The sequence below is a fragment of the Maylandia zebra genome, linkage group LG20 (genome assembly GCF_041146795.1).
Source record: "Maylandia zebra isolate NMK-2024a linkage group LG20, Mzebra_GT3a, whole genome shotgun sequence".
Lineage (NCBI taxonomy): Eukaryota > Metazoa > Chordata > Actinopteri > Cichliformes > Cichlidae > Maylandia > Maylandia zebra.
This window is the reverse complement of record NC_135186.1, coordinates 3,160,828-3,445,278: the sequence shown is the minus strand read 5'-3', so window position 1 is coordinate 3,445,278 and position 284,451 is coordinate 3,160,828. Positions and strand designations below refer to the sequence as shown.

Below are 284,451 nucleotides of genomic sequence, written 5' to 3'. Positions count from 1 at the left end.
AATAACGGACTGAAACAGAAGATGGCAGCATTGCATGTACAAGGATGTCAGCTACCGTTAAACCCCGAAGAAGAAGAAGAAGTAGCTCTGTCCCAGAATTCATAGCGCAGCCCAGCTCAGTTTCCAACAATGGCGGCAGCTATTTTTTTTAAAATTTATTTATTTATTTTATTAGTAATATTAACATACAAACAAAATGCACCATATATTACACATTCAGAGAATAACCATTCCTTACATAGTAGCAACTTTCCTACATAGGAAAAAGAAAATATAAAGATGGGGTCACATAATTTAACAGATTATTAACTCACTAAATCAAAATCTTCCACAAAGGAAACAAAAAAAGCAGCCTTTTTCTTTTTAACTAAGGTCAAAGATTTAACTAACAGGTTTAAGTCTTTTTCCCAGTAAGCTAGTGTTGGTTTGGTCTTAAAAAAATGACATTTATGTATAAATTGCTTGCACAAGATTAATAACACATTAACACCATAATTAGTTTTCTTTTCTTTCAAAAACGCTCCAAACATATGGCGGCAGCTAGTTAGTTTTAATATTACTCTTATTATTCTTTCTGGGTCACAAAAGAAACGTTTAACATATTTTCAGGCGAGAATGTAGCTGTGTAAACTTCAAATATCTGCTCAGTTTATCAGGACACCACATATTTTCAAAAGCGCTCCACGTTTTCGGAGACGTCTGTTACCCACTAGGTCGATAGCGAGCCGGGGGCAAGGCTCACTAGAGCCGGTGAGAACACCGGACTCCCAGCAAATCGTTTTCAAACCCACTGCGGTCTTTCGTTACTCAGGTTAAATATATATGAGTTACTTAGATAACTCAAAAATGTTATCGTTTGGCTTTTTTTTTGTATTTTATTTGTTCCTGAGTAAATCGGTTTGGCTGAGATTAAAGTTATAGTTTTTACACAGCTGAATAAACGTCAAGGAGACAACTGATTATCAGAAGTATGAGATGCTGGAGAATATACTCCGGTGTCCTGTTATATTTTAGATAGCAAGGAGTTTATTAAACTTCACTGAAACAATCTGCAAATTTCATTAAAATTTAATAAACTCTCATCTTGTCTTTATTTTTAGTTAGCACAGACCTTAAACACTTAAAGCTGTAAGCTAATGATAGTTATATAAGAGCAGATGCTGCTGGTGCAATAAGCTGTAGTTTTACGTCCAATGGATGATGATCTGATTAGTCGACTAATCGCAAAAATAATCGGTGACTAGTCGACTATCAAAATAATCATTTGTGGCAGCCCTAATGTATAAGATTGAATTACACTGAAGAAAATCTCCCACACAGTGCTCCTATATAGATTTCATCTCACTTGAAGTCTGTGTGTATGTCACAGTGGACATTTCATATTAGACTATTTATCTAAAACAACAAACGCCTTCCCTGGCGAGGCATGACAAGTCTTTGAAACACTGCAGGAGACCAAACAGTAAGGCTTACACCTATAAACATCACACATGAGAGCAGTGATTCTGCCTGAGATTTTTTTTTTTGTCTTCAATTTATTTGGCCTGTTAATGACAGGCTATCGGATTCCTATCTCCCTTTCCTGCTCTCCCTCCCCTCTCCTGCTCCCCGCTGTAGCCTGGAGGACTGTTTTGGCGAGCATCTGGAGGCAGGCTGTTTGAATAGGCTTCATTCTTGCAGGGCCTTGTGCTCCAGTGAGCGCACTCGGGGCATGGATGCTTGGCCGTAGTCCGTAGATGGGGGAGAGGGAGAAACAAAAGGAAGCCTGCAAAACGCAGCCATTTACACTGGTTGTTAATTTCCCCACGCTGGAGTATTTGCTTCCATGCGCAAAATCAATATAAAGTGCTGTCTCTGTTTCCTGTCTTCCTCCCTTTCCCCTTTTTTGTTTTACTCCTAATAGAAATGGGGAAAATATTTTCTTCATATGTGGGGGGAAGAAATCTTAAAAAGCCAACAGTGCTCTGCAGCCTTTTCCTGCACAGTGGTAATAGGAGATGGGGTGGTGTAGCGTCAGATTTGGTGAATGTGCTTGCGGAGCAGCTGAGGAAGTCTATTTTCTATTTTGCAGGATGCTTGTGGACAACTGTGGTCTTAAACCTCAGCCACCAAGTGATTGCCTTGTTGCCTTTCATAGCCTTGTGCAATTTCCCTGGGGTGAAGGGAGAGGATTGCTTCGGAGCACTTTGGATGTTTACATTTATAAGGTTTTCAATGAATTTAAAAGGAGTGTAATTTGTTGGTTTAGTCGTTTTTAGTTTTTATTTCTTTCCTTTTTTTTAAATTGGAAATCTCAAAACTGTTGACCTGCCACGAGAGCAGCCAGAGATTTAGTTAAGAAATTGTTCACACGTCCTATTGCACCAAAATATAGCGGTAATCTTTTCAAAATGTTGAAAGCCCTTACTCTCGAGTAAAATCCTCTCGTAATCTGGTGACAAAAATTGGAGTGCATCGAAGACTTTGGCACTTCTTTCCTTGCTGACCGTGTGGCTGTGAATATGGGACCTACATGTGCCCTTGCTCTGTGCTGCCTCTGATTTTTGGATGAGGGTGTTTGTCTGCGTAGAGAAGCTGTGGCTCGGCCAGCGCTGACGTGTAGAGGGTAATGGGATTGTAAGTGTCCGGCAGTAGGGAGAGGTAATGAAATGAAGGACCAGCACTCTCAGAACGAGAAGTGTTCACTGACAGCCGCATGAGTTGATGTGCATTAGGTAGTGTGTGTTTTTTCACACACGTGGGAATGTTTGCGTATAATAACATGCGCTTGCGCCCGTGCAGAAATGGTGCTTTCAGAGCCTCGCTGCTCCTGCTGACAGTCTGACGGCCTGACAGGATCCTCTGAGTTAGTGTTTGCTAACTGTTATTAGCTCTGTGGGTTTGTGGTGACAGACAGAAACCTCAGGATGACAACATAACTGTAGCATGTCATAGCAGTGAAGGCGTGACCAGCTCTTCTATTTCCTCCTCTGCTGATAGTTGTTATCTCTGAAGGCAGGGTAATGCTTGCCACTGCGGCTGTCCAAACGCCCATTCTCTGTCCGCTTGCGTGATGCATGTTCCTGGGTGATAGTGCTGTAACTAAGCTTTAAGAAAAAGGATATTGGCTGCCAGAGCACAATTTTGAACTATAATCATGTCATAGGTAATGAACTTTTTGAGCTATCTAAACAAAAAAAAAGAAGAAGAAGAAAGAAATCCATTTTGTTGTTATATCATATTCCTGCCAAATGTCCTCTGGTCATTCTGTGAATCTCTGTCATTCTCATTTGAAATCATTATATCAGTGCATAAGCCCATATATATGCCATTGTGATTTGGTTTGGAGAGCAGAAATGGCAGATTGGTCTCAAATCCACCCGAGTAGATTATCTACTCATCTCTAAAGCTCGTGCTTCGAGGGCTCCTCATAATTGCCGCTTGTGGTTTATAAGGCAGGAGTGCCCACCTTGCCCATGGTGAAGAGAACAGGACCGATCTGCTTGCACAATGCCAACCGTGTATGCTTATTAAAAGTGTGTTTGACCCTGTTTTTTGTTTTGGTTTGGTGTTTTTCTCCCCCTGTGTTCCTCTTCTTATTTTATTCTATCTGATTGATGTTCACTGGGGTCGCCTAAGTCTATGCGGGGATCACTGTGTAGTGTGGAGGCGGCTAAATGTTTACATGCATTCATTTGATTTTACACAAGGGTCCACTGGCCCCAGTCCAGGGTGCTCCGGCAGTCTCAGCCATATGTTGTCCTTTTTAAAAAAAATTTTTTTAACACCACCGGACTGAAGGTCAGACCACCAGGTTTAGGAGGCTGGTTAGGAAACACAAATGCTCTTTGTGGGTGGATCCTTAGTTCGTGGTGGGTTGCGGAGCATGTATGTTAGTCATGTTTCTTGTCTGATGATAGTAACCTGACAGACGTGACAGTACAATATGTTCAGTCACACTGGAGCCAAAATAACAGCGAGCTTGAAAAAGAGAACAGAAGTGACAGGAAACAGCATTTTTTTTCCTTTGGAGGGGGGGGGATAGAAAGGGAGGCTGTGAAGAACCATTAGATGATTTTACTGATATTTAGCTTGCATATAAAACATTAAACACAAATTCACAATCCATTCTCATTCTGACATGCTTCCTGTGACAACTCCTCCCCCTTTTGAAGTCAAAAGGTCCGATTGGATCCTTTTGATGTGCCGGTTCTGGCCGATTGGAGGTATGTTTGTTACAGAAAAGTGTGGAATCTGAGAGCGGTGTTTTCATTAATAAGAATACTTTAATCAAACATTTTCTTGTTAATATAAAGTTGCAAGCAAAATGAATCAGAATACCTTCTTGAGGATAACACAACAGTAATAAATGCCTCTGTGCTATTTAGTTCACATATAGATACAATTTTAGTGTTCCCAAATAGATTTAACATAAAAACAGGTAGAGTGTGTGTGTGTGTGTGTGTGACTTGTAGTATAGTTCTTGGCGACAGTGGGAAGGAAAAACTCCCTTTTCACAGGAAGAAACCTCCAGCAGGTTCAGGTAGGCTCAGGGAGGGAGAGCTATGTGCTGTGACTGGTTGCAGGTGGAGGACAGGACAAAAAACACTGTGGAAATGTAGAGTGGTGTATAAACACATGGAGAGAGAAAAGAGCTGAGTAAAGAAAAAACACTCAGGGCATCATGAAAGGCCCCCAGCAGCCTATGAGTATTGCACCGTAACTAAGGCAGGATTCAGAGTTTGATCCATTCTCTTAAACTCTTAAAGGTAGAGAGGGTGTCTGGTAGCCTGGTAGGAAAGTTGTCTGTGTTGTGCTGATGCAGTGATTTCTTTGAGGTCAGCGCGGCAGAGTTTAAGACGGTGTGCCAAAGAGTTCCCGGGTGTTACAGCAGCAGCTACGTCTCAGCACTGTTATAATTCACTAAATGATTTAACAGCTTTCCATTGATCCACCTGGTAAACATTCGTTGCTTTCAAAAAGATTTTCCACTTTGTTCAGAGATCTCTCTCTCTGTCGCTCATGCTTATGCATTGGTGTGTGTGTGTGTGTGTGTGTGAATTGAAAGTTAACAGGCGGGTGGGGGTGGGGAAACTGGAGTCTGAGTGAACGAGTGTTGGCAGAATGTGGTTGAGACTAAGTGAAGAATGGGTCAGAGAACAGACAGTGTGGTAGTAAGACATAGAAATGAAGGATTGTCTGCTATTTCTCTCACCCATTAACCAGACGCGACCATTGTTGCGCTCACTTCCCGCTGGCGCACTGCTGCCCTGACTGACAGCCCAACAAGCCGCCTCTGTAGGTCTGCCACATGGTGGGCCGATGAATGGGGAATGCAAAACGTCACTGTTTTCTAAAAACGGCTTACCTCGACTCTTTCTCTTCACCTGCGCTTCACTTAACACTTAGTTTGGTAATTGCATTTGCTTCAAAGCGCCGAGCCTGAAATGAAATGTGTGCCTGTGTATTCATTGATTTCTAAGGTGGTAATGTAACATTTTAGGTCATGTTCTTGATATGTTATACTGGTATTCTTCCCTTTTTGGCATGCGTAAAGCTTGTTTGTCTCTAGTAATAAGTATATGTTTATATTTATACAACATAAAGACCATCTGTGTGCAGTACCACATTTTAAAGGCCCACAGGACCCCGTTACAAAACCCTCTTGAGCACAGCCCTATCCCCACCTCGAGAGTCGCCACATGCACCCACTACCTCGGCACAGCAGTGGGGAACGTGCAACGAGATGTGTTGAACAACTCTCCCAGGCGGAGGCCATCTCATGGAATTCCAGAGCCGGAGCAGGAGGCCGAGAGGAGGCTGCTGGGGTAACAATGGCCAGGGACATCTGTCATGCGTGGCTGCACTCCCCTTTGCTTACAATAGGTCCGGGGGACCAGCCAGTGCTGTCTTTCATTTCTCTCCCCTCCTTTCCGGGGACACTTCTGTCCCTTACAATGGGCCTTTTGTCCCCTCCCCGCTTTTTGCCAACATTTAACCCCTCGAAGCTGCTCCTTTTTCGGCCCCTTCTTTCTGTCTCCGCTAGAAAACAAAACTTATTTGAAACCGCGACTATTCATTTACCTCCCTCTGCTTCTGTATGTCATTATGACTTTTTAGCTCTGTCTCTGGCAGTGCGCTATGCGCTTTGCATGAGTGTGTCAAAACCCTCTTTGAAAGCAAGTGGGAAATTGGCAGAGGATGGAAATGATGGTCTACAAATAGGAATGAAATGAAAGCCTCAAAGTCCAGCACTCACTTAGCACCAAATGTGAGCCTATTGTCTTCTGCAGTCCTCTGGCACTGCAGGCACTGTACCGGCTCTATGTGCTGTAACCTCACTGCTGTCCCCTTCTAACTAACTTCATTGTGTTACATCCAGGTAGCCAGGATGCCAAGAGGCTGTCATCACACACTTACTGCCCGTTGATGTGACGTAAATCACTTTCCTGTGTGATTTCTGATTGATTATTAAACCCATGATGATGTTAGGGCCACAGCTCTGCACTGGCTTCAATGTAATTATGCTCAAAGCTGTCTGTTTCTCAGTGTTTTCAACACTCATCAGCCTGATGTAAATTGCAAATTGATTTTTTTCCCCAAGCCTCTCATTCTTAAGGACTTAAAGGGTTCTTGCTGGTCTATAATTGATTGGTCAGATTGCAATTTATTATTGCTGTCAGCAACAAGACTTTTCAAGGGGAAACTTGGCAGTCTGAGTAATCTGGGCTCATCACTTCTGTTGTGCCAACTTGACAAATATAAAGTCATGTCTACATTCCCAGATGCACTGAGTAGCTCCTTGGTTGTTGGTGCCAGACAGGCTGGTCTGAGTGTTTCAGAAACTGCTGATCTACTGGGATTTTTCTCACACAACCTTCTCTAGGGTTCATAGAGAGCGGCCCCAAAAAGAGAAAATGTCTAGTGAGCACCAGCTCTCTGGGGAAAAATGCTTTGAGCTGATGGGAAGGCTAAAGTAAGAAAATTAGGGATTTGTTACATCTAAGAAAGCAGAAGAGCATCTCTGAATGCACACCATGCTGAACCTTGAAGCAGATGGGCTACAGCAGCAATCTGATGGACCTCAATTTCTGCGCTAACATGACCAGTGTACCCATCGCCTGGAGGCAGCAGCCAGCGGTACTTGATGTACTTAAACGGCCTCCACAATCACCAGATCTCAATCTAGCAGAGCGTCTTTGGGATGTGGTGGAATGAAGTTGTTGGAACAAAACTTAGTTCCCCTTTCACTGGGATTTAATTCTTTAACTTTTTTTAGACTCCTTCTTTCCCACCTTTTTGATTCCAGACTGGATGCGCCCCAGTCGCTTGGCTTTTCTTTTACGCTAAAGGTTTTGTTTTGGATTCCAGCCAAGTAACATTCTTGGACAGGATGTAGCTGATTTTTGCTCATGTTTCCTGTTTATTGTTAAGTTGCTGAAGTAATGCTCTCAAATAAAGCTGCAAGACCCTGGAAGCCAAGTTTTTAGTCAATATTTTGGCTTCTTCACAGGAATCTATTATCCCATCTTTAAATCTTTCTCTTAAACACCTTTTGTGTGATCTTATCTTTGTGAAGTTTTTTCTTTTCCCCCTGGATGGTGACTGTGGAGTTCGGTGTTAGGCAATATCCTAACTGTCATTGAAGATCAGCAAAGGGGTTATCAGCGGACATTCAAGTCTGAAGAACTTGTCTCTGTTTTTCAAGACTAGATTGTTCACTGTGCATTGTTTCAGGAAGAAAGGCTACTGCAGCACTGATTGGTGGTCTGACAGCATTCTGTCAACTATTGTACTGTGCATCCTTGTTACTGCTGGTCATTGATCTTCAGATATCCTTTTTCTTTTGTTGACTGTCACAATCAGGTTTTTTGACTCCTTTAGCAGTCATTTCCCACGTACAGTCAGTTGCAGATGATCAAAAACTGAGAAAATCACGATGATCACATTATTTTATGAGCACGTTCACGCAGTTTGGTTGGTTAGAAGTAACAAATGTCCTTAAATTTTTCAAATATTACATTTTTTTTCTTACTTAATTGTGGTTTTAATGCAATTATTGGGAGAGATTAGGCAAGCATGTGATATTGCACAGGGGTGTACTCACGTCTGTTGTTTATAACTTCCCGGGCTTGCAGTCACTTGTTTCACTCGGCCCTGCACCATAATGGAGTCACTGGCTAGCTGGACTGCTGTGTCCTGTCCTGGCAGATAATTGCTGCCAGCTGCCCGTGGGTTGAGGGAACAAAGGCCTGTTTGAAAAGGTGATCTTGTTGATTGGAGAAGCTGTCCACCCTCCTTTAATAGGATATGCATCACATGAGATCTGGCATCTGTGTACAGTGCTGCCTCTTTCTCGCACACGTCCCCTGGGTCCAGCACGTTTTTGTAACGCTAGACCTTGAGTTGTTTCAACCGGACAGCGAAATTAACTCTGAGAGTGAATATCAGGGCAGTCTGAGCGGGGAGTAGGGTGAAGGTGGTGCAGGTCATTTCACGTAGTTGGAGCGAAAGCCTAGGGGGTGAAATTTTATTATTGTCACAATTCCTGACTTGACACATTTGCAGTCATTTTAGATTGCATTAATATTTGCCAAACCTTTTGACAGCGACTTCATATATTTGGGACCATCTGATGTGGGTTTTCAGTCTCTGTGCATACCTTTTTTAACTATCTCTTAAAGGAGGAGGAAGGGTTTTAGAAAGCAAATATTTCATGTGAATGGCTGAGTCAGTTGTTGGAGATAACATTCTTGTCTTTTCCCTGTCAGCATAAATATTTAAGTGAAGCTGTCAGCAGCGCTCCCTCACTTCCATCCTCAGAGGAAAGAGAAAAACAAGAGAAGAGGGGATAAGTCAGAGAGCGAGATAAAGGCCTCTGAATGATTGTTTTCTGTCTGCATGGCTGTGCTCTCTGGCTATAACCAGGACCACTCACATGCTGGTAGGACCTGTGTGTGTCTAACACCTCTCAGTGCTGTTTAGCTGATCGAACAGCCCTCCGGGCGTCCTGCTATGACAGCTCACTCTCCACCTAGTGAGACTTCATCTGGGGCGTGTTCTGACAGGGTGGCCTCTTGAAATATCTCTGATGTGAGTCGAGCACAGATTTCTCTCATTCTCCTGCTGCTCACTGTCACTCTCGCTTTATTTCTTTGTTACAGTGCATGCTGTTGGTTTGTCTTTTTGCACATTGTGATTTCATCAGGAAAAAAATGCCCTATTGTGGCAATAACGGAACAATAAGTTATACGTAAGGTTTTTCTTTTTAATACATTCAGTTTTATTAGAGAGATTTGATATGAGCTGCAAATATCCTTTAACTGCTAAACAAAAGAAGAAAAAAAAAAACGCAGAACACAATGAACGACACAAAGTCATCCCTCTGCAGCACTAGTACTGACTGACATTGTGAAGGTGAGATAAGAAAATCAGAGCAGTAAAAATGTCCTTGACTGAGCTCTGGCCCGGCCATAGTTAACCAATCAACCAGCACCATCTGTGACAACCCCAGAAGCAATTATCTCATATCACATCCTCACTGACCATCTGTATTAAAACCTTCTCAAAACACCTGAGATTAATCCACCCTCTTCTGCCATAATCCCGCCTGTCTACCAGTTCTCGGTTTTTTGCGGGGTTGAGTGTGTGGGCTGGTTCATGGTCAGCCTTCACCTTGTTGTATAAATTCAGCCTGCTGCTGCCAGTGGCCTGGTCTCCAATAATAACTACGGCTGTCATAAAATGTCCAATAGCTTAAATTGACTATAAGCCCTGTTAATACAGACAGAGGCAGAGTGATGGGGTCTGTTGTAAAAGAAGCATCACGGACCTGAAGGTCAGCAGTCGGACACGACTCTCCATCTGTGATTTAACCAATCAGAGACATGTTTAATGAACCCCCCCCCAGGTGAACTTCAGTTTTTGTTAACTGATGCCAGTTACGATAATATGTAGAATTTTAAGGTGGAGCTATCGACAGGAGTTCAAGGACTTCAGACAGACGATAATCAGCAGTGCTCCTGCTCTTTGACTAACTGGTTTTATCTTTGGAGTTCACAAGCTTTCAACTAGGAATGTGATCCAGTCTTCCTACTCGCTGAATACCTTGTTGCACCGGTTCTTTTGAATTCTATTTGCATTTCAAGCCTTTGTGTATTTGGTCAAGGTAGTGGCAGATCCACCCTGAATATGCCAATTCAGAATTATTCAGTGGATGTGCATCCAGCAAGACGCCCTCAACACGGAGGTGGTACAACTCCTACTAGTTAGTCCAGAAGCAAACAATCTATTTTAAAGGATGGCAGGATATTGCCAAGGAAAATGATAGCTCTGCTCCTCTGCCGTGCTGCCTCCTGGGTAATGATGTAGATCATTAGTTATTGTAATTTCAGAACAGTGTGTCTGAGCACTCTGTCTCAAAAATGGTTAAATTGCTTAAGGTAAAGAGTGATATGTCTGAGATGTCTTACTTTAAAATTCTTGAGTTGTTCCATGAGCACTAGAAGAAGGAAAAAAAATCAATGTTTTGATCTTTTCAAACACAGCTTTAGATCTAGACGCTTTGAAATGTCTTGGTAAAAAGAGTTTAATTCTTCTAAAGAGATCAGTTCGTGTATTGCCGCTCTCTGTATGCTGCGCCTTCATCTTAGAAAATAAACAGACCTTCAGAGTGCAGAGGGCTACATAGACAGCTTGCACACTTGTGATGATGTCAAAATGAAATGCTGCTGACAAAGAGCAGAGCTGCCATGGCTCATTGAAAATCGGCTGTGAATAGGGAGATGGAATTCAGTCCGTCTCATACACATGGCTTGATTGTGTAAAATGTTTTCACTCACTGCTGGACAATGCTCAAGGCTATCCTCTTTATGTACACTGCCCTTGTGTTCTGAGCTGCAGCCTGTGAAAGCTGCATCGATTTAAGCGTGCTGTATAATACAAGCTCATATGGAAATGGTGCCAACGTACTCCTTTCATCCCTCCGCGAGCAGAATTTGCTATCCCATATTGTTTCATTGTGGCTAGAAAGCCAACAAAACGGTGTTGAATCTGGGCTAGACTCCCTGTACCTCCCCTGTGCATGTTCTTTTCTCTTTGGTGGGGCCATTAAGCTATCAAAGATGTGGCCTGTAAAGAAATGAAACATTGTCCAGAGAGTGGGAGAATTCTTCTGAGCTGGGGGAGGATGGGCAGAGAGTTGTGTGTGTGTTGGGAGGATTAGAGAGGTTTTTAGGTGGAGGAGAGGGGAGCCGATGATGATGGACAGACATGGGGGAGACCACCCCCCCCACACCTCAGTATCAAAGCAGCAGGAATGTCGAACGGGCTGGTAAGACCTGGAACGCTCTCCTAAACCTCAGATCTGATGTGATGTGTGAAGTGGAGGGGTGAGTTAGAGCTTAGCGCTGCATACAGCAGCTGAGATACAAAGCAGGGACCTAGACATACAGCCGCTTACCAGACCTGCTTGTTAAACCAGTGTTTAAATGTTACTTTAGGAGTACAGTAATCAGTGTTTTGCTACGTTGATGTTTTTGTTGCTTGAGCATATGATGCACTTTGAGCGTCGTCTTTCGTGTGCTTTCACAAAGCACCGAATACCTTGGAATGTCAGTAAATCTTTTAACCCCTTGGTGCCTCTTACAAAATTCAGATCCCATATCTATTTAGCCAGAAAAGGCAACCTACAGTCAATAAAATAACAAACTGCCATTTGCCCAAATGAACATTTCCAGAGGCACCTCACAATTTCCAATTTCGTGATAAACACGTTACTAAGCCTCCAACTCTAAGAGGAACCATGAGGTCACTGAGCACCTGATTATGTAAACATTTATACGGTAACTTTAGCTTAGTGAATATGATAAAATCACATGTTTAGTTTAAGCACATTGCAATGATGTAGCTCTACATAATTTGTTTGGGGATTATCAAAGTATTCTGATTATGGTTTTCTTTTTAACCTCCGAGGACCCGAACTCTTTCATAGCCTGCATTTTTAATTTCTCTTTGCTCTTTGGGCTGATTGGGACCTGATTTTTTTTTTTTTTGACAAAAATGAGATCCACATATGAGGACATTTGTTTTAAATTTCGATAGAACAGTGACAGTATAATGTCCTCGTAAGTGGATATCAGGCCCTTGTAGAGCAAAATGTAGTATTTTGGTCTAAACAACCCAAAAAACGTGATGTCCAAATATGTGGACACCAGGTCGTATGAGGATAATCCAAAAGAAAGAAGGAAAGAAAGAGCCTGAGAGTCGTGGATGCTGTACAATTTAAATGACAGAAAATCATAATGTGCATGAAATGGTGAACAGTCTTATAAGCTGTAACAGCTTATTTTCAACTTTTAAAATGTTTCTCAGACTTTAGATTGGGATCTAATATAAGGTCAAGATAATTGACCCCCTCCCCCCATCTGATGCATACATCACTGTGTAATCAGCATACATATGAAACTCTGCTCAAGAGCATCACTGTGGCATTTATTCATTTCTATATAAACTGGAGTGGGCTACGGCAGATCCCTGTGGATCACCAGCTTTAGAAGCTAGAAAAGCTGGTTTTTCATTATTAATGAAGGCACAGCGTTTCTAATTTGAAAAGATTTGAACCATTATAAGATTTTATCAGAAAATTAAAGCTTCAAAAGTTGAAGGGATAAGAATGTTGGGATTTAATTTATGAACTTAAATCACTAAGTCCGGAAGGCTAAGCCAACTACTACACGTTTCTCTGCCGATTTTAAATTTTTTTTATTCTTTTAATTTTAATTTATTTCTGACTTCAATTTAAAAATAAGGTGGCAGTCACCGGATTAATGAAGCTGGAACTCAAATTTTAGTTGATGCATAATAGTATTTGATTCATTGTAATTCATAAACTGATGAACTACGATTCTTTTTTTATATAGGTACATTGACCTAAATTGCCTGCCTGGTCAGCTGTGCCTCACTTTAAAACTGGAATCTTAAAACTGCTTAATTCTGTTTATTGGGAATGTAGTGAGGAGTCGGAGCTGTGCCGTTTAATTGACTGGGACAACTCTCCATCCTTGCGTGGGGTCACGAGCTGGCTGGAGACTTTGTGCCTCCACACCGTTTTGCTTTTCACTAATAGACAAAGCCCAGCTCTTCCTGTGCTCAATCACAACCAGAGAGATGCACATGGAGTGTATCTCCGTGGATACGCTCATATCCCTGTGCGCTCATGGACGGAGACAGACAGGGAAGGTAGTACAGCGCTGTCTGTGTTTAGCTATTACAGAGATGCCCAAAGCTTTTACAGCATCGGTCCAATTATGGCTATACATCCGCTTCTGCTTAAGTCCATTTGCTTTTACTTAATGCCCAAACAATTCCCTGATGCTTTGTTCTTTACTCCAAATACAAATCACTCTGTCCCTCTCTTTCTCTCTCCAGGCTGAATGGCTCCTTGCACTTTTTCTCCACTTCCCACTGAACATGTAAGCTGCTTCCCACCACTGGCTGTGGGGTCATTAGACCACAGGAAATTTAGTTTTTTTTTCATTTTTCCAATCCTTTTCCTTTATTTTATCTTTGCCTGGAACAAAGGGAAAACATTCAATAGTTATTGATTTGGAGACATCTAACTTTTACTGGAGATCCCATTTAATCACAAAAGCTGATTTATAGTAGGCTCTCTGACAATCCCATTAAATTGCTGTCTAGCTAATCAAGTCAATTCTTTCTCCTCGAGGACTAATCTTTTATAGGGACAGCAGAACAAATCCTGTCGGTAACAGGATTGGGAGGAAACTGGAAGGTTTCAGCGCTGCCTCACCTTACCGTAAATATGAGGCGGGGGGAGTCACAAGAGTTCGTGTTTGTTACTATACAGTTAGTCAGCTAAAAAATTTGGCTTCACTAGTAAAAGGAAATACATCGGTGACTTTTTTAAATAAGTATTTTTTTGGGGTGGGGGGGTGGGGGGGGGGGGGGGGGGGGGAGAAGTGTTACCACTATCCATCAGTACCTTTAGAAAATATTTTACTTTTCTAAAAATTGAAATTTGCAATGAATTATAGATGAAACGGCAAAATGGAACAAAGCAGTTCAAAGACAGAGTGAGGTGTATAATGCAGTTTGTATAATAAGTTTAAGATTCTTTCCAAAACCTAAGAATCCGTCTCACACAAATCACTAAACCTACCATCAAAACTCCCATTACATACTTATTCAGCTGTGATAGGACACCCCTGTCCCCAAACAAGACAGTCTTGGTGACCTTGGCAAATTGCATTTCAACAGTTGGTCCATATAATCCAACAAATCTCTCCAAAACGGAGAAACTTTGGAACACTTTTTTGGAAAAAAAATAATTTGCAGATTTAGCATTACGACCAGGTGAAGTGCAATCCAATGTGGTACCAATATTGAAAGCAGTTTGCAAACACTATTGTCATCTTCATTTTATACTTTAGCCAAATTTCAGCTGTCGGGTCGAGTGTGCTTCTGTGGTGGATTAACTGTTTGGGGGGGCTTATAAACCTGCACGTGTCCTTTTTTGGTGTGCAGCTTCAGATTTGAGTGAGGTGATGGCAGACCCAGAAGCCCTTAGTCTCATAATGAAATTGTTCTAGTGAATCTGTTTTCTGCCTGCTTGTCGTGGTGCTAGCACTTCTTTATGAGTCACTGACCCACTGGGATTCACCTCATCTACTAAATGAGGTGAAAACCCAAAAGAAATCATGGAAACCTGGAGACGCATGGCTGAATTTTATGATGTGCTGATAAAATTTCACTAGCTCTTGTCTCATAACATCAGGAAAGTTACAACTGAAGATGTTATTGCTTCGTGTGCTCCCACTTCGTTTCGAGACGTCAAACCCGTCTTCATTCTTTTTACGTAATTAAATATTTACTTGTCTAAACTCAGTGTACTTCACCATTTTTGCGCAAATCCAACATCACACACATAACATTGCTTTCCTTATGTGGACCCCCTCCCACCACCACCCCAACCCCAGCATCATTTCCTTGTCATTCTTTTTGTGAAAGAAAATGCCACTTCTAACATTTCCATTAGAGCAAAAATGATGTTATTCCAAATTGTATGTGGTGGAGAGCTGTAATTGCTTGCTGTCGCAGTACCTTCAATACTGTCAACAGATTGCTGCATTCTTTGTCATTTACTATTAGTTGAGCGTGCTGCCTTTTGAATGTCATTTGCAGTAAAACCACTAAGTGGGCTGCAGGGTATCTACCTATAGTGTGTTTTCCTTCAGTATGATACATTTCTGTGTATTCCCCACTTCTTATTTATTTACCCACAAAAAACAAGTCTAATCATTAATTTGATTTAGGACAGTTTTGCTCTGCTACACAAATTAATATAGGATATAGTTCTGTAAGCTTAAAGTATATTGTAATGGAAGCCCGTATAATATTATCGTTGTTGTTGTTGTTATTATTGTAACCCGAGTAGATCCAGGCCTGACAGGACTCACACAGGACAGAATGTCTCCTTTGCAGCCAGAAGTCCAGCTCAGCACCTCTGGACCTCAGTGGAGCGACCATTGATTTGATCTCCTCGCTCATTCCTCGATTGACACAGATGCACTGTGTCACGGCTCCTTGGCGAGATAAATCTAAGTCTGTCTAAACAGGCCCACTGTCAGCAGACATTTTAAGTTTGTTTTTTTCTTTCTTTTTTTTTCTTCCACCCCTCTTTGGTGTTTATGTAGATTTTCAGCTCATAGTTCAATAGCAGCCTTGCTTTGCTTTGGATGGTGATTGCTTTTCTCCCTGCTCATTTGCATACTAAGAGTGGGTTCCCACTGAAAAGATCAAGGTAATCTATGTGTGGCCGGCGCTGGGCTGCTGCCAGGAAGACTCTGTCGATTCCATTAAAGGTGGGGCCAGATGTTTGTCATTACCTTTATTGATAACCACGGGGTCAATACTGTGATTTATTCTGCTGGGATAGGGCTAAGCTTTAGTCACAAGTTTCACCAGAGCCTGATCAATAGTACACAATGGACAAGTACAACATGCCCACACGTGAACTGAGAGCCTCAGCAAAGCTATAAATCTGTCACAAAGTTTTGTGCTTAGGTGCACATAGCAACCACATAGCAACCATAAAAACAGCTGGGTGGGGTGTTTTTTTCTTCTTCTTCTTTTTTTTTTAAAGTGTATTTATTCCTACCTGAAAGCCCACATCCTGTGGATGTGTCACTTATTTTTCTTTCTATTGGTCCCCTTCACTGGGTGCTCTTTCAGTGTTGTCGCTCTTCAAAAAAAACAAAAACTCAACAAATTGCACCGTGGTTATTGTTTCTTTAGTTTTCTACTTATTAATCATAAAGCAGCATTTATTTGTTTTTAATGCAAGACTTAACCCATTTAAAGAAATCTGAGTATTTTCAGATTAAACATTAAATTTCACTGTTGCTCATGAAGTGTAGTGGTGAAGTCAGCGCAGCTGTTTGTTTAAGGCATTGTGACCAGCACTGGACATTCCTCTGGTGGTTGTGGTCTGTAGGAGGAGGGCACTGTCTGTACCCTCTGAATAGACGCTGAGTCGCCGAACTGGACCAAAATGTAATTACCTCTAGCTCACAATGTCACACTGCAGACCAGAGCCTGACAGCAGCCTCAAAATGAAACACGCTGGGATTGAATTAACCTCCAGCTGGGAGAGAGTGTGTGTGTGTGTGTTTTGAACTGCTCGTATACCTTTTTCATGAGTGCGATTCTGAGATTTTTCCGAGAACTTACACTGTCACACTATTATATAGCACAGTCTGTTTTCTAAAATGCTTGGGCAAGCAGTGCTGTTTTGTGGCGTTCTGTGACTTTTGGCCCAGCCAGCCAACTATAGAAATCAGCCACTGAATAGTGAAATGCAGTGCTCTGGGGGAAAAGAGAAAAAACTGAGCACACATACAAATAGTCTCTCTGCCTGAGCTTTTTAGACGCATTGATATGATAAGCTGATAGATTTGGAGCTATTAGAGTCAGTCTCTCTCTGTCAGTGACAGTAATTTGCTTTAATTTCCTTTTTGTCACAGTGTTTAACATCAAACTGATTTTATCCAGAGATTTATTGAGATTGATCATATTTTCATCATGTAATATGTTCTCTGAATGTGTGTTGTATGGCCTGGCTGGAATAGAATAACGTAATGTGATGGGGACTTAAATGAGCCATTAATCTTGCAGACCCAAGGGTGAAATGTAAATTGCATGAAGTATACAGCACATCACACATTTAATGAAATATTCAAGTTGCAAATCCTCCCTGAGATTGATGTGATACATGAGCAAATTCATCTACTGTTTGAGGACTTAAATCATTTACTCATCCTTCTTGTGTCATATTTGTGACTCAGTATTGTGTATGGTGCTGCCTGGTGTCATTGGGGATCTCCTCCCATATTTGAGCATCAGTCTGTGGTGGTGTTTGGTTGCATCACATCAGCTGATACATGATTTTTCAGAGGTTCTCCATTGAGTTCAGCTTTTGAGAATGTGAGGATGAGTCAGAGGTGTCAATGCCTTCATCAACCAGAAACTGCCTACACACTCTGGCTACATGATGCCGTGCATTGTCCTGCACCAGGAGCAGCATACGACAGACTAACACACGAGTCTGTGTGTGACACTTTAAGCATATGCCTTCCTAGGCCATCGCTGGCCCACTGCAAAATTGGACATGCTGGATGATGACAACCTTCGCAGTGGCATGTCCTGACTCCTTGATGTCTGTCGTATGTGCTCAGTGTGAAGCTGTTGTCGATGAAGAGATCTGCAAGTTCTGGTGTTCTCAGGTGAATGCTAGTCAGTCTGCATGGTGCTGGGCTGTGAGCACAAATTTGCACCAAAGTAGGTGAAGTGGACTCACAATCACTTGTTTCTTGACTGGACAGATTCTCCCTGGAGTTGATGTTACGCTGCAATGATCAAGTATTGCCTTAATTTTCTCAGAATTGTATTTATTTCATTCTTTAAATAGTACAGTGTAAACTTAAACAGCACTACAAAAGTTTAATAACATGTACAGTAAATACAGGGAACAACTTTTTTTTTTTTCCCCCAGCATGTTCAATCAAAAGCACTTTATTCATCACACATAATGCCAGAGGAAAAGCTTTAAAAGGAGACACCAGGTGCTCTAAGATTAGAAATCAGGAATGGAGATAACGTTGTGCAGGAAGGGAGAAACAAAGTGATGATTTACAGTTTATCTGTGGAAGACACTGGGTATTATAAATGATCCAGTGAGACCAGAGAGAGGTCTGAGCCAGTGTGCTGTCGGGGCTTCCTGGCTGTATAATTGAAAATCATTCAGACAGCTGTACGTTTTAACCTTGGACCATGTCTTGGTCACTAACTGATGGGTTGGGATGCACAGCAGTTGAAGTGAGAGGAGTAGATGGGTAGACGTTGAACAGGTGTGAGTCTTCATGGATGTGCTGTTTGAATAAAGCTTTATCGAACACCATTTAAAAAAAAAAAAAAAAAAGTAGCCCTTTGTAGAAGTGCTTCAGTATCTCTTGACATTGATTTTTTTTTTCCCATTATAACTCTGCACGACACATTATCGAACAGGCTGAATCATTTCTATATGTGGGCCGATTACTTTTCAATCTTAACCAGCCTCCACCAACGTACTGTCAGATGTAACACACTGGTTTCTGAGGGAGCTTATAATCTTTGGGAGTGATACAAAGCCAGGAGTGAACTCCAGGAAGTAATGGATACCCCTGGCCTGTCTTAGCAGAAGCCTGTCTCCTTCCTCCATGCAGAGGGCTGGAGCAGTGTGGTCGTCTCTTCCCTCATGGAACCAGATGCATTATTGATGGATGGCCAATTGGGAACTCAATTACACAGAGATTACTGGGCTGGCAGACACTGGGACACCACTACCCTGTCAGAACTATTGAATTAGAGCACAGGAGAGGAGGGAAAGTGTCCTTCAGAGATGCTTCTTTTTTCCTCTCTCTTTCTTGGGATGGCAGATGGCCACATCCTAGTTCATACTCTGACAGTTGACCTTCACAACAACTGTAGCTTTGGTTGCGCAGCTAGCTGGCTGGATAGCGCTGTGGTGAGCAGTAGTGCGAAGCTTATTTCACACTAACCTGGATCTGGACGCCGCGGTGTGGTAGTACCTGTCGCGGCTGTGATTTGTAGCGCACACGTGCGTTTGTGCATTCCTCAGTGTAATTTCATGTATCAAGTGACAGCTGCTCTTCCTTTAACACTGAAGCAGACGCAATGATGAGAGAGGCTCAGAATGCGAATGTATGTGCATAAATATTGGCATTTCACCAAATCTCATTCATATAACATGGCCTACCTGAATGAGAATCGTGCCTTGCAGGGTCGTATGCTATTACAAGTTTAATGTGAAATCTGGATGGCAGAAGATGAGAGTGGTGGAGGAGGGGGGGGAGGCTCAGCATCTGAAATGGAAGCATTCATCTTCCTTTTCTGTTGGTCAGCAAATGTGTTCAATGGAAAGGAAAAGCAAGGTGAGGCAAGCTGATCTCAAAGAAGAGAAATCATTTCATAGCAGACCACACAGTGAAGCATATTTCACCCCTTGGCTTGGTGCAAGCTGCCTATCCTAAGCTTCTGGTTATTTTATTCATCAGTGAAGGTATGAACGTCTGTGGATTTACACTTCTGCTCTTGGTAGTTTTTGTTAAAGGAATCTTGATACATTTTAAAAGCCATTTCCACTTGCTTCATCCTGTATCTTTGGAAAACACATGGACGAGTTTTACGAGTTTTTTTTTTCTTCCCATTTCTCAAGTGTCTTCTTCTCTTGTTGGTATGTCAGTGTGTCAGTGAAGAGAGCTACTTTTGAAAGAGAGCATTGTTCAGGTTTGCGTTGTCAATGGAGACGAGGCCATAGCCAGGATTAGGTGGACAACAGCAGCTTTCACCGGGCTCCTGCTTTATCCAGGTCTTTTTCCAACAGGCTGGACAGTTTAGAAAAGACACCCCGGTGAGCCATGCCCCGCTCTGTTGGCCCTGTTTCCCTGAACACTGGGCACGGGTTAGCCCCTGGAGAAAAGGTTTAATAAGGAGTGGAGAATAGCCATTAGCTCCCTACCAGCCTCTGTTGATGGAGGAGAAAATGGAGGGACCAATAGACCAACATGAACTATTGGAGCCTGTGACAATCACATCACAGAGGAAACTAATTCCCTTTTCCTGAGGGTGAAGCCTGTCCACCAGTTCAGAGCAGAAAACGCTGCCACAGTCATTACAAAATGTAATTACCTAGAGTTTGGAAAATTAGTGGTTAGATCTGATATATTAGTGCAAAAATTATCCCAGCAACTAACTTCAGCTGTGCACAGTTATCATATTGTCTGAAAGTAGTCAACAGCAAAGAAACTACTAGTGGGTGCAGAACACTAATCGGTCACTTGTTTGCAACAGTGTTTTTAACCTGTTATTTAATTAGTGGCCTAATTCACAGGTCAGATCGGTCCTCATTGGGGGGCTGCTGTGCTCATAGCCAGAGCTCTATGCATACCTCACATCACCATATTAAGGATATTCCCTCTCGTTGACATAGAGATCCAAGAGAGGGAGAAACTTCTGGAAATGGATCATTTAGAACAATCTGAAGCCTGAGTAATTGGCTCACACAGCTTAAATGTACATAAACAGACCTCATTATTTGAAAATTTGGACAGGTTTAAGCTGGGTCTCAGTATATATTGACAATAAATCTGTAAAAGCGTAATAGGTCGACTTGATGTAATTTACATTCTCTCGGTCATCTTCATCGGCCAATATCTAAAGAAGTTCTGGCTTGGTGTGTGCGCGCGTGTGTCTCCTTAGTTGCCTTGTCTCGTGTCTTTGTGTATTCGCCGTACCCCATTCTTTATTTCACTCCATATACATATGCAAGCAAAGATCCTCTTTCTTACCATCTTATTTGTTAAACGCATTTCCTGTGTTTTCTCGCTGTGATGTCATGCTGGATACAATCACACTGTTAAGGTTGCAAGCAGATGGCAAACATTGATTTTTCTCATACCTGCACTGCATTTATGAAATGGCCTCTCAAAGTAAAATCAATTTCAGTCGATGTTCTCAGTCTTTTCTATCACAAACAAATTTATAAAAACCTGCTGGTACAGCTGAGTCATTAAGTGAGATTTTATCCAAACATAGCTGTACCACGCTAGTTGCCAGGTAGAGATGATCTGATCAGCGTCCTTTGAATTATTTTTGTAGAAAGAAGCTCCGAGTTTGTCTCGGTTAACTCTTTAACGTTCGATCATGCGATCGTGACTCAGCTACTTGCATAAAGTTTGTTTCTACCAGCTGAGTAGGCTGAAAATGCACGTTGTGAGTCATTGTCCAGCCATTTGCCAAAATACTGAAATTATTGGAAGAAATTTGAAATAATGAATGCATTCATGCAATTTAAAGCTGACCTATTCACAGTGAATAAATGCATGCCATTATTTAAGGAAATCATCTTCATTAAGTAAGCATTTTTGCAAATTAATGTCAGTGACTTGTAGCATCAAGTTACAATCTGCCTCAGTAAGCACAGTTATCATTACTGATGAAGCTGCCCTCATTTGTAGGACAAAGACATGCCGTGCCTCTTTTTCTTTATTTAAAGTACGCCTCAGATTCAAATGATGGAAGTTACTACATATCACAGGAGTGCATGCATACACATAATGGGTGGAGTTGGAGCTGCACTGTGTAGTTGCTGAGATTCAATCACATGCAGATTTTTCTTCCATATAACCATATTTGCTGCCTCTTCCCATCTTCCAAATTTGTATTTTTCTTGTCAGTTGCTATCACGCAGAATCTGTGTTTGATCTATCGATTAACAGTCAGAAATAACTGGAAAATTGGAAAAAGTACATTTGTTGACATGGACTCATTACATTTACTTTCCACACAACCATGAACCTCATTGTTTAGTGGAAAGTAAATGTAACGAGTCCATGTCAACGACGCCCAAAGGCTCATTCTGAGCCAGGAAAAACACTTTTATTGACAGTAACTGGAGCTGGGTCCTGCAACCAGCGGATTCTCTCATTGTATTTAATTTCAGCTCAGAGCTCTATTTTCTCTCTATTTTGTCTACTTGGAGTCTTCTGTCCTCCTTCATTACAATAACCAACCTAAACAGCCCAAATCTGAACCTGAAACCAATTTAAAATCCAAATTCAACTCCCTGACCTCCATATGTCCAGAGCTCTGTTTCCATGCCATCAGACTGCATGCCTGCATGGTGTGGAAAGTTCAGGTTCCCAGTGTCACATGACCCTATCCAGATTAACATGCATGAACGTGACTACAGACCCTCTGACACTACAGGTTTATGTCGATCGCAGAGAAAGTCACAGGATATATTTAGAGACGGTCAAACTGTGTGATTTTTATTTTTAAAAAATAAATGTTTAAAGACATTGTTCACTGCCTTCTTTGTAGTTACCCTTTGGTCAGAAGAGATAAGGTGTACAGAGTCGTACGTGTGTTCTTTTATAGGCTTCAGATAGAGAATCAAAGGACTTTAGTTTGTGTTTGAGGCTTTGCAGATGCTGTGCTCTCACTTGAAAAGAAACATACGATTTCACCAAAATCTAAAGCTTTAACCATCTACTATATCCTTTTCAAAGGCTCTTCCACGACTGAAGTGCGAAGCTTTTCATCGACCTGTGAAGTCCATGAGTGTCTTATCACTTCGGAGCGGTAAATCTGATGCGTCTGTTAAGTTTTGTGAATGACCCCTGCGGTGTGGGGTGTGTGTGTGTATGTGCTGCGTCAGTATCTGAAAGCGCTGTCGGTGTGTGCAGCAATGCCACAGGGTTTAACCCCGCTGCATTGATCCCTGGGTTGCTCGGGGCTGGTGCCTAATTCTCCAATTTTCAGCTGTTAGAGATAGAATTGGAATAATAAACAGCTGAACCTCCCACTAATAATCCCACTGACTCACCCCGCCACCCCCGTCTTCAGGACAACTGGGGTCGGGGTAGAGTTTCTCTGTCCACCCTAATCTCAGCCAAAGCCTCAGCACTCGCTCCTCTGCCCTAATGAAATGATATTGGCCAGCTTTGTAAGCCTGGAAGTGATTATCGCTACACAAACGCATGCACATTTGGATGATTTGTAGATACTTAAAGCACCTACATTTGTCATACACACTCCTCAGGATATGTATGTACGTTTGCAAAGTATCTGGAAAAACTCTTGTTGGTTTCCTCAAACAAACAAGCCTCTCTCAGCTTTAAAATTCTGCCACAGGAAGAAGAATACAGGAAATGATGATAATATATGCTTTAAAATAGAAACGGGGAAGAGAATACTCTAGTATGTGTTTTCTTTGTTTGTTCAGTTCCCTGAAAAAAGGATGTGATCATTTCTCGGAGTAGTTTTATGAGATTCACAGTTCAAAAGTAATCCTAGTTTATCTTTTACACTGCTTTGTTTTGCAGCTGCTCGGTTCATTCTGTGTCTGGAAAAAAAAGCAGGTTTGGTTCTTTTTAAGGCTTTAAGGCCACCAGCCCTTTAAGTCAGCTTTCTTTTGATTGGCTCCCCCTTGCAAACAGATGGCTCAGAGTGTAGGTGGGTGGGGTCTTTGTGCTATGTTAGAGATATCCTGGCTCTAATGACAATGACATCATCCAGAGAAAAAAAAAGTTAAACTTTTGGCTCACAGGGGATTTTTGAAATGTTTTCACACCCACCTGAGGCACGCTCGTCTTTAGCTTTTACTTTAGTGCTTGTTTGCAGTGTTAGTAATGTCATTTATAGACTATGTATTAACGCTAGTGGGAAAGTAATTGCCAACTGACAATATGTCAGATCTTTTGAATACCTCAGCGCATTGAAAACGTAATATTGGTGTGATCTTCATGGGGGTCAGTGTAGGTAGGTCTTTGAAATGGTGAAGAACTATGAATTCAGCTTTATCTGAAATTTGTTGAATTTTCTCAATAACAGCAGAAAAACATGTTTTAAGAATCAAGTTGAGTGATGCAATTCTTAAAGAGGTTATTCAACGAGTAATTACTGACATGTTGAAGCTGCCTGTCATGTTTGGGTCAGGAATAGCCAGAAAAAGAAAGACGTCACCTGTAACTGTCACTGATATTAACACCAGCATGTTTGTTTGTTTGTTTGTTTTTTTTACATTGTTTAATTATATTTTTGGGTAATGTAAGGTGAGTGGCTGAAAGTACTCATTCCACATAATTTGTTGATCATGTCGGCTTTGAGGCGTTAGGTGTGAAGGAGTGATGGATGTCTCACCTGCTGCATACTCGCAGTGAAACTGCAACTTTGACTGACTTTGTGTCAAATGCTGATTTCTGTCCATGCAGCTGATAAGTGTGACATGTTGCTTAGCTAATCACCCTGCGGGGCTGCTCTGCATGCAGATTTTCATTTAACCAAATTAAATATGAGCCTGATTCAACGGTTTGGCTCAATGTAAAAAGGCTGACCTGCTCCCACAGTTCATCATCGGGGTGAACAACCTGCTGAATGGAGGTGTTGAGCTGGCGTATGAGGTCAAACACTAGCGTGTTGACCTGTACCCTTTGTCCATTCAGGAGTAATTTCATCCGCCACAGCTCTTTTGTCTTCCTCTCATATCTTTCCATTAACCTTCAACCACTGGGCTTCGACGAGTCCTCCGAGCCCCGACAGTAACCCATGTTCTTTACTGTCTCCTGTGCAGAAAGTCTTCAGAGAAATTTGGAGAGCCAACACGGTCACAGGTGTGTTGTCGTGTATCAACGCATGTTTGTGGCAGAGAGGCACCTGCCAAACTCTTCTGTGCCAGGGGAAGTGGTCTGTGCGGATAATGCCTGCTCTGTTTCATTGTTACTCTGTCGGTGTTTGAGTTTTTTGGCTTGCTTCAAGTCCTGGGGCCCTGAAGTCTTTGTGCTGTGGTAGTGCTGGACTCAGCATGCTGCCTGTGTCCACACACTGCTGCCTCAGCACTAATAAGGCAATAGTATGATAGAGGGAGCGCCAGTTGTCTGCTTTCAACGTCCCTACTCAACCGTACCCTTACCTAATGCCCTCCCCCACAAAGACACCATTACCAGATCTTTTAAGGATCCCATATTAGGGAAAAAATCAAGGAGTCTAATTGTGGTTCTGAACTGGGTCTCCCTGGGTGTGGTAAGTTTTGTAACCCCTCTAATGAGTTGCTGTGTTTCCTCCTATGGGTTTATTGCACTGCATTCCAATTTAAGTCATGTCACTGACCACTGGAGCATCTCCTAAAAAAGCTCAAACCACATGGTTCAAATGAGGCCAGTACGGTTTTAACACCGTACACAATAAAACGACTCTGAGGCCCTGACAACGTGATGATTTTAATAGAAGGCGGCCTAACGAGGAACATGGCAGCACAAATGACCAGATGGGCTGAGGGGGAAAAATGTCAACGTTAACCAAAAAGTTTGTAAAAGTTAATAATGGAGGTTTTTTTCTCTCTGTAATGTTTTTATTAACAATGAGGGATTTATTGATATGTGGGTTTTCTCATATTTCTTTTTGTCTAAGCTTTAAATATTAAACTCGGGGAGCAAAATGGGAACATCAGAATATTTTTTATCAACTGCAATTATTCACCAGTAATAAACGGTTATATCACTTGACAACATAATGAGCTATAATAGGATCAGTACAGTATAAATTATTACACCCACCCTCCTCTGGGCAAACACTTTCTCTAATGCCGTCGTATGATAAAGTCCATGCACGCCTAACGTGATCGCAGTGTCCCTCTCTATTTTCAGCCTGCCCACCGACTGTGTCTGCTAATTTCTATATGAATATTTTTGGTGCGCGCTGTGTGTGTGAGAGTGGCATGCTGTAACATGTGTAGTGCTGAAGCTTGAGTGGAGCGGTGGCTGCATGTAACAAGAGGAGATGACTGGGCCATGTGGCCCTCAGTGTGGTGCTAAAAACAGCCCAGCAGCTGTGTGTGTGTGTGTGTGTGTGTGTCTGAGAGGTGAGTAAATGAAACGCCACCTGACCATGAGCAAAAAAAACGAAACATTGGAGTAACAGATAACTAATCAAACACGCATCAGAAATCTTAAAACGGTCATTATTGTCACACCAGTCCTTTTCTCGGCCCTGTTTCATCTTCAGTTCTGCGAACGGTCAGAAATCTGGGCATTGATTTGGATCAGTTCACCTTCGATAAACATGTTCGTTGTCTTATAATGCTTTTATCATCTTGTTCTGAAATGGAAATTATCATTATTTATTTTTGACGTGGCTCGATTGTAACATTTTGTTGTTCCTTGATTGCTTAAAAGCTGTCCAGAGTGCTACTGCGAGGCTTTTCACCCGGCCCGCTAAAAGACTCCATGTGACACCAGTTCTGTCCTGTTTTCATTGGCTCTCTGTGATACTTCGTATTCAGTTTAAGATTTTGGTGATGTCTTTCAGAGCTCTTCATGATGTGACAGGTCTGCTATGCATTTGAAGTGAGCTGATCAGTGTTTGTTGGATGTATCTTGGTCCAGGATAAGGACAGAAGTGGATTGTGCTTTTGAGGTTGTGGACACTGAAGCTTAAGACCAACCTGTGCAACTTTACTTACTTAGTAGCTCCCTTGATGCTACTTATAAGCAGTCCATCTGGTTCTGCTACAAGTGACTGGAATATTCACTTCTCAGCCACAACATGAAAACCATCTGCCTACTTTTACACAGGTTTCACTACATTGGGGTGTACACAAAAGACCTCTGCGGTTTACTCTGGTGTCTGGAACCAGGACAATGGCAACTGATTTTTAGGTCCTGTGCCAAGTAGGACTTCTGTGTATTGGGCCACTTCTTCTGGTGCATCTTGCCCCCAGATGCTGGGCTGATTTGGGAGTTAGGAGGCTGAGCTACTCTTTTCTTGCAGTTTTTGTGTTGACCTTTGCTGTCTTTATTGTAGTGGATTATGCTTTTTACAACTTCCCCTCAGATGTGGTCCAACTGCAATAATGTTTGATTACAAATAAGATGAAGCGACTGGGTATCTAAACTGTTTATCGTGTCTGCTCATTAGCAGAATGTGCTTTTGAAACCATCATTAGTGGAACATATTTTTCATGTCTACCACGACATAAATCCCACCTGCCTTATCGTCATCAAAGCAGACCTGACCTATTGTGGCATGTCCAGTGGGTTGCATGGTTGGCGGACTGGAATCTGGGAGGGGTCTGATGAAGGGTTAAGGCATTGGGTTCTTTATCGGGATCCTTAGATCTGTAAATTGTCTGGTTAGTATATGTGTCAGAAGGCTAGGATGTAACTTTTTCCAGCAGAACACTGAATTGTTATGGCCCAATGTTTTTTTTGGAAGTAATATTGCACTTAATTGTATTTCTCAGTAGTCTTTGTTAATCAGACATTTCAATTGTTATAAAGGGACAATTAATTCTATGACTCTGGTGGCATCTGTCATTTTTTACAGTGCGGTATGTTGGAGCAGCAGTTTATCGGCAGCTGAGAGGAAGAGGTTGGATAAACTCATTAGGAAGGCCAGCTCTGTTCTGGGATGCACCCTGGACCCAGTACAGGTGGTGGGAGACAGAAGGACTCTGGCCAAAATAACATCTCTGATGGACAGAGTCTCCCACCCCATGCATGTAGATGTTGCTGAACTGCAGAGCTCCTTCAGTGACAGACTGCTGCATCCTCGATGCATGAAGGAGGGTTTCCGCAGGTCCTTCCTCCCTGCAGCTGTCAGACTCTGAACTGCTCCCAACAAACATAGATGTTTACAAGTTAGTTAATTAACCAATTCGCACTACAACCTGGTTTGCCTCTTACCTGTAATTATTTTTATTTAATTTAATAACTGTACAGTACTCTCTGTTTATAGTAACCATTGTCCTTAATGTAAATATGTAAGAAAAATTGTGTATGTTTCTGTTCTGTGTCCTGTGTACTGTTTGTTTGTATATTTGTCTTTTTGGCTGCTGTTACAACCAAATTTCCCCTTGAGGGATAATTAAAGGATTATTCTATTCTATTCTATTCTATTCTATTCTAAGACTGTAGTTCACTATTCAAATGTTGAAAAGGTTTAAAAATTAGTGGTGAATATAAGACTGAAGTATGATTATTGATCTATATTTGAAAGATTAGTTTTTGTTAATTGTTTTAGTTTTCATTTATTTGGTCTTTGTTTTGTTTAAATCTATTAATTAAAATGGTTTAAAAAAAAGCATTTAGAAAATTAGCTGTAAAAGTTCTGCTCTAATCTTCAGCCTACACCTTTTCAGTCAGTAATGCCTTCTTTCTATTTGATTCAGTTCTTTAACTTTTTAAACCTTTAAACCAATTTATATAATATAATTTAAGAAGGGAAAAACCCCCAAACAAAAACAAGAAAACCCCACATATATCTTCTGATGTGCATATAAAAAATGTATTGGGCCACCTGTCATAAAAAAACACATTTTAGAAATCTTTAGAAAACTTGTTTAAACCACAAATTATTTTGTTTATTAGGCAAATAACAAACTGAATGTATGTTTTCATACTCAAATTTTAGCTAAACTGCAGTAATGCAATATATGCAATACATTTAAATTGGTATCTTAATCAAAAAATGTGCTTTACTGTATTTTTTATTTATTTATTTATTTTAAACAGTGAATCTGAAAATTCATGCTAACAACAGTAACTATATTTACCTTAGCTTGTATGTACTGGTGGATTAACAATTACTGGAACATTTAAAATGAGTCTGGTAATTTACCAGTACTGTTAATTTAGTGCAGCTGCGGCACAAACCTTAAAATCGGTGGCGATCTAATAAATTAGTTCTTCCTTTTGGCTCTTTCTCACAAACACTAAACCTCCATTTAAGATGCACATCTATCAATCAACCATGTAACCTGCATTTATAAATTAAAGACCTTTAAGCAACGCAAACATAAAAGAAATAAACTACAACAGTGCAGGAGATGTGTAGAGATCTGCTTATTGCTTTTATTGCTTGTATCGGTGGCGACTGTTGCTCGACAGATGTTTCCAGCTGTAGTCTTGCATTAATTTGTCCATAATAAATCCAATCTGTTATACTAAGGTCAAAGTTTATTGAGCTATTTCTGTTTCTGGCTCTACTCAGCTGAACCTTTGTTCACGAGGTCACCTTATCTGTGCTGAATGGTGAAGTATGGTGTGATGGTCGTGCATCAGGGCTTTGTGGAGACAAGTCTTCTGCGATGTGGGTGTATGGCTAATGTGGCAGTTGATCAGTAAATACCTCCAAGCTGGCTGCTTGCTGAACCACATTGTCTTCCTCGTGTTACATACAAGATGTTGTGTGGGTGTGGCAGCTTAGGAATTTTTGGAAGGCATTTTTGCTTTTTTTGTTTTTGTTTTTTCGGAGCTTGGCTGAAAAATAGAAAATAATAATAATACACTCATACCAGGCTAAGATGCATTATTCTGCTTTTGAGAAATACTTTCTTAATTAGTAATAAGCGATGAATATCATTTTTCAAGGATCAGTTGTCAAGTGTCTGTTTCAGTCAGCCAGTGAAGAAATAAGAGCTCGCTCCTCGGTGTGTTTTCACTGCAATTTGACCGCTGTTGAGCTTTCCTAATCCTCCTATGTCAAACCAAACTTACCCTGGGCATTTCCCTCCAAATAAAAACTCTCCGCTGTCCTCCGTGTCCAGGTTTCATTATGAGCGAGCACCTTCACGCTCGCCCTCCTTCAGAGGATGATTGGTCAGTCCCCCACCCTCCCTGCTGCACTCCCCTTATTCTCTATCTCTCTTCCTACTTAAATACTTTTAGCATAAAGAGTGAGAAGGAGGGGAGGGGGATGGGAGATCCATGGGGGAGGGGAGCTGAGCGCTCGCTCTGTCACTGACGAGGGAGAGAAAGAGGGAGGGAGGGGGGGGGGGAGAGAGAGAGAGGGAGGGGGGGAGAGAGAGAGAGAGGGAGGGAGAGAGAGAGACGAATTGTGTCCCATATGTGGGGAAAAAAGCATAGCAGTGCACATGCAGGTCTGGTCTGCTCCAGGGATTATCCTAGCGCTTTCAGATCTGATGGAGGACATGCAGGCATGAATAGGTAAGACTGCTTGTCTTCTCTGCATCTATGTGTTTATCTGCTGTCATAGCCCGCTGCTATCCCTGCTGTTTGACTTGGCCGGGCTGAAGTTGGAGGAAGACGGGAACTGAGCGTGTTGAAACAGCTCTCCTGTTTGGCCAAGGACCATGAGACATTTCCTTGAGAAAACTCAGCTTTCTCTGCCTTCTCCCTTCAGCCTCGCTCTGACCTGTGCTGATGCAGGGCAGTGTTTGCTTTAAGTGGGAACTGTGGTTTGCCGCTGTAGTGTGTATGTTATTCTGGGCTGAGTGGTAAAAGTTGACTGTCAGTCGGAGCAGAGTGGGTTTGTAGTCTGATACTGTGTTGTTGCCTGTTGGTGTCCACAGATAGCCTTGTGGTCATTGCGTAATTTCTCTTCTATGTGAACAGTACATTTATGAATATAAATCTGTATTTAATAGGTTTGTTTTAAAGCGAACAGACTGCTGCCAAAAGTATTAACAGAGCATTAAATAAAACGGTTGTTTAAGACTTGGTTTACATATCTGAGATTATGTAATTTATGACTTTTAATATTTGACTTATAAATGAACTGTAGATTCTACAGATGTGGTTTTCACAGAAAGCATTAATGACCCCAAAGGCTCAATGAAAAAACTTTCATGGAAATATTTTATTTGCACGGCTTTTTCAGAGAGGTGCTCCAGATGAGAAAAGCATAATAAAAACTAGAAGGTTAAGCTGATTTGAGTTGGTGCGTGATCAAAATTTCTTTCACAACTTGACTTTTCAACCTAAATAGAGACTTGGTGTAATTTAATGTGCTTTATCTTTGAAAGTAGACAAAAACAATAGCTGGTTATATTTAGATTTCCACATTAAAAATACATTTTAAATCATTTTACAGCTGAAGCTGATGTGTTTGGACAGCTGGACAGCTGGAACTTTGGCTATATCTTTCCCCTGCATTTTGTTAGTACGGCTCCAAAAGTGCTCTGTGTCCTAAGAATGCAGTCTTTATTGCCCCAGTGCACAGAGCAATGGTATGCATGAGTCTTTTTGTGAGGCAGATTTAGAAAGCCCTCTTTAGAGGCTGGATGCAGCCTCACAATCAGCTTAATGCCTGCCTATAATGAACGCCCTTGTGCGCCTCAGTTTGGTAGACTGAGTGCGTGTGTGTGTTTGTGTTTATATCAGTTTGAATTCTGTTCTTGTTACGCTGATCGGGCTCTTGGGTTGGTCAATAATTCCATCAAATTCCGGTTCAATCTTGTGTTTGGATGCGTGTTGGCTTGTGAGCTCGCCTTGCAAGCATTGGTTGACGTTTGAGTGTCCACACAGTGCAGCAGCCAGTAACTCCCTCACCTCTTTTTCTCTCTCTCTCGCTCTCTCAGGGCTGTTCTGTTGTCAGTGCAACCTCATGCCAGTGATGGACTACAGCCGGACGGGCACTAACCTTAGCTGGCATTCACAAAACAGCCTTCCTCCTTATTGAGACCAGCTCCACAGAATGCTGAGTCCTATTGTCCCTTATAGTGAGTACACTATACCCTTCTCTCTATCTGCTCTGCACACCAAACGGCCTCATTCCCTCACTTGGACTTTGCCTTAATCAATGAGTCTCCGTTCCAAAAATACACAGGAGCGAACATCGTGTTTGTGTAGTTTGCAAACAGAGGAAGAATTGACAGTTGATCGTGCAATCAGAAACGTGTTGGGCTTTTTTTCCTTTTCTTTTTTTCCCTTTCCTGCTTGACGTGCGTTGTGGAAATGCTAAACCCCGGGCACTGGCCCTGTGTGAATGTTTCATCAGCAGACGGAAGACACAGATGGGGAGAGGAAGAGGTTGGAGGGCTGATGGTTTAAGCTACAGAAACCCTTCAGTCCTCAAAGTGTCATTTTACTTACACACACACACACACACACACACACATGCACACACGGCCTCCTGCCTTCTCTGCTTTTTCCTCCTCCCCTCTCTCTATTCTCCCTTCAATGCTGATCTAATAACTAACATGTCCAGTGTTCGTCTCCCCCTTTGCACCCTCCCACCAGGTTTCATTTGAGTCAGAGTCCAGTGCTCCGGCTCTCCGAAACGGCATTGTTTGCCGGCCAGCATGGGGCTGCCTCCGTGGCCTCGGCCTCGAGCGCCTTTTTCCCATCTCTTTAAATGGCCTCAAAGGAACATTATTGGCTTGACAGTTACAAGAAAAGGAGGAGAAATCACATGGAAAGGTCAATTTAAAAAGTATTACTTAAAAATGGTTTGTAGGAACTTTTGATTGTGTTTTTAAATGTGGCTTCGGTCGCAGTGTAGGCGAGCGCGTGGGCGTGTGAATTCAAACTGGAAAACAGAGTTTGATTAAAGCATCACGAGCAGATGTTTGACAGTAACCATGGCTGTTTGTTTGCTTTTGGTGGATTTCACCCTCTAAATGCCCAAATAAGTAGCTGACCTCTCGTTTTTGTTTTGAAACCGGTCCGTTCACAAGTGGCTCGTGGTTGAAATATTGCCAGCTCCCAGAATTTTTTTAATTTTTTTGATTAAACGCTGTTTATAGTTCAGACCCTAATTAGACCGAGTTTGGCCGTGCATTTGAAAGGCCTGTTTCGCAGGTTACTCCTTTAGTTCCCTGCAACCTGCGGGTCCACACTCACTAGTTATACTCGGCGCTGCTGAAATGGACAGCGAGTCTAAGAATGTCACAAAGTGATGGTGGAATAGTAAGCATGCCTTCGGAGATGACACACTGTTGGTCCTTCATAGGACTCTTCCGGTACATTATGTTTTAGGCTTTGTGGGCCTCTGTGTGTGGCTTGCTGTTGTGATCAGGACACACAGTGCTTCTTTTCATCTTCTCAGATCAACAGCTTGATGGGTTTTCATGTGTGGTGCATTTCTGTTCTGCAGTGTTTCTGCAGCGGCGAGCTCATTTCAGAGCGGCCTGCTAGTATTTGTGCATGCAAAGTTCACACAGGGGATTGTATGAGCATGTGCAGCAGTGTTCGGTAGGCTTTGCCGTTTATTCTCAGACCAAGCGTGACACACAAATATGCCCCTGTGCTTGAATGTGATGTCTCGGCGTACTGTCTTTTAGATAAGGACGCTGAGTATGTGCAGTGCATGTGAAGACTCTCACTTCCATGTTGGAATCCCCTTTGTGGGAATGTGGAGCATTCCTGCTTCCCAGTGCTACTTCTGACTCCTGCTGTTGGCATTTCTGTTCTGAGTCAAGTCCCCTTGTATGAACACAAACAAGGTGACATGTGCTTAGGACAGGTACACCGACACAGAGTTTAAAGGGGGGGGGGGAATCAGAACCACTTCGACTTAATGAATAAGATGTCATAATTATTCGGTGTCTGAGTGTCTGATTCTATATTAGCCTGTTCAGCCCTTGTCCCCGTCTCCGGCCAGTCCAGAATACTTCAAGCTGGGGTGAGCAGCTATGGCCGGACCTGCGGAGAAACCTGAGAGAGATTCCAGGGGCCATGGATACTCCTGGAGGGATTTGGTGCAAAGAATCTGTAATCTGCACTTCAAACACACTCTTAAATCAGTCCCAGGCCGCCAACCCAAGAGTGCCCTAACTCTTGTTGCTGGGGGCCCCTGCTGGTGTAGCAGTACCTTTTCTTTTAAAACAGAATGCATGCGCACACACATATATACAAACACACACTCCCAGAGCGACTACACACAAGAGCCCAGATCTGCCAGTTTTTATAGCTCTCTCCTCTGACTGACCCCTCTCCTTTCTCTCTCTTGCTCTGTTTTTGTGTTTTGTGTGAGTGTCTTTGTGAATGACTCCGGCAAGTCATGGAGCGTTTTTGTATGGAGGAAAAAAGACTAGATCTCATCCCGGCTCCTGAAGGAGGAGGTTGGAGGGCCGTGCCAGCGCGTATCTCTATTGTAGGCAGAGTGGTATGAGTGGTGCAGTAGAAGGAGGTCTGTGAGGCCCTTGAGTAAACACACAGCCTAAAGTGTGTGCGAATAAGTGCTAGGATCATTAGTTTGGGTGTGAATGTGTTCCAATTAGCCACCAGAGTGTGTGCGTGCGTGTTTGTGTGCGTTTGCGTCTACGTCCACAAGAAAAGAAGGTTAGGAACCCAGGCCCTGTGAGTTCACGGGCTCTGTGGTTTGTCTCTCTACGGGTTTATCAGCTCATTAAGGAGGCCTCCGCTCCCATTAAGGGTCCAATTAAGAAGCAGGGTGGTGAGGCTCATTCGGGTGGCAGCGCTGAACTGGATTCCTGAGGCAGCAGAATTCAGAGCTCGACAATGTGACACGTCTTCCACACCAGCAGAGCTAATTAGTAAATTACTACACTTGAGAAATAACATACTTTAATTGTCGTGTCTCGAGTGTTTGTAGGTGTTTGTAGTCTAATGTCCAGAAAACGCTCTGCTAGAAAGAAGAGAGGCTGTGGAATGTCACTCGAGCTTTCTCTAATTTGTGTGTGTGTACCAACAGAAAACAACAAATCCCAAAGCTGTCCATGTGCCGCGAGTATAAGCTCAGAGCACAGAGGGACCAAGGGATTTGGATAGAAAAGAGGGGGGGATGCAAGATGCTCAGTGGGAATGTGGGGGAATAAGGGAGGTGGAGAAGCGGAGAAACACAGATAGGAGATTGGAGGGAAAAGACAGAGCTGAAGAGGAGGAGATGGAGCGAGAGAGAGATTGGGTGGGTGAGACAGATGGAAGGGGTGATTGGTCATCACAGAGCCTTAGGACAGCTGTTCTTTGATATATTAGTGGACACAATGACCTAAAGCCAGCCTGTAGTCACAGAAAATAGGGACCCTGTTTTTTTTGTTTTTTGTTTTTGTTTTGTTTTTTGTTTTTTTCCTTCTTGAAGGGAAGGCGGGTGGGGGGTCGACGGACCGCTGCCATTTGTGGACGTGCATTAGCAGGCACGGGGGATGGGGGAGTTGTTTCTAAAATTACGAGCATGAAGTGACGCATCCAGCAATTATTCTGGAGGCTTTCTAGTTTTGGAGAGTGCTGAGAAAAGCAGCGCAAAATGAGCGTGCTCGCTCTCAGGCAGGACTTTGCATTTTGCTGCACTCTCATTAGCAATTCTAAACACGTTTGTCAATTAATCAATGTTTAGCAAAATGCCATCAGGTAGTTTGGCCGCTGCTCCACCTCCATCCACTCTGCTTAAAATAGCAACTTTTAATGCCACAGAACATTAATCTGCCTCTAATTTACCCTTTTGTTTTATTTTGAATCGATATTTATTTTTTTCACTTATCCTAGTTACATGGCATTACAAAGGTATTAAAATTGTATCATTAAGTTTAAAAAGCCGCACACACTTTGGTCATTTTGTCCTTATCCTCTCATGAAGTAATATTAGCTTCACACGCTGACAAAAACTCTTCTGACAGCTGGCCTGGAACAATCCCAGAGGAGGGTGAAACAAAAAAGGAGTAAGTCAAACTGTCATTCTGATGCATGGAGTGCAGATAGCTCTATCCACAGAAAGATGAAAGTATAGAGATAGAGACACACATACACACAAAAAACTCACAGAGGACATCCCTCAATGCCACTGCAGGAGATGGGCTCTGTCCTCCTGGGAGTGTACTGGTGAGGCGTCTTTGAAAAGAGCTGCGTCTGCTCGCGCTCTGGGCAGCAGGTGTGAAAACTCCCCAACAGAGCTCCCGCACTCTTCTGTTATTACATCTTTTTAGGGACATGAAGAGGGAGCAGATGAGCCAGATGCAGCGAGAGGCCTAGCGCGGGATTGTGTTTCATTTGAGTGATAGCAGGCCTGCGACTGAGAATTAGATTTATAATAATTTTCCTCAGCAATCTCCAATTATGCATGCCTGATATATGATGATCCCCGCTGGTCGGGTGCGCATTATCCCCGTTTTAACGTGGGTCGACGAGGGTCCGAAGAGCCGACCTCTAACGGCGTTTTGGCAATACCCCACACAATCACAGAGGCTCCTCTGCGACTGTGGGGTAATAATGCACAGGGTGACTCGACACGGTGTAACGCGAGTGTCGTACGAAATAATCCAAAATTTATGGCAGGAATTTATTATCTTTATCACCGTCTTCAGGTCTGAACTGTGCAAGGGGCTGATAAAATGTGTATTTCATACCAAAGTGTGAAAACGTCCAGAGACAATTTTCTACTCTGTCCACCAGCTAGGCTGTGAAATGTGGCCGGTGTCTCCGATTGGTGTTTTTACGACACACCGGTAGCATGCAGCAGCATACAGCCTAGAAAGAATGCCCTGCTTGATATTAGTATCATAAATCATAGTGAACTTGAGAGCAGAGGACTTCAAGGGCTTGAAACAGCAAATCAAGATAACATACATACACAAGAGATTTTCACTTGCTTCGTGGTTTGCGTGCTAAACTGATGATCATTTGGGAGATTTCCTATTCAAAGCAATGTGTTGGGTTTTGAAAACGAGCAGTTGTGTTTAAAGAGTTCAGACGAAAAAGGGAAAAAGTCTGTCTTACATATGTATAAGTGCCAAGCTTGAGTTTCGTCCAATAACTCATCGATCAGGTTGTGCTCGCTGAACACGTCCCGACTGATGCGGTCATTGGAACATCAACTTTGTGCTTTATCAGCACAAACACAACGCCCGTCACACTTTGCCCTTCTCCACTTTCATTCCCCTTTTGCAATATCGGTGTGCGGTGCTTTGTGTGACTGCGCCCCTTTTAAGCTTTTTTTTCTTCTCCCTTTTTGAAGTGGCTGTTTTCTGAGAAGTTGTCTCAATTGAATTCCTGACACACTGCCACAACAGCCGGAGCAGCATTCTCAGAACAATTTGACACTGTGCTCTCTGCAACTTTTTGTTCATAGGTATTGAAAGAATTTTGTTTTAGGCATCAAGTCTACTTTTTCATGTTTACTTTCAGGTAGAATAGCTGGCCAGACTTGGAGGGTAACTCTTTATATTACCAAGACTGCAAATTTTAAGTTTATTTAAGCAATCATTTCTATCAGCTTAGCTTTTCTTGTTAATAAATAAAATATTAGAAACAATGTAACAAATGCATTAACTTTGGTGTTGTGTAGATGTATTTATTTTCTGGTCTGTGGATGGGGGGGAGCTGAACTCTGAATATATCCCAGATTAAATTGATCCAAAGCTCTCTTGTTTACAAGCGGCCCACAGTCCCAGAAGGCTTGTTGCATCCGTGTCCGTTTTGTTCCTCGAGGCCGGGAAAACAAAAGTGCCGGGAATGGAGAAGAGGGGGGGAGCAGCAACCTCAGGGGAGCTGTGAAATGGCACTGGAGCCCTCCGTCTCGGGGCTTCCAGCCAAGATAAGGTTTCACCTCACTCACTGATACTTATTTTATAGGAAACCACAACGCAGTCGAGAGCGATACCAGCCTTTATGGGCCACGAGCTACTTCAGTTTCAGCCAGTCAACAGGAGACTCTGTGACTTTGCAGGTGGCAGATCTGAGCATTTGAGGGCAGAAATCACAGCACTCCCCACACGCTCCCCCGTTTGGCATAAGTAGTCTAATTTTAATTTTAGGGCCTCCTCAAAGGAAAGCTGGTCTCTGCTGAAGTGAGCTGTGCCACTGTCTTCATCACACACACTCCTACAATGGGATGCAGCTCACACAAGTTCCTCAATAAATCCCAGGCTGACACAAAAGCTGTCAGTAGACTGCTGCTGAATAGATTAATAAGATTTCCATAATTAGACAGGGCCCTGACAATAGGATCCTTTAGGCTTTGTCTCAGGGCCAACTGGATTGTCCGATCCGTGCACGTCTGCTGGATGGTCGTCCGCCACAATGGCCGCACAGACAGTAAGGCGGTCAGAACATCTGTCTCTCCTGGGGCCAAGAACACACACAAACAGTGGGAAGTTTTATATGCATACACAGAAGGTTCTTATCAACCTCCCCACACTCAGTCGCACTCGGTCAACAGAAGAGCCATGTCATTATCTGTGTATATTGAACTTGGTCACTGCAAGTGATTTTTATTCACTTTAAATTTAACAGCGTAAGTGATGAAAGAGAAAACATTACACACTTTATATTTAGATCACAGAGGAGCTTTACTTTGTATTGTTAGCATGAAGAAAAGCTTCGATTGTATTGGATTCATATTTGTAAACAATATTCAAATCATAAAAGTCGTCTTTTATATGAGACGGAGTTCAGGGGATGGTGGCGCATAAATAAAAATATCAGCTCATCAGTGTTACTTGCAAATGGATTACAACATTTAGTGATTGCATTAGCAGCGCTAATGCTTCTATGTCACAACCCAGCATCGCATTAAAGCATGTATTGAAGTTAATCTAATGATTGCACTGCTATCCACAGTATGTCCACATTGTCCTGATTTCCTACTTCTAATCTTAGGTTTCTTCCCGTCCCTCCAGTGAATTAATCTGCGCGATGGCTCTGATTTAAGCAGAAGTGTAGATTAGCGCTCGCTCAGTTCATTGTGGAGTGCTACTACTCCTACTACTAAAACCACAGTCCAGCACTGGGAAAGATCTAATTGCATGGGACGCTAAACTGCTCAGCAACCCCGCTGTTTTCATCAGGGGTGAATGATCACTCGCATCGCTCTGTGGAAGAATTATAATAACGCTCAGATTTAACAGTGAATTGGTTTTTCAGTTACGGGCAGCTGGTCATTACTCCGGTCAGCGGGGTAGTGTACCATCCTGTATTAGAACTACTCTAATGATGGAGAGGACAGCAGTTAGCCCGCCTCACTGAGTCCTCTAATGTCTGCGCAAGTCTGCTTAGAAAGGACGAAGTGCCTGCTGTCCACTCTTTCCCCTCCCTGCCTCCATCCCTGCCTTTACCATCCCTCCCTCCCACTGCAGGTTTTATGAGCTCCCCTGGGCTCTCATCCATCTCTGTCACACACAGGCCCCATTATTGGGGCTGCTCACAAACTGGTTGGGCTGCAGATGGGAAGGGCCTGCAGGACATGTATATGGTTTCTGCAGCCTGGACAAAGACCTGCAAGTCAGACCAAAAAAAAAAAAAAAAAGTGGTCATCTGGGTGTGGACAAGCCAATGTCTTCAGCATGTTTTTAAAAATAGAAGTGAACACAGTGCAAGACTGTTCTTGTACATCTTGTGGCCGTGGGTGTGAGGCTCTGTGGGTTGGGTGAAGCTTAGGGAAGCGCTTGAACTGGTTTGGCCATTGAGAACTTAAGGCAGTGCATTTGAATATGAAGGACATGATAATCCAATGGCCATCTGGTCTGCCGGTCTCATCTGACTGAATAAACAGGCGTAATCTGAAAACACACACGCGGAGGTTTGGAAATTGGGTAAGGAGGGAGGCCAAAGTTTGGGAGTGAGCTAGAGACCAAGAGAGCAGCAGCTTCTAATCTTGGACTGTGGATATTGAGCTTTGATTTAAATGGCAATAAGAGTCCTGGCTCCACACACACAGACAGCCATGAATAATGAATCATCAGGCGTCCGCTGAAGGAAAGGCAGAGACGGCAGCAATGATGACTTTCGCCATATTCCCTTTTACCTCCCGGTTTGTGACTGACGTAGTCCTCACCTTGGGGTAAATCATGACAGTTCAGTAATGCCAAGCTATGTGTGGAATGTCAAGCTAGTGCCTCAGCAAGATGCAGCACTCTTCATGAAATGAACAATCCTATAATTATAAGATTGTGATTTTGTTTTTTTTAAACCAGCTTTTAAACATTGTTAATTACATCCGTTGCATGAGGGGAAACATGAAAAACAGATTTTTCTTGCTCATCTCTGTCCTGTTAACTCAGCGATGATCAATTAGACCACTGCTGAAGTCAGCCAGAGGAACAGGCATTCCACTTTCCCAATGTTCCATAGGAGACTGTGCTGATGAATAGCACACTATGCTGCATTTCCAAACCCACCCACCCCCCTTTCTTTCTTGCTTTCTTTCTCACTCTCTCCACACCACTGTCCACACACACACACACACACCCTTGTTCATTTCTCCCCTCCCCGTGTCCAGCCGGCCACTGGGCCTTTGGAGCTCTGGTGTACGGTGGGTGGGTGGATTGGTGGGTGGTACGTGGGGGGGCAGGGCGAAGAGAGCAGGCATTCAGAGCAACATGCACAGGGAGATAACAATAGCTCCTCTGGGAGATCTGCAGATGCTAGCAGTACAGGCAATAGTAGTGGGATCTTATCGCTACGCCAACATAAGCTGGGAAAGTGCGAAACAACACATCCAACCCACTGATCAGTTCCCCCCCGGTTTGCCCACAAATTAAAAATTAAAATGAAAAACTGAATTTTAGGCATTCTGACACTTTCTTTGTGTGTTTTAAATATAAATAAATAAATAAAACCATGGTTAAGATCATGGAAAGTCTTGCTGTTACTGCACCCAGATGCCCATGTAAACGCCTACTGTGGAGAAAAACATGGCCATAGATGAACTTATATGATGACCAATAAACTTCAGGCTTTCCTGTCTAAATTTAAAGTGTAATGATTTTTCTGATGCAAGTCTACTTAGAAGAAAAATATAACTTTTATTTACTGTTTTTTTTGTTTTGTTTCTATCAGGCCTGTTAAAGATGCACTGGAACCCAGAGCATGCCCAGTCCCTCAGCCAGTGGCCTGAGCAGCACCTGGACGTCTCCTCCACCACCTCCTCTCCGGCCCACAAGTCAGAATTTTACTCTGGCCGTAGCCGCAGCTCCTACAACTACGCCTGGGCCAATGACGACATCTCTGCCCTTACAGCCTCCAACTTGTTGAAGCGCTATGCTGAGAAGTATGCCGGCGTGCTGGACTCGCCATATGACCGGCCTTCTGCTGTGGGCACCTATCCAGAGTCTGGGGCCTTTGGGAGCCTAAATAACCAAAAGACTGAGCTGGAGCCTTGGCCACTGACGCACAGCACTGAAGCCTATCCCCTGGGGCCTCCTGGAGGCCATGACAGCCATTCGGGGCCCAAGACTGCAGCCACGTCCACGGGCCCTCCGGGGATTGGCAGCGTGTCAGTATTGAACAGTAACCTTTCAGACTCAGGTTACAGTGGTAGCAGCTCCTGCAGTGGGTCCACTGAGTACCCCTCTCGCTACAATGGCACCTATCTTTCCTCAGGTTTTTGTCCGCAACCCAACGCAGCACTTCCCCCTGCCTCTCTCCACACTCTCCAATCGACTCCCACTCTTGTGCCCAGCTATAGCCCTGCCACGCCAGTCTACAACTACCCCCCCAGCACATACCCTCCTCAGACCAGCCTTGCTCCTGGCTACAGCCACCCTTCTTCGACTTACCTCCCCTCAGGTCTACCGGCCCCTACCCCTGTTCCTTCAAGGCCCACTGTGGTAGGAGGCAGCTATAGTTATCAGAGCACAAGCCTTGGGACATCTGAATCTGGAGGGACATTGAAAAGAAAAGCCTTTGAGATGGGTGTTGAAGATGATGAGAGTGGGGACCGGTCGCGGTACAGGAAATACAGCTATGACCCTGTGAAGGCTGGGGGAAGCTCACCCTACAGTGTGAATGATAAAACGGATTGCCATGGAAATGGCTTCAGTAGTTCAGGCAGCACAGACCCTCAGACCTTCAAGCCCAGTAAGCCCTCCTCTCAGCCCTTGGTGTCTCCTCAGTTTGGGGCGGCAGGGCAGTACAGCCCTCCAACAGGCATGACGGGGGAGAATGGCATGACAGAACAGGGATTCACCCAGCAGCAGCAGCAGCATTCCCAGGCTGTCAAACACCCTCCATTATGTGCTCCAACTGCTGAGGCTATGAAGAGTCCAGACCCGCGGCTGTTAGACCTCATCAATGGGGAGTTATTGGACTGCATCCCCGCATTGGGCTGGGGTGAGCTGGCTGGACTCACACATGTCAAAGCTGCCCTGGAGGAGGACCTGATGTGGCCCGTGTTGAGGCCAAGTCCAGTGGTGCAGCCACCAAGAGCCGTCCTGCTGTTCGGCCCCAGAGGAGGGGGTAAGACGACATTGACTCGCTCACTGGCTTCGCAGTTAGGGGCCTCCTTCTACCGTTTGAGTGGAACCATGCTGGCCTCTAAAGGGAAGCCTGAGGCAGAACACATTCTGGGGTCTCTGTTGCAGGTGGCGGGGGCACGGCAACCCTCAGTTGTGCTACTTAGTCAGGTGGAAGCCATGGAAGAGGAGGGCCTTAGGCAGGTACTGCTGAGCACCCTGGAGAAAGCTCAGGTGGGGACCACAGGTCTGGTGATTCTCGTATGCGCCACTGGAAGGCCAGATCTGCTGCAAGATGCTGTCCATCGGAGCTTTGCTAAGCGATACCACGTCGGCCTACCAGATGTGGCTCTGCGCAGAGAGGTGCTGCTGCAGGCTCTGTCGCCCCAGGGCTTCAGCCTGAGCGAGAGGGAGCTGAACGGTGTGCTGCAGCGCACGGAGGGCTTCACTGTGCGGGAGCTGCTGCAGCTCAGCCAGCAGGTGCTCTCGTCAGCATCCTCCTCAAATGGAGCCATGCACGGCCTCACCACGTCCAGCAAACCCCCCGACTTTACAGACTTCGAGAATGCCTTCTGCAAGGTGCGGCCACACACCACCGCAAAGGAACTGGACACTTGTGTAGAGTGGAGCAAGATGTATAGCCACTGAGAAAGCAGCCAGTCCCAGTACTCGGACTGCATTATGACCCTGTCTCTGCATCGGCATAGAAAGCCTTTGGAATGTTTTTGTTTTTTGTAATTACAGATTATTCAGCCAAAAGAGCCAGAGAAGCTCACAAACATGGGAGAGATGACAAGGTTGTTTCACTGGCAGAAGCATGCAATGATGTGCTGTTTTTGTTTTGCTGTAAATACCCGCAATATTTTGTTTTTCCCAAAGAAAATAAGGATGGGGCTTGTTTATGTGTATTAGTAGTTTGGCCAATGGGAAAATCAGATAGCTGTTTTATGACTCAGAGATCCTGATTAGCCTGGGTCCAGGACAAAATCAATTATTTGTTGCAAGGTGAAGCGGTCCAAGCTTATGGATAATCAGGGTTTGGAAAATCCCTCCCCCCCTCCCCCTTGGCTGCTACTCTCAGGATCCTATTTATTACCAGTCCACTTCCATGCTTTCCAAATGTTGATTTACTCATTGAATTGCCACTAATCATTCAGTGCAAAGGGCTTGGGATCTGCAACATTTCAGCAAACCAGTTTTGACCAAAAAAACTTGTTAAACCAAATACAAAAGCAGCAGTAGTCTCAAATTTCTCCAAATGGGCTGGTTCTTCACATCGGTGTATTGATGTTGACAGCTTGTTACCAAATCACGAAACAGCAGCTTCTCCTTACTATTCTGCATCTTTTATTTCCTGTCATGTTAAAGATCACATACTTAATTTTGTATTATTCACATTCCGCCTTAAGTCCAGTTTCCCTCGAAATCTTCAATTAGAGCCACATTAATCCACCTGCACATCCAGCTTCTCCTTCAGCATGTCTGTTTTTTTGATTTCACTTACTGCTTTTTTTTTTTTTGTAGTATGTAGTCATGTTTGAAATGCTCAGGAAGAATTTTACCTCAGAAATATGAAATAAAGAATGTATGTAATCGTAGGGTCTTAGTAGAGAGTGGCGGAGCGTGAGATAAAGGTGCGAGGGGAAACCTGACGGTCTTGTAGTACCCACTTCAACGAGGCTTTTACCTCGGGAGAGAAACTTGAATCTGCTACAAAGAGTAACATTGAATGTAATTCAGGTATTTCAAAGGATTTTTGATGCCATAAATCCATGTATTATTATATATGAATATATACATTTTTTCCCTGTTCTTATAACCTTTATTTTTATTGTAGTTTATGGTGAAGTGACGATTGTGTTGAAGAAATGCTATGTAGAATACAGAAAATATTCCTTTTTTGTTGGACAAACTGCTTGCAAAAATCTGTGATATCTAGTGTTTACACATCCTGCATATGCATGTCTGCTTTATGATTTCACTGCTGCGTAACATCACTTGAAACTGTAAATACAATAAACACACACAATCACCTACGACGAAGCACAAGATGCCATCCAAAAAGACGAGTTTTGAGAAGTATGTGTAGCTTTTAACAAATCCCAAAGTATGAAAATTCACAGCTGATGTGTACATATTACATATGTAGACAATCCAAAGCAATCTCCCCTTTCCCAGCAGCTCTGTGGTTGTTTTAATAAGTGGGAAAAACCCGTCTTTTGTCTGCAGCAGCAGAGGTTGTGTGCATTAGACTGTTGCCATGGTCCTGAGGAGGTATAAACAGAATGATGTAATATTTCCTACCGTCCTTCTCCTCTCTCCGCCTCTCCCGCCCTCATCACTCTTTTTCTTTTTTTTCTGGTTTTCTCACTCCCCGATGCAATCTCATTAGATTGGATTGCCCCCTGGCCACAAAACCCAGTGGCCATGTGGCGTTGCATCTTCTCCCCACCCCCTTCCCCTCTCCTTATACCGATTCCTCTGGAGTGGAAGGGGTCTGATTGATGTCCAGCAACCCTATAGCACAGTGCAGACCTCCATTTCCAGTTGGTAGCTTCAGTCATGCCATACAGCCCCCACTGACTAAACTGATTGCCCTCTTGGAAATTCAAAGAAACACTTTTTCCAACTAGCAGAACAACCCCTGGCCCATCAGCGTTGTGCTGGAACTGCAAGCGATAATTCATTTGGTAATTACATAAATTTAAAAAACCTTTTGATTGCCTGTTCCCTGTACTTCTCACAGTTTGTCCAACAAAACAAGCTTTTATTGTGTACATTTGGATCTGTTATCACAGTAACTTTGTTCTTGGTTATTGTACATTTTCTGTAACCATTTCTACCTCATTTTTGCGGCATATTGTACATGAAAGTATTTATTTCATGTCTTTTTTGATGTCTGTTTAAAAAAACAAAAACAAATGATTATGTTCTTGAACTGTAATAGTCTACCTCAGAAAAGACTGTATTTTAAGATAAGAGTATCATACAATATTAAACAGAATTTGTCAATATTACTTTGTACTTATTTCGTTGCAGTTTTTCACTGGTTGACGTAACAGTAATAGCTATGGTTGATCCCAGCATCGAGGTCAGTTGCTTACATAGACGGTGTGTTGTTTTACGCACAAAGTTAAATCATAGGGCTTTGGATCTTTTTAGCTTGGACTGAATTAACACAGTTGGTTGCACAGTCAGCATATTAAGTGCTGTTAAAGACAGAAAAGACTCCTGTAAATGTGAGTAATGAAGATAAGGCAACCGAGGATACTGTGCACATAATTTTGCCAGTCTGCAAGCGTGTGTGTGTGTGTGTGTGTGTGTGTGTGTGTGTGTGTGTGTGTGTGTGTGTCTGCTGTAGCATCCAGAAGCAGTGCGAACACACCCCTGAGGCTTAAGGCCCAACACCAGAGCACAGAGGTCCTTCATCCCTGTCACTGTCTGTAAACAACAGCTCGTCCCAGCGGCCTAGCCTGCGCTATTTCTGGCCTTTTCCTGACATCTTTCAAACACTCAAAACTAAAAAGTAAATTTGAGCAACTCCATGCAAATAAGTAAAAGTTTAGCTTAAGTCTGAAAACAGAATCCGTCACTCCTCGGTTACAGGTTGTTAAAGGGCGTTTTGAAACATCTGAATGAATCCCGGTGGAAGCGTGGTGCTGCTGGCGTTAATGACAAGAGTAATTAATTGCCTAATAATGATACATAGCTCTGTTATAAGCACAACCTTGTGCAGCAGCTGCCCTTCATCCTCTGGTGAAGGATAATTGTCTCCGCAGCTGTTTAAAAATTATTTAATATCTTTTGCTGTCACAATCCCGATAACATTATCTGCAGAACAACATAACCTTGTAAAGGTAGACGGATCACACAGTGGCTGTGGGAGAGTTTTCAGAGTACAATGATGAATAAATATGCTACTAATATTTTACCAACTGTGGTCTGAAGCCAACGCGTTTTTCTGCAAGCAGCAGACGCATATAAAGCTATAAAGTGCTGCCCTCACTACTTGATGACACTGCAGTGAGGGGGTTTGCAATTATTTGACCAAATGAGGGTACTTAAAAAAAAAAACCCATATGGTTACCTTCTGCATTTAATACTTTTATATCCTGACGTCCATCCAGGAAGAGCCTGAAAAGCAATTTGTCCTTTTTGTCCTACAGTGGGTTCTGTCCTCCAGGAAGTCAATCATTTTTGTCCCCCTGCTGATTGGAGGTAATTAGGCGAGCAGAGTTTCTAACTGGATAATAAAAGATGCTAATGAGTCGCTGTCCTATTTACTGATAAAGTGGTAGTGAATAGCAGGACACAGCGCAGCCACATTTCCCTGACGGCGGCACACAGAAGCAAAGATTCAGAATAATATAAAATTTATATTTATTCATTGCCAGACTAATTTCTTTATTTGGGTGGGTTTAATATGAAGTTGTGGTCATGTAAGATTAACAAGATGTTCTCAAATGAATCTAACCAAGACATGGACTGATAATACGTGTTTTTAATATCTGCTTGTATATTTGATGTTGTGCTCTCAGATCAGGCAGCATAAGACTGAATATTTTCCAGCGTGCGCTCAGACTTCATAACTAATGACGATGATGTTCATCGTCATTGAATGCTCCCGATTTGAAGGTCCCAAAACCCGAATGTTATTTATGGTAACAACTATCATTAAAAAAAGGGTCATTCTCTGAATCTCACTTCACCCCGACACAGATCTCCTCCCTACCTATACGTGCTGCCGGCCTTCCATTGTACAGGCCTTGATACTGACAAGGTTGACATCAGAGGGCAGCTCTGACACAGGGTGAGTTAGGACTGCCAGCTGTTAGCAATCAAGTCTATTTTGAAGTCAGGGACACACAGACCCCCAGGGCCAAAGTAGCAACTAGCCCAGCCCCTCACTCCCCAACCCACTCAAATCAGCCTACAACCTCCGAGCCCCCCGGTCCCACAGATAGCTAGCACATCTGTATTGGTTCCAGATGTTGCAAACTTGCACTGAGCGTCCTTTACCTAAGAGCACCCCGAAACAGCGTCAGAGAAGCACAGAGCTTAGTGCAGAAATCTAAAGAATATGCTCCAGTGCCTGCCACACTGGTGACAGAGAAATCACATTGTGGCAGTGTGCAGCCCTCCTAGAGAATAAGCTCTTTGTCATTTAACATTAGATATAGGCTCTCTCTTTAATAACAGGCATAGCTGTTACCACAAATACCTGAATCTAATCTTTTAGGCTTTAAATATTTTGCCATTTCCGAAAAGAGAGACAAGGGCTAAGGAGACAACACCGGGGAAACGAAAGAATAATCATCAACACAATTATTATGTAAAGTTTGCACCTTCAAGCCACATACGTAATGGAAAATCCGCACTGAGCAAGAAAAAACAAAGGACACAAAAGAAACTGCTCAGGTTCTTTTAAAGGAAAAGCTCAAGCCTTTGCCGCAGCATTGTTTCTGTGTTGGTCAATCAAAGCTCTGAGGAAATTAGATCTGACAGGTGGAATGTCCTGCTAAAATACTTTGGCCTCTGCCCCCCGCTCACATGACCAAAGTGTGATCACTGAATAAATAAATAGTAAATAGATATACAGGAGAAAAAACAGACTGTGTGTTTAAGAACAACGAAAAATATATATCAGTGAGAGAAGAGCATTAGACAGGGATACTTATAGAAGGGGATCAAAGGGTTAACATTAGATATTCTACTAGGTTAGATTTGCTTGATGCTGGGTAGCCTGCAGATGCTCCTGTGCGGCGCTACATTTCATATCCCTGAACATGTGGCAGATTGTATGTATGTCACTACTCCCCCCCTGTGGCTAATCCGTGAAACCGCAGAGCCACAAGTGACAAAATTATGTAAGGAATCCACTCTTGATTCCCCTGAACTGAATTTTTGCAGAGTTTTTGTTTTATTCTTGTGCAAATTCCCATCAACATATACATTCATGCAAACTTCTCTCTCTTTCTCGGATTATTAAATTATAATTACACTACATTCAATCTCGAGTTGTTTTGAAATCACCAACCGTGATAATAAAATAGGATGTGAAACACCGACGCTGTCAAAAAACCATAATGACTTTCAATTACTGCAAATTCAAAACCAGAAAAAGCAAAACAGAAGCTGAGCTTTTTCAACACATCGACGACCCCTGCTGGCTTCACTTGGCAAGACTTTCACGCGTGTGCTTAAAAGCCATCAATACAAATTACATTAGAAAGGACTCAACCTTATAATGATGCTGGAATAATTCATACAGCTATTTTAAAAATATGTAAAAATTTAAATCTACAGTATGTAATAAACATGTGATGCAAGAGTGAACTGTTACATTCATGTTAACGATTTCTAGTGTGCAGATGCATCAGATCCTGAAGGCATATGTATATATTTACATATTTTTGTCATACAGATAATAGCTAGAATGGCTTGTGCATGTTTCTGTATACAGGGTCTGTATAAACACTGTATAATCTGTATCGTTATTGCATTTACTTGTAAGTACAGTACATAAGATAAAGGCTATAACTATTAATGCCATCATCATGAGGTAAAAATGTTAGGGATGTTAATAAAATATAAATTGTTAAAGCAGAATTATAGTAAAATGGATTTACATTCTGAACTAAGACAGTAATGAATCAGTGCCCATATTTACAAAATGTGAATGTGCATAGAATAGTAATACTTAGATAGATTTACAAGTGCATATTGCTGCATGCACAAGATTTCTATGAATGCATGCACACATATGGAAGGTTTCTTTTTCATTTGACTATGCAGTGCTGTAAATCCTTGGTACACCACATGCAGCAGCAGCTTGCAGCACCACCTCTAGCAGCAATAACTCAATAACTATTGAGTCTCTCACGTCGTTAGAAGAATTTTGTCCCACTCTTCTTTGTGAATTTGCTTGGGTTCTTTGAGGTTTGTGGCTCTGGACTGCAACCACAGCATTTCAGTGACCTGAGGTCTGGGCTTTGACTCGTCCATTGCAACACTTCTTTTGTTTTCCAGTAGTTCTGTTGTAGATTTGCTGCAAAAGAACAACTGGAGGACTGCAAGGAGACCAGGACTGCAAGGAGACCAGGACTGCAAGGAGACCAGGTGCTGTGTTTGCAAAACAAATTAAAAAGGAATCACTGTCTTGCTACTGTGGGATTATAATATTATCTTATGCCATGTTATACCCCTGATTAAAGATTGTGAAATTATTATGTAGTTTAACTTTGCATTATTCTCCTGAATTAGAAGAAGGTGATAACTATTACATTTGTTAAATTGAAGCGTTAGCATGAAGTGTTTGCGTATTATGTCCAAAAATCTACACACCTTTGGTTTTGTCTTTTGAAAGGACATTGTTCTAGGAGTGTTGTGGTTTCTAGAGAAACTGAAGCAGTTATCTCCTGGCAGCCTGTCTAAACAAGCTGCACTTCTTCAGTCTTCAACTTTAACCTTTAAAATGCTGAGGCCTGCAGAGTCTGGGGTGTAGCTATTGGATTTTGTGTAGTTTCTCTGAGCACCGTAGGGCAGACCTTGGTCTTATTTTGGTGGTATGTCCACTCCAAAGATTGAAGTGTTTGCTACACTGTATTTACAAACACTTGCTGCAGACCAGCAAACTGCCAAAACTTCTGCTGTTTGTGTTGTTGTTAGCCAGAAATGCGGTTTTGTGTTGTTTTTGTTGGGAAAATAAATATGCTTTACATTTCAGACTCCTGTTGTTATGACTACCTTGTTTTGCCTACTTGGTCGCTCGACCAAGCTCACAACAAAAAAATTTGACTCCTTCCTAATGTGTGTATATATATATATATATATATATATATATATATATATATATATATATATATATATATAGACAACCTGGGTAAATACAGAATGCAGTTTTTAAATAAAGATTCAATTTAGCTATCCAAACCAAACTAGTCATGTGTGAAAAAGTAAGAGTATTCACTGTGATTAACCACATTTTTGGAAAGGGGAGTTCAGTTTCACTAGCCGTGCCCAAACTTGTGTGAAATGAAGTAGACTAAAAGATCTAAAAAAGCAACACGTCATGCCACGAGCTAAAGAAACAGCAGAGAAACAAAGTCACTGATATCTATCGGTCTGGAAAGGGTTACAAAACCATTAGTAAGGCTTTGGGACTCCAGTGAACCACAGTGAGAGCCATTATCCACTAATGGAAAAAAACAGGGAACTATACTGAACCTTCCCGGGAGTGGCCAGCTCAACAAAATTACTCAAAGAGCACATCCAGAACTTATGCAGGAGATCACAAAGGAACCCTGGCCTCACTTACCTCAGTTCATGATTCAATAATAAGAAAGAGACTGGGCATCTATGGGAGTTTGAGTCATGTTAGCATTTCATAAAGAGAGCAGTCAAACATGGTGGTGGCAGTGTGACGGTCTGGGGCTGCTTTGCTGCTTCAGGATGACTTGCTGTCATTGATGGAAACATGAATTCTGCTCTCTGCCAGAAAATCATGAAAGAGAATCAACGGCCATTAGTTCATGCACTGAAGCTCAATCTCAGTTAGGATATGCAGCAGGACACACCAGCAAGTCCACGTCTGGATGACTAAAACAGCATAATGAAGGTTTTGAACAGACTTGAATCTAATTGAGATGTTTTGGCCTGAGCTTAACAAGGTCGTTCTTGCTTAAAAACCATCCAAATGTGTCTGCATTAAAATTCTAATTTTGGACAGAAGAATGGGCAGTGGTTTGGGTACCTTTTCCCTTAATAAATTAAATCATCATTTAAAAACATTTTGTATTTATGTGGTTATCTTTGTCTAATATTAAAATGTGTTTGATAATATGATACGTGTAAGTGTGACAAATACAAAAAAAAAGGAAATCAAATATTTCACAGTACTGTATGTATAGATTAGCTGGAGTTTGGCCCTACGGCACTTTCTACATAAGGTGTAGAAGTTTAAACAGCCATTAAAGAAAAGCACATATCAAAGAAAAACATTTGAGAGTGCTATAATGTCCTTATTTTCAAAAGTGAACAACTTTCTTTTTAATCTTATGAAACATGAACTGATGAGTGATGATGCACAATGTCCATTTAATGTTTAATGGGATCATTAATCATACATAATTTATGATTTTTAATGGATAGAAACACAGAGCTTATAACCACCACTTCGGTGTTCCAATAGCATAGTGTGTTACCTAAGAATTTATAATTATGCTCTGTTTTTATGTTATATTAGATTAAAAAAATATGGTTTTCTTTCAAAAAACCAAATGTTTTTTTGTTTGTTTTTTTTAGATGTGGTGAACTTTTATTTCTGTGATCTGTCATTTATCACTCAAAGAAGTTTTTGTAGTTTGTTAATGTTGCTACTTAATCTGCATTGTTGGATTGAGCAAGTGTGCGTTTAATCTTCGTGTTCTGATTTTATTTTTATTTGCTTTTGTAATAACTGGCCAATAACACTTGCTGAAAATGAAGTTAGAAGGTGTCAAATACCTGATTATATTACATTAACTGTTTATTATTGTTATTATGCCTTTGTGTTTATTCTGCATTTGAATGTTTCCCTGCAAAGTTAAACCAGTTTTAACTACTTAACAGCGCCACTGCCGGCTTTGTTCGTCAGTATTAAAACAGTGAACTGAAGCAAGTAGTTAAGCTGTGACGTTTTATGAGCAAAATCCTTACTTAATTTATCTTTAGCTGTCAAACAAAACAGAGAGGCCGATATCTGCTTACTGAAGTTGCGTTACTTAAGTAAGCTATTTGAAGACATGTTTATTAACTGCATGTCAACATCATTGTTGAGTCATACGTTAGTCACAGAAGATATCTGAATGCGACTGCACCAAGCTCAACAGGAAAACGACAATCTTAATGAGCTCTTATTAGCCTGACGGGGTAAACTTCAAGCCACCGAAGGGTGACTTTACCACCAATGGCGTGTCCAGCGGGGTGGCCTGGGGGGGCACAGGCCACCCCCCAAACCAGACTGGCCACCCCAGGTGCCACCCCAAAGGCAAAACAATAAAATTCAATCAAATATCAAATGTCCGATTATGTTTTCACGGTGACGCTCAGATATCCGAGTGTAAGTGAATGCAGCATCGCTTCTGCGCTATGGCATCACGTTAGCAAAGGTAGGAGAGCCAAGCGCGAAAGATGGCACTGCAGGAAACAATTTTTCGGTGAAAGAAAATGAGGACAGAATAAATGTCCCGGTAAGTAATATCAAATTTGTTGAGTTTAGTAAACTTCGGTGAAATTAGAATACCAAGGAAAAAAATAACACTTAAAGAATTATTGCAGCTGTGGAATATTTCAGACAGTATGCTACTGAGGGCAGCTAACATAAGAGTTATGCGTTATAAGATATAATCTAAGTCGTAACATTGCTGTATGGAGCTGCAGATTTGGTTGCAGGTTAACATAGCTGGACTGGCCATCGGGCATACCGGGCATATCCCCAGTGACTTATTTTTTATTTTTTTTGTAATGGCATGAACAATGAGAGGTGGTGGATTGGCCAGATGCAGGTCGATGTGTAGAAATAACTCCGTTGTTTGGTGGTGGCTATGACGGGGCTTCCACAGAGGCAACAGGTGGATGAGGGAAGGGGAGGCAGGAGGAGAGCCCCGAAGCAGCCGCCAGTCCGAGTGTCAGGTGAACTGAACTTCAGGTAAGAAGTTATGACCTGCAGTCTATCTGGGTCAGATATAAACCAAGTTTAGGCAAGGCAAGGCAAGGCAAGGCAAGTTTATTTGTATAGCACAATTCAACAACAAGGTGATTCAAAGTGCTTCAAAGTTTAGGTGGAGTTTATTTTCATGTTGCTGACTTTTTACTGTCAGTTGCAATAACTCATACTGCGTTCTAGCCAGTTTGACGGAGTTTTTATACAGCTGGGTGGGTGCTATGATGTTACTGATAGTGAACTTTATTTTATTCATAAGGTTAGTAGAGTTGCCAACGGCTCCTTAAAAAAATGGAATGGTCCCTCATTCAGAGAAAATATTACGCATTTCGTATTGAGCTGAGAAGAGACGCAGTTTGTCCCGGACTTTAGCTAGAATGGAAAAAAGACACAAAGCTGGATTTATTCTGTCTTTATGCTGCACAGCTGCCTCTTCTTCTCTCATTCTCTGCCCCTCCCTCTCCTGTTGCTACTTCAATCATGAAACTGATCAATGATCAGCTGATCGGCTTTTCTCTCTTGTTTGTTTATCGCCCACTTTGCACCAGAAAGAAACCGCCGGATGTCGCGCTAAACAACAGCAGCACGTTTAAGCTTGATCAGCTGTTGTTAGAATGTATTTAATATTAATTTCTAGTATCAGCTGATGTTTGCTGGAGCCACAGCTGTAAAGCTGCTGGTCATGATGTTTGTTTGGATATGTGGTGAGAGGGAAACATGAAGATGAAACCAGGAGATGTCCTTACTGAATCATCAGAGCTGAACAGGTGATGGAGAAACAGGTTTACCTTTTAGGTGACATGAATGAGTTGAAGTTATCAACTGTTTCTGAGAGATAAATAACACCAGGATCCTTTTTTATGTAGCTGACAGCTGGTAACTGTGCAGGGGCGGGTCTAGCAAAGTTTTGCCAGGGGGCCAGGTAGGGCATTAACAGGGAAAGGTGGGCACAAAGAAATACTTTTCTTTCTTATTCTCATTTAAAATACCTAGTTTTTATTAAATAATTATCTAAATCTTACAACCAAAGTTTTTATCTGACGTAAAATGTATAGAAATCATACATATACCAACAAGACTGTACATCACTGTCACAACAGCATTTGTTTTCATTCAAAGTCTTTATGGCTTTACTACCTGGTGGGCCGGTCTGTAGTCAAAATGCCCAATTTTTTTGTCCCAGTCCAGCCCTGCAGGTTAATACTGGCAGTGTCACCATGCCAGCTGACTGTATTTTATCATCAGCCAGTGTTGTTCTTTATCAATATTACCAAAGTTTACCATAAGGCAGCATAGAAAGTATTTACTTGCTTTCAGGTTTTATTCAAATGTTAGTCTTTTCAGTTGTTTCCCCACTTTTTTCCTGTTTCAAAATCAAACACCAGTTTGTGAGAAGATTATCTTCTTTTTTTAACAGGCAGATAAAGTTTTGCATTGGCATTGGCTAATTTGTCAATTGTTTGTTACAAATGTTCGTATTTTAATTTTCAAAAATGTTTTTGCCCAAAACATATGTGCACTATATGTCAGTAAAAATACTATGCAAATATTGATGTCCTTGAATGCTGAGTAAGCACTGACAAAGCACTGATTGTATCTCTTGTACTTTATCAACGCAGTATCTAAAAACTTTGCACCGTAGTGGTTAAAATCTCATTCTAATAAGAGTTAAAAGTGCATTTGGTTATTAGGATTATTGAATTATGGTTAAGGGTTGGTAGAATTTTTTTTTTTAAACATTATCTGCCAATTAAATCTGCCACCCTTCTCCAAATCGGTGCCCCTACCTGGCCCCCCCAACAAAATTTTCTAGACACGCCACTGTTTACCACGAACACGGAGCTCAAAGAAAGTTCAATCCTTCATGTTGACGAATAGTGCGAGTCTGATAAGTTTCCCTCTGCTTTACCGTTGGGAAGTTATCCCTCTTGAAGGCACTGCCATTTGCAGATATGGTATCATGTGTCTCCTTACTGGAAGTCAGACTGCATTATGTTGCAAAATGACTCAACATTACTCCGCCTACGACTCGTTCTCTGGAAGTTCACCATGCCCACTGCACTCACTTACAGTTTCTGTTTCAGCGCAATGATAAATACCGAGGCAGCAGTATACCCCCCTATCGCGGTCTTCCACAGACACAGTGCAAAATTCACGTAGCCTAAATTCCACGGAAATGACGAGACAGACATGAGTCCCAGACTAAAAAAAACAGAAGAGAAAAAAAGAGCAGTTTTCCTGTTTGGGAACACTTCGCTGTGAATCATACAGCAGCCCTGGTAGCTGTCCAACTGCAAACACACAGTACACACAGGTCATGTGCGAACTTGAAGGCAGGAAATAAAGCGCGCTCCTCTGTTCGTGCGTAACAGGGAAGTGAGTCTAACCTAGTTTCTACGTTGTTAAAAGTTGCTGCGAACGGCTGGCACCGAAAGTTCCGTTTTCTTCTGTTTTATCGACGCGTATTGCTCAGCTTTCCGAATTCAGCTTCAGCATTACATCGAGACACTGAGTGATGGAAGAAGGGCACGTTCTGTAGGACTGTTCGGTGGACTCGTAAGCCCAGCAGAGGGGGAAGAGGCGACGAGCTGCAGCTATTGTTTTTTTTTCAATGTTTTGAGTTCTCTACTTAGCCGAAGGTAAGCGTCAATGTGCCTTGTTTCATTCTGCTGGTGTTATCTCCGCTCACCACGAAACCGTGTCAGTTCCTAGAATCGCGCGTAATGGATGTGAGTGTTTGTCATGTTTTGCTTGTGTAACAACAGGCAGGATGGACGTCCGTTGGCCTTAAACACAGCCTTACGTCGCAGTTTTGTCACGTTTTATTTCTTTGAACACCAAAATAGTGGTTATGATTTTTTAAAATATATTTTTATCTTATAAATAAGTATTTGGTAAATACTTGTCTTTTACGAAACGTGGAAGGGAGTTATGTAATTATCAAGGCAGCATGAATGTTGCCACCTTAGTCCCTCCCTTCATGCCTTGCTGTCCAACTGTTTCATCCTGTACCCTCATTACTCCAAAATGTGTGCCGTTTTTGTGGCACCAACACTTATACTGGATGGAACCAGAAATAATTATAGGCATCAAGTTCATATCATCTAGTGCAGTAATCTTATGACATCTCACAAATATTATAGTTCTAGTAAAACAGCATTTCCATTGCGTGCAAGTGTGCACTTTAAGTCTTTAAAATAACTTTAGAATAACTAAAGATAGTTACTCTGGCAGGGATCCAGTGTTCAGCCTGGCACCGCTGTGAAAACAACACACACCTTGTAGCTGATGGGTGCTGTGTGAAGACAAGGATATGTCCTGCAAATGTTCAGAGATAAGGCAGCGCTCCTGGCAGGCAGATGGGCACAATCATGAAAATGATTCACACTATAAACTCGCCATCAGTTAGCAGTCCTAGAAACATGAGAGTCCTCCCCACTACTTCCCACAGTACACGAAAGAAACAAGCGGAAGTCTCTTGGTTTCTCTTTCAAATCAAATAGTTTGATTTGTGTGACTGTTGTGTGTGACTCTACAACCTTTATTTTATTGCACTCACACAAAAGAGTCCAAGCATAAGCTGCAAAGAGGGAGCTGCTTTTGCACATGGAAAAGTGGTTGTTCCCTACATTCTTCTGCATTTTCTTGGCTTTTATGTTTGCGTCTGTCTGAGCTGTACACAACATAATCTGTGTTGGCCTTGGAGGAGAAATCTCTCCTTATTTGTGTCAAAAGCGAGGGCCTTGCTCACTCTACATGTTATACTTCAGCTTTGTGCACAATTTTTTCAGTTGCTGGGGAAGTAATTTTTGGTGATCTCACTTAAAGCACAGGAAACTTTAGCCTTACTTATCAGAAAAAGGATGATTTGGCGTTTAGCTTCAAAAGATACGGTTTGCTTGGTCAGTAGGGGAAGCAAATGCTTTCGTTGTGATGTCCTGGTTGAGTTCGTTGTGAAGTTAGCTGTCAGGCTGAGAAACAAGAAATGCCACATTCAGAATTTAAAACTAGTTTTGATTCTCCTTAGTAGAGTCTAACTGATGTATTGGCCAGCTGATATTGGTCTGCCAGGCTGGTATGTATACTGGAACTTTTCTTTTTCAGAACGTAATGTAGAAACAAATCTTGAAAGTAATTTGCCATCATCTAGTTTTTTGTTTTTTTTAAATATCTCTTTATTTGATTTTTTTTGATACACAAAAACAACAAAAACAAAAACAAACAAACAAAAAACCCAAAACAAAAAAACAACAACACAAAAAGCAGTCTGAGACATATAAAACTAATACCGTATGGTAGATAGTAAATAATTGGGTCTACCACCCATTTACACATTTGTCCTGACAAACCCAACCTGCCATCGGCAGCTCCACTCCGATGGCAGGTTGGGTTTGCTTTTTGTGTTGTTGTTTTTTTGTTTTGGGTTTTTGTTTATTTGTTTGTTTTTGTTTTGTTTTTGTGTCACAAACCCTGACAAACCCAACCTGCCATCGGAGTGGGGCTGCCGATGGCAGGTTGGGTTTGTATAATTTCACTCAGATCGTCAGGTAAAGCGACCGTGGCTCAGGGGGTTGGGAAGCGCATCTGTAACCAGACGGTCACTGGTTCGATCCCTGTGCTCTCTGTCCTGGTCGTTGTATCCTTGGGCAAGACACTTCACCTACTGGTGTTGGCTAGAGGCCATATGGCAGCCTCGCTTCTGTCAGTCTGCCCCAGGGCAGCTGTGGCTACAACTGTAGCTTCCCTCCACCAGTGTGTGAGAGTGAATGAATAGTGGAATTGTAAAGCGCTTTGGGTGCCTTGAAAAGCGCTATATAAATCCAATCCATCATTAAAGGGCGCCATATATCCGAAAAGATATTGTCATTACCGCTTAGTTTTGCACTTAGTCTTTCCATTTGTAGGACTCTAAAGATTTCTTTATACCACTGAGTTATTGTTGGTGGTTTTTCAATTAGTTGATCAGTTGATCCGATTGAAAACAATACATTTTCTTGCCAAGAACAATAATTTACATAGTAGTTTATATTTGTTTTTATCTGGAAATTTGTTCAGAGTTGGCAGCCCCAATAAATACTGAGCTGGATCTTTTTGTTTTCTGCTTTTAAGTATACCCTTTAATTCTTTTGTTATACAGAGCCAGAATTTTGAAATTTTTGAGCAAGTCCAAAGACAGTGCAAGTAGGTCCCCGCCACAGATTTACATTTAGTACATTGTGCTGACCTACTCGGATCAATTTTATTCAGAAAAGTAGGCGTTCTATACTATCTATGTAAAATTTTATATTGTGTTTCTTTAAATCTATTATTAAGGAATAAAGAATGCACAGACTGTATGCACTCGCTCCAGGCATGATCATCACAATGACACTGGAGGTCTCCCTCCCAACTCCTGATAAGTTTTCCAATATTAGATAAGATAAGATAAGATAGAACTTTATTAATCCCTCGGGTGGGTTCCTCTGGGAAATTCGGTTTCCAAAAGCACAGCACCGACAGAAGTTACAGTTACAGAATATTATATATATACACACACACACACACACACACACACACACACACACACACACACACACACACACACACACACACACACACACACACATATATATAAATACAGAGACAAATATAAATAAAATATATGAAGGGGATAAATAGAATAAATAGGAATAAAAATAAAAATACAAGTGAATTGCACATTTCAAGTATTGAGGTCTATTGCACCATTGACTATTTACAAAAGTATTGCACAAGGTATTGCACAGTGAGGTGAAGAGGCACTACAGCTTAGTTGTTCCCCCCTCCTTTGTCCTCCTGTTTCCCCTCCCTCTCCCCTCCAGAGAGGAGTTAAACAGTTTGATGGCGTGTGGGACAAAGGAGTTTTTAAGTCTGTTAGTTCTTGTCTTGGGGAGGAGCAACCTGTCACTGAACAGACTCTTCTGGTTGTTAATGGCCGTGTGCAGAGGATGCCTGGCATTGTCCATAATGTCCATCAGTTTTTTTAGTGTCCTTTTCTCTGCCACTGTCACACTGTATTATAAAACTGTCTTATAGTACTTTTATCTGCATTTAAATGTAAAAAGAACTTTTCCATGGGTCCTAGTTGCATTGTATTGTGTAAAGTATCAAAACTTGAAGTAATTAAGTGACGGGCCTGTAAAAATGCAAAAAAATCCATTTGATGTATTCCATATTTCTTTTGGACCTGCTCAAAAGAAATACAATCATTCCCATTAAACAAATCACCAACCACACGTATTCCTGCGCCAAACTATCTCTGAAATACTGCACTTGTCATTCCAGGTGTAAAGTGCTGATAATTTATAAAAGGTGTTAGGTAACTCAGTATAGGATTACTTTCAGTGTATTTGTTCATATCCCGCCATGTTTTTAAATAAGTATCAATCATTACTTGTTATGTTTTTTTGTATATTTACTCACTAGTTCACTTAAGAGATTAAATGGCGAACATGTCGAGGCTTCAAGGGGATTCTCTGTCTCTTTTAGATATGCGTGGATCCATTTGTGTATGACTCTACTATGGCATGACCAGTTATAAAGCACAATGTTAGGAAATCATCTAGTTTGACTTGCGGAGCAGCTCGAGTTCTGGCAATGCTCTCAACATTGGCCAAACAAAATTTAGACTCGATCTTGATGTTTTATAGGATTTGTTTCTGAATGGTTATAGTTATAACTGTAGATCCGTAGGAATCTTCTGGAAACTGTAATAAAAAATATCACTCAGCAGCAATTTCACTTTTGCTTTTCAAGAATTGAATGTTGATTTGAACTCATCAAGTAATCAATTGATTTTATTCATCAGTTACTCATACTATTAGTCAGAATTTTTTTGATATGTATGAGTCACCAAAAGTAAAGGTTGAGTGTGTTTTCTGCAGTATTATATTATATTATATTATATTATATTTGCTATTGTTTAAGACAAAAAGTAGCAACACGTTTTTGAAATATGGAGGTACTTTGGATCACTGATGAGTCGCTCTGCTGTTTCAGACTTAAATTGAATTCATCACCAAAACAAATTTTCCAAAGATTTTTAACCTTCTATGGGATGTTTTGTTTTTTTCTACCATTTTACAGAATAATTGAATGGATGATTTAGAATTGAAATGATGAAATAATTAGAAGTAATCTTTATTTACTGTCAGTGGTAGGAGATTGTGTTAGGAAGGGTGTGTATTTAGAAAGTGAAGTTAACGAAAAGGCTTAAAGGAGTCATTCTTCTTCCCATGAGCCAAATTATAGGATTTTCTCTAGTCATATAATTCGATTCGAGTTCAAAACAGTCGCATAAGAAAAGCAAATTTCCCCACATTGGTTTCTGAGAATGCCAGTGGAAAATGACCAGTTATGGTTTGACTACCCCGTAACAGATTTTATCATATATAATGATATGAACAGAAGGTCTTCAGGTAGGTCTGGGTTTTTCCCTATTTCACCCAGTAATGTTTATTCAGAAAAAATAGATATATTGTATCCCTGGTGAAAAGCTGAATATTTGTTTTTATTACACAATTTAAAGCGTTGAGCTGTGAAAATAAAAGGTTTTTTTTATGGCACTGTTTGTTTATGACAGCGTACCTTGACCTGGTGACACATTTGGCCAACAACACAACAGCAACAAGATGCGAATGAGCTTCTGCAGAAATGCTTTTTCTCTCAGTGTCTGTGTAGCAGTGCGTCTGTCATCCTTCGTATTTTGACTGAATTCACCAGGGCAGTCTGCAGACAGCGTAGTCTCTGAAACACTGCAAGCCTTCACTGGCCAAGGTTTTTGAATAATGCATTAACTGATAATAATAATGAATATGGAAAAGTAATACAAAGTGATAAAGTACAAAACATGTCGTTTAAATTGTTACATTTCACAGCAAACGTGCCAGTCAGATAAATACTACTGTTTTCATTTGCTGATCATGCAGTGCTCCCGTTTAAGGGGGATTTCTCTATGCTGCACATTTTGGGTAACTTTATGAAAATGCAACCAGAAAAGACAATAATACTGTAGCCACGTGATAAAGATTTGCTTGAAAAAGCAAACTCCCATAAAATAATCTGTGTAGAATTGAATAATATGAGCAAGTTTACATGTTAGAAGACAATTTTAAGGGATCTCTTTCTTTAACTTTGTTCCACACTGTAGATCCCCCCGCCTCCCAACTGGGGAAACTCCCATGATATGACACGTCCACTCACATCTAGCCTATATTAGACATTATCATAGAAATAGGAAGTAAATATTTGGCCTGGCAAACGATTTCAGCCGGACCTGTTGCAGTTTTGTCATCTACGTCAACTTGTGAGGCCAAATAGTGACAGGAGAAACTTAATCATTCTGAGTTACTCTCAGGGGATAAATGCTGGAAAGCTGTTCAGCACATCAGAGGGATGTACGTGCAGCAGGCTCCTGATGTTGAGATAACGCTAGTATAATAATATTGTGTAATCACACAATACAAACATGCACAGTCTTGAAAAAAACAAACCGATTAGTGTTCTTTAATGGAAAAATGTTAAATAAATGACAGAAAATGTAGGCACAGAAAGCAAGGAATTGGCAGGCAGGCACGAGTTTCCACGTCTATCTACAAACTAATGACATAAGGGGCAGGAACTTGCAGAGACCACTAAAAGCCTGAATTGGTAATCTGACAAATATGCTATGATGCTATTCTTTGATTGACTGCGACAGTTGTTTCTTAAACATCGGTGTTGTATTTTGCAATCCTCTGACTTGGCAGTAATTCAGTTATGTTTGTTAAGCAGCTTAAAGAGGAAAAGGCTAAGATAGTGATGGATTATACACTTAAACTCAAACAAAGTCATTATTAGGGTCTAATCTTTAACCCAACCAGTATAGCAAGTATAGCACGGCAAGGTTCTAGATAACTGAGAGAATAAGAACTTTGTTATAAACTGCTGCTTGACAGTGAAAACTGTCGAACAAATCAGCCTTTTGGCTACAACAAAGAGCCACGTTACAAAAGCCCTAACCCAGTATATAAACACAGGGCCAACGCAAGAGGAAAAGACTCAAATAATTCCATTGTCTTTTTCATACTCCTGCATACACCTACATAATTATAGCTCTAGAACCAGTTCAGTCAAAACACAAGAAACAAGAGCAGAAAGCCCTGTATTACAGCCTGTAGGGTTTTTCCCTCTGAGCTGTTTTGGGTTCTGTGTTGCCCAAATCTAATGTTACAGCACAACCAGAGGGACTAGGAACACGAAATCACATGTACATTGAAGTTATTTCTGTTATGCTGTTTCTATTTTATAGTAAAAATTCAAATTAAACATGTACATTGTGTCGGCTTCTTTGTGCATTTATTCATCAACCGATTTGCTATCATCTGACTAGTAATATTCAATCATATTCATGTAGGACTATGTCAAAGTTATAAAGTCCTTTACTGTTATAAACGTCTCTTCATAGATGGTTTCTTGGTGTCAGCATTAACAGGATCCAACATTACATTTACCATACATTTTCTGACCATGAGTGAAGTGGGGAAATCAAACATCATATCTGTAGTTGCAGTCTTCATAAGCATATAAAGACTGGTCACTAAATGATCGTGTCGGGTTAGAGTGAGCTGCTCTCTACTAAAACTCTTAACATGATAAGTTTCTTCTGAACATTAAAACTGGCTGCATTGTTGTGTAATGATGCATGGCACCTAAGTATGTTGGGATTCTGTGACCTGAGGAGTGGCACTTTTGTGGAATAGACTTTTACTGCTGGATCTTATTTGGTCTGTATCAGATCAACAGCTTTGAATCTCTTGTTGTGTTCCTTTGGCTGTTTATGACTCATCCTTAGTGGTGTGTGTTGTCCTTATAGGGAAGGAGTGGGTTTTATGGGGTTTGTCAGATTTACAGCAATGTTTACGTGGGTGTTTCATATTAACGTAACGTCCACAAGAATGCCGGGACTTGGAAGAATTAGATTCCTGGAACAGGTAACAAGTCAATTCTGTTAGTTTTACGGATAAGCTTTTAGATTACAACCATGTTTAAACTGGGTTTTATTACTGTGTTTTGCTACATTGCTGTGTTTTTGTGTTTACAAAATGTCTGCACACAGACAGACTTCTACATTTGCCTTTGTGATTGTGCCAGTTACTGTTTTTAACATGCTGGCATTTTTAAAGATAACGATCTGAAAAGCTGTTTATATTTGACAAAGCTTTTGATAGCATGGTGAAAAGTGCCACAACACTGAGTGTCATGATTCGGCCATGTGGCAGGCAGGATGAGGACCCAAATTGCAAACTCACAGACACGGGGGATAAACTCAAAATGCAGCTTTATTGCTGACAGGTGATAAACAATAACGATGATACAAAAGCAATGCAAAACTACACTAAACTGGGAAAAGCTAAAGTAACATATACCGGAAGACACGGGGAGAACCACACACGGCATGAGGGAGAACGCGACGCCGAACAGAGGGAGACTCAGACAGAAATACACAGAGGGTAAACGAGGAAAGTGGGCACACACGGGGAACACAGGTGATACTGATAATCATAACGAGACAGGGCGGGGTGAACTGAACATGACATGTACAGGCACAGAGGTTCAGACAGGAGGAGAGAGAGCACGGGGAAAACAGACATAACAGGCTGGGGAAACATGGAATAAAACATATGGAGAGACGAGGGCTCACAGATACACAGAGGGGCACACAGGGGGTAAAAGCCATGAAGGGAAAACACTTAGGGAACAACACAACAGGGCAACTCAGAAAACATGGCCTAAATAAGGAACGAAATACAAAAATACAAGGAACTAAGAATACTGGGCCCACATGGCCCAGGACCATGACACTGAGATGATGCATTTTTTACATTTTCAGTAAAAGATAAATGTGAGACTACAACATAATAAAAATTGATGGTTTTTTTTTATATTAAAGAGGCTCTTGAAGCAGTGCACTTTGTCAAAAGTTTGCTATTCAAAATGCAAAAACATACATGTGAATATGTAACACTGCAAACGCAATTCAATACACACGTGCACACTCACTAATCTCTGCAGCTGTGGAGTGATAGTTGCTGGATTTGAGGAATTCTGGCTCGCTCGGTGGAAACGCTGTTACGCAATGCTTTGTTTTGTCAGTTAAGATACAAAAGTTTAAAAAAAAGTTGCTCAATGTTACAAAACAGAAATCGTGACTCGGGAATGGCAGTTTTCTTGCTTGTGTCACACCGCCTTAAAAAGCGTATCATTTCTGTTGGAGAGGTCCTACAACAGGTGACTCATGTTTCCACCAACTTACATTAATAATGAATCAGGAAATCCTTTTCAACTTACATAATTACAGTATTACTGTCAAAAGATATGCAAGGCTTTGTATTACAGTGAAAATCAAACGGCTCATCAACATGCCAGTCGGAAAGTTTAACTTATGGTCAACTGTCTGACTTTCATGTTAGCTTTAGAAAAACAAGCGTGCGGTTAGACTGTAGTTGGTTGATCCCAGCAGGATCATTTAAAAACATTTGTATCTCCGCAGCTGTGCAAACTGTTTATGAACAGCGTATGTGCATGTTTGCTACTGGCGCAGTTGAGCTCTGATATCTGTTGCAGATATTACAAATTAATTAAAAATAATCAATTTGTTGCTTTGTTATGCTATTCAGTGGATCCTTAGTATGACCAACCAATACTGGCCTATCACAGAGATTCACAGTTACTGTTGTTTTGCTTATGTGCTGTCTGGTATGCAGCGAAGGGCGACTAGTGATAGGTAGGAAATAAAATATGGTGTCAACAGAGCAGCTCAGAGTTTTTTTTCTCATTGTTTAAATGTGCTCAGGCCTGCTCTCAGCACATGTTGCAGAGTTGGCTGAACAGATGGTTGTTAGGGCTAAAGGGGTATCACAGCAATGGCTGGCTTGTTTATAAAAACACGAACAGTGTTACATACTGCATGTGTATGTATGTATAGAGATGAAAATCATATTGGGTGATAAATTAAAAAAACCTAACCTTTTCTCCATAAAGAGTGACGCTGACCTAAAAATTCCAGCTCTTGTCTCTTTGACAAACATTCAGATAATTTTGATCTGTATTCTCTTTCTCCCTCTGGACCCATAAAGCAGTGGTTAACACATTAGCCTAACAAGGAAAAGCTCTCTAGTCTGATCCCAGAGGAGGCACAGCTCCCTTGGTTGTGTCAGGATGGACATCTAGAGTAAAAAATCAAATCAAACACTACAGACTGTAGCGTCTCCTGGTGAATGAAGGAGCACCTCAATGTTGATATGCTGTTAAATCAGAAAGATGCGCTGTTTAGTTCCACTGTGTTTAAAAAAAAAAAAAAAAGTCATGGGAAAGGTTAGAAACATGTAATTTCTTTTTACTCCCTAGCCCTGCGTGATCATGGCCCAGTGGATCCACATGACCCAGATATTGCAGCATCTGCCTTATGAGACAGTCAGCAGCCTCTATCCACCAAACACCTTCCCGATTGAAGTCAGGCATTACATATCTGAATGGATAGAGAACCAACGATGGTATGATGCACACACATACTGTACATGTACATGCTTGTATAGTTTATATATACACATTATGCATGTTTATTCTTAATAAATATTGCATGTGTTTATTCATAAGGGACTGTGTGTGTGTGTGTTCTCACAGGGAGGACTTTTCACAGGAAAAGGTAGAGCAAGAGAGTCAAGCTCAAATTCTGTTGGACCAGGGTATCAGCATGATGCAATCCGTTGCTCAGCAGAATGCCAATGTTGTCGAGAAGATGAAGCTGATGCAGATGAGCAGGCACATGGTAATAAAGCCAAAGAAACTATCAGTTTTTTAAAAAAGAAAGTGACATTTTATTTGAGTTTATGGGCTTTACCATCACCCATAAAATTTCACCTTTGCAGAAATTCCTGTTTAGATTTTTCAACCTTCTGCAGCATTTGTTGCTTGGACTTCAAACTTCTGAAGAATGCAAAAACCTTGGTAGACTTTATGACAACTTTAGAAACTTCCTTAAAGCTGCTACAACATACATGTTAGGAATGCATTGTCTTTGATATCATTTGCATTCATTATTGCATTGCATACTTATAATTAGTGGTATTATTTGCTTATTTTACAGGAACTGTTTCACCAGCAGCCACTGAAGTTTGCACTGATGGTCAGAGACCTCCTCAGGCAGGAGAGGGCTCTGATAAATGGAGTAAGTCCCTTTTATGTTAAGTCTAACTAAAGTTTTTTTCCAAAGGCAAACGTATTTATCCCTCAAGTTTTTCCACGTCCTCACCTCAATTCTGCCTATTTTGGCGATCTCTCGTTTTCGTCCTTATGTTGATACTGTGATTATTATTCCTTATTATTCAGACGTGTTGTTATATTTCCAGGGTGGTTACATTTTAGGGTTTCATAGGGGTTTTTGATTACAACGTACCCACTGCATAGATTTCCTGCTGAAACGTAAATCCCCAGTAGTAGCAACAGTTCAAATCCTTGATATTAAAGCATCTTTGAGTCTGTCAATAGGAACAGTGTTATTGCAGGTGTGGCAAGTTGGTGAGGTGGAAATGGGGGGAGGAAGCAGAGAGCACAGATTTAAGTGGAGGCTGATTGGCTCTGATTGAACTAGAGTAACTATTTCATTATTGAGATTGACAGTGTGGGAAAGTGGTAGTGAGAGCGAGCGGTTTTAAGAACAGAAAAACAGCCTAACACCCACGAAAGCAGATAGGTGTCTGATTACAGATCTTCCTTAATGAACTTCATATCTGTTAGGTAGAGGAATTATCTACCAGAAGAGGCGTTGGTTTTATGCAATGAGTGGCAATAAAATTTGTGTAGTTATTTAAAAAAACAACATTATTTTCTTTATATAAAAGAAAATGAGTCATGAGTCATAATTCATGCTGACCTGATACTTGTGTTTTTGATCAAATCTAACTTGCATTTCCAAATATGTCATATTGCAACATAAAACAGCTTAGCTCTTCTTAGAAATCCCCACAAGACATCATTGTTTCAAGTTTACTTCTACCCTTATAAAAATACACTGGTGATAGCTGGCAGTCACAAGCCACGAGGTTATATCTCAGGGGGAACCAGGTGAAGCTGATGTGTTTACCAGATACAGTTTATGTTTAATTGTGTAAACTATTGTGTAAAAAAACCCACAAAAGCAAAAAAGGTCAAGCTGTGGTGCTTTGCAAGTCCATTTAATGTTTTTTCTGTTTATAGACCTCCCCTGCACAGTACCCAGCGTACCCGACGAACGATATGTCCAAGCAGGACGTGGACCAACTGGTCCTGAAGGTGCTCGAAGTCCAGGAGATCCGAAAAAAGATGCACCAGATACAAGAGGAGCTTAACTGGGAGAGGCAAAACTTTGAGAGTGCACACTCACAGGGTAAACGCATGTTTTCCTTTAGCAGTACATGAATGATTACATGCCTTAGATACCGTAAGCAGTCAGAGCGCAGTAATAACTGCCAAAAGACTTCAACGGCAAAAATACAGCTTACATCAACAGAGTTCCTGTTTTTCAAGGTTAAATCATAATCTCTTTTTATTGTCTGCTTCCTTTTCTTCTGAGTCTGTTCAGCTATTTTAATTCCACTTGTTAATTTTTTTGGAGGATTTGTTTTTAAATGCTTGAAAAAGAAAGAGTTTTCATAAAAACTTTATTTAGAAGATCATTCTCTGGCGGCGACATGAATTAAAAAAATCCAGGTGCTGCGAATGGAGCGCTAGCTGGTCTGCTCAGTAGGAAGTGGCAGATGTTATCATTTTTCAAAGCAGAATAAGTAGAGATGGCACAGTTACGTGGATGTTGGCGTTTTTTTTGTTTTTTTTAGATACCTTAACCCCATTGTCTGGGGATGTTGCTAGTGATATTTATTTTTATCTTTATCTGATTTGATGTGTCAAACCGTTTTTGAGGTCAAGCTTTGTCTAATTATATACAAGACTTAATGTAGTAAGGTCAAATGTGAAGCACTCACTCACTTTTTGAAGACCCAATAAAACTGAATGATCAATAGAGGAGGTGCTGCCCACTACCAAAGGATTTCTAGGTGGTGCTTTTTGTTTAATGTTGGTCATTTGACCCTCATCATAAACAGTACTTGCATGATGTTCTCAAAGAAGTATGATTAGATATCATTTTTTATTATGCATTTAATTGTTCAAGCAGTGAAGCTGTTGGAACCACAAGGTTGTTTTGTTTGTAGGGCTGCAGCTACTGATTAATCAGAATCAGAATACTAATCCCTAAGGAAATGATCTGTTCTATATTTCTGATAAGAAAGCTATTAAAACAGCTGAACAGTCTAGAGTACGAAGTAAAGGACAAAGAAAAAAGTAAGAAAAAGTTGGAGCAAATGAAACAGGCTGCATGCTATTTTAGTAATAGTTACTTTGGTAATAGAGTAATCTATCAATTATTCATTTTATTATTCAAGTAACTGGATAAAAATACTTTTGTCTTAATAATGACTGATAATAAACATTCAAAAGAGAAAAAACAAGAGTTTTTCAGAATGAATGAACACACATATGCAGTTAAACCCTTTGATTGTACTCATGTGCCGTACTGAAATTACACTTTTTAAAGAAAGCATTATGCAAACGTTTTTTTCAAACGCGTACATCCAAACTTGAATAAGTGGGGTGTTGAGTGGGGTTACAATGTGGCTTTTTCACTTAGGCATAATTCAAACATTAGACATTAGGTGCGCCCCACTTTTTGCAATGTGATAGTTACGATAGGCTCCAACCCTCTGTGACCCTTTTTTAGGTCTCCAACATAAAAGTCAGTCTGTCAAAAGAAACTCACCTTTAGGTTGTGCAATCTTTTCTTTGCCAGAAAGCTTGTTTCTGAGGGAAAAAAAAACGTTTTCTACGTACAGCACAGGAATTCCATTTTATTATTTAACTTAAAGCAAAGCAGCATTTCCCAACAATGCAGGAAAGACTCGACATGTCATGTTGCTTCTTGTTTTAACAGGGTCGTTCCAGCAGAATGGACTTGATTCTGCAAATGCAGAAATCAAGAAACTTCAGACTCACATCCAACAGCTGGAGTACAATATACAAGCAATGGCCACGGTGAGCCAAGGGCTTATGTTACCATCATCAACATTACTGGCATCCTCGAGAGAAGTTAAACTAAATGTCTTTAGAAATTTTCAGGTTATTAACACCAAAGAACAAGACGAGATCTTCATCCCGTTTAATTAAACCTGTTTGATTTTTTGATGTTCCTCAGCTCATTTAAATATACTGGTAGTTAATAGATAAACAGTTATTACTTGATTACTTGTTTTCAGTTAATAATCAAATTGCAATGTGTTTGGATTCTGGTTTTTGTAGAAACGTTCACAGCTGCTGAAGGAGTCTATGGAGCTGCTGGGCATCTGCCAGAACCGATTTCTTAACAGGCTGAACGAGTGGAGGTGGGAGCAGCGCAAAGCAGCCATAGGATTTCCTTTTGATGACAACCTCAGCCCCCTGCAGACCTGGTGAGCTGCACACCACTCCACTGTTTGTACTCACAGCCTTTGTGGTATTGGTTTATGCCGTCCTGGTTAAAACCCATGATTCAGTGTCTTTGACACACTTGTTTTTATGTTCCAAGTTTAACACTAAAAAGAGGGCACCTTTATGCACACAATCCAGTAACATACCGCACTCTCGTTTAAGAGATGGATTTTTGAAGTCTGCATATTTTCAGTGATTTTTGGATTTATTTGAAAACTTTATTGATCAGTATCCAGATGTAGCAAAGTCGGCCTGGCAGTTGGTTTGATCTGTTGTTTCAGTCTTCATTTTGCTCAAATATGAATTATTAGAACTTTTGGATGGATTGCAGTTGGATGAATTTGGTGATCTCCAATCTACCATTAGAGTCAAGTCCTTTTTTATATCCCTCCTCAGGATCAACTGTAATCACTTTCTTGAATACTTACCAATTCTTACCACCACTTACTGGACACTCCAATGACTCCATCAGATTTCAGCTTATTTAACACAGACAAAAAATCTCTGATGGAGAATGACTGTATGAATTATAAATGTATAAATTGGTCAATTATTAAACAAATATTTTGCATTTTTTACCAGCTTGGGTGTTTGTGTTTTTGCTTTCTTTCTATACTTTCTCTGTTAGGGCTGAGCAGCTTCTTGGGATGAATGGAAACCTGAGACAAGAGCTGATGCTGACTGGGGAACTGACCTCGGAGCTCCAGGAAGGGCTGTCACAACTTGTGCAGGTTTTGATTGAAAGGTAGCACAGTCCCATTGTTTCCTTTCTTGTCTCACAAACAGCAGTGTAAAGGAATCACTTTATTACCTTTTTTAAAAAGAAGAAGACAGTTGTCTAACTCTGTAACCCTTTCAGCTCTCTTATAGTGGACAAGCAGCCCCCACAGGTGATAAAGACACAGTCAAAGTTCTCCACAACTGTGCGATATCTGCTGGGAGAGAAGGTAGCTCCTGGGAAGCCTGTGTTGGTGAAGGCGCAGATCATTAATGAAATACAGGCCAGGAACCTGGCAAATGTACATGGGTGAGTCGTGTGTTTCTGGGCTGGAATCTGAAATCCCCTCACACTTTGACAGAATATCCTCACTGTGGCAAATTGTGAGGGAAGAAATAAAAACTGTGATCAAGCTCCATCGCTGGGTCTCTCCTCTGCTCTCTGTCTCTGTCATGGATGCATAAGAGGCGTAGGTCTGCGTGTCTGCTTCCCCAAAGGTGCCACACAGAGCAAATAGGCCACAAAGAACCTGCAGAAAATTGTGCAGAGCAAACAGAGCATGGGACAAGATCTAACATGTACTTGATGTTGCAATCTTCCCCACATCGGAAGTGTGGAAACTATGGGCATGTTTTCTTATTCTTTATAGCACAATTGGCAGGAAACATTCACACCTAACTTTCAAAGCTCTTCTAAAGCTCCTGTTATTTGCTGTGTTGTTATTAAAGTTTAAATGTTGTGTTCACAGTTAAATTAAAATCACCAAAATTCTTAAAATAATTATTTCCCACATTATTTTAACACAATAATGTAGATACATAACAGAAATCAGCTGCAACCATTTATTATTTACTTGAAAGGCAAAGGTGTGAGTAAGCCTAACTATACAATTGTAGCGTTTATCTACAGTAACATTAACAACAGAGTCAGCTGTTTGGTTAGATTTATTAGTTAACACTGAACACCTCATATTGTCAACAAGCATTTCTGCTGTGTAAATTTGATCTGAGGCTGTGCAGGATGTATGTCACGATCTTGTTTGTTTTTTTAGCATCTTGTAGATTAGCACATAATTAAATCAAATTAACTACAGAGGTTAAAACTTTAAGTGGTTAATATCAAGGTACTGACTATCCAGTATTTGTATGAGGAAATAACTGACAATAAAATGATGTTACCTGCAGTGATAATGTTGGTGAACTCATCAACAATTCGGCCGTCCTAGAACACAACGCAGCCACCAAGAGCACATGCTCCAACTTCAGAAACATGGTATGTGCGGGTCTACATTTACAGCTCATATTTGATTGACGTTCAGCATCGTTGGGAAATGCAAACTTTGTTTTTGATTTAACAGTCCATCAAGAAAATCAAGAGAGCAGACAGAAAAGGATCAGAGTCTGTGACAGAGGAGAAATTTGCCCTCCTGTTCTCCTCAGAGATCAACATCACAGGCTGTGAGACTCCGTACAGGATACAGGTTTGACCCTATCCGGCATTCTGACTGTTGTTTAACTGTTCACATTACACAGTTGACTTGAGTTATTTTGCTAACTTATGATCTGTTTTGTTGAATGCATGCTGAGCACACATACGGTGTAGTTATGGTGACTTTAAAGGGGTCGGGTAACGTAACATGTCTGATTACAGGTGATCTCTCAGCCAGTGGTTGTTATTGTTCACGGCAGTCAAGACAACAATGCTGTGGCCACCATCATATGGGACTGTGCATTTTCTGAGCGAGTAAGTGTGAAGTTCTTCTTTTGATTTTTCCTTTTTACATTTAGTATTGCAGCTTGTCTTTTCTGCTGTTACAAGTGTTTGAAAGCTACAACATACAATATGTGCTTCATACTCTCGACTTGACCCCTGAACTGGAATTCAGCAGGGACTGGCGAGGCATTATATCAACTTCCCCTTGCGGTGGAAGAAACACAGAGGCAGCTGTTAGGAGGTGACTGTTGCTTATAAAATGCACAAATGCAGAAGCAGCAGCTAACAGCATATCCTTTATGCCTTCGATGCTTGTTGGCTCCTGGGAACACGAGGCGGGTCTGGGCCCGCGCTGGAGAGTCAGCGCAGTGGCAGGATGGCTGCTGTGTTGCCTGGGATTACTCCTCATCCCCTACCCAACCCTGTTGCTGGTCACATGCTCTATAATGTTGTACTGTGGACATTTCTGTGCTTTCTGTGCAGAGGAGTTTTTTTGTTTCCTGTTCTCATGCTGCCTCCTACAGCCCAGCATGAGTAGAGGTCTCTTTTTTTCCTCTTGTACTTTCCCATTGTAGTGTATATTTCAGTGTTTTTTCCTGTAATGCAACCGTTCTCTGACTTGCATCCCCATGTGATGTCTGTGTTGTGTGTGTAAGGTCAGGGGCGGGGTTCATTCCACTGCAGGGCAACCTGCCACTGCATGTGGCAAATAAAAATTGAACTTTCATCCATCCATTCGCTTCCGCTTATCCTTTTCAGGGTCGCGGGGGGCGCTGGAGCCTATCCCAGCTGTCATAGGGCGAGAGGCAGGGTACACCCTGGACAGGTCGCCAGTCTGTCGCAGGGCCAACACACAGGGACAGACAACCATTCGCACTCTCATTCACTCGCACATTCACACCTAGTGGCAATTTGGATTATCCGATTAACCTATCCCCACAAGCTGCATGTCTTTGGACGGTGGGAGGAAGCCGGAGTACCCGGAGGGAACCCACGCAAACACGGGGAGAACATGCAAACTCCACACAGAAAGACCCCGGCCTGATGGTGGAATTGAACTCAGGACCTTCTTGCTGTGCGGCAACAGTGCTAACCACCGTGCCACCGTGCTGCCCAAAAAAAATTGAACTTGAACTTTAAATAAGAGGTGTGGCAGCAGTCATGTGGAAAAAATATGAGTGCAGTGACACACTTGACCCAATGTCCTGAACTTGGCAAGAGTTGAGTGTCCCTAGAGCCCGTGTGTGGGAAAGTGGAAATGTCATAAAAATAGAACATAAATAAATAGCAGACATTTATCATGAGGGAATAAACGCAGTTCACCAAAATTCTAAAGTCTGCATTTAACATCCATAATAGTGCGTTTATATATTTTCCTTTTTCTCTTTCCATTTTAAATTTGGTTTTACTCGTCCCCTCACAAATTTAAAAAAAAAATATGTGTATCAGTGTTTTCGCTTTATCAGCCTTTATGTCACTGCCATCAGGACAGAGTACCCTTTGTGGTGCCGGACCGCGTGCCGTGGAGGATGATGTACAACACTCTCAACAGCAAATTTACATCTGAGGTTGGGACGCAGCACAACCTGGACCAGTACAACCAACACTTCTTGGCACAGAAGGTCTTTGATAAGCCCGACTTTAATGAGGATTTCAGCAACATGATGGTTTCCTGGGCCCAGTTTAATAAGGTTCGCATGTGCTTATATTTGCTGGCACAGGTCACTTTGACCCACAAATCTTACGGTGCCTTTCAACATTACAGGAGGTTCTCCCAGGTCGACCGTTTACCTTCTGGCAGTGGTTTGAGGGAGTAATGGAGCTGACCAAGAAACACCTGAAGACCTACTGGAGCGAAGGGTAGGAAGATTCTGCTGCTGTTTCACCAGTGAATGTCAATAGCCTGTGATAAAAAAGCTTACAGTGTTTTGCTCCAACAGGCTGATATTTGGTTTTATTGGGAAGCAGCATCTCCACCTGATTCTCAAAGACAGGCCCAATGGAACATTCCTGCTTCGATTTAGTGACTCGGAAATTGGAGGCATCACCATCGCTTATGTGTCTGCTACTGAAAGTAAGTGTTGACAGACCACTGGTTAATGTTCAGTTCAATGTTATCTCAGCACCTAAAGCAATGTTAATCTCTTTGACTAATAATTTCCATCATAGTTTTCGTCAACAACTTGTTTTTTTTTTCCTAACAAAAATAAGACGATAACTAAATAAAAACTAATGCACGACGACAAAAACTATGATGACACTTTTGTCGATGAATAAAAACACGATGAAAATGTTCCTGAGTCATGGGATCCAATCAGAACTAATTAAGTTGTGTACATAGGCGGGACAAGTTTGGAAGTGATTGAATCGTTAAATCCTTGTGGAGTCAGGTTAGATGCACACGTCTGATCTGCTGCCAAGAAACAGGTGCTCCCTGTTTCTCACGAAAATGTATCAAAATGTTATAAGAGAATAGCAGACATGTGACCACATTTCACATTTAATGTCAGGGAAAATAAGACACAGAAATCAGATTTAGTCTAGGATAACTCCATGATATTTAGTCTACGAGAACCAGACTGAAAACAATTTAGATGTTTAAATTATGACTAAAACTAAATGACATTTTAGTCAAAAGATTATGAATAAAACGAAAGCAAAATCTGCTGTCAAAATGAACACTGACCTAAAGGATAAAGGCCACTCTTCCGAGGATGCCAGTTTTCAAATTTTGGACAGATAAGACAGATGGTTTGAAAGAGGAGTGAAACAGGGGCATCTGTGTTCTCTGTGAACAACCATCAAACAGAGCAGGTGGCTTAAGACACCAACTCTCTGCCACCTACTATGCAGTCTCAAGCTTCACTGATATGTTGCTTTCAGGTGACCTCAATAGTTCACGTGATAGCATAATGCAAGTTCTCACAGTGGTTTCACCTGCTCTTCTATGTTGAGCCTGTCTGCCTCTCATGTCAAAGCAAGAGGTGGTCCACTAGTTTTCCTGATTCCCTTTCATACTGAAGGGTGTTCCTCCCAAAGTGCAAGTGCAAGAAGAACATCTTGCATTCAGGTGACCTCAAAAGGTCACATGATAGGGTGAGGCATTATCTCACAGGGGTTTCACCCAAAATCTCTGTCAGTAATGACCCACGCTTTTACCTTGTGATGGGATTAAAAGTGGGTCAGTGACCTTCGTAAGAGATAACCCCAACTAGGGTTGAAATACCTGAGATTCTCCACCTTTTGGTTGTAGAACATAAGAGGTGATAAGAGGTGAAACGTATTCAAGAAACTTAAAGAAGTCAGTCACTTTCTTTCCAAGCTCCTTATGTGCACCTGCTAAAAATCTTTGACAAGCTTGAATCTCAGTGACCTTGACCTCAAGAAAATCACCTACAGTTTTCAAATTTGTACCAAAGGTGCATCTACTAGGAGGCTGAGGGGTAGCACTGTTGGCAGCCAGTACTTTTGAGTAAAATATTTGCATTTTACACTGCATTTCGACTCGTTTTGCAATTGGCGGTTATAAACATGACGTGACAGATCAAACTTTTTTTTCCAGATGGGGGACAAAAAATCCAAAACATCCAGCCTTTCACCAAGAGAGATCTTGAGATCCGTGGCCTCGGGGACCGCATCCGCGACATTGACCACATAACGTATCTGTATCCTGAATTTCCTAAACATGACGTTTTCAGAAAATTCTACACAGGTAATGGTTGTCCTGTACAAAGACAGTCATATGTTCTCAGTTTAGGAAAAGAAAGTGAAAGTAAAAAACTAACCTCTTTTTTGTGGTTTGAAGCAGAGCCTACGTCGTCCACCAACGAGGGTTACATCCCTGTGTCTCTCCAACTTAAAGTCGGCATGTAAGGATCTATTCATAACAAAATAATACATATAGGGAACATGTCATGTGTATGTGTGTGTATCTTTTTATGTGTGCAGGGATGCCCAACGCCCAACTTCCAGTACACCATCTTCCTTCAACATGTGAGTGTCACTTGTACAGTCTTTGGTACAGTATTTCCATACCACCAGCTCTGCTATTTAAGGAAGAGTCATTTAGCACAGGCAGCAATTACATGAAAGGTGTAATTGCTGCCAATGCTACCCATTTATAGTCACAATTATACTTACAATGAAATCTATGAGGTCATCTGTCATGAAAATAAGAAAACACAAACATTTTAGTGTTTAAAGCTAAAAGTTATTGAAGTTTTAGATAGATAGATATGTTTTTTTATAAAACAGTGCATTTGAAGGTTCATCGATAACAACAATAATTATATTTTAACATTAATGGTAATGAACAATACTGTTAATTTAAGGTAGGTGTGGCATAAATATCACATTAGGTGGTGTAATTAAACATCCTGATTTATGCTTAATGCCATAATGCACTGAAGCTTCAAATCTAGAAAATATACTTCAGTTATGACAGATCATGTTTCATTTCATGTCTCATTTTGTTTTTGTTGTTAATAGTTAGAAAAGATAATGTTGCAGTAGCTGTGCTGTTGGACTGTTTGCCTTTTTTGTTTCGCTATCTTGGACTTTGGTTACACTTCATATTATGTGCTTTTATTTTGTATGTCCAGGGATACCATGCCCTCGCTTCACTCTAGCTTCAATGTGTAAGTGTTGCTTTTATGTATTTCTCTTTTATACTCAACATCCACACCAATTACTTAATTTAAATCTTTCAGTGTTTTTCTTTTAAATAACTGATTGACCCACTGTTTTTTTTTTTCTACTGATCTGGACTTTCCTTTTGCTTCACATTGTGTTCTTACCTTTCATTTTACATACATTTGCAGGGAGCCTATAGCCCCAGCACCTATAGTACAAGGGCCTGAAACCTCACAGAGTAGCTTCTCTATGTAAGTATCAAGCCTACACATTTTTTTAATCTCATTTAGAGCAATCTGTTCATATTAACCAGTGATAATGTGATAACTCTATATATTTCACTTCCGTACCACGCACTCCCTGTTTCAACATAAATATCTATAAATGATCAGAAATGATCAGATATTCAGATTCTGGGCACAAAAAATATTGAAATGTGAACAACTTTGTTTGAATATTCTTTATTGCGTCTTGAAAACAGCATATCTACAGGAAACACACTGTTGTGTACCACATTTACGATGCTACTTGACAGTCTGTGTAATGTAAATAAAATGTGAAAACATTTTATTTACATTAAACGGTGCCACGGAAATAAACATCTATACATGTGCGTGTATTCCTGCTTCACATCGCGGTTCATCTTTCATGGACTCACTACATCGCACATTTATCTGTGAATCTATATCGTGGATTTCTGCGGTCTATACGTATTTTTATTATTTTTATTATTTTTGTGGTTTTTAACTATTGCTTCTTCTTTCAGGCAACAGTTCCCGTCACCGTTCAACTCATCAGAGTTCTCTGATGAAATAATAGATGGTGCAACAACAGCTCCTGGCCTGGAACCCATGTACGTTTTTTTTTTTTTTTGGGTTAATTTCTGTAAGACATCCATTGCAATGGTGACTGATTATTAGACAGTAACATCTTACGCTTGCGCTCTCTTTTTCTAGGCTACCAGATTTGAACTTTTTCGATTAATCTAGAGTCTTCTTGTGGGCTGTGCAAAGAAGAAGCCGGCTAGAGATTGAAGCCAGACTTGTGTCATGTAACAAACGTGCCACCATTTGAGCAGATTCTCTTCCTTGACTCTCAACATCTAAAGTTTGGACTACGACCAGTGAAGATTTTGAGACAAACTTGATTTGTCTGGGGCTCAACATGTTAAGAAAGAGGAGAAAATCAGTTTAAATCCAAAGTAAAACTGAGAACAAACCAGAACAAAAATGCTTTTTTTGCAGCCATCTGTGCCTTTGTGTGCATGTCAACAAGAACTTGCCTAGTGGCAGGTCTGTTAATGTCTTTTCTTTTTGCTTTTCTTTTCTCTTCTGTTGTGTGTGTGTGTGTGTGTGTTTCTTTGCTTGTATTTAGGAAAAGATTTGGATTACTGTACAGACTATAGCATTTTTCCAACAGTGGCTATAAGTGTGACAGCGGGTATAAAAAGGGCAAGGGCACATGACATTGCTGGCCAGTGGACTTTAAGACACCAGGGGATTTTGTTTTATTAGTGTTTGGAGTATATTGCATGTTGGTCTATTTTAGTCATACATTGTATGTAACCCTTTGTGTTTTCACTTTTCTCACAGTATATTATTCATTTAGTCTCTGCATATAGCGCATGGTAAATACTCATTAAGGAATAAACACCTTTTCTGGCAGTGGTGACTGTGAGACTGTCACAACACTGACAGACTGCGCAAAATGTCAGAAGTTATGAAGGGTGATGGGCAAAGTTTATATTAGATCTACTGTATGTCAATTAAAAATTCAATTTTGTGTTTTCTGTTCTATCAAACAATTTCTTGTTTAATGTCAGCTGATACTTAGTAGTTCTAGTTTTATTGTTTTCAACGAACTTTGTGCCACTGTGCGTGTTTTTTTAAGTTTTTTTTAAGGCCCAAGCATACTAAAAAAATACCAAAGAAGAGTCAAAGTAAAAATATATTTTCAAACCGATTTCCCCTTATTTCCCTTTATTTTCAAGCACAACAATAATGTTATTAAGTAAGCAGTTCAGGAAAACAGACAGTTAAATCCATAGACGTTTGGACAATAATAGAATCTTTGTAGTTTTGCCTCTGTACACCACCATGGGGGATTTTTAAATCACATATTCAAGTTGTGATTGAAGTGCAGACTTGTAGCTTCAAATGGAGGGGTGTAACAAAAATATTGCATTAACAGTTTGGGAAAGTACTGACATTTAGAGGCTTAAAAATAACTAGATAAACTAAAATTTCTGCACTTAACAGGAAGGAAAATCGTGCTGTACTGGGCTGACATCAGGTGGTTGACTTGGCCATTGAAGTATAGCCTATTTTCTTTGCCTTTACAAACTCTTGGGTTGCTTTAGCAGTTTGCTTTGGGTCCCTTTGCAATGTGAAACACTATTTTAAACTGTTTTGCAGCATTTTAGATGAGAGCAGAGGGTTTGCCATGTAATATTCTATAAAAGTCTGTAATTCCTGATCATTTAATGCAATACTTTTGATAAAGTCTTTGAATTAAAGCTGAAAATCTGCACTTCAATCACATGTTGATTGTCAGGTTTAGAAACCCCTGGGGTGGAGTACAGATGCAAAACTACAAACATTGTGCTGTTGTACAAACGCCCATGGACCTAACGGTAATTCTGACACATTATAGTGTTTTCTCACGTGTCCGAGCTTTAATTTTTTTTTTTAAATTTTATTATGGCTGTTTTTATATGCATTGAATGTTAACCCAAACCAGTCATTCCCATAAAAGATGTTTTTACAACAAGTTTAGCACTACCTATCGTCACTGCCAGTGCTGTGCATGTTATCACATAACAGTGTGTGTTGGATGTTGAGAACAGATGTTATATGTATACTTAACCTTTCATATCTTGTGGAGTGACTTTTGTTTATATCACCCTGGGGATACTACTACAATCCTTATAGTCTTTCACTGTGGAGACAAATAAAATTTCACTTTTTCTGTAAATAGTCAAAAACATTTGTTTGAATTTATTTACAAGAAATTGGTCATTTCTCCCTTAAGTCAAGATCCATGAGTTATCACTGCACAGTGGAAAATATTCTTCAGTACAAGCAGCTGCGGACAGATGATTTACAGCTTTCGAGGTACACAATCTCATCTGATTTGTTTATGGAAATGATTCGTTTGGGAGTGAGAAGTGTGTTATTAACTATATGACGATTGCTGTATAAATATAAGAATTGCTTTATTGGTCTATGCTGACTGAAAGCATATATCTAAATCCTGTATTTCTTTTTATTACACTTACTCTAAAAGAAAGGAGACAAAACAGGAGTTGGAAACTTAATAATTTTCAGATTTTCTTTTAAATATAAAAATAAGCAATGGCATTTTGATTGGGAAGGTATGCCTGTTACCACAAAGGCTGTCTATTGAATTAAACCATATTGCTGTATAACATAACCAGCGTCGCTTCCATAATCCATTAGCCAAATGGGAGACATTGCATAGCTAGCGTATTATATTTCCTGTCTGTCCAGTTTCAACAGTCATGAAATTAAAAAAGAAGAACACTATACACTGTACATCACAAAGCTTTTTCCCCCCATTAGAAAACAAGTTCTAGTTTCAACAGGCCATTAAAATGTAATTTCTACTCAACCACTGCCAGGGAAATCACACACACACACACACAAAGATTATGTAGAGGAAGCAGAAAGAGAATCAGCTTACATATCTGGTTCAGTGACTGCTCTGGTGTAATTTGTAAAATGCTAACTTATCTCGGTACCTTGTCCCCTTCCCTCCATCCCAGCAGCTGAAGATGTTCCCTCATGACAGAGGAACAGAGTGGCTGCCTGGTGAACAAAGGGAGGAGGTAGGGTGAGTGAAGGAGGGATGGAAGAGAGAGGGGACATCAGGCCAATTCAACTTCAAAGTTCATTCTCTCATGTGTAGACTGTATGAAAATAAAGGTGTACATCCACCGCCCTGTACAAGCACACTAAAGAGTTCAGTCTCTTCCCCCAAAATATCCGAGGGCCTTGTCCAGTGAAGTGATCTCACTCTTTGAGAGCCACCCAGCACAGTTAAGAAAAGAGAAGTCACCAGGTGTTTGCTAACACCAGCAAGAAGCCGTCACACCTCATGCACTCTTTCATTTCTAACCTCAAGCTGATGTAGAACGACCCTTCAGTCATGTCAAACAGCACAGTCCAAAGAGAAAATGCTTGTTCCTGTCAGGTTTGCTCTCTTTGTTTTACCATGGCAGGCACGTGAAGGTAAAAGCAAACCAGTTTTACACACTTGTACATGAATATCTGGTAAGCGCTGCTTTAAAGCTTGGAGAAAAAAATGAACTCAGGAAGTCACCATCCAAAACAAATTCTCAGGAAGCTGTTTTGGGATATGGTGGAGGTTATGTAAACCAGCGGATTTCCCACTGAAATGAAATCATTAAAACAAACAAACAATGGTTAGCATATATGGGTGCAATAATACAATTTAGGGATCTGCAATTATAACTTCACTGAATTTCTGAAAGTTCAAATAATTTCACTGGGTGTTTTTGTTGTTTATTTTAATACAAATATGAATGTGAGTGCGTGTGCTTCACTAGATGAGACACAAACCTGGAACTGCCTGAATCTGACTGGATTCAAATGCATTGATGATCTTCAACTGCTATTAAAAAACAATAGGACCACTCTAAACATGGAATTGATTGAATTGGTGTATTGGACTTTTGTGGTTTTAGCGAGCGCAATAAAAAGGGAGCGTCTTTCTCTAAAAAAGCTGGCAAAATAGATGAAAAGAAAACTCAAAACACAAACAAAGGAATGATCAGTTAAAACGAACACACAAGCATACACATGCACACAGACACGCAAGCACACTGTCTTTCTCTCACTCCTCATCACGCATGCACTTGCACATAAGCCAAATAAATACTAGTGAAGTACAATAACTACATGTAATTTACCCAAAGTTCATGGAACAAAACAAACAAAGGGCGAGATCACACTGGATCAAAACGGGGGAAAAAAGCATTCAGAAGTCCACTGCTCTATTGTAGCGTCACTCCTAGCAGACTACAAAATAGGAAGGAGGGAAAAAATAGAAAAGAAAGAGAAAGGGAAGCAAAGGAAAGACAGCAATAGCAGCCCCTGTCCTGAGCAGTATATAGCCACCTGGTCAGCCAGGAGTGACTGACTCCCCACACTACAGGGCACAGGGTGCTTCTGTCAGTGGCAAGTCTTCTTCCAACCCTCCATCTTTGTCCTGTGATCCAAGGGGAGAAGAAGAAAATGTAGGATGGGTAGTGGTAAAATCAGAAAGGATGACCAGGGCTGTGGGTGCCCCTTTACTGTAAATCAGGAGGTCCAGTTCTAGATTCAAAAAAAGGAAAACAAAACGTTTGGGATCTATAGTAGCATGTGTTGAGACAGGGAGGAGGTATGTGTGCAAAAATAGTGTGTGGGCTGAGGATGGACCAGGAACTGAGGGTGCAGAGGGAGGCATGACAGGTGAGGGATGAGGTGGGCGGGAGGAGGGGGTTCAGAAAAGCCAATCTTCTAACTCCGGGCTTATAGGGCCTGTGTCTTGAGCTCGATGGGCTCCCCCCTGGTCTCCTGCTGGCCGTCGGCCTCTGGGGATCGGGCGCCCTTCAGTGTGGCGAGCCTCTCGGAGAGGCCACGGAAACGAGGGAACAGCATGAAGTCATACAGCAAGGCACCCATGGCACCACCAATCATAGGACCCACCCAGTACACCTGTTGTTTACAGATATGACAGAGAGCAGACAGTGTTGTTTAGTCTGAGGATGTCATGTTCATGCTATGGTGTGAAGTCATTTTGCAGATACAGTTATCTTACCCAATGGTTGACAAAATTCCTGACCAGAACAGCTGGAGCAAAGGACCTTGCAGGGTTCATTCCGGCGCCAGTGTAGTACATCTAGGTAAGAGAAAGAAGTCGGGATTAGGACTGTAAAGGTGCTTGTTTAGCTTGTTAGGATATCGTTGTATGAACCCGGAGTGTATTTTCAAGTTTATAGACCCCGGGTTGGTTTTTACCCCAAGAAGATGCCCCATGAGCACAGAGAAGCCAATGGCCAAAGCAGCAGAGCCCAGGCGTCCGTTGCGTCTCTCATCTGTCACAGCAAAGATGCAGACGACAAGCTGGAGGGTGAGGAAAATCTCAATTGTGGTGGCCATGCCCAAGCTGATGCCTGGCTGCAGCTGCAGAGGGAAAGACAGAGGGATGGATTGAACTGAGAAGTCAAGACAAACACTGTTTGAAATTGAAACAGACATTTAGCTTTCAATACATCCATCCAGTCTCAAGAAAGAGTGCACCTAGTTGTAAAGTATTTTAATTTATAGTTCCTTTCCGAGTATGGGAAAATGATAGGTAACAGCAGGTGACGGCAATCTTACCGTGTTCAGTGCCAAGTTTCCCCGCATGTTGTTGGGTGTGACCCCATAGAGCACAGCAGCACCAGCCAGCGCTCCGAGACACTGGGCAATGATGTAGAAGAAAGCACGGAACAGGGACATCTGAGAGCCAATCAGGTAGGCAAAGGTAACGGCTGGGTTGATGTGTCCTCCACTGATGTGGCCAATAGACTGGATGAAGGTGGCGGCCGCCAAACCAAAGCAAAAGGCAACATGAAGAACATTATGGGGTCCGGTGGTCCAGCGGAGGGCCGCCCCCAGCCCGAAGAACACGAAGAACATTGTGCCATAGAACTCAGCAAACACCGCCCGCCAGAAAGACATGGACCTGAACTCCCACATGGTGGCGAAAGGTCAAAAAGCAACTTCTGAGTGGAGGGATGAAAAGTCAACAACTAATCAACTAAAAGGAGAAGATGTTTCTCCACAGGATTGACTGAGTTTGACACTAAAAAACAAAGAGCAAAATTTGCTCTTAAACCGAAAAAAGACCTCTCTCAATCTAATAGCGACAAAATTTACACCTTACTAACTTGCAACTCTCGTGCAACTGCAAATAATCTGCTGTTCTGCTTTCTGTCATAGAGAGCTCCTGAGTGGAGCAGTACGCCAGTCTCTGCGCATCTATATGCCAACCCCGCTGGTTGTTAGTAGAAGAACATGGATAGACAAACGGTAAGCATGTCCTGCAGACATTCAGCCTCTTTACCAGAGCAGGGGGAGCTCGGGGGCCTTTTTATAACACCCCAGGTCCAAGGCAGTGCCACACAGTCCAGGGGAGGGGTCACTGCACAATACCGCAAATCAAAACAAAGCAATTTAACCCTTTTCTTGCCTTGATTACCCTCAGCTTATTGTAAAAGAAAAACATAAACATAAAAGGCCATGAACTAATCAAAGTGGGCCAGAGAACAAAAATCATGGTTGGCAAGCATTTACAGTTTGGACTTCTTACATTTCCATGTGGTTTTCCATCTTTTTAGGGCTTCAGCTACAACTCTGGGTTCATTGCAGGAGAATGAGAGCACCTATGTACCTCCAACAGCCTGGCTGAAGCATTCAACCAAAAAAGCTGGCAATAAAACACCAATCAGTAGCCCATCGCTGACTCTGAACCCCCCCTGAGAAACTGCAGTGGTCTTGAACCTCAAAAACAAGAGCAGTGAGCAAGTGGTGGGAAGAACCTGTTAGTGCAGTGAACTAACTGCACTAACTTGTTTGATTTTCCAGCAATCCAGATATTTCTCCAAGCACTGAAGATAATATTAATACTGTGTGAATTTTTTTTAAATGATTTTAAACTATTTTCTTTTTATTTCATCTAGTTAAAGTAGCATCAGCAGTTCACATTGACTAATCAGAGGTGTGATCTATAAAGCACGAGGAATTTCTCAATTTCTCCATTTGTTCTCTGGATTGGTACAAATTGGGCTGATGGCAACAGAACTGATTAGGCAGAGTTTTACATTGTGTGGGCTGGAATAGTTTGGAGGCTCAGGTCAGATAAAGCGGTGGAAAATCCACGGTTGGAGAGGAAGAGGGGAGAGCAGGCCTGGCATTGAGCATCTGCACTGGAGCATCATGCTGACCAGGACAGCCAAAGGGACGGCTGCAGTGCTTTGAAAGGATTATGCTGAGCTCACTGATTTTCTCCTTTCAGCCATTTAAACAAAACGCTGGCAGTAACAGTTTCTGCTAGTTTCTATGATCTGTTTGCATTAACCTCGATGTTGAATCTGAGTTCACGTTTCCACAGCCCAGAGTGACTATATGTTTGTTCCAGGGTTGTTTTTGCTCACTGTAAAGGTTATATACAAATATAATTGGTAGAAATATTAATTTTCTACAGCAGGTCACCTTTGAAGTTGCCTGTTTAATATGATGGAACAAACAACTTTTAAATAAAACAACTTTGTGTTAAATAGTGTTTATCTTCTTTTTTTTTTTAAATTCTGACACTTTGACTTTGGTCCAGTTGGGCATCTCTATTGAGAGTAGTATTATGGCCTTTTCGTGACTCCCTAAGCCACCTATTGTGGGTTTAAGCCCACAGTTCAGTTTTACTGGGGAGGGTGTTGAAAAGGTGCTTGCATTGTGTTTTCCTGTTCTCTGGGTCCAGACTGCTGACGCATACCTAACATGCAGCACCTAAACATCTCACATTAGATTAGAAGCTCTGGAATATACTCACCACACAGTGGTGAAAATGTGAACTGCAGAATACAGGACACGGATCGGGTAACTGCACACACAACATAAACTTTTGAAGCTGCTCATATAAAAAATGGGCCAACTTCCTTGAAGTTATGTTTATATATGTGTGTATATATATATATATATATAAAAAACAGGCTTTTGTTATGAGAAGTTGGGATCATCACTGACATCTTTCATCAACAAACTATAATCTTATAGCAATAGTTTATCTAGCCCACGAACTTCACTGAGGTGAACTACAGTACTTGTGACCTTTGGGTAGTTCCTTCTAGTAAACAAAGAAGATGGAAAGCCCCTGAATTTCCCTTTTAAAGGCTAGAGAAAAGTTGAGTGCAGTTCTGTGAAAAGCCTGACACTATGACGTGATTAATCCATTATTTCACATTTCATAGAACTTGGATCATGGGATATAAAGATTTTTCAGAGTTCTTTTTAATGCAGTACTTACAGATGGACTTTTAATTGCTGCAAATCTCTTAGCACTGACCCTTAAAAGACCCCTTCCTTATGAAGCTCAATTTAAGAACTATGGTACGTTTGCAGTCTTTGTTCTGCGTGAAAATACTTTTGAAGAGCAAATTGGAGTAACTTAATACAATTCTTTGAGCTTTGCCATCGCTCCAGCAAAAACAAAACCTATTGAGAACTTTGTTCTTAAAAGGAAAGCTTTATAACATGCTGACTCACACGGCAAAAGTCTCAATATTAATCAAGCTGAACTTGCATATATTAGTGCAGTCTTCCATCATTTACAATGGAACTGTTAGGAAGGCAAGACTATGGCCACTATGGGCAAGAGAACAATTACAGTGACCAGTAAAGTTTATTAGAAATTAATAGCCAAACTCCCACAATATAAGACAAAGAAAGAATTCAACACATGTTGAATCAAACAAACCTCCAATCATAGTTCTGTTGTATATGATAAACATTTATAATCTATACGGGATTAAACCATTTGTGTGACTTTGTTAACTACACAGGATCTCTGCCGTCACCTCGGAATATCTGTAAGAAAATTAATTTTGATGATTCATATAACAGCATAAAGAAACTCATCTTTGCAAAGGCATGACTACGTGGAACAACAGCAGCACTCCACTACCATAACCTCAACACAAGCTGTTAAGTTGCACAAGCATGTTTATTTTAAGTGCTGAAACATATTTTTAAAAAAAGTTATTGTTAAATATTTGTAGATGTTGGCATACATTTGAAAAACCCATTACAAGCAGAACTCCTGCCTCTTAAATTAACAAAGAAAATATGTGCAATTTACAATACAAACATTAAAGGGGAAAATCTGTTATTAAAAAATCTACTTTTTTGGAAAATAGGCATTTTTGAGGTTTTTTTTCTTTTCATTAGAAATCACAACGTTTAATACATAACCTGACATCGGCAAAAAAAAAAGGAAAAAAAAAGAGACGGAGAGAAGTTGTAAGACATCAGTACATCCCATAACATCATCATTTAAGTCAATGAACAATAACATTTTCATTTGAACAGAATTGTCCATGCAAAACAAAACAGCAAAGCACAGCACTGTATGTTGCTATGGATTTCTGTGCATGTCTCCATCCAACAGTCACTCCCTGCCACTCCCTTCAGGGGTGTCGCTTTGGAAACTGCGTCGAGATTAGGTTCTTCTTCAACGTGGATGCCAACTCATGCCTAGTCTCCCTCTTCAACAAACTTAGAACTCACTTTGTTAACTACTGAGGTGGCATCCATATTCAACTACTCAAGATCAGGCATTTCTGAAAGAGAAAGTTAAAAACATGATCTAAGTATGAAATTTAATTTTTATGGCTATGGTCATTACAAAAAAAGTCTATGGGCTTTTTGGATAAAGTGGATCGTTAAAGAAACTAATAAACAATTTCTGATATACCAAATGTGTGTTAGTGCTATGAATTATGGGATTTCTTTATCATGGTTGCTGTTAATTCTCTTATTATTGCTGTTTTCTAACTGTCTGAGAAAAGCGTAACCAGGGACAAGGTCTGCAAATTAGCTGTGGCTGAAAGTCTTATGTACATTGCATTAGTTGCATTTTGTTTAAACGCAGCAATCTTAACATGTATAAAAACAAAAACATTGAATAAATAAAAATTTATTCTATTAAATAAAATCTCATAACTTGTGACTTTTTCCCCACACGTGTAATTTCTTACTCAAATTATTCCATAATTAATCATCTGTTTTGACACTTTTTCGCACTGCCAGGCATTATCAGAGTTTTGGGACTCGTGTGATCTAGTGACTACAGATTATAAATCACAACAGAGCCCTTTCAGATCGCTACGTACTTTCATCATCGCTGTCTGCAGACTCATGCTGCAAAAAAAAGGAAAAAACAATTAAAATTATGTGTAACACCTGTTATATAAAATTTAAATGCCAAATTACAGTTGTACTATAGCTATATAAAACAAACAAATATTATACCTCCTCATCTGCTCCATCTAAATCTGGTAGATCATCCCCACCCATGCTATTCATCATCTGGAGGAAGGTGCAGGACACAAATCAACATGCCAGTTTAGCTGAACATAGTCAAACAATGAGCAGACTGTGCATGTTTGACACACTTACCTCTGAGAATTTATCAAAACTTGACAAGTCCTCATCTGAGTCATCTTCCCAGTCTTTCCAATTATTGAAATCCACACTTAGCCAGTTGCACTAAAAGCAAGTAGATTAAAATGTTTTGGTTAGGCAAAGTTTAAAATTCAGTCACTTTATAATTTTGATATTTACTTAGGTATTTTTTTTAAAACAGAACAATGCTCGGGGTAATGTGGAAATGGTTTCAAACTGTTTGTGCAACAGAGAGCTTACTGTTTATAATACAGTCCTTCATAGCGGAGCAGATGAAACTGTGGAGTCATTTTATTTTATTTTATTTTTAAACAGTAAGTTGCAAGTTGTAAAATACTTAATAAAAGTGCAACCTGATGGAGACAAACCCCTATCTACTTCCTTTTTCTTAATTCTTTTTATTGAATGAAAGATGAACAACCTGATTCTCCCAAAAATGTCATTCACTCTTAAACCTACTTCCATTAAAAAAAAAAAAAAAAAAAAATTACATATGCATTACATGCTCCACCTTTCAACTTAAACCCTGATCTTACCTCTTTGAGGGTCAATGTAACTGACAATGTTAACAACAAGGTAATGATGTATACTATGAGATTTTGATGTATTCTGAGTTTTTGTAAATGTTATACTGCTGAGAGTTACCTTTGCCTTGTCTTTGGTAAGTCTTGGCCATGACTTCCCAGGCTCTGCTTTTCGTAAACAACACAACACAGACCTGTCAGTGCGTCTGTGTTTGGATTCCTGTATATCAGAAGGAGAAACTGGTGAAGGTTTCCTAACAATGGTACGCAGGGTCCAACCTGAACTGTCTGCACAAGTTAAAAACTTACTTTAGGGTCAATCTCCCCAAAAAGCTCCACTGTATTCTGGTGTTTGATATCATCTGTTCCACTGACACAGCTGTAAGATGAAATGAAAGACTTTTTTTAAAGACACTTTTAGCAAACAGGGTTTTAACAATGTCATCATTTAATATGCTAACAATGCAAATTACCTGAAAGTGAATTTGGACTTGTCAAAGATTACTTGCACATCTTTACTGTCCTCCATGCAAAACTCTATAAAGACAGACTCTCGTCTGTCATACCACTTGGCTGCTGCAGGCTGCCTATACACCAAGAACAAAAATGAAAAATGAACATTAAGACAATCCAAAACAACCAATGCATCTCTCTGATCTCATATTTCCACTGCCTAGTGTGGGCATTATAAGATCATGGCCCACGTGTATAGAGTGCAGTACCCACACACTGTGGAATTGAGAAAGGCGTAACTCATTCATTGAGATTAGCACATAGGCCTCCCAAACGCCCTCTTTATCCGTCCTATACTAATACTTGTTGTCCAATAAAAAGCTTACAATATCTTTTAAGCCAAACTATGCACTTGTTGAGATATATATCTATATCGGAGGTACAATTAGATTATCGCACTTGAAAGGTTTCGGGTAATACTACCATAATCCGCCATTGCTAGATGTGAACCACACTGAGGCCATTGTTTCACAGGGTTAAGAGAAGAATGTCTTGCAATCACATTTAAAGTGAAAGTGCGTGTTAGCTTACGTTAGCTTAAAGTGAATACCCCGGAGCGTGACACCATGCTTTTCCACTCTTAGCATTACCCTTGTCATGTTCATTGACATTAGCATGCTAGCTAACGATGACTGAGCTGTTGTCAGGTCCATAAACAATGCAAGATCACGTTTAGGAGTTTGAGACAGGATTGTGCAAAAATACAGTAGATTGATGGAAAGTTGTAGCCTGTGGCGTTAACGAAGAGTTGTGCCTTTTTGTCTCGGCAACAGTGTTAAGTACGGCTGAACTGCTGAGGCTAACTCGTGTGCTAGCTCACTTAGCTAGTATGAGGTGGGTGATCCGCACTAACAAGTAGCTAGTTGGTTACCAGGTAAACACGGTAAATCAAGACTTACATATTCACTGTTTTAGCAATTTAAGCTCCCTCGAAGAACCACGGTATTCACACTGTTGTCTGGCAGTAGTGCCCGGCAAAAATGACTACTGACAACTAAACAGTTAACTCGGGTTTACAACATATGCACTGGTGTCTCTGGAAATATCGCGTTTTTCACGTTCTCTCGTGACGTCCGGTATTTGGAACGTGAGCACGGTGTTCGGCAGATCGAAGCCGCCGGAGATTATTCTAGAAAGAGTATACTCATGGAACCAGAGCAGTGAAAGAGCTCCACCACCTGAATAATGTCGTCCTACCTGATGGCGAGCGAGGACACTTCATACTTTTATGAGTTTTACAACTCGATGAAAGCAGGCTTCCTTGAGTTCTACAGTAATAGGATAACTGGGTCACTATGAAAACTAATTGATTGTTGTAACTGGGCGAGCTGCTCAAGGTGCAAACCAGTGCTTTCACTGTCACTTTAAACTTTACAGCAATTACTGCTTTGAGTTCACACGTCGTAGTAGTAGCTGACCATTTCTGGCACAACCATAAACTGTATATAAAAGATGGACATGGCCCATTGTTTATTTAAGGGCCATTTTACACCCTCTGTGTGGTGCTGCTGGCACTGGACAACAGAGGTGACATTTAAGTTAAGATAACCTTTATAAGATAAGATAACCTTTATTAGTCCCACACGTGGGAAATTTGTTTTGTCACAGCAGGAAGTGGACAGTGCAAAAGTTATGAGGCAAAAATTAGAATACAATAAGAATAAATACAGTACACAACTGTACAGAATAGAATAAAATAAAATACTATACAGTAGAATAAAATAAAATAAATATACAATAAGATAAAAATAGAATACAAATACAAATACTATATACAACTGAGTAAAAATACAACGATGACAGAAAGGATTATTGCACTTAGTATTATTGCATATGTATGGATGTGTGTGCTTGATCAGTTAAAGTCTTTGTTGTGGAGTCTGACAGCAGTGGGGAGGAAAGACCTGCGAAATCTCTCCGTCCCACACCGTGGGTGCCGCAGTCTCCCACTGAAGGAGCTGCTCAGTGCTGTCACAGTCTGCTGCATGGTGTCACGTCTGCTGTCGGTAGCTGCCATTTCTGTAGGTCATGCGCCGTTTTTTTGTTGTTTTTTTTTTTTTACATGGTAGGCTGTACTGCTGTCACTGCCATACATGCCAACCCTCCTGATTTACTGGAATTTCAGTACCCCTCCCGAAAATCTCCTGTAGCCACCATTCTCCCGATTTTCTCCCGATTTTCCACCTGGACAACAAAATTGAAAAACCATATCCCAGATTGGCCCAGCCAATTCCAGTTTCCAACAATGGCTACTACTACTGCAGCTACTTAGTTTTAATATTACTCTTATTACTCTTTCTGGGTCGCAAATAAACTTTTAACATATTTTCTGGCGAGAATGTGGCTGTGTAAACTTCAAATATCTGAGCCGGCGAGAACAGCGAACTCCCGGCACATCGTTTTCAAACCCCTGCGGTCTTTCGCAGTTATATCATGTTTAACTCAGGTTAAACATGATATATAAGTCACTTAAATAACTTAAACATGTTATTGTTTAGCTTTTGTCAGTGTTTTAATTGTTCGTGAGTAAATCGGTTTGTCTGAGATTAAAGTTATTAGATTAGATTAAATAAAACTTTATTAATCCCTCAGGAGAGTTCCTCCGGGGCTTTTCACACAGCTGAATAAAACAGAAAACGGATTAAACAGAAGTGTGAAATGGTCGAGAATTTACGCCAGCGTCTGGTTATATTTTAGATAGCAAGGAGCAGACGGCAGAGTTTCACTCCACCAAGAGAGCTCATGACGTAACTCTGAAGGCTAGACCGACCCATTTCACAGTTGCTCACTTAGACCGCGAAGGGCGTGTCCACCGGACAATAATAACACTGACATTTAACTTATTTTATCTGATAAATAAACACTGTAAAATTCAAGTTTTTTGTAAATATATGTATACTCCCATCCCCCCCCAAATGTCTCAAGGTTGAACAAAAACTTGAACTGCAATTTTCTTTGCTTCTGGTTTTGACTTCTTCTGCTCCTATATCAGTGCTGATGTGGAGGTATTGTCTGAGTGGCTACATGTATCATTCAGGAGAGTACTTTGGTTACCTGTGCTGTAACGGCATAAATAGAAGTGACTCTGTGATAATGTTACCGGCCATGCACGAAGCAACCAATGCACTGGGTATATTGGCGGCAGTTATTTGAGTTTTTTTTTTAAATTTCAAGTTATTTTCTGACAAGTTTGAGTTAGTGAGTAAAAAATAACTTGAAACTATATAGAAACTGTATAGCAGTCTAGTAAAATAAATCTCGGGTCCCTTCATATGTGACCTATAGAAGCTTGTTTGTTCAACTGAAAAACAATTGCCATGGATAAGTCAAAAATTTGGGATACTACCTCAAAATATCGACTTACTAACTCAGAATTGTGAGAATATAACCTAAAAATTTGAGTTATCTCAACATTTTGAGATAACATTAAAGTTAAACTTAGCTCTGCCAATCAAAATGTTTCTTTTTCCCTCACTGGTGTAAACAAGCTTCCATGCAGTGGATTCTCCCTCCTGCTGGTCATTACAAATAATGCAGGGTTTTAGACTGGAAAGCTTCATTCTTATTTTATATGCCTTCATCAAGCGATGATGTTCTATAGCATATAGCTGTAAATCCTTAAAGTAGAAAGTGTTCTACAGGCAAAATTGACCTCTCAGTAAAAAAACAAAAACATAAAAGTGAATAAGGGAATAAAAGCTACTCCCTTATTCACAAGGTGTCACTAGGCATGTTTGATTTGGTAGATTATTTTTTATGCTGGATGACCTTCCTAATGCAGCCCCCACTTAATTTCACCTGCTTGCTTCATTAAGAATGATTGTTTGAGTGCCATCAATTTGCAGCCAATTTTGGTACAGTGCGATTAACGGGACGCAAACCACCTCTCAGGAGAGGTTCACTGCAAATGCTTTGCTCATGTTTGCAAACGTTGGATAGAAATGGAGTCTTCACACAAAGTACTCCTCCCGTCATGCTACAATACACACAAAAGACTCATACACAAAGTTAAAATATGAGCAAAAATTTTTTTTTGAAGGAGTGAATGTAGTGACGCCTATCTTACTACAAAACAGACAAGAAATGGCCGAGATACAGTGGTGGAAACCAAAGCATCTAGCTTCACAGCTTGCTCGATAGATGACTTTCTAGCATTGTCCTTGGCTATGAATCATAGTGAAGCACAACTTTTTAGGCCCATGGGAATAGAGGGTGTCATATGCACCTGCTACTTCTGTGTTTTTCTTCTAGTGGCTTTCTTTGTAAACTAAAGCACTTAAGCTCACAGAAAATCACATGAAAACTGACAGAAGGCCATCGGGGGATGTAATCAGTGGCTAGCTGATGTCACTTTGGGAGCTGCTTCAAGCAGTTGTACTTGAACAGGAGAGGAGAGAGGCAGTATTGCCAGTATGAGGCTTGGCAGCTGCCAGAAAAAACACAAATAGAACAAAAGCCAGTGGATGGAAAGAAGAGGACAACACAGTCATATGAGTGTTCACTGAGGACGGAGCCACAGATGACACTGATGATAACGGGTAGAATAACAATGCCTGCAGCTTCTGAATGCGTGGGATAGAAGCAGTGAAGTTAGGTAGTTAATATTTGAAAGGGGAGCTATGTGAATCAGACAGTAATGGCGCATTTTGCATGCCTCATGTATTCTGCTGAAGGGTATAGGTTACTGGTGACAGTACAGTCCTTCATTCACTCCAGCTTATTAAGGTGTGGTAGACTATGAACAGCTGATTCCATGGATCTAATAGGAGGCAGTGCAAAGAAGGAGGGATTGCTGTATGAAGTTTTTACTGAATGTACACTCATTTGTCAGTTTTTTTGTATTAGGCTTTAACAAAAGTAATCTGGTTCTTAGCAGGTCTTAAAATTGGGTAAAAACATTGTCATATAAACAACAAAATATATCATATTACACTATGTCATTATTTATTTAACAAAGGTTAAGGTAGTGTGTGAAAAAGTAAGCACACTATTACTGTTTCCATAAGAATTAAAAGTGTAAGTAGCAGCTTGGTGCTGCTAATAAATGCACTTGACAAATTGATCACCTTTAAATGTGAGCGCCTCTGTAAAAGCAGAGGTTTGGGCATTTTTCTGGTGTGGAGCATTCACGTGTTTGTTTACACAATTCTAAGGATGCAAGGTGTTAGCAATGATCTTAAGCAACTGCTGCTTCCCATCAGCCTAGGAGGGGTTATAAGACCATTTTCAAACAATCTAAAGTTCATTATTCTACAGTGTGAAAGATTATTCACAAGTGGAAAACACCCAAGACAGTTAACAATCTTCCCAGGAAGTTCCAGCAACTTCACCTCAAAGTCATATGATGCAATGCTCAGATAAATTGCAAAAACCCCAAGTGCTACTCAGACTCTATTTGCAGGTTAAATGTTCGCGACAGTACAATTAGAAAAATACGGAGGTTTGCAAAATTACACCTGAATAAACCACAAGACTTCGAGAACAATGTCTTTTGGGCCGGAGAGACCAAAGTGGAGAGGTTTGACCAAAATAGCCTAAAGCACAACGTTGGGAGAAAACCAAACATAGCATATTAGCACAAACGTCTCATACCAACTTTCAAGCATGGTTGTTGAGGTGCTCCTCCTTTTTTTGTCGGCTGGTAAAGACCCCCTCCTTTAACTCCTTTGAAATCCAGATGATGAAGATCAATAGGACTCATCCCTTCTATGTGATTTTAATCTATAGGCCACCAGGACTAGCTAGGAGTTTCTTAGTGGAGTTTGGGGATTTTCTATCCTCCACCATTAAGCTGGAAAAAATTCTTCTGCTGGGGGATTTCAATCTTCATGTTGACGACAGTTCATGTCACGCTGCTTCGGATTTTCTTACTCTCTTAGACTCTTTTAACCTTGTCCAACATGTGACTGGGCCAACACACAGTGGTGGCCACACCCTGGACCTGATATTATCACTGGGTCTGGATATCGGCCCAGTTCATTGCAGAGACATTTTTATTAGTGATCATAAATACCTTTTATTTGATCTCTCTTCTACTTATGACACTCTACCCTCTGTTTATGAGAAGCGTTCACGATTAATCAGCGACTCAGCGGTAGAAGAATTTAGGGAATTGTTTGTTAACAATTTATCTGAAACAGACGATATAGATCAGCAGATGACCTCCTTCAATTCACAATGTCAAAAAATTCTAGATAAAGTGGCTCCTCTTAAAATCAGGAAAGGCAGTACTGTCAAACGCCCGCCCTGGTTTACAGAAGCTATCCGCAGCTTTAGGCGAATATGCCGTAAAACCGAGCGCCTGTGGAAAATCACAAAACTCGAGGTTCACAAGCTTCACTTAAAAGAACTATTATCTACCTTTAATGACATGGTGTCAGATTCAAGAGCCACCTACTTCTCTCAACTACTTGCAGTAGGAAAAAGAAACCCGAAAATTGTCTTTGATACAGTGAGTAGCTTTGTCTCCCCCCCAACGCCATGTACACCCGTCTCTTCAGATAAGGACTGCAGTGAATTTTTAAAATTTTTCCAAGATAAGATTAGTTGCCTAAGACATAACATAACTCCCTCAGGAAACCCCACCAACCATGATCGTCCACACCCCATAATTATGGAATCTTTCCTCCCAGTTTCTTTAGAGGATTTATTGGAAACACTGACTCAATTGAATCCTTCAACGAGTTTAGCTGATGTCTTACCTACTCGTTTATTCTGTAAAGTTTTTGAGACCATCGGGCCCTCTGTGGTCACGCTGATAAACCATTCATTGCTATCTGGCTCTGTCCCCAGGTGCTTTAAACAGGGGGTTATTCAACCTCTGCTGAAAAAGCCTAACCTGGATCCAACACTTCAGTCAAGCTACAGGCCCATCTCAAAACTTCCTTTTATCTCAAAAATCCTAGAAAAAGTTGTTTGGCTACAAGTAAAGAAAGCGCTGGAGAAGCATAACATTCTTGATAAATTTCAATCGGGTTTCAGAAAATTACACTCTACAGAAACAGCTCTGCTGAAAGTCACAAATGACCTCTTGATGGCTGCAGACAGGGGTGATTGCTCAGTCCTGGTTCTTCTGGACCTTAGCTCAGCTTTTGATACCGTTGACCATCAGATCTTAATCAATCGCTTAAACTGCACGGTAGGGATATCAGGATCTGTTCTAAAATGGTTCACCTCATTTCTGGAAGATAGGACGCTTTTAGTTTCAGTGGGAAACTTCCAATCAGACGTGGCTAAGCTTCTATGTGGAGTTCCACAAGGTTCGGTTCTAAGCCCCCTATTATTTTCACTATATATTCTTCCCTTAGGCCGGATCATTAGCGGTTTCAAAAATATTTCCTATCATTTATATGCGGACGACATCCAATTATACATTTCTTTTAAATCCTGGGAATTAGACAAGCTATCCACTCTTATGGACTGTCTTAAGGAAATCAATGTTTGGATGACAAACAATTTTCTGCAGTTGAACGCAGACAAGACCGAGTGCTTAATCCTAGCCCCGGAGAATATCAAGCCACAGATTAGTCAACATCTGGGTGCTTTTTCATCGTCGATAAAAGCCACTGCCCGGAATCTTGGGATAATTTTCGACCAATCTTTGTCCTTTGATGTCCATGTTAAATCCGTGACCCGCTCTTGCTTTTTTCACTTAAGAAATATTGCCAAACTCAGGACTATTGTCTCCACAACCGAACTGGAGATGCTTGTCCACGCCTTTATCTCCTCCCGGCTGGATTATTGTAATGCACTCTTTTCCTGCGTATCTAAGGCCTCACTAAATCGGCTCCAAGCGGTTCAGAATGCTGCAGCAAGGCTTTTGACCCATAGCAATAAATTTTCCCATATCACTCCTATACTAAAATCCCTGCATTGGCTTCCGGTTGAGTATAGATATAAGTTCAAAATCCTCACCTTTACGTTTATGTCTCTACAAGGTGGGGCCCCCATCTATATCTCGGAGCTTCTCCAGCCCTATTCTCCAAAGCGAACTCTTAGATCCACTGATAGCGGTCGTCTATCTATCCCACGGACTCGTCTGAAAACAAAGGGGGATCACGCATTTCAAACCCTGGCTCCTATACTGTGGAATGGTTTACCCCCCCCACTACGCACCATCGACACGATGGCTTCTTTCAAAAAACAGCTTAAAACTCATCTGTTTAGACAGGCATTTGGGAAATGTTAATGCGTAACATGTTGTTTTATTTTATATTTATATTGTACTATTGCTTTTTTGATATGCTTTTTACTTTCTTTATGTTGCTATATTGTTTGTTTGACATGTTTTCTTGTGAAGCACTTTGTAACAGCGTTTTGTCTTAAAAAAGTGCTATATAAATAAATTTTACTTACTTACTTACTTACTTTTATTTTGCAACCACACGACCTGCACACCTTGCACTCATTAAGGCAACAATGGGGGAGTTCATGGTATACCAAAATGCAAATCTGTCCGCCTGACGGCTAAAGTCTTGCCAAAATTCAGTCATGCCTCATGCAGCTGCACTACAGAATTTCACTTGGTTGAAGTCTGGATTTTGACAGAGCCACTAAAGCATCTTGATTATCTTTTTTTTCTCTTTCCCAGCCATGTTGTAGATGTGCTGCTGTGCTTGGACTCATTGTTCTGTTGCATGACCCAATTTTGGGCAAGCTTAAACCACAAACCTCAATGAACTGAAGCAGTATTGTAAAAACGAGAGGGCATAAATTCATCTGTAACTATGCGAGAGACTGAAAAAACATCTGACAGTAAACTTCAAGTCATTTCTACCAGCCGTGATCTACAAGGTACTGAGTTCATCTGTGTTTTTCACACAGTGCTTCTGCATGTTGGCATAGTTTTGTTAAATAATGGCACAGTATAATATGTCATGGATTGCTGTCTATCTGAAGTTGTATTTATCTAGTTTTGAGACCTGTAAGTGGATGATGAAATTGATGATGAAATGTAAGGGACAGGATGTACTTTATTTTGTAGATTGATAGAGTAGACACTATCAACACTTTCAATTCAATATTGCAATTTTTTTCATCTACCTAAAGCTATTTTGTGAGTTAATGATTTTTAAAGAAATGATGATCTAACAATAGTTTGTTGCTTATCTTTCTAGTTTTTCTGCCAGATAATAAGCCATAATTTGTTTTTTTGTGAGTTTTAAAGCCAGTTTCTTTCTTTTTTACAGTCCTGATCGCCTTTAATGGCCTGACAAGTATGTTGCAAAAAATGGTTGAATGTGCTTTAGATGTAATTAATGTAAAAACAAACAAACAAACAAAACAAGACGTTATTTTAAAGCTGTGCACAGTAAGATGGTGCACATTAAATCTCTGAACAATGTAAACAGTCATAGAGGGTTTTGATTCTTCTTCTTCTGGCTGCTTCCATAATCACCGTATCTCTAGCATCTTATTGTGTCCACTCCTTCACTGCATTCATTAATCTTTTCTGTGGTCTTTGTCTTTTCCTTCTACAAGATAGCCTACCTTCCAAACACACTTCCCCTTCTCTCCTTCTTTTGTCTTGCCAACATTAGCACAGTTTTCAGTGTCATTGTTAACCAAGGCTCCAACCAATCCAGCATGGGAATCTCATTCTTGATTTGGCAATGATTTTTATGTCAGATGCCTTCCTGCCACAACCCTCTTCATTTATCCGGGCTTTGGACCAGCACTGGCTTGTGGCCCCCCATGGCTGGATTTATAGAGGGCTTAGATTACTTTTTCATAATGGTTTGGTAATTCTGCTGTAGTCTATCATTTATGTATTATTCTTCAGAGCAATAAAGTATCTGTGTCATTCTCCGAGACAATTTTCATGAAGAAAGCATTAAAATGACACGTGTAATACTAAAAACCCTTTTGAGATTTAATATTGCAGAAATAAAAGGCCAGGTGCACAAAGCTTGGAGCTGCCCCAGTCTCAGTGAATAATGACCCATTAGTCACTGTGCTCAAAGGCATGGTGTCTTCAGCAAGATATGACTATATTTTAAACATATAAATCTCATCTTGTCTTAAAAAGAAATTAAAAAGCAAAGGCAGTCACTATCGCAGTACAGTTTAAGGGCGATGGTTTTAAGAACTGTTTGCATTACTTTGCTTCATGATGCTCTGTTTCACTGCTGTAGCAGCAGTTGGACAGTGAACAAAACAAAACCTTCCAACCTCTTTAGATGGTGGTACACCTTGGACGGGTAGCCATTATCGCAGATATTCACCTGAAGCAGTTTGTGGAAATTTAGACAAAGAAGGAAGCAGCTGACATGTTTTTTCTATTTTTTATTTTTATTAAACTTATATTAGAATTTTTGTTTCACTGAAAGCCTTTTTCGTGAACTGTGCACCATACATCAGTCTGGAGAAGGATCTTTATGCCCTTGCGTCCACTGTTGTTTTAAGTGGAAGATGAAAACTTACTTCAACTTTTAAATCAACATTTATTTGAAAATGTGAAGTATCGTATGTGTAGATCTGTAAACGTGTGTTAGTGTCTCGTGTGACTTCATTTTATTGAAAGCACACATATCATAATTCATTCATTCATTATTCATTCATACACAAACCTACATAAAGTGAAAAGAAGAAGGATAGAGACTGTGATATTGTAAAAACACTGCATTTCTTAAGCACATTGCTTGTTCCTTTTTAACAGGGGTGGGAATTAATTAATGAGAAACTGAGACTGATGCAGAGGGCTGAACCAAAAGGCTAAATTCAGTTCTGCTCAATATTAATTTGATCTCTTTACAAGCTTTTTAGTGCAGACCTCCACAATAGTCCCAGTTTCTCAAGGATCGTATGTATTCCTGTCACACAGGAAAAATCTTTAAAGTCAGAAGTTTACTTGTGATCTGTTTGATGGAGTCAATGGAGCTATCTATTTCAGAAAGATAGAACGCCAAGAAACAGAACTAATATACAAATTAGCTTAAAGAAAACAAGTAAAAATTATATAGAATAAGAGAAATGTCAAAGGGCTCACTTTTATTGGTTAATAATATTGAGCTGTATTTTATAAGACATATTTAGGCTTAAAGGAAACCTTTATTATCACAGTGAATAGGAAACTGATGTTTTCTATTCCTGTTCTACGAACAGACACTGATTGATGCCTATAGACTCAATAGCTGTTTAATTGATAAATTGGCAAGAAAGTGTTGTAATGAAAATGAACAGATGTTTAATGTGGTGTATCTCCTCAGTCATCTCTGCGAGCAGTGAGTTGCCTTATCTTTTCCTCTCTGTGAGGGCTAATAATTCCTTTAACAGGCTCCGTGTTGCTGCCTCATTAAGGACAGAGTAAATTCATGACAGGATGATGGCGGATTACTGTCATCTCCCATTAATGCAACCCTGATCTCAGATCTTGGTTATTGTTCAGAAAAATTATAAACACAGGCAAGTAAAAGAAAAACGTGTAACCTTATTATAAGCACAAGAGAAGGGATTTTTTTAATTAATGTTTTGATATTGGTAATAAAATAGCTGCTCTAATAAGCACATTATTAAATATGATCTATTTGCCATTTATTCTCGTAGATAAAAAAATATAAACAAATGAAGGATGGCTCAAGACTTTTGCATTGTTTAGTAACCACAGGATGAATAGTAAATGATAACCATGTTCCAAATAATATATTGTTACTGGTGCATATGCTTACTACATTGTTTTTCTAACCCTGTGTTAGCCCTGGCAACCTGTCCAGTGTGCATCCGAATTCTTACCCTATCCTCCCCCAAGACCCTAAACTGGATAAGATATCCAGTTAGATTAGATAGATAAGTAGACAGATATCAGTATTGTTATTTGTAGTACACAGAACATTCTGAACTGTGACATTAATAAATAAATTATCACATAGAAGCTGTCATGCTCCATGTATTCTTCTGTTATCATAAAAGCTGATAATCATGACATTACAGAATGAATCACATTATTAAACACACACACACCATTTGTCAGCCAATCACGTCAGCTTAGTGACGAGCTTCCTGGTCACATTTTCTCGTAGGTCCTAGTTTCCTTAATAATGTTTGCTGCCACGCGCTAAACAGAAAGGGCACGGTTACATTAGAAAGCTCAGACACAAGCGGGCAGAATGAAGAGGAGAAACAAATTATCTGACTGTAAAAGGCGGACACACGGCTAGTGTGCTCGGAGCCAGATAAGAAGAGCAACTACAAATGCTATTTACTCCGTGTTACGCCAAGGACGTATGAGGAAGGCAAACACAGGCGTGACTGACAAGAGGAGGCGCAGGGTTTGGGGAACGTCCGTTTTAAATCCTTCAGAGATGTGAATCATGTCTTGACTACAAAAAGATTAGCTTAACTGCAGCAGTACGTCAGATTTAACAACAACAATAACTAAGAACTACAACAACACAGGCCTCCTCCGATGGAGCTCAGTGCTCTTTAATCCAGCCAGAAACCTCCCTGACAGGCAGCGACGAGCTACGGCAAAGGGTGAGGTGTCGAAGTGATCGAGGTGGAGGGGTTGGTGTGGTGGAGACACTTAGGCTAGCTAAATGTTCAAGCTAAATGTGTGCGAGGCTAAGCTAATGTTGCGATATCGCTGCCGCCGCGGTGGAGAATGTCTCAGTGTAAATATCGGCGAGCAGCTGTGATTACGTTTATTCCAGTGCTTCAGTCTCTTCCTCTCTTTCTCTGTTCAACAGGACGCTTTATTCGCGATTGAAGGAATTTATGGGATCACAAGGTAACCCTTTCACCACAAAACAAGTGTCACTCTCAAGTGTTTTTGTTGCGTGTGGCCCCCGCTGTCAGTGGGCTTTCCCCCCCCCTCGTGTTGTCGCGCGTGTGACGGGATTAAGTTTCCCTTGTTTACAGTCTGAATTTGGGAACAGCTGATACGTCTTCAGCAGTGCCGCGACGCTGTTATGTTTCTTTCTGAATCCGCTGCAAATAGACGTAGATTAATTTCTCATGCACAGATACACTGCAGGCAAAACACAGCGAGTGCTATGGTGGTTTTATGTGCGTGTGCCTGAGCGCCTAAATTATATAGAAAAGCACAAAACAGCACAGGTGAAAAGACTCCTGCGGCCATGTCTCATTAAAAGATGAATGCTTATGAAAAAGCAACACTTTTTGTTTGAACTTGCTTCTGCTGCTCAAACACTGATGACTTTCATGTGCCTCTCTGTGCAGTTTCCTCTGATGAGATGAGTGTGAGTGCTGGCCAGGGCAGTGATGAGGTGCTGGTTTCACAGGCAGTGTGGGATTACCTGACTGCAGCTGGGCGGCCCTGGCTCATTGACTTCCAGCACAAGCAGGGGATGAGTGCTGGTATCATTAGGCGAGGAGAGAGGGGGGGCTGCTGTGCTGTTCGGCTGCAGCCGGTGGAAGGCTCGAGGAGCGTCGGGGCTGGTGTGATGGATGGACCCATCTCCAGCGAGACGCGAAAAGCTTTCATTGACTTATGCCGTTGTGCCCGCAAAGAAATGAGCAAACAGGAGGGGGGATCCAAGAGGAAGAGGGCTCTGCTGCCCTGTGTGGGAGTCCTGGAGCAGAACGGAGAGGGGAGCCTGCTCCAGCCTCCACCTCCCCAGCCTCGGCGCTCCCAGAGACAGCAGCAGAGGTTAAAGAAGCCTGTTGACGAGGAGGCGTGCGTCATGCTCCACGAGGCTGCCCAGAGGAAAGATGTGGACTCCAGCATGGCTTCCCACGGTGAAACCGAGGACAGTAATACTTGCTCGATCTGCATGGGGGACATAGTGGAGAAGACTACCCTGGAAAAATGTGGCCATTCTTTCTGTCGCTGTTGCCTGGATCAAGCCTTTAAAGTGAAGAAAGCGTGTCCCGTCTGTCGGCTGGTGTATGGGCAGCTGATTGGGAATCAGCCTGCCAATGGCTCGATGATTGTAGAACGAGATCCTGATCTGGAGCTTCCTGGCCATGAAGGCTATGGGTGTATCTGCATCATCTACAGCTTCCCTCCTGGCTTACAGTCGGTGAGTAGATGTGGACAGTAGATGCAACTCAGGGGAAAAAGTTTTAGTAATCATTTGTGTGTGTGTAAAGAAATTTGTTGGACTTATAATTCAGATTGTTAAACATTGTTAATCATTAGAATTCCAGTGAATAATTAAGAATAGGAGTGTATTTATGTAAGAGAGTCTTACTTTGGCATAAAATAAACCATATTGCACATATGATGACAGTCTCTCTCCTCAGTTTGACTGCGTATATTTACTCTTTCTGTCATGACTGATGTCTCGCTGTTTGACTTTAATGACCTTTAATGTAGCCACAAATTTACAGTTTCCAGAGGGAAGTTCATTAACCTTAAAAGGTTATTCTAAGGATGCAGGATAATCTACATAATAAGGGTCATAATCTCTCCAAAGCCTGTCACGCTAGATTGCATTCAGCTTTTCTGTGTCTTACTGTGTAAACGTCAAACTTGAGCTGAGAAAACATCTGTTGACAACGAAAGTTGGTTTCCACACAGTAGGAAATTTAAACAAGTGTCAATGTCGGAATTCCCCAGAAAAAATAAACTGCACTTTTGTGGGGTTTACCTTCCCAGGAAACAGACGCCAAGTAGAAGGGGTAGAATGTGCCACAGGTGCCTTATCTCTTATCAAATTAAGGTTTAAGATTGTCTTTATTGTTTCCTAAAATCTCTCCTGGATTGAAGAAACTGTCAAAATTACAAAGTAGCTGTAATAGATTATATAAAAAACACATTCCTGCTGTGTGAAATATGGCTAAAAATACAAGACCTGGATGTGTAGCAGTGCCCCAGAACTGAGGCATTTGATTGTTTAAAGCCATTTATGCGTTTATAAGCTCATCACACTTTAACTCTTAATAGCCAGAACATCCCAACCCGGGTGTGCGGTACCCAGGAACAGACCGTGTGGCCTACCTCCCTGACAGCCCTGAGGGGAACCGTGTGCTGGGCCTGCTACGCCGGGCCTTTGAACAGCGCCTTATCTTCACCATCGGTACCTCCATGACTACGGGCATGCAAAACGTCATCACCTGGAATGACATTCACCACAAGACCTCAATATGGGGCGGGCCACGCTGGTATGTACTCACTTTCAGCTGGAGGTGAACAGTTAGTGACGCATCTCATCCATGTTCTTGACAGAGATGTGCTGTCAGTTGTTGCCACTATTACTTGAGCTTGAACTCATACCGGTGCAGTGATGGCTTTTTATTCCTTCTTACAGTTTCGGCTATCCTGACCCCACGTACTTGGTGCGAGTGACAGAGGAGCTCAGAGAGAAGGGCATCACAGCGGACTGATGGCAGGAAAGCGACAGGCTCTTCCAGGATTTTGTAGGACTTTCTGATTGTCCTTGCGGTGGACATGACTCAGCTCCAGGTTTTGCTCTTGAGACTGCCCGTCTCTTAAAAGATGACTGAAGACAAAGACCTCAGCAAACAGGAGTCTAATGCTGCAGCAGAGCCCATATCATTCCACTAGTTCACTTCCTCAGTTTGCTCATTTTCAGTTTATCCCAGTGCTACACGTGGAAGAAAATACTCGGGAGTGCAGTGCATCCTTGTATTACAGCTTCCACTGTTGGCAGCAGGGACTGATTTGTGACGCACATATTTAAGAGCATTGTGATTTGTTGGAATTCATGGTACTTAATATTGTTTAGGAAATCTTAAGTTTAATGTTAACGTTTATGTTATATTAATGTGTATTTCTTCTCTGGGGATCATCTTATTTCTTATATAAGCAGACATATTTTGTTGAATTGCCCCCCCTCCCCCCCAGAAATGTTTGTTGAGTTGTTACTAATTCCACGTTATAAGTTCAGTACATGGCTCATGTCGCAAGGATAGCACTGCTTCTATAAACTGAATTAATTTTCTGAAGATGTTGCAATCTAAAGCACTCACAGGCACTTTGGTAAGGAAGTATGTTTTTCACTTAAGTAGAAATAACGGTTTTTGCTTCCTCTTTTGAGAGTGCTCGGGGCAAACCCCTACAAAGTGGCTACAAGGTGATGTCAATTGCTTCATTCGTGTGTCTTCTTCACCCTTCATTCATTTTCGCTTAAACAGGAAGAATGTTAAATGATGTCTCATAGCAGCACCTTTTTAACTTGCATTTGGACTTCCCACTGGGTTTTTCCCATTGGTCACGCTGGTTATTTCAAGATGTCTCCCAAGTGTTGAACCCATTACATCAGTTGTAAGTAATGTGCTACTCTGATTACCAGATTTATGACGATGTCAAATATCAAGGGCATATAGACCAGTTAAACCAAATCGTAGGCACAAAAGCTCTTTAAATATCCATGCCTCTGTTCCTGTCAAACTGGGAGGTTTGCCTGCTAATCTTCTCATTTAAAATGAGGTAACTGTTTTCAATTAATTTATCTAAATAAGTACTCTAAAATACACGGTGGAGAGAGAGAAAAAAGAAATTGTGCGAGAACAATAATTCTAATTTAGGCTGGGATATTGATCTCATTTTGTTGTGCCTTTCTTACATTGATTTTTTGATTTAAAAAAAAAAAAAATCAAGCATGATGTTCCTGATGGATAGTACATAGGTTTGGGCTTATTTTGATGTTAGTTAATAGGCAAGCAGCATTATGTTTGTAGCTATACTATCTGGCTTTCAGTGCAAATGCTACACAGCTCATGAAGATATGTATACTAACGCTAATAATGTTATTAGCTTCACCATAAACATTCTTGTACTCCAAATGCTGGAAAACCCCTCAGAACCGATCAGTCTATATGTGTGAAAGTGATTTGCTAAGTGCAGTAACTTGCTTGGCTAGCGGCCACTTTAGTTAATTTAGGTCAGATCCGTTCATCAGATACTTTCATTTTGTTGTCATTCCCTTTATTTTAGTTAAGGGACCAACTGAGATATTTTTGGGACACAGGATTGTAGTTTACTAAAGCTACTGTGCAAACATTTCTATGCATTACACAACTAAGGAGGAGCCCGAGGAGAGGCGATAAGTGTGAGAAGTGACATGTATTACACATTGATTGTGAAGGAAACGTTTGAGTTATGCTTTTCTAATTGTGTTGACTCTTGTACTTTGTTCAAAATAATGTGCTTTACATTTTAATACTTGAATAAAGAGTTATGTTTGGATATTCACTGTCGACCCTAAATAAAAAAGATGCGTCATAGGCAACTTGATCTCAAGCTAGTGATGATTTGTTAGGCACGAGTCCAGATTACTGCCTCTAATCATGCTTGTTATAGAAATTTTTTACAACCCCTGGAAACCAAACTTCTATCCTCTTTATACCATCTAATGCTTTAATAGTGGCACTGCTTTAAAAACACTTCTACAACTTGATTGGCTATTTTTTCAGTTGCGGTTGTTTGAATATTGAACTTCACTGTAGTGAAGTTGAACATGTACACAGTCCTCAGTGAAAAACACTTGTAGGTATCCTATAATTTCACAAATAAGAACCGCAGTTTACAAGAGGATAAGCACAATGGTTATACCAGTATTATCAACTTGTAAAAGGAAGAATTACATAATGGATCCCCACTGGTAGCTGTATGCATTTTAACTTTATGGCTCAGCAGTCATTCAACAACTTAGTGTTTGGCTGAATGAGTAATCAGAGTTCACCACCTGTTTGAGTGCATTTTGAATCTTTTTTCTGCAGAACATGAATTGCTTTTGGAAAAAGCTGAATTGCAACCTGTCTTTCAGTTATGAAACAGTCAGATACTAAAGTTGTAAATTCAAACTAATTCTTACAAATACTGTATAATAACTTTGTAACTAAGTACCTGCGGTCTTTACAGACACGCTTTCACTCTAGTAGTTATACAAAGGCACTTGCTACTGGGGTGTGTGCATTGCAGCAGTGTTTAGATGGGTAGACCCAAAGACTTGTAAGTAAAGCACTGCATTGTAATGTGACCAAAGCTGACTTCCTGTTTAGTGGTTTTCTAATATTATTGTGGATAATTGGGGTATATTGATGCAGGCCTATACATTATTTGTATTTTTATTTTACAAGCTTTACCATGTAACCAGATGTCTGTGAGGTTGCATGACAGGACCCCAGACAGCCCACTTAGATGCACTCAACATTGCAATACAATACTTATTTTCAGAACACCATGCTTTTGCTTGTGACCCCCCCCCCCCCCATCTTATATCATAGATTAAAATACAATTGTGATTGATAGGTATATATTCATCTTTCAGTGGACCTAAGTAATTAGAGCAGGGATATCCAAATTGGATCAGTGTAGCCCAAACTGTCTCTGAGTAACTGAGATAGGTGGAAAAACATGTCTCAACTGTCCCCACTCATCTTTTATAAATTTTTATTTTATTTTTTTTTAACTGAAAGGTGAGCCATGGTATGTCAGAATAGGACTGGGCTAGAGTAAAAGGCAGTCTACAGTATTGCCTCTTCAAAGTAGAACAGAGAACAGTTGTATATTATTATGCTAATCTTATACAGTAAAGTTCATCACTGCGATAATATTCTATTAAAAATGTGCCTTTTGGTGTCAATGTCAGTGAAAGTGATAAATTATGATTAGGTTCTTTAGCACAGGGTCCCGAGTTTGCATCACTTCCTAGTACATGGCCGTGCATCATCCAGTTGAGACGAAGCACACGCACTTTCGTCATTCGTCCTCATTTCTACGTCACAAATCTATCTGCGTTCATACGGGAGAAAATGGAAAATTCATTGAACAACCAGCAGCTTGTTCTTAAAATAATTATTTATTAACTTATTATTAATTTTTTTTTTAAACAGCCATTTGCATGGAAAAAATTCAGGGGGAGAGAGGACTTCTCTCCCATCAGTGTGCATTATGGGATCCAGGCGGAAGTAACTCCTAGCATTATTATTTTATACTGGTCGGAAAGCTCGTATCCCAGGTCCCCAGACTGTCACATTTCATTTGCATGCGTAGTGTCTGCCTTTTACATGTGTTCAATAGCGTGTGTCAGTGTGCGACATACGCTTCATGTTAAATATATGTCCACTAGAGGTCAGTGTTGCCTCTCTGGATTAATATTGATAAAATGGATGCTGTGGGGGGTTGTATGGTATCGCCTGTAGTGAAAAAATACAAAATATAAATTGCTCACATTGTTTTATGGTGACATTGGAATGTTTTGGGAAGTGTATTTTCTGCATGCTTATGTGGCAGCTACTGCAGAGAGTTTATATTAGCTGCCCACAACTTGGTTGTATAGGAACTAAAGCATGACAGCAACATCCTGTGAATGTTTTATTATTTACCACCAAAATTAGACTGTAATAATGTTTTTAATAATGTGCTCTAATGCTATTTATAACTTTTAATTATTAATGATCATGGCCAGACTCTGCCAGGCATATTATCTAGGATAACTTTTTTTTTTTTTTTTTTTTTTAAATATTCCTGATTTCTGATTATATTCAGTGAAATGCACTCAGGGGTGATTTGTGACGGAAGGATAGCAGCAAGAATGAAAGGGAGATGTATGGTTTGGAGACAATGGTGCTGACAAAAAAGACAGGAGGCCAAGTTGGAGGTAGCAGAGCAGAAGATTTTCATTGGGGGCGACCAGATCGGGTTGAGCAGTTTAGAGACAAAGTTAGAGAAAGGGAGGCTGAGATGGTTTGGGCATGTGCAGAGGAGTGGAGGGGGAAAAGAGAAAGCTCCCAGAGGTGTTTCTAACACTGCCGCATTTTACCACTGTCACTGTGCATGTTTGCATAAGTGGGCCACAGGCACAGTGCAGTAAAAAAGTGTCCCCCCACTTCCTGATTTATGTTTTGCATATTTGTAACACGAATCTGTTTCAGATCATCAAACAAATTTTAATATTAAGGAAAGATAACCTGAGTAAAGACATCAGGAGCATTTTCCCTTAATAAATGATGTCATTGTTTAAAAATTGTATTCAAAAATAAAAGTTATGTGATAATCTCAATACTGTAAGTGTGACCAATATGCAAAAATAAATATGGGAGATAATATGTTTTCACAGCCCTGTATCCTATGCCCTACTCATGTTAACATGCATCAGAATATAAATGCCCCAAAAAAGTAAAACACTGATGTTTTTGTGATATGGAATTTTAAGTTTGAAATAATAATCTAAATGCTGTAAGTTAAATGCATTTATGCATTTTATATATTGTATTTTTTCTTACTCCTTTGGCAAATTAATCAGACTAAAAAAAAGGAGAGAGAAACTTACTTTAGGTATGCAGTTCCACAGGTTTGTGAACAAGTGGGAGACCGCTGGATATTTTATGAGGGAAGAGGGAGAGGAGTGAGGGTATGTGGTGTTGTTGGAGGGAAGAGAATACAGGAAGATGCAGAAGAGGGCATCATTTAACGTGCTGATTCTTTCCCTGTTTTAAAGACATAGCTTCCTGGCTTTTACCCCTCTGGTCCACTAGAGGGTAACACTCTTCTCAGAGAAGGCTGAGCGATGGCGTCTGCTTGGTATGCAGCATGCCCACGGTCCTCCTGCAGCACCCGCTTCATTGCCCAAGATCAGTGAGTGGAGCCGAGCATCTGCTACATTTATTAACTCTGTTTCTGCTGGGCACGGGGGCAGTTTTACCCACAGCAGCTGGCATTTTACATTTGACATAAAGTGGGGATATCACCTTGTGTTTGACCACACTGACCCCACAGTCTCTGGTGGGAGTGTAAATACTGTTGAAGCTGAGTGGTGGTAGTTACACGAGGAGATGACACGGCTCTGTCAAAAGGTTAAAGACAAAACAAACAAACAAACAAAAAACAGAAGAGATCATTTCTGGGATGTTCTTTTTAATCGCACTATTTTGTTTACAGTGCCATCTGTTGTCACATATTAAAAGGAAAACTAATGTCCAAGCAATCATTAGCAAAAACAAATTAAAACAAATAGCAAAATATAAGGTTTTACATATGAATATATATTTTTGTTGTCTGACCAGGGGATGTTTGGTCTAAAGCAAGAGTCCATAAAGAACACGGATGGACAACATCATCAGCAAAATCAATAATAAATCCCAATTTCACAATACAAATCCCAGTTGTCCAGATTTGCCTTTCACTGGTCTGACCAGCTCCCATTCACCAAGTACAAATATTCACCTGGTCTTTTTCCCAGTAGAAATACTTAGTTGAGGAAATACATTAACCTTTATTCCTGTGAGAAAGAGGGAAGATGTAATGAGGTGGAATTACTGGGCTTGGCCTCTTTAACGCTTTGCTGTAAGTGTCTGGGGGCATTTCTGTGGCCTAGGATCTCAGGGCATCTGCTGCTCTCACAAAGCAGACCAGGACCCATCTGCTCAAACTTCCCTACCATCCCTACCTCACTTCTCTTCATCTCTCCCACAATTACAGTTTTCTCCATCATTATTCTTTTAATCATTTTATTCTTTTAGTTTATATATATATATAGATATTTATTTCCACACGCTTACTGAAAATGTGTGCATTTCATTTTGTATTGATTATTATTACATCTATGCATTGCCTGTTACATAGTAACAAGCATTTTTTTGGTATTACTATATACAAGCTGGGAAACTAACTTGTATGTGAGAATGACTAGTCTATACAGGCAGCAATATGCACTGAAAATAAAACAAACATGTCTACTGCAGTGTTTGTTTTCAGTTCAGTGGATGTAACCTACATTTTAACGTGGAGTATTCCATGTGAATAAATTTCATAAGAAGCCATCCTCCCGACATAATGCCTCCAGGCTGTGCTGTTTAAATGTAAAGTGTGTTGTTGCTTAAACTGAAACAAAGTGCCACAGACCCTCCAGTTTTTGTTCTAGTGAGGTTACTGGAGCAGGTTTTATATCAAAAATGAATGATTATTTGTCCCTCTCTACAGGTATTTCCCATCCCCGTCAGTCCATCTGGTCCATCTGGGCATCACAGAATAGGGGATGCTGCAGAAATGTAATGATAGCTATAAATATGTGTCAGTAATTTTGCAGAGCAATATTGTGAATGGACTAAAAATCCATTAATATAAATACAGACTGGCAAGAGTTATTATAAAATGAATTGGTAACTGAAAATAAGCTCTACACAGTTGTATTAGGACAACTTGATTTAAATTTTTTTTGCCTCTTCAAGACACTGAAAGTAACACCAAGACTGCTGATTCCATGTCCATGACTAGACTGCAGCTCAGGGAGGCATCTAGAAGGTGTTTATATCCATTAGATGAGAGATGTGCAGCTTTTCTTGCACTAGACATGATAAGAAAACCACTATGTGACAATGCATAGCTGTTGTTTCTGCCCTTTCTCCCCACTGTGCTCCTTAATTAGAGTGTCTGTGACTGTGGGGAGAACCCTGGCACATCGCCTGCCTGTCTGCTTGCCTGCCTGCCCATCCTCTCAGCCTCTGGTGCTAGCCACCCAATCACAGAGCTACCTGTGCAGAGTACCCTATTCTGCTTCCCCCTTCACTTTAATAAGGATCTTCCCCAGATGTAACCTTTTGAAGCTATATTTTCATATCTTCTACCAGTTTTGTCTTTTAGTGCCAAAATTGACAGAGATAAAGATTTAAATAGTAAAGGTTTTTTTTAAAACAGAAATTCTATACTCAAATTACAAAACACCAACAATGAAATCTGAGTGTGTTTGCGTATGTTAGGTAAATGGACAGGAGGAGGCTGAGGAGGCATCTGTCTCCACACACACTCTTTGTGTGACAGAATGTCATCCCACACTGCTGACACGCTCATTCACTGTGCCTCGGGCTCTTTGCTTAAGAACAGCAAAGTGAAGGTGGGTGTGTGGGTGCTTGTGCTTCTGCACCTTTTGTCTGCGCGCCCTTCACTGTGTCTGTGCATACAGTATGAACAGATATACACCCATGAATGCACGAGCATTTGTGTGTGTACAAACCACGAGACACATTCTTACATTTTGTTTTCTGATTTACTGTCGGGGTTACATGACGTTTTGCATGCCTGTATTGGCAGAACAGATCCTGCGCTTTTAAAAAAGTAACTCTGACAGATTTACTGACTTACTTCACTGACGGGACACAACAGCAGCGCTGGCACCAGTTGGGGTCTTTGGCTGGGCGTCAACGTCACAGATTGAAGGAACTGCTCAAGCTGTTCTTCATTAGCAACAGCTGAGTTTGACTGAGATACAGGAATACAGCTCCATCATCTGCCCTCTGTTAGAGAAGTTTAAACATGGCTCAGTAATCACTTCTCCAAGCGGAGTTGTTCAGGATCTATTCTTATTCATTAAACTGCAATGACTGGCTGTACAATGAATGGGAAGTATTCATCTGAAGCCAAGCAAAGTAAGTACAGCCTTGGATATATACTTTCAAGGCACATTAAGGAATATCACAGCCTTTTGTTGCCCTTCCTGTCTGAATACTCAGCCTTGGCCATTCATTCTCAGACTGCTTCATGTAACACTGGTAAGCTTTGGCTGTCATGACAACTAATATGACCTTTCTATCATTTTACAAACAGCAATCTTAACCAAGGCGTGACTTTCTTTTGAACATGTGCAACAGTTGTTTGGAGCTTTTGGCACATTAATGGAAAAATTGGATCCGCTCGTGACAAAAACTGGCATTCACCATTGTGGAGACTCTGACCCCATCTTGTCTCCACAGGTGTTAAAAGACTCAGAGGTATTTTGGGTTTCATTACATTTTAATTAGAGTTTGTGTCCAGATGGATCTAAACTGAATGTAACCCACACTCAGACTTTGGAGTCGTGCATCTTAATTCACAAAAAAACCCTCAGTTTGGCTTTCAACAACTTCAAAAAGTGACTGGAGAGTATAGTTTGTAAAATGCACCCGGGGGTAAGAGCGAAACATGTGTATGGATTTAATCACATATATTTACATTTGTAGACTGCAGTAGTACAATTAAAGTAATTAGAGCTAGCTTGTTTTCCAGAGAACTGCCAGACTGCGGTGTGATGATTGCAAAAAGAATTGAGATTAACCACAATCCTATGGACAAGCTGTTCAGGCTTCACAAATTAAATATATACGCTCTAAATATAAACATGGACTTGCTCAAGAAAAAAAAAAGACTGTGCTTGCACAACTGTATTTATATTGTGCCAAAGTGTAGGCTGCTGCAGCTGAGTCCAGTCGACTGTGGGCCACACAATGATTTCATCTGCTAATAAGTCATGTAACGCTTTCTTGTACTGTAAGTCCTCGGTGTGCATCCGTGCAGAGATCTGATGGAGATCCAAAGCAGGTGAGAACTATCAGACACTAATTGGTGGTTTTCAAAGGTTCAGTTTGGGAATATAAGAAAATCCTTGCGGTTATGAAGCAGGAAACTTATTTCACCTGCGGTTTGTTGACGTAGAGATGTCACACATTAAGAGGGCTCGGCAGGAGTTCTTACAATTAGCAAAGCGAACAGCTGCTTCTTAGAGCAACAAACAGCTCGCTCAGCAGTTCAAGTGTTGAATCAGAGCAAACAGAAAAATTAATCGTGTGAGATAATTATAGCAAGTGCTGCTGTGCTCCTATTACAGCATGCGTTCCTAGAATGCATACATCATGTAAGAAGCATTCTGAGTCTTATAAAACAAGCATATTTTTTAAATCCACAATAGAACTGCAAACAGTGCTTGTCTTGTTATAGACTGCCAACGATCCCATGAAATAACAGTGTGGCAAGATTCACTAGTAAACATGGCATTCACTAACAAGTCCTTCTAACACTGTGTAACCCAAAAGCAAACACACGTTAAGGACCAGAAAGATTTACTAGCATGAAAATATTTGTTTTTTTACATTTCAAACAATATGTTTGTGAAGTGACAGTAATTACACGCAACAGTAGTTAAACACAATGATCTATAAATATTTTGTCTCCCCCTAAGAGCTTTTTTTTTTAACATTAGAGGCCAAGCTGGTAATTAGAGAGACGGAAAAGATGGAGACAGTGAGGGTTTAAGTATTGCCTGTGTGGCATACTGATCCATGTTACAAAGGTGCCTCCGCAGTCAGGATGAAGGCTAAAAGAACAGCGTCTGGAAGGAAACGAATATTCATTTTCCAAACACCCCCCCACCCCCCTCAAGCAGCTGGGAATCAAAAACCCAGAAATATGTGAGGAAGAAGAAACAGAGGAAAAAGAAGAAACAGCTTTCAGGGGGAGGGCGCAGACAGATGGCGGATGAAAATCCTCAGCGGGAATATCTTTGGAGCTGATGTGTTGCATAGTAACAGACTGCATTCCAGTATCTAGACAATGCACTGATCTAAAACTTCTCTTTTATCTCCGAGTACTTTTAAAGGTGATGATTCATACCCAGACACGGAAGCAGTCTCTATTTGTGATGGTCATCAGGATTTTGATTGCATAATAGGGACAAAGAGTGGGACGCAAGAACAATACAAGAAAGTAGAGACATACAGATAGAGTGGCTGAATATTTACTCAGCCACTCTCTATACCATCACGGATTGCGTTTAATAAGGTTCAGCGTGTAAGAATGTAGAGTTTCAAAGTGTTTTTGTTCCAGGATGTTAGGATATTATATCATATTATTATAAATCTGATTTGTGATTGAACCCTGTTTTATTTGATACATTAATTTTTTGTAACCTCTACATCATCACTGTTTCATTTTTTAAACCCTAACCCGTCTACATCAAACCCAACCCAGTGCTTGTTGTCGAGCTGCAGAAGGTCAAGTTTGTGAAGTGACACTTTTTCACTTGCATATCTTAGAAACGTGAGGCTGAGCTAGCTTGCAGGACTATTCATAATGTATACTTCCTTTTTTCATAGGTTTCATACCGGTAGGTTGAGTTTTCTAACATGACTCTAGCTTGGCTAGTTTTAGTTTCTTTTGGATGCTGCCAGGCAGCAAAGACCTCTTCACATTGCTCTGCTTATGTAATCTACATCGCCTCTATGCCTCACTTGCCCCTTTGGGTCAGTACAGGCAAGAACATCTCTCTAGTATGTGTATTCTCTGTGATTTACAGCTCCCGTGTCACTAAAGATCAATGTCATTGCTCTCCTCAGTGCTTCTCTTGGATACGCCCCTTCTTCTTGAACACTACAGTGACCCTATCCATTTCAGCAGGGGTTTTATATTGCAGTTCTTTATTTAGAGTCCTCTTCATTTGGAAGTAAAATTGAGATGAGACTAAATCTGGCGAAAATACTGAACCCCCTCTGCACCCATCCTCGCTGTTGGACTTGTTTCAGATCCCATCTCCCATCTCCTTATTTTTCTTTGCCCTACCCCCAACAGAAGCAGGAGAGTTGATGCTCAGTGGGAGAGCCCTCTGGTCCCATGTGCATCTTCAAATAAGCTGCACACACACCTCACAGTCCCCCAGACCACTAAAAGCACAGACTCCCGCCTGTAGCTATATTTCCCTAAGTGGAGCACACAAAAATGAGCAGAGTGCTGCCTGCAGTATGTTCGGGCTTCCCTTCACTAACACTTCTACGATAGCTGCAGGGACCTTAAGGATAACAGTTGCACAGATGCATTCACATTGCTCACTGGTGGAGATATGCTCTCTTTGGAGGAATGCATGGATCCTTTTAATGACTGCTCATGTTTTCTCTGAGTTAAGAGAGGAGCATTATCCATCATTTAGGCTGCAGAACTGAAAGGGAATCAAAGAAAGTTCCTTGATTTATGCTACTACAGTCGTAGTGACCACTGAGTAAAAAGTAAAACGACAGCGGTGAAAAACAGCAGAGACACAATATGGTGTAATTATAGAGTAATTATTACTGCTGTGCACTCAGTCTGCTGCAGACAAACTAATCTAGCATTTAATCAGCATGAAGGACAAAGCGTCGGTTGCTGTTCATTTCTCCAGATGAGAGGATGGTGCTTTTGGGTGCTGTACCAAATGTCTCCATGTTATTTTGGCTTGTGCAGACACATGCAGGATGTGGCCTGTAGCCAAATCCGCTCTGTGTGTTTGTGCATGATCGTTAAGGGTACAGCTCACTGCTCCTCCCCACCCTGACATGCACAAGCAGTGTCACATTGTGTGCAGCAGAGCACGCCTTGGTCTTTGTGTGCGGTTGCCAAGTGATCACAAAGAAGGGGACAGAGCATGTTTGTGTGTGTGTGTGTTTGCCTGTTTTATATTTTAGATGTGACGATTGTTTGTGGGGAAATCCTCAGTATAAAACTGATGCATCCGTTTTTAAAATGTATTTTATTTGTAATCAACTGCACAAAATTAATCATCACCATTGTTATTTCATCTATTGAAACTTCTTCATCTCCAGTACATACTAGTATATGTATATACTTAAGAATAAACATCCATCCATTGTCATAACTACTGATCCAATTCAGGTTACACACACACACACACACACACACACACACACACACACACACACACACACACACAGGTTTCAGTGGAAGAAGTTGTGCTTTCCCAGTGTGACCACAGGAAACATTAAACAACTGTTCACATTTGACTGAGCTGATTGGTGGTGTAACTGGGGAAGTAAGGGGTCAAGAGAGAGCTGTAGGGGAGTCACGTTTCTGGTCACAGAGAGAGTTCAGAGTCAGGGGTCACACTAACAGGTGTGGAAGAGCTGGGACATAGCGTTTACTATGTGCTGAACCTGAAGGTGCACATCTGTTCAGATGTTCTGTTATGTTTGTAAAATAATGATGTAAAAGGATGTGCTCATAATGAAGTCATGGCTGCAGGGAGGTGGGCACATCCGGGACAGGTCATCAGACTACCCACAGGGTCTGTGGCTCTTGGATGTTTTGATTTGAGCTGGGCTTCAGCGAGACTTGCAAATTAATTTCAAAGCAATATGATAAATAATTGTTAAGACATTTTGTTAAGAAACACAAACATCAAGCTTACAGTGGAGGAATAAACCTCAGAAGATTAGAAGCCATTAGTCATTATGTTTGGGGAGCTATGAACATCTAAAACATTTTGTAAGAAAAAAAATTGATGGAGAATTATTGGAACTGCTCATTAACAGCAAGATTTTTTTTCTTTAATGCCTGCAAATTAATTTTAATATTGTTTTTGTTTCCTTCTATGAATAAAAAAGCCTTTTACTTTGAAAGTACATATTTTACTGCCAGATATGTTCAGATAACACATAAGAGGAAGGCAGTGTTCACATCCTGCTCCTTTCTTGAACAAAACTGGCTTTATAGGAAATTGATGGGTTTGGATATTCTGGCCCTGCCCTGCACTGCGGCAGAGGCAGAAAATCTGGTGTCTGTGTGTCTGTAAGTGAGCAAGAGAGGGGAAGGAAAGAGAGAGAGAGCCCACACTGCAGGACTCGACACCTCATCACACCTCATCAGTAATCTAAGATTCTGCACATTTCTGCACAAACAGATGGATACGCACAGTTTTGCTGTTGTGTTCGAGCTCCTTTTTAAAATAATAACAATAATAATAACAAATGTAAAAAATGTAGAAGATTTTAATCTGGTTGTGTACAAACAGGAAGTATAAAGTGACAGGTTACTTCTGGAATGTGTTCTTGTGTCTTTGAAGAGAGTTATCCGAGGACCCAGAACATGATGCTAATGTTACACAACAGCACTGAGGGCTGTCCACTTAGAGCCACATAATTCCTTTCAGATTTCCCTTTCCACCCCCATCCACCCCTACAGAAAAAGTCCTGTCCGGCACGAACATCGATTCATCATCATATACTATAAATATTAGTTCTTAATCCTATTTATTTTGCAGGTTGCACATTACCTTTGAATTTGAGTATATTGCTATCCACCTGCTGGTTCGTCACCATAGCGTCGTTCATTTCATTCATTTCTATATCTCTCATTTGAGAAGATGCTCCTGTTCTTTCCTTTTTTAAGTTGCTTACCTTGTCGGTCTCTGGTGTTTTTGTATTTATAGTCCTTTAGTTGTCAGTTCTTCTGTGTACCCCCTTTTTTTTGTTCTTCTCTCCATGTCTAAGTTTGCCTTTATTCTTCAAATGCTCATTGTTTTATGGACTTAGTGAGGCTACCACCGCTGCCAATGTATGGATGCAAGCATGAATGGTTGTTAATCTCTCTGTATTATCTCTCTGTTTTACTGGTAGCAGGTTTTAGTTCCCTCAAGTTGAGCAGTTAAGAAAATGGATAGACTGATGGTTTTATAGATTTTTGGCTCTTCCACCACCTTTTCATTTGAACTCAAATGTCTGGTTCTTATGTTCAAGAAACACACAGGGCTCTGAAGACAAATCCCTCAGCTGCACAGAATCAGCTCTGAGGGTTAAGATTGCGCACATGCTGTTCATGGAAAATCGCAAGTTACTTCAGATCATTACGCCAAAGAAAGAAATACCTTCACTATATTAGTTCACTTCCGTAACATTTGAGCTACAGCTGCAATTAGCTTAATTTCCCAGCCTAGTATAACAGGGGATTAATGACCCTGATGATACTGTCAGGAGCCTCTTTCAACATGATAAAGCACCCTGCTGTATGGCAAAAACTACTTAGGACTGTTTGAAAAGACAGAGAATGACAAAGAGCACAAGGTGAAGCTCTCAACACATCCCACAGATGATCATTCTCCAATGAGCATTTCTCAGAATGTATTATAAGTAGAAGTATAATCCAGAGAGCCCCCCACTGACAATCTCCAGGATTTCAAACATCTGACTGCTAACATCTTGAAGTCTGATATGTCGAGTCCTTGCCACAGTGGCTTGGAGCTGTTTGGCAGCATGGCTGGTGGATGATATGATGATGCTTCTCTTTTGAATTTAATTGCAATGTGGATTGATTTTCACTGTTACACATCCCAGTAAATTGGTTTGTGTGAGCGCTCCCTCTCCAACTTTTGTTAATGGCAACACAATAATCCTTGGTCAAAGTGACCCACTGTTTGTACTGGAGACAAAGAACCCCTCCAAGGTAGCTGCAGATGGCAGACATTCAACGAAGTGCCAGGGTTGATCCTAAAAATGCACTGGACTGTGCCACTTCTCCTTCACCAAGCCCTCGCGGTACATACTACAGCTGAGTGGGTAAGTGAACTCTCTGTGCCTAGCCAGATGTTGGCCTAATTTACTATGACTTCCAGCGTATGTGGCCCATTTACATGTCCTCACACCCAATGTGTCTGTGTCGGCATGTGTACAATGTCTGCCTCTATTTCAGGTGTTCTAGCAATCCCCCTAGTGACAGCCCATAATTCACTTTGTTTTTAGCAAAAAAAAAAAAAAGCCGCAAGAGCTAAGCTGACCTCAGGACAGCTCAGGTTCATTTTCATGTCATTTTTAAAAAATGTTTCAAGTCATTATGATGAGTTCATTTTAGAAATTCAACACCAACACAAGAATGTCTTTTATCATTAGTAAAAAGAAAGAAAGAAAAAGCCTTACCACATAATTTGGTGTGCTCCTGTTGCTCTGCGTATTCAGGTTCCCATTACGGCTAGAATCCGCTTTCATACGGCAATGGGGGTCTGACTTGTTTTGCTTACAACCAGTCACCTTTCTGATAATTATTGAATCATGAAAGAGATGTCTACTCCATCACCTGACTGCAGCTATGATCACCTCTACTGAATGCTTAAATGAGCTTCATCCGCTGTTTTGTTTTGGCAGTCCACATCTCCTTTGGTTCAGTCTTGCCACTCTTACCACAATCCTCTACAGATGCTCCGGGAATTTTTTTTCCATTAAACAACAACTTTAGAACTTTACACTATAGGTGTAAAACACCAAACAGATAAAGTTTATGAACATTTTGTGAGGATGGCATTGCATTTTACAGATAAGAATAGAAAATGTGAGGGCATATGTGTTGGCTGGCTTGCTTGAGCTCATCTGAGACACTTCCATAGCTGGCAGCAACCAGATGTGGTGCATTTGAAGATGGACAAGAGCAGATAAAAGCAGCCTTTAAAAAACAACAACAAAACACCGTCACATAACTTGATTCAATTAATTATAATAGGATAGAATCTTTCCTTCTTCATCCCAACATGTTACTTATGCAGGTAAACATGTGTTATTTACATTTTTTCCCCACTCTGGCTATAATTCCCTGAACGGTAACTAAGATCTAAGATCAGGATTGTGGTAATGGAAAATGACAGTAATCCGCCATCATCCTGATATAAATTTACTCTATCCTTAATGAGGCAGTGACACAGAGCCTGTTAAAGGAATTATTAGCGTCGCTTGAGTGGAAAAGATAAGCACCTCACTTCCTGCAGACGTGACTGGGGAGATACTGAGCAGATGTCTAGTGTAGTGTATTGTTTCATAAGCAAGTGATCAAAAAAAATAAAATTAATAAATTAATAAATAGATAACAAGAACAGTGAATTTAGGATGCCAAACGGGGCAAGCTTTATTCAACACAGCAATAAAGAAGAAGAAGAAGAAAAAACAAAACAAACAAAAAAAAAAAAAAAAAAAAAAAAAAAACAGTCAACTTTTGAAAAAAGATTTCAAACAAATGTACATGTCAATCAACAAACAAACAAAAAAAAGAAAAAAAAAAAAAAGAAGCAAAATAGCTACCAAATAAATAAATCACATCAGCAACAATACTTCCATCAGACACCCTCGAAGATGCTGTACAATGACTATAAAACAAGAGACGGTATGTACAATCGTACAACTTTAATAGGACATGCTTAGGAGTTTGACTGCACCATTTTTACCACACACTGACTACAACACAAAGGCTGCATATTAACTGACATGGTCATTGAGCCGCCCATGTAAACCATCATCAGAAGGCCTGGCAGAGAAAAACCCAGAGAAAAATATCAAGATTTTTTAATTTTTATTTGTTTTTATTATTATTTTTTTTAAACAAGCTACGCAGTAAATGCTTAAACGATGCAGTAATAATGGATGTGGGGATGTCTGCTTGTGAGCTAACCCTATCTGTCCACACAACCAACCCAAGAGCCAGTCTCTGTGTTTCTGAGCTGAATTGTTGCTAGGCAATGCTGAGGAATTTTGTGTGTGACCATGAACTGGAAGCCTTTGTGCAAATCACCACTTTAAGTTCCTCCAACTACCAGGGGCAGTCCACAGCTCCGTACAGACAGAGCAGCCATTTCAGAAAAATCTCAAAAACAGCACGGAGACTCACATCATGCCATTAAATACATAAAAACATACACACACGCACACGCGCGCACACAAAGAATGGAAAAATAGCTTTCTTTGGACAGGGCCAGCCTGTGCAGTTTGATTACTTGTTCTCCTTAGTCCCACATTATCCCCCCCCCTCCACCCACACTAGCCCTTGATGAATAATTGCTAGACTTTAATGTATAGTTCAAATTTGAAAAAAAAAAAACAATAAACAATTCACTTGAGGCATACTGCCTCAGTGGTTTTATTATGATTATGTTGAGCTGACAGCAACAACTCAAATAGCATGTTGTTCCTTCTTGTTTGGAATACTCTGATCTAGTTCATAGCGCAAACGCCGTCCTTGGTTTTCTATATACCGATCACCACTTACACAGGGGGAAGGAGGGGCTATATCAGCAGCCTTTTGTACAGCGGAGATTGAAACAATCTCTAACATGTCGATCCATGGAGCACTTATAGCATGACAGTAATCACAAAGCTGCGTTGTTATTGCCACGCAGGTTACTTTTGCATCACAAAGCACTTAAATCGTTATTGCTTTATGGTTAGAAGCATGGAGATCGATGCTGCACACACACATAACCATGAAGCCTAAGATTTAAGCTCAGAAAAGCGTCTGATTTTTCCCTTTGTTTTTGTTTTTTTTTGCAATGTAACCTACAGTAAGTGCTGCTTATTGGATGTGAACAGATTTTACAAGTGTGTGCAAAACAAAAATCAGTCCTTTTGGAAGAATTGAATCAAGTTGAGGGTGCTACATTGCATTGATGCAAATGTGAGGAGTCCACAGGCATATTACAGTAATTACAGTATTCAAAAATCTCATTGACTTCTGGGAACTCAATATGAAAGGCATTTTTTTCAAAACTGCATACCATTTGAGAATTGTTGAAAAACTGTCAACAATGCAATGCTACAGATTTTTTACTGAAGAGTGTCTGAAAATACAAACCATTTCAGGTCAGTCTGACTTCCATGTAGGCGTGATCTTATTCTTTTTAGATTTGCCTCCTAACACCTTAACTCGTATCGATAACCAGCCACGGTTCAATAATCAACAGGCTAAGCAAAGCTAAGCTCAACATTGAACCGACTGTGGTTAAGCTCCTGGTCACCACAAGAGCAATTAAATGTGTCTATCCCATCAGACTCCAGCAGTGATAAAAGACACCCTGGAAGTCCAGCTAAACCTCTGCTTATATTTTGTGTCCGTTCCGCATTTCTGCAGTCGTTTTGTGTACACGGAGCCTCTTCAGCATCTTCCAGTTATTCCACTGAAAGCTTGCAGAGCAACACTATCCAGAGCTACACAGCCATGCATCAAGAATCCGTGCAGGCTGGCATAGCCTAGACTGCTGTAAGCACAGCAGCCTGTGCTCACTGCTCTCATCCCTGCTGTCATCACTGCTGAGACAATAAGAACATCTCTCTATGTAATAGCTCTCACGGTTTGTCCCATTGCTCCCTGTACATCTATTCTATGTACTTCCAGTAAATGGGGAAACCAGTGACACACTATTTCACACCCCACACACCTTACTAAGAGGGATGTACAGGATTTTTGCTATTTCCTGATGGTTTCATGCTAGATTTATTTTTTGAGTTAAAGAAAAAAAAAAAATATCCACTGAATTTTTCGAGAGGCATTTACATCACAAGATTAAACGTCACACGTTGCACATTTCCATTTCGGACAAAATCAACATGTGCCTATAGATAGTAAAATTAGACAGATGTAACACCATTGTAGTTGCATACTGTTCACAGGTGAAAATAAAATGGTAGCTTGGTGATCAAACCTCGACTGATATTGTTTGTTCGAAAGCAAAAAACAAACTAACAAACAAACAAAAAATAAACAGTGGAAAAGGATGGAGGTGCACTAAAAGGTTCAGGAGCAAGTGGACAGCGAAGTGTCCACCTCTTCTGAGTGGTGTTTGGTTTCTTGGGGGGGTGAGGGAAGGATTCAGCAGGTAACCCTGATAAAACCATCGTGCCCACCCCCCCTTCCCCGAGACCAAAGACGCAGGGGATGTGGGTTTAATGTGAGGACTGTAACCCAAGAGGTCTCCACTCACATTACCGAGCAGCTCTTGGCCTTCTCCTTCTTGAAGGTGGTGGAGATCAAATCTGACTTGCTGGGCAGGTGAAGAAGTCTTTTGGAGAGGCGTCGGGTGGGGCTGGGCTTCGGGAGAGGCTGCAGCTTGTTGATGCAGGCCATCGCAGCGGTGCGGAATACGCTGTGAATGCTCTTCTCCGAGGTGAACGCCGAGCACTCGAGATAAGCCTCTGCACCCAGCTGCTTAGCCATAGCAGAACCCTGCAATAAATGAAGCAATAACCGATACTGTTCATGATATTCTTCCATGGTGCCGTTTAATTTTTTCCTGTGATATAGTGTGGAGACAAGTCCTTTGGGACGGGGTGTTACAGGAAAGGCATATGTGTAAAAATCTGCACACACACACACATGGATCTTCGTTTGTTTCTTTTGTCTCACCTGTTCATAGGTGATTGGAGTCTGCTTCTGATTGGACAGCTCCATCAGTGTGCAGACATCTGTGCGAAGGTCGGTCTTACAGCCGATGAGTAAAATACGTGTGCTTGGACAGAAGTCCAGAATTTCAGTTTTCCACTGTGGACCCAAAAAGGTGATCAGTTGGTGTATGGTGACAAATAGTCTGTTAATACACTTTGGAGTCACAGTAGGCTACAAGAGAGAATAGGACTTTGAAGTAAAGTGACCTTAAGTCATTACCTTCTTCAGACTGCTGTCCACAGTATCTGGGCGGCTGATGTCAAAACACAGCAAAACTGCATCTGAGTCACTGTAGCACAAGGGCCTCACATTGTCATAGTACGGAGAACCTTACAGGAGAGAGAGGAGAGCAATGTTATAACAAACTATGAAAATGTAGACAAAAGTAGTTTTGCATTCCATAAAACATTTCCTAGAACTTTTGGATGCTCAGAAATATTTTTAATCATGTTTTTTAAGAGGAAACTTCCAGTTTTGCTGCTGTTTAACCAGGTCTAGTCTTCTTTAATATGCCAGGTCAATTAATAGTAACTTCATATTGCTGGTTTGTGTGACAAAAGAGAACTCCTGCATAGCCATAGTTAGGTGTGAATGAACACATTTGCTGTTCAGGTTATTTAACATCTGATGGTACAGAAAACTGTAAAAGTATGTTTCTTAGATTTACACTTTACATATTACTTGTTAATGCGATTTGCACTAATATCTCTCTCTCTTCTTTAATGTAACCTCATGTTTATTTAATTTTCATTGTTTTATTAAAAATGACTGTTATACAAAATTTATACATACATAACAGTATATGCATCTGTTGTTAATTGTAGGCTGTGCCATTTTTATTCTTTATCCTGCTGCTGTAACACAATAATTTCCCTTGTGGGATCAATTAAGTATCCATCTTAAATGTGCAATGCTTCAAGCTACATTTGTAATATAAAGTGTGTATACATGCAAGTTTAGAGCAATTTGTTTTTTCATTTTTAATTTAGGCCAGATCCAAGAGCTGTGAGAACAGGAAGTTGGTAAAAAAAGAAAAGAAAAAAAAAAAGAAGATTGAGCAGGAGACGAAGAGCAAGAGAAATCATCTGCTTAAGTTAGGTGTGCGCGGCATCACTTCTTCCCACTGAGCTCCACTTTGCTGTTGCTAAAACTGCTACTTTTGCTGCTCCTATATTCTTGGCTGGCATTTTAGAAGTGAAGATGACAATCGAGCACTAAATCCTCATTGATCTTCTCTTGCAGTAGATTACGCAAGTGGAACGGCAGGGCTCAGGGCAGGCAGACGCTCCCACTCATGCTCAGAATCCTTAAGTAAGCCACCCACCCCCCCAAAAATCCTCTGCTCGGCAAGCAATACCTCCAGTCCCTCTGTTACCACAGCAACAGCCTTGGAATCCACCATCTACATCAGGCATTCCTCCTGGCTCTCTGTAAAGGCTCGCCTTAACTGCCACTCAATCATTTTACACCACTAGCGGCCCACCCACCTACTGCTGGGGACATTCCTCTTCTCTGCGACAGAGTTTGGGACCACAGACATACGCCCATCACACAAAATGATTCACATGCGCCGGAACCACAAGCGCTAACACAGACGCACACTTTTTAAATTCGGATGCATGCAGAGGTGAATCTGGTCCCTTATCAGATGAAACAGAAGAGGGGCTGCTCAATGGGATTAACATGTTTACTTTAGTCTGTGTGAATCCCAAAAGGGATTCAGCGTTCCTTTTATAGCTACAGATAACACAAGCAGTCTGTGTAATAACTCATTGCACAACCGTCCTAATTGATTTACGGTGCAGAAACAATGCAGCAGAAGAAAACATAAAAAAAAAAGCACATGAAAACACGGATGCGTGCATGTATGTGTACACAAAAACGGATATGTGCTTATGAATACTTAATGATTTTCCACATTATCAAAGGGTAAAACTGAATTTGCCAGCTGCTGGGTGCCGTGAGTGGAATAATGACAAGCTGTGATGAAATTCCTCAGGACTCAATGTCCTGAAGAAAGTAAACACTGTTGCAAAAGAACAAAGGAACATGCTTGCGTTACAGCTCCATTTCCATGCCTTTAGAAATAAAAATGACTTTTTTCTATTCTTGAGTTAAAAAAAAAAAAAAAAAAGAGACAATTTGATTAAATTATTTACAGATGTCACATATAAGAAAACACCATCGCTTTTACACCACATACACCTAATTGTAGCAGAAAAGCCACAAACACAACTTTGTGTTTGAAGAATTTGAGACATATGTCATGTCACACATGTTAAAAATCACACATGTTAAAATCAGAAGGATTAGAGACACTAATATTACGAGTTTCGGTGCCACGCCATATACGTGAGGTATATAATGGGAAAGTCAGAGGTCGGGTGCTCCAGAAATCGTTTCAATCTCCTGTGAGGGGTTATCACAGAGCCAGCAAACAAGATGTGATTCTGCATTAAATGGCCACTGATCTAAATGCAACAATCAATGGAAGGCTACACCAGAGGTCCGAGAGCCGATGCTTTTAAAGCTGACAAATCAATTAGCCTGCCAAGATGGAAGGGGGGATGCAAAGGACATCTAAGCCTCCCCCACCTTTCTTTCTTTGTTTTTGGTTACTATTGTCCTCACATATAAATAAAACTTCTATTTGTTGTGTTGGACAAACAATGCACAAATCAGTAAACATACTGTACTTACAGCAACATACAGCACCTCAATATTAGTATTCAAACCCCCCGTAACATGTTACTTGGCATAGGCGCAGCTTCGGCAGCACCTTCCTTACACACCAGGGCCTAGTTTCTAATCTTGGAAGAAATAGCTGTTACTATTGTGGCAAGAAAAAGCCACAGGAAAAAGAAGAGCGGGAGCCAAAGTATACCCTACTGAGCCATATCACAAAGAGACCTCCTCTGCCATTAATCCCTCACCCCCTGCAGTGTAATATCACAGGTTACTGCTATCTGTCTCTTTCACTCTCTTCCCTTCCTTTCTCCATTGCAGCAAACCACACAATGGCTTGGGTGCTCATGCAGCGCCTATAAGCATGGCCCAAATTATGGCTTTCCTCCTTGCATGCCTCTATACAACAGATGGAGAGTTTCTGAGGCATAAAACATGGAGAGTGAGGCAGAAAAGAAAAAGGAGTATAACCAAATTCTTGTGGCTGAGCTGAACTTCATCCGTCTTGATGGTGCGGTGCCCAGATCTGAGTGTTTGAGGTGAGGATTGGGCCTAAGTGGATGTAGGCTTCACAGGGCTGAAGACGGAGGCCCTTGTGTTGAAGGCTACAGGTGGGGGAGGGGAGGATCGGCTTTGTGTTTGCCCGAGCGAGAGTATAACTGTGTGTCTGTGGATGTGTGCTAAAATCGAGTGAGTGACATAGCCTGTTTTCATCATTAGCACTCCTCCTCTCACTACGAAAATGCGGAGGTCAGACAGATTAATGATCCAGTGATGGGATGACTCACAGATATGGGGACGAGAGGAGCCCTGCGCCTCCACCCACACTCAGCCGACTGGGAGCTGTGGTGCTGCCGCAGGACTACGGACTTCACAGCACGCTCCAAAAAACATATTATATTGCATCAAGCAGTTGTTCCCTGGATTCACATAAGCCAGTCAGAATTAGTGCTGAAGCCCCCTGCAGGGTGAAGGAGGTGCTTTTTTCCTAAGCGTTATATGATCTGCTAACAAGCTTTACTTTGACATCATCATAGTTGATGACACTGGATTAAGAAAATTAAGTCCAACATCAAAGAGTTTGATTTAAAAACCCTGAAATGTTGATTTGGATAAAATAAGGAAGGAAACATTTGAGAATATAGCCGGTTTTTCTCAGCTAGTGTAAACTGATTGTTGGACAACAGTCCATGAAACATTTAGCAAAGCTAAACACTACTAATAAAATAAAAAAAAATAAAAAAAATAGATCACTGATGAATCAGTGATGGAAAAAGATGGAGGAATTAAACTGTACCTGCTTACAATTCTAAAAAGCACCTAAGTTTTACAAACTGGGTGCCTATTAGAGAAATCACATGACATATGGTCATCAACATGACAATTAAATATTAAAAATGCCCCCTTTTACAATCCAGCAGAGTGTTTCATCAGCTTAAATGGACATTGGATTCATTCCAAGTCAGTCTTATGTATACATCATACAATAAGTGATTATATAGACACACACACACAGTACGATCTTGAACTTCAAGGCTTCGTCAGCAACATCATTAAACCTGAAATAAATTACACACCAACATCTTAATGGGATTTATTTTCACTATCTGTGCGCTACACCAGACAGAGCTCAGCTTCCCTTCTTTCCCCTTTTCCCCAGCATTCCTGATCAGATAAGCCTGGTTAAAACTGGTGGATTGATTTTAGACTGTAAATCCATATTGGAGCTGAGAGAAGGAGCCGCCTGCCATGTGGAGCCAGTGATGAGGTCAGTGCAATCAATGAAGGGGAGCTGGGATAATGAGGAGACCGTCTCAGTGTGGTGTGGGCCAGGGTGGCACAAACTCCACGCAATTAGAGCAAATTACAGCACAGGAGAGGAAACTGTGCGGTGTGGCTAACAAATACCCCTTTCTGCCTGTCACCCATCACCACGAGCCTGACAGCAGATACCTGTGATAAAAGAGTCATCTATAAAAGATGAGGGGGAAGGGGACCACATGCGGTCTCCTCTGAGAGTGTGAGGGGCAGGTCTTTTAAATCAAATCTATTGTGAATAAAAATAGATTTTATTTTTTTTGGCCCATTTTCAAATAGTCTGCTATGCACGTGCATATTGTACTCTTTTGTACTTGGTATTGAATTGTGCCATAGGTGTTTGGTAAAGGGCAGGGAGTGGCAATCTATGCAGATTAGCCAGAAAGTAGCAAAGAGGGAGCAACAAAGGGAACGCTCAAGTGAAAGAAAGAAAGAGCCACAAACTCACTGGGTCAGTCAGAAGAGGTTGCCCAGCAGTCCCATTCACAGTCTTAATCCCTTGCATCATGCTGTTTGAGTGGCTGACCTGGAGCAGCATATGGAGGGGGAATGCAGGTCACTAGAGTTTTTTGAGCTCCCTCCTATCTGTCTGCTCCAGAAAAACTGTCCTGCTCAACAGAATGTAGCTCTGTGTGCCCATCATCCCTGGGCACCAGGCCCACTCCTGCTGGCCAGACCAAAGGTCCAAAGTCTGGGATTAAAAAACGGGATTTGGTCTGGGGACGGAATTACACTCACTTTTCTCCTCATTTTGCCGCTTTGTGATAATGGGAGGGGGAAAAAATATGAGAGCACAGTAAATACTGCATCATCTCATACAAATGGGTCTGTTATATAAAGGATCTGTTGTACACAGACACAGGTGTGCACAAAAATGAATAAATAATCACACTTGTACTGCCAGTGTGACCTAGTCAGGCTGCAGCACGAGTGTGGACGGAGAGGAATGTGGCCTGGCGAGAGAAACTATTGTGCAGCGAGCATGAAGGGAATCAAACAGGTGCTGCAGACCCGTGCTCGCAGTATTCAGGTCAACAGTCTGAACAGCAGATTTCCTGGGAGATCTACAATGACACATTGACCCTCTTTTTCACGCTTAGTGTAAATGAACATATGATGCACGGAGTCAGCATTAAAAACAAGCGAGGCGGAATAATCAGTCTTTTCTGCCCAGTTTTTCCACTGCAACACACTTGGCACAAAAATGCACTTGTAGATCTGCAGAGTCCTTTACATCCAGACACATCCAAAAAGGGGGACACTTCATATCGGAGGAAATTTAATTTGTAGTAAATGGGAGATTTGAAAGAGTATATAGTTCAACAAGTACACATCCCATGTACCTCTGCATCAACAGGGGGGAAATAGACTATAAAGCCCTTCCCTAAGTATTTACCAATGTTTAACAACACAATGTTTCCATTTTCGTCCTCCAAAATAAAAAAATGTCATGACGAAAATGAATAACTGGGAAAAAATACAGAGACTGGTGTTCCAGCAAAAACAAACACTCATTACATTCACGCGGCATTGCCAAATCCTCTTCAGTGCGGCAAGCAGGACTGCAGATCACACACCACATGCACACGGAAAAGGTGATCGGTTACCTGAAGTGTCCCACAGACTGAGCTCCACTCGCTGCTCTTCCAGTTCCAGACAGGCTGTGTAGTTTTCAAATACCGTGGGCACGTAGGTCTGGGGAGCAATTAGCAACACGGTGCCGTTAGTGGGGAGTTGTCAGGCAGCTACAGGTAATGGAAGTTAACTAATCAGTGCTATACACAAAACACACGCACTGACCAATAAAACAATAAGACAAATCTATATCTCTTCTCAATTTGACAGAATTTCGGATCAATTAATCACTTTAATCGCTGCAGCTGCAGGAGATATTCAACGCAGGCCACTGTGAAAGGAAAGCACCAGCTAAGAATGCGCAGAGAACATAATTCCACTGACCACATGATGAAACAATAATGCTACCGATGATATAAAGGTCAGTAAATAGGAAATAAACTTAAAAGCAAGAAATTTTAGGAAATGCGCAAGCAATATGTCACTATCCGCAACAGACGCACTGTTTTCTCCGTGCCGTTTCCAAATCATTTGATGAAAACCCAACACCACGATTGTCAAGAGAACACAGGGCAGACTTTTCTGCTCATATATTTTACTTCAACACGAGTCACATTTTTGCATACCTCTGGATAACAATCCTTCGCCAGGACTTGCAACATCGCCGTTTTTCCGCATTGAACGTCTCCCACAAGAACCAGTTTACATCTCACCACCAGCGGTTGTGTATTTCTCCTTTCCTTCATGATCCCAACAATGCTCCAGAGGATTTATTTAGCAGAAAAAGGGAAAGACAAAGAAACAGCAGAACAGCCCAGCAATTGTTGTCCCAGCTTGACTGAGAAACCCGGTGTCTCGCTCTCGAAGGATGCCCGCAGTTGATCTGATTGAATTTGCCACTGCGGCTCTTTATACAGGCAAGCAGCAGCCAATAGGAGCGCAACATTCCACAGGCTCCCTTTACTGCACTCGAGTTATTCTGTCTGGGAGGATGTGACAGCAGATATCTCGAAATACTTCCAAGATTATTGTGCAAGAAAGAAAGTGTAATAGATTTAGACGCATTTGTCCACGAGGACTAAAAAATTGTAATCTCCCTGTGCAATCATCGGTTTACATAGTTTTATTTTTTAACATAGAAGATTAAAGAACAATGTAATCTGCAGCCACCCCCTGCAGACTGTTGTTTTGTCACCTGTGTGTCTTGTCACAAACTGACTTATTAAATTGACTCGACTGCCTGAATCGATAGCACCACTGGCTGAGAACAATGGGGCTCTCCCTGCTAATTAGTTTATTTTGATTTGCACTTCAGTCAAGTCACATTTATTTAGCAAACACGTCTCCTTCGGCTTTTTTTTTTTTAAATGTATTTTTAAAAATTATTATTAAAAAAATCATCTCTCCCCCATTTGTGGGGCAAATTATGTATAATCTTTGACTGTCTGTTATTTAACACTATTATATTATATAGAAGTGTAATAGTACAAACATCATTTTGAAAGCACTGATTGATAGATGGGAATGGCGCAACGTTGGAATGATTGTTTACCGATCAAAGGTCTGACCTTTGTCTGTGTGGTTACTCAGTAATGTCATCATGTTGACATGCGGTGGGACGGTGTGAGGCCCCCCTGAGGTGACCATCTATCGGCTTCCCACAGGGTCAAGTCAGAGGCCTGGTCTCTCAAAGCCCTGGAAACACGCAAAAGCTGACTTTCACACCCTGGAGGTTATTACTGTATGGAAACAGCGCCTCGTTGTTAGGAAAGGGGAAATTAAAAGATAAAAGTCAATTAACTTCCCTCTTCTTTGTCTGGCGACCTCCTGGCTAATTTACTTACTGTTGCCAATCACAGCTCTTTCAGTTTTGACCCAGTGGGTCAAAGCAATTTGCCTTTGTTCACAAACAGCTCATATCATTCATCCGTCGAGCTGCCTTGTCTTTTACAGCCTAACGTGTCTCGCTGCCATCACACATAAGGTTGTTAATAAAGGATGTGACTGCAGGGGGAAATGTTCTATGATGCTGTTAGCCTTTCATTCCCACCGTTGATCACATCTGACCAGGTAGTACTCTCTATTTGGTTTGTGAGGTTTGCTCAAATAAATTGAAGTTTTAGTGTTTTTAGAGTTTGAAGGGTTAAAGAAAAATCTATCTAAAAATCTTGTATTGCTTAGATAACAGGAGAAGCTATGAAATCAGGCTAAAGGAAGGCAGGGGTGAGAATAACTGTGAGGGCAAGTAATAAACTTGTATTCCACGATAAAAATGTGTGTTTTCGACTAATCCAACAACACAGCAACTCCAGTAGAAACAATGTAAAACCTCTAAGCTTCATTACTTACAACTAGAGCAATATCAATATACATAATTATTGCATTTTAAATATTTAATTACAGGTCAGTTAAAAAATACTTCCCCACTGATCGGTAAAGTAAATAAGATACAGTGATGCAGAAAGTATGAAAAAGAAAAGTTGCAGGTTACGAACTCTCTCTAACCCTTCTAAACTAACTGCAGCATGACGTCTGTGTGATCACCACAGATGCCCTCTGATGGGACAGAGACAGGTGGCTGTGAATAATCATCAGGCATAAAGTGACACCTTCCAATATGGCTGGTACAGGGAGATGAGGAAGAGAGGTAGGAGGAGGCTGACTGCAGGAAGCATTGACACTTTAGGCTATCACACCTTGATGTATTGGGTGACAGTGTTGGTAGCTAAATCAACAGACTGAGAGTGGCGGCAGTCTACAAATAGCCCCAGAAAAACAAACAAAAGATGAGTCAAGATTCTGATTTTATTTATTTATTTTTCTGCCACAAAATCGTCACCAGATGGAGCTGTAACCCCGGAGGTCTGGCATAAATTTAACATGTGCTACATCAAATTAACACACTTTAAGCATCATTTTGCATTTTTTGAGTCTCTCTGTAAATAGGCATCGATTCGATCAAATATGGAAGTTATATAAATCTGTCAGTTCGTGAAATATGGTTTTATAGAGTACTGTACACAGCAGCTACTGCAGAGAGAGCTCCAGGTTTTCCTGCTTTGCTTTTCATTTATTTTGAGTCCAGTCCTTTTACCTGGCTGTTTTTTTTTTCTTGTTTGTTTGTTAAGCCACCTAACAGTGATCTGTGCATCATTTGAATATAAAGATCGCCTAAATCAAGGGATTAACCAATCTTGTGTCTAAACATAACAAAATATTTAGAAAAGAACCGATTTGAAATTGTATTTTTAGTCACCTTGTTACTAGTAACCTGTACAAAATACATTGAAAAACAATCCATAGCAGATGAACACTAATTGAAAGTCATGTTCATGATAAATAAGAAAAAAATCCAGCAAGAACATGACACGGGGCCTGATGATCCATACACTGCTTAATGAAGCCTCATAACGAATGGTTGCAGTGGAAGGATGGCTGTCAAGAAGTTCATCTTAAGGAAGGCAATGAGAGAGAAAAGGCAAATTACACAAGAACAGAGCCCAAAATCAGCAGCAGGTCAAGGTTGTCAACATGCAAAGAGTGTGACTGGCAAAAGCCCAAACACACTGCCAGTTTACTAAATGCAAACCTGGAAAGAAAAACATCCAATAGAACATTTCCAGTCCAGTCTGGGCCTCCCCAGAGTCTGGACCTCAATACTGATGCAGTGTGGAATCATTATAGAAGAGAATGGACTCAAAGGCTGGAGGACTTTTCCCGAAGACGTCTTCAAGAAATGACAAGGAAACTTGCCTACAAGACCGATCGAGCTGTGTTAAAGAATAGATGTTAGATGTTAAAGATGTCCATACTAAACATTGACTTTCAGTCTCATTAGAATAAAAAAAATGTCTGTTCTTGCCTCATAGACTGTGTTTCCATGTATGTTTACACATACACTGAGCCTATTTCCCAGTTTTTGCTAATAAAACAGAAAGAAATGAGGGGTGGCTCAAGACCTTTCCAGGGTACTGTAAGCCCTGGACCAATGGTAAAAGATGATCATGTTCCAAATAACATGTATATGAACAATGTTAGCAGATTTGTTTCTAACTCTAATCCCGTGTTAGCCTGCTGTGTTAACCCTGGTGAACTGTCCAGGGTGTAGGCTGCCTCTCGCCCAGCTAGCTGGGAAAGGCTCCAGCCTCCCTAGTGACGCTTAATTGAATAATACAATAATATATTGCTTACATAGGAAACACAGGTCATAATGAACGAAACAAGTGGCTTATTAGTACTTATATAAATTATGTTAGTAGATTGTTTTTCAGTGAATGATGCAAAAGTATGTGTGGGTTGATTATAGAGATCCGGAATATGTTGTTAAATTTGTTATGACCCCTCCCACCCCTTCTTACTATGCTAAACATGGGTGTCTCAGCCAAGGTACAACTAAGGGAAGAAACTTTCTTATATAGTAGAAGATTTCCACAAGATTTTTCTTCCTCACATTCATCTGCAATTAGTCCAGTAGTGTAGTTGGGCAGTGCTATGGGGTGGCTGGAGGACAGACTCACAACTTTAATTTCAGTTTGTCTCAATTTTGTTTGATTGATGTCAAAATGGGAAACTGCATCTTGTTTGTTGCATAGATAGCTAGAATGCTACTTCTGCCCTCTGTTGGTGGTTTTGTGAATAGCTGATGAAAAGTCACATGGCACACACAAACGTTAATGAAATGTTTTTTTTTATTCACCTCCTCCTTCTCATGTGCTATTGACAAAAGATGCACCCATTACACATCATCATCAGACACTGTTGGATATCATTTATCTTGCAGACTTGTCAGAAACGATGAGAAACGTTGACATCATCATTAGGCCAAACAGTTTTTTTCCTCTGTATTGGAGGTGGGTACAGCATAACGTTTAGTATAAATAATAGTAGTGCAATTATACTCCATCTTAACTGAGGAGATATTTTGATAGTCTCAGCTAGTGTCTCGTTGATGCTAAACTTTGTATTGCATACAGAATTTAGGCAAGTGAAACGCAATAGGAAATGATAATTGTAAAAAATTGTGCTTTGGAAAACCAAAGAAGTATAATTGACTTTTGTATAAATTTCTTGCAATAAAAATTAAGCAACAGGAGAAGCTGAGTAGATTTTATCGAAAGAAGGTACTGTGCTCTCTGTGTTTCATCAAGTAGAAGTTATGTATCTCAAACCCGGCCCTTCAGAAATGAATCATGGTGTTAGTGGAAGCAACCTTAATAGTGGTCCTATATAAGCTGTGCACCATTCTTTAAAAAAGGAAAGAAAGAGGATATTACATATAAACACATGCTTTCTGAGGCGCTGATTATAGAATTGTGTACTGGTTAAAACCTGTCAGCTTTTGCTGTTATTGTGCAATCTGCTAATAATAATAATAGTATCTGCATATTTAATATACAGTATTTACATTTAAGCCTTTATAATGCATATGTAAGTGGTTACATAGGTCGCGCAGATTTAGTCTGAAGAGTGAACGGCTCATGTGACGCTGATCTGAAAAAGCCCTTCTGATGAAACAGGAATACAATATATCATGCACATATATTCGATTATTTATATGTATGATATGTTAGCAGAATTCTGTTGCTTTAAATGACACAAGCAGTTGCATTAATGCGATTATTGAAGTGCTTACTGAGACGCATTCATTTTTGTGAGCAATGCAAGACATGAAATGGATGCAGAAAAGAACACTGGTGGTTGTACGCACATGAAATCTGACATGTTTTTGATTAAAGTCTATGCATATATATAATGTATATCCTGCTATGTGGGCAGAGAATAAGTAATAATGGTTATAAGACCTGGTACTAATGTAAATACATCACCAGAGGTCACCCTCATGTCCAGTGATAATAAAATACTTTCCCAGGCTTGTTAGGAAGTAAACCTTTACAATCAGTTCATGTGCTCAGAGATCTTGTTCCTGTAGAGGAGATGAAGTCTTCTCAGTGGTGTAGTGTAGTGAGTGTCCACAGCTTCTTATTCACAGAGCAACTTAATGCTGACGCTATATTGACAGAGAGTAACAGCAAAATATTGGACGTAAATAAATAAATGACCATGTTCCTGGCTGCGTAGCTTACGGTGATGCGCTTATTGTAATTTAGAGCTACAATCACCAAGCACCACGTTCAGAAGACACACTGAGGTAATATTTAACTGTTAATTGTCTACAGATGTTGTTGGAAATCATTAATCTTTCTCATTTCTAATATTTCCATTATTATTATTATTATCATTATTGTTATTATTATTATTATTATTATTATTATTGGCTCATTGGTTCCAAAGTTTTACTTTCAAACCATCTTAATGAACATTTTGAAGTTAGTCCTAAGTCAGGAGCAGTTGTGGAATAGCTCATGTTAAACATGGGTTATCTGTGATCAATTATTTCTGGGAGGATAAAACAATTTTACAAACTATTTTTTCTTTGGGGTAGGAAAATCATGTAAATACAGTCAAACTTTGTAAAGTGTAAGCATTTAGGATATTTAGATGTGATAACAGACCTTTTCGGGTTTTGCCTCCAATCATCTGCAAACCACAGTTATTATAAGTAATCCTTCCTAAGCCAGTGGACCAGCGTTTATACATTCATAGCTGTGACAAAGATGCATATAGACCGTCTGTGCATGTCTGTGCTTGTTATACATGTGTTCAGCATCACTGTTGTGTACAGATATGCAATCAGTGACACTGAGAGTGAGCTTACGAATTATAAACAGTAGTAACGACAGTTACAGTAAAAAGGTCAATAGAAAGAATAACATAAAACAGGAGCTGCAAGTAAGGGAAAGTAAGAGTCCTCTAACATAAGTGACAACATGATGCCTCTGACATTGCATTTGTGCTGTAGAGAAAACATTTGGTTAAACATTTGGAATGACAACTCATCGAGAGCTGCAGAGATGGAAGACATACAAAGCTGATTTTCTGTCACCCTCTTTAAGTGGCGTGTATCAGACACAGACCCCCTGGAACCCTGTGTTGGGAGGGTGTATAGGTTTTACACTGGTAGCTTTGCTATGCTACAGGACTGTAGGCTAACTTCCTCTGAACTTTACAGGTGTGTGATGTAGCTACAGTGAGAGGTGAATCTGCCTGTGTGAGCAAACGTAGGCTGGCGCACCTTTGTCAGGTGGGAGACATGACTTCAAATGTAAAAGCAGGGAGTGAGGTACAGGTTTAAGGTCACGGTGAGAGAAAAATATGAGAAAGGGGGCAGATAGTGAGTTGTAACTTCACTGCTACACTGTTTTTCTGAAATACCAGTGCACGTGGAGCTGTAGAAATTGGCCCTGAGTTGTCGCGTGGTAGTGGGAGCAGGGAGCTTTTGCCGAGGGGGCAGCAGTAAGGTGGAGGCTCCTTCTTCTGTTGCAGCATTAATCAAATCATTCTCCTCCTTCTTCTTGTTTTCCTGTTTTTTGTGTCTTCTCTCCTTCCAGCTCACCAGCCTCCTGCTCCTTCTCTCTCACCATACTCTGCTTTTCCTCTTTTCTTTGGCCCAGGTGTGGCTGGAGAAGGTGGTGGCCAGGTTTGGAGAGACGAGGACTGCTGCTGCCCCCTGGTGGTGCCCTGGTCCCTGTGCGCTACGACTGTCTGACCCCAGCTGACAGCACAAGCTGCTCCTGCAGAGGTCGAAGGGGCAAATTTCAAGAGACGGTAACGATAGCAGATCCAGAAAAGTAAGTTTCATCTCACCTACATCTGAAGTAGTGCTCATTCTATCAACTCTTGAGTCTCAGAAAACTAGAGTGGACACAGGAAGCAAAGGATATGTGATTAATAATGCATCCGAAAGTAGTAAATCAAGCACCACCTGAGGAGTTTCTTTTTCCTCTTACCTGTTGGCTGGAGTTAGCAGAAGGTGGAGTTATCACACTTTGGTCCAGCAAGGGATTCACTGGGGCAGAACAGGGGAGGTGCGTAGCACGCCAATAAATTTCCAGGTACTCTGCAAGGTGGTCACATGCATCTTCCAGCTGATTCTCATCCAGGATGACATCAAACATCTCCTGTTGATTCAGAAAATGATAAGAGAAAACTTATACAAAGTCCTTCAATGAAAACTTTTTAAACTTTTAAAATATCATTTAATTACATAACGTGACATACAGGTGGACACTGAGCGAGCTTGTCCCCCGCCATCATCTGGACATTGAGGTGTTTGCTTTGTGATTTCCCTCGAGATTTAATCAACCTCTGAAGAACCTGCCAGATGATTCAGACACACACACAAAAAATGAACGAGCATGGTTTTAATTTAATATCATACAATTAATTTATCCGTTTTAACCGCATTAGACACACCCCTTACAGACAGAAATTGTTTAAATAACGCTCATGCGTACGTTCAGTAAGAAAGATCTGTAATCACTCATCTGCCTGCTTTCCTGTCTCCATGTCTACCTCTTTTCCGTGCTGTCCGTCTCAATATTGACATCTTTACTCGAGTCCAATCATCTTCTCACCTGCCTTATTTGAGCCAATCAGCCTCCACTCTGTGTGGTTTAAATCTACGCTCTCTTTCATTCTCCCTTTCAGACTCTCATTTGTGCAACCCACTTCCTCCCCATCTCCCACTCAGAGTCACTCAGTGCTCTAAATCCTATCACTGCTGGGATTCTGTTCTGCCATTATGAGTCATCAAAGTCTCAATTCCTCTTCAATTCTTCCAAATGATTTCTCCTCATTGATTTGCCTCTTTTGAGCTCCTTCAAACAAATGTTAATCTGTACGGGGAGTGTACTATTTTAAAACCTTCCGAGTTGAACTTTCTAATTCTGTTATCATTTATCCATCCAATCATTTATCCATCCATCTTCTTCCTCTCATCCTATTCAGGTTTACAGGGAGGCTGGAGCCTATCTTAGCTACTATTGGGCGAGAGACAGGGTACAGTTCACCAGCCTGTCACAGGGCCAACACAGAGAGAGAACCATTCACACATAGGAGTCATTTACAATAACCAGTTAACCTAACTCTTAATTGCATGGACTGCTTTGGACTGCTGGAGGATGCTGGAGTACCTGGAGAGAACCATGTAACCACGTACATCATTTACCATCTAAAACAAGGCATTTTGTGTACGATCCCTCAGATGCTGGGAACCAGCAAATATTTAAATAATTAAAATAGTGCCACAGAGGTTTAATTAACCACTAGTTTGCTCAGAATCCAGAATATGACCAGAAAGGCAGCTTTGAGGATTGTACTCTACTTTAGGTGATGAGACTTTGACGTAGACAATGATGGGAGCCAGAGAGGTTTTGAGGAGTTGTGCTGGGTGATTGATGGTGTCTGCGTCCAGGACGACCAGCTGAAGAGACTTGGCCAGCTCGAAGATCCTCTCTATTTCACTCTGGACCTCAGCTGTGAATGGCAGAGAGTTGCATAAGCCACTTTTAACAGAGCTGCATCACTTATTTAAGTTTTCCTGTCATTGAAGACAGAAGGGCATCTATTTTTAGCATCCATCTGTCCATCTTTATTGAGCAAAAAAAGATCAAAGACAAGTTTTTAAAAAATTTTTTCTAAATCTCACCCAGACTTGAGCGTGTGTTGGATCTCTCCATTATGGCTTTCTTGTTCAGCACTGAGCGCTTTGCCAATGACAGATCAGCGGTCACCCGGGTAATAGTGATCCTAAACAAGAACCATCTTATCACACCACATCCACAACTGTTCCATTTCAAAGGAGGAGATGAGCTCGTGCTCCTTCTCGCTTGCAACTAAAAATAAATCATCGTCATCGTGTGTGCTTTCGAGCACGAAACGTGCAATGCAGAAACACACAAGCAGCTCGGCAGTTCAGACATAGCGTTACTGTACGCTGCTCTGCATCTGCAGAGAGTGACACAGACAGCCGTTACCCACCTGCCATCAAATCGGTGCTTTAGGAAGTCAAACAAAGCTTTCTGCATCATGTCTGTTACCTAGGAAACAGAAACAAGGAAGATAAGTGAGGGACGTTGTGAGAGAGAAAGGGCTGTGAAATATGCATTCACTCATGCACACGTCTTGCTCTTTAGTATTTCTTGCATGTTTCACTGATTTTAGTGACACCTGACTTTAAGTGTCTGCACTAAATGAGGATTAATACAGCTGTCACACACTATAATGAAGCTGTAAACAGCTGGAAGGACAGTGATGGGATTTTTTAGCTTTAAGACCAATCAGTTATAGCTTTGTAAAGAGACAGAAGAGTCAGCACAGATAAAAATGAGCAGCATTACAGTCCTTCTTTTTTCAGTGTTAAATCACTTGGATGTCTGAGTGGCACAATGATGTTTGTGCACTGCCAGGATGAAGTGAAGCAGTCTATTTTCAAACAGTCCTGAAAAATGAATGGCCTTTGGAGTAGAGGATGAAGCTTCCACACTGAAACAGAGAGATGGGGAAAGAAGGCAAAGGAGTGGAAAGGAGGAGAGACAGTGCTGAAGAACCCTGATGAGTCGCCGAAAATAATTTGTACACAAGAGACGGAGCACAGAGAAAGAGAATGTGAGGGAATGAGAGAAAGAGGCAGCCTGGCATTCACCACTGGAGCATCCCCAAAGCACATTACCAGAGCAACGCATAAATATTTCAACACACACACACACACACACACACACACACACACACACACACACACACACACACACACACACACACACACACACACACACACACAACAAACAGCTTGGCTCATAGCCTGCACCGCCACAGAGGAAAGAGCAAGGCAGGGAGAAAATGTTGAAGCACATGCCTCACATATTCATCCACCGAGTCATCGAAATTGATGCATTCTGACATTATTTCGTTTTGACTGCAGTGGGTTTTCATATGTCTCATCTGTGATGTGTGCATGTGTGTGTGTGCGTGTGTGTGTGCGTGTCTGTTCAGTATGGGAGTATAACACATGGTGTGGCTAATGCAAAGGGGCATACATGCAGTTCTGTAGCTCTCAGATGGATCTAAGATGCCTACTGTGTGCCCTTTAATTTCATCAGGGTGGGACTGCGGCTTAGTAAAAGCGTTCATGGGATAATGGAAGCCAAACACCCCAGTTTTACTGGATCAGAAAATCCACACCTGATTAAACTCATGCTAGAAAGGGAATCCAGAAGAGAAAAAGAGCAGAAACTAGCTGGAAATAACTCAAACATCTAAATACGTTTAACATATAGTTACAGTAAATATTATTGCTTAATTTCCTGCTTAATTTCCTAATTTTTATTCTTTGTTAATAAAAGCAAAGTGAATGAAAGGCTTCACATAATGGCTAATTCCCAGTTAGATTACTGCAACATTAAGTAGTGCCTCAGAATAGCTTATTTGTCTTTTTCTGGAAAAGCGATATGGTACATTGCAGCTCTGTGGGCTGCACTTAGGCACACTGGTACTTTCAGCTAACTGCTTGTGTCAGCATGCTAATGTGCTCATAATAACAATGCGAGTTTACTAATTATACACATTTTACAGCAGAGGCTACTGTGGGACATCATAATGTTTGCAGCAAAAAAGTGAGATTTTGACCTGCCAATGACTCATCATGAGCAGCATGAATCTCAAATTTCATAAATGTTCACACTAGAGACAAAGTTAAAGGATGGCCAAACTATTGCTGAAATTTGTCGTTTTTGCTTTGCATCAATTTGTCAGATAGCTATTGCAATATTTTCTGACTGGACCAAAATGCAGCTGTGATCAAATGTGTTGTCCATAATAAAAATACATAAAAAACTATCTCTAAAAATACATTTAATATTTAAATCAAATTAATTTACATGCATCAAAACACAAGATTAAACAGAACCAGGCCCAAATAACTGAAGAACAGTACTGATGGCTGACTCACCTCGTAGCCTTTCAACGAAGGACCCACCAGGACCACCGGCCGCATTGAAGGGACCACATCATATGGGGGAACATGTTCAGTCTGCACAGGCAACAAGCAGACAGTGTGGAAGTCATGAAAATTAAGATATGTGGAAGTTACAGTAATACACGATCACAGAGATAGATTTTAAAGTTATAAAAATTTAATAAAAACATTTAAATTAAATAATCGGAGCAGAGTGATACACAGATGAATACCCCAACATACCTGTTTCTGCTTCTGTTTGGCTTTGAAAACAAACAGAATGAACATTGAGCAAAGAGGCGAAAAGCTAAGTGGGTTCTTGCAATTAGTGATGAGCAGGGGCGTGTCCAGTGTTTGTGAAAGTGGAGTGGAGGGGCTTATGATTCCACTTAGCAAAATTGCAAGTTACTAACTGGGCTAACAAGAGTAAAACATTTTTAAACTATAAAGACTAAACAGAAATGAGTAACCCCACTCTGGAAATAAACTGAAAATAATAAAACAATTTAAAAAAAAAAGAACAATAACAATCTGGGCTTTTTTTTTTTGCATTCACTCGAGTTTTTCTTCACAAGTGCACAGTTTTGTTAACTGTGTGTTATTCAGGAAGCTCTGATCCAAATTCAGCAGTGATCAAATAACTTTTGAACTTCAGTTTGATTTAAAGTAAAACTCTATAGTAAAAAGATTTTTGTAAACACGTGTTTTCCCTGAAGGTAACATTTTTGCCCAGAAATAGTCCCTGTACGCAAATCTGACTCGGTAGCAGCTTGAAGGCCTGACAGACAGACATGACAGCAGGACTCCTTCAGTCTCTCTCACCTGCAGATGGAGGGGTGGACCTCCAGCCTCCGGATGACGCGTTCCCTCCTTTCCTGTGGAGCAACATAATGCAAAGCTTCATTATGCGTGGATCCCCTAAGGAGGCAATTTAGAAAGAAGGACCTCCAAACCACAGCAACATATGAGCAGAAGTAATAAAATAACTTTACAAAGAGTGTGCTGCAGAGGAAGCTGCTAAAATTAGGACAACAGCGTCAGAAAAACAGAGAGGTCTCTCAGAGCTGCGTAATCTCTGACCTAGCTGCTGCTTTCTGCTCTTGCTTTATCCTCATGGCCTCAAGTTTGACTGGGCTGGGGATGAAAGTGATGTCTGCCCCTTCCTTCACCAGCCGACCAATCCACCAGTCATTGTTGTATTTCTGTGTAACAGTGAAAGACACCTCTCATGATGCAAGATGCGTTAACATTAATCAGAGTAAATATTTATTGTTACTTTATTTGTAAACCATGTACAAATGCAGAATTGTAATGGCTCTCACCTCTTTTATGTGCAGAAAGTCTTTGGTTTCAAAGTTAATTGCAGCACCTTGGACTGGACAATCTTCATCAAGGGCCCCACAGTAACTCACATTGGTTCTCACTGCAAATGCTACTGATTTAGCCTGTGGACGACAAAACCCCCCCCAAAACAAATAAGATCTATGGCAATATATCGAATGACCTTTTCTTTAATATTCAGCAAAATTTGAATCTGAAGATTAGTTTTAGTTCTGTAGACCCTTACACACATAAAGACTAAAGTGGTCGACTGGAACGCAAGCTTTCAGCATGACTCAGGACTTTATTGCTGTACCTGTGGAGGTAGAGGTGATTTTAAAGCCAATAATTGACCTTTGACCTTGAGGCTCTCACCTTGGCTCTCTCCAGCTGCAGCTGAGCCTGGCGCTCGGCTTCACGCCGAGACGCCTCCTGGTCCTCCTCCAGGGACAGGTCGGAATCAGAGGGTCGACTAGTGTAGGAATCGGCTGAACCCTGAGTGAACGAGGAAAGGAAGGAAAGTCTTAAAGCAGGTGGAGAAGACATAAATCAGCCCAATAAGGTACCTGGAAGCAGCTGTTCAGAATTCCTCACGGCATAGAAAACACAGACTTAGCTCATATGTTGCGGATTCAGCTACAGATAGATCATCATCTACGCATTGACCTCCGTACTTCCCTTTTCTTTCCTTACTATTCACCTGTTTCTGCACCTGGGTTTCTTCTTCTGCAGCTTTCCAAAGCATGTCACCCAGGGGAATATGAACACGAGTTCTGCAACACTAACAAGCAACACGACCTTGCTGTCTATTTATTCACTCAGACTGGCACACCATACATTGGCAAAAGTCCAATTTTCAACCAAGCATTTTGATAACACATGCTGCAATATCCAGACTTATATCCAATGTCTGGATATGATTTATAATGAAACAAAAACAACAACAACAACATAGGACTATTACCACTGGTACTGCTTTACAATTTAAAATCATACTGACAGTACTGTATAAAGTCTTGAATACAACACAGCTTTTTCAACACAGAAATAGAAACCAGGAGAATAAACCAGCTGTACTCCACAGAACCATCCAAGGTATACGCTCAGAGGCAGGGGAACAATATGAGAACCACACCAGCAAACCTGGAGATGGAGCAATACTGGAAGAGCATATGGGAGAAGGACGCAACCCACAATGTCAATGCTCAGTAGCTATTGGATCTAAAGTGGCAGCACAAATGAACAGACTGCTAATGGATGAAACACACCCAGAATTGTTAACTGAAAGCCAGACAGTCCTGATCTCCAAGGACCCCCAGAAGGGAGCGGTCCCATCCAACTACCAGCCAATAAGCTGCCTTAGTACCACTTGAAAGCTCCTGTCAGGCATCATAGTGGCTAAGATGAACAGGCACGTGGGTCAATACATGAGCAGGGACACAGAAATGAATTGGCAGGAATAACAGAGGAACGAAACACAAGCTCTTGGTAGATAAAGCAGTCGCCCAAGACTGCAAGACCAGACTGACCAACCTGTGCAGTGCCCGGATTGATTACAAGAAAGCCTGTGACTCGAAGCCCCGCACATGGATCCTGGAATGCCTAGAATTGTACAAGATCAACAGGACCTGTAGAGCCTTCATCAGGAACTCAATGGGGATGTGCCAACCAGTGTTGGTCAAGTTACTTGAAAAAAGTAATCAGTAACTAATTACTGATTACTCCCCCAAAAAAGTAATCCCGTTACTTTACTGATTACTTATTTTCAAAAGTAATTAATTACTTAGTTACTTAGTTACTTAGTTACTTTTTAAAAACACGATTTACAACCTGAAGAGGTGATAAAGTGATAGATCTTTCAGCCCAATTCTACTTTTTCTACATAATCCATCATACAAAATGTAATCAAATGGAAAAGTCTCTTTTTAAAACTTGTTTTATCAGTTTTAATCTTTTAACTTTATGCATCAAGCAAAACATTTAATTATATGCAACATTCTCTGACTTGAATAAATTAGTTTAACATTTAAACCTATTTTCTACACATTCCAGCACATAAAATAAAATATTTTTTGTGTTTTCACTCACTCTTTCAAACAGATGCAAGTAAAACACAGCAGAAAATAAATAAAGTCAAAGACTAGCGGTCCTTTTGCTCTATTTTCACCTGTAAAGCAGGAGCAGGGTAGGCGGAGGGTTACCCTGGTGCAGGTGTGCTGCGGTCAGTTGAAGAATCCGCGCGAGTTTCTCTGTGAGTTTCCCATCACGTCGTAGCTACTCGGTGCTTGCTCGGAAGTTTAGGGGTTTTTTTCGCTGTAAAAAGAAGTTTTCTTCCCACGCACGATGGACGCTAATGTTTTTGTCACTTTTTATGGAATCAAACTCAAAGTAAGGTCAGTACTTCCACACTTTAAACGCTGCACGCTCATACTCTCTCCCGCACTCGATATATTATCCATTGTTGATCTGCACACAGCTGCTGTCACCAACGTCGCACTTGCTTACGTCACTGTCATGAGACATTCTCGCAAAAAAAATCACGGTTTTAGTAACGCAGTAACGCAGCGTTCCTACGGGAAAGTAACGGTAATCTAATTACCGATTTTGCAATAGTAATCCCTTACTTTACTCGTTACTTGAAAAAAGTAATCAGATTACAGTAACGCGTTACAAGTAACGCGTTACTGCCCATCTCTGGTGCCAACAACACTAGATGCCAATTTCAAGCCCATAGCACAAGTCACCATCAAGTGTGGGACCTATTAAGGAGATGCTATGTCCCCACAGCTGTTCTGCATAGGCCTGAACCCCCTCAGTGAGATCATCAACAAAACTGGCTGCGGATACGACTATGGAACGGAGAAATCGTCAGCCACCTCCTGTACATGGATGACATCAAGCTGTATGACAAGAGTGAACGAGACATCGATTCACTGATCCACACCACCACGATATACAGCAATGACATCGGAATGTCGTTCAGGCTGGAGAAGTGTAGTCGGATGGTAACAAAGAGAGGGAAGGTAGTCAGAACTGAGGGGATCAAGCTACCAGAAGGAAATATTGCAGACACTGAGGACAGCTACAAGTATCTGGGCATCCCACAGGCATCCCACACGAAGAGGCTGCTAAGAAAGCTGCAACCACTAAGTATCTGCAGAGGGTCAGGCAAGTCCTGAGAATCAGCTGAACGGTAGAACAAAATCTGGGTTATCAACACCTACGCCCTGCCTGTGATCAGGTACCCTGCTGCTGTTATAATAAGGAGGAAATAGAAGCCAGTGACATCAAGACGAGAAAGCTCCTAAACATGCATGGAGGGTTTTACCCCAAGTCCAGCACCCTGAGACTGTATGCTAAGCGGAACGAAGGAGGCCGGGGACTGGTGAGTGTCAGTACCACAGTTCAGGATAAGGCAGCAAACATCCACAAATACATCAGGAAGATGTGCTCAGTGAATATCTCAGGGAGCAGAAATGCACCAAAGAGGAGCAAGAGGAGGAACCATCATGGAAGGACAGGCCCCTGCACGGTATGTACCACCAGCAGATAAAGGAAGTGACTGACATCCAGAAGTCCTACCAGTGGCTGGACAAAGCTGGACTGAAAGATAGCACAGAAGCACTAATCATGGCAGAGATGGGCAGTAACGCGTTACTTGTAACGCGTTACTGTAATCTGATTACTTTTTTCAAGTAACGAGTAAAGTAAGGGATTACTATTGCAAAATTGGTAATTAGATTACCGTTACTTTCCCGTAGGAACGCTGCGTTACTGCGTTACTAAAACCGTGATTTTTTTGCAAGAATGTCTCATGACAGTGACGTAAGCGATAGAGGTGGGAATCACCATACATCCCACGATACAATATTATCACAATACTTAACGCACGATACGATAGTATTGCAATTTTATTTATTTATTTATTTATTTTTATTATTATTATTATTATTATTATTATTATTATTTATTTATGAAAACTATGCAGCCCATTCAGCAACAGAAGAATTTGAAAGTAAATTAAAACAAAATATAATTTTACATTAAATAAAAAAGTTTTAAACTTAATTAAAATAAAACATGTCTTAAATTAAAATAAGTAAACTGTCATGTTTATTGCTGCCAAAAAAAAGTTAAACACATTTGGACAGTGAAGGAATGTCAGGATTCTTGCTCAGAAAAAGGATCAACATGCTCTGAAGTCAGAGCACACAAACCTTTTTTGTAACAAAATATCGATTTCTGCTGTCCCTGTATCGATACATTATTAGCAAACAAAATATCACGATACTACACAGTATCGATTTTTTCCCCCACCCCTAGTAAGCGAGTGCGCCATTGGTGACAACAGCTGTGTGCAGATCAACAATGGATCCTATATCGATTGTGGGAGAGAGTATGAGCGTGCAGCGTTTAAAGCGTGGAAGTACTGACCTTATTTTGAGTTTGATTCCATAAAAAGTGACAAAAACATTAGCGTCCGTTGTGCGTGGGAAGAAAACTTTTTACAGCGAAAAAAACCCCTAAACTTCCAAGCAAGCACCGAGTGCGCAATGACGTAATGGGAAACTCACAGAGAAACTCGCGGATTCTTCAACTGACCGCTGCGGCACACCTGCACCAGGGTAAACCTCCGCCTACGCCACTCCTGCTTTACAGGTGAAAATAGAGCAACAGGGCCGCTGAGTCTTTGACTTTATTTATTTTCTGCTGTGTTTTACTTGCATCTATTTGAAAGAGTGAGTGTAAACACACAAAAAATATTTTATTTTATGTGCTGGAATGTGCAGAAAATAGGTTTAAATGTTAAACTAATTTATTCAAGTCAGAGAATGTTGCATATAATTACATTTTTGCTTGATGCATAAAGTTAAAAGATTAAAACTGATAAAACAAGTTAAAAAAAAAGAGACATTTCCATTTGATTACATTTTGTATGATGGATTATGCAGAAAAAGTAGAATTGGGCTGAAAGATCTATCGCTTTATCACCTATTCAGGTTGTAAATCGTGTTTTTAAAAAGTAACTAAGTAACTAAGTAATTAATTACTTTTGAAAATAAGTAATCAGTAAAGTAACGGGATTACTTTTTGGGGGAAGTAATCAGTAATTAGTTACTGATTACTTTTTTCAAGTAACTTGACCAACACTGATGGCAGCACAGGAACAAGCTCTGAGCACAAGATCCAGAGGCTGGGGTCTATCACACCAGGCTGTGTAAAGATGCCTCCTGAGACAATCCAGCACATAACAGCAGGATGTAAGATGCTAGCAGGCAGGGCATACATGGAACACCATAACCAAGTGGCCGACATAGTGTACAGAAACATATGCGCCGAATATGGCCTGGAAGTCCCTAGGTCAAAATGGGAGACGCCCACTAGGGTTGTTGTTACGTCCCTCTGCAGCTTTTAATCGTCTCAGTGTTTTCAGCTGGTGCTAATTGGCCACACCTAGTCAGGTGTGGATAAAAGCATACCTGAGGCAAGCTTTCCGGCAGTGCACTAGTCTTTGCCTTGGTGGCACCAGCCATTTTAGCCAACCTGGTTTTCCATTTTAGGATGAAACCTCTTCTCACCCACACTCTGTTATTCATCTCCTTTTTTTTATGTTGCGGCTTTTGAGCCGGGTCGTAACATAAGTGTTTTTTTTTTTTTGGTTTTTTTTTTTGTGGGTCAACACAAATTATTTTATTAAAACACATATGTGGTGAAGGCTCTGCAAAACATCAGGCTCCATCTCCCGCCTGACAATAGGTGGGGTGTAATATTTATACAACGTTTTGAGGACTGTCAATAGAAGTCATTCTGAATCACCACCTGCTGTCAGTCACAGCTTGCTTTGGGTGTTTCTACCACACACACTCCACAGATGTGTGGACAACTGCAAACAGGGTCAGCGTGCCAGAAAGCACAATGAAGTTTTGATTCTGGGTAGAGGCGTGGTTCTGCTGACATTCCTGCACTGTCCTGGTTTCTCTCGAGCCATGCTGCTGCTAACTGTGCCTCTGAATGCAGTTGCTGAAGTCAACCAGCAGCCAGCGCTGGATCTCACCAGCCTCAGCCTGCTGCTGCTCACTCTGTCTCTGGGTCACTGGTTTGTGAATCAGCTGTGGGCATTCTTCCAGATCAGAAAAAAGCTGACCAGTCCACTGCTACTCAGCTCGTGCACCATTGTGGAACCGCAGAAGCAGCCTTGCAACTCTTATATCACCATCAGAGGGACGTAACAGTTGTGGAGAATGGCCGAGCTAAGATCCTGTGGGACTTCCAGACACAGACGGACAAAATGGTGGTGGCTAACCAACAAGCAGTGGAAGACAGCCATAGTGATAGACGTAGCAATACCAAATGACATCAACATCAGGAAGAAGAAACACGAGAATCTAGAGAAGTACCAAGGGCTCAGAGAAGAGCTTGAGAAGATGTGGAGGGTGAAGGTAACAGTGGTCCTACTGGTAATCGGAGCAATTTGTGCAGTGACACCCCCCCCCCCCCCCCCCCCCCCCAAGCTAGGCAAGTGGCTCCAGCAGATCCCAAGAACAACATCTGAGATCTCTGTTCAGAAGAGCGCAGTCCTAGCAAACGGCAACTGTACAGGACCCTCAAGCTTCCAAGCCTCTAGTAGAGGACCCAAGCTTGAAGGATAGATCGCAGGGGAGATAGGGGAATTTTTATGTATATGTATTTTAAAAAGTGCTTAAATGTCAGTCAATCATTTCTCAAGAACATCAATTCTTGAAATGCCACAGTTTAATCATTAAAAATGAATTAGTAAATCCGGCACAGACAGATACAGATGTAAATAAAACTCAGAATGCTCACTCCATAAACTCCACACTCATCCTTTCACTCCAAGCCTGCTCTTCCCTGGTGGCTGCAGTCCCAGCTGGATGTAAGGCTGGAAGACTCCTCACATACCAAACAGGAGTATCCACATAAGACACCTAAATATAGCTCCAGAACAACGTCATCCTTCATTTACCTTTTGTCTCCCACCTGCCTCATCCCTCTTTCCACCTCTGTCCCCCCTCACCCAGCCCAGAAAAAAACAAACAGAAAAATATTTTAGCTGAATCCAGCACAGAGTTTTGTGGATATCATTTGAATATCAAAGCCTGCCAGAAGCAGAACAGAATCTGTTGTGCCAGCGCAAGAAACAAAACCTAATTAAAGTCCATAAAGTTCTACAGATAGAACAGGAGGATATTTATTCTAAAGTTCAGACAGAGTCTCATTAGCACACAGTGCACACACACACACACACACACACACACACACTAGCTGTACTGTTGTTGTCTAATTTAACTGCTTTGATTTGCTGAAGAAGGGCTCCACAACAGTCATTTTCTCTTTGTCACTGTCCAGATCTTTCCATAGACATAATATCAGCTGTCTGCTGTCCAGGCATTTTCTTTTGTGTCACACAAACCTTGTAAAAATATACATGGCAGAAGTTGAGAATCTCACATTAAACCCATCTTTTAATAGTATGGGGAGCCTCTGGGGTGTTTTTGCTTCTGTCTTTCTAACTACTTCTCATTCTCTTTCTTCCTCAGTGCCTTCCAACTATTCATACGTACCCAATTAGTATGTAGAGAATCGTCTACACAGCCTCAAAGGCAAGTGTGATACATCCCATGATGCAGTGCCAATAAAAGCCAGTCACAGAAGAATTTCACAGACTTTTGCCTCTATTGCAATTCTGTCAGTGAAGAAATAAGAAAGCTGGAACTTTGGAAATAAGCTTTTGCCAGCCATTATGGGAACAGATGCTGATATGCATGTACCAATTCCAACTCATCAGTATGGGTAAGCATATTAAAGGGCATGAGTAAAAAAAAAAAAAAACCTTTACATTTTAAGCTTTAGTGTCAATGTGACAGCATAATGGCTTTGTTGCTTCAAAGCTGGATGCTAGTTTAATGTCCAGTGTACAGACTTACACCTGGATTTCAGTCCTTCTGCTCCTAATACTCTAGATAGGTTAAATGCAGATAATGAATCTTGATCCTAATTTTTAAATAAACTGTTAAGTGATCTAATGTATGACACAGCCATGGTTGTAATCCCTCATATTTATGCATCCTTCAATCCATATTTCTAACAAACCAAACAAGATCAGAAAAAAAAATCATGAATATATTTCACTACTTATTCCAGTCTCTGACAAACTCTGTCTCACTGTAAAAAAAAAATAAAAAAAATAAATCCTTGTTCTGATTGCACAAAAATAGGACCAAGAGTGGAATCTAACACAATCACAGACACACTGGTCAGTCTCAGTGTTGAAACAGCTTTACTGTACCGTGCAAACTCACACCTCACTCTGTTTGACTGACCGGACCCTTAAAAAGACAGACTTGCTCACAGTGCAGCTGACAGTTATGGCCAAAGAGGGTGTCGAGAGAAATCCCCCAGATGTTACGGACTGGAACGTGTGATAATGACACAGCAGCAGTTGTAGATTCCTGCCAGCAGAGGGAAGCATGCACATGACAAAACAAGTTTCCTTGCTCATGAACCAGCTGTTAGAGCCATGGTTTGCTCTTTTTATACTTAGCCATCATGCCTGAAGTAGATGAACAATATTATGGCAATCTGTGCAAAATAAGATACATATTTATGCAGATGTATAAATACACATTATTCCATTAATTGTTCAGTACATATCAAAGTACTGTTATGTCTTTTATTCCAGAAATTATACCTCAGTCTTTTATTTTTGAATTCCACAGTGAAGTGTTGAAGCTGCTGCTGCATTTTTACAATAATGTCATGAAACATTATTGTAGACAACAGGGAAAACAGACCCACAAACGGGTCTGGGGTATACTATTTATTGGTATGGATGACCTTATAAACAGACAAGCCATAAATAAATGGGTCATGAGTCATATTATTCATCAGACAGGCCACCCACTGAACTACTAGTTAAAAGCACCGCTGCAAAGTAATGGAGTTGAGATAGCCTGTGTGTTTTCAGTTCAGTGTGTGTGAAGAAGAAAAGAGGGAGGGAGGGACGAGAGGACAAGTAGGGGCTATGCTGGAAAAGTGAATGAAGTGAACAGACTTCTGCTGAGAAAAGAGTGAGAGGGTTGGGGAGAAGAAGAAGAGGGAAAAAAGCAGAATGAAGACGCCTCTGAGCAGAGCGATGGAGGACTCGTAGATGAAGAGGCTGGAATCGCATGCAGAGTGGTTAAATAAGGGGGAGGGTTAACAGCGTACCTTGTTGCAGATGAGTCCTGTAGCGCTCGAGTCGGAGGCAGACATGATGCTCCTGCCAGCGCTTTCTTCCCCCCATTGCAATGAAAAAGCGTAACCCTCCTCCCCTCAGCCCGTGGTAACAGTGGGGAGAGAGGGAGGTGCGCGATGCCTAAGTGCTTCACAACCACTGCTGCGCTGCCTCAACAGTCATTTCCTATACAAAATTGATGCCCTGACTGCAGCACTGTTGTGTACACGCCCGCATGCTGGTATTGTATAGTTTCTTGCTTTAGCTGCAAGTCAGACTTCATGTAATAAATTTAAAGGAAAAAAAAAGATCTTTTCTCTGCTCAGCTTTGCTCTCCCTTGGGTTGCCCTTCTCTGCCACAAATCTCATGCAGCCCTCTCCAGCATCATATTCACAACCCTTTCAGGTTTTTCCATACCTCCCTCTTATGTAAGTTCAGGTATTAAGAGATCCTGAAAAAGATACACATATATCTATATAAAATCAACAACTACATTGCTGGACTGGTGTTTACTCTCACTGTGCAGTGTATAATTTTTTACTGGGCACAGGGAGAACTTCTAAAAATAAAGCAGAACAAAGGATAAGCTTGTAAGCCTCGATAAGTAAAAATAACAATGGCTGAGCAAAGGAAAGCTTAAAAATAGTCTCTGATTGTCATTCCTCTGCCAATTGGTATCTTTCCTTATTGCACAGGAAAAGCAAAATGAATAACACTCAGAAATGCAGAGGATGTAAAGCCGTTGATGAAAGAGAGGCGAACATGTGGATGCAGAAACAGGAAGAGAAGGCGAGATGGGGCGAGTAGGGTAGGGCTTGCCTGCTTGCCCTGCCCTGCACCATCCTCCTGACAGGAAGGTGATGCATGAGTCTACAAAACAGAATTGCATCGGTGAGTCAGCAAGCAGCCATCTAGAGTCCATCAGATGTCTTAATAAGCCAGAAAGAGACGTCTCCGTTGCAGAAGAAAGTCTCGTTCCTGGCGAGCCAGGCCTGGATGCCTGCTCTATACGTTGCCCCAGGCACTGAAGACCCTGATTTGGGGTCCATTGTGCTGGCAGCATGCATGCTCTCTCACCCTCACTGAACTTTCGCTGCTTAAGAATGAAGAAAGTGCACTCTGCCAAGGCTTTTAGGAAAAAAATGCCCTGGGGCTATATTTCTGTGTGGCTTTTTACAAGCAGGGAAGCACATACCATATTAACACACACACACGCACACACATAGAGACACACACATTATTAAAGTTATTGCAATAACTCTCCGATCCCTCAGCAGAGAAGATATGGTAGCTATATTTCCATCATTAGGGCTGTGGGTAAAACAGCCTCTGAGTAATGGCACCATACAATCATAAAGGGAGAGAGAGTTAGAAGGAATGAAAAAGAGGGCTAGAAACAGGCAAAGGCTAATATGAACTACATCGCAACAGAAAGAGAACTTAAACATGCGAGTTTTCAATACATTTTTAATGTCAAATCATTAGTCTGCTTTGCTACTGTTGATTCTTAGAGCTCTATATTTTCAAGCGAAATGGGTGGAGGTAGATTAAGAGAAAAAGATGACATGAAATTGTGGGAGAAATGAAAAAATACAGAGATTTTTGAAGGAAACAGGCAGAGAAGAACACAGTCAGACTAGAACAGGAAGACAAGATTAAGAGAATATGTCTCTTTTTTTGTTATTAATTTGCTGTTCAGGTGCTCTAAATATAGCTCTCCTCTCCTCACACTCCTCCCAACAGTGACTGGGCCTGGCAGCGGTGGGGAGATAGCCGAGGGCTGTTTAAGTTAAAGTTCAGTGAGTTTTGATGAATTCCTTAAAGAAAGAGTAAAGCAGATTTGAGAATGGCTCAGCTACATTCACTGAAGCCAGACAGACAATCTGAATATGAATGAGCCAATATGGGAAACAAGAGCAGGGATCTGTATAACTGTGCATGTACATGTGCGCTGTCTCTGCAGTAAAGGTGGGTTTATCTATATTGTATCTATTTTTAATATTGTGGTGCAGTTGTACCTTATAATAGCAATTTTGTTCAGATTTTACACAAGCCAATGAAGACAAAAAATGAAATTCATTTAGAGAAAGACAGAAATTCAAAGTGTACATTTTTAAGTAATTTTATATTTGTATATATGGTTTGTTTATCTTGAAGCAGGTGTCAAAAAATATAATAATATGGTTTTGGTAGCGAAATTCTTTGAGGGCGTAGTGTGACGCTCCACACATTTCGCCTGACAAGTAAAAGATCCTCTGTTAAGTCCTGGAAGGAGACACAAATCCTTTGGATCCCTTTTATCAGGAAGGGCACTCAGTGTAAAAGTCTGCGTAATCAAATATGCGGAGCTACCTGCTGTGGTGATCCCATTGTGAATAAAGAAGCACTGAAAGTAGTTTTATCAGTGGCCTCCAAGTATCCAAGTACTGAATCCAAAAAAGGCAAAAAAACAAAACCCATAGTTAAATATTAGATTTTAAACCAGCTCAGTTTTTGAGCACAAGCAGATCTTTATTTGATACTCTCGCACGCCGTTACTTTCTATGATTATCTGTCTCTCTTTTTTCCAACCATACTCTTGTTCTGTAAACAATGTGAGAAGCCCTGTGCCATCTGGGCTTTAAAAAAACAGCTCCAGATCTTAACGACAAATATGGAGATTAACATGCTGGAACTCTGCAGTCAACCGCTCATCTTTCTGGCCTTGTAACTCATGAAAAGGCACCTTACTTTCTGTGAGAAGTGTTAGCTGAGGCAGCAGTACAGGGAAAGGTGGATCATTCAGAGCCAGAGAGAAATGCAACCAGAGTAGGGCAGAGTGGATCAATATGAGAGGCACACAGATTGATACTCCATACTGTCCTTTGCAGCTCCACCCTCCTCCTGCTCTAATGTTACCCCAGAATACTTTATCCCAGTCTTTAATGAGCCTCTGGAAAACCCTGCAGCCTATGAGGACACACTGATAAACAGCTGTTCTCTCAACACCAACTCCACTCTTTAAGGAGACCTAAGGAGTGAATACACCTTGCATTTGTCAGCTGCACAGATAAGTGCTGCGAATACAACACTGACGATGTAAATATGTGACTAGTTATGGATGGGTTGTCAGTGACGCTGGCATACAGTAGAAGAAGACGCAACGAGCGTAGCCAGGAATATCTTTCATCCATGCTGACAACTTGGCCTTGCCGGCTACACTGTGCATCGTTAGACTTTCATCCCCCCGGGGATCCCTCAACCTGACTTCACCAAACTGCTTCAAAGCGCAGAGAGGCTGGAGCTAACCCACATAAAGCTGTGTACCGACGGTGCAGTGCAGAATTAAACAGAACTGCATCCTTCATTAAGTCAGATGTGTTTGTTAAAAGATGACCTGATTTAGGCTTTAGATTTGAGTTGGGCCTAATTGGTGTGTCTTGTTTAGTGCACCGAGCTAACTGGGGGGGATTTCAGACTTATCAATATGTAATGGTGGCCTACATACTCACGCAATCCAGCTTTACATTGAAAAAAAGTGTTTTCGCTCACGTTTAAGTCTCAAAACTATTCAGTGACTACACGGTGTAGGCGAGGAAAGATGTCAGTTAATAAAAGCGAATTAGATGGATACAGATGGATTTTCTAGATTAAACCAGTCCTATGGATACATGAAAGCACATTGTAGGCTATTGTCTTTTCTTTTATCAAGATAACAATGAGAACACCGGTGCACAGATTCTGGAGAGGACCTTAAAGAAGCTGGAACTGGAACCTTTGTGGTCCTCTCAACATTGCTGGTTCATCAAATTTAATCAAGGCTTTGCACACTGATGCACCAGCACACACACACACACACAAAGCACTTGGCTCCTCGCGGGACAGGCTTTTAGTGCTCTGTCTCATGCAGTATTGAATTGACCCCACACAGGAAGCCTAGCGGTCCCAAATGCACTCCTTCCCCCCACCAGCAGAGAAAGAAACGCTTGCGAGCATGCCCACAGCTTCCCACCATTGCTCCTCTTTCACACAACTGCACTAAATGCCATTTTCTGCTTTAGTGCAACATTTCCAGTGAAATGTGAGTGCTGAGGGTGAGGAATCTGGATATCCATCAGATCTGTTCACAGCGGTCAAATGGAGATCAAAATTCAGTCTTCCCCCACTTTAACAACTGCAAACAACTCCACTCTTCAAACTTTCAATCAAAATTTAATGAGGAAAGATTTTTCCATTCTCTTCAAAGTCAGCCAAAATCTTTTATCATCTGAAAATCAGACCTGCTGTGAGGTCTGAGCAATTTGAGGCAAGGAATTTTGATGTAGAAGAGATAGCGCCATACTTACTCAGATAGAGGTAGGAGAGCAACACTCCCCGTCTCTCTTGCTTGCTCTCTCTGTGCTAGGCAGTCATGGTGTGCTCTCTCTCTTGTGTAACACTGAAGTGTACTGTAGCGTGCTTGTAAGCAGACTATCCCTCTCTCTTTCTTTACAGCCCCCCTCCTCTCCTATTCTCCACCACTCAGTACACAACCCTTCTCTACGTCAGTGAGGCTCTCTATGCTCCACATAGCATCCTCTCTCCTCCTCCTTAGTCTACCCTTCATCTCTACCTTGCCTGTCCGATGGGACTTTGTACCAAAAGCGCATGCTGGGTTCTTTCAGAACTCCACCATGATGCTTAAGGTGACAATGTGATGCAGCATCGGGTGGCACTGAGCCTTAAAGCAACAACCAAGGTAAACATGACTGGGATCCCTAGACACTTCAGAAGCACTCGAAGGGAAAAGCTGGAGTCATATTTAATTATACCATATCTGATTTTCTTGTAATTTTCACAAGTTTTTAACAAAAATACCATTGCCAGAATTATTTGGGCAAACCAATTTACGCTTGTACATAGTCGATGAGCAAGTAATTCCAAAATTAAGTGTTGTTGTGAAGTTCTTCCAAGATATCTGGTGATCACTGCCAAATTTGTATCAGTAGAGTTGTGATGAAAACTGATGACATAAATATGTACCATGTGTTGTAACTACATCCTTCTGTACGTTTTCTTATCTGCTTATCCAGCTATCCCACCTATCACAGGGCACAAGTGGGATACACCCCAAGCAGACATCTTTAAAATCACATATTAGCCCAACAAGCAGAACCTTCTTGCAGGGCTAACTGTATAGAGCACAGAGACAAAACCTCCAAGGGGGAAAAAAATCAAGCATTTCTACAGTCCTGTCACATTTTTCAGCCGCTCTGGATTTCAACATCTCAAAAGCTAAAAGTTTAAAGAAGGGAGAAAGTCTGATGGTGATGAGAGGGATATGGGGGGCGATGTTCGACACGTGGAGGCGTCCCCGGTGTAGCCTGTGGTTCGCAGAGTGTGTTTTGCAGACGTCATGGATGGCTGTACTCTGACAGCTGCTCGGCTGGTGAGTGTGTGTGTTTTATGGGATGTGGGAGGTCTGCACAAACCAGGTTCATTCATTTGTGCTCACCACACCTTGCACCTTGCATCTATGTAAAAAAGCAGCAGATATGTCAAAGCCAAGTAGTCTCACACATGAAGGAGGACCATGGTTGGCTAGATAATCTCCAACAAGACTGAGATTCATAATTCATAGGCTAGGTTGCAGAAAATAGTGAAACTGGAGGAGGAAAAAAAACAGAAGAGGGACACAGAGGAGGCATCCATTTTCATTCTGTGAATAAAAATATGAATGAATGAATGAATGAATGAATGAATGTTTGGAAGTTAAACAAAGGGAGAAAAGGAGGAGAGAAAGAGAGGAGCTTTAGGAGCTGCACCCAAGCATTGAGTGCAGATGTCTGTCAGTCTGTCCCATATGAAGCGCCTCTGTGGGCAGAGCTGCTGCTGGTGCATTATGGATGAGGAGCTATTTTAAGGCACTGGGGATGCTGCATTTTGATTTTTGAGTGGAGGGAAGATGACTCCTTGCTGCCAAATCCTTTCATGAGGTTTATACAGTACTTGATGGGTTCAGACAAGCAGGTACAGAATGTGTTCCAGCACACCAAGAGGAGGGAGGAGGTAAACAGACTGGAATGTTATTGAAGTGAGCGAGAGTGTCACCACGCAGTGTTTCACACAGACAGTGTACTTCTTGCAGTGGCGAGCTGCGCACATGTACCTTACATAATCTCCGGTGAGGCTGTTCAATGAGAAGTTAACAAGCAGTGCACTGAGAAGTTGGTTCAAAGTGGTTCAGATATAATCACGAAAAAAAGTTTAAAAAAAAGAAAGAAAGAAGAGGGATTTCAGAAGTTTACTGTGATACCACAGATGTGCATGCAGCTACAGTTTGTTTTTTGTAACCTCTAGTACTTCACTCTCAAATGAACATTTGAAAGGGCCTTATTCCAAATAAAAGTTTTCTCTATACAAGAGAAAAGGTAATAGTTAAATATGTATAAAAATGACTCCCCCCCCCCCCCCCCCCCCCCATTTTATTCATTGAAAAACGCTGTAAGCTGCTTTTTTTTTTTTTTTCAAATAGAAAAAAACAGAATCAATATCTAAGATCTGATTTTGCATTGAGTGCTGAACATTTTGCATAGCAAATGTAGTTTTTGGGATTAGTGCCAAAAAGTCCTCAGCATGATGACAGAGAGACTTTTAGCACTTCATCGTACTGCAGAGGGACTGAGCGGACCTCCAGTAGTTTGCTTCCAGACACACAATGAAGCAGATGATGGACCTTTCCCAGCCAGCTGGCTGACAGTATGGTCAAAATTATGTATCCTGACTTTTCAGTCACCTTTAAGTCCAGACCCCTTGGGTGAGATTTCCTAATATTGTTTGGTGAATCATCTCACTATAGCTGCAGGTATATATTGATCTGTCTTTGTGAAATGCAACCTCCAGGAGAAGAAGAGCTTTCAGAGCACCATGGTAACTTTGATTAAATTAGGCATAAAACATCACAAAATGAAACAACCTAAATAAGTGCAGATTGCTGCAGATGCAACATTATTACATTGATAATTTAGCAGAAATCTGATTTTTGTGTTTTCTATAAAGCACCTAAAGCAGATTAGATTATCAACAGAGAATCATTTCACTCGTATCTATTAACATTGTGACTAATTCAGGCTTTGCAATATTATCTGTAGAAGTAACTTCGCCTGTGTTTCTCTCCCTCAACATGAAACACGTTACTTAGTAAATAAAATACTGATAGCCATCATATTCGGCCTTAGCGTTGTCACTCTGATTTAGGCACTGCATTACATCACATCCTCTGATGAATGACTGGAGTCCTCTCACATTATAAACAAGCATGAAGAATCTAAAGGAGGCAAAGACACAGCCACACAGTTTAACTGATCGTTAATTACCACACTCATTCACAAATGCATGACACCGGTTATGATCTAAATTGCTTTTGTTTTTCCTGCAGTATTAAAACAGTTATTACCTCATTTTCCATAAAGTGGGACTATAAACACACACGCAGTTCATCTGTTGCGCCAGCTGACCAGTTTTGTTGTTTTGGGTGAAATGACTATCACGAACATTTCAAAGCTCATCTGTCCCTAATTCCAGCTGGCAGACAGTGCCATGCACGTCAAAGCTTTTCCACTCCAAACGGAAGATTCCCAGCGTGGTCAGCGTGTCTAATTTAATTATCAGCATCCCAGAAAGGACCTGCTACTACTACCTTCGCCCCCCTTACAGGTCTGCATGGTACTGTAAATGCACTGCACGCAGGTTGGTTTCAAACTCCTTCCAGCACAAAAAACAGTCCAAATTTTCCTCAGTTACCTCGACAACATAAAGGTAAAGAAAAGAAGAGGGAAAAACCGAAAGCCTACCTCGTTCAGCAGAAAGACGCTCGAATTGGTCAGGGACATCCGCAGATAACAGCAGTCTCGGTCACCACAGCCCAACTTGGGTGAAAAAGCCACAAGGCATCAAGTAAAGGCAGAGCACCGCGCCTCGTCGAAACATTTCCACAGCCCGAGAAAACTCAGCTGTAATAACGCTTCATTTGGATGCGATGCTCCCACGGCATCTGCGCTGTAAAATCTCTAGTTTCTGGATTCACGGCATGATCAATGACTGTACACAAAGCCACGCGCACGGACACACGGCTGGATAGATTACAGCTTTCGTAATAAATTATGCAAGACCTGCACTTTTCGCACAGCCCGGTCCCCTTGGATTTCTGCGCCTTCATGTTGGATTTCTATTTTGGAATTTCTGAATATATGACGAACATTTTTTTTAGTAATTCTCATAAATTCATCCAATAATGTTTCTATCTCTAATACCGAACTGTTCCCCTTTCCGTATGCGGCTCAATTTGTTTTTGGCACAGTTATTTAAAAATGTTTACGAAGCAAGTGTTGCCCCTCAAGCTCTTAAGCTCAGGGTTCATGCAGGATTCCTTGCTTAGCATGAAATTGGTGTAATGGGCTCATTAGAGCGACACGTGAAGGAGAAAGTGTCTGTAATCTGTGCTGTTACACATGGACTAAGCATATTAATTTACTTCATTATCACAGTCCCAGAAGTCCCATTACTTCTGTTTGCTGTTCAGATTCAAAGAGCTTTGTTTGACTGGGATGCTGTTTTAGACGTTTTGCATTCACTATCTGAAGATGTCCAGGCAGGGGGGGTTGGATGAAGGTCTTCTCGGTTTTCACTGATCCAGCACTTTGCCCACCAGCCCCCACCACTTCACATCCTGCAGACGCCTTCCATTTACACCGAGCCAATCAACCAGGTAGCTTAAACTGTATACAGCACACAGCCAATGTCAAAGACACGGGAGAAAGTCACGCACACACATACACAGAGAGGCCCCTGAAGTGGACTGAAAGATTCATTTTGTTCGTTTAATTTCAGATTGTTTTTATTTTAAAAAGATAAGGGGTGTGTGAGACAGTCCGTGACCGTTGGCACCCTCTGCTGGGCAAACTGTAATGAAATCCAAATCTCATATTTGGTCACTTATGTCAAGACTATTAAAAAATCTTAATATTTTGGTAGGAAAATAGGAAATAGGTCCAGTGATTTATTAAGACAGTTTAAACATACATGTGTGTATTGATTCACTGTGTGTTTTTCTATCCAGGTATGCCTTTACTGCACTGGCAGTGCGTTGGGGATCATTAACATGCTGAAAAATGAAGCTGTTCCCAATCAGACAGTTTGGATAGTATTGCGTGGTGGATCAAAATCTGATGGTGCTTTTCTGTGTTTATAATTTTTTCAATTTTGAGAAGATCCTGAACAGTACTGCCTGAATTGCAGTCATGGCTTTCAAAGAATGACACAAGCTCCACTGTGTTTTATGCATTTTGACCTCCTCCATATCTATTGCTGGCCTTTTCAATCAAAAAAATTCTCCTATTTCCCTTCCTTAAAAATTGCTTCATAACAGCATCCCATCCACTGGTTAGATTTCAGTGAACAGATGCAGTTTCTCTGAGGGGGTATAGCTCAGTGGTAGAGCATTTGACTGCAGATCAAGAGGTCTCTGGTTCAATTCCAGATTCCCCCTATGGAAGCTCAAATGATCAGGTATCATTTTTGAAGGACCCTCTAACATTAAAAAAAAAACTATAGCTCAAGAGCATTTCCTAGCTGAAGAGGCAGATTCATATTTTCATGGTTTTCAGATAGTGTTTATCTGCTGTAAATAGTTCAGCTTCCATAGAAAAAATGGACACATTGAAGACTATCTTTGAAATACGACAAGTATGCTTGTTATGCAGTGATTAGATGCCAAGACAATGTCCCTCACATCCTTACACTCCCACCAGCAGCTTAAACAACTTATACAGGGAAGGATCCTTGTTTTCATGTTGCATTTGACATGAGATTTATCAGACCAGGCAACATTTTTTTCAGTAACTGTTCAATTTTGGTGTAAAATGTTGCCTCAGTTTCCTGTTCTTAGTTGACAGGTGAGGCCTCTGGTGGGGTCCCCTGCTGCTGTAGCCCATCTGCTTCAAGGTTTGACCTGTTGTCCATTCAGAGATGCTCTTCATATGTTGGTGGTTACTTAACTGTGTGTTTTTTTTTTAAGTTATTTTTGCCTTCCTGTCAGCTTGAAGCAGTCTGGTCATTTTCCCCTGACCTCTAGCATCAACAAGGCATTTTCACCCAGAGAACCGGCACTAACTGGATTTTTAAAAAAACTCTCTGTAAACACTTGAGATGGCTATGCATGGCACATTTATTACTGGCAATTTCAGTAAAACATTCATCGCTTCACAAGACCTGTAGCCACTGATTTCCAGTTCAGTTCTTGTGTCATCTGCACATTTAAGCCTTTTATTCCGGTTTCCCTTCCTTAACCTCCTAGGACCTGGCGTCCACATATGTGGACATCGCATTTTGGGTTATTTAGACTAAAATACTCAATTTTGCTCTACATGGGTCTGATATCCACTTACGAGGACATTATACTGATACTGTTCTATCAAAATTTTAAACGAATATCCTCATATGTGTCTCTTATTTTTTTTAAAAACAAAAATAAGGTTAAAAAAAATCTGGTAATTCTTTGTTTTTACATTCATCGGGCCCCAATATGCCGAAATATCAAAGAGAAATTAAAAATGCATGTCGTGGAAGAGTTTGGGTCTTAGGAGGTTAATAATGGCTTCAGTGAGCAGCTGCATGATGAGGTATACTACCGACTAATAATGTCTAATATTTGTATAACCTTCCAAACAAGTGTTATGGGATTCGGACCTGGCACAAATTCTACCTAGTAGGTAATTAATAAATAGAAATAAATACATTTAATTAATTAATTAATTAATTAATTAATTAATTAAAAAGAGCAAGAAAAACAAAAATGTTCCCAGACTTCCTCTACACGCGTCCACACTTGCTGTTCTGATATCAAAAGTTTTTAAGGTAGACTGTTTTCTTGGATTTGGTAAATGTTTAAATATGCAATTGTAACTCTCTGGTGCCACCTTAAAACCTGTAGTCTGTAATAGGACATGATGTCGTCGGTAAACAGGAAGTAAGTCTGTGAATTAAGGAGAAGGCATGTGCAGCATGGTGGCCTTAGCCAGATAAATCCAGTGGCATCCACATGCATCCTATGCCTTTGGTAGCATTGTGGGTATGTATAGACTTGTTTTATATTTTATGTGCATGTATAGACCACTTTCTTTCAAGTAAGTTCATTTTTCTGTAAGTTTAATGATAAAACCAATCTTATGCAGTTTAAGCTAGCAATCGCTTATGGAGCTAGTTAAAGGGGAATGACAAACGAATTGGAGGCATTCATTATAGTAAGACTTGTTAAAATCATAATTTGATGTTTGTATTTGACTTAAAAAGGGAAGTAATTCATATGAACATTGCATGTTGACATATTAAAAAACTGGGTTAATATATTTTCATCGTTATATATGTACATGGTGAATAAGTACAGTGATTATGCCTTGTACTGTTTGTTACAGTTTCACCTTTCCCTGTGTCAATAAACCTGTGAACCGGGAATCGTGTCGTCAGAGTCTTGATGTGGGGAAGGAGTTTAGCTGACTGCCCAACCATAGCAGAGGCAGTACAGTGAAACCACACTTCCTAGCGGGCAAGATAACGTGGAAACGCCGACAGATGGTAGGGAGACCATCATCACAATCAACTAATGGACAATTAGCACATCTAAGCAGAGATTCGCTGAGAAATTGTTCAGTCCAAGTCAGAAGAAACAACCATGTCAAAAACGCATTCGCACGCTCCTTCTGTGCACTCCTATGCATCATCAACTGGGTCTGCTGCAGCCAAGGCACGAGCACGTGCAGAAGCAGCAAAGGCTCGTCTTTCTTATGCTGAGGAGGAAATAAACCTAAAACTAGAAAAGGCTAAATTGGAAGCCTCAATGCAAATGCTAGAATACAAGAAAGAAACTGCTGCAGCCATTGTGGAGGCAGAAGTGCTAGAAGCTGCAGCTGATATCAATAGTGAAAGACGTAGTTGTGACCTTGTACTAGATTCTGACCCTCTAGAAACTATTCAACGAACACAACAGTATGTTGCGGACCAAGGCAAAGTATCAGAGACAGGGCATCAGCAGCATGAAAGTGTTACGCCAACAAAATCACAGCCGTTCCCCAGCTCACATGGAGTTCAGATCTGTAAGGAAGAAGATGTTCACGAGCCACGACAAGTAAGATTTGAACACAGATCTGCTACTCCAACCCAGAATCTCAGATCTCAAAATGACTATAGTGGTGCATTTCCCTCAGCCTATCCCATATCTCCTAACGCCAACTATGGCAGCCCCAACCCAAATGATTTTGTGAGATATCTTGCACGCCGTGAACTTGTGTCTACAGGCTTACTTCAATTTAATGACAAGCCACAGAACTACAGAGCCTGGAAACGCTCATTTCTATCTGCAACCAGTGGCTTAGATTTGACTGCGAGTGAAGAGATGGATCTTCTTTTAAAGTGGCTTGGCAAGGAGTCAAAAGAACACGCAGAGCAGATCAGAGCAATTCATGTTAATCATCCAGGAGCTGGGCTGGATATGATATGGGAAAGACTTGATAGAACCTACGGCTCAACAGAGGCAATAGAGGATTCTCTCTTCAAGCGCATTGACACATTTCCAAAGGTAGGAAATCGAGACTATGCTAAGTTAACAAAGTTGAGTGATCTTCTGATGGAACTTCTTTCGGCTAAGGATGAAGGAGACCTACCTGGACTTTCATTCCTCGACACAGCAAGAGGTGTCAATCCAATTGTGCAGAAGCTCCCCTTTCGTCTGCAAGAAAAGTGGGCTTCAGCTGGCGCATCGTACAAGCGGCGAGAGCATGTGCCGTATCCGCCCTTTACCTTTTTTGTAGAGTTTGTTAGCCAGGAGGCTAGCATTGCCAACGATCCAAGCTTCAACTTCATCACTCAGACAGACATCAGCTCCAGGACTGAAAAGTTAGCGTGGCAGCCAAACAAGCATAGAGGAATCTCAGTCTGTAAAACGGACGTATCCTCCAGAGCTAGTTCTGATTCTAGTAAGTTCTCATCAAAGCTTGATGATTGTGATAAAGTATGCCCCATTCATGGGAAACCACACCCATTACGCAAATGTCGTGCATTCAGAGAAAAATCGATTGATGAGCGCAAGATGTTCTTGAGGGAGCACAATTTGTGTTTCAAATGCTGTTCAGCATCATCGCACCTTGCTAGGGATTGCAAGGTCAAAGTGCAGTGTTCTGAGTGCAAAAGTGAAAGGCACAACACAGCTCTACATCCAGGGCCTGCACCTTGGATAGAAGTGAAGGACCCTGCTCCAGACCATGGCGGGGAGGAAGTTGAAACTTTGCCTCAATCGGACATCACAGCCAAATGCACAAAGGTTTGCGGGGGAGATCTGATGGACCGATCCTGTTCCAAAATATGCCTCGTGAAGGTATATCCAGCTGGGAACAGAGAAAAAGCAGTGAAGCTGTATGCAATTTTGGATGAGCAAAGTAACAGGTCGTTAGTTCGCTCACAGTTTTTTGAAGTGTTTGGTGACAAAAGCCCATGTGCGCCATACATACTGAGAACATGTGCAGGAGTAAAAGAATAATCAGGTAGGAGGGCAAGTGGCTATGAGGTGGAATCTCTTGATGGGACTGTCCGCATTCCATTACCCAGTCTCACAGAATGCAATGAAATTCCCAACAACAGGGATGAGATTCCAACCCCTGATGTCGCTATTCATCATGCACATTTAAAGTCACTGGCACACCTCATCCCAGATCTGGACCCAAATGCCCAGATCATGCTTCTCCTAGGGAGGGACGTTATCAGAGTACATAAAGTCCGCAAACAGGTGAATGGTTCACACAACCAGCCCTATGCTCAGAAGTTAGATCTGGGGTGGGTTGTTGTGGGCAACGTGTGTCTCGGCAGTGTCCATAGGCCATCAGCAATCAGCTCCTTCTATACAAATACCACAGAGCTGCGAAGGCCATCTATCTTTAACCCATGCCCTAATGTGTTTTGTGTTAAAGAAAGGTACAGCGCCATCCAGGTTGCAGACCATCTTCCAACGTGTCCTGAACAAGAGTCCATCTGCGATGTTGACCATCTTGGATGCAATGTGTTCAAGAGGACCAAACAGGATAACCAAGTTGCTCCTTCAATTCAGGACGCTTCATTCATGAAAATAATGAAGGCTGGACTACAGAAAGACACAAATAACAGCTGGGTAGCCCCTTTACCCTTCAAGAGTCCACGTCAGCAGCTTCCTAACAACAGGCCTCAGGCACTGAAGCGTCTCAAGTCTCTCATTCACAACTTTGAGAGGAAGCCTGAAATGAGGGAACACTTCCTTAGCTTCATGGAACAGATGTTCAAAAATGGTCATGCAGAGTTGGCTCCTCCGTTGGGTGAGGAGGAAGAGCGATGGTATTTACCAACATTCGGTGTGTACCATCCCAAGAAACCAAAGAAGATCAGAATAGTTTTTGACTCCAGTGCTCGATTCAATGGTGTGTCACTCAACGATGTGCTGTTGACGGGGCCTGATCTGAACAACACACTGCTGGGTGTATTGATTCGCTTTAGAAAGGAAGCTGTTGCATTCTCAGCAGACGTAGAACAAATGTTCTACTCTTTCTTGGTCAGAGAAGAGGACAGAAACTTCTTGAGGTTTCTATGGTTCCGTGATAATGACCTCTCCAAAGATATCGTGGACTACCGCATGACAGTCCACGTGTTCGGGAATAGCCCCTCGCCTGCAGTGGCTATTTACGGCCTCCATCAATCCGTTCAGGTCAGTGAGTTCCATGCTGACCCTGATGTAAAGCATTTTGTGATGCGAGACTTTTATGTAGATGATGGACTGAAGTCTCTGCCTACAGTCGAAGCAGCTATCAACTTGTTAAAGAAGACACAGGATGTCCTCTCCAGGTCTAACCTGAGGCTGCATAAGATCGCAGCAAACAAGAAGGAGATCATGAGAGCCTTTCCTTCAAGAGACTATGCAAGTGACCTTAAAGATCTTGACCTTGATGCAGACACAGTACCGATGCAGCGCAGTCTCGGGCTCAACTGGAACCTTCAAACAGATTGCTTTGTCTTCAGTGTCTCCCAGGAGACAAAACCTTATACTCGCCGGGGAGTCTTATCTATCATTAACAGTCTCTACGACCCTCTTGGGTTTGTAGCACCAGTTGTCATACAAGGCAAGGCCATTCTGCGAGAGCTCACTGCTGAGAATGGTGACTGGGATGTGCCATTACCTCGAGACAAGGAGGAAGCTTGGGCCTCGTGGAGAGCTTCACTGACAGAGTTGTCAAGTCTGACGATACCCAGACCCTACACTGAAACTTCACCATCGACAGCTGTCAACAGAGAATTGTGTGTTTTCTCTGACGCTTCAACAAAAGCTATTGCTGCAGTAGCATATCTTAGAGTCACAGACACTGCTGGAAACCAGCATGTGGGGTTTGTCATGGGAAAGGCCAAGCTGGCTCCTCGTCCAGAGCACACAATCCCGAGATTAGAGCTCTGTGCAGCAGTACTGGCTGTTGAGTTGTCAGACCTGATCTCAGCAGAACTTGATCTTCAGCTTAATGCTGTGACTTATTACACAGATAGTAAGGTGGTTCTGGGCTACATTTGTAATGAGACCAGGCGTTTTTATGTGTACGTAAGTAATCGGGTCCTGCGCATTCGAAGATCCTCCAGTCCACGCCAGTGGCGCTACGTGGCCACAAACCAGAACCCTGCAGACCATACAACACGTTCTGTTGCTGCAGGCACTTTAAAAGACACCAACTGGCTTAGTGGATCCAGGTTTCTGTCCAAACCAGAGCAAGACATCCCTGACATCACCTTTGATCTTGTGGACCCAGGTTCAGATCCAGACATCCGACCGCTTGTGTCCACATTAAGCACTGCTACAGCATCCAAGCAACTTGGGTCCCAACGATTCACCAAGTTTTCTTCGTGGCAGTCACTGACTCGTGCAATCGCCCATCTGAAACATATTGCCAGTTGTTACAACATGATCACAACAAACAAACCTTGTAAGGGCTGGCATCTTTGTAAGACAGGATTTAGTGTTGAGGAATCCACCCAAGCCTCAGACATCATCATTCGAACAGTCCAAGAAGAGGTTTATGGCGAGGAGATCAAATGTATCGTAATACACAAAGAGGTTCCCAGAAGTAGTCCTCTGAAAAGTCTCGATCCCTTTATTGATGCACATGGCCTACTAAGAGTCGGAGGTCGTCTTCACTATTCAAGTCTTGCTCAGAGTGAGAAGACTCCTGTGATTATTCCAGGCAATCATCATATTGCAACCCTGCTCATTAGACAGTACCACGAACAAGTTCACCATCAAGGGCGTCTCTTTACGGAAGGGGCCGTCCGTGCAGCTGGATTTTGGATAGTTGGTGGAAAGAGAAAAGTGAGCAGCATCATCTACCGATGTGTGACATGCAGAAGACTTAGAGCTCCAGTAAGCTGCCAAAAAATGGCCAGCCTTCCGGCAGATCGTCTCTCAACAGACCCTCCCTTCACAAATGTTGGCCTTGATGTGTTTGGTCCTTGGAGTGTTTCTGCACGCCGGACTAGAGGAGGCCTCTCACACAGCAAAAGGTGGGCCGTGATTTTTACATGTATGAGCGTAAGAGCCGTACATATTGAAGTCATAGAATCCCTCGACACATCCAGCTTTATCAACGCATTAAGGCGGTTTCTAGCAGTTAGAGGGCCGGTCAAAAGTATTCGATCAGACAGAGGCACTAACTTTGCGGGTGCTTGTCAGTCCTTGAAGATACCCTCTAACATCGACCACAATGGCGTCAAGTCTTATCTGTCAGCCCAAGGTTGCTCTTGGACATTCAACCCTCCACATGCCTCCCACTTTGGTGGAACGTGGGAAAGGATGATTGGTCTGGCTAGAAGGATTCTTGACTCCATGTTCCTCCAGCTCAAGGGGAAGCTGACCCATGAAGTGTTGGTAACTTTCATGGCAGAAGTAGGAGGCATCATTAATGCCCGGCCTCTTGTTCCTGTAACAACTGACCCCGACAACTCATTCATTCTTACGCCAGCTGCTCTTCTAACACAGAAGGTAAACTGTGTTCCTGCTCCTCCAGGAGAGTTTGGAGCCGCTGACCTCTACAAGCATCAGTGGAGACAAGTCCAGCACCTGTCCAACACCTTCTGGGACAGGTGGCGCAAGCAGTTCCTTCCAACATTGCAATCACGTAGGAAGTGGCAGTCATCTAACCCAAACATTAAGCCAGGGGATGTTGTTCTCCTCAAGGACAGTCAAGTACAAAGAAATAAGTGGCCACTTGGTCTGGTAACACAGACCTTCCAAAGCAAAGATGGTAAAGTTCGCCAGGTCGAGGTCAAGGTCATCAAGCCAGGAGGAGAAACATTGTTTGTGAGACCCATTACAGAAATAGTACTTCTTCTGGCTTCAGATGTCTAGGTGTTGAACTGTCATTGACAAAGTGTGGTGGCGTTAATCACGCCAGGCGGGGAGTGTTCTGATATCAAAAGTTTTTAAGGTAGACTGTTTTCTTGGATTTGGTAAATGTTTAAATATGCAATTGTAACTCTCTGGTGCCACCTTAAAACCTGTAGTCTGTAATAGGACATGATGTCGTCGGTAAACAGGAAGTAAGTCTGTGAATTAAGGAGAAGGCATGTGCAGCATGGTGGCCTTAGCCAGATAAATCCAGTGGCATCCACATGCATCCTATGCCTTTGGTAGCATTGTGGGTATGTATAGACTTGTTTTATATTTTATGTGCATGTATAGACCACTTTCTTTCAAGTAAGTTCATTTTTCTGTAAGTTTAATGATAAAACCAATCTTATGCAGTTTAAGCTAGCAATCGCTTATGGAGCTAGTTAAAGGGGAATGACAAACGAATTGGAGGCATTCATTATAGTAAGACTTGTTAAAATCATAATTTGATGTTTGTATTTGACTTAAAAAGGGAAGTAATTCATATGAACATTGCATGTTGACATATTAAAAAACTGGGTTAATATATTTTCATCGTTATATATGTACATGGTGAATAAGTACAGTGATTATGCCTTGTACTGTTTGTTACAGTTTCACCTTTCCCTGTGTCAATAAACCTGTGAACCGGGAATCGTGTCGTCAGAGTCTTGATGTGGGGAAGGAGTTTAGCTGACTGCCCAACCATAGCAGAGGCAGTACACTTGCATAAAATAAAGGTGTTATCAGCTAAGGTATAAAAACAGTAAGACTTGATGCATGTGTGAGGTGTTGATGCAATAACATCAAGTTAGAAAGCTTCCCTCAGATAGTTAGTAGTGACTGGATGCTGACCTTAATGATCTTGAGGAGGCATATGAATGCTGTATATCTGCCACATGATTTGATGCTAGACCATTTAAGGCTAAACACAAACAGTGACACTTTATACTGAATTCTGTAATGCACAGGGAGCCACTGCAAGGCTGTCAGCACTGGAACAATGTGATCTTTTCTTTTCTTTTTTTGCCCCAGCCAGAAATCTAGCTAAAGGGTTTTGGTCTAACTGTAAATAAATAAGACTGACTGAATAACTCCATATATATGCTAAACTAAAGATGGAAGGCCACACAATATAACCTCATTCTTGCCTTGTTTAGCTGTGGGAAAATATGAAACATTGAATTATTTGAAGCCAGGATACAGGGATTGTGCCCTTGTATAGAGGAGTGATTTCCAAGATTCCCTGGTATATGTTTGTAAATCATCTGAGTTGGAATGAAAAAGACATGTCATATTCAGAGGCAGCATGTACAAAGAAAACAGAACAGGCCACAAAATAGAGTCTCTGGGAACTCCAGATGTCATAGAAGAGTATTTTCCAATGTAGACTGAAAAAGCCCCTTATTTAATATAAGACTGAAACCTGTTTCGAGCCAAACCCTTGACTCCTACACAATGTTCCAAATGCTAAATGAGTAAATCATGATTGACTGAGTAAAAGGTAGCACTCGGGCCCAGCGGAGCTAAGATGGAACAATCACCAGTACAGAAATCACCAGACATTCAGTAGAGTATCATTTATTACTTTTAAAAGAGAAGACTGAGCATTGTGAAAGTCCCTGAAACCTGACGGGAAGGTCTCATAAATTTTGTTCTTGTCTAGAAAAGACAAACATTGATCTAAAACAACTTTTTTTAAAAATAGAAGTTTAGCTATAAATTACAGTTTTTTGAACAGCTGTGTGGTAAACTGCTGTTTCAGTGACTGCTCAGATATTGTGAAGAATTTTGCATTAGGACAACCCCTACTATACACAGTGTCCAAGAAAAAGGAGAAAAAAAGACACATCTGGTCTGAAAACAGCACAAAACTTCAAACTCGAACTTTGAGCATTAAAAGAAGCTAATGAAAACTGGCAGCACAGTTTTGGACAGATGAAATCAAAATATATTTATTGGACTCAGATGGCGTCCAGCATGGTTGGAGTGGACCTGGCTAGGATTACAACAGCTGGAGGTAGATCTATACAAGCGTTAACCATGCTGGACAGATGACATTTGTACATTTTTCTGTGAACGCAGGTTTAATGCATTTTGAAGTGCAACAATGCATAAAAGATCAAAGATGATTTCTAGTCTCAAGACACTTGAAAAACATAAATTTCCCACACAAAGCAATCATGAAATTGCATTTAAAGGAGAAGTGAAGACTGTCACCAGTCTCCTAAATTAGAGACATAAATCCAGTTGGACGCCTCGGGAGTATTTTAAAGTTAAGCAAAGACCAAAACAAACAAAATAAGAAGCAATTTTCCATTTTCTATTCTGTTTCTTCTGCACCCACACTTGTGTTGCCCTGGCTAATATAAAGCCATTTTAGTAATATTTAGGCTCACATTAGTAAAATATGGTGCTGTAACATAGATTTATGCAGCAGTCCTTCCATGTAAAAGCAGAGTAAACTAACTTACAACTGTGTGCATTAATGTAGTCATACTGCGTGCTTACTGAAGCCCAATATTTAATATTCATTGTCCCTGTCAGCAAATTGAGCACTTGTTGAGCTCCTAGTTCACACAGTTTGCACTGAGTGATTTTTGGTGGTCTGTGCAGCCATTAAGCCCGAGTCAGTTGTTTCTTAATAAATGGTTTTGATGTACTTTATATAAGACCAACTGTGATGATTGTAAGAACTGAATAAAAAACAGTTTAGAGGTCAACATGATCGCTTCGGGAGACTTTTGGAAGTTTTTAGTGGATAAATCATCGCCACTAGGTGGTGTTTTGACAATATTTGCATGCAATGCTTAACAACAGCTTCTTTGTTCTCTCCTAGCTTGCTATTAATCTGCACGCTGTGTTACAACAAGGGTGAAGTAAACGAGGAGGAAGGAACAAATGGACATAATGACGGGCAGGAGAGCGGATCACACTCGAGCAGGTGGAGACGCACGCACGTCACCTCTAGGGGGACTCCTGCGATCATGAATGGGATGGGAATGTTGGACTGGAACTGTCAGTGTGTGTGTGACTGTGTGTGTGTGAGGGAGAGAGATAGAGAGAGGGAGAGAGGAGCGCTGTGAATGTAGGGTCGTAGCTTTGGCTGGGAAGAGAGAAGGCTGTCCTGCCAATTTCGCAGTTTTCCCTTGCTTTCCACAAGGACAGACCCGCATCCGAAGTGTGTCACGGCGGCTGCGTAAAGACCGAAGACAGGGCTAAGCTCCACTGCAGTGTTACGGTTACTCCTACTGGATGTCCACTGGTAAGTACACTGCATGTCTTAAGCTTTGTATTGGGCAACAATGTGAATTTGCTACAGCTCGGCGACACTGAAAAGCAGTCAAAGGATAGAGCCGTGGAAAAGACTGGGAGCAGTTGACTTGCACTGGAGTGTGTTTTGCTGTGATGACTGCGGCGGCGTTGAGCCGCCTGAACTATTCAGCGGGACTGTACACTACTGTACACAGGCGCAGACATCACTTTATTTATGTAATGTGACATTTAACGCGAAGAGGCGAATCAGCCGAGTGACACTTGGCGATTCTGCCCAGAGCGTTTCACCAGCGTCCTCTTGCCCAGTGACCTGTTTGGAGTCCAAACATAATGACGTACGCGTTTATGTTGGGGGAACAGGCCCGGTGTGTAGCCCTTTTACAGCCCTTATCACTGTACAGTAGTCCTGTGAGCTGGATAGCACATTCATCCGATATCAGAGGATCAGCTGCCAAGGCAGAAGTTGCCCAACGGAATGTTTTACTCACGACAAGTTAGTAGAGGCGCTGATGTGTGGCAACCTGCACTTTCTTCTGCAACCCACACACTCCCGGCTGACTCCAGACTATCCGGGTCCAACGCCGTCTCCATGAGATTTGTGGTTAAAGCGGCTACATTTGAACACTGGGAGCAGTGCCTCAGTGGCTACTTAGAGCGTCCTGTTATGTAATGCGCTTCGGCCGACTGCCCCTTAATCAGACACAGCCTGGGCCTACACGTGTAATTGCCAAACATGTTTTCGGACATCAGAATCATGTCAGCGCCGGTGACCGCAGGACTGTTGCTGCTCCGTGTCAATGTGCACAATAATACAGATATTTGCTCGTACGCATCGTCCTAATTTTTAAACGCACGCAGGACGGCTGATTCCAATGTACACATGTGCAATGTACAGATTCGTTTCGTGGTTTATGGCAGATGTATGCCTGCATAGATTGCATTACATAAGAGCCGCATGTCGCAGTCTGACCTGTCGTAAATGTATAAGGATGAGTCGAGGACTAAGGTTGTTTCTGCAGGAAAAATGAAGGTGAAGGGACACATGCTTGCAGTGTGCCAGAGTGGGTCATACGCCAAAAAAAAAATTAAAAAAAATGCACCCAACGTGAAACAGCATGCTAATTACTTTACCAGTTTGTAAATGTTGTGATCAGCTATTAATCTATTATTAAGTAGGAAGGAATTTAATTAAATAATAGTTACTGAAGAGATGGTTTCCCAGCTTGCACCAGTGTGGGTTATATTTAACATATAGTTAAATAGTTATCCTTTTAGTTTTCAGCTTGGCAGCTTTCATGTTAGAGGCTGCTGTTGATTATAAACATGTGTGCACTTCATGCTTGCTCTTCCCACCATTAGTCTTAGCTCTGTCAGCCTGGGAGATTTGCTTAGAGTTTAGAGGTTAGCGCTGTCCTTGACATGTACTGCTACAATCCAGCTATAGTGAGTCATCAAAGCTAATGGGGGAAGCATGGACAATTTAATCTGGACTGGAGAGCTCTTGATCTCTGATGGTGCCCACTCAGTAGGCCTTTGTTGTCAAATAGAGCACACCCATGCCTGCCCACTCAAGATGTTAGGGGCAGATTTCGGTGGCAAAGCATGGCAGAGTGCTAGCCACCAAGAAGTGGTGTTTGATACCAGTTGTGGAAGCCGGCAATCAGTGTAGAGCTGGTTGGAACGGGACTGCATTCTTTGTCATGGTTTCAGGATAAAACTTATGAATGGCACCTGCTGCACGAGGCAGGAATTAGAGGAGGTTCTGCTTTTACAGTTCAGCATTTTGCAGGCAGAACAAAAACATTTGAAAGTGTGGTCCCAGGCTGGCTGAGGCATGGAAAGAAAAGAAGTGGAATGGGCAAACCATACAAAGACGTGCACATTCAGTGGCATAAATAGGCCCTATAACACCAAACATATGTGTAATATGAAAAATGCATACTATTAATGTTAATGCAATCAGGTGATATTCCCTCATGCTTTGTTTGCTTAACAATATCACATGTTTTTTGTGTTTGGTTTTTCATTTGCTTTTACAGGAGAACAGGTGGTTTTTAAAGGCACTCGGTGGTGTATAGAGTTGACACACTGACTGTTTCTACAAAAGAAAGCAACTCAAATGCAGACGGCCCTCTGATGCTTTTGGCCAATTTGAGCTCATGGTGTGTGCTCGCTGGGGTAAACTAGTGGCCTGGCCAAAGAGCGCAGTGTTGCTAAACACAATTAAGCCAACACAGGTGAGACGATTCTCAAATCTCTATATTAAAAGAGATTAAAAGCTTCAAGATCAGTACTGTTTTATGTGAAACATTACCAATTGTATGTTGTGTTTTGTAGGATGTCATGGGCCAGAGACCTCTTTCCAGGCAGAGTGGACCAGCGAAAGACAGCATGGGGAGAGCGCAATGGCAAAAAAAGGAAGGACAGCTCGTCACTATGCAACCCACGTTACATGAGCTGCCTGAGGGACCCGGAGGACTTGGAAACCCCTAATGCTGCCCCTCAAAATTACCACTGTGGGGCAGGCACCAGTGGGAACAATTTTGGCCTGCGCTGTGGCTGGCAGGAAGACCACTATGCGAAACGGATGGTTGGTGGTGGAGATCTGGGTCTAAAGGCTGTGAATCTGGGCTTCGAAGACGGTGAGCTGAAGGGTAGGAAAGAGGAGGAATTAGGACAGTTCTCTGAGGGTAGCTGCAAGACAATGACTGCCGCAGACTGTTGTATGCAGGTCGTGCGGGTTTTTCAATCCAAGAAATTTCAGTCCACCAAGCTGGAACGTCTTTATCAGCGGTACTTCTTCAGGCTCAACCAGAGCTCTCTGACCATGCTAATGGGAGTTCTGGTGGTGGTGTGCGTTGTTATGCTTACCTTCCACTGTTTCCAACCGGAGTCAAGCCTCAGACCTGACTACATCTCAGTACTGTCTGTGGCCATGGTTGTTTTCCTGGCGATGATGGTGGTGTGCAATCGAAACGGCTTCCACCAAGATTACATGTGGATTGTGAGCTACCTTGTGATCGGGGTACTGATTGTAGTGCAAGTATATGGGATCGTCAGCGTGTCCCCCCACAGTGCATCAGAGGGCATCTGGTGGACAATGTTCTTCATCTACATTATCTATACCTTGTTGCCAGTCAGAATGAGAGCTGCTGTGCTTAGTGGAGCTGTGCTGTCCATCGTACACATAGTCACCTGGTATCTCAGCAAAGACAATAAGGATAAGTTCGTTTTTTTTAAACAGGTAAGTGATGACAATAATTCTAGAATAGATGGAGATATATTTAATTTGATCTTATTTCAACATCCATAGAGCAATTGTTCAGTAGAATATTTATTTCAAAACACTCAGTTTGAGTTACTTTCAAACATCATTTATGTTTTATATTGTATTATTTTTTTCAGTTTTTTACTTTGCTTCCACGTGTGACCGGTGTGTTTTTGCGTTGTGTCTGACAAAGAAAGGTAAAAGAAAGAAAGACCTCCAAGTAAATAACTTGCTCGCTCCAGCTCCTACAACCAAACACAAACAGTGGGGGAGAGGGTTAGCTCAACCCATCACAACTTCCAAGCTAGCCAGAATTATATATTCATGCTAGCATTAACGGCGCCTAAAACACATTTGTGGCACACACATACTACACATTTATAGCATCTAACAAAAACAGGCACAATGATGACAATAATTGAACTAAAGACACACAATCAGAAACATCAGGGTGGCTAAATATACATTATATGTGTGTTGTACAGGGTCTGGAAAGAAATGACACCAACCTCTCCCACAGGGTAATTGTAGAAAAGGGGAGAGGCCAAAGGGGTACACTGTATTTATAGGGTTGCACCAAAGAAGAAGAAGGACAATGAGGAGGGGCTCCAACTGATAAAGAACATAACTACAGGCTTGAAGGTCCTAAAAGTCAGGTATAAACTGGAAAATAAAATTTGTGGTCTAGAACACATTTTGTGTAATTATAACAACATGTAATGTCCGTTACACACGGAGTCAGACATGCTAGTAATTTTTAAAAGTGGTCTTGAGCAATAGTTCTCCAGGATTTCTGAAAGTCTTTGAAAGTTTTATCTTTGGATCGTGGCTGCTTTTTCTCTCACTTACAGTTCAGTCCTTGTACTTGACCACTTTCAGAGGAATGCTTGTTAAGCCACTTAACACTGACCTATGAATCAGTAAAGCATAAAAAGGCCCCTAACTCAAAGGGTGAACCAGTGCTATGTCTAAAAACAATGGCTGGCTTAACAAAAACAAAAAACCATTTAAAGGCATTATGTTATTGCTATCCTGTCACAAAAACACATAAAATGATTTCATATTTCTTTAATGGAATCTATGAAAAATGTCAAAGATAGCACAGATTATGTTTGCACCGACAAGGTGATTCCCAAAGAGCTATTAGCCAAAAACTTGTCATATCTTGAAATTGTGTTCAGTGTGGTCATAAAAATTGTGAGAAAACTAGAGAATTTCCTGCAGACGAACAATCTCTGTAGGTCAGGAATATGACATTTAAAAAAAAAAAAAAAAAAAGCTTGAAGACCCGAGAGACGCACCTGTCCCTTCAGTTAGGATGTCTTGAGCAACAGCTCGCCAGGATTCCCCCCAATATTTTTTTCTTTTCCCCCTCTTGAGCTATTACAGGGGGTATCCGGATTTGAACCGGAGACCTCTTGATCTGCAGTCAAATGCTCTGCCACTGAGCTATACCCCCTACACGAGAGCGGTACCGGGCTCCAAACCGTTAGCAGATGATCCCTCAACTGTTCGCCATCACAAATGATCTCAGTGGAAGGGTGGCTGCCAACAAGCTATTCTTAATGAAAAGGCAGAAACAAGGAAATGTCTCAAGGAAAGGAAAGGAAAAGAAACAAGGAGAAAAGGCTGAGGTATGACAAATTGCACAAGAGCTGGCCTGGAATATCAGTGGGAACAGGTCCTATGGCGTGATGAATCCTAGTTACTAGTATGACACTAGCAGCCTAGGAGAGAATTTAAATGTGTGTCTTTGTTCAAAATTCCCCTAAAAATTCACCCTAAAACTAAATTTGTCCCTTAACAAAGAAATATGTCCGAAGCTTTTTTGTTTGGCTTACTCCTATTGGATATCCAATGGTAGTAATGACGCATTTTGCAGAACTCCAAGTTTTTTGTTTTGGTTCAACATCACAATTACCGTAATTGTCGGGCTATAAGCCGCTACTTTTTGCACAAGCTTTGAACCCTGCGGCTTTTAGTCAGGTGCGGCTTTTCTATGGATTTTCCATGATTTTTGTGATATCGTAAGACGATTTGTTTTGTTTGTTCCGCTGTTGTACGGCACTACGTTGCCTGGCGGAAGGATCGGGGTTCAAGAGTGGTATGTTAGTCACATGTCCGTCCGCCAGGCAACGTAGTGCCGTACGAAGTAGCGCGAAAAACAAACTTCAAAGTAGCGCTACGCATTCAGCGGGAGGCGTGGATGACGAGCGGCGATAAACTTGCGAAAAGCAAGTTATGCCCAACTCCACCGGTGGATTCTGACAGCGTGGAAAAGTGTGCAAACATCCACGATCACCAACGGATTTTGAAGGGCTGGACTGCTGCATGATGGAGAGGAGGACACCGCCACGGCCCTTCTGAGGGTGTTCGACTCCGACACTGACAACGAGGATTTCTTTGGTTTTGAAAGTGACAACGAAGGAGAGAAGCGGAGAGTGGATGACGAAGCCATCCTGAGCCTGTTCGTTTCCGACATTGGAGAAGAGGACTTTGGTGGTTTTAGTGCGCAGGAAGAAGAGAAAGATGGTGGTGAATGACTGACTTTTCTTCTTGTTAAAGCTGTGTCACTGCACCTGAGCCTAAAAGGTAGTCCGAATCTATTTTTCTGGTGTGCTATAGGTTACTGTTATGTACTACATGTGCAAATATGTACCCATAACTTGTTTTTCAAAATATTAATAAAAGGGGTGTGTCTCCAAACAGCCATCTCTTTCCTGGCAATTCCCTTTGTGCATATTCTCTTACATATGATAAGTCAACATTGAAACACCTGCGGCTTTTAGTCAGGTGCGGCTAATGTATGTACAAAACAGGATTTTCCCCTGATTTTAGCTTGTGCGGCTAATATTCAGGTGCGCTTTGTAGTCCGGGAAATACGGTAAGTCTTTTTATAAATACATGCATAAACAGGAATACGGTTACATGGACCAATTTCTTTTTTACAGGAAGCCACTGGGGATTTGTTTTCAAAAAGATAGCGACGGTCACGTCCATGTTTTGAAGCTGAGCCAGTATTATTCCCAGTAACTGCCTGTGTATGAATGTTCTTAAAATTTGTGAGTAAACAAGACAAAACATCTCACACTTGTTGATTTGTGTTAGTCTGGGCCCGCTATTATCACGACACAAAGGAGTACAATGTTGTTACTGTACTCATCAGTGGAAACGGCCTACTTTCTCTTTCCATCAATATAGGACAAAACATTTTAAAGGCTCTTAACCACTTTTCCATGTCAAAGGTGATGTACTAAAAGTAGATGCTACTGTAGATCTCAGCAGTTTTCAAATGAGATTTTTAATGAGCTTACATTATGTGCTGTAGGGCAGCTACCAGCAGCTCTTTTGGGGTTTGTAGAAGGTCATCTGGGTTGAATGAGCCCATTTAGCTACACTGTGGAGGAATATCATGATAATGTAGCATGGTGCCATCCAGGCCGCCAGTCCCTAAAACAAGGAGGCTATTGTACTGTAGTAAAATGAAATGGGGTGGGGTGGGATGCTCAGATTGTGCAATGAATTTTATGGAAAACAGAATGATTACTACTTCATACTGGAAGCTGTGGGGAAAAACAAAACAGGATTAGGCACTTACAATGACTTCAGCTCCCAGCACACTGGAAATATTTCTTCATCACTTTTGTATGTTGGTTCCTTCTGTATGTGCTGTCAGTTACTCATTGATTTTATCACAATTTACACTGTGTTTGCATTAAGTGGATGTGCACCGACTGCACTATTAAACTGTACGTAGTGTTTTGTAAACAAAGTAGACCTCCAGTACAGAAATAGTGGATGTCCTTCAGACCTGCAGCAAACCATTTTTTTTATCAGCTATTAATCCGAACAACCTTCGTTTCATTAAATTCATGTTATACGCTGATAGATGTCAAAGTCACAGCCAACTTTCCACAACGCCAGTGTGTTTAGTTGTTTTTTATATACACGGAAAATGGACTGGTTCTTATATAGTGCTTGTCTACTCTATGTGAGCACTCGCTTTTTTACTACAAGCCTCATTCACACAACTGCTTATTCTATGTCTAAGCTTATTTAATCTCACATTCACACACTTTCTCTTAGGGGTTCGGCGGGTCGGTGGCGTTTAGTGGGTTTGGTGGGATTTGGTGGGGTTCGGTATCCTGCCCAAGGAGACTTTGACATGCAGTCTAGAGTCTAGATTATATCTGCCAAACAGAAGCAAGCTGTTTGAAATTCTTTTGATTTGTAGTGAATCAATCTCACCAACATGTCTTTAATTTGTATTTTTATATTACTGGACTCTACTGGAATAGGTCTGCATAATTAGAGGTCAAAAGACTTCTTTATCCTATATCTTTATTTGCTGATATCCTAGACAGCCAAGAGTCGAGTAGAGAAAATGGTTGAAAACTGTATTTAGAGAACTTTAGGTTCACCTGTTCGCCTCCTTATTTACCGCAAACATCTATCATCAGCCAATCACATGGAAGCAGCTCAATGCTTTTAGGCATGTAGACATGGTAAAGGTGACCCACTGATGTGAAAACTAAGCATCAGAAAGGAAGAAAGGTCATTTCAGTGACTTTGAATGTGGCATGGTTGATGGTGCCACGTGGGCTGAATATTTCAAACCACTGACCTACTGGGATTTTTCATGCATAGCCATCTCTAAAGTTTGAACAACAGATTACTTTAAAAATTGTTGCCTGGTCTGATGAATCTGAGTTTCTGCTGCATGATTTGCTAGGCCCAGAATTTGTCATGAAAATAGTGAGCCATTCTTTATTGTATCAAGTGTTTAGGCAGCTGGGAGGGACAGTTTCAGGAGATTTCAGTTGAGAAATTGTTTTCGGCAATTGTTCTTTGGACTTTTGGAAGGTCTTCCAAAAAAAAAAAAAAAAAAAAGCTAAGGTCCCCTTCAGATCTCAACTGCTCTCACAGTTCTTAGAGTTGTCTTTTCCATTGGTGGCTCTATAGGGGGCATCTGGAATTGAACCAGAGACCACTTGATCTGCAGTCAAATGCTCTACCACTGAGCTACACCCCCTATGCAAGAGTTGCACCTGGCCCTTCAGATGATCTGTAAACTGTTCACCAATGCCCCACCACAAATGGTTTCTTCCTGACATCCACCCTGGTGGTGTAATGATGTGATTAACATTTTCTTGGCACACTTTGGGCCACCTAGTACCCATTGAGCATCTAACAAACACATAACAAGTTTTTTTGCGTGGGCTGTTGCTGGAAGTCACGGTCCCAGAAACTGCAGGAGGAGTGGAGCAGAACAAAGTCCAAGGTGTTTAAAGTCCAGTATGAAGTTACCACTATCTATGATCTATGATTGCTCTGTGTGTCATGGCATGTGCAGCCACCTACCAGGCCTTTTCAGAGCAGTTTTATGGAGATGCTGGTTTCCTTTTCCAGCAGGACTTGGCAGCTGCCCGCAGTGTCAAAATTACTGCTGGTTTGCTGACCATGTCGTTATTGTACTTAATTGGTAAGCCAACTTGCCTGATATTCCATACGGAATATGGTCAAGAGGAACATTAAAAAGATCCAAACTAGAAATAGAGCTGAGCTCAGCAATCAAAGCAGCATGGGCTTCAGTAACACCTCAGCAGTGCCATGAGCTGATCACCTCCAGATCTGATATGGACTATTTTTTTTTATGTTTTTAATTTCTAAAAATAGCTTTTCCCATATAAATGTATTAAATTTAAATTAAAAAAATAGATAAGTTCAAAAACATGTGCGGTCTGACCCTCTGTTACTGTCTTTCTCCACCAGTCATGACTATTAATCAACCAGATGAATGTGCAGCCATTATGAAGAAGGCAATATTGACATAACTCTACTGGTACATTGAGGTTATGTGTTAAGTGCTCATGTCCCAGAGTGTACAACGTGACTACGGGCCCGTTGGTTTGATGTCCTGTTTAGCTCTGGCCCTGGCTGTTGCATTGGTCTTCTGATGATGTCCTGCTACCTTGCCTGAGGGTCTGGACCCTCAACACAACATGTTCCAGTTTTCTAAACAATCAATGGACATCAGACTGTTCCAATCTCTTTTTGGCTTTACTAAACATGGAGGAAATCACATTTTTCCTTCAATTCTGTTGTTGTATAACAGTGTAGCACACTCATTTTTTGCATTTATCATCTCAAATTTATATGGATTTCATGACCAAGATTTCTGTTTTTAGCTTTAAAAAATGACATATTCTTTCATTTAATCAGCTCTCGGGTACTTCTCAGTTGTATGAATATTAAGGAATAACGTTCAGTCTGTCACTGTGTCTGTATCACACAACTAAGCCCTTACAAACCTCGGTTACTCTGCTTCTGGGACCTTATCGACCTCCACCCCATTGTGTGCCTGAGCCGTTTGTATTTTTCCTGCAGAGATATTCATGCAGAATTAGAGCTGAGAAGATGTGAAACCGATGATAACGAGGACAAAAGTGGTCTTTGTGAGGGACCTCCACTATGAAGCAGGAGGGGTGAGGGGTGTGCGGAGGTTACGCTGGTGACAAGGGGACAGACACGGATTGAGAGCATGAAATAATACTAGGCTGACTCACCATGCTTTAAATGAGCTGCTATTCTCTTTTTTTCTCTCTCCACTCTTCTTTTTTCTCTGAGTCATAATTCCATTCTTACAAAATCCCTCTCAGATGTGGCCTTTTATTTCATAGCCGACAGAGACTGAGCTCACCCTACTCATGGGGATTGCTTCCATCCATAGATCTCCACATTTCACTGTGCTCTTCTGCTCTGAAGAGCCTCCTGAGACAACTACAAAGAGACAAAGGTGAGACTGTTTCAGGAAGAAGCAAGTTGTGCCGTTGCCCTGCAGATTCAGGGTTCAGGTGAACTTCTGTCAGTCTTACAGGTAGTGCTGCCTGTTAAGATTTAAAAAGACTGTCTGCACAACATTTGTGCAACATTCTCTCAGGAATGTGTTGCATAATTTTTAGGCTTTGTTCATTGTGTTTTGTTGTGGCTCAAAAGGCACTTTGGACATCATTGGTTTCCTTTTTCTCACAAATCACTAACATTTCATTGCTTTGTCCTTTTTAATTAGTTTTCGAACGAGGAAGAAGCATAGCATCTCAGAACATCAGATTTATTATCCAACTGACGATTTCCAAATTAAACCAGTGCCTGTGAGAGATTAACAAGCTGTATCCCTTAAACTCTAAAGCTTCTCTGTCAGTTAACAAATAAGTTATATATGTTAGTCCTCAGTGATTAAGCTGTTCTCATAATAACACGTTGTATCGCATCCATACATTTTACTTCAGAACAGTTCAGATGGCTTAATTTGTCTTCACTTTTATTGCTCACAGTTACTTTTTTCTTTAAAAGGCTTTGATGTGGATGACATGCTGTCTGAGTTCGGCTCAAGTTGTTGGAAACTCTTCTTTGATATTTGATGGGTTGAAATCCCTTCCGTGTATTAACTTGGCAACTGAAGAGTAAATGTATTATTTCCTCATCTTCTGCTTACTGGGTTTTTCCACGCTTCATCCCTTTAACTGGGTTTGGTGTGAAGTCTGTTATGAGAACTTATGTGTTGTGCAAGCTGTTTCATTCCCAGGTCTTCACATCTGCTGGCGCCAAATATAAATGATCATTTCCTGTCAGTATTAGTTGTTGTGATTGGCCTTTCTGACATTTCTGCTCGGCTACTGGATACTTAACATTATAATCTCAGATCCCTGCTCTAGCGTGTGGACATGAAAAAGAGAGAAACACAACTGTAGTTTTCAATAAAATTGTGCAATAATCAAATAAGTTTGGGGGTTTAATTCAATTCAGCTTTATTTATATAACCACAGCAATAGCCGCCTCAAGGTGCTTTATGTTGTAAAGTAAAGATAATAATACAAAGAAAACCCCAACAATCAAGCGACCCCCTATGAGCAAGCACTTGGCAACAGAGGAAAGGAAAAACTCCCTTTTAACAGGAACAAACCTCTGATTGATCGGACGGGGCAGCTATCTGCCGTGAGACAGGACAAAAAGACATACTGTCGAAGAGAGACGGAGATTAATAATAACTAATGATCAGTTGCAGATTGGTGTAGAAAAACAGAGAGTGAAAAGAGTCAAGTTAAGATTATAATTTTAGCTCATAGTGCTGAGCACTTGCTTGGTGGTTGAAAGTAAGTAACAGCTGGCATTATTATAGCCATACTCCTTATGGGAGGTCATGTTCCTTATTCTACCATTGTTTCATTGGATCAGTGTTTCCAAGATCTATGATTGTATTGTATTATATGTGGGTCGAGGCTACACATTTTCATTTGTTTGCAGAAACAAACAAATATTTCCATAGACAAATACCAACTCTTTCACAGAGCAGTGGAAGCTGTGAAAAACACTACCCCTTGACACATCAGCACAACCAGTCTGCACTCTGCTGATTGTGTGGTGATCCGACACCTGAGGAAGAACCTGTTTCTTTTGCCAAATTGCTTTGGGGTCGGCGAATGTGGGAGTGGTGGAAACACACTGATCCTTCAGCTTAACACTGGTGAAATTTGTCAATGAAATGTTGCAAGCATGACCGAGGCATGCATAATGCATTTATGCCAGAACATTTGTGTTGCATAAGAAAAGCAGCTACAACTTCAGCTACTTTAACCCTTTGAATTATGACGGGCGCTATGTCTGATATTCACGTGTAGGGAACAGCCTCTGCTCTCTGCTGCTAAATGAAAATTATAGAGATCGTCTTGAATTTAGATGGTACCAGCTGTGATGCTCGGATGTTCTTGAGTCATCGGTTCAAAAATATTACACATTACACATTTGCACTTAAAAATACAATACAAGTTAAGTACAGAAAAACAAAACAAACAAAGAAAACCCCAAAACAAAGTTAGACATGGATGTAAAGTCAGTCAGTGTCCCCATAGCTCTGCCACTTTATTCAGTCAGTCAGACTGCATTTTTATTCACGCATGATCATGAGACAAATAGAGATATGTATTGTTGCCAAAGTCATTAAAACATTAAACATGTCAGCAGTATGACCCTGTGTAAATAACTATGAGATTACATCATTTGAAAATGATCAGACATGGTGAAAGATTTCATTAAAGACATAGTGAGCATGACTTCAGTATGTGTTCATGCATAGGATACCAACACTTTTTACACCACTCTACTATTTGCTGCCGTTCATATACTTAAATGAGCAGCCAGAAAGACTTAAGCCTTCATTTTCAGCCTGAGCTGTTTGGAGCCAATCGCATGTCCAGTATTACATACGTGTTTTACAGTCATAGTATTGCACTTACTGCATTGGCCACAGTAAGTGCAATACACGATCTGTCTATCAGCTTCACTTGCAGGCCTCGGAGCGCCTCCCTCCCTTTGCTGCTGTCAGATGGTGAGAACTCATCGTCAGGTACTTCACCTCCCAAACAATTCAGTAGCTGAAATAAAAGACCCCACCCGCCCACCCCTCACCCCCTTTACTCCCGACGCCACCCTATCAGAGAGTGAGGAAGTTGTGACTCATCCAGTTATTGTATTACAGCCAAAGGCAACAATGCGAACCCAGATAATTTTTGTCACCATGGGTGGGAGAAATTAGGATTGACAATAAGTGAAACATTACTGTTAAAATACAGAGAGTGATAAGGGAAATAATAGCCAGGCTAATAATAGCTGTGTGAGTCAGGCAGGAGGAAGTGCAGGCTTCTAATAACAGTTCATGGTTTACTAACAACTTGGCTCCCTGCAAAAGTAAATACAGGGATTTGAAGCTGAACTGCCATGGCTGACAGCCAAGAGATATATATTAGGAATCCATTAGTGGTGTTAAATGTGCATCTGTGCGGCATGTATGCCCCTAAGCTTTTAAAGGCGGTTTTACTCTGGATATTGTTGAGTGCAGTACCGATCCCAGTGTTCGTGACAGGAAGGTGAATGGGTCTCTGTCAAAGGTCACAGTTACACTAGCCAACTGTCCTGTTATCCTGGCTAACTTGGTTACAGTTACAAAACTGTAACAGAGGCGACATATGTCAGGCTGGAGTGAGGAGGTACTGATAGGGTGAAGCTGTAATAACATGTTTGCTATCAGTGTACAAATAGGCAACACCTTCTTTCTAATAAAATAGGAAGAACACATGTCGAATGTAATAGACTACATAGATCCTCATTTATGCGCTGTGCTGTGCAATACTGTGTTCCAGCTGACCAGAGCAGATCTTTTAGCTCATGTCATCCAGTGTGTATAGATTTTTTTTAGGTTTAAATGACTGGGCCTCTGACTATGCTTTTTTTCACATTTTAAGTGAATGTCATCAGATATAATAACAATACCCCAGGCCCATGATTATAATTCACATCATCAGATTTAATCCAAATCAAGGTGAGCTCTGTCTTGTGTTCGTGCAAAAAGCTCAGAAAATATATGTTTTATGCTACGTTTCTAGTTTAATTATTATATAACTTCTGTGAATATGGAAGATAAAATAAACAGTCGCTTCCTGTTGAAATGGACAGAGGTGACCAGGACATTTCTTGTTGTACATTTCTTTGCGTTTCTCTAAAATTGTATTTACTTATACATCTATTCTCAAATTCTGAAACGATGCTCATGTTTTAGGCTTCATAAACGTGCCACATGGCATTTCCAGAAATCAGCCCAGGAGGCAAATGTCTTACATGCATGCATGAGTTCAGTATCAGCTCATCCTTGACCGAGCAAGTGGTGAAAGACAAGTCTTCACTGTTTAAACTATAACCTGTTCTTGTCCCAGTATTGATCTGCATACTTAGTAAAAGCCAGCGGTGTGTGATGTTGTTGAGCGAGAGCAGGGCGGGACAGTGGGCGAGCACATGCTTATATAACTGAACAGTTAAACTGAACTCATGCGTGTTTAGTTTGACCTTTGTGCACATTTATTTTAAAGTTGTTTAATGTTTCCCCCTTTTAATTCTCTCACTCCAGCCTAAAGACAGTCTTACCCAAAAAATAACAAACTTACCATGTATTACACAAACACGGTGCTCTGGATTTGCACTACAGAGCCATTTTCCTTCTTTTGAGCAATGCCTCGATATTAATGTTACATTGGTCTCTCTAGAGATGCAATGGCCTTTATGTTTTACATTATGTGCAAACAGAGATGAAATAGAAGCTCGAGCGGGAATTCCTGGATGTTCAGCTCATACTCACACACTTCAAGGTCTGACCTCTGTCACACAGCTCAGTCTTTGGGAGGAGGAAAGTGAACTGCCGGTTGGTTGGTTGGTTGGATAGTCTAATTGTCAGATTCTGTGTTCCTTCAGCTGCCGTGTTTTAATTGCAGCTGTGCCTGTGAGGGTCTGAGCAGGCAGGAAGTGGAGGGTTAGCAAGGACACAGCTGGAAAGCTGGAGAGGGTTGAGTCTAGTTCTACACACTGACCCCAGACCTCTGAGCAACGGAGACACACAGCAGCTTGTGTGATTTGAACCACAACTTGGAGCTAAAATTCTTTTACGTAATGAGTGATAATTCAGTAAGTAAATGAGAACAGCAGTTGTTATGGTAATGTTGACAAAATGTTTACAAAAAAGAGGGGGGGGGGCTTTGTGTGATCCTCTGCTGAATTTGTGAGTTTGCTCAATTACCAAGAAATGAACAGTCTCCACTTTTTATGGTCTTTAATTTTTATTAATTTGACTGCATCTTTAAATTGAATATAACTTCCAGCACCGATGAGGCCATTTACTTGCTCGTAACACTTCTGAACTTTTATAGAGACAGAAAATCTTGGGGAAGAGAGGAAATGGGGGGCAAATAAAGGGTCCTGGAGCAAACCCAAACTGGAGATGTTACATGATATAATTTTTTTTAACAAAAAGGAAGTAATTGCTAAAAGTTGTGTGTCTGCTATTCTTTGTTGAGGGAACATCAATGTTCTCATTAACCACTCACTTCTTATTTGTGTCCAACTTTACCAATCCATGTGTCTCTCGTTTACTGTTATTTTTTCTTTAAAATCGTTATGACTTTACTGACTTGATATCACTTGCTGTCTTAGACTTTCTTCATGTCTGTCTTGAGCTTCCATAGATAACATAAAGTGGCAAAAGAAGATTAGTGTAATTACGGCAAGCTACTTGTACTGTATGTTTTACTCAACAAGGAATATTATCTGGTAGTTTGTAGTTCAGCCTGCTAACAGTAAATTGAAAATGAGGGACAAACAAGCTTCACAGTGTTTTGATTTGTGGAAAAACTTGTTGGTATTAAAAGAAGTGAGCGGGTAGTTTAAGCTGGCGGTTAGTTTGTTATAGTAATTCCAGGATAGCTGGGAGATTTTCCACGTGTTTTATTTTCCTCATGTAAGTATTAATTCAGGATCTGTTTATCTGGCAGATGTGCGGCCTGGGTCCAGCTCTATTTAGCTTCGCGGAATTTGCTTCAGCGTTTCACAAAGATTACTCCGTGGCCTCACTGGTCGCCTGAGACCAATTTTGGTTTGGCCGGAGTCATGACAAAAACAAAGCTCAGATTCCAGATGGCAAGAGCCCAAGATGGCAAAGAAGGCACCCCCACCCTTCAGCAACATCTGTCTTTATAAGGAATAGCATCCTTCTTAAATGAGTAATTACACAGTTTAGTGACAGCTGATTAGATCAGGTGTAGGCAAACAAAATGGGACAGTATTGTCTATTTTTACTACAGTGGTACTACATGTTGTTTTGTGTTTTTGCAGGCTATGATCAGCAGCGTGTGACTGGGCTCTGCCATTTATCTTTGTAAGACATTTTGAAAAGCTCCAGATGCCTATCAGAGGTCATGTGCTGGAGTTTAGTCCCCATGTCAACTGCAGTCAGTGTCCCAAGTGTTGACTTATGGGATGTAGCACTTTGGCCTTTTAAAGTTTAAGCTTTTTTGCTCAGGGTTAGTGAAATATCTGAACTTTTCTTTCAGGCTTTTTAGATACAACTGCATGAATCCAAGCACCGACCAAAAGAAAAGCGCCTTTAACCAGCTGGCTTATTTTAGTATCTGTGATTGACAGGTCCTAGTTTTTAGCTACCCTCGGTGTATTGTCCATGATTATAGTTACAATTTAATATGACCACTCTGTGGTTTACTGTTGCCTTCACTTAGCTAAAAGAGCAAAAGTAATGCCTGTACAGTGTAGATGTGCTGTCAAATGCCACAAAACTTTATTTTATTGATCAGAAGAACTTTTATCTCACTTTTATCTCTTTTTGTTACTTTTTATCTCTTAAAAAATGGATAAGGATGTTGTTGTCATAACTCGATCTGGGCACATGTGTGTTCCAGCATGCTTGAGCATGAGGGAATTGTCCAGTGGGATATTATTAAAGATAGAATGGATTTAGTGTGTGTTTGCCAAGCAGAGATCTTTTCCATCCCCATTCCCTCATTTGATTATTAGCATGCTATCCTTTTTTCTTTTTTTAACTTTATAAAGCACCTTGCTGTGAACCGCACCTTATAAGCCAATGTTTGGTCTCCTTTTAACTTCACCGCCAAAAGTGCCTGCCTAAGTAGATGTGTAGGCAGGCTCATCTTTAAGAGCCAAAAGTCTGCAGGAAAAATGGTCAGGAGGCATCAGTGGAATATACTCTAAATCCAGATTAGTCGTTATAAAGAGACTGGCTCAGTGTTAATGGAGAGAAGCTGCTTTTCTGTCTTCACTGTTTAGGCAGGGTAGTGTCAGCCGGGGGTCTGTGCTAGATTTGGAGTTCTGGGTGATATGAGTGCAGCAGCAGACACAACAAGCTTCAGGATCAAAGAGCTGCCAGTCCAAAAGGACTCACACACACACACACACGCTCACGCACAAGATTTATTCAAAAGTCTCTGTGAATGTGTCTGCCTCTAATCTCTAAGCATATAAGTTGGCATTAATACAAGCTTTGTTCATCATGTTTCTTCACACTTCACTTTCACTCATTTATAGCTATCCGGCTGTTATATTGCACTACCCTTCTACATGCAGTCAGTAGGTTTTAATAGTCCTGAATGCCTCGTCCCCTCTTGCATTTTAAGGCTTTCGCAAGCTTCAATAAATGCTGCACATACATTTGCATCCTATTTGCAAATAAATGCCTATCCTCGCTATCCCAGCACATCATTGCACTGAGAGTCTTTATGCGTGCATAGCCAGACTATCAGTTAATTTCTTTTCTAGGAATAATATATGGATTAAAATTGCTCACATGGAAAGCTCGAATCTCTGAAACATGTGCATTGTTGAGAAGTATGGTCAGTTAGTTGCAGAAGGTCCTGTATCTTAGAAGGGCCACTTAACAAAATGAACCAAATTTGCCTGCCACTGTCCTTTGGTAATGGTGTTATGTTTCATTTCAAGCACAGGCTGTTAGATTATCTCTGCCTTGTCGTGACAACAAATAGTAAGCTCTTGTGTATACACTGTAAACCTTTATGTGGGGACAGTGGCAGAGGATCTGCCATTACTCTGCAAGCGTGAGGGTTGAAGTGTGGATGCTAGCGCAGTGATGCTTTTTGAAAAGGCGGAGACACATCTTTAAAAAATGCAGTGAATGTACATATACAGATAATCAGCCCCTATCTCCAGTTCAGCGGCTCTGTTCCGCCAACTGTCTGATAAAGACACATTACAAGCATGCACAGAGAAACACACTGGTCTGGCGACATACCAGCCATGGCACAAAGTTTTCAAATCTTCAAGTTCACTGAGAGTGTTGTCTTTAAGACAGATTTAACATTCAGGCTTTAGTGTGTCCAGTGCGTGCATGTCCTGTTCTCATTATTGATGATATCATCTTCAGGGGAAGCACCCTGGGCTGTGGTCAGAGGTCAAGTGACTTTCCCAGGCTGGAGTGTGTTTCTGAACATGGAGGGGACGTGTGTTTGTGTGTGAACGTGCATGCCCACGTGTTTCTAAGCTGAGGGGAAGTCCAGAGCTCAAGGCATCCATTTCTGATCTTCAGTCTTGGCTGTGGACTAGTGAGAAAAGAAATCACTAACAGACTCAAACGCTGGCTTACGGCACGCATCCGAAAACACAAAAAGTGAGTGGAGTAGCACAGAGGAATGCCTTTAAGGTCAATGACCCCACAAAGTTAACTGCACACGATAAACTTAATTTACTCAAGCCACAGATAATGTTATACAGACTGTGCAGAGCATTCTCAGAGCCTCATTGTTAAACTTAGTGGGTACACACAAGGAAGTTACAGTAATGGATCTGTCTGCTTCTATCTGAAGTTGCGCATTGAGATAGACTACCGCTTGCATAAAAGATGTTCTGTCTCTCTGCTTTGTACTATTTGCCAGGAGATTTTAGATTTTAACAAAAGTCATCTTTTGAAATGCTGGAATAATCTCCCTGTTTTTGCCTTTTAATTGGATTCAGCGCAATAAATACAATATTGTTGTTAGCTCTTAAGAAAAAAAAGCTGGAATGACACAATCCTCCCGCGTCTCCACTGATTCATAGCATTAAAAAGTCTGGGCTTCCTCTCTGCCATTAAGAACAAGTGTAAAAAAAATCCTTTGCAAAGCAAACACAAGGCCATGCTCATCGTCTCTAACCAGATCATATCTAATGGCCCCTCAGACATTTGAGGAATCTTTCGCCTTGCAGTAATTCCTATGACATAGCATGTTATCATTTTCTCTCAATGACCTCACCCAGGTCAGTCAGAGTTTATTGAATTATTATGACAAGATCTGCACATGTTTGATGCTCTTTTGTTTTCTTTTCAGCTTCGACCTCACGCTTTGTGTCTGTCTGTGTGTTTTCAGATCAGTGCCAATATGCTGATCTTCCTGTGCACTAACATGATCGGGATCTGTACTCACTACCCCGCTGAAGTCTCCCAAAGACAGGCCTTCCAGGAGACTAGAGGATACATTCAGGCCAGACTGCACCTGCAGAGGGAAAACCAGCAACAGGTACACTTATGTGCACACGGTATGCACAGGCACACACATAGAGACACCTGCTGAGACCAAGTCCTGTAGAAAGACATATACACAAATGCAGAAGAGCAACAAATGAGTGTCTCAGTTTTCTAGTCTAACTTGTTTGTCTCCCTTTTTGAGGTCAACAATATGTTCTGGAGTATAACGTGTATCTCCGCTCCACTCTAATTTACTAACACCTTCCCACGCAGATCCCAGCGAGCCAGGGTGACTCAGTAAACACTCCAACAGTGGAAAACGCTGAAAATGAATGAACTCTCTTTATCGTGCACTGTCATATCTTCCTTTCTGTTTTAATTCATCTCTCTGTCTGTTCTCTCATTCTCTTGTGTCATCTCTACCTCTCTCTCAGGAGCGCTTACTGCTGTCGGTGCTGCCACATCACGTTGCCATGGAGATGCAGGCTGATATCAGTGCCAAGAAGGAAGATATGATGTTCCACAAGATCTACATTCAAAAACACGACAATGTTAGGTAAACACAGACAGATGAATGCACGCACATGCTTCTGCACGAACATACTATAAGGCTCAAAAAATGTGGGAGTGCTCAGCTAGCTTCGACCTCAGAGTCCCTCCAACCGCTATTTCCTTTAGAGCATGTATTATGCATGTTGCTGGTTATTGACACTGACAGCACCGGCATAAGCAACAATATTGGCTTCAGGACGCTGATGTGCTTTCTGTAGCAAATAATTTCCGACAGATCTCAGAGTTTGCTGCCTCCTACTCTCATCCATCACTGATGACTGACTACTAACAGGTGATTGAATCTTTCTATTGGCTGTACTGCAGCAGAGTTTAGCCAGCACTGTCCATGTTGTGGTGGCGTGGAGATTGTAATGAGGTTAAAGCAAAGATCTCCTGTCATAGGTGACCCAGCTGCAGCACCACTGACCTACCAAGGTATAAACTTACACAAGCAATCCATTATCCAAATTCAACACAAGACTAGAAAATAAAAAATACTTGGGTTGCTTTGAAAAGGCAATAACACTTAGAAAACAACTAAACTCAAGATATTCAGAGTGTTTTGATTAGCTTAACCCTAACAGGTCTGTAATTTTAAACTATATTTAGTCAAGCATTGTACGAAGTTACTTAGAAAGACAAATCAAATTTAGCATTAAGCAAAGCATTAAGTAAAGCAGTAATTAAAGCAGCTCATCCCTTCCCATTGCTCGCCCACATGAGATCGTTCACTTGAGAGCTGTGCAATCACAAATGTTATTAAGGTGTCCTTTTAAGCTACGTTAGCATGCTCACAGTCGCAGTGCATCTCCAGGCCACTTTACAGCCCATGTCCATCTGAGCGACTCCCTTTTATGCTGTTTCTGAGCTTATCCGTATCATATCTATTGTTGTTGATGCCGCTCCATTCTTGCATCTCTCGCAGCCTCTGTCTTTTCATGTAGCCACATGTCTCCCAGTGCTTCTCCTTGCTCTCTGTGTGTGAAGGACTGGGAAGTCCTAAAACAGAACACTCCTGCCAAGTATAAGTAACTGCAGGAGTGAATAATAATAGAGTTTTACTGGCAAACCAGTAAAACTAAGGTATATGAAGTTTCAGTACCTTAGTTTTACTGGGTTGCCAGTAAAACTACAGTATATGGCATACTCAGTTCTGAGCCCTGAGCTTTTTCTTCCAAAAACTGCACTGGTTACTCCTGATGTGTTTTTCATGATGCTGCTGTTTAGAATAGGAAGCTGGTTCACTAAAAGTGGTGTTAGCAAAAACGCATATCTCAAAATATGGGTAAAAAAAATGTCCATCCGGCATCAACTTTAGGCTCTGCTCCCACCAGTGAGAAAATACTATAGGTTTGTTTATTTGTTTATTTGTTAATTCTGTCCCTTACAGATGAAGTGGTGCATCATGGCATCGCCTCATCTTGCCCACAATGGTAGACGCAGACAAGACTTTGACCGCTGTAATTAAGTGCGAGTTTGTCCCTGTTGGATGACCTCGCAGTGGTCACAGCGCCATCTGTTGCCTTCATGTCTAACTTTCGTCTGGGGTGTTGTTTATCCTCGTCTTTCATTACTATCAAAAGTTTGCAATGAAAGGCATGCAGACAGAGGGATCGAGGGGTAGAGAGGAGGGGAGGGGGGCGTTCTCAGAGGGAAGGGCTGGAGGAGGTGACCTACATTGGCCTGAATGATGCGAGCCAGAGCCGAACAAATGTCTGCCTCTCTTTCCCTTGCTCACATGATAGTTGAACAGGAGGAGGGAGCCGCTAGACCATGCTGTCTCTTTCTACACCATGTTGATTGATTGCATTCTGTGTCTCCTTTTTCTCCCCTTTCTTTCCCTCTGTCTGTTCTGCTTCCCCTCTCTCTGTTTCCCTCCCCACATACCCATCATCTCTCCTGCAGCATACTGTTTGCAGACATTGAGGGCTTCACCAGCCTGGCATCTCAGTGCACGGCCCAGGAGCTGGTCATGACGCTGAACGAGCTGTTTGCCCGCTTTGACAAGCTGGCTTCGGTGAGCTTTGCTGTTGGCTGCCACTACTGTCATAGCGAAACTTTGAACCACCGGTTCATACGCATCTTTACAGTCTGTAGTCTCAGTCCTAGTTAGTATGACGAATAGAAAATGATGCATTTACTGATACTTAAGCATTGTGTAACCTGCTAATTGAACTTTGCCGAGGCTTATAAATCATTCACATTATGCGTTTATAATCTATTTGACATGCTGTGAATCAGCTGTAGGTGAAGGTCTAACATTTTATGCGTTGTGTCTTTGTTTACAGGAGAATCACTGTCTGCGTATTAAAATCCTTGGCGACTGTTACTACTGTGTGTCAGGACTGCCTGAGCCCCGTGCTGACCACGCCCACTGCTGTGTAGAGATGGGAGTAGACATGATTGAAGCTATCTCGTGAGTAAAATGCACACTTAAGACAGCCACAGTTATATTTCACTGAAAGTTGAAGACGATTTATTATGCTTGGTTTTCCATTTTTTGTCCTTTTACTCAACTATAGTAATTAGCATGATTCACAATATTCCCTTTTTATCTTATACTGAGGTGCCTAGCCTTAGTGCTTTTGCTCCACTTCCTTTAAGCCACGCTCTCTTAAAGCCAGCTTGTGAGTGATTGGGTTCACCTCCCAAACAGAAGGTTTGAAGAGCAGGTGGATGGCTTCTTTGGTTTGAAGGCAGAGCTTGTATGCTCTCATTGACATTAATATCCACCAAGACTGGAAAAAACTGTCTGGACCAGAGCCTTTAGAACAGTCTCAAACCTTTACTTTTAACTCTGACTAATTATTTGTGTATATGTGGATCTGATGTGAGGCTTTGTTTATTGCATATATTTTATCTGTGGATGGCACACAGGGTTTTGAGGAGACTTTGTGAAGCTGAACGTGATGCTCGCCTTTTGACATCAGTGTTCGTGTGTGTGTTCATCTGCAGGCTGGTGAGAGAGGTTACAGGCGTTAACGTGAACATGCGGGTGGGCATCCACAGCGGGCGCGTTCACTGCGGGGTGCTTGGCTTGCGCAAGTGGCAGTTTGATGTGTGGTCTAACGACGTGACCCTTGCCAACCAAATGGAGGCTGGGGGAAAGGCTGGGTAGGTCCTGCCCAAATTACCTCGTTACCGTGCTGGATTAATCTTCCATAGGATTTATGTTTTAAGACACACTTTATGTTGTGTGTGGGCGTGTGTGTAGTCGTATCCACATCACCAAAGCGACACTGCAGTATCTGAACGGGGACTATGAAGTGGAGCCAGGATTTGGAGGGGAGAGGAATGCTTACCTGAAGGAACACAACATTGAAACCTTCTTGGTGCTGGGCTGCAGCCAGAAAAGGGTTAGTGCATGGTCAAACACACACACACACACACACAGGCACGCACATGCTTATCTGCTTGACCTCATCTGAATACCACACTAGTGCTATATTTCACACAAATAATATAATGGGTTGTCACCTGGAATAGAAGACGTTATTTTTCAAAGCACTTACCCTGTTGGGGTTTCTTCACTTCCAGAAAGAAGAGAAAGCCATGATAGCTAAAATGCAGCGTACACGTGCAAATTCTGCAGAGGGAGTGATGCCACGTTGGGTGCCTGACAGGTCTTTCAACAGAAACAAGGAGCCTAAAGCCTACCAGAAGATGGTGAGTTACACAGAGGGAACAGTATGCACTTTTCTACAGTACCTCCTCATCCTCTCCATTCTCTCAAGTTAAATTATAAATATACTTTCAATAGGTTGTTTAAAAAAATGTGTGCGTATACTGTTGTGGACATTTCATCTGGATAGAGTTGGTATCACAGACTGTATAAAAGAGATGGACATATCTACTGTGAGGTCACCTGTTCTTCTTTTAAGGCTTAAGAAAATCCAAATAGTTGAAGGAAATGACCCCCGCCTCCCCCACTCCAACTTTAAAATTGTTATGAAGGGAGAACAAAATCATTCTTTATAACGGGTTGCAAACATCTTTATTTAAATTTGTGATGTTGGACATTTTAACATGAAGACGAGATTTGACTCGCTTTTGGAACTGGCCTCAAGTGGCGACTGGAAGAACTAAAGTTAGTGACACTTCAGCCGTAGCGTCATCTGTCTGGGTTGTATTTCTACATTTTTATGGTACTGTTTTTACAGATGGCATCTTAGCTTACTGTTACAGAGTATTCTTACCCTTGTCCTGACTTGCATGCTAACATGCGTATTAAGATAAGTATTGGTGACGTGACGTAAGCATGCCTACCTTATGTTGCTGTGTAAAGCCTCACAGAGTTGCTGGCATAGCTGTACACGCTTATTTGTTCCCATCTTACTTTTGGCTTCATATTAGACAGTGTTCTGTGAATAAATAAATACATTTGAGTGGCAAACAGTAACAGAAGACAACGAGGACCTGAGAAGAAGTACTGATCTGTAGGGCTCTCAAGGATTCCTAGTTCACTATTCGAGCTAATATGATGAGTCTGCAGCTGCATATGTTTTCTTTTTCACACACTTTTTCTGACATCCTCTCTCTCTATGTTTGAAGTCTCATTTCCTTTTCTTTCGTACATTCTTTTCCCTCCTCCTCTTTTTTTTTCTCCATCTCAAAGGGTTTCAGCCCTAGGGGCAAAGAGGGTGTAATTTGAAGCCTCCCAGCATTAATTAAAACATCAGTCTGGCTCACAGGGATTAGCTGTGCAGATGTCTGAGTCTGTGTCTATTTTTCAGTCGTACTGTGACCACATGATAATCTCTTTCCCTTTGTTTCTTTTTCTATCCTGTTTTTTCTTTTTGTTTTCACTCTCTCTTTTTGTTTTTCTCAGGGCATCGATGAAGCATCCAGCAAAGAAAAGTGAGTGGGGTTTTTTTGGGTGGGCTCCAGTTTCAAGTGTTTGATTTGTCAGCTGTCACTGTAGCAGTTTAACTTTAGAGTAAACTGTTGGTTTTGCACAGTCAGATCCATCAAACACACTAATGCCATGTTATCTCTGAGTCATCCTCTGTGTCACAGCATAGGGCAACATCCTCATGTACACACACACACACACACACACTCGTTTCATGTCTTAGTGAGGACATCTAATCGACATAATACTTCCCCTTTGCCTAAACCTAACCATAACCCAATTGTAATTCTGACACTAAAACACATTTTGAGCCTCGACGCCTTCAACCTCGTGGGGACTGGCATTTTGTCCCCATAAGTGGCTATTGCTCCACACTTAGGGTAGTAACGTGCCAATTTTCTGTCCTCACAAAGATGTCTAAACATGTACACGCACACACGCACACTTTCACAGTGAAGCAAACACGCAGCAATGACAGTGACCTATTGTTCCCTGTACTTCACAGTCGCTGTACTCAGGAGGCACTGAACACCGAGGATGAGGTGGATGAGTTTCTCGGACGGGCCATCGATGCGCGCAGCATTGACCAGCTGAGGAAAGATCATGTCAAGAAGTTTCTGCTCACTTTTCAGACTGAAGAACTTGAGAAAAAGGTTGACATTTGACAAAAATTAAATTGAAATTCACCCCAAAACGTCCCTAAAAGAAAAAAATGTAAATTCATTTCATCTGATTTCTCATTCGTTGTCTTTTCTGTAGTACTCTAAAAAAGTTGACGATCGTTTCGGGGGATATGTGGCCTGCATACTTTTTGTCTTCTGCTGTATCTGCTTCATTCAAGTTATTATTTTCCCAAAGTAAGTAGTTCTCTTTGACAAGTTGCCTTTTCCAGTTATACTGAATTGTGCACAGGAAATGTGCTCTTGATTCGTTTATGAGGAGTTCATTAGAGTTGTACATCTTAATGACTCTGTTTTCATCTATTCCTCAGAACGCCGCTTATGCTCGGTCTTTACATTAGCGTCTTCGTCATCCTCGCCAACATCCTCTTCGTCTGTGCCATCTACTCTTGCATCAAAGTACGAAACAAAGGCCTTCGCCAATCATGTGGTTCCTCTTGTAGATAAGAGACATTATTACATGTTTTCAGCATCGCTAATGGCATTAACTCTCCCTTATCTGATGCTCTCCCTGCTGTCTGTATCAAAGCTTTTTCCAGCTGCCTTGCAGACAGTGACCAAGAAAATAGTCCGATCTCGAGCAAACAGCACACTGGTGGCCGTCTTCACCATCCTCCTCCTCTATATCTCTTCTTTTGCTAACATGGTATGGACTGTCTTAATTTTGATGCTTTTTTGCATCATGAAATACTTATTTCCTGATTATTTTAAATATTATTACACATTACTTTAACATAAAGTAATTAAGCACTATTCTGGCTATATGGATGTTGCTGGATAGAGGCAATTAATCATAATCTATCACTGTGATGGATGAGGTTGTAGAAATCAATATTTTCTTCATGTGATCATTATAAAGATCCATTCAGTTTTATATGTGCTCCATACATGCGTGACTATATGAATACTGAAAACTTCTAGTATATAGGGTATAATCAGATACAGCATTTTGACATAAATACTGCTCAAGGCAAAATCTCTATATAAAAGATGGGCATTGCCCCCCTGACCACACATTTTTAAGCTTGAGTGTTGGTGCCATGTTGGATTTTTGAAGTCCAGAATTAAAACGTATTCGCAGTGCTCGGTGCAGAGTGCTATGTTGTCAGCTAATGCTATCAAGTTTTGGTTAGCAAGCTTTATTTATGAAAGGTAAGGATGCAAAGCACAGACACACATACACGCTGTTAATTTGTTCATAGGTAACAGATGAATTTCACTAAACAAAACTTCTCAGATGGGCTGCAACACATAGAAAGACAGATTTTTTGTGAGATGAGTCCACTAAAAATGGGTTAAGCGACATGGGATACAACTATTGCTACAAAGTGGCTTTAATGGCCAAACCTTTTTTTGTACCAGAATGTAAATACACTATGAAAAGTGTAGCTGAGCATTTTAACATGAGGATTAACACATTTGGCCAAGAGAGAAGCTTCCTGGCTTATTTTTACAGCCCTTGAGGTTCCCCTTGTTTACTAGGACTTTGTTAATTTACACATGCCTATAGTCATTATTTTTACCTGAGAGGAGCAATGAAAACTAGAAACTATGCAAAAATGTCCTTCGCTGTACATCTCTTGGTCAAAGTTATTTAATAATCAGCAAACATGTTGTACCACCTCCTAAAACCAGCACCATATGTGCTGCAATATAAGGCATAACATGTGCTTCTCTTCCTCGCTGATTCCAATTATTGACTCTTTAATGACAAACTGTTTCCTTCTCTCTTGCCAGTTTACATGCAGCAGAGAGAACCTGAAGGAGTGTGTGGCCAAGGAGTTGAACACATCAATGACTTCCTGCCTGCTTTATAACCTGACCAGCAACGGTTCGACTCTGTGTTCCAGCCAGACAATGCCCTGCCCTTTTCCAGAGGTCAGCTCCACAGCATTTTTTAAAAAGCCTGTGTGTCTGTAAAGCCACTTTCAGACATTCGTTCCCTTCTGACGGCCTCTGAACGTGTCCCTTTCATGTCTGAATGAGCACCTCCGGTTGCTTTTTCATAAGAGCCAGGAGGCAGATTTTATGAAGCACTCACTAAGAAACAGAATTGTTTGGAGAGTGTCCACAGGAGAAGTCGTGTCTTATCTCACTGAATTTTGTTTGTAATTTGCAGCAAGATTAAAATATTTGTCTGTGACGCATTTTCATTATTCCCAATCCAGAAGAGGGGGTTTTCACAGTTTGAGTGCGAGGCGTGAGAGCAGCTGTAGCACCTCGTTGCTGTTACGGATACCCACATGGAGAATGAGAGAGCCTGCTCTTAGTGACAAAGAGAGAGAGAAGTAAAGGTTCATTACGTGCTTGAACCTCTGTAGCGCTCATACTAAAAATGTCTGTTCTCACACGTGCACACTTGCAGTTGTGGTTAAGATTTCATGAAACCGAGGGGGGGAATGTTAGAAGTTCAAAGTGGCTCTTTGTGTGCGTCACTTTGTATCATCACCTGGGCAGTTTAATGAACACAGCGCTCTTACATAGCCAATATTTGAAAAGGGGTTTTCGTATTTGCTTTTGCACATGCACACTGAATCATAGGTGCGTTCTTCATGTTCATGTTTGTTTTTCCTCATTGGTGAAATCTTGACTTATCACTCTAAACCTAAATCTACTTCTCTTCTTCCTCCTCCTCCTTTTGTCTCTGTTTCCTCTGTGCTGCAGTATTTCAGCTACAGTGTATTGCTGACCCTGCTGGCCTGCTCTGTGTTCCTCCACATCAGCAGCATAGGGAAGCTGGCTCTCATGCTGTTCATCCAGCTCACTTTCCTCCTGCTAGTGGAGTGGCCTCAGGTGGCCCTGTTCGACAACGCAGACATGCTGGTCATTGCCTACAAATTGTGAGTCCCCTACCGGCAATGCTAACACAGTCACTGTTTTCCCAGTTTTCAACCTGAAAAGTCTCCATTGTGTCACAGTACTGTGGATTAGGTTAAAATTAGCCTACTTTTTAAAATAAGATTTATATTCTAATAGACCTACTTTCATGTTTAGTTCTATTTTTTTTAAATATGCTCTTTTTTTTTCCTGAGGCAATTAAAACCTGTTAATGATTCTCTGCAGCAGTATGTTAAGTTGTATATTTGATTATATCTACTTTAAGAGGCCCATATAGTTTGTAGACATGACTCTTTCTTGGCTGTTTTCCAGATTTGGTTCCAATAAAACTGCAGAACAGTGGTATGCATCAGTTTTAATATTGAAGACACTCATTCATTGCTTATCTTTCCCTCCTCAGCTGCGACGATGTGACCAAGGTCTCCCTAAAGGTCATGACTCCTATAATCCTCACAGTTTTTGTTCTGGCTCTCTACTTGCACGGCCAGCAGGTGGAGTCCACCGCTCGTCTGGACTTCCTCTGGAAGCTGCAGGTAGGCTGAACGATTACGTGTGTAGACTATAAACAAAAGGGAAACCAAAAATACTTAAACTCAGCAAAAGACATTTTTCACTGTGGGCAGTTTGACTTGTCATAGCCTGAAAATCATGTTAGTTTAGCTTTAACAGTGGCTCTGTTCTTATTAAGCCATGCCACTGTGCTGCTGAGCCCACATATATGGCAGCAGGACTAAAAGTGAAGGAGCTAAATGTAATGTCAAAATCTTTACTATGAGGTGTCAAATTGTCTTCTGTGAAAAGGCCAATTCTAGCAGCTGTAATAACATCATGAATCCAGTCACCTGACATCGTGACTAAGTAACCGTATCCCTCCCTGTCCCACTTAAGGCTACAGAGGAGAAGGAGGACATGGAGGAGCTGCAGGCGTACAATCGCCGCTTGCTCCATAACATCTTGCCAAAGGACGTAGCTGCTCACTTCCTTGCACGGGAGCGTCGTAATGACGAGTTGTACTATCAGTCATGTGAGTGTGTTGCTGTCATGTTTGCCTCCATAAGCAACTTTTCGGAGTTTTATGTGGAGCTGGAGGCTAACAACGAGGGGGTGGAGTGTCTCAGGCTCCTCAATGAGATCATCGCTGACTTTGATGAGGTGAGCAAAAGGAAATATAAGGAACAATTAATGCACGTTACAATAATTTAGGAAACATTTATTGGACACGGTGTGGTCATTAGATGTAACCATCTGCCAGTGCTGCTGACCTGTTGCTATGCTGCTTTTATTTCTGTCCTTTGCTGTTCTCTCCTAGATTATCAGTGAGGAGAGGTTCCGTCAGCTGGAAAAAATCAAAACCATTGGCTCCACCTACATGGCAGCTTCTGGCCTCAATGACTCCACCTACGATAAAGAGGGCCGTTCACACATCCTGGCGTTGGCTGATTATGCCATGAGGCTTAGAGAGCAGATGAAATACATCAACGAGCACTCCTTTAACAACTTCCAGATGAAGATAGGTAAACACGAAGGAGAGTGAAAATTGCTCTTGAAATCCGATAAGTTTTCTTTGGATGCGCTTTTGTGATGTCAGTCAACGGAGATCAACAATAATGCGTTCAAGCAGACGCTGCATTAATATTTAGTTAAAGTCCTCTATCTGTTATGATGTCTCACAGCCATGTTTTTTCTTAGGGTTGAACATGGGGCCTGTTGTAGCAGGGGTGATAGGAGCCAGGAAACCCCAGTATGACATCTGGGGGAACACGGTCAATGTGGCCAGCAGGATGGACAGCACAGGCGTGCCAGACTACATTCAGGTAACAGTGACTCAGTTACTCCCCAGCAGTTTGCAATTTTATGTTTACAAGAAAACGTTTTGTCCTTTTAGTAATTGTTGGATCAGTCAGCCAACATAGAATACCAATCCAGTTACTCGTTAAATTAGTCATCAAATTGTCGCCAGTGGTTATTCCAACATGAAATGCTTATTTACACCCAAAACAATGGCCGCACATTAGCCATCTTCGCTCTAGCTGAGAAATGCTCTTCGCACACAGTTCAAAGTCTTGTTTACAATATCTAAACCTAGACCTTTGCTCTGTGTGGAAGCATACTACAGATGCTTCCACACATACTACATTCTGCACATTCAATCAGTGCACCGTCCTTCACTTTACTTCACTTTAGGCCCAGACATCTGCCCTCCCGAAGTAAGAGTCCTGTGTTGTTTTCTAGCAGTAATTGTGCTCTAAAGTCCCTCTGGGGGAGGAATAGAGAGCCAAATCTAAATTCCCTGTAGACTTCATGCAGCTATCGCAGTGTTATCTCCTTCAGTGGTGGAAAGCCATAGCAAGTTAGCTTTGGGAAAACAAAAAAATCTTATTTATAGATGCAGAACAGATATTTTGAAATGTGTGAGAAACATCGAAAGCTGTACTGCCAAAAGAGCTCCTTGAAAGATTGAGTCTCATTACAGCAGCGCTGCCATCTGCTGCACACTTTGTGTTACTGCATATCAAAATGCCCTCTCTGCTATGCACTGACCTGAACTGATTGTTTTCATTTCCCAGATAACATTTTGAAGACTTTTTGGTTTAACTTGTATCAATTGAACTACTTTTTTTCAGACACTAATAAGTGCTGAAGATTTTTTTTTTTTTTAAATCCTCATATTTAAAAACTTATGCCTCTGTCATCATGCTTTAGGGAGAAGCTAGGACTGACTCTTAGGAAGGGTTGAATATCTAATATCCTGAGTGTCAAATATCCGTGTCATCTCTTAGGTGACTACAGACTTGTACCACGTGTTGGCCAACAATGGATACCAGCTGGAATGTCGAGGTGTCGTCAAGGTGAAGGGGAAGGGAGAGATGACCACTTACTTCCTCACCAGTGGCCCCCCAGGTAGTTAACGAGAGACCGTTTGACCGCAGAGTGACTCCCACTCCACTGATACGTCAGAGACTGCAAAGAGAGACAGAGAGTGGTCAGCTCGAAGCGTGGTGCAAGCACTCTGGGGACAGTAGAAGGCCAGCAGAGACGAGACTGTATGTTGCTCAGATGCACAAATGGAGGGTGTTGTTCGTGTTAGGAGGTTGTTGTTTTTTTCTCCCCAAGCTGCCCGAGAGATAATGAAGCCCAGTTGCCTTAGGACGGAAGTGACTATGCTTGTGTTTATGAGCAATAGTACAAGTATTTCATCTGGAGTAATTATTTATTTTTTTGTGGAAAAAACAAAACTGTTTTATAAAAGAATATATGCAAGGACAACACTATGGATGAAAATAACCAAAGAACAAGTGTTTGACATTTGACACACACTAATGAATCTGCTCAAAAAGTACAGTAAACTTAAGTAATTTATTCATCCTTTTGCTAGCAAAGGCCACGGTAATGTCACTGTCATTGACAGGCATGAACCCTTATTTTGTTGTGGACTTTATAATGAAGGAGAACGTGCACGTATGCACATATATGCAGACAACAAACGCAACTACCCTGTCTTGGATTTTTGTGTTTCTTATCAGGGCCTTATTTGTTTCCTCCAGTCTGTAGTTTTTAACGGTCTGGATCTCGGCTGTTTGTGGTTCCCTTAAATCTCTGAGCACTTTGCTCTCCGAATATTTCTTTTTTTCTCTTTTTGGTTCAAGCCAAAAACAAGAAGTACGACATGAAGGAAGCACGATTGCATTACTGTCACGGAAATGAAGAGACATTGTTAAACTGTTATGAAACATTTTATACCAGTGTGTGTGTGTGAGACAATGTGCTGTATGTGTGTGGGTGTGACCACATGTTACTGAATGCTGTTCTTTATCTATAAGTGGGCATACCGTCACTCTTCACTGTGAGGTTTTTAAGATACTGTACGACAATGCTTTCTTGCCAAACTGGTTGCTACGAGGCATGTTTATGTGTCCATTCCTGATTTGTGTGTGTGTGTGTGTGTGTGTGTGTGTGTGTGTGTGTGTGTGTGTGTGCGTGTGTGTGTTAAAATGATAGTTTGAAGAGAATTATGTCTTCTACGCCTTTTACTGGACTGTGATTTTGACTGATTTCATTCCAACTGAAAGCCTACATGATGTATGTTTTTGGATTGTGAACCGGTTTCCTGACCACTTCAGGATTAAGTGTATGCAGAAATTTTCTGTCTGCTCTGTATTGCCTTGAGATTATGCAGTTCCAAGGTCCACATTCTTCATGGACTAGTATATACTTTACACAACAGTATTTGACCTGATTTTGTATTTGGCACACATAGGCTTGTAACCCCACCTGCCACCACCACCCCCGAAACGAGTTATATGAATGTATGTATCAATGAATATTTCTGTCTGAAGCTAATGAAGAAAGCTACTCTTTTCCAAGCCTTTGGTACTACAGAAGGAGCTAGATTACTGTACTGGTGGTCAGATTGATTCAACTGCAAGGAGTGTTTTGACATTTTAAGGTTCAAAGTTGATTGATATGCTCACTTTTCTGTCCAGAAATGCGGCCTTCATGGGCTGCAGAAAAGATCCTCACTTTTGCTCGTCCCTCTCTGGCTTCAATATGAAAGGTTAACTAAACAATGTTGCATTTTACTTTTAAAAAAGTGGCAGTCTGAGAGTACTGCATTAGTGCATTTATTGGTCTGATTAAATTCCCCTTGGTTAAGAAGTCAACAAATGTCTGTTTTGGGGTTTTATTATTATTATTTACATTTGTTTATTGTGTTTATTTGGATTGCAGTTTTAATCTATGCTGTTGCACACTTTCCCCACCTTTCACAGTAATAATAATAAAGACTTAATAATTAGGCCTACTTTCACAATCCAGCTTCAGCCCAGACAGTGGTGCTCTGTTTGTTAGCTTTAATTTAGAAATCGTGTCAATCAGCAGACTGCAATCAAGATTTCTCCCTATGACAGTAACCCGAGAGATGCTTCCTTCTCGTTTTCTGAATAAATCAGTCTACGGTTTCAAGAGGGTGATACAGGAGAGAGTATTTAATTGCGTGCACATAAATAATGAATTTCTGTTGAGGTAATAGCGATGCCACTTACAGCACTCTATGCTGAACATTAATTAAGTGACATAAATTCCTCCTAATCCCTGATGAAAAACAGCACGAATGTGTATTCCCTGCGAGTAACAGTGGCCTGTCTCAACTGCTGGCAGCCCAAGTGAGGCTCTTTGTGGGGGGAAAGAAACGCCGCAGCTTTATTTTATTTTTCTTTAAATTGCGGCTCTTATTTTTGTAGTATTTCGTATGTTTCAAGAAAGGTCCTCGTGCCATCGTCAAAATTGGCGCGTGAGATGTGACGCACGGAAATAAGTGTAAGTTCAAGACTCGCGCCGCCAGCAGGGGACTCACTTTAACTAATTATTTCAACAAATGGCACCTGTTCGAGTGAAAGCACTGGCTGGGAGACCGGTTAACGCTAAACTCCTGTTTGGAAACTTTAAGGGAACAAAAAATCCCCTAAAACGCGTCGTGTGTGAGAACACACACCAATAAAGGAATATCGAGCCTGAGGGACCAGGTGCAGATGACGGCTGTTTGTCGGTTTGAGGTAAGTAGCAGTATTTAAAGTGTAGAAACATCTACAATACCCACCTATTAGTCGCGAGCCGTTTGTGTCATCTGTGACCTTAATTGCCAGATTGGCTTCACGGGACAAAATGAGCCGTTTCTAGTTTATCTGAGACGACTCAGGACGCGTATTTTTCGTGCTATATTTAAAGCTTTTAATGGCCCTACTTGAACCTTAAACCAGGACATATGCAACCAACTCTTCCTCTTTCATTTCTACTGTGAGCGCGTTTCGCTGAAGGCCCGCTGTCTGCGTTGTCTGCACTCTCAGCATCTTGCTGACCACAGCCTAAATGCGCTACGATAGTCCTAAAGATATAGATTCATTTGAAGTTTTGCCTTCCTGATAAGGAAGAGTAGGCATAATGGGATGTAAATTCTACACAGTATTTACTTATGTGAGAGTTATGAGTGAATGAATGAAAGGTTTGTTCTTTATTTCCTCCTGTGGAACTCCATATTGGATGTCCTGTTGAGCCAGTTTGAAAGTCAGCTGGCTTGTTAAGTGAATTAATTATGACCAAGTAAGAGTGATGGGTCTCTTACTTAACAGTGGTCAGCTAAGGAAACGTGGACGTCCTGGATTGCAATGATATCATTTTTCAGGTCTCATAGTAGAAAACAGCCTCCAAGGCTGGGTGAAGTTATGCTCCTGTCATGCTCCACGTAGCAAAAAAACTACTTCCTGAATCAAGTGACAGGTAATCATTACTGATGAGGTGTCTTTGGGTGTGGGTGTCTTGAGGGAATGCATTGTGCGTCACCTATTTACTGGAATGGGACCTGCAGGGTCAGGCTCACCTGCTGCCACGTGGCTCGTGGAGGATTGTGGCCAGAACAGGTGAATTCAGGTGTTTACAAAGAGGTGTGGTGTGTTTGTTCTCGCTCACCTCTTCCCTGTTCTACCTACCCGCCCTGTGGGACTGTTTCCTAAAGAGACACAGGAGGAGGAGCACGGTTGGCTAGATTACCTACTGCAATGACCGTTGACGCTTGTAGAGGCGCAAGCCGGTTTAAGGGATTGTTATCATGCTTTTCATTTTTGTATTTACTGTAAAAATAGCTCGGTGACTGTTTAGCAGCTTAAAAAAAAGGTAAGGGTTACAGGCGTGTGGGGGTTGACTGGATTGTATTTCAAAGTTAGGTTCAAGACAGACAAACTCTACATCTTCTACTCTTTTCCTTTTTTTTTTTGCTTAACAGCGTTAAGAGAATGCGTTTTTTTATACGCCGGCGGATGTCCCCCCTTAAACTGGTGCTCCTTGGGGGGACTCTCTTCATGGTGATCTTGGTAGTTCTTCAGAGGGATGTTGGCTCTTCAGCTGGGGACCCCTGGTTACAGGATCTGGTGGTAAAGAGGGACAAGGTAATGGGGATGGTCCGAGAAGCTGTCAACAATATTGGCTTCCAGATCGGCGCTCCACAGCCACCACCAGTAAAAGAGCAGCCTACAGAAGACACCAAGTGCCCCAGTGGATTGTACACTCAGGCTGAGCTCAAACCTCACTTGGAGAGACCACCACAGGACCCCCAAGCTCCAGGGGCTGATGGGAGAGCGTTTCAAAAAGACAGCATGACCCCAGGGGAGGAGAAGGAGAAGGAGGAGGGAATGACACGGCATTGTTTCAACCAGTTTGCCAGTGACCGTATCTCGCTCAGCCGCAGTCTGGGGGATGACACCAGGCCTCCTGAGTAAGAGCATGTTATCAGATTTATTACGTACACAGCTTGGACAAGTCTCTGTTTTGCCAGCAAGTATGATGATATGTACACAGGCCAGATAATGTGCTGCATCACAGCTGGGGTCATACTCACAGAGGTGAATTATTTACATCCGTTTGCGTAATGTGCTCCCATTTTCCCTGGGAAAAAAAACACTTAGTTGAAAGACTCTTACTGTAACCAGTTTTAAATATGGTATGCACAGAATGCAGTATCCTGGTTAGTACAATGCAAGGCAATCTGTTGTAAATAGTTGAATCCGCTCTGTTTGTGTAGCGTAACATTTGTACATCCTGGTAGGCCGGAGATTTATCTGCCCAGTGACTTTTATTGTGAGCTGGTTATTAAAGGTGATGCATATTGAGCTATGTAAAGTATCAGTGAGCAAACCTTGAATATTCTCTTATGTGTCACTTTGCAAGACTGCCACCATGAAAGCTTCTCACTCTCACACACACCCACAGGTGCGTAGAGAGGAAGTTTCGTCGCTGCCCTCCTCTGCCTACCACCAGTGTTATTATAGTGTTCCACAATGAGGCTTGGTCCACCCTCCTCAGGACGGTGTTCAGCGTCCTGCACACATCTCCTGCTATCCTACTAAAAGAGATCATTTTGGTAGATGATGCCAGTACTGCAGGTAAGGGTTAAAAAACATGTAATGTCTTAGCATATGTGATGTGGAGGACTCTGACAAGAAGCCTCAGTTCAGTGGTGTGTGACAATACAGCACTGTTGGAGTAAAGTTTTATTGCTAGAAAGCAAATAATAAAGTTATTCCTTTTCTTCCTTTTAAATAATATAAATAAAATTGTGTCCCAGCCATCATAGGAGGAGGGGAGGCTCCCAGTCTGTTGCAGTGCTAGCTGACAATCAATCATTGACGCTCACATTTATACTTGTGGCCACTTTTGGTTACTAATTAACCTAGCAGCATGTCTTTGGATTGTAAGAGGAAGCTTGGGCAGCCCTTGACCATTAGATGATCATTAGATTTGAACCCAGAACCTTTTTGCTGTGACATGATGGTTCTAACCACTGCCCCACTTTGTCACCTGTAGAAAGTAATACTTCTTACATGATATAACTGTAATCATGAATAGTTAATTTAATGTGAAAGAAAATCACTGGGATGTGGGTTATTTTTTTTGTGTGTGTATATATATTATAATATTGGAATAGCTGTCAAGCAATAACTGGGATAAATGCTGAAAATCTGACAAGGCTCAACTTAATAAAACTGACCTTCAGGATTTTTAGGGCAATAATTCAGTCGCTTTATCAGCTTTGATAAGATAAACTAGAGTGTTCACTTGGGATTTTAGCAGCTTGCTCATAAAATGCAAGCAAGTAGTGCTTTACAGATAGGTGAAGAGACTTGCATTTAGAGCAGGCAAACAATGGTCTGCATTGTCATATATGAGAATGACCCTGTGTTTACCAGGGAAATGTCCAGAAGGTTTGCTACAGTGAATATGAGCTGCAGGGTGATAGAAAGCCTGCTGGGAGCACCTCCAACACGGTGAAAGCAGGCAGAACAGTTATGATAAGAGACCTGTTTTTAATATTCTGTTCACTGCTTTCCAAAATGGGAAGAGTTTATACAATCCAGCATGTCAGGTGATATGACTTTGCTTACACTGTTTGTCAAAGCTGACTACTCACTTTTTGAAATGGTAAATGTTGTGCATCAGCATACCTTCACCATTTTTACCTGTTTTTTTTTGTTTTTGTAAATCTGCTGACATGCCATTTGTTTCATAGAAAGACGCTTTGTTATGGTTTGCTCTCTAGTTCGAATCTAAGCTGTGCAGTCATTGGAATGCCTTTTTATTTGTAGGTCAGGTTTACTACAATGTTGTAGCTAAAAGATTGCAATCGCACTAAAATAATGAGCCCACTGCTACACGTCATCAAAAACCTCAAGCATCCTGTTGTTCATTAATGGTATTTGGTGGCCTATTAGATGAGCTTAAAATATCTTTTTTTTTCTTCCTTTTTTTGCAGCAGTTTTCACTCATATCATGTTGGCACCCTCAAATGCATTTCCTACTGTATGTGAGGTTCTCATTTGACTAACAGATCGCTTTCATAATGCTCATGGTGCGAAGCTGGAGGATTCAGTTAGACTGAAACTTGTAAGAAATGTGGTGTTCACTGTGGTCAAGAAGGCTTCTGCAGAGGAAATGTAACCTAGTTTTACGAGCAGTGTTTACAGTTCATTGGTATTTCTTTTTTCAGTGCTCTCATGGGTACAAACTTTATGGATGATTGACTTTTTCATGTCATTTCACTAAATGCTCTTAGTTTGAAGTTTAATGTCTGTCACATTAACCGCATTGATTACAAAGTAACTTTTATTGCAGCAAAGTTGCAGCTTGCCTCAGGACAACTTTTGTTTTACGTAAAGGAAGGACTGACATGATTATGTTGCTTCCCTGCAGAGCATTTGAAGAGCAGGCTGGAGGAGTATATACGTCAGCTGAAGATTGTCCGTGTGGTGAGGCAGCCAGAGAGAAAGGGCCTCATCACAGCAAGGCTTCTTGGTGCCAGTATTGCGCAAGCTGAAGTTCTCACCTTCCTTGATGCACACTGTGAGAAAACGCACATGCAAACAATACACAAGTCAAAGTTTCCATTTTAATCATCCCAGGTGATTTACTGAGGCATTTCAGAGTTGGAGGGTTAAATGTATGTGCTTTTTCAGCTTCTAATACTGTAAATAATCTAATACTCCAGTACTCTAATACAAGTGTTTACTACAGCAGTAAACGTATACATATACACACATACCCACACAATTTTCACTTGTCCATATTTTGTAATACGTGATTATTTCATCTTACGTGTACTACTAAATAAGTGTTGGTTTTATGCGCTGCTTATGAATATATTAAAACCACATAGTTTAAGGGCAGGACCCCAGAAAAGGAGTGGTTTTAATGAAGCAGTATTGAAACGGATGTAGTCAAAACCTGCACCTCTTCTTTTAGTGACTGCTGCATTTGACACACGTAATCAATTCAGCTTGTTGAAATTATCTCTTTTGTTTTACGCTCTTTTTATTTAGTAACTGTTAAACTCTTTCTGCCTAACTGATTCACCGTCGGATACAGTTCAGCGTTTTCATACAAGATCCTTAATTACTTTGGTCTGTGCATTTACAGTGTTTTCCATCAACATTTAAATATTTTCACACAGAAGAAAGAAAAATTCAGCTAAATATAATGCCAGCAAACATCTGTCATTACTGTCTATATGAGGTCAAACTCATTTTACACGGAGGGTCAAAAGGAACCCACTTTGATCTTGAGTGGAACAGACAAACGAAACTCCACTTTGTATCAGTGTAAAGTTTAACCACACATTTAATCCTTTCTTATAATAAGATAAAGAAGTGCAATTTCAACAGCAAATCTTGTTTTTTCTTCATGATAAATGTGTAAAATTACAGAATTTTTTTTTTTTTAATTTCTTTAAAAAAATTATTTATTATTCACTTACTTTGCTGTAGCATGAATGGCTCTTTATCAGCAGCAAAGCTGTAAAACTCACAAAAATACAGTTAAGTCACAAAAATCTATGGCCTCCTTCATATTTTCCAAAACTGTTCAGTTGTCCTGATTGGAGTCTTTGGCTGGCCGATTCTGGCCCCTGTGCCTTATGTTTGACATTCCTGGTCTATATGTTACACTGAATGTGGTATTATTTTTGTAGTTGATATTAAGAAATATGAAGCCATCACTGTCCTGTTTTCCCCGTTTAGGCGAGTGTTTCCATGGTTGGCTCGAGCCCTTACTGGCTCGAATTGTTGAGGAACCCACTGCTGTGGTTAGTCCAGAAATCAGCAGCATTGACCTCAACAGCTTCCAGTTCCATAAGCCTGTGGCCACCAACCGCGCCTATAACAGAGGTAACTTTGACTGGAGCCTGTCTTTTGGCTGGGAACCCATCCCCGAGGATGCAAAGAGGCTACGCAAGGATGAAACCTACCCTGTAAAGTAAGAACAGTCATGTTGGTGTCACGTTCAACTTCCTGAATTGTATAAAATACCTGATTGGTTTTCTGTCTGACTATGAACATTTCAGAACGCCCACTTTTGCTGGAGGTCTCTTCGCGATCTCACAAAAGTACTTTGAACACATCGGAACATACGATGACCAGATGGAGATTTGGGGCGGTGAAAATGTGGAAATGTCATTCAGGGTCAGACCTCTTTATCTAATCTCTGCTTACACAGATCCACTTTGTCACAAGTCTCCTGTTACTGAGTTTGAGTGTCATTTTTGATTCAGGTGTGGCAGTGTGGGGGTCAGCTAGAGATCATCCCTTGTTCTGTGGTGGGCCACGTCTTCCGTACCAAGAGCCCCCACACCTTCCCCAAGGGCACTGAGGTCATCACCCGCAACCAGGTGCGCCTAGCTGAAGTCTGGATGGATGACTACAAGAAGATCTACTATCGGCGTAACCAAAATGCAGCAGTTATGGCCAGTGAGGTCAGTTTTAAGAATAATTTATCACCCTTGTTCTGATACTTTTTGGCTGGAATTCAGACTCATGTTGATATGATTTTGTACTCATAAGTTTATTAGTGTGTTTTGTTTTGTTTTTGTTTTTTTTCTAAATAACGCTCCTTTTGCTGTACAGCATAGATTTGGAGACATCTCTGATCGCCTGAATCTGAGAGAGAGGCTTCATTGCAAGAACTTCAGCTGGTACCTAAATACAGTCTACCCAGAGATCTTTATTCCGGACTTAAATCCAGAAAAATCTGGATCTGTGAGTCAGTTTTGTGAATAGCGAACATCTAATGCGCAACATGTGATGTGTACCTGTGGCACTATTTAATTATTGTGTCCATGTTTGGTCCAGATTAAAAACTTAGGGTCTAATATGTGCCTGGATGCTGGAGAGAACAACCAGGGGGGTAAACCTCTCATCATGTATCATTGTCACAACATGGGAGGCAACCAGGTAAAGTAACTGATGCAGTATGTTAAAGACAAGTTGATTATGCTTTTCAACATTCGAGTTCTAATTGGATGATTGTGTCCTTTAGTACTTTGAGTATACGTCTCATAAGGAGCTGCGTCATAACATTGGAAAACAGCTGTGTGTTCATGCGGCGGTGGGATCAGACCCGGTGAAGCTTGAGCTGTGCCGGCTTAAGGGGAAAGGTACCAGTGTGGCCCCTGAACAGGAGTGGGTCTTTACAGAGGTGAGGAGCAGTTGGAGGCCAACATTTCTTTTTCTTTTTTAACATTTGGCCAAATGCAGCTAATCGCTATCATACTTGTCCACCACATGTAAAGCTACAGCCATCTTCCAGGTAGCTGCAACTGGGAAATAAAGGGGGAAAAGAGTGAGCTTACTGAGTGTCATCATGAGGTTGCTGAAAAATCTAGTGGACGGTCATCGCAAAGAAAAACTTATAAAACCTCAACTTGCCGTGTGTACACTCTGAACTGCTTTAATGCATGATATATAATATGTAAGGTAGAAAACTTTAGAGGTGGTGCTAGGGAGATTTTACCTTCAGCAGGGCCATCTTTTGCTTTACATCTCCTGTGATGGTTGTGATTTTTCTCAAACTAGATGTTTAACCAATTGTTGTTGTATCCAAACAACAGTTATTTCTTTTAATTATTATGTTTATTTGAGTTTTGCCAACTCCTTCTGTTCTTCAGGAAAATCTTCTGAAGAATCCAAGCAGTGGACAATGTTTAGCGTTGAAAGGAGGCCAGATTTTGATGGACTGCAATGCTGCCGAACTCCACCAGCACTGGACTTTCACCTGACCTTCCAGTCTTCCCGCCGGGTGACCTTTGATACCTTCTACCCTCCCCCCCTTTCTCAAACCTGGCACAAAGGAGCCACATCAATATTGATCGAGTAGAACTTCACCGAAGCTGTGAAGCTTGGGGCGCATACTGAATGAATATTTAAAGAAGGAGGGACAAGGTAAAGACGGTCACATCTGTCAGATGCCTGGGGTGGTCTTAGTTCATTTTAAATTTATTTATGAAAGAAACTCTGCAAAGACATTTGCTGGTGGTTGGGGATCTTCAGCGTCTGGGCTGCGGCACTTGGGAGTGTCACCTTGATCAGGGCGAAGCTGTGAAAACGTGACCTTAAATGACTGGATTTGCTCCTAAACTTGGAAAATTCTTCTTGCTTTGTTTTTGTCAGACACTGAATGTGATCATAAGTTTATATCTTACTGAGGAGTAACAGATGTCTGCTTTTTAAATAAAAAATTATGTTTTAGATGAGGGCTTGTTTGTACACAGTATGTTTTTTGTTTGTTTGTTTTGTCTTTTGTTTTTTGGGTTTTTATTTTTTTGTTTTATTTTGTTTTTAATTGCCAAGACTATTCCTGAAAGTTTTATACATAAAAACTAAAATATATTGGAGTTGTAACAATCTTCTGTTGTACGTTGTGCTTCTTTGTATATATTTGATAAATATTACATAAGGCACTAATCTTAATTTTCTTTTTAGCTGGGCAATGGTTGGCACTGATTAACAAAATGTAGCCACTCCTAGGAAGAAGTAAAGGAATAATTTACAAAGACTCTTTGGTTACTGATACTGCAATATCAACTCATTGGGCTTCAAAGTTACGGTAGCCTTAAGCTGTCAGCCTGGAAACGCTTCATGATTCGTTTTACAGCCCGAGAAAACTGTGTCCAGGGTCGTAGTCTGATAAGAACTCATTCCTACAAAGAGTTAAGACTTGCTTTGTCAGAGATACCTGTTAGGCAGTTGTGCAACATTTATCTAAGGAGTGGCTGAGGAGCAAGAAACATTCATGGCATTAAATTCATGTGATTAGACCTGAAATGTGACTTAACGCCACTGAGCAGGTTCATCAAACTTCAGCTGATGGACTGTGAGGATTCTTGATTTCATATGCAAATGAGATTTATGGAAAAGCAGAGTAAATGGCAGCGGTTACATTGGAGGAAGCAATGGCACAGATGCATTACCCATTTTGTACAGTAGGTGGCAGCACACAGTCGGGAAACTTTTCTGCAAGGCGAGGATGACAGCTGAAATGTCGAGTGTCATGCAGCCACAGGGAAACGAGTGGTCACAGCAGACGGTCGAAGAACAGATGGGTCAGAAGATGAGCTCAGAGAGTCTGACTCGCTCTGAGGTGTTTGGGCAGCTCAGGAGGGAGCTTTACGGGGAGGAGCGGTCAAGTCATTCCAATACACACTTATTCATCATACTGGGAGCATCTGTGAGTACAGCTCTTAAAACTGCTCTTTCATGCAGCATATGATGAAATGTCTCGTTTAATGTGGTCACTGGTCTTGTAGTAGCACCGTATTCTAAACACATCGCGGTGTCTGAAGTCACGGGCTGGTTTGAGGAAAAAAAAAACGTGCATAAAAATAATTCACATATTGTTGCAGTGTGGTGATCCGAATGAAAGCCAGGTGTGAGCGCATGCAGTTTGAAATGTGCTGCATCTACTTTTTCCTTTGTTGAGCAACAATAGAAGCTGATGATTTAGCAGCGAAAACATTTTCACCGTTTTTGGCTTTGAGCCGGGAACAAAGTACCAGTTGCATGTTTATCGGTCATGAATGTTTTTTTTAAAGTAACCTAATTCACACTTACAAGTCTGAGTTCTGCAGATCAGGTGTGTTGCTGGAAAATGTGACTTATTCAATTACTCTGCAGATTCTTTTGCACCACAGTGATTATTTCCAAAGTTTACTTAGTCTTTGGACTCTGAGTGTCCGTTCACTGTGAATAGATCTAAAGAAACGTTTTTTTTTTTTTTGTTTTTTTTTTTTAATTTGTATGATTTAAACAGGGAGATCTTGCTAAAAAGAAGATCTATCCAACCTTATGGTGAGTAAAGAACTGCAGCACGCACACAGCAGCTACATTAATAACAGAGCTGTGCTTTAAAGTTGTTTGGTCACCTTGTGTAATGAAGAGTTTGACCTTTGGCCAAAGTTTTCTGCATTGCTACCTTTGAATTTTTCAGGTGGTTATTCAGAGACGGCCTTCTTCCAGACAACACGTTTTTTGTGGGTTTTGCTCGGTCCAGCTTGACTGTAGAGGACATCAAGGCAGCATGTCTGCCCCACATGAAGGTAATACCTTTAAGGGTGTTTGACTATTAAAGATAAGATTTTGTGTTTTCAGAAATCATTGTTCCACATCTTCCTCAGGTCAGTGATGAAGAAAGCGACTACCTATCAGCCTTCTTCAGTAAAAACTCCTACCTGAGTGGCAGGTATGATGACGGCAGCTCCTTCGACCAACTCAGCAAACATCTGTCATCTCTCCCTGGGGGCGCCAACGCTAATAGACTTTTCTACCTGGCTCTACCACCGACTGTCTACCATCATGTCAGCAAAAACATCAGAACCCACTGCATGAGCCTCAAGTTAGTACCTGACGAGTCCTTAAAGTCAATATCTCACTTAGTGTTGATTGCATTTTCCTAATCCACTGTTTTTGTGGCAGAGGTTGGAACAGGGTAATTGTCGAGAAGCCCTTTGGTCGTGACCTCCAGAGTTCACAGGAACTGTCAACCCACCTGTCGTCCCTGTTTACAGAGAACCAGATCTACCGCATAGATCACTACCTGGGAAAAGAGATGGTCCAAAACCTCATGGTGCTCAGGTAACAAGCTCAGTACAGACTTTTTTGGGTGGACATTATCACAGGAACGAACTTTCAGGTTGTCATAGACAGTATTGCTGAATTTCAGAAGTATTCATTACTATTCAACTTTTCCATCCTCCTGTTTTGTTTTAGTAATATTTTACTCACTCATTTCCAGGTTTGGAAATCGCATTTTTGGACCCATATGGAACAGGAACAGTGTGGCCTGTGTGGTTCTCACCTTCAAGGAGCCTTTTGGCACTCAGGGCCGTGGAGGATACTTTGATGACTTTGGTATTATTCGGTGAGAGAGACTGCATTCAGATAAATGTAAGTTAAAAAAAAGCTAGTTTGTAAACTTTCCCTCATTGCTTTCTTTTCTTCTTAATATAGAGATGTCATGCAGAACCATCTTCTCCAGATGCTCTGTTTGGTTGCAATGGAGAAACCTCCTTCTACCAGTCCAGATGATGTGAGGGATGAGAAGGTAAAACCAGGGATTGGAAGAATTTGGGAATTGCTTTCCATAGCACGATTATCAAGTCTTCGCCATCCTTTATCCACCCCATTTTTTTCTCAAACTCTAGGTGAAGGTGTTGAAGTGTATACCTCCTGTTGAAGTATCAGATGTTGTGCTTGGCCAGTATGTCGGAGATCCTGAAGGGGAAGGTCAATCCAGACTGGGATACCTTGATGATCCCACGGTGCCCAAAGACTCCTGGACACCAACTTTTGCAACAGCAGTCCTGCATGTCCAGAATGAGAGATGGGATGGTGAGGCTTTAGTCCAGCTTTTTTGTTCCTCACCTGTCTCTCCTAGTCTACATTTTATCAAGCCTCCTTAAATTCTCCTTCTGCTTTTGCATCCATTATGTATGTCATCGCACCATGCACACCATGTACATCAGGAGTTCCTTTTATTCTGCGCTGTGGTAAAGCACTAAATGAGCGGAAAGCAGAAGTACGTCTGCAGTTCACTGACGTGCCGGGAGACATTTTTGGTGATTGCTGTCAGAGGAATGAGCTGGTGGTGCGGGTGCAGCCAGATGAAGCCATTTACTTAAAAATGATGACCAAGAGGCCTGGAGTTTACTTCAATCCAGAGGAGACTGAGCTGGATCTCACCTACAAGAGTCGATACAAGGTGCCTCAAGCTCATGTCAAAATATTAATTGTAATCCAGCTTTCAGAAGCAACTCTTACTCTTGCAGGAAACGTATTATGCTTTTCCTTACAGAATGTATATATTCTGTAAGGAAAAGACAATTTATTTATGAGCAATCCTTGTGAGCCACAACCTTAGGCTTAGACTGCTTCAGTTTTTTGGGGGGGTTGTTCTACCTTGAAATGATGTCAGTATGTGTGGAAATCCTTAATCCAGTCATCTCAGACAAATTGCTCCAGATGTTAGTACAGCAGTGACACCCACCTGTTCTTCAAAGACTCTCTTGGCAATAGATGGAGTTGGAAAAAAGCACAATAAATCACTTTTAAAATAATATTATATTTAATACATTTTGAGACTTTTATGGTGGATGTCCCATTGTTACTTATCCTTGATACTGTAGGCCAGTAAACTTGAACTTAGTATGCATGTAGGAGTTTAACAGCTGCTGTCTATCTGCAGGATGTGAAGCTCCCAGATGCTTATGAAAGACTCATACTGGATGTCTTCTGTGGAAATCAAATGCATTTTGTTCGCAGGTAGGTGCCATCATTGAAAACATGAGCACATCTGCACAGTTGTTGCCAAATATTTTATCAACACTTTTAGTTGGAGATGTGCACCGGCCACGTTTAAACAGCTCTTTTTAATTTTTTAGGCAGTGATTTTCAGTGTTCCCTCTTTTTATTTTTATTTTTTTGTTGAAATGTTTTCATCTTTGTCTCAGTGATGAGTTACGGGAGGCCTGGAGGATCTTCACCCCCCTCCTCCACCAAGTAGAGAAAGAGAAGCCACGCCCCATTCCCTACACATATGGAAGGTAAATACTGTTTTATCAGGCAGAATGAAATACGCATATCATACTTTAACAGTGACAGTTCTTCTTTCCATCTTATCTGTTATGTCCACAGTCGTGGTCCAAGAGAAGCAGACGATCTCCTGAAGAGAGTGGGATTTCGCTATGAGGGAACATACAAGTGGGTGCAGCCCCACACCGCTTAATTCTTTCTGTCTCACAATCAAGTACTTGAGAAAAGATTGTAAACAAACAATCAAGTTTACTGCAGTCACTGCTGCACTTGATTGATTTCTGCATGCACAGAAGAAAGCACTGCTTTTCATGACTAATTATGACAGCAGAGATTAAAACAAGCTGTTACAGTCTGATTTTGATGTAAATCTGGTATTTCTAAATAAATCATCATTCACTCTTTTTCTTGCAATTTTTTTAAAAGCTTTGCAAATATCTGTATTCCTACGACCTTTGGACATTGTGGACATGGAAAATCTACAACCTTTATGGTATCTTATAGATACTAGTATAGGATAATTATTTACTGGCTGTGCCATTTAACTGTTAAGAATTCAAGATTGTTCACTGTATTGTAAGGCCTTTGTTTACAACTGTCACTAATGCTCAATGGGAGTCATAAACAGACTTATGTATACCAGAAGGACCTGCTGGCCTGGTTCGTAACAACAGGAGCCTCTTTTAGTATCAGTCATGCAGGAAACACATTTAAATGTCTGCCGTCAGGTAAGAACAACTCTCAGGTATGTTCTAATCTAAACTAAGAACTCTCTTACTAACATGTTAATCTCTTACAATGCATAAACATGTTTTCAAATGGCTTTATATTTTTCTATTTCTATCAGCAGTTTTCACCAGATTGATTCTGGTTCTTGTACTTTGTCTCTGCTAGGTTCAAGGCCTAACTGGAACTGCATGCACACAGTTTCTTTAACATCAGTAATAGACCATTAAGTGATCCTGCCAGTACTTTGAAGTGCAGCAAGAACAAACATCTTTTTAAACAACTATTTGTAGTTTCTTGTGACAACCTATTGAAGTAATGATTTTAATGGGCCATATATGTTTGTAAATTGTCATGCATTTCATAGATTTGTGTGAAGCTAGAAAATTGTTCACTGATAATGTAGAACCAGTAATCATTCACCTTTTATTCAGCTGGATATACAATCTGCACTGCTGCTGAACAATCAAGCAATAAAAAGTCAAGCAATAAAAAGTCATTGCACAAAGATTTTGTCTTTCAAGTTCTGTTTGCATTTCCCATGACTCTATTCTCTGAAAACTTGTGCACATAAATAAAATTCAGACCACAAGCTGCTCACTTGCCGCATACTGTATAAATTAATGTAGTTTACTGAGAAAAAAAGCCCCCAAAATTAGCAAGCGGTAGTCAACTAACACACACATGCACATTTAAGAATAAATAGTCTTCATCATTATTACAATGAAGATAATCCATAGAAGTACCTGAAATAAAAGGAACTTTTTGGCAATCACAGAAAGCAAGTCTGGCTTTTTAATTTTTTAATAAATTCACAAATCAGTCCCACGATGCAAACACTCCATTCTTCAGACTATTTGTATGTGATGCATCTACTTTTATTCTTGTCACTCTCCTGGCTGCAGTTCTGCATGGCTGCTCCGTCCTCAATGCCCCTGGCGTACAGACGTACCAGCTGACCGTGGATCCTGACAGAAGTGAACAAATCTAATTATATATCTTATGTTTCATAACGTATTGTGGGATCTTTACCCTACAATACAAAGGGCTATGAGGCAACTGTTGTAATTTAGCACTGTATAAATAAAATTGAATTGTAGAACAACATGTTGGGTGGTGCTCTTACCTGCAGAAGATCTCAGTGAAAGGCAGAATCTCTCCATCACAGTTCCACACGGACACAGCTGGAGTCTTTTTGCAGCACAGACCACACAGGATGGGAGCCACTGTTTTGTGCTCGTTCATCGTCTCTCGCTCCACCACACTCTGTGCCAATTGCTGCTGAGATCCATTTCTGCTTACAGTGTCCACGTATTCTCGCTCTTCGCCACCTATTGCGCGATTCAGCTCTCCGATTCCTTCGTGCACCTCTTCTTCTCTGCCATCTGGGAGAGAGAAACGGACGGCCTTCACTCGATGGACCTCCACAAACGGCAGGTCAAACTAGGAGAAGCAGGAACGATTGGGTCAAGCAGTTTCTAAAGTTTCTCAGTCCATTTGTTTTCAGCTGAATGTGATATACCTGGTCCTGTGTGCTTGTGTGTCTGTAGAGGAACTTGAGGAAGCTCAGTGGGTGAGTGTCCCATACTAGGATGAGATCCCCTGTTCCGTCTGCCAGATGAGCAGACGGAGAGAGACCTAATGGGCTCCTGGCACATGAGCTGGACATACAAGTGATCGATACACACCTGAACCTGCCCTCCACACTCACCCATTCACCTAAAGAGAGACGAAGAGATTGGAGAAGCTACAATTAGAACGATTTTAGCAGATGTTGATGATTTCTAAAAGAAAATAATATTTGGCCAATGTGCCCCAGGGGTTATAAGGCAATTTTTAATAGAGTAAGGAAATGGGGGGAAAAAAACATTTGTGTGATTTTACTTATTTCAATATGTGTTGTGGACAACAACAGGAAGGCAAGAAAAACTCAAACCACCAGTCGTGACAACCAAGGTATAGAGAAGGGCACGTCTGAACAAACAAAAAGTTGTATCTTGAAGCAGATGGGCTGCAGCAGAAGACCACACTGGGTGCGACTGCTGTCAGCTAAAAACAGGAAATTGAGGCTATAATTTTCACAGGCTCACCGAAATTGGACCACAGAACACTGAAAAAAAATCTTTTGTGGTTCACTTTTGTTCCAGTTTTGATTGTTGGTAGAGTCAGAATTTGGCATAAACAACATAAAAACATGATTCATCCTGCCTTGCATCAACACTTAAGGGTGGTGGTGTCAGTCAGTGTCACAGGGTACCCATCTTTGGATGGCTTCTTCTCTCATCATCCCAAACTGGTTTCTTGAACATGACAGTGAGTTCACTGCACTTAAACAGCATCCACAGTCAAGCTCAAACCAACAGTCCACATTTGAGATGTGCACCAATCTGCAGCAGCTGTCTGATGTTATCTTGTTATCATGTACCAGAATTTACGAGTATTTGTATCGTTACCTTCAGAGTCATTGCTGTACTGGCTGAAGTGGGAGCTGTACAGGGAGCCTGAATCAGAAGTGTGTGGGAATAGTCGCTCTGTACTTCTGGAGCACACATTGCACCTAAAAAGAACAAAGAGTTTCACTCTCCTTCAAGTCTGTGAACTAACAAGCTCCCTGACCTTAGCAACAGCATTCATAAGAGCATTATAATCCATTCGCTGACAGCCAGAGACACCTGCTCCAAACAAAAACTAAGGTACTAACAAGAGGCTTGGTCTCAACTTTCAACTAGATCAAGTTTCTCTTGCTATGTCTCTTCTACCCTCCTCAAGGAACAAGCAACCAACACCCGAGTCCCTGCTACAGGGGGTAGCAGTTACAGTATCTCAAAGTGAATTTGACCCATTTCACTAGTCCTTGAATAATAATGATGCTCCTCACAAGGGCACCTTCTCGCTTTCAAATTAAAAGATTAAAAATGATCTTCCTTTTTAAAACCCCCACCAGAGTAACAAAAAAAGTTAAAGGCTTTCATATTTTCTTCAAGGTCACGTTTTGGCCTGACTTGCAAGTGAAAGTTGCAGTTACATTAACAATGGGAGGAAGAGCACAGTCTCTTTTTATCTCTTTCTAGTAGGCGTTTTACCCTGAGAGGCAGCGCGTTTTATCCTTAGGGCTGGAGAGCAGTGGGTCTGCTGGTAGATACTGAACTATGCCCGCATAGCTTCTGTTGCTCAGGTACACAACTGTACCTATACAGAAGAAAAAAAATTAAGGTTGGGTAAAAATACAGAACACCAGATACTGTATATGTGCAAGATTTTAAAATAGAACAACAGTGGTTTTACTATAGCAAATGCTGAAAAGGGAAGCACAGATGCCACTAGAGACTTTCAATTTGGTCATCTTGATAACAGTTACAGTTTCAGGGTGAATTTTTAACTTTGAGATAAAAATAAATATAGAGAATCTGACAGAATGTTCTTCAGCAGACTGTCATTTGCTTTGTTTTAAAAGAATCATCGGTCTGGACCTGAATAGTCGTATCTGAGAGGTCCCATCCAGCGGTGTTTTTCACTCTCAGCCAGTACGTCTCCATAGAAGCCATAGCCCACCAGAGATACCGAGTAGCGTACCAGGGTGGAAGCATGGTGAACTGAACACACGTCTAATGGCTGAGAGTCTCCTGCAAGGCATTGAGGGCATCAAGGGGTGGGTATACAAACTTATTTATACAGTTCCAATTTTGAAAAAAATATATATGATCAGGGTTACACTCCCTTTACATTCATGAGAAAAAGTTTTCACAAGACTGTGCGATTCTATGAAAACATCGATACACTGTTAACTGCTTCCATAGGAATTTTGAGGGGAAGTAGCATCCAGGTACTGCTAATCAAATGCACTTGATTATTGATTATCATAAGTGTGAGCACCTCGATAAAAGCAGAAGATTTTGCAGTGTGCAGATCTGGAGCATTCAGGTGTTTGCTAACACAATGCCAAGGAGGAAGGGCACCAGCAATGACCTCAAAACCATCAATCTGGAAAAGTTTATAAGGGCATTTCTTAACATTACGGTGCTTTATTTTTCTTAAAAACCAAGCACAGCACCACAAACACCTAATACCGACTGTCACAGTCACGTAAGGTGGTGGAGGATTTGGGTTCGTTTTTTTAGAGTCAAATGTGAGGCCATCTGTTTGACAGCTAATGCTTGTCCCAAATGGGGTCATCCAACAGGACAATGACCCCAGGCACAAAATCTACGACAGAATAACTTAAAAAGAAAAGAATCGAGATGTTGCAATGACCCAGTAAAAGTCCAGATCAGACAGGGCCTTAAGAGACCTGTGCATGAACAAAAATATCCAAACCTCAATGAACTGAAGCAAAATTGTAAAGAAGAGTGGTAATACGAATATAATTATTTCAAGTTTTTGCTACCGAATATAGTTCTTTGAGACATGGGGTGTACTTAGTTTCCACGCAGCTGCAGAGAGTCTTGTGAAAACGTTCTTTTTCACATGACCGTATGCAATATTTCCTCACCAATAATGATGTGCAAAGCTGAAGAAACAGGATCAATAACCCCCACTGTGGCATAACACACACAGTCTGTGGAACCTAAAATGGATAACACATATCAGGAAGTGAGAGTGACACCTTTAAATCTGAAGCCATCAGTTTATAATTGCTTATGAACAACAACCTGCAGGGATGATGCCAATATGAAGTGGGCATGGCTGCAATGTGACAGCGGGATCAGTCTCACAAAGACCTGCCTCTTGTTGTGTCCGCCCAATCAAACCATGAAGTACTTCACTGAACATGCCATCGCCACCCACACAGACCACACTGCAATAAACAAACATAATCGTTTCTATTATGAAAGCACCTCACAGTGCTCTTTCACAACAGTATTTATACCGCTGCGCTGATAGCACTTACCCATCAAAGCCTGTCAGATCTTTCTTCAAGAGGTGGTCTCTGGCCTGGTTAGCCCGTTCAGTCACTGAAAAAGTTTATATAATGATTACATGTAAACTGTAAGGCTGTGTGTCAGAGTTAAACTTTAAACATCAACTGTGCGATCAGTTTACCTATAACATGAGAGCTGATCCCAGCCAGCTCAAACAGAGGGGCAACAAGTGAATGGTAGATCTCTCTTCCTTTCTTTTTTCCTCCAAATGGGTTGATGAACACCAACAGTCTATGTGGACGCAAAGGACCTGAAAGATGCATGTTGAATATCACAGATGGGAGCTCAAAACGTCAGATATGCAACAGATTTTTTTTTTGTTAAAGTAAAATAATAGTCTATTTAGGAGAAATACAAGGTTAAATATCAGCTGTGTTTCTAGTCCAATTATCCACCCCTACTGTGAGTTTTGAGGGCAGTCCTTAGGTGATTTGTCCACTGGTCTCTGAGGACCCGACTGGGGCAGCTGAACTGGGTCCGGCCCAGGTTCCACAACAACCCATAAGTGCTTCTACTCCTGCTACGCTTGATGTAGAAAACTGAAGGCAGATGACAGATACAAGAAATGGAAACCATGATGTAAAACCATAGTATCAACTGTTGGAAGTGGTGGTGGTGGTGGTGATGATGATGATAGTAGGGGGGGCTACAGGCACACATTGCACAAAATTGTAAAGTAAGCTGTGAACTTGGGTGTATAGTTTTCGAACTACACCGTCATCTAAAACCCACCTGTGAAATCTTTGTCTGTGTCTTCAACTGACTTCTGGGGCAAGATCTCCACCCGACCGTTCTCCACTCCAACCACCTCTGCCACAGGTACTGAAACTTCAATCGCGCAAATGCACAATGTGAAAAAATTGATTAAACATGTTTCTTTGTGTCGCTGCAACTGAGTGAACTTTTTAACTCTACAAAAGGATTGTTTCTCATTTTTCACTTGTCATAGAAATTAATGCATGATACAGCTGGTTCCTTGCCAGGTCTCAGGCCCAAACAATACAATAATGCTAGCTGAAATTCCATGCTGCTTCAGTTTCATCATGGTGCCCCTATTCGTTTATGCTGCTGCTTTATTAAGATGCGGTGGCTCACGAGGACGCTTGAATAGAGCTGAGCTATTGTTTATGTGATACCTTTAAAAACATAAGATGGAGAAGGTTTATTGTGTCTGCTGACTGACTGGCACACCTAAAAGGATCAAATTCTACATAATTTACTATGGCAGTGTATCATAAATCACAATGTGTTAGTGGTTTTAACTGGACAGTATTAAAATATTTTTTCACCTATATTTGTGGATGAGACAGAAAAAAAACCCCACTTTTTAAAAAAAAAAATGCAAACTAGAATTTAAGCTCAGTGTTGGCTTATAATATTATGCCAGGAGGTGGGTGTGTTTGTGGCTGTGTTTTTAGTAAACTACCTTTGTAGGTCATGTGTCATGTTTGTGCTGCTCAACTCGTTCTTCACGTTTTCTGCATGCACTTAGATTCAATTGATGTGCCCCTTCTTGTGTTCAAACTTAACGCCTAGTTTGTAATTGGTGTTTGTGGTGTAGGCCACTGTCTTTTTTTGTCAGTTCAGTTCAGTTTATGTCAGTACAGTGCAGACGAAGCAGACTTTCTCTTTTAAATGTGGTGTTGCAAAGTGGTCCATGTGTGCACATTTATATTTGGCTCTTTAAATGTTAAGTAAAACAGGGGAGAAGTGCATTGTGAAACTTTCTGAGTGTTTGTGTCGCGCTCTCATTTAAACACAGTCTTTATAAAGCCCCATTAAACATCTAGGATACAGATGTGAGGGAGATACACGAGCACTTACCTGTTTTCTTGTCACCATTCTTTTTATCCGCCTCAGTCCATTTCAAATGCCAACCTGTGAGGACGGCCCGATATCTTTTATTTCCGATCCACAAACTTGACTCCAACCTCAGGTCAGTCTCCATCTGGAAAAGCGCTCTCAGTCACAGAGTCAGTCTTTCCCGTATGCCAAAACGCGTTCCTGATCACACTTTATGCCCATGGTGTTTGCATGCCTGAGAAGTGCAGACACCGGCGATCTGAACTCAGTTTCTGAATACAGGCTCAGAGTATTATTCCTTTAAAATGCTGAAGTCACCGCCCGATACACGGGCGTTATTCTGCAAATACCCATTTCCTATCTGCACCCTGCTCTTCTGATACCTGCTCGATTTGCATGTTGCGCTGCTGATTGGATGCCAGGTGTTTACCTGGAGCAATGTGGCCAAGTAGGCTAATCTGACGCGAATGTGTGCTTTCTCGCTGTTTGATTGACCTAAAAGCATTGCTTCGTTGACAGAATGGGGAATTTAAATGCATTTAAATACGTCATCTAAATATTTTGAGTGTGGAAGCCTCTGTAAATCATCAAATATTAAGACTAATAATACATGTTGTAGACTAATATAGGGCGACAAGTAGAAGATAGATGGTATTTAAAATTACAGTCTACCGTAATTTATTTTTTAACAAGGATGAGACTTTTAAATAACAGAATGAGACACACTATAAATCTGACATATGCAGCAAGGAGGACAGCAAAGTAAAATAAATAACTATCTAACTAAACTATCGTTTACTGCAAAAAAGATTTTGCAGTAAACGATAGGATATAAAAGGCAGTTTATCCGAAGGTTGAGAGTAGGGGAGACCGGGGATAGTTGTAACGTGGGTCAGTTGTAACACTTCCAATTTCTCCAATCAGGGCTAAGTTTCAAATGATGTGACTCGTCCTGTGCATGCCCAACTCAGTTCTGCTATCACATGTGAAAAATCAGCACATTTTGTCAAACACAGACAATTTAACACGAAAAAAAGTAATTTGTATGCCAAAAAGTAAGTTTTTCTACTTTATTTCAATTTGTAATAGCATTATCTGCTTTGCAGTTAAACTCATCAAACTTAAATTGTGTTATTTGTATGTCTATGGGGATATATTCTGTGTAGGTCTTTAGTGCTAATGTTTTAGCCGTTGGCTGTAATGTTAGCTAGTTCATGGCTATAGGAGTCTGGGTCAGTTGTAACAGCAACAGTCTGGGTTAGTTGTAACAATAATGCAAATGTTACAAGTTGCCACACTATTACTTTAACTTATATTAAACAAGTTGGGGCAACGACATCAGCAGAGAGAGGTTCACTGGTCGCATTTGTATATGTGGTTAATGCCATTGGCAACACAATTCCTCCACTGTTTGTGTTCCCCACACATACATTATGCAGACCACTGTGTCAGAGATGGACCAGTAGGAAGTACTGGTAGTGGAAATAAATCAGGATGGGTGCAAGAAACAGATTTCCTCATCTTTCTGAAGCACTTTGCAAACCACACCAAGGTAAGCCATGATAAAAAGTAATGGAATTGCGATGCTGGGGAACAACTACATTTTTTCAGCTTCATTGTTATGTTCAAAATTGGTGCAAGAGTTGTAGGTTATAATGCCCACTGAGCCAATGAGGCCAAACTCAAGGAAGACCAACCAAAATTAATGAAATATTCAGTTGCAGAAAATTCCATAATTTGTCTTTTTTGGGGGGTTGGAATATGTTCAAAAGCTAGATTTCTGCATTCTGTCACACACACACAGAGCTACATAAATGGATGTAAGTGCATTCATGTGTTGAATAAACAAAGATTACATGTTAATATTTTGTTAGTACCCTTATTTCATTGTGTTACATTTCACCCCAGGATATGTTACAACTAACCCAGACTATGGGGTTAATTGTAACATTTCACTCTTTGTGTTTGAGGCCATACCATGCAATGGGTAATTGTGCTGCAGAGAAAATAGCTGCACTATTTAATAGCAGAGACATGTAAATACTTTGCATTACATTTTGAATCCACTACCTTAAACGAGCTCCAATTTACAGACAGAAATGTCAAAAATGTTACAACTATCCCCGGTCTCCCCTATTAATTGATTAGTGCTGAAGCAACATTTTTATATTTTAGCAGGCTTTTTTTGGTTTTGTTTTGTTTGTTTTTGTTTTGTGGGATTGCTCTTACATTTTTTTTAAATCTCTAATATAAACTTTTTCAACAACAGTTTGTTTAATCCAGTGTCTATTAAAAAATCCTCTTTTGTGTTTGGAAGTGTTTGAAAATGTGTTGCATTTGTATCATATTATTTAAAAATCTTCATCTAAACAGAGAATGTTGTCTAGTAAAATGTGTGCATCAGTTCCGTGTTAATTTACAAAAATGTATAACCTAGTGATGGCCCGCTTGAAGCTGACGCTCCGGAGCGTGTGTCGAAAAAAGACAACACACTGGTTCAGAAGCACTGTGTCGAGGCTTGCTTCGTTTGGCAAAAGTCACGTGACCAGTGACGTCCGAAGCTTCATTACGCACGTAACTGCTTCGGTACCTGATTCAAACGGATATAAGGAAGTGAATCATCCACGGGATTCGTGGAGTGTGTTGATGGTGACAGAGAGCGAAGAGGTGATCATTCCACTGACAGATATGGAGCCAGCGAGGAAGAGAGGACATTCTGGCGTGTGGGAATATTTTGAGTTGATTTTGCTCAATTCATTTTATCTGCCGAAGTGAAAAACTTGAAATGTCCAAAATCATGTTTTCATAATGGAAATATCATTACAGCATATGACTTTAGGAACACTTCCATGTGAATTAAAGCTAATGAAGACTACAACAATGTATTTGACACTATACGTACATTACATTGCTACAGTTTAGAAAATCATTTTGTTTATTGTTTTTAGGTGATAGTCTGCAGGACCCAGGAATACCTGCATATCTACCAGCTTGCAGTGTAGTTCCTGCACTCCACAGCCTCTTCTGTTCCATGCAAGTGGATTTTCTCCAGGGCAGGAGAAACTATTTCTAAGAAAAGAAACAGACTCAGCCAGCGCACAGTAACACTAATCCTCTTTTTAAATGTAAATAACAAAAGGGCTACCTTACATTGATCATGTTTTTACTTTGCAAGTTCTTGATTAGGGGTGGGTTTTGATTATCGCCTTTCTGATTACAATCCATGCTAAATTGAATAAAGTGATATTGATTCATTAAAATCCCGTGTCGATTTGTAAATTAACGTTATTATGCCTGAAACGCCAGCATCTCAGGTTAAACCTCACAACATGTCGTCAAACACCATACAGCTAAAACAGTAACTGGGAGCAGGTTTACGGATTCTGCATACAAACGTGAACACAGAGCGCGGACCCGACGCGTCAGAGTCAGATTTTGGTGCGTCGTCGGGTCCGCGCTGTGTTTGCCTCTTTTTTTTCCCGCTGGCTTCTGCAGCTGCAGGTTTCATAACTCTCTGTTTACATCTCTAATTAAGTCTCACATGTGTCAGCTTTCTTTTAATAGATACGAAATTATGGATATATACTGTTAAATGATCAGAATTGTAATATTTCTGACTGAGGCAAAACTTTCCAGATTCCAATCAAATTGAATCGGATCCTGTATCGAATCAAAAATGATTCTACAAATCAGTGACGATGCAGCCGTACTCAGCTCCCTAAGCATTTTCCCTTTCCAGTTCACAATCAATCCCACCCCTAGGTCACAAATATGTATAGGACAATTGGCCTCATCTAATATTTTGTATGAACCTGTCCAGCTGTCCAGTGATTAAACGACAAGTAGATGGAGGCAGGACTTCACAGCAGGGGCATACTCCATAATGTGCTGTGCATTCTCATATGTATATTATATATATTGCTCACTTATTGTATTTACCAACATCAAGGAGTTATGAGCAAAGAAAGGCCACCATAGTGCATGTTTAAATAGGGAAAGTTTATTGATCAAAATGTATTACGCAGATACGCATTACATTTTTTTCAGCCCCCCAATCGAGAAAACAAAACCAATTACATGTTCAAAGCAACGGAACGGTGGCCCAATATCAGAGAGAACTCCACTCTTGAGTGAGCAGTGATAATTGAGCAGTCCGTTTTATTTTGCAGATTCAAGCTGCTCTTCAAAATTTTCACCACCAGATGTCACCGGAGAGGACTGTGTTGAAAAGCTTCGAGTAATGAACCGTTTTTCAATACAAGCTTCAGTGCTTCGGAAAGCTTCATTTGGCCATCACTAGTATAACCTCAAATTACCTATAGTTGTCTGTCTATGTTAGCCACCGTCGGGCCACAGCAAGGGTTTATGGCCACTTTTTTTCAAAATAAATCCGATTAATACAATAGGTACAACTTTTATTCTGAAATCCCGGCAGAGCGGACGTGTATGACGTTATTGTGGCACGCTCCTTCCTCTTGCTTTCCTTGCTAGCACGTCCATTTAGTTAGCTAGCGAAACAGGCTCTTTAACCCCGTAGGGGAACTGTTATGAATCATTTGACCAGTGTAGTATAATAGATTTTTTTGATTTTCATAATCTTGTTAGTAATTGATATTGGAAAATGAACATACGAAACGCACGGGTAAGTATAGAGAAATTCACTCGAGAGCCACGCTGTTTCTGCACAGAGCTAAGCTAACGTTACAGGCTGCAGTTTAGCTGAGCAGATATCGCCGGTCAGCTGTGTGACCCTTTTTATGTGTTTCTTTCAGCCGGAGGACCTAATGAACATGCAGCACTGTAACCTGCTGTGTCTTCCAGAAAATTATCAGATGAAATACTACTTCTATCACGGCTTGTCATGGCCACAGGTAACGAGCAGTGCTGATTCCAGTTTCCCTGTCTCTGCTAATGGCACTGCTCCTATCATACATACCATTACAATGTGTACGGTTATGTCTCTAATTGTTCTTCCGTTTAAATCGTTCCAGCTCTCATATATAGCAGAGGATGAAAATGGGAAAATTGTGGGATATGTGCTCGCAAAGATGTAAGTATTAGCGAGCATATTTGTATCCTGCTGTCACTTTTAAGAAAACGCATTGATTCTTATGACTTTTGCAAACTCTTTATAGGGAGGAGGACCCAGATGATGTACCTCATGGACACATAACATCCCTGGTGAGTCGGAGCACCTGCGACACCTCAGACAACTCCTTTGCCTCTTTTTCTTCATATTCTGTTGGGTGCTCCTTTAGGGGGTTCACCACAGCGGATCTGCCTCCAATCTCATCATGTCGCTAGCATTTCCTCTGTCATTCTTCATGGTTTTCATCACTTCTTACTGTCTGGCACCTCCATAATATATCCACTATTATTCTATTGCACATTTGCAAACTAGCTCACCTTTGCCTCTTTATCTCCAAACTGCTCATCCTGAGCTGTCTCTCTGATGTACTAATTTCTGATCGCATCCTTCTTGGTTACTCCAAGTTCAAATCTTAACATCTTTAGCTCTTAAACCACCAGCTTCACCTAAAACACTCTGTCTTCTAGGCAGTAAAGCGGTCCCACCGACGTCTGGGACTGGCTCAGAAGCTGATGGATCAAGCCAGTCGGGCCATGATAGAAAACTTCAATGCTAAATATGTCTCACTTCATGTTCGCAAGAGGTACTGCGGACTCTTGGCTTGTTGCAAACTAGGGTTTATCTCTTTGTGTACATAAATGATTGTATGAATTCCTATGTACAAAATGTGTTCTGACTCCAATTGTATCTGTAAGTGCTCCTGTTTTCAAGAAATGTTTTCTCCCCACTGCAGCAACCGAGCTGCCCTGCACCTGTACTCAAACACACTTAAATTCCAGTAAGTATTTCTGTTTCTCTAGCAACATTACTGTTAAGTTTTTTAAATGTAATTCATGTACTACTACAACTTTTATTTTATTTACATCAGCTGGGCTACAATAGTTTAATAATACTGGTAGTCGATATAATTTGACCTGTGTTTAGTATAATTAATCAGATAACTGTATCACAAATGTGATGGTTACTTATATTGGTAGATAATTATAAGATTGTTATTCCCAGGTACTACTGGGTTTTGTTTTGTTTTTTAAAGTCTCTAAAGGCTCAGTCTACTTTTTTCTTTCCCTCACCATGCTTTAAAAATAGTTTTAAGGGTCATTTTCTACATGATTGTTTCTTTATGTATATAGATGAAAGAATGTTGGTTGGATTAGTGATAGTTTCAACTATAACTCTCATTTTTAAAATCCATTAAAATTCTGTTTGAAAATGTGCTGAACAGCTGAATGTTTTTGCACCAACTTTAACTGATCTACTATCTTGTCCCTTCACAGGATTAGTGAAGTAGAGCCCAAATACTACGCAGATGGGGAGGATGCCTACGCCATGAAAAGAGACCTGGCCCACATGGCTGATGAGGTACTTGATTTTTACATCTTTTTAAAAAAAAATATGAGCTACTTTAGTTTGATTGTCACTCACTCTGAATTGCCCCTTAATATGAGCATGTGACCAAAATCTGAATGCGTTACTTTTTTTTCTTTTCTTTTTTTTTGGGTCCCCTGGTCATCTCACAGCTGAGGAAACCCGGAGCACGCGTGCCGGGTCAAGAGGCACAATCTGGCCAAAGTCCGTCGGGGTCCGGTGACCATGAGAGAGAAAGCGAGAGAGACAGCGGAGGAGAGAGCAAAGAGCTGAGCGAAGTCAGCGAGGCAACAGAAAGCACAGATGTTAAAGATTCCTCTTCTGATTCACAGTGACACTGCAGCTTTAGACATTTTTAAAATCATCCCTTGCATCCAGTTTTTATCTATTTGCCATTTCCCCTGACCTTACACACTGATTATCTCGGCACCAAAAATGCTCCAACATTTACGTCACTTTTTTATTTTTGGTAATTCTGGGTTTTTTTTTTTTCCTGCAGTGATGAGCAGAGACTTTGTTAATAGCATCAATCTACTCAGTTATCTAAATTAAATACAAATTAATTACTGGTCTGGTCATTTTTATTGGATTATTGTCATTGTAAAAGCTGTGTGAGGTTTAAGACCGCCTGTACTTTTCAATTGGTCTTTATTTGACAGAATAAATCTGTCAAATAATACTTCTTGTATTTCATTTTTGTCAAAAAAGGCATCAAATAATGAGCATCTCTGAACGAAAACCAGCAGAGTCGGATAAGTTATTCAACTGCCACCTTGGTATTGTGAGTGATGATCTGATTAAAAGTTAAAGACCCCAAAAAATAGGATAAAAACCTTGATGATGGAATAAACTGATAAAAAGAAAAATTCTTCCACGTTAATGATTTAACCCAACTCATTGTGTCTGCATTCTTCCTCCGTGGGCTACGTCCTTTTCTTTTTCCAAAAATGGTACTGTAGCTTCTAAGCTGAACTAATCCTCTGCAAAGAGTTTGTTTTTAATACATACGATTAAAGATGGAAAGGACATCATAGATATCTGTCCTCAGGTAACTGGTTGAACACATGACAAGGAGATAAACATGAATCACTTGTGAGCATGCCACCAGTTCACTATATGGTGTAGGTAGGTGTAAATACTAGAACAGCTACCACAAGTCTTCAATCGGAAGGATTTTGATCTGTAAAAATGAGTGCTTGTAAGCACGGCCACTGTGGAAACATGTTCGATGCCATGTAGTAATGGAATGCTGAAGTTCATATTAAAGTGTCATCTACTCAGCCCATTTTTAAGCCTATTATTCATAAGTGGGGAAGTGCCTTTACTGTCAAATTTATACTTTAGTGACTCCTACTGGCGGAGAAAGACTACTGCATGGCTTTTCACAATACCTACAGCAAGAGTTCAATGCCAGGAATGTCATGGGTCTCTATAACAGGTCACAATGGGACATAGTTAAGTGTAACTAAATTCAGATGAGTTTACTTTTCCTGCAGTGAACTGAATAGTTGGGCCATGACTGTTTACAGTTGAGCTCAAAGATTTTGTTTACTTTTATGTAGGGTGTAGCAAGGTTCAAAGGTCATTCTCGGTTTAAACTGAAAGACACAGCTCCCTGCTGCATTGGGACTCAACAGAGACTCCCTTCAATCAAACTGTTCTTTCTCAAATGTCATCCAAAATGCGTAAGTTAAATACCAGTTGTTTTTTTTAATTGTTTGTGCAACACCGTCTGTTTGTCTGTTTGAGGAAGGAAACGAGTGAAAGAGAAGTACGTGACAGATAAGAACAAATTATGCCTAATGATCTTTGAAAGAGTTAGACTCTCTCTGGCAAATTGCAAGAAGCTCAGCTTCACACCAGCAGGCTGTTTAACACCTCTCAGACAGAGAAGTCAACAATGTTGTTGTAAATCTTTCTGTGTTATGATTTCATAGCAACAGTGGTCTTTGTTTCTGTTTTTCTTTTCCCTCCTAATCTACATAACTGACTGTTTTGTTTTTTTAAAGTCAAGGTTGCTCCCGCTCACTCATATTGTAGCCATGACAGTGTATAAAAAAATATATATTTAAAAAAACATAATAATAATAATAATACTCAAAATAACTTTCTTTTTTCCCCCTCAACTGAAATCAGCTCAGTGCAGCTGATTTCACTCAGGAACCGGCAAGGAGAGCCCAATCAGTGAAAACAGCTGTTGTTTGACTGAACTGAAAACCTGCTGTGGGGTTCAAGAGGAGGCACGAAAGAGAGAGAGGAAGGACTATACTAGAAAAGGTTTTCACATGCACAGTCACACACTGATGGCTCAAACTGAATGTGTGAGTGAGAAGAAGCGGGGAGGGAGGGGGGGTGAGGGTGAGAACAGCAGAAGTAAGTAAGTGTGTGTGTGAGAGAGAGAGTCAGTCAGAGATGACTTCCACTCCACCCACATCCATCCGTGTCCAAAGTGAGGGGGAGGTGAAGCAGTTACTGCGCTATTAACTGGCATCATTTAGTTCAGTTTAGTGTGGAGGAAAGACTAGTCAAGACTCCTGATCAGGTATGACTCTCTGCACGTATGACACTCTTATTGATTTTTATTTGTTTTCCTGTCTCACCAAATCAGCACTGGTAGTCAGTTTAACACTTAATGAACATGTTTTTGTATTAAAAAGGCGCATGCTGTTATGCAGTTAAGGTTTGCATTGCTTGATCGTTTTATGTTGTTGTTGGCTATAGACAAACCCCCCCCCAGGGCGAGTGATGTTTCATAACTATAGAAGCCTCTACTTGTTTGTGCTTGTTTAAAAAAACACTAAAATGGTAGAAAAGGTTACTTTAGTAAAACAGGAACTGAAAAGCTATAGTAGCAATAAGGTTAAGACTAGCCTTAATGAAATACTGCGGCAGGTTGTGAGGATAGGATGTGGTGATTCACCAGCTGATCGCATGGAGAAAGAATGAAGCGACTAATGGAAAAGGGTGACACAGGCTGCAAAAATTGAACTCCTTTTTGCAGGGAGTTTGGGCCATGCTGAAATACAGCAGAATCATGTTAGCAGGTCATCTGTTGGGAGAGTGCACATTTCAGCTAAAGAGAGTGCTGATGAGTGATGTTTGGCTTTCAAAAAAAAGGGAAGTTGAGGGGGAGAAATGGAGAGAATGTGTGCGTATTGATTGTGTACAAAAGGGTATGATCCAGCAAGACAACACTCTGATCTTCCTCTTTTTGAATTGCAATAAATTTCCTTTAATGTACAGTATTTTGCAAAGTTCAGGATTATCGTGCGCTGAAGAAAAACCGCCGTGCTCCAGCCACACTCATCTTTCTTTTTTCTTGAGAATAGGCCTGGGTGTAAGTTTCACCCATAAATTATAGTTAAAAGCGTGTCAAGAAACTGAAACCTATCAGAAACGATCAGTTAAACCTCTATCAGTAAGACCTGGTAGTTTTCTTTGTCTGACTGTAAAGGGTAAAGCCAGTTCTCCGATAAACATGTCCTGTCGTGTTCATCCTGAACTGGAATATACCTGGGTATAGTCTTCTCAACCGGCCAAGACATGCTGTAAAGTGAAAGGCAGAAGGATTTAAACCTTTATTGGTGAAAGTTCTTTTTCCTTCTTTTTTTCTTCTTCTGTAAAACCACCTGTAGTGTTGAGCACAAACATCCCCGCACAGTTGTGCGCCTTGTGGTTCGTCCTATTTTTAGGGCAGCTTGAGATGCTGTTAGAGTTATTTTTGCACCTTGTGCAATTCTGCAGTCTGCCCGGTGCAAGCAAGCAACACATGCCAACCGGTTTTCTAGTTGCCTGCTGTTCAGGGAAACGCAGCAGAGTGTGACCACGTTGAAAAGATGTGCTACAGTAAGACGAACATGCTCATTTCAGCTCTACAAGTCTCTCAAGAGGAAGTGCGTAGGGTCTATTGGAGGAAGGGGAAGGGTGGAGGTGGTGGAGGGGACTTCAGTAGAAAGGGTGTAACAGTGGGTTTAACAGGTTTTCTCCACCAAAGGATACTGATCAGCTTGCATACTCCCCTCTTTAAGAAAGGGTTAACAGAACAGAGCTGATATTTCATGCTAGCTTATAAATGAAAGCAATCACTGCCTTTATACAGAATTCCACCCAGCTGGATCAACAATGAGTTCCCATGTCAAACTTCGGAAGGAGCGGGTCAGTGTGGTGGACTACGACATTCAAATCAAAGGTAAAAGGCATGTGGTGGTTTGTGCCACACTGAGAAACACAACCTCTTTATTTCACACCATCTTAACTCTGATCAGTGAAACCAGTTTCTAACCTACTTGTCACAGTAAGTGTGTCTTTGTCGGCCTTTCAGAGGTTCGCTGTCAGCTTGTAGACCAACTGAAAGTATTGGACTTGCAACTTGAGCAAAAGAACCAACAGCTGCAAGACCTGACAGACTACCTGCGTCGACGGGGTGAGATTGAAAGCGAGTATGCTCGTTCCCTGGAAAAACTAGCAGAAAGGTTCACATCAAGGATAAAGAGGTAATTGCACACTGCACATAACGTGCTAAACTACACAGCAGTTCATTTCAATCTTCAAAGTTTGTGTCCTTTTGTATTTTTTTTTCTTGTTTATGCATGACCACGCTCAGGAAGGAGCCCAGTAGTAACTCTGTGTCCCAAGTATGGCTTACTCTGCTGTCCCAGACCCGCCAAGAAAGTAGGGACCATAATGGACTGAGTGAAAGCTGCAACAACTTTCTCACCCAACCTCTCACACATTGTGTGGAGTACACACAGCGCCTTGCAAAGAAGGTACTACTGCAAGCGCTCACCCACGAACACACTGCCATGCACTTCTGCAGTGCAAATGACATAATACTTGCTCTGTTATCGTTTTTCCATTCTCACTTTAACCACCAGTTCATGTTTTTCCAAATCTTGATATTTAAAGTATGACGTGGGTCACTGTGTCCTTGCTGTGTCGTGTCATCTCACTTCTCTGATATTTTGTCTGTGTTTTCCAGAGTAAAGACATCTGCATTCAGCTACAAGATGGGCTACTCAAGGTTACCACAGAGCTACAGGCGGTACGTGAGAAACCAACCACACAGAATGTTTTCCGTTTCTTAAGTACACAGAGGAAAGCATTGCTTTTTGTGCCTGTGTGCAGGCATGGCGAACATACTACCAGTACCACTCAGACTATGTCTGTGCAGAGGGGAAGCTGAGGGAAGCAGAGAAGCAAGAGGAAAAGCAGAAGCAGAGTGCAAATAAAAAACTGGAGAGGCTGATAGAAAAGGTAAATGCTTGGTGTCATGTGCGTGCATGCACGTATCATGTGACTCTTACTGACAATGTTTATGTGCTGTAGAGACAAATTAAAGTCCAAGAAATAAAGCTGAAGTGCAGCAAGGCCCGAAATGAGTACCTCCTAAACCTGGCTGCAGCCAATTCCTCCATGAATAAGTACTACCTGCAAGACATCTCTACTCTCATAGATGTGAGTACATCAGTCACCTTTTCCTTTCAACATACAAAAACCCTACATAGCACTCAAGGTCATGATCTCTCATGTCATTTGAACCCCAGCGCTCATTGTTTCCATTCCTTCTGTCATGATCTGAAAGCTCTCGAATGAATGAAGTGATTCTAAATTCAGTTTCCTCCTCCAGTGTGCAGATACAGGTTACCACACCACTTTGGGCAGGGTGATGCAGGCCTACTTGTCAAGACGGTGGAAGGCCCAGGATAACCTGAGCGCAGGCCTGCAGCAAATAGAGGAGACCGTGTCTAGACTGGACCAGAGCCGGGATAGAGACATCCTCCTGCAGGACAACTACAACACCTTCTCTATGCCCCTACGCTTCCCCTATCAGCCCCACGATGGGGACCAGGTGTGTATTTTGATTAAATTATGTAAAGGAACTTTATATATTAAGTGTGTGGAACAACTCTAGACTCCCTTACATTCTGTCGGTGCTGTGCTTTTTGGAAATCGAATTTCCCAGAGGAACCCACCCGAGGGATTAATAAAGTTCTATCTTATCTTATCTTATTTCAGGTTACTCAGGTCAGTGCGGAGTGTGAGATGATATGCGAACTGGAGACCAGATTCAAACAGATACAAACTCGACTGCAAGCCGTCACCCAGGAAACTGAGGAGGTAAAGAAAATCGCACCAACCAGGGCTGCTCGTTATCATATTTTGAATTTTAACGAGGCTGCAAATAGTCTATGAAAATTTCTTCTTGTTTCCTTATTCTAATTTTAGTTAAACTTATTAAAGCATCACAGCCTCAAGTACAGAAAGGAAGTAAAAGTGCTTAAAAGTGATGAAGATGCAAAAGCACTATAATAAAAGGCGAGAATGCCTTCCACCTCATTATTGACTATATTTAGCCCTTTTTTTAATAGTTCTCATGATCTCAGTGTGTAAGACAAGTATAAATCTCAGCAGTTCTGCTGGCACTTGAAAGTGACATAATGTCTCAAATGTGGGTATCTACACAACACACCTCTCACCCTGCTGCTCTCACATAGGTTAATAAGAGCATGTCAGCAGCCCAGGCTTCTCTGCTGGAGGGCATCGGCGATGATCTGGAGCCTTCATCTCAGGAGGGCAGCACTGAAAATCTGACTGTAAAGCCCAGCGCCACTCGACGACGGGCCAGCCTGCAGGAAATAGAATACCTCTACTTTACTGTGAGTCGGTAAAATTTGGGGGCAACAGCAATGATGTGCAGTTGGTGTGGTAACGATAAAAAAAATACTAATCTGATCGGTGTAATTTGTTTTACAGAAAGTAAAGGAGTACCTCGTTGGCAGCTCTCTTGTATCTAAACTGCAAGTTAAACATGATCTGCTTAAAGAAGCTGTAGAAAAAGGTATTGCTTCTGCATTTCTCACGTTACAATACCACAAGTTGTTGACTCTGTGTCACAAACAAAATACCAAACACAGAGTATTTCTCCTTTTTAAAACGGATTGCTCTTATCATATGTTACGTCCTTTTTCTTTTCTTCCCAGCTGAAGTATCAAATGACCATCAGCCTCGGTATGAATATAATTATTTTTAACAGTTGTCGCTGAGTCATCGTTTTTATTTATTCATGCTACCAGTCTTAACACTGTGCCTCCACGGTCCTGTGTGTCATTCTCCAGACACACTGGAAAGTCTATGCGTGTCAGAAAGAATCACTCGAGTGCCAATTTGATGCACAGCCAAAAACTTTTCAATGGAGACATGCTGTCCTTCATAACGGTAACACCGGTTTCCTCTTTCAGCTCTCTCGTTGTCATTTTAGTTTTTCCCTTTGACTTGTGATGAGTCAGTGAAATTTATTGTTTATTTTCAATTCAGGCATCAGGACAACAGATTCCAATTGTTGTGGAAAGCTGCATTCGCTATATCAACCTCCATGGTGAGTCTTCATTGCTGAAGTAACATTAAACCATTAGATGTTATTGTAAAAAGACAGCTGCAGACACACATACATCTAGCCTCTTGTGTTTAAAAGTGACTGAGGGAAACAGGCACTCATTTTAGACCACTGCGATAATCTGTCTGCCCATCAGGACTCCACCATGAAGGGATATTTAGAGTGCCGGGGTCTCAGTTGGAGGTCAATAACCTCAGGGACGCTTTTGAGCGAGGTAGGGGTGTGTGTATTTGTTAGATTAACTTCTATTCATAGCGCTCCTCTCCATGGAGCATTAATAATGTGGGGCAGTGTGCCATGGGCTTCCCCTGCAGGAGAGGACCCTTTGGCTGAGGGGAGTTATGACCTTGACTCGGTGGCTGGAGTGCTGAAGCTTTACTTCAGGGGTTTAGATAATCCACTCTTCCCCCTTGACAGCACCAATCTGCTCCTGGAGCATGCCCGTGAGTGTTCTTGTGCACCTGTGGATATAATTAGTGTGGCTAAGGATGCTCAGCAGCAACTTCTCTTTTATTTCATCACCTTTTTGTTTTCCAGAAATAAAGAATGAGGCAGAGCGAGCAGCTGAGCTGAAAGCTGTGATTTCTTCCTTCCCCGAGCCTGCTATCATCGTCATGAGATACCTCTTTGCATTCCTTTATCAGTGAGTGTCGTTACCTGTGACTTGAATATGGAAAACCTGAATTTTTGCCTTTTTCTCATTGCTGAATCATTCTGTGAGAATCATTAACATCCACTGTTAGTGCAGTTAAATAAGATTATATGAGGTAAAAACAACCAATAAAATTAACCAACTTTAATTTTTCTTTGTTTCTTTATTTACTCCTCTCTCTCTGCCTTCAGTGTGTCGGAGTATAGTGACGAGAACATGATGCAACCTTACAATCTGGCCGTGTGTTTTGGCCCGAGCCTGATAAGAGGGGCTCATGATGACGACGTCGTGACCCTGCAGCCTCAGATCAATGCCCTGGTGAAGGACATCATCATTGAGCAAGAAAGCATCTTCCCCACTCAGAGCGAAGTGCCGGGACCAGTTTATGAGAAATGCATGACACTAGAACTGGATGACGGGTACAGTGAAAAAGTGTAGTTCACATAACATGCGGGGGTTGGGGGGTGTATTGTGGAATGATTATATTATGCTCTTTACTTCACAGAGAGACCAATGTTGATGGAGATATAGAAACTGAGTACACCCCTAGCAAAGATGGTAAGTTTATGTGGCTATTTCAGTTCATCGCTTCATTAAAAATATATAATGATGTCTTTGAAGAATAACAAAGGATGTATACATTTGCTTTGCTGCAGATTTAGAAATGGGTTTTTTGGCTGACAACAGCACAAGTATGTCAATGTCTGGAGTAGCAGCACCCAGAAGGGGAGAACGCCCCAGAGCTAATAGCAGCGGGGCACTAGAACACAAATTAACAGCTGCACCAGGAGGAGGCAGCTTCGGTTCAGGTGGAAAGTGCACACTTCAGATTCCTGTTGGGCCGCAATGTAAGCCAAGGAGGATGCCCTCTCCTTGTTATGGGCAAGAGTAAGTAACCCAACAACAGCTGACTGACTGTGCTTGAGTAAAACATAATTATTCAGACTGATCTTTCTGCATACAGCTACCAGCGACGGTCATCTGAGGATATAGCCTCTCGAGTAGATAAGGTGTGTCTTGTTTTTCTTATAGCTCTCTGTTTATAACCTAATAAATGTCTTTAAAAAGAAAAATACCGCATCATTGTGCAATGAGCCAACTTTAAATGAAGCCATTATAAAGGGTTCTCACAGTAATCTGTGTCTGTAGCTGTAAGCGTTACAACATCAGAGGTTGCTAAAGGGGACAATGAGCCAAACTGTACTTGGAAATGTGCTGCTGCTAAAGAGCAAGTGGCTGAGCTGTCCTTCCTTTTTTTTTATTTTTTTTATTTTTTTGAAAAAAATCCATTTTTGATAACCAAAAAGAAGAACTAAGTGTTAACGGTAGCAGGAAACCCACAGTCTGGGTTTCCTGCTTACGAAAATCTGAGTGGTGTTCAGTAAATTACTATGCAGAGTAATTAGTCATTGCCAAGAGCGGCGAGCAGAAACAGAAGTTCTGAAGTCGAAAAGTAGAGAAAACGGACACTTCCCCCTGTTTCCTCTCTCATCCGTACTTTTTTATTTTCACATTACAGGAAGTCTGTCGCCAGATGGACTCAGTCTTTAAGGAGCTTTTGATTCGACAAACCCATCAGGATCCCACCCCCACTGTGTCCTCCCCCTCAGTCCAGACTCCCCAGAAGAAAGGAAAGCAGGATGGGCGCAGGGGGAGAGGAACAGGGCTCTTCAAATCAGCAGATGCAGCGGACTGAGATGATCAGCAATGGCACAAGAAGACACACGGGGCGAGGGAGAGATGATACTAATGGAAGTTGAGGTGTAGCGTGAAGGCCTTTGACAGTAGCTTTCAGCACATCTATTTCTAGAAACCTGAGATCCTTGACTGAGAGTCCTTTCTCTGAGGTCTCCTTGACTCAGTCCTGTCTTACGTGTGATGTACAGCAGATTTCCACAGGCCTGCGGTACTATGTCAAAACTGTGAACTACTTGAAATGCACCAATGTGTTTGTAGGCATTTTTGATATTTGCACTTCTTCTCTTATTATATTAAACAGCTGCCCTGCCAGTCAATAATTTTTAGTCAATACAGGCATAAGTGCTCACTCTTAATCAAATTTCTGTCAAAATGAGATGCTGGCACAAAGTCAAGAAAACTGTGAATGTTATAGTTGTAAACGTCAATTCCTACTTATCTCTTTATGATTTATCTGTATATTTGAACTACATGCTGATTAAATAATTTGTCTAGGCTTACTGCTTCATTAGATGTGTATGTAAAACATGACTATAACTTGCATTTCTTTTCTTCATCCTGGGGTTTTATACATAGAATAATATATTCGGGCTTAAGTAAAAGTAGTCGAGATGCTCCTTTCTCATACAACATTGGCTAGATGCCTCTGGGGCCTCCTTCAGTAATTGAAGGCCAGACGAGATGTATTCTTTTCAGTGTTTTCTGGGTTTCTCCCAGGTGTCCCACCCTGTGGATGTCCCTGGGAAAACCTTCAGTGGAATATGCTTGGGACGCTATTCCAAACATCCAAAATCGCTCCAAACATCTAAGCTCCTTACCCCTGCACCACTGCTCAATCTATACCAATATCTCTGTTGGTGTCTTGTCCTGTTTAATTTATTTAAATTTGATTTATATTGCTTCAAATCACTTAAAGGTATGTTTAAAAAAAAAATAGGCCTCACTCTTCTTTACTTAGGGAAGCAAATCACCCTGAACATGGAAGGATCATCATTTATTAACAAAGCACCACAATCAGGTCGTCTGCTGACTTTCACCAAGGTGTGTCTCAGTAGCCTGAGTACATTTTTTTTTTAATGATTTTCAATTTAGGAGAATCACAAAATATCTAATAAAGAGATTTCTTAAGTTCCCTCAACTGGACACTCATCTTTGTCCAACCTGTCTATAAAGGTGGAGATAATTAATGATAATTATTATTATAATATATATTATAACTGAATTATTACATATTTTTCAAAGGCAATGTCACAAATTTCTGTATACCCTAGATCCTCAAGGATGTCAAACTCATTGTAAATCATGGGCCACATACTTTGATTCTAAGTGAACCTCCACTTTCTTTCATTGTAAAGAAGTTTAAGTGCACATTTGATCCATGCGATATCTTAATATAAGAACAAGAAGTGCACTCTCAACCGCATGTCTCCTCCATTCTATATTATAAACAAATGCTCTAGTATTAAATAAAACAAATATATCAACACAACTCTGGGCTTAAATTGAAAAATAATAATCTAATTCCCCAAACTGTGCTGTTATTTCTAAAACAACATTTTTTGTAATTCACAGAAAGTGTATTATTTATTTCTTTACTTCTTTCACTCGTTTATTTATTTTTACTTTTGTCCAGTTTAAACTTTTCTGTTAATTGTCTGTCTATTACTTTATTACTTTGCTGTGGTGTGAATGACCATGAGGGAGGCTTTCATTAGAAATTTGTAAAAAATAAATAAGGTCAGTTTGTTAAAGCTGTTTAGATCCATCATTTACTGACTTCCGGCCATTTTGATTCTGATGACGTGTCGACGGGGCACTTTCCCAGGGTGCTCTGCGGTTTCGAGAGTCCACGTCATTGGTGCGCAGACGCAGAGGTGCAGAAGCGCTGTGAGCTGAGGTGGACTTCTTCCTTTTTACTGTTTGGAAGGAGCCGAGCACTCAGGCAACTGGACCTCAGGAGCAACACGAAACCTCTTAAACAACCTCCGAGACGTCACGATGATCCGGATAGCCGCCTTCTTTGCGCTGCTGGTGGTCGCCTGCTCAGGTAAGACAACTCTGTAAGAGAGAATACCGGGTTAATAAGCCTGTAATGCTAATCAGCTTTAGCTAGTAGCTAATTCATTGAATCACTACCCGCAATCTCGTAGCCACAGGAGGGCAGAGTGGTGAAAGTTGTATTATCTATAGATGCTGTGTAGATGATCATGTGCAGGATTTCAGCTGACCTCAACTCTGCTCTTTGTGCCCATAGGAGAGAGCTGCACGGACCCAGTCATCACTCCGTCGGCCTACACCACCTCTGACGCCGTCATCTCATCAGAGTCTGTCTTCATCGTTGAACTCAGCCTGACCTGCGCCAACGGAGCACAGGTAACTGTCCACCTCTAACACAGCCAGCAGCACAATGATGTACTGATGCTACTGGAGCACTCATGGTGATTTCTGCTCTCTGCAGAGCGTAACGCTGTATGCTGATGTCAATGGAAGACAGTTCCCTGTAACCAGAGGACAGGACGTTGGAAAGTACCAGGTATGGATTCACATGTGGCTACAGGTCAAGGTACTTGCTTTTACTGAATCTGATTTGTTAGCAGAGTGAAAAAAAATCAATCAGTCTCAAGCCTGGATGAAAGGGGAGGTTTGCATCAAGAAGGGCATCTGGTGTAAAATCTTTGCCAAATCAAACATGCGGGGCATCAAGGAAAAGGTTTCCATACCAGATCGATCGGGGCCCAGGTTAACAACAATGGCCACCTCCAGTGCTGCTGGCCAACAGGATGCTGGTTGATAGTGTGCTACTACTGACTGAAGACAAATTAAGAGGAGAAGGGGAAAAGATGATAGGAGGCAGGGAGAGAGAAGGAGGCTAGTCTAGGTGAGAGTAGGAAACTCTAAATGTACACTGGACAAAGGATGTTGAGTATGAAGCAGCCAGGAAGGAGAAAAAGAGGAAGAGTGCAGGTGAAGCTGGTGGCAAACGATCCACTGTGATGACCCCTATAAAGGGAGCAGCTGAAAACGTAGTAGCACTTTGTATATTTATGGGTACTGAACTACAGAAGGTTGAACATATAGTCACAATAATTTTAGTGCTGTCTAAATCTATTATGAGCCAGATGATCGTGGTTACAGTTTTACCCGATACTGCTTTATTTCTCATTGTTTTTATCAGCTTTGTGCCAGTAATAATGTCTCATTATAAAAAGTTTCAGAAACGGTTTGAATTTTTTCAGCCAAGATTAGACAGCACCAAATCAGTATTACACAACTAATAAATATTAGTTACAGATATATGTAAATGTAATCTCATTTACTGATAGACTCACAGCAGTCAGTTGGCTGGTATTAGCCTATACTGATCAGCTCTTAATTGAGACCACCCTTAAAGCTTATAAGCAAAGGTGGGAGAAAATATCAAAGTACTTCCTCTTGTTATACATTTTCACTATGCTGGATGGATTCGTACATACATATTGATATCAAAACATGCTGCCCTTTAACTGGATTTTCCTGCCAGTTTGGTCATGACTTCATGACTTCTTGTAGCAGTAATTTCAGTAAATTGCAATAAAAAGGAAAAAGTGGACAGCAAATTATAGAAATTAAGTGAACCAACACACTAATACACACACACACCAGTGCAATAAAAATATATTAAATTCCTTTGTCAAAAGTAATTTCTATTGAATTAATAGTCACAGGATGTCTTTGATTAGGTGGCTGCCCCGAGGTTTATTGACCCTTCACAGATGAACAATCTCATGTAGAGCTTATAAAAAAAAAAGAAATATTGTTGATTTACTATAGGTGAGTGTCTTTTTCAAATAAGGACTACCGGGGTCATTAGGATACTTGTACCTTATGACTTGCTTAGACAGTAGTTTACATTTATCCCTAACCCTTTCATCAGCAGGCCATTAAAATACACGTTTGCCTTTTAGTACAGACTCGAGGCTTTACATTTAGACACATTTTTAAACTAAAAGTATCTTAAAGAAACAAAAAAAAGTAAATAATCAGCTATTATTAAATGTGTACTTTCTTCCATCAGGTGTCCTGGAGTCTTCCTCACAAACAGGCAACCTCTGGAACATATCAGGTCAAATTCTTCGATGAGGAGTCCTACAGTGCCCTGCGCAAGGTTAGTGTATTATGTGTTGTTGATCAGCTTACGGTTTCCTTTGCTTGAGCTCCACTTGTTTTGAAATGAGTCGTCTTTATAATCAAATATGCTTTAATTTCAATTAAATCTGTTAATCTCATTTGCTCCAGGCCCAGAGAAACAATGAAGACGTAAATGCCATTCACCCTCTCTTCTCTGTCAACATTGACCACAGGGTGAGTTTCTTCTAGGATCTCAGACTGAACACATCACTTGAGTCATGATCCTGCTATCTTGTAAATTAAAAGCCAGTAAACGCCCTTAAATTGTATCAGCTTTAGTGAGCCTACATCAAGTATCACGTAACTTCCTGGCATGTTTGAAAGGTCTCCAGTGAATGAATAAACCCAGAGAGATTATCGCCTGACTGCACACTCTTACAGGCCTCTATTTTGCAGAGTAGTCATATTGTTTCCTTAAGAATTAGTGAAGCTTAAAGAAGAGCAAATGGCAAGTGAACTTTGGACTTAAGTACACATGATTACCAGAAATTTGACATGATAGTGTGCAGGTAACCCTCTAACTTTATTTACCTCCCACTCATGCATCATACCGTCATACAATCAACAGGATGTTACGCTCTCATTAGCAGTGGCTTAAATTGCTCTCTTTAGAGTTGCAAAAAGTTTGACTCAGGGGTCCACCAATTTCATGTTGCCAGCATTTTTTTGCCCCTCGTTGCTTGACGTTACCAAATGTCACTGACTTGCTGCGGTCTCTTTGCTGTTTCCTGTGCGGATGCATCCAAGGGGCCAGTGTCTGATTTATGGTTGGAATCTCTGCATTCATTCAAAACAACAAACTCATGTAAACATGAAACTCCAGTTCCACCTTTAGCTTTGTGTGATTCTCATTTAAAAATAAACCTTATCTGCCTCTTATTGGCACTTGTGCAGCCCCACAGGCCGTTCACTCTGAAACTCTCTCCATTTAAAACCATAAAACTACTATTTAAGCCAACTTTCTTCTGATTGGCTGTCCCTCATTTGCCTTATTTACTCTTGTCCTTAAACCTGTTTCCTTTCCCCCCCCTGCTCACTACAGGGTGCATGGAATGGCCCATGGGTGTCTACTGAAGTGGTTGCTGCCCTCATTGGTATCCTGGTCTACTACTTGGCTTTCAGCGCAAAGAGCACCATCCAAGCATAAACTGACCCAAAACAGCTTTTTAAATACTGGATCATTAAAGACTGATTTCTGATGGGGCTCGACCAATTATCCATCATCCAGTGTTGAGACAAACCAACAGGATTTTGCCACTTGATCTGCTTTGGGGCAAGGAGCAGAAGTAGCAGTCTTTGTATTTTTTTATTCAGACTGTGTCTCTTATGTGCTTTTGAGTCTTTAAAGATGAATTTTGACACACGATTGACTCTCGGTATGGGTGGAGTTTTGTAACAATGGTTTCTTCTTTTGGAAACAACAGATCAGTAAACCTGGACTTTACAAATAAAGAAATCACATAGAGCTCATGCATTGTATTGGGTCCCGCTTAAACAGTGGAACATCCTGACCAGATTGTGCTGCAAAGGTCAAAGCTTCCATGCAAATGAAATGTCAATAATGTGGCTGCGCAGACTGGCCTGAACAGGTCGAGTGGATGTGTCTCCTCCAGGAAAGTGAATAAATGACTTTTATTTTATTGGTTGTAGTAAAGCGAAAATCTATAAATTCCTTTTTCTCTAGACAGATGGGAAGGTCTGTTATTTCACAGCAACACGTCATCTACAGTGCTTCTTTTTATTTTCCAGTCTAGAACTAGCTGCAACTAGTCACCTGAACTCAAGTAACAACCAGCTTTAAGCAGATTTATCTTTCACATGCTGAAGTAGTTGAATTGTATCCCATCTATGGGTGGCCAAGTCGCATGAAAATGTCTCCACCTTTCCTAACTCCCATGCAGCCCCAAAAACAGCATATTTAAATCTGCCTGTTAACGTGTTTACTTTGCAACACGTACAAAGCTACAGGAATTCAAGACGGCCTTGGGGTGAGGGAAAAATAAATCTATCTCAAGGAACACGAGCAGGATAAACCTACCCAAAATTAACAAACCAAAATATCTGTGGAGTTGGCAGAAAAAAAGAAAACCACATGTCAGTGTGGTTTTTCTGCTGTAGTCAGACAGACTTGGTTGGATGATGAGTAAATCCTTTGTGACAGTAACCATCTTGGCCGTTGCAGTCCACTTAAAATCTCTTGATAATCTAAGCATTTATGTTCATAAATCCGGTTACGATAAAAAAGTTTTAAGGCTTTGTGCGTAGTAAATATCATTTGTGCTAGCTTGCAAACTCTTGAAAAACAATTCCTTTTTTTTCTGTAAACATGTTCAGCTTGGAGGCTGTGGCTGAACTCTCAGTGGACATGATGGCTATTTTTGTCAGCGCAAGAGAGGCAGCGCTGTCCCACTGGTATTCCTCGATATTCACGGAGAGCAGTGCATTAAACAAGGCAGCACGTCAGCAGCTTGTGTCCTGTCACATTTTCTCATAACGGGGACACACACATGCACACATGCCAAAAAAAAGAAAAATCTGTTACAGATGTTAATTCTGTGAGCAGGGAGTGCGGTAGCTTGCATTTCCTTTCTAAATTCCTGTAGTGCATTGCCACTGGTTGAGCACACTGTGGCAGCTGTGTGCTGCTGATGGAGACTCGAGGCTGATGCCAGCTTCAACTTTACAGGCAGATTGGATGTGATTTTTACTGGTTATGGTTTACTAATGTTATTATTATGTTGCCTTATGAACTCCATGCCCTCCTTCTGCATCCAGTTTATGACATAGAGGTGCTCAGGGGAAAGTCATGCTGATGTGATCTAGTTTATTACAGAGACTTAAACTTAGCTTATCTATTTCTGTCTGTGCCCCAAATAAGGTTTAGCAAAGACTCTTCACTCCACAGAAAAACAATTTAGCATCAACAAAAACAGCACAACTGCAGCCTCTCACTTAGTCCTATAGAGTTGATGTATACTGCGAGTAAAGTGATCTGCTCACATAAATACTGCACAGTGTAGAGAACACAAGGAGTTTCTCAGATGACCGCTTCTCTGCTGCTTTGTCATCACACATTCACACTTGTGGTTTAAGTGCTTTCGTCTTCTGGCACCTTGACAAGGAGAGAAGAAAGCCATCGCAGTGTTGTTAATTTAGAATAGACAGGGGCTGGAAGGAATCCAGATGTTGCCTCACAGAGTCACCTATTGGACTGTGGGAAGTCGCGGACAGCTGGATGGAGAGATATAAATGGAACGGACAAATAAACACTCAATGGAGGCCAGCGAGTCGATGCTAACACAAAAACTCCTGCTTCTCTTTGTTGTGTGATGGAGTTCAAAGTGCGTAACTCCAGCCAGCACATTAGTGGCCATGACTGCCGATGTGGAATGAAATATTTAGAGATAAATGTTGTCCTTTTAGAAGGAATGATCCGACAGGAAGTCACAGTTTATTCTGTCAATGGCAAATTATTGTCCTATATCTTTGGTTTGTTTTTTCCCCATTTAAGAAAGTAATTTACAAGGTTGTGTAAACAATTCAGTCCCATTTCTATTTATATGATTACATAACCCAAGCTTTTAGTCTTGATTATCAGTGCAAAACATCATTTCTTCTTAAACGTCTCTCATATACAGTGGGGCAAAAAAGTATTTAGTCAGCCACCGATTGTGCAAGTTCCCCCACTTAAAATGATGACAGAGGTCAGTAATTTGCACCAGAGGTACACTTCAACTGTGAGAGACAGAATGTGAAAAAAAAATCCATGAATCCACATGGTAGGATTTGTAAAGAATTTATTCGTAAATTAGGGTGGAAAATAAGTATTTGGTCACCTCAAACAAGGAAAATCTCTGGCTCTCACAGACCTGTAACGTCTTCTGTAAGAAGCTTTTCTGTCCCCCACTCGTTACCTGTATGAATGGCACCTGTTTGAACTCATCATCTGTATAAAAGACACCTGTCCACAGCCTCAAACAGTCAGACTCCAAACTCCGCCATGGCCAAGACCAAAGAGCTTTCGAAGGACACCAGGAAAAGTATTGTAGACCTGCACCAGACTGGGAAGAGTGAATCTACAATAGGCAAGCAGCTTGGTGTGAAAAAATCAACTGTGGGAGCAATCATCAGAAAATGGAAGACATACAAGACCACTGATAATCTCCCTCGATCTGGGGCTCCACGCAAGATCTCATCCCGTGGGGTCAAAATGATCATGAGAACGGTGAGCAAAGATCCCAGAACCACACGGGGGGACCTGGTGAATGACCTGCAGAGAGCTGGGACCAAAGTAACAAAGGTCACCATCAGTAACACACTACAACGGCAGGGAATCAAATCCCGCAGTGCCAGACGTGTTCCGCTGCTGAAGCCAGTGCATGTCCAGGCCCGTCTGAAGTTTGCCAGAGAGCACATGGATGATACAGCAGAGGATTGGGAGAATGTCATGTGGTCAGATGAAACCAAAGTAGAACTTTTTGGTATAAACTCAACTCGTCGTGTTTGGAGGAAGAAGAATACTGAGTTGCATCCCAAGAACACCATACCTACTGTGAAGCATGGGGGTGGAAACATCATGCTATGGGGCTGTTTTTCTGCCAAGGGGACAGGACGACTGATCCGTGTTAAGGACAGAATGAATGGGGCCATGTATCGTGAGATTTTGAGCCAAAACCTCCTTCCATCAGTGAGGACTTTGAAGATGAAACGAGGCTGGGTCTTCCAACATGACAATGATCCAAAACACACCGCCCGGGCAACAAAGGAGTGGCTCCGTAAGAAGCATTTGAAAGTCCTGGAGTGGCCTAGCCAGTCTCCAGACCTCAACCCCATAGAAAATCTGTGGCGGGAGTTGAAAGTCCGTGTTGCTCGGCGACAGCCCCAAAACATCACTGCTCTCGAGAAGATCTGCATGGAGGAATGGGCCAAAATACCAGCTACTGTGTGTGCAAACCTGGTAAAGACCTATAGTAAACGTTTGACCTCTGTTATTGCCAACAAAGGTTATGTTACAAAGTATTGAGTTGTATTTTTGTTATTGACCAAATACTTATTTTCCACCCTGATTTACGAATAAATTCCTTACAAATCCTACCATGTGGATTCATGGATTTTTTTTTTTCACATTCTGTCTCTCACAGTTGAAGTGTACCTCTGGTGCAAATTACTGACCTCTGTCATCATTTTAGGTGGGGGAACTTGCACAATCGGTGGCTGACTAAATACTTTTTTGCCCCACTGTATAGCCTTTTATCAAAAGTTTATCTTTATTATTTTTACACAAGACAAAACATTTGCTGTGAAATAAGGATAACTGCAGAGGAATTTGTGTGTGTGTGTGTGTGTGTGTGTGTGTGTGTGTGTGTGTGTGTGTGCGCGCGCTCAGAGGTGTGTAAAGCACACTGGCTCAGGCCACAGACCTCGATGGGCTTAGCGGGATTCAGCAATGTGGAAACCGGCATTGCACAAATAATTTTCACATGAAGTCAGGCTTTTCTGTCTGTTCCATAGGCATCGTTTTTCCTGCTCGTTCCTCACACTTTTCGCAAAGCAGAACAAAGTCAACAAAGTGTGGGGCTAACTCAGTAATCACAGAGCAGACTGTATCTTTTTACACTGGCTTCCCCTTCCTTCACTACAATAACAGTTCATGCTCTGGTTACTTCATGGTTTTGTTCGTACAGAGGAGGGTGTTATATGTACAGTTGCTCCAGCCCAAACAGCTTGACAGTGTTTGGGGTTACCATAACTCACTGTAGCTTCCAAACCTCTGCACTTATTTTCACTGCATCTCATTCTTCTTGTCCTATTTGGGCATCCTCTCATCTGCTTTGCATGACAATGCAGTTTGCAGTAAAAAAAAAGAACCATGTAAGGGAGGAAATTCCTTTCACTCCTTTTCCACAACATATTAAACATCCCATCCACATGTCACATCAAAAGGACAATATCTGGTGTACAGCTTTTGTTTGTGTTTGCATATTGGCTTGCGTGTGTCTGCGTGTGTGCATGCACTTCTTGCAGCTGGCCCAGAACTATTAAATGGGTGAAGACCAATGTTCCCTCTAAGCTGCGTGCGTGCGCAATTGCGCACTGCTGCCACGGTCTCTGCGCACAGAAAATCTGCGTTGCGCACAAAAAAAAATCTAACCTGAATTGAAATTAAAATTAAAACTTTAACAATTCTGTTTTGCAGTGTTAGTCAGTCAGTGACTGGCTGCTCCCGTATGGGATTAGAACGATGCCACCTTATCCCATAGTCCAGCCAATAACGCGATTCACATTCGTATATACGCAGCTAATCAACGTCGTTGACAGGCTATGACAGCGTCCTTGTGACACCGGTGTTTTAGCGAGCAAAGCGGCGTGGCTGATGTGGAGTGAAGCCACGTTAATGACAACTTGGACAACCATTGGAGATGTGAGCAGGACAGACGGAACAATTGACGGAAAAAAGTGTGGACTTCATACCAGTTTTTAAATTGTGTTGATCGGCCACGTAAAACCAGAGTTATGATAAAAATATCTGCAATGTTTGGTTTTCTTCCTGAATACTGTCGTTGTTTATATTTACTGCAGGAAGAAACGGTAAAAACTGAGTTTTATAAGGAAAACGCTCCAAAGCACTCTCCACCTGTGAGCAAAACCAAAACCCCCCACCCTTTCCTATTGGTCAAAAAATGTACCATGTCGACCAATCAAAAAATGATATAGCAACATGGCATTTAGTGTTTAGGAAAGGGGGAGTTTTAGGAGTGATGGCGGTGTTTTGAGATGTGAGAGATTTGCAACGTTTAGTGCAAATCTTGTGTAGTTAGTGTGTAGTGTAGTCAATAGTTTTGTTGTGTGTGTCAGAAAAATGCTGTAATTATATATTCTTGATTTGAATACTGGCTTGTGTGAAATCCCAGAAATAAACCCCAGACAAAGCGATTCTGTGAACTAAGGTGCAGGTCTATTAGGTTATGCTGTGGTGATCCTCGGGTTGGGGGATGGGTGTTCATACTGGAGTGCAAAATTAAAACCAATGGAAGATGGACAAGAAAAGTTCAAAGCCATCAGGTGCTCAGTTTAGAAAAACAGAGGGAGTGTGGCAGTGGCGGCTAGGACCGCCACTGCCTGCAGGTATCAGGCTGTTGTTCTCCTTTATCTCATAGTGGACAGAAATTATTTTTTGAAGTGGCACAAATAATTTGTGTGGCATCAAATTTGATGCAGAACAGCTGATTGTTCTGTAAATAGTTTGAAATACTTATTTTAAAAAACACCTTGGCTGCATTTTTAGGTAAACAGCTGCAAAAAACTTTGTTTTTTGCATAGCTCAGTTACTTTTTTGAAGAAGTAACTATATAATTAATTGCACAACATTGGTCATTATATCCTGTATTTTGCAGACAGAGTTACAGGACTCTCTCCCAGACCACAGACTCAGAATACAAGTCAGAGCTTTATACAAATAGAAAAAAGAAAGTTGTGTTTTCAAAATTGGAGTTCAAGTTATTTTTACTTCCAATAGTGTTAACATGCTACACAGGTCATGAACAAGATTATTTGTAAGTGAGCTAAAGCAGTTAATTAAAAGTAGTCTAACATAAATGTAAATGCTGTAATTTGATTATTTTTAATAAACCGTGTAACTTCAATGCTGGCGTGACCACAGTGCACACGTCTGATGTCGCTCACAGTGGTCCAAGGGACCGCTCAGGGAGTTTGTGTGTTCGCTCAGAAACATGAAAAATTAGAGGGAACATTGGTGAAGACACATAACAACAAATCATATCTAAGTGCATAAATGTCGTGGAAGCGTGTTGAACAAGCTCCTGTAAAATATTTGTAGATGCCATTTTATCAGACACCATGCACATGCCTGTTTGTACTATTAAGAAAGCAATGTTGCAGGTGAGGTGTGCGCACAACCGTGCCCAAAGTAATGAAAACAAGATGGCTGAAAGCGATAAAAAAAAGCTAACCTTGATCCCTCTGGCTCTCGGAGAAAGAACGTCTTTTAAATCAGTAAACACTTACAGACTAAGGAATCATAATTGCTGCCAATAGAATAAAAGTGTGGCTATATTTAGCAAACAAAGAAAAAATGCCCTTGGAAAAAGCCGCATTTAACTGCCCCCTTCTCTGTAAGCTGAAACAGTAAATGCAGATAAATTTTATGTGGAAAACAAAAACTCCACCAAATAGTTTACCATCTGTTTTAAGGCTAAGAGCATATAAACATCCTCTTGGTGTTAAAACATTTAAGATAGAGAAAAAGAGCAAAATGAAACCCTTTTGTGAGAAGACAAGATAAATTGGGGAGCCTGTTTCTCTTGCTTCCTCTGATAATAAAGTATGATGCTCTTTCCTAATGCAGACACAGGAGTCGATCTGGGCCAGTTGGGCCACCTGGTGTCTTGGAATGAGCCTCGGCCATCATTAGGTCTGCAGAGGGGTCTTGGGTTAAGCAATGCAGACGCATTGCTCAGTATGGTAAAAGTCCTGGCTCCAGGTCTGATTTATACCGGCTGTGGTGAAGGCTGGGGGTCTCAGTCATTCTTCAGAGCCACTGGTTGCACTCCTTGGCTGAATTTAAATTGATTTGAAGACGGAACTTGCCCTGTTTTCCTGCCCTTGTGACAGGCTCCCTGAGGGATAATTTATTTCTTTTATACCCCATTGCAGCCACACGGCTGGAAGGAAGTGCTGCCCTAACTGTAATGAAGAAGTGACCTTGAGTTTAGCCGTCACCCATGCTTCTGCATGGAAACCGTGAGCATTAGGGCATTCAGCATAAATATACACACACACACACTGCAAGATTATAAAAACAGCAGTGACCTACCAGTTAGACCATCTATCATATGCTCTGACAAGAGAGAGATGGTGGTGGCTGTTTCAGTGAAAAATAGGAAATGCCAAGTCTTTTATAGGACTACTCAGGAAACTAAACTGACTCTATAGGAAATTCTGTCTGATGATGGGTCTATTTTTAGGGGATATTTAAAGGTGTTCGTGCTATCTGCTTCTCAGTCAGTTGAAGTGCATTTATTATTTAGCCGTTTTAATGCTCACTAATGGCTGTACAGAAAGCACAATGCACAGCTGAGGAGTGTTCGGCCTCTCCCATCAATCTGAAAGGCTGGATGAAACTGAGGTTTGGCTCTTTGCGTGGAGAAGAATCATCCTCTGACCTCTCAACTTCCTGCTTGGGAGAGAGAAAAATACATGAACACCCTGAAGGTTTGGGAGAAGTTCATCTATTTCCTGATATAACAAAGTGAGACACGGGACATTGTTGCTGCAGAGTTTCATTTGGCTGATAATCAAAGCAGAGGCCTGTGTCTGGGGAACAAGTTTGCAGTGGCGTGCTGTAAACCCAAACACCACGGCCACGCAGAGGAAAAGGTGAGGCTTCTCCTTCGACCCAGACAAGTACTCTTGAGATACCTTGAAAGCATGCCGGTATTGTCCTGCAGACTCGAACAACACTGTTCTCTCACGAAAAAGAAAGATGCACCAAAGTGTCTCACTGTGAGTGCACATCATTAAAAAAAAAAGATTATTTTCAACAGCATCTAATGGATAGACTGATCAAATACACACAATGTTATCACATTTCCTGTATGTACAGTAGCTTATATAATTATGCTATTGTAAAAACATACCATTAGAATATTTAAGTGTGTCATGCAGCTGAGGGCCATAATACTTTACTCTGTGCACAGAATAAAATGCAATATTATAAAAACTGTACCTGGAAGGCAGAAACAGGGAATAATATACATATATACTATCTAAGTATACATTAAAGATATATATATATTTGTGTGTACATTTTCATTTACACAACAATAAATAAATAAAGAGATTAAAGAACACATGGCTCATGGTGTGATATAACATATCCTATGATCCCTGCTCTGGAGGTATGCTCTGTCTAAAAATAACTTGGCTGACATCATTTACAGATTAATCCAGTGAGGGAGGCCCCCTCTAAAAATGTCTACTGACATTACAGGCACTTGGTTTGGACTTGGAGTATTTGCAATATTCATGTGAAGTGTTTTCTTAAATAGTAATTGTTTCTAGATGTACGCTAACGTGTAGGTTGGAATATGTCTACTGATAAGACTTTAAAGTCGAGCTTTTAAAAAACAATCTTTGGTTTGACACCGCCTTGTTTTCTTTCTTCCTTCTTTTTTAACTACACTGTACCTCAGACCATTGCAACATTCAGCTTTTATCTAGCACAAAATGTAACATTCTCTTCAATAAATATACTTTACAAGGTTGATCACGATACACGGAATGCTGATAAATACTTCTCATGAGTTTCTTCTGTGCTGTGTTCTCGTTTCATACTTTCCGAAAAGCATGACGGGAAGGTTCTTTTATGTGCCTCATATGGCGTGTTTGTATAAAATACAGTCACATAATTGTGTCCCAGTTGAGCAAGGAAAACCAGGTTTATTTTTTTGTGCGGTGCTTTCCTTCTGCTGCACCGTCCTCAGGAGTGAATCTTAAGCCCATCTTGCTAACAAATCACTATTGTTGGAACCTGGAAGTGAATTCTTTCTTTGCCTCAAGCATCCTTCTCTAATCCTTTCTTTCTTTCTGTGGAATAACAAAGTTTGATCACGTTATTAGATTTCAACTACAGTCCTCCTGGGACCACTGCTGTAACATCCATGACATCCCCTGTCTGTTCTCCTGCAGTCTTATTCTCGTGTACTGTCTGCATGTGCTTCTTTTCTCTTCCTTCCAGCTTGGTTTTCTCTGCACCCATAGTTTTGTCTGCTGCTTTATACATTAGGCGTGCCATTAATGTAGCAATCCACCCCTTGCATTCCTGCTGCTCTACTGTATCCGAGCAGAGTAAGAGACTGTCCACAGTTCTGTTCAACAGCTACTGAGGTGAAAATGTTCTCACCTTCCAGTCCATTTCACCCCACAGATCCACCGAAACACTGTGTTATGAATGGTGCTGACATCTTCAGTGACAGCCGTCCTTACTGCTGGGGCGAGTAAGACAGGTGATTACAAATAGAAGTCCTGGTGAGAAGACAGCTGTCCTTTGATGCTGAAAACATCTGGTGGAGGTCGTCACAGTGCGTTCTCAGGCTGCGGCGCTGGAGGCGGTGACATCAGCAGAGTTGTGTGCAAAAGTACGTCCTTGCAGTGGGCGCGTGTGCACCCATGCATGCCTTTCGAGCATGTCTCTGTGTGTCTCGCTCTCCAGCTCATCAGTCTTTGTCAGTACAGGCTGTCCTTGGTGGTGGAGGTGTGTGTGGTGGTAGAGTCGTCAGGCAGGGAGCCCCGTCGTCCAGATCTTGACCCACAGTGGAGCAGATTTTGCAGCTCTCTTGACACGCTGCTGGAGAAAGCCGTGTAGATCCATGGGTTGGTGCACGAGTTCAGACTGGCCAGCAGCATCAGGATAGTGAAGGCCACTCCTGCAGAGGACACACACCGCCAAAAAGACAAGTCCAAAAATACATTTTCAAATGTACAACCTTTACGTTGGAAGGAAACATTCCTCTTAAAATGAGGACAAACAAATCACAGTGCAAGTCACATTAGTCTCTCACCCCTTAGGAAACAAACATAAAAATGTGCAAATATTTAGCAGCAGAGCACTGTGCATTATTTTGTTTTTATTCTACTTCAAGAATTTGATTATAAATATCCCAGGGGAACAACTCCACACATACTTCCTCCTTCATATTTTTCATTTCTAATAGCAAGTCTATTGTGCATTAGGCAAAACACACTGAGAGCAGCTGAGAACAATGAATGAGACCGTTCTGATTTTAGAATAAAGCTGACAATAATCAGCTGAGTGTGGGGCTGTCTGCCAATCGGGGCTTTTATTTCATGAGAGTATGCTAATCATGCTTGTAGCTGCATGTGAGTACACTTTGTGTATGCATCTGTGCTCGTGTGTGTGCGTTTGTATTTGCGCTTGTTCCATGTGTTGCTTATGATTTTAACTATGCATGCCAGCTGCTGGCACCGATCATTGTTGATGAAATGTCAGCATCTGGCTCTGTTTCAGACTCTACGGGGGACATAAACAGGTTATTTACTGGCCTCTGGTGTTTGTCTTTAGTTTCAGCTCAGGAAAAAACAAACTTGTTTGTGACCTTGTATTATATTCTCTGTTGAGAGCTGGAGCTTGTACTTAGAATAATGAGTTAGATAGCCTAATATTTGGACCCACCAAGATGCTCAAAAGCATTGATTGGAGTTTTCTGTTAAAAATAGGAGCTTTTCAATTAGCTTTATGCTCTCTAAAGTGCAAAACAGGTAAATTAGCTCCATTAGGGCGATTAAATAGATTACATGAGCTAAGGAGAATCAATCCATCTGGGGTAAACAACATAAATGATTCACCTGACCACACAGATGTTGCTTTCATTTCTTTTATGGGGTAGATTGGAAACATAAGTGGATGTTGCATCCATTAAGATGTTTATGACTAACCTTGGTCTGGAGGGTCTGGATCCCAGGCTGCCCACAGCTGGACAATGAAGAAAGGTGACCAGCAGATAGTATACACCAGCACAATGACCAGGGTCATCCTCACCGTCTTTGACATGGCTTTAGTGATACTTGGAGGTGGGGTGGCGGGGCGGTGAGGGGGAGCATAATCAAGGGAGCAGCGGGGAGAGTTGGTGTAGGGCTCCTGGCAATCTGAGCCGTTCACTGTTTGCTGATGCGCTGTTGTTCTTGTTGTTGTCACATGTTCCCCGTGGCAACTGTTACACTGAATATCAGGTGGTACATAGTCATAACATTCTCCCACTTGGCTGTTGGGTGTGTTATTGTGGGGGTTGTTATTTGCAACCTTTAAGAGTTGTCCTCCTCTTCCGTCCCAGCCTCCTCCTCCAGACGCCCGTCTCCCCCTCTCTCTGGATCGCTCGTCCTCCTTCCTAAAGCTGTGAAAGCGGAAGAGGATTTCGTTTTTCTTCATCTCAGCCATCACCATCCTCTCTGACTTCAGGTAGATGTTGTTGTGAATCTCGCGGAAGATTCTTATCTGAAATATAAGAACATTTTGAGAAATTACAACAGCTCAGTGAGAGGGAAAACTAGACATTCACGACCTAAAAGGCCCGAGGATTACGTTTTATCATGGGAACGTGGCAAATTCAGATGCTCGTGTTTGCTGCAGACTGTCCTGTTTGCAGTTTAGGTCAACACTGAACGGAAATTTGAAATGTAAAAAAAAGAGAGTATGTGTTGGCCTTAACCATCGGCCATAAACCAGTGTCAGACATTTTTATGTAACATTATTTAACGCCACGATTCCTTCGCTCTGTTACATAGCTACCATAAAACTTTATTGCACCAAAATGATTTGTGGTATTCTCCGGAGAAACCAAAACAACGACATGAAATCCATTACTAATAGGCGATTCATCCTTCCAACTATTTTTACTTTGATTCTGAAGGTTTGTTACAACTGAAGCTACACATTAATCCATCTTTCCATTCAGTTTATGGGATTTAATCGGGCGAGACACTTGAAACTTTCCAAATTACCTCCTTCAGCAGAAATAACATCATTCTCTCTTCCAGAAACGTTCTAAATATCCCTCTGGATTTGAAATCTGATATTCAAAATAGTGGGAAAAAGGTCCAGAATTCTATGTTTGGCACAGATCTGGTACATTCCTCTCCCTGGCAGGACGTTTTCAGACTGGGCAGGCATCTCGGCAGTAGACCTCCAAGTGCTGTGTTAATTAGGGGAAAAAGCTGGAACCTAGAAATATCTTTCCCTAAATAGATCAGGACTGATGGGAGGCACCCCAGAATGTCATATCTGCCTGGGGATGCGACATAACACCAACCACAGTCTCCACAGGTTATTGAACAATGCGTGCCAAATACACTCTTGAAACCAAAACAGCATTTCATTCATGCCACAAGCCTCATTACTGGATAATGTTGCTCTGAGCATGTAATCCTATAGTCAACACCCTTTGTGGACAGTGCAGAGTTCAGCCAGTACAACTAGAATTACCTGACAGATGGTGATGATGAGGGCGGGCAGGAGGAAGACAGTTACCGTCATCCAGGTGACGTAGGCTTTCAGCCCCCACAGCTCAGCAAAGTGACCCCAGCACTCGAACTCACCGGGAGCCACTTCTGAGCGAGAGAAGATGAACACCTGACAGAAACAACAAGGAAAAAGTGGTCAGCACACCCACAGACACTGATAATCTGCAGTGATCTCTTGAAGCTAAAAATAGACAAACATCTTGAGTTCTCCTGTGGAAATCAAGCTGCCTGTGTGTTCACCCCTTCCTACCTGCGGTATGCTGAGGATCAGTGCCAGGCCCCAGGCCACCATGACAGGAGTGTTCCAGCGGGACACTGTGCCCCCTCGGTAGGCCTGCAACGGGCAGCAGATGGCATGGTGCCGGTCTACTGTCATGGCAACTATCATATAGGAGGAAGCAAACATGCCAACAATCTGCAAGTACTTGATGGACCGGCATAGCAAATCCGGCCCTTGAAACCTCTCTGTAATGTCCCATATTAGCTGAGGAAGAACCTGAACACACAGATAAAAAGCAGTTATTTTTAAAATAAGTGTTTCTAATATATTCAGTGTATCAACAAGAAGTGCCTGTGCAGCCCAAACCCAATTTAGCACTTTGTCCGAGACTGTTATCTGAAAACTGCTTGAGCACATCAGTAAGCCACAGCATGGCACTTAATGACATGTTCTTTACTATCCATGACAAGGGCACTGGGCAAGCCTGTTTTTTCATTTGTTTGTTTTTACCTCAAAAAACACCAAAGATATGGTCATCTACATACGAAAGTAGTTCTAAAACAAAAAAATCATTTATCCTGTTTGAATGATGTTTATAATTGCATTGCACAGCTGGACTGGGAAAAGCTGATCTTTTATATACATATATATATTTGACTGCCATTTTAAGAAATTTGTGCAGCTGAGTCACCGAGAAGCCAACTGGGTAGGAAAGCAGCAGAGACTTCAGAAAGAAATACAGATGCATTTCATTACTGTGAAAAGCCCTGACAGAGCCCTCACTCACTGCAGTGGGTTTTTTAAAGCATCTGAAAACAGACATTAAAGTACACTATAAGGCAGACAGTTTGTACAGTTATTACAAGTTTGAAAGTCAATATTTGGTATGACCAACTTTATTCTTTAACACAGACTGAGGTCTCTTAGTGAAACTTTCTTGTAAATTCTTTAAGTAGTCTACAGGAATAGTTCTCCAGGCTCCAGGATAGTTTCTCATTGGCTGTTTTTCTACCTACGTATGCACTGACAGTGTGCTTCCATGGCGGTATTGAAAAAAATCTGATGGTACTTTTCTGTGTTCATAATTCCATCAATTATGACAAGATCTCCACAAAAGCTCCGACATGTTGTTCAGATGGCTGCAGACACTCGCTGTTGTGCTTCTCTCCTGACCTCCTCCAACAGTACATATTGACATTTTGAACTAAAATTTTAAAATATGGATTTGTCCTTCATTCGTCCTGTTGCCACTGATTTTCGGTTCAGTTCTTGTGTAGTTTGGCACACACCATCCTTTTCTTTCTGTTTCCCTTCCTTAAGAATAACTTCCACTGAGACCATCTCTGATTAGGCTTTGGCAGTATAGTATATGAATCAACTGAAGGGCCAGATGCCTTTATCATTGTGGGGGTATAGCTTAGTGGTAGAGCATTTGCTTGCAGCTCAAGAGGTCTCTGGTTCAATTCCAGATACTCCCTGTGGAAGCTTAAAAAGCCTTTCTTAAAAATGGCTTCTTCACAGCCAGCTTTCCACCGAGATCTTTTTAACAAACAGTAAAAGGCTCATTTGAAGGCTCAGATGCACGTGTCGTCTTTGCTGTTTTGTTTTTTCTTATTTCTTAAGGACACAACTTTGAGATGTTGTTCATCTGCTATTGACTGTTTTTATTTTTTTAGGCCTACTGTTTCATCTTTATCTTCCAGACCTAAAAATTTTTTTACGTTTTATTTTAAGTTCATTTATTAAACACTTTTCACGGACAAGCAGCCTGTGAAATGGAGCGAGACAAAGATTTCACATGCGAGAGCAGTTGGGCAGAAGGAGGCAAGAACCTGACTGATTTTAAAATGTAATTCAGCAGGAGCTATAATTATGGTCTCAGTCTTGTTAGCATTTAAAACAAGGTAATTACTAGAGAGCCAGTCAGTATTCTTTCTGAGTTAAGCTGTGGACTCGGGTGGACAACCTATCAAGCTGAATGTCATCAGCATAGAAATGATAAAAAAAAAAAAATGTAATTAAAAAATTGAATAATGGCAGCTAGAGGAAGCATGCAGAAAAAAAAATGGACCCAAAATCCCTTTTTAACCCCACAGGTTAGGGAGGAAATGTTAGAGGTGAACTTGTTTGTTCTAACAGAGAAGTTCCTATCAGAAAAGTAAGAAGTAAATAAGTCTAAAGCACAGCCAAATTCACCAGCCAAAACATGAAGCCTATAAAGCAGGATTTTTATGGTCAATGGTATCAAAGGCTTCACTGAAATCCGGCAAAAATGATTACAGAACAATTCCTCCATCAGAGGCCTTCAACAGCATGGTCTCAGTGGAACGCTACTTTTGAGAGCAAGACTGTAAAGGGTTAAAAATATAAAATTTGCATAGTAAAGATCTGAACTTATTTTCTGCTGTTTTTTCTAATATTTGCTTATAAATAGTCTTTTTTTTTTTTTTTTAATTTTAATTACCACATTCCTTTTAAAAAGGTCAGGTACAAGGACTGGACTGAAATAACTGAAAAAGCCTCCAACGGCCAAAGAAATGCTGGATAACTATTCCTCATGACCACTTTAAAAATTACAGGAAAGTTTGAAGGTCTGGAGGCAAAATAAAAAAGAAATGCACAGTATTTATATTATAGGTATTTTTGTGGAACAGTGTATACAGCTGTAACAGATCCAGACAGTATATAACTCACAATTACATAGTTTAACACAGTTAAGTGAAAAAGAAATTCCCATGGAAGATAAAAATCAATATTAAGATGAGCAAGTTTTCAGTGTGACAAAAATTGTTAGTAAAGATGAAATATTTAGACTTGAATAAAGACTCAAAAAGAAATAAACATGTTTTACTTATGGCAAAAACAAAACAAAACAGGCCTTTAACAAACTGAGACCATTTTGTAAATGTTTGTTTCATCCACTGCTGTGATCTATGTATATTCATGTTGCTATAATGCCTCAAAGAAACCCCTGTACTGACCTGAAAGAAAGCCACCACCAGGTCAGCCACACACAGGTTGACCATGAATATGTGCATCGGCGCGTTGTGCTTCCTCCGCCTCAGAAGCACCCACAACACAAAGCTGTTCCCCAAGGTGGTAAGAGCCAGCACCACCGCAAGCACTGCAATCTCAGCCCGGGCCAAGCCGATATCCCTCACCCTGGGCTGGGGAAGGGTGCGAGGTGTGCTATTGGAGCCATTCTCGGCAAAGATGCCAAAGAAGGATCCCCCACTGTGAGACGTGTTGAATGAGTTCAGTTCAGAAATAAACGAGGAAGAGAAGTTGTTTCTTCCTGTGGGGCCCAGAGCGGAGAGGCCTAACCTATCCCAGTCCGTTTCCAAACTGATGCTTTCCATTCCTGGAAGACAAACAAAGTGTTAATTTGGGAAAGCCAATAAAATCTATTGTTTATAGTTTGTATAAATGATGCTCTGCACAAACACAGTCTGCAGGAGTCAATCTGCTGCAGGGCTGTATGACTGTCCACTAGTGGATTTTGGCCAAGTCCAGATTATTATCAACAGACAATGAAATTGCACTGAATTATTACATCTGTGCATCTTATTGCATTTCCTGCAGTTGCCTAAAAATGCACTGTTCCTTACAGTATTGCTGAGAATCCAAAGCAAAACACACACAGACTTCTCACATAAGCTGATGCAGATATAAATCACAGGAACTCTTTGTTGTTGGATCATCAGTAACAGTTTCACATCATGTACCACAAATAGCTCCTGTTGGGTAACCTCATCACATTCAACTCAAAGTAATGAGAGCCAGACACTCTGCCAATCATGCAAGTGTAATTATGTCTCAGATTTTAATAATTCTCCTGTCTGTTTGTCCCTCTCCCAAAGCTTCCCATTCGATCTGACGCAAGTCCAGTTTGGTTTATTTTCTTTCTAATTCTTTCTCAAGGTTGATTTGACAGCTTTGCCTCCTATCCCACCACCCTTATTCCTTCACGTCCCCTCTCATAATCATTCTCATCCCATGCTTACCCTTGTACATTCCTGTTTCCCCCTGTTTTTGTTCCCCTCTCTCCAGATTTTCTCTCATGCATCCAGGCGTTCTTTTCTCTTCTCTCTCTCTCCCAATCTAAATTAATTTTACGTTTATTTTTCTTTGCTTATAAATAAATGGCTGAAAAGAACAGAAAGTTGATAGGAATTAGATGACAATTTAAGAAACAGAGTCATGGGATGTAGAGGGCAGCCTTGGTCAAATAAACTGCATGTAGAGTAGCGTCTGAGAAGGGGGGGTGGGCGGTGGTGGAGAGTAGCGATACAGGCGGTGAGGAGAAAGGAGAAAAAAACTGCCCAGAAAAGGTAAAAGAATTGATTTTTGAGGGAGGGCGATTGGATGAGACTAGAGGAGTGGCAAAACATAGCTCCAAGGAGAGATGTGCACTTTTAGTTATTTCGCTGTGAGTGATGATTGACACCGTGTTGATGTAATATTTTGACTAATATGCTGTGGAGTGGTCGTATATCTAAATGTGCCACTGAATGGGTGATAAGAGAGCTTCCATTTCTGCCTGATCAGAAGGAAAACGTGAGAATATTGAGCAATTGAATGTGACTATACATAACAAGGTTGTTCTCACTATTACGCTACCACCTAATGACCAGTTAGTAACAGTGGACGCACTCCTGGGTGTGTAAGGACGGCCGAACATACTGTCAAGCTTTACATGCTGGCTTTGCCAGAGGAATGTAATCAGATGAATGCATGACAGGCCTGGCCTGGTTGACTTCTCTTCCCAGCACAAATGTACAGCTGTGGGTGAAAAGAAGAGTATCTCAGTGGGATCATTCCTCAGAAAACAGAAAACTGCTCTCATGATTTGAGTGAATCCCTGCCGCCACACGAGGCAAACACAAGACTGCCATAAATGTCCAAACTAAATCAATCATTTTCTTTTTTTTATTAACATTCCTCTATATTTAAAGGGTTGTATTAGTGGGAAGGTCGGTAGAGGAGAGGATCAGACGTAGCAATAACAGTTGTTTTTTTCATCTTTGTTAATTAAGGGTGTAGACAACAGGGCCCTTTTTCAGTGAGGAATCTCTGGGCTTCTTTTTGTTGGTTCTGAGGAGCCTTGTGCCCCTCTCTGTAATTACAGTATAATTCATGAGAAGGTTCTTTGTGCGGCTGCACCCACAACCTAATTTCATTATATATTTCCATGTGATTCGTTTTTGATGTTCAGTCTGTTTTCAAGTATGCCTCGGTGCAGATAAGGTGCAATGGAGTTGTTACAATACCTGGAGTAAAGCTTAATTAAAGCTTTACTCCAGGTACTCAAGAAAGTCAAATAAAAGCATTGAAAACTGCTAAGTAGGAGCAGCTGTTAAGGTCCATCTGTCTGTAGATGACCACTGATGAGTACGTGCTGCATTTCTTTCTTCATAGCAGATTTTTATCTTCAAATTTATGACATTGTTCTGAGAAAATCTGAATCCCTTGTTTACCTAAACTCCCGGATAAGAAAATATGCTGAATGCTCATTTGCATTGCATGTGTATCCAAGAAATCTCAGTGAACTGTCTTCCGATTGCTCAAGCTCATCTACAGGAGACCCATGCATAGCCTGAAACCTGTGCCAGGAGTGCTCTCTGTCATATCATGAAATTTCTCAAACTGAAGCTGCACGATGAAGGTAAATAATGTCTGCAGAACATTGCTGGGTGCAGTTTAATATATTCCAAGCAGACCCCATTATTTCCATCTGTCTGACTGACTTAACACAAGTACAAATTATTCTTTGTGTGCTTGATAGACTGTAGACAGTACTTCTAGTAAAGTATGCTTTCTTTCTGATTGATGATGGAGTCTATCCCTCCCTTGCTTTGCTCTCCAGAGGCAAAGCAGAATGCAACCATCCATTTTCATAACCTCTCCGTGCTGTACTGCTGTCATAGGCACGGGGTTCATGCTCACAGAGCCTCAGGGAAGAAAGGAACATGTAGTTAAAGTGCACAAAAACCATTATAGATAGCATCCACTCACATCTTTCAACATCCGTGTCATCATTTCCAATTGTTCACACGTGTTTTGGTCATTCCCTTTCACAAACTACGATATGTTCAACATATGCCAAGATCCAAATACCAGATGTGTGAGACAAAGTATTTTTAAACCATTCTGAGGTGTGTTAAGGAACGAATGTCGTATAAAACCATGTTTTGATGTCAGTATTACAGTGTGTGACAAAATGCTTTTAAAGGAAGTTGAAAAAAAGGGTGCTATTATCCTTTAAGGCAAGACTTCACCCATTAGACACTCTGAAGGAGGTGCTTGTGCACTTGGTGGTTTAATCCAAACATAATGAAAAAGCCATCACCTCTCTGCCTGTCTTGTCAGCCCCTGGATTAGTTTCCTTTGACCAAGTTGACCGAGTCTGATTAATGAGGACCTCTTTGTTCTCATTACCAGCCGCCCAGACGATCTGTGGCTAATTTCTCCTTCTACTCAGTCTTCCTTCTCTTCTACTTTTTCCATCCGTTACCTGTTATTTTCGCTACACTTTCATCCACCCACTCCATTTCTCTGATTCTGATTCCCTCCTAACCATTCCACCACCTGTGATCACAGACAAAAGAGGAAGCCGCTTCTCCTGTAGAGGAAACTGGCTGTGACATGTTTTTTTGTTTTTGCTTCATTTTAATCACCGTCCCCATTAATTGACTTTGGCAGCAGGAAACAGGATTAAAAAGGTCTGGCCCAATCTGAATTCAAGTCAACTGAAACTAATAAAGCAAGCATTAGATGACAGCGTGTTATATATTTACCTTTGGTTTTCCGCTGTTTTTCCTCAATGTGATTCATGCACGACACAAATGAATCATGTGGGGTCACAGACCGGGCTGCGTGGCATTTCATCTGCATGATAAGGCAGCCACGGCCACGTTTTTCTCTTTAAGCCCCACAAATCTGTAAATTAGATCCCCGCTTGCACCCTCGCTGTGGCATTGATTCACCTCCTGAATGAGTTGGGTCAATGACAGCTAGATAGTTTGTGTATATTTATGCATTTCAGTTTGTGGAGGAACCTGCTGTACTCATTAAAAATCACATTCACGGTTCTCTATTTGAGTACATGTCACTCAGGTTCGCTCTCCAGCTGCAGCTCATATGAGCAATAATACAAATTATTCTTTTACTGTCTTCAACCCCAAACAGCCAAATAAATGATAATTATGCAGGGCCACACCTCATTATACACAGCGATTCAGTCATTGCTTAGATTACAGTCATATTGTATCAGATCAGATCAGGTCAGGTCAGTAGACAGAACTCATGCAGAAGGTCCAAGTCCTCTTATCGTTACTGATAAACCCCGTTCATTAGACCACTGGCTGTTTTTCTTGTTATGTATCATTAACTAGCACACCACCAACAAGTGAACCATTCAAAATGGGACCTTTTTTCACATCACATATAGCTGATAAAATATTCAGAGTATTCCCCCCGAAGATTGGAAAGTGGGCTGCAGTGTTACCACATCAGCTAAAACAGGCCTGGAGTTTATTTGGTCAGAGCTGCAGCACATGATGAAATGAACGCAAGTAAATGATTCCCTGTTAGAGACCAAAGTAAATTGACTGTTAAAATAACCGTGATGATGATTTTTTCCTGATGGAGGCTGCAATCAAGGAAGTTATTATTCCTCCATAATAGTTTGTGTGAGGGAGAAAAAAGAAGAAAACTTTGCGATTTATGGTGGAAAAAACCTTTTTCAATGACTTTGGTTGAGACAAAGAGCTTCCACAAAAAACACGTCTGCCAAAAAGCATTATTTGATTTAACTGACAGACAAGAAAGTTTGGCTTTTGTTGTTGTTGTTCATTTTTAAGTATGGGATCTGTTTTTGATTTAACTTAAACACAATTTTTGATTATTTCTTCACTGTTAGGAGGAAATTTACCATTGTGATAATAAGTTGTGTCAGACAATAAATCAATGACACTTGAATATACAGACGCATGCATGCCGTCCACTCACAGCCTGGGAAAACAAATCTTTTGTTTGTCTAAAGCCCTTTGAGTTTCCTTTAAAAAAAAACATGCGCAGGGCACGCACGTGTGCAAAAAACACTCACACAAAGAAGAGCAACCCAGTGTGAGAAGTCGTCTCTTACCTTGTTGTCAGTGCATGGTAAGCATTCTCACGCGTGTCCTTTTCTGTTGGCTTTGCTCTTGTCTTTGCGACTGTGGGACAGAGCATTAAAAGCCATCACTGTTACAGCTCATTTACGTTACAGGCAACAACAGATAACATTAACATCGTGACAGTTCCCCCGAGCTTCTGTAATCTGTGGAAAAACAGGACCACATCCATTTTCAATTAAGCTCTGCAATGACTTACATCTAATCAAGCACAATAACATACATGCTTTATGTTAAGAGAAATGACATCCTGAAAGTAGCTCTGGGAAACAATTAGGTTAGAATGATTTATTCACATTTTTTATTTCTGTTATTTAGAAAATTTGGAACAATTTTGTTTAATCAACCCAATAATTTACTACTTTGATTTACAGTCACCAGAGCACTTTTTCAAACAGTTGTACTGTTTCCAAAATATAAGATGTGTGTTTTGTTCCTTTTCTTGTTAAATAAAATATGTAAAATAAATATAATAAAATATATTTTCACTGTCTACAAACATGAAAGTAATATTATTAGATTATTGTATTATTATTATTATTAATGAGGAAACATGATTCTAAATACAAATATAAAAGAAACTGATAAAGCTCAGCCTGTTTATTAAAATTCTGCACACTGGGCTTTGATGGCATACTTGAGTTTTGAGCATAAATGAGATACTGTAGCCACACAAAGGCATGACCTCGATTGGGTTGTAAACAAATTGGAGGAATACAATGAGATTAAATTTAAGGCCCTGCTGGAAAGTTTTTCAGACAATGTTGAATAATGATTTAAATAATTAAAATAATTGTACATTTAACATAATAAGTATATGTTTAGCCATCAAATCCAGCAGTCATTATGGACTCAATAAGGTACTTACTTGTTCTACTTCAGTGGTGCATTTCTTTTATATGTCGCTTAATTTTACCCAAATTAATTCTTCTCAATCCATGTCTCTCCTTTTAGCCTCAGCTGAATCCTGAATGAATTAGGCAGCACAGGAATAAAAATCACTCTTCATCAGAGTCAGGTGTTGGTCAGTGTTAACAAAAAGTTCTTTAGGGAGCTCTTTGTTAGTCCTTTGCCTGCTGAGTGTACTCTCCTTGAGGTGTTGTAGTTCATTTGTAGTTCATTTTATTAAAGTAATCCATTTGATAGCCATGCGTGCCCTGGGTCCATTTGCGTCAGGTTATGCTTTTGCAATCTGCTGTGCCTTCACTAGCAGAAATGAATTTGATCTCCGTCCGTTCCTACCTCCCCCCTCTTCCCTCCACAGCTATCTCCTCCTCCTCCTAGGTCAACCAGCTTGTCCGCCAGGACTGAGGGTGGAGCCTGCAACCAGGAGTGGTGCAAGAGAGAGGGAGCGCGAGGGAGAGAGAGAGAGAGAGAGAGAGAGAGAGAGGGGAAGGGACCTGTTTTGTCATCCATAGCATTGCACTGAAGTATGGTGTCCACTCAATCACTGTGAGTCACTGGCAGACACAACCATCAGTCTTTACGTGCAGAATTCCTTTATATAATATTACAAGTAAGCAGTCCAGAACAGATACCTGCTGATATTATAAAAGAGAATATTCAGCTGTTAATTATAGCTCTAAATCCAGCTTCCCAGACACCCTCAGCTCCATTTCCTTCCCAACCCAACAGTTGAGCCATGTCAAGAGTCCCCACATGTCAGCTGAGGCTCAGACGAACCGCCCACTCTCACATTTGCTCTGTCCGGTCTCACAACAATACTGCCGTCAAAACATAAATCATAGCAAACAACACAATGTGCTAGAGACATATTTGAATTCCCAAAGAGAAAAAACTAAGCGCTGAAATAGCCAAATGTTATAGTTTCCTAGAAAATGTTATTATGAATCGGCAGAACATCTGCCTGCAGAGATGGAGACGCACTTCCTTCGACAGTGTAGAAGAAATTGTAGAAATTCAAAGGAGCTTAATCACCTGAAGTCGCAAATGCTCTCAGGGCAAGGAGGCAAAACATATCGTGGGGCCCAAGATTTATATTAATATCCAACACTCTAAAAAACAGTCACTGACAAAGAAACACACAAAATGCACAACCACATGCACACATTTGATATAATAACATGCATAAGAGCATGAATGTAAGCATCACTGCATACCGTCCAGCTTTGTTAATATTGTTTCAAAACACAACCAGAGAAAGTGAGCGCTGGAGAAAGAGACACAAACACACACTCCTGTGTTCAGGCGTGTTTGTGATACAGAGAGAGAGATGGTTAAGATGGAGAGGTACCACCCCGCCCTGTAGTGATTTATTGCTTGTGTAGTCATTGATACATGCTGCTGGTGTTTTTATTCAAAGCTCTCTCCTGTCCTCTTCCCTTCAATCTGATTTGTTGCTCAAGGACAAGGGCCGAAGTTCCACCCAACTAGGAATGCCGAATAGCTGACTCAGCTGAGCCAACCTCAGGTCCCACCTTTGGCACACAAACACAAGGCTGGAGCACAAAAACAAAACAAAGGTGCTTAAATGCCGTCTTTCAATTTGGATTTCAAGGCTCTCACTCTCACGCGTGTTGCTAAGAAAATTATGTTGGCCTGCACTCAAACACTCCAAGGTGTACACAATGAGCGAATTCACAAATTCATACTGGCAGCCACTTTAATGCGCAACTTTAAATGAAATAAATCGAGTCCAAAGTGGCAAAGTGATCTTCCCAAATTTATTTTGACACGTAAATTGCAGCTTCCCCTTACTTTCCCCCCAAAAGCTGAAGTTAACAGGACAAACTATAGTGATCCGACATTTTGCAAATATTATATCGTTCCAATTCTGTGGCCCTTATGCACACATACAAACACACACACACACACACACACACACACACACACACACACACACACACACACACACACACACACACACAGATCTAGGCACAGATAGCATGGTGCACTAATGAGTGACTTTCAACCCCAAATCCACTGATTGCTGTCCAGCAGAGTCTGGATTGTCCCATGATGTCAGAAAACCTGGCCATTTCCCCCAGTGCTGCATCCAGGTTTACAAACGAACCATCCCTCAACCAAACCATTTCATCCTGCTGCTGACAAGGTGGGACTTTAAGCTCCCTGGGAATGTCTCAAATCTGGTCTTAGAGGACATTTTGTCCCAAATGTAATCCACAGTCCACTTTATTTTTTTTAACAGCCATACATCACAACGGATGGCCACAGGAAAACTGAGGGAATTGTAAGGATGGACATTAGCCGTATAATTAAATTAGCTCGACTGGGAGTAAGTTTGCTCAGACTTTTGTTTCTTTTTAAGGTCATGTCAAGAGAACTTTGAAAAAAAAGTTACACTGTATGAAATATTTTATTTGGAAATGTAGAAGCTCATCAGGTAGAACATCTTTAGTTAATTATATCCAGTCGCAGGGCAGCACTTAAGTTTAAAAGGAATGTGGGGACCTTTAAATGTTTCAATGTGTGACAAACCTTTCCTCTGACATTTTTAACTGGATGTTCTCCCACATGTTTGGGCTTATTTCCAGCTCCTACGATTGCGCCAAAAATAAAAATGACAGCTGTTTTCCTCTGAGATAGTGTCTCTTCTGCAAAGACCTTTTAGTGAATCTTCTCTGGCTGCTCTTAATTTGAACATAGGTGTTGGAAAATAACAAAATTCTGCACTGAGGCAATTGCTTAATGGGGTGTTTGGCCAATGTGTTTGGCTTTATCTCCCACACCTGTTACAGACCACAAACACAGCTACCCTCAACCTCAAAAGACAAAGAGATGAGGCTTAAGCGATCTTTGCTCAGAAGGACAGCAAGTACAGCAGGGCCATTTCTCTTCCTGCAGAATGGCCTGAATCCACCCGTGCCTTTGCTTAAGAAGCGCATATCACAGAACAACACCTGGTTTGACAAAGTTGGCGAAGAAAAGTTAAAAAAACATCTGAGGGAATTGTTAACTGTCAGATGAACCACAAATAACAGAGACAAACGAAGAATTTGAGATTTATCTTCTCTGAGTCTAAAATTACCAGAAAAGATGCCGAGGGAGACGTCTTTGCCATCGACGTGCAGTTTTACTTCTATTAAAGGCCGCTTTGCTGTTACTGCTCTCAGAGCTCCTTTCCAGAAGAATGCCAGAAACATGAAAACAACAGACCTTTGAAATCCTCATAACTAATTTAACAGAGCTGCAGAGGTGAAAAAGAAGTCATTTAACAAACTTTTTTTTTTCCCCTCACAAACCGAGTGGTAAAGAAACTATATGAATTGTTTTGACTGGCCTTTCTGCCTGCACACCAATACAATGGAAGTGAAATCAATGTGTGGTGTTCACTGCAGCAGTTACATAAATGAGCATCAAGGGAAACATCCCATCCAGAAATAGTTTTTCTTTGATGCTAGCTAAACCACAAAACATTTCTTTGGGAGAGTAGTTCCACTGAACTTTGAGATTTTTTTTAACGTTCAGTATATTTCCATTCACAAATAGTAAAGCAGCGCAGACATATCTGATATGAATATCTCATGCACCTGGAAAAAAAATATCTCAGTGGGGATTTATGCACCTGAAATGGATCAAAGTGGATCCCGTGGTGGGATTATAAAAAAAACAAAACAAAACAAAAATGCATTCTTATGTTTCGTTTTTATAATTTTTATAATTTTATTTTATATTTGCCTGATTTCATTTTTTAAAATTAATATTCCATTTTTCATATCCCTGCATTTGCATTTAGAATTCTTAAAACTTAACTCTTCCCCTCCCTGACCCTGGCTCTGCTTGAAGTCTCTTCCTGTTAAATGGTAGTTCTTCTTTCCCACAGTCACCAAGTACCTGCTTATAGGGTTACCTTAAAATACGAGGCAAAGCCTGAATAATCCACATGAAGATGACTGATATTGTCTCAAGGTGTAATGTATATAAATAAAACTGAACTAATTAATTTCAACACTTCCTTTGCACTTTTGTAATTTCAGTCCCTTTCAAAGTAAGCGCACAGGTGGCTAGACAAAATGATAAAGTAATCGTTTTTCTATGAGCCCTTCAAATATCTTCAGTGATGGAACTGCAGCTAGGAGATCAGTGTGGAAAGAGGATATTGATGAAGCACTCTGGCAGGACATTATGTTACTGTTGAGATCAGGTTTGTGGTCTTTCAGCTACAAGATAATCTCTGCAAACAAATGTCCTGCTGATAGAGAGTGAAAACATTTCTAATATGTTTTGTTTAGTTCATATTAATTTCAAAAACTGTCCATGACATAATCTGTTCTGTGAAAGAACACATTAACGCAGGGGTGAATTAATCTGTCACATTATGTAGGGAGCTCTGCATCTGGTCACACTATGATAGTTACAACCACTTTTCATGGAAGAAATAGAGCTATTATCTGTGAGCTTTAACATTCTAATATCTGTCTAAGACATAGATGAATAAGCTGAATGGCAGACCTGCAATTCTCCCTGCCAAGCTGGATATTTATAGAAGCTTGTGAAGACAGATCTAAGCCACTGGCCTCACACATACAGATGGAGCACACAGCAAAGTCATTAAGTTGATAGCACACAAGAAGTTTCACCAAGCACTGCCGTTGTTGTTCCTGATCCTCACTGCTCTGCAAATGTAGGTGCAGAAGCGCGTTGATAATTTTACAGAATGTGAAAAATACATGACATTTCAGACGTTTCAGACCTTTATTTTATATTACAGTGTAAGAATCATATATCCCAGGTATAGTCTAATGTCTGTTTATAATTGTCTCGATTTATGTCACATAGTTACAGAGCACTTTCAAAAACTTTTTGCGTCTTTCATCTGTAAACTGTTGTTTTCTCAACACTGGAATTGAAGTAACGGCAGAAACCAGTATTTTTAGTACCTGATTCCTATACCCAGTAGCACTGTAAATTGTCAGCTGTGTTATGAAGTGAAGAAAGAGAAACTGTGAAAAAAAATACAGACAGGAACAAAAATCTACCGGTTAAATGTGTGCATGAGGAATGTGAGTCCTGAGCCATCAGAAGGATCGGGGTCTGCCCAGTCCAGGCATTTCGAGGAGATTAATAAATGCTGACTTAGCTTTTTCCTGATCTGCTGTTCATATTGACCGGACATGCCACCTGACAAAATCTCCTCTAAAAAAAACCCAAAAACGCTGCTTTGATTGAAATGCAGGTCTTTCTGTTCATATTTTGAGTCCAGCAACATTTCACAGATGGCCATGCTTCTGCAATTTATGGAGGGAAGCTGTCATCATTCACTCCAAACTTTCCTGCCACAAGAATTCCAGGCAGACACTCTCTCTTCCCACAAAAATATTATAAAATATTACAGCACACTTAATAAAAGGAAACTTGTGAAAGAAAGCTTTGATGCCTGATGTGTGTATGTAAATCTTCTTAACGGAGAGATAATTCAGCACTCATAGATTTGAGCACTGCTCTGTCAATTTACAGTGTGAAGGATAATATCAGTAACAGGTTTTGTGGGAAAAATAAAACAAAACAAAAAAAAACAAGGACGCTCCAAAATTAGAGCATGTGTGCAATATCAATATTTACAGTAAGCCTATAGGGGACCTGAGAAGTGAGCTTATCAGCGGAAGCTGCATATAAATTTTTCCATCTAAAATTCAAACTTGTTTTTATTCATCTTTTTCTCTCTTCTGGTGGGTGCTCACTTTATTGGTCTGTTCAAGTCCCCCTACTGCACGACGCCATTGATGGATTATCTGTGTGCACAGCAAACACACAAAAGGCTTAGATAAGCGAAGGATAAACATCCAAGCATATCGACAGAAAAGACAAGAGACCAGAAAAGAATCAGGTAGGGAAGAGACGCAAAAGAGAGGAAACGAAAAGAAGCCTGTGACAATCACCAAAGCAAAGGACAAAGGGCAGTGCTTTTGTGGTCATAACACAGCATGAAGATGTTTTCAAATTGTTTTATTTGTGATGTTTCAGCTGCAATCAGAAAAAAAAAAAATCAAAAATCAACTCTGAAAGCTCTCTGGCTCGAGTATTTTCTTCCCTCCTTTCCACTCTCCTTTGCAAACACTATCCATCCTGCCTAAACCTACATCTCCTCTGTGGGAAACCAAATGTTTGGGAACAGGAAAAACTAGATTGACTGTAATTCAAGCATAAAACATGGATAGAACACAGCGGAATGGCAGACATCTGCAACCTAGGCAAAAAATAAGAGACACCATGAGGAAAAAGAATTAGAGAGATTAAGTGGGGAAAGGATGGCAAATTAGCAGAGAGGAAACTATCTGTCAGCGTTTAGAAAAATGAATAGATCTGTGACATCACAGTGGAAGACAGAGGAGAACTGTGCCAGAGGAGCCTCGGACGTGATGGTCCAGAAAAAACAGACTGTAAGCACAACGTGATGGTTGTGGGTTGGTGTGTACACGCAGCGTGTACATGAGCGAGGAGTGCAGCACACGTTTCCGTACAAATGGAAGTTTGTTTACAGTAGCGTAAGTGTGAGAAGTGGGTATGCAGATGGAGATGCAGATGTGGTGAATAGCACTCTGTGCTCTTCAGGGGGCTCTGGCATAAACTGGCAGTGTCAAGGTGTTTTTTTGCTCTCCACATTTCTTCCACTTTCTCAATGTCAGCCGACTCCCCACTGAATCTGGACATGATCTGTGGATGCATGCAGTGGGTCAAGGCGGCCTTGGTGCTACATTATGTTTGCTGCGTTTACTAGAATGATAATGATAATGAAAAGCCCTTATGATGATTTCTGCCTTTTGATTGGTTTGCATTCATGCGGGACCACGCTAAAAACAATAGGTTGGCTACAGCTATAACTCGGGCTAACTTTTAGATCTTGTCGATAGAAATGAAATGGGAACTGATTGTTATGTTTGATTATTTATCCTATAGACTTTTAAGTCTGTGCTCTGTTTAGCAGGACTTCCCGGTGAATACCTCTTTCCATCCACAACTTTGGTCGAAACTGAATCATCGCAACAAGTAACGGATGCAAGAGAATGTGTCACCCTAACTTTGCCATACCTCTGACTCCTCTCTTTGCACCATTATCAGGTCCATGCCTATTAAAATGTCTGAATATTTGCTTCCCCACAAAACTTTGCTCATCCATTACCAGCTGATAAATTGCAACTTTGCTTGAACCCTGAAGTCACCACCAAAGTTTACATTTCTTGTTTGCTTGTTGGTTTTGCAAATCATCTTAGCATGGATTGGGTGATTTCAATCAAAATTTGGCAAAAATAGTGCATTTTCTCCAATGTATGAGAAGTATAATCTCATGATATCTAATCCATTATCACAACTATTTATTTGAAAATGAATAACTGCATAGTATTTACAACCTGTCAAACTGTCTCACTTGTATGTCTGTGTTTTTTTAATTTATTTTGTATGTTATGCACAAACTGGTACCTATAAAGCACTTTTTACTACAAGCCTCATTCACCCAGTCACACACACACATTCATACAGCACTTTATTCTATGCCTAATAGCCTTGTATTACATTCACACACACACTCACACTCCAATTTATGCAACAGAAGAAAATTGGGGTTCAGTATCTTGCCCAAGGCCACTTCTACTTGCAGACTGAAGGAGCAGGAAATCGAACCGTCGACCTAAACGACCCAGTCTACCTCCTGAGCTATAAACTCACATGATTGCCCATCTCAAAGTCCTGCAGAGGGGCCATGGTTCAAAATCTTGTTTAGATTACACTTTTAAGTTTGTATTAGGTGTACATGGTACATTTTTCTAAATGATTTGTCTCTTGAAATTACCATGAAACAGCTGTCAGCCCGAGGGCAGGTTCATGGAATGCAGTTAGAGCTAGTTTCTAGTGCTGCAGGCAAAATGTAATTAAACTGAATTGTGTAGGCAGTGGTGTGCTTGATTGATACTTGAAGGCAAAAGGGAGGGTGTATGCACAATGCACAGAGAGTGGGAGGAGTTGGGAGGGTCAAAAGGAACCCATTAGCTCAATTTTTGCTAACAGGATGCTTGCAGCAAGCTATTCAGGACATAAAAAAATAAATCTTTACCTGCATGCCTTAATGCAGTCCAGACTTTTAATGATCAAGAACAATAGAGTATGAAGAGAATAATGACACTGACGGAGTAAAGATAACTACCAGATGAACTGCAGCTATTTGAGTTAGACTCAGATAGGCAGTGTTATTTAAACTGGAAAAGACAAATGAAGAGTTACAGCTGGGGGAAAAATAGTGAAAATGTAGATCTATCAGTTTTACTTTGTGAATAGTAAAAGTCAGATAAAGAGGAAGCCCGGGGAAGAAAAGCAAGCCTTCCAAGGGAGTTTTTTTTATGGTAAATGGATGTAACATAAACACTACGAAGGCAAAGTAAACCCAGCTTGTAAATCCACTCTAACTGTTCAAGAAGTAAAGATGGAAGATGAATTGTAGCCGAAATGTAAAATAACCCACACGTGCATGTGAAAAAATAATTTTATATTATAGATGTTTGTGATCCCCTGTGCAAAACCACCATTCAAACCCACAAGTGTGTGCATAGGTGTGTCTTTGTCTACACAGTCCTGCATGCATGCAAGTGCTGACATCATAACTTTAAAGATGATTATGGGAATGGTGGAAAGAAGGTGAATGGGGTTGAATGAGTGCGGCGTCAAGGGCTCCACAGAGCTGAGTCTGACTGAGGACAACCAACAGATCGAGGAAGAGGGAAAAGAAGGGGAAACGGGTGAATAGTTCCCTGTGTCCACAGTGAAAGAAAAAGAGGGAGCTGCTTGGTATGTTTACATGTCACTGTAGTCCTTCAGTCTGATTGATTAGGCTTATGTGTTTGTGAACCTCTGTGCATGTGCCCCCGTGTGTGTTTCTGCATTAAAACACTACGCTTTCCCATCCCATTATTAAATGGAGTTATTATGTCTATTATGCAGTAAGTGTCAAACAGTGATATGTTGCTGAGTGTTGTTTCATTTAGTAATTCTTGGACACTGTAAGCAACGTCTGGGATATGCTAAGAGGCAAAGTATGCTAATAGGCTATAATTTATAATACCTTAAACTGTAAATCTAAGCTTGGCTCAGTGCTGTTTTTGCCAGAGAGATGACATGGGAGGTATAGTTTACAAGATAATGATAATGAAGAAAATCTGATGCGGTTATTTGAAAATAAAAGTAACCACAGGTAATAAAGCCACAGTAACCAAAGCTGTAATTGTATCCAACAGTAAAAAGGATTATCTGTACTCTTAATTCATGTTTTCCCAAACAGCCCTGACCAGTAAGGTATAATCATCCCTTACAAACACTCTACTTAATGAGACATGGGCATTAGGGTGTTATTATAAGCATAATTCCATTATGCACAACTTCCACGAGTCACTGATCCGAGCGTGTCCTGATTTGTTCACTTATAGGGGAGCATTTCATTATAATAGCAGAATTTATAGCAAAGTGGGAGGCAAGCGCAGCTATTTACATACAAACGCAAACATTATTATATACGAGTGGACGTGTAGGAAGATTGTTCTCATCTCCTGTTACAGTCAATTAAACATTAAGTGTGTCAGTCACAATAGTGTTTGTGAGGTGTCGGGTTAGTGCCCTTTGCGGAGAGGCCCTCTTCACTGTTGGGGGTGTTTCTCTGTGTGGGAGCATGTGCATGTACCAACAGTCATGTGCACGTACATATATCTGTTTATTTAATGAATCCCTCTCGTGTGGTAAATGAGTCTTAACACCTGATCAGCCTCGGGGTGTCAGCCTGGCCAGTGGTGCTAATCTGATAGGTTAACTGTGTTAAGCTACACTAAACACACACGTTTGGTGACTTTGTGCTAAAGATACTTGGGATTCATATTAATGAGGCCCGATGGTTCCAATGTCAAGCTTTAGTGTGAGTGATTTCTATGGCACTGTGCCTTTAGGCACATGACCCCATAGTTCCCAGGAAGAGAGGAAAACGGGCTGTGGAAACCCAGCAGCAGTTTGACCACTCAGGTCATAAAAAAAGATCTCTGTGTACTGTTTTTTTTGGCGTTTCTCTCCTGGGACAGAGATGGCACTCGAAGTAGTAACTCAGAGTAACTGCATGAAACAAACTGTTCAGCTTGTTTAATCTGATGGCAAACACCTACAGAGCTGTGAACAAAATTTCCTCCCCGCCTGATCTCTTTTTTTTTGTAGGTTTAAGGGGAAATTACTTTTTCACTTAGGGTCAGGTAGGTTTGGAATTTTGTTACTTAAATGCTGCATTTTTTTTTTGTTTACTCGTGTTGTCTGTGTCTAATATTAAAATTTGTCTGAGGATGTGTCTTTGCTCTTATTACTGCTTACTTTGGGTATCTGTGTTTGTAATGACAGGGTGATAAAAGGGCGGCGACTTTATCTCATCAACCGGTGAGATTAGATGAATAACACGTTTCAGTGTGTTCACTGTTCTTTCGACCACTTCTTCTGTGCTCTGATGATGCATTTTGAAGAAGTGAATACAATTTCTTTATTACTAAATTTTTAATTGAAGAATATTTAGAGACTAGAATATATTATAAGGGCACGAGACAAGGTCCTTAATAGGGAGTAAACCGTCTCTGGGTGGAGCCAGTTCTTCCGAGCTTCGTAGCAGATGTCCTGGGTGCACAAGGTCATATAGTTTAGAGTAACATAAACAGCACAGTCTGGGATCACATTTTATCTATCATGCAGGCTGTTAGCTTGAGTGATTTTAGACTTATTTATACAAACATCTTGATGCATGCACAATCATACAGGTAAGGAAATCCCAAAAAGTTGTTTCTGTTTATTTGGACATAACGCTACAAATACTTTAAGATTAAATACATCCTGATGTGTAGTCCTATGTCAAAATAACATCATAGATTTTGATTACACATTTGTGGGCATGCATAGTGGTTAATGAATGTGAACAAGGACGCAAAGGTATACGAAAGCAATATATTTAGTGTGCAGTCTTTGTGAGTCTGCTGTGCAGGGACTAGAGCTGATTTCTGTATTATATTTCAGTGGAACATGAGATGGTGATGGGAAGAGCTGACAGGGACTGAAAGGTGCCAGTGCATAGGGTAACCTGATTGCCCCGACTTGCTACCATTACTATTAAATCCTGTGCCACTTGCTTGCAGCCGATCTCCATGGTCACTGTGCACCTGACCTGCAAGACCCACTCTCCCTCTTTCTACAGGAGGAAGTGTCAGCACAATTGAGTGGAGCAGAGCAGAGCAGGAGCAAAGACCCACACACTGTGAAACACTGAGAGCAGCAGCACCGAGCTGAAATGAAACAGGTACACGTGACAGTTAGACCTTTTTTGCAACACCAACTCTGACTCGTTAGTCCCAAAAGATTTGTTTTTGGGGGGGTTTATGGATAACACTGCAAAACACCATATTTCTGAGACTTTCATCGGTACACTGGTTTTTGAGCATGACGACATGTCTTCAAGCCCAGAAAAACAACATATAGTCTTGTGAGCAATAGTAAAAACCTGATTTTTATTAGAGGCCATCTTAAAAACAAAAAAACATTCGGGGGAGTTACATAAACACATAGCTCGTCAGAAGATTCTTTCCGTGATTTGATGTAATCGTTTAATGGTTAATAATTTCATTTTGGCAGGTTCACAAAGCGCAGAAGTGTTTGCTTTCTTGTACGAGCTGAAATGAGCCAGAACGCCTCACACTGAGCACCACGCGGACACAGCGTGACTTTGCATTGCTGGAGCGAGTGCAAGAGCTGAGGTGCACACACAAACTAAGCTGCTAGAACTCAAGCCTTCGGCTGAGTGTTTTATCAAGTAACAGCTTGCCGAAATTACAGCATGAGGTCATAATCTGTAAAAATCTGAAAAATGAAGCCATATGTAGAGAATATAGGCCATCAACAGTTGGCCTGTGCGCATTGTTTTTCTAAGATTATACAACCGGATGATGGGAAGCCACGGATAAGACAGCTGGGGGAATCTTTGAAGTGAGCAAATTAAGGGGCCAGGCAGGTATGCGCACTTGAAGGCCTGCTGAAAGAAACTTCAAATAAGCAGCAGCAGGAGAATGTGAGAAAAAAGTAGTCTAAGAGTCTAACCTTCACCCTAACGGGTATCATTCTTCAGGAAATGAACACTACACTACAAGTTTATAGCAGACCTATTACAGGGTAAACAAGCTGCATGTCATGATACATGACTTCGTCTGTTATTCCATCTTCATTCTTTCATGATCCTCCCAGCTGTTCCACAACAAACCTTCAAACACAGGATAACATTTAGAAATAAAAGCAGAATTATTAGATATTTCAATATTATTGCTTGAACAACTAAGAAACACTTTGAGTGATAAAAACTATCAACAACACGAGGCTTTAGAACTGTGAAGTCTGAGACGCTTACAGCTTCATTCGCTTTGGATTTACCCAAAGACGGGTTGACTGGAGCTATTCAGAGGTGGCAAGATAAAAGAGTTGATGGAAGCGCAGTCAATTCTAGACTGTTTTCATATCTACTTCATCTCATGTGGTTTCGCAGCAGGTCACATCTAGTATGGTACTAATTAGCCTGCTCCTGAGGCCAGATCTGTTCTGGGTGCTAGTTAGGACTGTACTGCTTCTTTTCAGCTGATTCGCCAGCATCAGATCTTCCCTAAATTCACTCCTACAACCATGGATCAATACTCCTGACAGAGAAAACTAACTTTTTAAAAAACACTTTTTTCAGTATATATATTCAGGTCTTCTTTGTATTGACTCAACGTAAGAACAGTCAGACGCCACGCATTTTAAGTTTTTTTGAGAGAACAGCATTGCCGGCCCCTTCAAATTTCATTTACGAACAGCAAGACGCAAGAATCCCACTGAGAAGTCACAGTGACGGCAGAAATATAATCAAAGTTAGGTTTTCTGGTGGATTTGCAGAAATCTGCTTTCATCAAGTCTTTTGAGATGCTTGAGTGGAGAGAGTAGAGCAGACATTCAAGGCAAAGGAGGGGGTCAAAACATATATAAATCAAGAAATGGTGAAATATATGAAAGGCAGAAAAAGGGAGTGGCACAAGCAAAAAGCATGAGCCCTTCCTTTGACAGATGTATGATCTAGATAATCGCAGAAAGAACTTTGGTTTAAAACATGAAAAATGGATAGCAAATTTGTCATTTTGGGGAGTTTTAGAGGGGTAGCATGACATATTTAGATTCTTAATAGCATGTATCTGGCAACAGGTGGGGGAAGAACAGTCATTGTGTGAACTGTAAGCTGAATTGCAGAACATGCATGAGATTTAGTAGAATACACGAGTGTCACTGGGAAATAGGGTTTGTTTTGGCAACCAGGAGAACAGACTTTTTATAAGCTGGTGAACACAGAGCTGGAGGGGGAGTTGTCAAAGTGCCAAGATGCTCCAGTTTCAGGGGAGCAGAGTTGTAATGACATAAGAGAAGTGTAATGTGGGTTGTCAAGCATGCAGCATGCTTGCCTTGATATAATGCAACTCTAGCAACACCCCCTGAACCCTGAGCAAGGGCACAGACGGTAAAACATTTAATAGCATCAGAGATTAGTAGAGTAATCAACAGAGTGAAAGAGACTAGAAAGGGAGCGAACAGGAAACGCTGGCAAGAATGCCATGTATGTTTCATATGGAACAAATCGCACACCAGTAAACAATCAATTACTGCTTCTCGTCTCTTTCTTGCTCCTCATCTGGCTGTTTTTTTCTCTGATACAAGACAACAAATCAATCTTGTCAAAAAAATTTTTTTTTTTTTTAAACAGCAAGGAAAATAAGCCAGCAAATTTATTATGAACATAAAACCAAGCAGAAATGGCTCCCAGGCTCTCTGTGCTCACGTTTTGCCAAGTTTCTCAGTGGGAGTGGGGAAAGCAATGCGTGAGGTACAGGAAAAGTGCTCAAGACATCAGGATTCTATTCAGAAACAATGCAGAAAGTGCCCCATGCTGACACTTCTTCATGCAAAATGTAACCACAGTGTGCCTCTGAGGTCAGGTCACAAAACTGAGAGAAGGGCAGTGCAAAGGGCTAAGATAGTGTAGCACGGGTGGAATTACTTTCTCTGGCTGGACCAAAGGTTACAGCGGTAATAAAAACATATGCAGATGTGCACACATAATCACATACATAAAATCAGATACTGATCATATCGGTATGCACATCCACTAGGACACGGCTATGCCTGGAGCCTTGATTTCCTCCCAGGGGATGAAACAAAAAACATTATGGCTTACAAATTAGAAAGCATGTGTGCTTTTCTTCAAATACTGTAAGTAACTATGGTTTGACTTTGAGCTCAGCGTAGTATCTCTTGTGTTTCAAGGGGAGTCAGGGTGGCCACCATAGTCAAAACTCCGGAAACTATGAGGTCAACATTGTGCTTGAACAAAGAGTCATCAAACTTTGTACAGATGCAAATTCATCAGGTAGGCTTAAATAGGATAAGGAGGAGAAACCACAGTCAGTGGAAAACACCTTATCAGAGCTGCAGCGATAAGAGTCATATGAGCTCACTCGGTGGCATTCTGCTGGTGTTAAAACCAACTGTGCAAAACGAATATATCAATTTTAAGCTCCTGATAAAAAGATAAGACCGACTCTAGTGATTTATCTGGCTCCTTTCATTCTGAAAGATAAAAGATGAAATTAACCAGCAAACTCCCTGATTATCAAACTGTATTCCTGCCCAGCAGGCATCACCCCAACTGCCTATTCTTCATTTTCCTTTGATTACAGATGTGGCTAATAAAAATCACAGTGGAAGTCCCTGTGACGAGAAATCCAAGAGCGACCAAAACACACAAAAAGCCAGGCCAAAGAAACAGAGAATAGCTGACCTCTGACG

General features: G+C 41.2%; 15 protein-coding genes and 4 non-coding genes across 31 annotated transcripts; 11 read left to right on the top strand and 8 right to left on the bottom strand.

Moving 5' to 3' along the window:
- Nucleotides 1–29,933: 29,933 nt before the first annotated feature.
- fignl2 (fidgetin like 2) lies at nt 29,934–44,997 on the top strand. Of its 2 annotated transcripts, XM_004558703.4 has the most exons (3): nt 29,954–30,059; nt 31,433–31,573; nt 40,587–44,997. In XM_004558703.4, exons 2-3 carry the CDS (start codon nt 31,549–31,551, stop codon nt 42,626–42,628), a joined length of 2,067 nt encoding a protein of 688 aa, XP_004558760.3. In that variant the 5' UTR covers nt 29,954–30,059; nt 31,433–31,548; the 3' UTR covers nt 42,629–44,997. The 2 variants fall into 2 exon arrangements, with proteins under 2 accessions (XP_076734392.1, XP_004558760.3); XM_076878277.1 differs by lacking the exon at nt 31,433–31,573 and having other exon boundaries at nt 29,934–30,059.
- Nucleotides 44,998–54,957: 9,960 nt separating this feature from the next.
- stat6 (signal transducer and activator of transcription 6, interleukin-4 induced) lies at nt 54,958–79,282 on the top strand. 2 transcript variants are annotated; one of them, XM_004558706.5, is made up of 22 exons: nt 54,958–55,321; nt 65,088–65,233; nt 65,364–65,508; nt 65,827–65,907; nt 66,936–67,104; nt 68,704–68,804; nt 69,069–69,217; nt 69,865–69,981; nt 70,096–70,263; nt 71,139–71,226; nt 71,312–71,434; nt 71,605–71,697; nt 73,155–73,358; nt 73,433–73,527; nt 73,608–73,741; nt 75,230–75,379; nt 75,473–75,536; nt 75,616–75,660; nt 76,269–76,304; nt 76,488–76,550; nt 77,066–77,152; nt 77,256–79,282. In XM_004558706.5, the coding sequence occupies exons 2-22, from the start codon at nt 65,100–65,102 to the stop codon at nt 77,281–77,283; spliced, it is 2,274 nt and encodes a 757-aa protein (XP_004558763.1). In that variant the 5' UTR covers nt 54,958–55,321; nt 65,088–65,099; the 3' UTR covers nt 77,284–79,282. The 2 variants fall into 2 exon arrangements, with proteins under 2 accessions (XP_004558763.1, XP_023008643.1); XM_023152875.3 differs by having other exon boundaries at nt 54,959–55,321; nt 75,476–75,536.
- Nucleotides 79,283–81,627: 2,345 nt separating this feature from the next.
- Nucleotides 81,628–83,435, bottom strand: mipa (major intrinsic protein of lens fiber a). The gene is made up of 4 exons (XM_004558705.5): nt 82,707–83,435; nt 82,344–82,508; nt 82,144–82,224; nt 81,628–82,040 (listed from the first exon to the last, which is right to left on the bottom strand). Exons 1-4 carry the CDS (start codon nt 83,064–83,066, stop codon nt 81,855–81,857), a joined length of 792 nt encoding a protein of 263 aa, XP_004558762.1. The 5' UTR covers nt 83,067–83,435; the 3' UTR covers nt 81,628–81,854.
- A 2,310-nt stretch (nt 83,436–85,745) lies between these two features.
- On the bottom strand, nt 85,746–89,648 carry ptges3a (prostaglandin E synthase 3a (cytosolic)). The gene is made up of 8 exons (XM_004558707.5): nt 89,482–89,648; nt 88,543–88,656; nt 88,379–88,448; nt 88,191–88,289; nt 87,540–87,629; nt 87,393–87,449; nt 87,254–87,281; nt 85,746–86,701 (listed from the first exon to the last, which is right to left on the bottom strand). Coding segments are annotated over exons 1-8 (480 nt in total). The 5' UTR covers nt 89,484–89,648; the 3' UTR covers nt 85,746–86,681.
- Nucleotides 89,649–100,578: 10,930 nt separating this feature from the next.
- dtx3 (deltex E3 ubiquitin ligase 3) lies at nt 100,579–105,692 on the top strand. Of its 3 annotated transcripts, XM_004558709.4 has the most exons (5): nt 100,579–101,053; nt 101,266–101,306; nt 101,759–102,561; nt 103,428–103,645; nt 103,792–105,692. In XM_004558709.4, the coding sequence occupies exons 2-5, from the start codon at nt 101,294–101,296 to the stop codon at nt 103,865–103,867; spliced, it is 1,110 nt and encodes a 369-aa protein (XP_004558766.1). In that variant the 5' UTR covers nt 100,579–101,053; nt 101,266–101,293; the 3' UTR covers nt 103,868–105,692. The 3 variants fall into 3 exon arrangements, with proteins under 3 accessions (XP_004558766.1, XP_004558767.1, XP_004558765.1); XM_004558710.4 differs by lacking the exon at nt 101,266–101,306; XM_004558708.5 differs by having other exon boundaries at nt 100,579–101,306.
- A 14,186-nt stretch (nt 105,693–119,878) lies between these two features.
- rnd1b (Rho family GTPase 1b) lies at nt 119,879–130,164 on the bottom strand. The gene is made up of 5 exons (XM_004558711.3): nt 129,911–130,164; nt 129,317–129,404; nt 123,426–123,535; nt 123,168–123,302; nt 119,879–122,987 (listed from the first exon to the last, which is right to left on the bottom strand). The coding sequence occupies exons 1-5, from the start codon at nt 130,028–130,030 to the stop codon at nt 122,742–122,744; spliced, it is 699 nt and encodes a 232-aa protein (XP_004558768.1). The 5' UTR covers nt 130,031–130,164; the 3' UTR covers nt 119,879–122,741.
- Nucleotides 130,165–133,954: 3,790 nt separating this feature from the next.
- cacnb3b (calcium channel, voltage-dependent, beta 3b) lies at nt 133,955–159,771 on the bottom strand. 3 transcript variants are annotated; one of them, XM_012921161.2, is made up of 14 exons: nt 159,503–159,771; nt 142,831–142,950; nt 142,458–142,580; nt 142,216–142,337; nt 141,958–142,010; nt 141,379–141,398; nt 141,130–141,210; nt 139,164–139,222; nt 138,832–138,932; nt 138,508–138,659; nt 137,403–137,498; nt 137,132–137,302; nt 136,989–137,036; nt 133,955–136,915 (listed from the first exon to the last, which is right to left on the bottom strand). In XM_012921161.2, the coding sequence occupies exons 1-13, from the start codon at nt 159,539–159,541 to the stop codon at nt 137,007–137,009; spliced, it is 1,167 nt and encodes a 388-aa protein (XP_012776615.1). In that variant the 5' UTR covers nt 159,542–159,771; the 3' UTR covers nt 133,955–136,915; nt 136,989–137,006. The 3 variants fall into 3 exon arrangements, with proteins under 3 accessions (XP_012776615.1, XP_004558771.1, XP_004558770.1); XM_004558714.2 differs by lacking the exon at nt 159,503–159,771 and adding an exon at nt 151,684–151,774; XM_004558713.2 differs by lacking the exon at nt 159,503–159,771 and adding an exon at nt 151,684–151,774 and having other exon boundaries at nt 136,993–137,036.
- A 1,353-nt stretch (nt 159,772–161,124) lies between these two features.
- trnac-gca (transfer RNA cysteine (anticodon GCA)) lies at nt 161,125–161,196 on the top strand. Its single transcript has one exon. It is a non-coding gene; the product is annotated as a tRNA-Cys (tRNA).
- Nucleotides 161,197–165,416: 4,220 nt separating this feature from the next.
- Nucleotides 165,417–203,475, top strand: adcy6b (adenylate cyclase 6b). Of its 3 annotated transcripts, XM_076878844.1 has the most exons (23): nt 169,128–169,880; nt 171,965–172,390; nt 174,441–174,638; nt 174,739–175,645; nt 191,437–191,586; nt 191,969–192,090; nt 193,992–194,103; nt 194,375–194,502; nt 195,042–195,200; nt 195,301–195,442; nt 195,624–195,752; nt 196,915–196,943; nt 197,444–197,591; nt 197,698–197,795; nt 197,930–198,017; nt 198,148–198,264; nt 199,356–199,496; nt 200,283–200,458; nt 200,857–200,989; nt 201,345–201,608; nt 201,766–201,970; nt 202,146–202,270; nt 203,237–203,475. In XM_076878844.1, exons 4-23 carry the CDS (start codon nt 174,740–174,742, stop codon nt 203,363–203,365), a joined length of 3,501 nt encoding a protein of 1,166 aa, XP_076734959.1. In that variant the 5' UTR covers nt 169,128–169,880; nt 171,965–172,390; nt 174,441–174,638; nt 174,739; the 3' UTR covers nt 203,366–203,475. The 3 variants fall into 3 exon arrangements, 2 of the variants coding, with proteins under 2 accessions (XP_076734959.1, XP_004558773.3); XM_004558716.6 differs by lacking the exon at nt 169,128–169,880 and having other exon boundaries at nt 171,928–172,390; XR_013095070.1 differs by lacking the exons at nt 174,739–175,645; nt 191,437–191,586; nt 191,969–192,090; ... (15 more) ...; nt 202,146–202,270; nt 203,237–203,475 and having other exon boundaries at nt 165,417–169,880; nt 174,441–174,633.
- On the bottom strand, nt 177,057–177,128 carry trnac-gca (transfer RNA cysteine (anticodon GCA)). Its single transcript has one exon. It is a non-coding gene; the product is annotated as a tRNA-Cys (tRNA).
- trnac-gca (transfer RNA cysteine (anticodon GCA)) lies at nt 180,630–180,701 on the bottom strand. The gene has a single exon. It is a non-coding gene; the product is annotated as a tRNA-Cys (tRNA).
- Nucleotides 203,476–205,607: 2,132 nt separating the features above from the next.
- Nucleotides 205,608–214,173, top strand: galnt6 (UDP-N-acetyl-alpha-D-galactosamine:polypeptide N-acetylgalactosaminyltransferase 6 (GalNAc-T6)). Its single transcript, XM_004558717.6, has 11 exons — nt 205,608–206,008; nt 207,232–207,720; nt 208,215–208,387; nt 210,192–210,341; nt 211,514–211,748; nt 211,837–211,954; nt 212,044–212,244; nt 212,396–212,527; nt 212,621–212,722; nt 212,808–212,966; nt 213,436–214,173. Exons 2-11 carry the CDS (start codon nt 207,242–207,244, stop codon nt 213,544–213,546), a joined length of 1,860 nt encoding a protein of 619 aa, XP_004558774.2. The 5' UTR covers nt 205,608–206,008; nt 207,232–207,241; the 3' UTR covers nt 213,547–214,173.
- A 542-nt stretch (nt 214,174–214,715) lies between these two features.
- Nucleotides 214,716–219,392, top strand: LOC101473844 (glucose-6-phosphate 1-dehydrogenase). Its single transcript, XM_004558718.3, has 12 exons — nt 214,716–214,994; nt 215,577–215,614; nt 215,754–215,862; nt 215,941–216,158; nt 216,239–216,397; nt 216,558–216,683; nt 216,773–216,866; nt 216,967–217,153; nt 217,288–217,523; nt 218,007–218,083; nt 218,272–218,364; nt 218,456–219,392. The coding sequence occupies exons 1-12, from the start codon at nt 214,794–214,796 to the stop codon at nt 218,544–218,546; spliced, it is 1,629 nt and encodes a 542-aa protein (XP_004558775.3). The 5' UTR covers nt 214,716–214,793; the 3' UTR covers nt 218,547–219,392.
- Nucleotides 219,393–219,491: 99 nt separating this feature from the next.
- zgc:158263 (ceramide kinase family protein) lies at nt 219,492–226,202 on the bottom strand. The gene is made up of 13 exons (XM_004558719.5): nt 225,823–226,202; nt 224,731–224,826; nt 224,400–224,537; nt 224,120–224,248; nt 223,968–224,031; nt 223,729–223,874; nt 223,569–223,643; nt 222,550–222,702; nt 222,163–222,268; nt 221,533–221,636; nt 220,602–220,798; nt 220,206–220,522; nt 219,492–220,047 (listed from the first exon to the last, which is right to left on the bottom strand). The coding sequence occupies exons 1-13, from the start codon at nt 225,944–225,946 to the stop codon at nt 219,933–219,935; spliced, it is 1,764 nt and encodes a 587-aa protein (XP_004558776.1). The 5' UTR covers nt 225,947–226,202; the 3' UTR covers nt 219,492–219,932.
- Nucleotides 226,203–230,245: 4,043 nt separating this feature from the next.
- On the top strand, nt 230,246–233,535 carry naa10 (N-alpha-acetyltransferase 10, NatA catalytic subuni). Of its 2 annotated transcripts, none has more exons than XM_076878806.1 (8): nt 230,246–230,443; nt 230,574–230,672; nt 230,793–230,851; nt 230,937–230,982; nt 231,358–231,473; nt 231,624–231,668; nt 232,165–232,250; nt 232,388–233,535. In XM_076878806.1, exons 1-8 carry the CDS (start codon nt 230,423–230,425, stop codon nt 232,588–232,590), a joined length of 675 nt encoding a protein of 224 aa, XP_076734921.1. In that variant the 5' UTR covers nt 230,246–230,422; the 3' UTR covers nt 232,591–233,535. The 2 variants fall into 2 exon arrangements, with proteins under 2 accessions (XP_076734921.1, XP_004558777.1); XM_004558720.4 differs by having other exon boundaries at nt 230,249–230,443; nt 232,165–232,249; nt 232,408–233,535.
- Nucleotides 233,536–233,724: 189 nt separating this feature from the next.
- LOC101474876 (rho GTPase-activating protein 4) lies at nt 233,725–242,495 on the top strand. 2 transcript variants are annotated; one of them, XM_004558723.6, is made up of 23 exons: nt 233,725–233,940; nt 234,392–234,532; nt 236,355–236,444; nt 236,577–236,748; nt 236,859–237,021; nt 237,234–237,296; nt 237,380–237,508; nt 237,581–237,709; nt 237,882–238,103; nt 238,271–238,372; nt 238,750–238,911; nt 239,009–239,093; nt 239,236–239,263; nt 239,371–239,470; nt 239,570–239,630; nt 239,785–239,862; nt 239,963–240,091; nt 240,186–240,291; nt 240,492–240,719; nt 240,806–240,858; nt 240,957–241,188; nt 241,265–241,310; nt 241,820–242,495. In XM_004558723.6, the coding sequence occupies exons 3-23, from the start codon at nt 236,378–236,380 to the stop codon at nt 241,994–241,996; spliced, it is 2,532 nt and encodes an 843-aa protein (XP_004558780.1). In that variant the 5' UTR covers nt 233,725–233,940; nt 234,392–234,532; nt 236,355–236,377; the 3' UTR covers nt 241,997–242,495. The 2 variants fall into 2 exon arrangements, with proteins under 2 accessions (XP_004558780.1, XP_012776676.1); XM_012921222.3 differs by lacking the exons at nt 233,725–233,940; nt 234,392–234,532 and adding an exon at nt 234,542–234,797.
- Nucleotides 242,496–243,857: 1,362 nt separating this feature from the next.
- On the top strand, nt 243,858–247,805 carry ssr4 (signal sequence receptor, delta). Its single transcript, XM_004558724.4, has 6 exons — nt 243,858–244,045; nt 244,253–244,371; nt 244,457–244,531; nt 246,053–246,142; nt 246,274–246,339; nt 247,208–247,805. The coding sequence occupies exons 1-6, from the start codon at nt 243,997–243,999 to the stop codon at nt 247,310–247,312; spliced, it is 504 nt and encodes a 167-aa protein (XP_004558781.1). The 5' UTR covers nt 243,858–243,996; the 3' UTR covers nt 247,313–247,805.
- A 5,751-nt stretch (nt 247,806–253,556) lies between these two features.
- Nucleotides 253,557–269,915, bottom strand: avpr2aa (arginine vasopressin receptor 2a, duplicate a). 3 transcript variants are annotated; one of them, XR_013094760.1, is made up of 8 exons: nt 269,483–269,915; nt 268,587–268,656; nt 263,422–263,801; nt 260,471–260,716; nt 260,183–260,329; nt 258,640–259,195; nt 257,087–257,609; nt 253,557–255,361 (listed from the first exon to the last, which is right to left on the bottom strand). XR_013094760.1 is itself a non-coding variant. In XM_004558725.4 (7 exons), the coding sequence occupies exons 3-7, from the start codon at nt 263,797–263,799 to the stop codon at nt 257,410–257,412; spliced, it is 1,527 nt and encodes a 508-aa protein (XP_004558782.1). In that variant the 5' UTR covers nt 263,800–263,801; nt 268,587–268,656; nt 269,483–269,915; the 3' UTR covers nt 253,558–257,409. The 3 variants fall into 3 exon arrangements, 1 of the variants encoding a protein (XP_004558782.1); XR_013094761.1 differs by having other exon boundaries at nt 253,557–255,358; XM_004558725.4 differs by having other exon boundaries at nt 253,558–257,609.
- On the top strand, nt 261,847–261,918 carry trnac-gca (transfer RNA cysteine (anticodon GCA)). The gene has a single exon. It is a non-coding gene; the product is annotated as a tRNA-Cys (tRNA).
- Nucleotides 269,916–284,451: the final 14,536 nt, after the last annotated feature.

What these genes read in the sequence shown, in the direction of transcription:
- stat6 (XM_004558706.5), top strand. Translation starts at nt 65,100, where the DNA reads ATGGCCCAGTGGATCCACATGACCCAGATATTGCAGCATCTGCCTTAT. An exon ending in GCTCCAACTTCAGAAACATG is followed by an intron (nt 71,227 to 71,311) that starts GTATGTGCGGGT and finishes TTGATTTAACAG; the next exon opens with TCCATCAAGAAAATCAAGAG. An exon ending in CTTCACTCTAGCTTCAATGT is followed by an intron (nt 76,305 to 76,487) that starts GTAAGTGTTGCT and finishes ATACATTTGCAG; the next exon opens with GGAGCCTATAGCCCCAGCAC.
- ptges3a (XM_004558707.5), bottom strand. An exon ending in GTTTTGATAAATTCTCAGAG is followed by an intron (nt 87,450 to 87,539) that starts GTAAGTGTGTCA and finishes ACCTTCCTCCAG; the next exon opens with ATGATGAATAGCATGGGTGG. An exon ending in TAGATGGAGCAGATGAGGAG is followed by an intron (nt 87,282 to 87,392) that starts GTATAATATTTG and finishes TTTTTTTTGCAG; the next exon opens with CATGAGTCTGCAGACAGCGA.
- adcy6b (XM_076878844.1), top strand. Translation starts at nt 174,740, where the DNA reads ATGTCATGGGCCAGAGACCTCTTTCCAGGCAGAGTGGACCAGCGAAAG. An exon ending in CAAGTTATTATTTTCCCAAA is followed by an intron (nt 197,796 to 197,929) that starts GTAAGTAGTTCT and finishes TCTATTCCTCAG; the next exon opens with AACGCCGCTTATGCTCGGTC. An exon ending in TGCCCTGCCCTTTTCCAGAG is followed by an intron (nt 199,497 to 200,282) that starts GTCAGCTCCACA and finishes TCTGTGCTGCAG; the next exon opens with TATTTCAGCTACAGTGTATT.
- dtx3 (XM_004558709.4), top strand. An exon ending in TCCCTCCTGGCTTACAGTCG is followed by an intron (nt 102,562 to 103,427) that starts GTGAGTAGATGT and finishes AACTCTTAATAG; the next exon opens with CCAGAACATCCCAACCCGGG. An exon ending in ATATGGGGCGGGCCACGCTG is followed by an intron (nt 103,646 to 103,791) that starts GTATGTACTCAC and finishes TCCTTCTTACAG; the next exon opens with TTTCGGCTATCCTGACCCCA.
- rnd1b (XM_004558711.3), bottom strand. Translation starts at nt 130,030, where the DNA reads ATGAAGGAAAGGAGAAATACACAACCGCTGGTGGTGAGATGTAAACTG. An exon ending in CAGTCTGTGGGACACTTCAG is followed by an intron (nt 123,536 to 129,316) that starts GTAACCGATCAC and finishes CTCTCCTGTAAG; the next exon opens with GTTCTCCGTACTATGACAAT. An exon ending in CTCCAATCACCTATGAACAG is followed by an intron (nt 122,988 to 123,167) that starts GTGAGACAAAAG and finishes CATTTATTGCAG; the next exon opens with GGTTCTGCTATGGCTAAGCA.
- ssr4 (XM_004558724.4), top strand. Translation starts at nt 243,997, where the DNA reads ATGATCCGGATAGCCGCCTTCTTTGCGCTGCTGGTGGTCGCCTGCTCA. An exon ending in CCTGCGCCAACGGAGCACAG is followed by an intron (nt 244,372 to 244,456) that starts GTAACTGTCCAC and finishes TGCTCTCTGCAG; the next exon opens with AGCGTAACGCTGTATGCTGA. An exon ending in CTGTCAACATTGACCACAGG is followed by an intron (nt 246,340 to 247,207) that starts GTGAGTTTCTTC and finishes TGCTCACTACAG; the next exon opens with GGTGCATGGAATGGCCCATG.
- cacnb3b (XM_004558714.2), bottom strand. Translation starts at nt 151,728, where the DNA reads ATGTCTGCCTCCGACTCGAGCGCTACAGGACTCATCTGCAACAAG. An exon ending in CTTCGTTGAAAGGCTACGAG is followed by an intron (nt 139,223 to 141,129) that starts GTGAGTCAGCCA and finishes TCTGTTTCCTAG; the next exon opens with GTAACAGACATGATGCAGAA. An exon ending in CAACACACGCTCAAGTCTGG is followed by an intron (nt 138,660 to 138,831) that starts GTGAGATTTAGA and finishes TGCCATTCACAG; the next exon opens with CTGAGGTCCAGAGTGAAATA.
- avpr2aa (XM_004558725.4), bottom strand. Translation starts at nt 263,799, where the DNA reads ATGGAAAGCATCAGTTTGGAAACGGACTGGGATAGGTTAGGCCTCTCC. An exon ending in TGGTGGTGGCTTTCTTTCAG is followed by an intron (nt 260,717 to 263,421) that starts GTCAGTACAGGG and finishes CTGTGTGTTCAG; the next exon opens with GTTCTTCCTCAGCTAATATG. An exon ending in TCCAGACCCTCCAGACCAAG is followed by an intron (nt 257,610 to 258,639) that starts GTTAGTCATAAA and finishes TGTCCTCTGCAG; the next exon opens with GAGTGGCCTTCACTATCCTG.
- LOC101474876 (XM_004558723.6), top strand. Translation starts at nt 236,378, where the DNA reads ATGAGTTCCCATGTCAAACTTCGGAAGGAGCGGGTCAGTGTGGTGGAC. An exon ending in ACATCTCTACTCTCATAGAT is followed by an intron (nt 237,710 to 237,881) that starts GTGAGTACATCA and finishes TTCCTCCTCCAG; the next exon opens with TGTGCAGATACAGGTTACCA. An exon ending in TCTGCTCCTGGAGCATGCCC is followed by an intron (nt 240,092 to 240,185) that starts GTGAGTGTTCTT and finishes TTTGTTTTCCAG; the next exon opens with AAATAAAGAATGAGGCAGAG.
- mipa (XM_004558705.5), bottom strand. Translation starts at nt 83,066, where the DNA reads ATGTGGGAGTTCAGGTCCATGTCTTTCTGGCGGGCGGTGTTTGCTGAG. An exon ending in TCATGGGGCATCTTCTTGGG is followed by an intron (nt 82,225 to 82,343) that starts GTAAAAACCAAC and finishes TCTCTTACCTAG; the next exon opens with ATGTACTACACTGGCGCCGG. An exon ending in GGAATTTTGTCAACCATTGG is followed by an intron (nt 82,041 to 82,143) that starts GTAAGATAACTG and finishes TGTAAACAACAG; the next exon opens with GTGTACTGGGTGGGTCCTAT.
- LOC101473844 (XM_004558718.3), top strand. Translation starts at nt 214,794, where the DNA reads ATGACAGCTGAAATGTCGAGTGTCATGCAGCCACAGGGAAACGAGTGG. An exon ending in CCAGAATGAGAGATGGGATG is followed by an intron (nt 217,154 to 217,287) that starts GTGAGGCTTTAG and finishes CATGTACATCAG; the next exon opens with GAGTTCCTTTTATTCTGCGC. An exon ending in CAAATGCATTTTGTTCGCAG is followed by an intron (nt 218,084 to 218,271) that starts GTAGGTGCCATC and finishes TCTTTGTCTCAG; the next exon opens with TGATGAGTTACGGGAGGCCT.
- zgc:158263 (XM_004558719.5), bottom strand. Translation starts at nt 225,946, where the DNA reads ATGGAGACTGACCTGAGGTTGGAGTCAAGTTTGTGGATCGGAAATAAA. An exon ending in CACAGACAAAGATTTCACAG is followed by an intron (nt 224,538 to 224,730) that starts GTGGGTTTTAGA and finishes ATCTGCCTTCAG; the next exon opens with TTTTCTACATCAAGCGTAGC. An exon ending in GATCAGCTCTCATGTTATAG is followed by an intron (nt 224,032 to 224,119) that starts GTAAACTGATCG and finishes AAACTTTTTCAG; the next exon opens with TGACTGAACGGGCTAACCAG.
- fignl2 (XM_004558703.4), top strand. Translation starts at nt 31,549, where the DNA reads ATGCTGAGTCCTATTGTCCCTTATA. An exon ending in GAGTCCTATTGTCCCTTATA is followed by an intron (nt 31,574 to 40,586) that starts GTGAGTACACTA and finishes TGTTTCTATCAG; the next exon opens with GCCTGTTAAAGATGCACTGG.
- galnt6 (XM_004558717.6), top strand. Translation starts at nt 207,242, where the DNA reads ATGCGTTTTTTTATACGCCGGCGGATGTCCCCCCTTAAACTGGTGCTC. An exon ending in CACCTTCCTTGATGCACACT is followed by an intron (nt 210,342 to 211,513) that starts GTGAGAAAACGC and finishes TTCCCCGTTTAG; the next exon opens with GCGAGTGTTTCCATGGTTGG. An exon ending in GATGAAACCTACCCTGTAAA is followed by an intron (nt 211,749 to 211,836) that starts GTAAGAACAGTC and finishes TGAACATTTCAG; the next exon opens with AACGCCCACTTTTGCTGGAG.
- naa10 (XM_076878806.1), top strand. Translation starts at nt 230,423, where the DNA reads ATGAACATACGAAACGCACGG. An exon ending in ACGGCTTGTCATGGCCACAG is followed by an intron (nt 230,673 to 230,792) that starts GTAACGAGCAGT and finishes AAATCGTTCCAG; the next exon opens with CTCTCATATATAGCAGAGGA. An exon ending in ATGGACACATAACATCCCTG is followed by an intron (nt 230,983 to 231,357) that starts GTGAGTCGGAGC and finishes TCTGTCTTCTAG; the next exon opens with GCAGTAAAGCGGTCCCACCG.